We start from the raw sequence: 245,126 nt of genomic DNA on the forward strand, positions 1-245,126 counted from the left end.
AAAAGGCATCTCACACGACAGAAACCGTCCTATGCCAAAAACCCAGAGGCCTCCTTCATCCAGGGCTCAACAACTAGCCCACAATTAGTCTAGATCAGTGGTTCTCAAGCAGGGTTAATTTTGTCTACCCCCAACTGGCCAGGAACATTTGGCAATGTCTGGAGACAGGTCGTCACCATGTGGCCAGGGCCAGGTGGAAAGGAGGCACTTCTAGAGTCTAACGGGTAGAGACCAGGGAGGCTGCTAAATAACCTGTGATGCACAAGGCAACCTGTACAATGAATTACCCAACCCTAAATAGCGGTAGTGCTGAGGCCGAGAAACCCTAGTCTAGAAACCTCGTTTTCCTGGTTTCTTCTAGATGGGGGCCCAGTCTCAATAGTTTCCTATTTCCTTGGCAGTGTGCAGTGATGGGCTGCCTGTGGCCCCATTGAGGGCCACCACACCCAGGGCTGCGGAGGCCACCTGAGGACTACTGCCAGCTGGTGAGACCTCACAGCACCATTTCATTCTGGAACAGAAGGTGTCTGGTACACTTAGGTTGGTTGATCTAAGACAGAACTGTTACTCTGTTAAAAATCAATAAAATGCTCACATGCCTATAGACCATCCCCAAGGGTAACTGTTTTGTTCCAGCCTTTCAGGCGTGGGCAGGTGGGACCAATCCAATGGGAACATCATCTGCTTTTGCTCTCAACAAAGTCCCTGTAGTGGCTTCAGTGTCATGCCCCTTACATCTCTATTCCTTTAGGAGAAAGACGCTGAAGACAGAAAAACAGGAACGCGAAAAGGTGGCCAGAAATCATCCCACTTAAGAGTTTATTTCATGTGATTCTCAGCATGCAGTGTACTTTCTTGGGAAAAAAAATTTTTTTTTGTCCCAGTTCACATTATAAATTAATTTACAAATATAGAACTGTGTTAGAAATAATATTTATAAAAGTCCCTACGATTTTTCACATAGAAAAATATCCGCAGAAACGGTTTTTTTGTACACACAATCTGGGGGGTAGGTAGTCTCTTTGGTTGTCTTCGTCCATAATATTTAAAAAGTAACGGTGATGTTATTTATACCTCAATAAAACTTTAAAAAATAGTTTTCTGTATTGTGTATTTCAAAATAAAAATTTAAAAGTAACGCTGTGAGTCTCAAAAAAGAATACACAGGGAAAAGTTAAGAATTTTTTTTTACAATATACTTACTTGCGTTCCATTTTCTAAAAAAAAGTAAATCCCCAAACCAGCAACTCTCCTATCAAAGATCCAACAACAGGGAACAAAGGCAACTCAGGACATTATCAGCTGTTCCAATGAAATCAACAATTATCTACATTTTAATTAGCACTTTTTGGGTGAGTTCAAAAGGTGGCTAAGGATCTGCCAAGGACCAGACACTCAGCTGGGCACTGGGAGGGTGACCAGAAAAACTATTCAAATGCAGGTACCTCTTGAGAAGTAAAAGGGAGTGCTAAAAAATAAATTATATTAAAAAATTTTAACAGATGGCTTAAGAAACTATAAAAAAAATTCCATTTCAAAACTATTTTTTAATAACATTCTAATATTGTCTTTAAAAAAATGAAAGATCTAGGACACATGCTAAAAGGGACAGGACACCAAGTTAACTAGGACAATGGTCACCCTAGGCATATGGCAGCAGAAGGCAGAGGGAGGTGTCTGTCCTTGTTGCTCAGGAGAACATCTGAAATGGTCACTTATGTCAATCTTTGGTCAAATGAGATGTAGCTCATGCCCACCCCCTGCACACTGTGTCTGCCTACGGATAACGGCACCTTTTGTTTCTCAGGACCAGAACAAATCTACCAGCACCAGCTCTGGAGCCAGACTGCCTGGACCTGATCCTGGCTCCTCGGGACTTGTGTGTGACATCTTGGGAGATGCACTGGCCTCATATAGAGAGCACAGGGACAGTAACAATACTGATCTCCCAAGGCTGCCGTGCGATCACACGTCGAGTGTCTGTCTGAAACGGCACTCCGCACACAGCTTGCCTGGGCAGTTCTATTGCTATTAGTATCCACCGAGTCCCAGAAGCGGAGCCTCAGCAGAGGTGACTTGTGAGCTGGATGTAGCTCGGAGGATTTGTGGTGTTTCCTGGTACAGTATTTTAAGAACTTTAAGTGGTGGCAAAGAAGGCAAATGGAGGTTTTCTTAAAAAAAAAATCCAGACACCTGACTTTTCCAGAAAAATCAAGATGCTGCCAGGCAGGAAAGAACTAGCTGCCCACAGCGGCCTTCAGCTGGTCAGTCGAGACCGCTCCCCACTGCTGCAGTTACCAACTGCGACCTTTTTTCCTACCCAAGACACTTCATTCTTTTGTTTCTTAGCTGCCCGGTGGGCACATCTGAGCTTGTAACCCTGATATACAGCGATCAGCAAAACAGACGCGGTCCAGGCCCTCGCAGGGCTCGCAGGTACTGGCCCAGAACAGAGGTGGCTTTCTCTCCAGGGAGGCCCTTCTCCAGAAGAAACCTGTGAAAGCTTGCTGGGCTGTAGAAAGAGTCATCTACGACTCCCGTGCGCCTCCAGATGTGGCCAGTGGGCCCACGGGATCACCCGGGGCTCCAGGGAGAGGCAGAGCCTCCCTTCCTGCCCCAAGACCTACTGCCTGGGAAATCTGCATTTAACAAGATCTCAGGTGCGCATATTCAAGTCTGAGAAGCTGAGGCTGGCGCGTCCTATACCTCGGAGCCCTCGCGGGGGTAGATGAGGCTGTTGACCATGCTGAAGTTGTAGAAAGGGCTGCTGAAGGGGCTGCTTTGCCCCCCGCTGGAGCCGGCAGGGAAAGGGCTGCAGTAGGAAGGCCTCTGGCTGCTGCTGCTGGCGCCGGAGCTCAGCGGCAAGGTGTCCGGCGCGGCTTCCGAGACCGAGCTGGGGGGGAAGGCGCTGCTGGAGGGCAGCTGGGCCCCCTGGATCCCCAGGTGGCGGCCGCCAGGGAGGGCCCGCTGGGTGCCCCCACTGCCGCTGACACTCAAGGTGCTGAGGCTGCTGAAGAAGGTGTTGAGGCAGGGGGTGGAGGTGAGCAGGGAGCCTCCCGGGGACGAGGCGGTACTCTTGGTGCCCTCGGGAGGCTCTGGGGACTGGGACGGCCTTAGCAAAGCCGTCGGGCTGTCCCCTTCCGGCTTCGCGGCCACTCCCGACCCCAATCCTGAGGAGAGCCCGTCTTCCGATTTTGTGGTCCCTGGGGCCGCCGCGGAGGAGCTGCTGGCTTCGGAGCGGCGCTTCCGCTTCCGACGGAAGTTCCCGTTGTCAAACATTTTCTCACAGTTTGGATCGAGGGTCCAGTAATTCCCCTTCCCTACGGGGTGGAGAAAGAAACCCAGGTCAGAGAAGGACCCAGTCCATGCCCTCGAATTATTCAGCCTCAGTCCCGGAGGGAGGACGGACTCTCATGAAACCCTGACAAACATGCTCAGTCCCCTCTACTGGTTACATTTATCCTTCCGGGGGAGGTTTTATTCTTCACCTCCAAGGAGAAATCTTGAACCCAGATGTTCTGGCCACTTCCACTCTCTCCTGGCAGTGCCTGCTACTTAAATCGTGAGACCTAATTTTAGGCCCAAGACATTTTTAATGCCCCAACACCTCCCCCTCCAGACTCATGGCGTGCGCCCTTGCGAAATCCTGGTGCTACTTAAATGTGAGCCTACGTTTCTTGATTTATAAAAGCAGGCATGAGATTAATACCCATTTTACAGATTGGCCGTGAGGGTTCTGGTACCTGTTATTATTATTTGCTCCAAGGGTACAATATTTGTCCCTTAAAACAAAATCACTCCACTGGAAAAAGGCAACCTCAAATAACACAATCATTTGTCTTGCCAAACAAAAATCACAAAAGTTATTACTGGGTAGTCAGTTGTTTTAACACCACCTTGGACAACGTGTGTTCAGGGGACAAGGGAGCTCCTGGAATCTATATCCCTCCCTCCCTCCCCTTCAACAGGAGGTGCCCCAGGTCTCTTCCCAGCTTTTCCTCCACCGGCAAATCTCAGACCAGAGCCCCATTTAGTGCATGTGGTGCTAGTCTTCTGCTTAGAAAATCCCCCTCACTATCTAGCATAATCGAGGGAAAAAAGATCCACCCTCTTGGAGGATTTTCTCTCTCAACAGCTTTTATCACTTCTGGTAAACAGAATCTTTGGCATTTGAAAAGTACTGGTAAGCACTTGTCTTGTAGAGTGCTTTACACGGGCAACTTCGGTTGCTCCTCTCAGCTCTGTGGAAACAGGCCACATTGGTTGTTAGTAACCTGCTGTGTTCCCAGTTAGCAATGGTAGAGCTCGGCTTTAAGCAGGCTGCTTCTAGACTCCGCATTCTTACCTAAACACTGTGTTAGGTTGCCTGCATGAACTAGCACTCATTCCTCCAAACCCAGGATCCTCAGTAACACATTTTTTGCAAATAGTTGCAAAAAAATTTTTCTTTATTCATACAACTTCCATCTGAATACCAGCACCTGTACCTATCAGGATATTTAGTGCTTTGACAAGATACTAGCTAAAGACGCTAACTTTTTAGACAGCCCAGAAGAATATACATGACCATTAACATGATAATCTCAGGTGCTTTACGGCCCAAATGGGGAAGGTATCTAGAAGATACCTTCTAGAACTGTATGCCCTGTCCAATACAGTAACCACTTGTCACACATGGCTGTCGGGCACCTGAAAAGTGGCTCGCTAGTCCAAAGTGCCCTGCAGAATCAAGCACACACAGGACTCTGAAGACTTAATATCAAACAAAAAGCATAAAGTGTCTCACTAATAGCTTTTATATTCGCTGTTGAAACAATATTTTGGGTTACTTAAAAAATAATTCCACCGGCTTCTTTTTACCTTTTTAACGTGGCTGCTAGAAAATTTGCAATCACACACGGTTTGTACCATATTTCTCTTGGAATGCACCGCTCTCTAGTGCTTTCAAGGTGCGAATGCTCCAGAGCATTTACACAAAATCTTGCATCTCTTTTTCCTATCACGCCTCTGTCCCCACCTCCTCTGTCCCCAGCTCCTTCTGAAAACCTCAAGTAGAATCCTGTTCTCTCGGTTTTTTTTGAGCTTTTCTTCGGCCTCCACTGCTCCGGTAGAGGAAAACCACTCAACAGCGCTCCACTGTAACCCAGCCCTCCTCACCCGGGGCGGGGGGCTCGGATCAGAAATGCAGCACACTTGGGGTTTTCATTTTTACATTTCTAAATAGTGAAGGCACCAAACCACACTCTGTAGGACCCAGCTTTAGTTCTCGGATTCCTCTATTCCCTGTCCCCGGATGCCTGTGCCACGACTTCAGTCGTCTCTCTCAAGGCGGGCGCCTACTCCACGAAGGACACAGAGAGGACCCTGGTGCAGGAAGAGGGTCTGTTAGGACCCCGGTGCAGAAGGAGGTGTCTCCAGGGGCAGCTGGGACGGCGGCTGTTGCTCGGTCTCTCACTACCCATTCCGTGAAAATGTGCCGGGGCTCTCAGCTCTCCTGAATCCCTTTATAGTCGTCCCTTATCCGAGAGCCCACGCGTGTTCCTATTCCTAATCTACCTCCCTGTAGCTTGGTCCCTCCCTTCCACTGGCACCCAGGGGTGGCTTCCCGTTTGAGGATACTGGCTTTTTTCGTTTTTCTCTAACCGGCCAGCCTCTGCGCATGTGTGTGGTGGGTGTGAGTGGGTGCAAGGGGCGAGCCCCACGAGTGGGTGCACCGGGCCCCCGCGCTCGTGGGTCCTCTGATAGTTCTCTTTGTCCTCCGGTCTACCCCCACCCCAGCCAGACGAGGTTCGAGGTTCGGGGTTCGGGCGGTTGTTCCGTCCGCTCTGGCTCCCAGTCCCAGTTAGGAAGAGAAGACTCCGCATGGAGCTCCATCCAAGTCGGCCCCTGCCCGGGCGCCGCCTCCCCGCCCTCCCGGCCGGGGAAGCACCTGTCCGGCGCCCTCACCTGGGTCGTCCTCGTCGCGGGGCACCTTCTTGAAGCAGTCGTTGAGCGACAGGTTGTGGCGGATGGAGTTCTGCCAGCCGGCCTTGCTGCGCTGGTAGAAGGGGAAGCTGTCGGCCACGAACTGGTAGATGTGGCTGAGCGTGAGCTTGCGCTCGGGCGCGCTCTGGATGGCCATGGCGATGAGCGCCGAGTACGAGTAGGGCGGCCGCACCATCTTCATCAGGTCCTCGCGGCTGGCCATGGACAGCCAGCCCAGCTCGCCGGGCGCGGCGGGCCCCGCGGGCGAGGCGGGCGCGGCGGGCGCGGGCTGCGCGAAGGCCCGCTGCGCGCAGCCGAAGGTGCCGGCGGCGGGGGGCGGCTGCAGGAAGGGCCCGGCCGCGCCCCCGGGGGGCGGCGGCGGCGGCGGCGGCGGCGGGGCGCCCAGGTACGCGGCGGCGGCGGCGGCGGCTGCGGGCGGGCCGCCCACGCCCGGCCCGTTGAGCCACAGGTAGGGGTTGGCGGCGGCGGCGGGCGGCGCGGCGTAGTCGGCCAGCCCGTAGGGCGCCCTGGAGGCCGGCGGGGCGCCCGGGGCGGCGGCGGCGGCGGCGGCCGGGGGCAGGCCGGGCTGCGAGTACACGCCGAAGTTGTCGCCGCAGTACAGGGCCATGTCGGCGGCCGTCGGCGGGTGCGGCGCGGCGGCGGCGGCGAGGGGCGAGCGGGGCTGGTGTCGCCGCTCGGGCGAGAGCATCCCTTTGGGGGAACCTCCCTGCGGCCCCGCCTCGGCCCTCGCTGGGCGACCGGTGCCGGGGCGGGGGTCGGCGGAGGCGCGCGGAGCGCCCGCGAGCCGGCTTCTTATAACCGTCTGCGGCGCGGCTCCTCCCGGGCCGGCCCGGGGCTGGGCGGCGGCCCGCGGGCCCGGGCTCTCCACGCCCCCGCCACGCCCCACCTGCCCGCGCATCCCGGCGGAGCGCGCCCGAGCCCTCGCGCCGCGCGCGCCCCGCCCACCCCGCCCCTGGAGCCCCTCCTCGGCGGGCCCGGGAGCCCGGGAGCCCGGGAGCCCGGGGGAGGCTGGCGCAGGCCCGCGCCTCCAGGTTGAGGGCGAAAAGCACCCCACTGCCAGCCGATGTGTTCTTAGCACAGGGGTGGGATAAAAGGGCGAATGTGGAAACCAGGAGAAGGTAACCCAAACAGTACAGCAGTTTTCTAAAAAGTGCCCAAGATGAGTTTGGGTGGCCACTCAGACCACCTGCTTAGCCCCCTTTGGTTTTCTACCTCGAGCTTCTGCACCCTTTGTGATTGAGTTCCAGGATTCACGGCCGGTCTCAACCGATCGGCTTCCAGTCGAAAAGAACAGACGCGATTTACAACTCTTTGGGGGCTTACGGTAGATTTTAGTAACGGGCATCCTTGGAGTGTCCCCATCTCCTAGGGGATTCTGTGATGGGAGGGACTGAAATTGGTTTTTAATTCTTCTAACCATGTCTCTAAACACATAACTATATGTCGTTCACATTCGGGAAGTATTTGTTCATTTTAAGTCCGGTTTGTGCAGTCCTTTGTGCGATTTGTTTTCTTCAAAAACAGAAGGGTGTATGTTTTCAGAGACACATTTAAATAAGTGGGTTCGGAATTAGCATTTTAAAGCCAACTGTAATTTAAACTGTGCAAGAAGCGCTCATTTACAAAAACGGTCTTAACGAATTATGGTACAGGACTTGCTTTCTACTTCTGTAAGTTTTGAAATGTGGTTCCTGCCCGGGAAAAAAAACAAAAACAAAAAACAAACAAACAAGCAAAACAAGTAAGATACTGTGGCAACCCCACATGTCACACAGTCATTAGTTATTGGCTCCGAACAACAATAAGAAAACTGTTTCTTTTACAATTAAAATCATTCCTAAATACGTTCTTACTAGGTAGTGACAAGTCTGAGATTCGCATTTAAGGGAGAGGGGTGGGGGGAAGTTTTTTGTTTGCCCATTGCAGACTGACAGTTCAGAATATTTAATAGTTTGGAAATCCACCCCCCTCTACTCCACTCTTATTTTCATGATATAAAGTTAGTTATGTACTTTACAGAACGTTATCATCATCTGTTATCTCATTTCTTAAAAAATGATATCCAGAGATACTTAACTAGTAAATTTAATACCTAAAATGCAAACCACAGTTCCAAGTAACTACTTTCTTCATCTTTTCTGGACTCAGAAAAGAGTTATTCTGACCTCTAAATTCAGCACACTGTTTCTTTTAATCTCTTGGCAAATGCTATAGAATGGAATAGTGTTTGTTTAATTGTATTTTGATTTAAGGATCTCAATTTGATCTAAATTTTTCTTAGAGAAGAACAACGTGTGTGTGTTTTCTCCTTTCCCAATAGTACAAAACAAAGTTGTTTTATTTCTTTTGGGATGTTAATAAAGATGACAACTATAACCCAGGAAATTTTAAAGCAATTTTTAATGAGTTATAAGGCTCAATTTAATATTTGTTCTTAAGTTTAAAGATCTAAAAAAAAGGGAGAGAGAGAGAGAGAGAGACAGAAAGTCCAAAAGAAACTCTAGAAACTGAGATGACAGTAAATTAGAAAACATTTGTAACCATCTCCCCTTTAGTCATTGATGTCCTTAAGGCTATCATACCCTCCCTTATTTTTTAACAAATTGCTTATGTGTACAGACTTTGCAGTTTTGCAGGGCTGTTGTTGTTGTTCTTGTTGTTGTTTTAGTCTAATTCTTAACCCAATAGCTCCAAATTATTTCTGAGTAAGAGGCCATGATTGCAAATTATCATCTCTTGCTTTGATGAGAGGTTCTGCCTACCAGAGATTTTGTTCCTTAATTATGCATGATCTTCTGCGGACTTTAGTTTTACCTAAAAATGACAGAGCCACCTAGTGGTTCTTTGCCTGTGTTACAGCGTACATCTAGGCAGGGATCTGTAAGGTGTGATACCCCCTCTAGGGATTTGGAAGTTTTACTTTTCTATCCGTTTTCAATCACATCTTAGTTAGATAAGGTTAAAACTATTATTGGTCGTGGCCTGGGGTTTTTTAATGTCAAAGTTAAAATAATTTTTAATCCCTATTTTTTAAAATTAAAATGTAAAAGCATGTGGGTGCACTCAAAAACAGGATAAAAAATGTACTTAAAATGCAAGCACCCAATAATAACATTTTGTCAGATCGCTTTTTCACAAAAAAGATGTAATCAAGGCAACTGATTAGTGCTTCCATGCCAATGTAAAATGGTGAGGCTGTTACATGTTTTCACCACTGGAAAATAAAACATTTGGGGAAAATACGATAAAAAGTAAATAAACTCTGGTGCCAGTGGAGATGAAAAATGAACCAGAGGAGGTGAGAAAAGAACTCCAGAAAACTTAGATTGTAATTGGAGAGTACAGTTTGGGGAATCATGGAGGGAAGATAACCACCAAAATATAGAAGGCTAATTAGTGCATTTGTTGTTTCCATGAGGAGAGGATAGATTAAGATGTTGCTGACCAACTAGAGCTGGACCCGCCGCCTCATTTTTTATTTACTGTCATGTTTTTCCAACTTCCGACCCCTTAATCGGTTCCAGTTTTAGAGCTGGGAGTATCGTTAGTTGGGGGGCACACCGAGGAGCCTGTCCTGTCCTCTCCAGTCCATACCTCAAAGGCTGGGACCTACAGATGGAAACAGACTCAGAGGGACCACGCATTTGCTCCTTTAGCGAATATTTAGGGCTCTACTTACTGACTGTAAGCATTAGTGGAAAACTGAGGCAGCTCTTTCCCCTCCAGGAGGACAAGCCTTCCACCAACTTGAGATATGTCTTCTGTGCCAAGAATATTTTTCTCTTATAAGCCCTTTAAGTTGACATTGGCCAGATTGCCCCTGCCAGTCACCCCGCTCAGCCACCTGGGAGTCACGGAAGACTGGAGTGAGCTGCAAATATGGAGTGGGGCAAAAATCCAACCCGGGGAGGTTCAGAAGCAAGGGCGTGACCCAGGGACCACCCAGCCACCTGCCGGCTGACCCCCAAAGTTCGAGCCCCTCTTCCTCAAACATTAGGCATGACGAGTATAACAAAAAGGATGAATCCTAAGGACTCTAGAAACCTGAAACATCTGAAGATACTACAGAAGTTCCGTGTACTTAATGCAGAAAAAGAAGAGAAAAACTACGGGCCGAAACAGTGGTGCTCCCACAATTCCTTTGAGCAAAGTTGTTCATAATTGGCTCCCCTGCTTGGTCCCTACACCTCTTCCCCACCGCCTCACTCTCCCCTCCGCAGTTCTCTGGAATGCTTCCTGGCCTCTGGCTCTCCCTGATTAGCCCCGTTCTTGGGCTTCCTCGGCTCACTTCTCAGACTCCTGCTTCTGCTCCAGACCAGGCACCCAGGGTGCCTCCAGCGGTCCTAGGACAGCTTGCCTGGCAGAATGCAGTGCACTGCATTCTGAATGCACTGAATGCCTGCACTGAATGCATCTCCCAGGATCCTCCCAAAGTGTCCTGAGGCCATCTCAGCTGAAGGCTGCACTTTCCTCCACTCTTCCGTCCTCGTCCTTGGGGCAAAAAGGCCCTCAAGCCCCGCCCTCCCACTGGGTGGTGCCAGCATCTGCCTGGGTGGCTCATCCAGCCCCCTGGCCCCTCATTCCCAGTAACCAACTCCTCCTCTCCATTTCAGTCACCCACTATACTGGGTGTTCTGGATGGAGGATGGGGACTGGGTCTCTTCTCGCTCCCTTTTTTTTTTAGCACTAACAATTAAGGAATGTGTGCCAAATACCTAACACGGGGCTAAGCACTTTACGTGTGTTATCACATTTAATTCTTCCAGCAGTCCTGTGATATAAGAACTAATATAAGTATGTTAGTCCATACTTCACGAATGAAGCAACGGAGAGAAAGGTTAAGTGATTTAACTGTGGTGTCCCAGCTTCTAAGAGGGGAGCCAGGATTCAAACAGTGCGGCTGAGGAGCCCATGGTAATAGCACTCAGCTTTAACTGTCTCCTGCATTATTTCCTTAGTGCCTAGGCCAGTGCCTGACATTAGTAGGTGCTCAATTATTGTTTGTCGCTTGAATAAATTACAAAGTTAAAAAGAGGGGAGCCCCGGTGGCTCAGTCAGTTAAGCATCCGCATGTTGATTTTGGCTCAGGTCATGATCTCACAGTTCTTCAGATGGAGCCCTGGGTCAGGCTTTGTGCCGACAGCGCTGAGCCTGCTTGGGATCCTCTCTCTCTACCCCTTCCCTGGGTGCTCTCTCTCTCTCTCAAAGTAAATAGATAAACTTAAAAAAAAGTTAAGAAGCATTAAATGGTATAGCCTCTATGACATTAAACGGTGCGACCTCTTTCCCTCTCTTTACGTAGTCTCTCTCACCAAAGACAACCACTTGCCCTCAGTTTCTTATACTCTCCTCCAGAAAATGTTTTGAAATACTTACCAGCACAGCTCTATATGTATTTAAATATGTACAAAAATGGAATCCGTGTTGTTCACATGGCTCTGCGCCTTATACTTGCATTAACACGTTCTGGAGAACTTTCTAAAACAGCCCGTATGTCCAAAAATCTACCTCATTTTGTTCACCTGGTGTTCCCTTTTTCATAGGATGTTCAGTGGGGACCCACCAGTATGGCTGTATGGATGGTTTCTAGCCAGTGTCTGTTCTGATTTGTTGGTGCCCCTCCATACCTGGTGGGCAGTAATTTGAGTTTAACTTTTTTTTTTTTTTTTTGATGAATCTCTGGATTATTTCCTTTTTAATTTTTTTTTTTTTTTTACGATTTTCATTTTATTTTTTTTTAAAGGAAGCTCTACACCAATGTGGGGCTTGAACTCAACCCCGAGAGCAAGAGTTATATGCTGTACTGACTGAGCCAGCCAGGCACCCCAGAATTATTTCCTTTTTATTTATTTTTACTTTTTTTTAATGTTTATTTATCTTGAGAGAGAGAAAGCATGAGGCGGGGGGAGGGGGGCAGAGAGAGGGAAAGAGAAAGAATCCCAAGCAGGTTCCATGCCCAGCGCGGAGCCCAACTCGGGGCTTGATCCCATGAACTTTGAAGTCATGACCTGAGCCAAGATTAAGAGTCAGACACTTAATGATTGAGCCACCCAGGCGCCCCAGGATTATTTACTTTTTTAAAAAAAAATATGGCTGAATTTATTTGTGATAGTAAATCCCTAGCTGGGATTCGTTGGGTCAAAGAACCTGTACCTTTATTATTTTTTATTTTTTTATTTTTTTTATTTTTGTTTAGAACACGTACCTTTAAATGTTTGATTCCAACAGATTGTTCTGCCAGAAGGTCCTGCAGTTCATACCACCGGCAGGTTCCCCATGGATGCCTATTTCCTTTCACCTTTACTAACCCTGGATTTGTGCAGGTCTTTTTATTTTTGCCAATCTTAAAAGCACAGAGAGGCATATCTTGAAAATGTTTTGGTCTGTTTTTCCTTATGAATGAATTTACCTGGTCATAGGTCATTTTAAATTTTTTTTTTATGAACTGCCTGTTCTGATTTTTTGCCCATGTTTCTATTTGTGTGTCTTTAACAACAACAACAACAACAACAACAAAAGGTGTGTCTGAGCTTCTTGCAATTAAAGACATTAACTTTTTTACTCCTGGGTGTTGCAAATCATGGTTTCTCTGTTAAAACTGTCTCTTCTTTTGGAATCTGTGATAACACACTGTCCTGGTTTTCTTTCTTTCTCTCCTGCATCTACCGAAAGGATGTCTGTTTCTCATCTTTCATTCTTTGCATATTGTTTTTTGTTCCCTCAGGTTCCTAACCTTGGTCTTCTTCTTTTCCTCTACATATTCTTCATGGGTTGCCACACCTACTCCCGTGGCTTTAATCATTGGAGTGGGCCTGGTTTGTTGTAGTTATTATTGCCTGTTTAGCAACGCTATAAAGAAACACTCTCTCATTACTGCCAGTTTTTGAGGTTTGCATGGGATGGGCTGGGGACTCAAACTTGGTCCTTGCCCATGTTACTTGCCCCTACACAAGTGATTTGTTTGAGGTGAGTGAGTGATTTGAGGTAGGTCATTTAAGATCTTTCTCAGGACTGGGACGCCTGGGTGGCTCAGTCAGTTAGGCGTCCGACTTCAGCTCGGGTTATGATCTCGCGGTCTGAGTTCGAGCCCCGCATCGGGCTCTGTGCTGACAACTCAGAGCCTGGAGCCTGTTTCAGATTCTGTGTCTCCCTCTCTCTCTGACCGTCCCCCCGTTCATGCTCTGTCTCTCTCTGTCTCAAAAATAAATAAACGTTAAAAAAAAAAAAAAAAGATCTTTCTCGGGACTTCTGCTTGGATTGTCAGGAAGAAGTTCGTTTCTTCACACGGATTGGTTCCTGTACAGAGGTTGTAATGCTAAAATGGCTACCTTTGGTACCATGAGGGAGGGAGCCTGCCTGAGAATGCAGGTGACACCAAGTAAAACTGAGTGACAGAAATGAAGACACATTCTGGATGCAAGATTTGAATCCCTTGATCCAACATCCTTCTTCGTCCCCTTGGTTTCATTAGCCAACAAATTTCGTTTTTGATTCAATAAGTTAGGATGCTGTTATAGGCTGAATTGTGTTCCCCCAACATTAACATGTCAATGTTCTAACCCCTGGTACCTCAAAATGTGACTATTTTTAAATGTTGATTTATTTATTAAGTTTATTTATTTATTTTGAGGGAGAGGGGTGGGGAGGAGAAGCAGAGACAGAGAGAAAGGGAGAGAATCCCAAGCAGGCTCTGCAGTGTCAGTGTGGAGCCTGACATGGGGCTTGAACTCACAAACCGTGAGATGGTGACTTGGGCTGAAATCAAGAGTCGGATGCTTAGTTGCCTGAGTCACCCAGGCACCCCATATTTACTTATTTTTGAGAGAGAGAGAGACAGAGAATCCCAAGGAGCCTCAGCACTGTCAGCGTGGAGTCTGACGTGGGGCTGAAACTCATGAACCGTGTGAGACCATGACCTGAACTGCAATCAAGAGTTGGACATTTAACCGACTAAGTTACCCAGGTGCCCCAGAATGTGACTGTTTGGAGACAGGGTCTTTAAAGAGGTAATTAAGGTAAAAATAGGTAATTAAGGCAGGCCTTAATTTGATATGATTGGTGTCTGTATAGAAGAGGGGGAATTTAGGGCACAGACATGTACACATAGAGGGAAGACCATGTGAAGACACCAGAAGAAAACGGCCATCTGCAAGCCATGAGGAGGGGCCCTCAGAGGAAACCAACCCTGCCAATACCTTCATTTTAGACTTCTAACCTCCAGAACTATGAGGAAATAAGTTTCTGGAATTTAAGCCGCTCAGTCTGTAATACTTTGTTTTGGCAGCCCTAGCAAACTAATACAGGTGAGTGTTTATCCCTTTGAAATGTAAGTGCTGGGGCGCCTGGGTGGTTCAGTCGGTCGAGCATCTGACTCTTGATTTCAGCTCAGGTCATGAGCTCACAGTTCGTGAGTTCGAGCCCTGCATCGGGCTCCACGCTGGCAGTGCAGAACCTGCTTGGGATTCTCTCTCTCCCTCTCTCTTGGCCCCTCCCACATGTGCGCTCGCTCTCTCTCAAAATAAGTAAACAAGAAAGAAAGAAAGAAAGAAAGAAAGAAAGAAAGAAAGAAAAGGAAAGAAAGAAAGAAAGAAAGAAAGAAAGAAAGAAAGAAAGAAAGAAAGAAAGAAAGAAAGAAAGAAAGAAAGAAAGAAAGAAGGAAAGAAAGAAAGAAAAAGAAAGAAAGCAAAAGAAAAAGAAAAAGAAAGGAAGGAAGAGCGAGCGAAGGAGAGAAGGAAAGAAAGGAAGAAAGGTGCTGGTGACTTCCGGTCCTAATTTCTCACGCGAGCTCCTGGCCCAGTGATCAACTCCTACTGGACCTTCCTCTTCATTGTTTTGTTAAGTTGCTTCAAATCCAGCGAGTCTAAGCAAGTAATCTTGATCCTCGTAAAACCTACTTCTCCTTCTGTATTCCACACCCCTGTGAAACCCTCTCCCCAACTGAGCCAGTTATCTAAGCCAGAAGCCAGAAGCTCTTCTACTTCGTTGACCAAGTCATGCCATGGTCACTCTTCACTCTCTCTGTCCTACTGGCAACACCGAGCATTAAACCACCATTACCCCCTCCCCTGGATTATTGCCATCGGCCCCTCTTGTCACCTCCCAATCCTCCCTCCACACCACCTTCTTAATGATTTTTTTTAAATGGCAAATCCGATCACAACACTCCTCTGCTCTCAAGTCTTTAGTGGCTCCTGCTGCTCTTAGGATAAAGTCCAAACTCCATAGGGTGGCATACGTGATCCCAGAAGAAGGAGCTCATGTCCTTAGCCAGTCTGTCTCCCTTGTCTCCCCTCCGTGCTCGCTCTGATCTCTCTTCTAAAGCTCAGTGTTTCCCCAAATCCAGTCATTCTGGTATCCTCTTCGTGATTCTCTGTATCATATATGCTTTCTTCCTTAACATTTTTCTCTTAAACTGACGCAGTTTTTAAAATTAAATTCCATTAGGGGAGTTAGGTGGGGAGATGGGTAAAATAGGCAATGGGGACTAAGGAGCGCACTTGTTGTGAAGAACCCTGGGTCATGTATGGAAGTGTGGAATCACTATATTGCCCACCTGAAACTAACAACACTGGATGTTAACTGTGCTGGAGTTAAAAATAAATAAGTAAATAAATAAAGTAATTAAATTAAATTCCATTATTTGGAAAGGCAACCATATGGCACTACTGTAAATATTATACTGTAAATTTAATATTATACACACACACGGATAGAATCTCTGCCATATGTAGAAGGTAAACGGTTTAAATGGATCATTGATATTGCTGATAAAACTGGTTCCTTAAAAAATGTTGATAAATTTCAAGAAAGTTTTAAAATAAAAACGTAAATAATGTAGGGGCACCTGGCTGCCTCAGTAGGAAGAACATGCAACTCGATCTTGAGGTTGTGAGTTTGAGCCTCATGTTTGGTGTAGAGATTACTAAAAAGCAAATTAAAAAAAAAAAAAAATATATATATATATAATGTAATACAAGTAAGGGTAAACTTAATTTTATTAACAAAGACCCAAATCTGAAAATAAATTCCTCAATAAGAACAGCACTGCTTATAATGTTTAGTAACAAAGGGATGTTCAGTTTAATAATGCTTATTTTATTTTTAAATGTTTATTTAATTTAGAGAGAGAGAACATGTAAGTGGGTGAGGGGCAGAGAGAGAGAGGGAGGCAGAGAATCCCAAGCAGGCTCTGGCCTCTGAGTTGTCCTTGCAGAACATGATGTGGAGCTCAAACCAATGATCCATGAGATCATGACCTGAGCTAAAGTCAGAATCTTAACCTATTAAGCCACCAGGTGCCCCAATGGTACTTATTTAAAATTAAGGTTAAGACAAACTTCCACATTAGTAGTAAAAAAAAATTCTGGTTTTTGAACCTTTTTTAACCAACATAAAGACTTGCAGTTTACAGGGGCACCTGGGTGGCTCAGTCGGTTAAGTGTCCGACTTCAGCTCAGGTCATGATCTCGTGGTTCGGGATTCGAGCCCCACATCGGGCTCCATACTGACAGCTTGGAGCCTGGAGCCTGCTTTGGATTCTGTGTCTCCTTCTCTCTGCCCCTCCCCTGCTTGCACTCTGTCTCTCTCTTTCAAAAATAAATAAACATTTTTTAAAAATTAAAAAAAAAATTCAAGAATTGCAGCTTACATGTGTTTACATGGGAATGGAAAAGGATATTAATTTGCCCCATTTGATAGGTTTGGCTAACTTTTATTTTAAAATGTTGGATTCATGGGGCGCCTGGGTGGCTTGGTCGGTTAAGCGTCCAACTTCGGCTCAGGTCATGATCTCACGGTCCGTGAGTTCGAGCCCCGCGTCAGGCTCTGTGCTGACAGCTCAGAGCCTGGAGCCTGCTTCAGATTCTGTGTCTCCCTCTCTCTCTGCCCCTCCCCTGTTCATGCTCTGTCTCTCTCTGTCTCAAAAATAAATAAACGTTAAAAAAAATTTGTTTTTAAATGTTTGATTCAGGAAACCATCTGAGGTACTTACTCCTTGGGATCTATTGTAAATTTGTGAAGACATAATCCATGATGATATCCAAAAAGGAACAGAGAGAGGATTTCTTGTGCCCTGACAGCTGCCACTGGACAATGTTTATGAAATATTTTTATCAACCTTGTCCAAGTGTTTTCCATCCCCTGCAGAACATTTTCAGCAAGTATTTCAGGTTGAGTTTAAAATTAGGTTCATTTATAAATTCAAGAAGGATCATTTATGAACTCCAGAAATATATATTGAGCATGACAGATCCTGGCCGTGGCTCCAGGCAGACATGATAAGCCATGAATCTCTGCACTCACATACCTTTCAGACAGGAGAAAGTTCTGACTCTGTATGACCCAGAGGACCAAGGGACCCAGGAGACTCAGGCTACCGGTTTACAATCCCCAAGGTCACTTTATCTTGCCTGGGAATACTGAAATAAGCATGTCTTTTAAGGATAAATTAGGCTTTCAGATGAGCAAAACTTATCTATAAGATATGCTAATTTATAAACCCTCACCCAACCATGCATATGATGTCTATGAAGATAGAAGTTTCCTCCTAGGAGAACTCAATTCTTCTCCTATCTTGAAAAGACAGGTGTGGAGCTTCAGTATGAAGCAGTGGTCCTTACCCAACACTTTCCAAAGTTGAAATGGGTAAGAATTCTGTGACCTATGTTTAATGTAATTAGTAAATTTAACTGCTATCTTCTTATCTTCTATCTTCCTGTCTTCCTGTCTATCTTCTGTGACCTAGACTTCTCCACTGACAGAACAATGGATAGTCTTGGCCATCCAGCCTGAATGAAAGGAGTCCATTCTCCTACTGAAACAGCATGGCCCTAGCACCCTCCGTGGTTTGCCCAATGCATTGGTCCTAAACCTGTCATGGTTTGCCATGAATGAATCAAGAAGTTTAAAAACCAGTTCTCTTCTTTAGTTGTATGAATTGACAGGTCAAGATGTAACCAGGATCTTAAGTCAACCTGTGTCTGGCAAACAGAGAAAGATTAGTGGGTTTTATAGTATCAGTGGCTTTATCATTTTGCTAGACTCCATTTTATGTAAAATTTTTGTATAAGCATCATATATTTTACTACCTCACTGTACCTCTTCTTACCAACCTCCAATTGAACTAAGATTCATTCCTCTAAAATCCCAGTTCCCAGGAGCACCTGGGTGGACTCAGTCAGTTAAGAATCCGAATTTTGATTTTGGCTCAGGTCATGACCTCATGGTTTGTGAGTTCAAGCCCCACATCGGGCTCTGTGCTTACAGTGCAGAGTCTGCTTGGGATTCTGCATCTCCCTCTCTCTCTGCCCCTGCCCCACTTGTGCTCTCTCTCTCAAAAACAAATAAACAGTTCCCAGATTTTCTATCCTAGGACCTTTGCTTTGTCTCTACCTTTTGAGAATAGTAGTTACTTTCAAGTAATAGGCACTCTATAGATGGTTTTTTGATGGCGATGATGATGAAGGAGAAGGAGAAGAACCACCTATGGCTTGAACCTTGAACCTATGGCTGCTCCCTTAGTCTAGATCTTCTTGAGTTGACCCCACCCAGTCAAGGCTGAGATTGGAGAAGCTGGACTGACCTAATTTTCCAACCAGTGCTTCTGAGTCCTGTGTCAGAGTCACCCAGAGAGCTTGTTAAAATGCACATTCCTTGACTCTGCCCACATGGAGTCTGAACCCTTAGAGTGGAATGCCTGCAGGCTGTATACTTTTTAATCTCCTCCTCACCCCCACAATGATCCTGACATTTGAGTTTGGGAGCATAATTACCTATTCAAAACTTTAAAAATGAGGAAAAGTGCTGCTTTGTAGAAACACATAAGTGATAAAGAAGTGATTCACAAGTTGGAGAGATCAGTGAGAGGTATCTGAATCAATCAAAGTCTTCCTCAAATAATAGGACTCCTGCTCTTGTCTCATTTGGAGGTGACATGGAGAAGCCATGGCTACCATGTATGTGCCTGTAGCGTCCGTCAGAAGCAGAGAGGCAGTGGGAGACGGTTGAGAGCCATGCTAAGGAGCAAAGAGTATACAAGTGGTGGGAAAGTCAAGGAGCACTTCATATGAATGCATTAATATGTATTTGGGGGGAAAAAGATGGTTTGGGGGGAAAGGAAACCTTAGATGGAGATTTGGGAGGTGAACATGGAGTGAACTTGAATTGAGGGAGCGCATGTCATTGTGGGGCACTAGTTAGATTGGTCCTTCTAAAGCAGAGCCTCCTAGGAACCTGTGATGGAAGGTCTCAGAAGTATTTCTGGCAATCAAGCAGAATGTTCCAGTTCTCTGGTTTCTGAAGACAGAGAGACCTGGGCTCCGGACTCAGCTTTGGTGCATATTTAACTCAGGGAATAGTACCACCAGCTAAAAGCCACTTGAATCTACTTGATTTTCTCATGTATGAGGTATAGATGGCTATAACCTAAATTGTTCGAAGGGTTACATGTGATAACGTGTGTAAAGCACTAAGCATTCAGTAAATAATAGTGTTTATTTTCTGAATGCCTATTTTTTATTTTCTGAACAGATAAACCTGGGAATGGAGTAGACTGCCTTTGATCATGGATGAGTCACAGATGAGAACACAAGGTAAAGATTAATGGACACTTTCCTGCTTAGAAAAAATAAAATACATGATTTGCCTGAGAGCATTGTTTGGACCGATCTTAGGTGAGAAAGCATTTGGCAAATGAAACACTAGACATTTCAACGTTTATTTATTTTTGGGACAGAGAGAGACAGAGCATGAACGGGGAAGGGGCAGAGAGAGAGGGAGACACAGAATCAGAAACAGGCTCCAGGCTCTGAGCCATCAGCCCAGAGCCCGACACAGGGCTCGAACTCACGGACCGCGAGATCGTGACCTGGCTGAAGTCGGACGCTTAACCGACTGCGCCACCCAGGCGCCCCATAGACATTTCAATATATAACATATGAAGCTTCTTAATTTGGTGAAAAATTCATGAAATGCCAATGACATGCCAGGTGCTGGACCAGGCACAAGAGAAAAGGAGAAAAGAGAGAGTTTCTGCCCTCAAGATACCCCAGCTAAGGAAAAACCAAAAAGGGAAGTAACTAGGCTGCAAGTAGCTTCTGTGGGATTTGTGATAATAGTGTCCTTTAAGATATTAGTAATTTTCTTATCCATTGCTAAGAGCTGTATCTATTTTGGGGAGATTGAGCCCTTTGTCTCTAATAGGAGTTACAGTATTTTATCCTGATATGCCCTTTTGTCTTTGTTTCAGTGTTTTGTTTTTTATCTCATGGGTATCGTTTTTATATCATCAAATATTAGTATCTTCCTTAAGAGCTTCTAGATTTTTGTGTCAAAGCTGCCAGGCCTTCCTCATTCTGAGATTGTAAAATAATTGTCGCGTGTTTTCTTCATTTACAATTCTGTTTTTTTATATTCAAAACTTCTTTTAACTTTTTAAAAAATGTTTTTTATTTATTTTTGAGGGAAAGAGAGAGAGTGGGAGAGGCAGAGAGAAAGGGAGGCAGAGGATCTGAAGCAGGCTGCCAGCGCAGAGCCCAATGCGGGTCTCGAACTCATGAACGGTTTGATCATGACCTGAGCCAAAGTCAGGCTCTTAACCGACTGAGCCACCCAGGCACCCCACTCAAAGCTTTTTATATTCAAAAATCCGCTGTAATTTATTTGGATGAGAGATGAGGATTCAACTTTCTTTTTTCTAGAAAGCCACCTGGGGTCCCAACATCATTTATTGAATAGTCCCCTTAATTTATTGGGTTTGTAGATAATATAAACCAATTTGATGTTGAGTTCTGAGATGAAAGAGTCCTTGGTATTCATTAATATTGACCCTGAGTCATCAACAAAAGATTAAATCATGTTGTATAGTCTCTAAGAGGCAAGGGGAGTGAATGATTCATATGGAATAATTTTAAGCACTCGTGTTAACACTTTTTGTTATGTTGCTTAGAGGCCATAATTTCAAAAGTTTGCATCTTATCTCCCCCTAGCCAAGATAAATTTCTTGGTAACTAAAACTAAAATAAATATGAAAATGTCAGAGAAAGCCTGTTTGTAGTGACAGGTCAGTGGCTGGTCAAATGTTGTTCACGTCCAGGATCAGCTGGCTAGTTATTTGCACCCCTGCATTTATCCTAGATCAGAAACCCTGAGAATGTAAAGCATTGTTTTATTTGGAATTCAATGATTAGTTCTGAAACTCTGGGTCAGAAGAAGCCTCATGCTAATTAACAAGCCCATCAGCAGCATGAGAGACTGTTTCCTCACACCCTTATTCAAGATTCAATATAACCAAAGTTTACTAATCTCATAGACAAAAAATATCTCCTTTCTCGTTTCCACATTCACTTCTTTAATTATGAGTGATTTTGGCCATCTTTTCGTATGTGCGTTCTTCTTCTGTGAACAATGTTCTTGGCAAATTTTGTTGGACTGTTTGACTTTTTGTTATGCATCTAATAGAATCTTTGCATTAACCCTGTCAGGGAGAAAACACAGCCTCTCCAAGCCTGTTTTCTGGCCAGGAGATTGAAAGCAGTAATGTTAATGTTAAGGATAACCGTCGGGACGCCTGAGTGGTCCACTTGGTTGAGCGTCCGACTTTGGCTCAGGTCATGATATCGCGGTCTGTGAGTTCAAGCCCCGCTTTGGGCTCTGTGCTGACAGCTCAGAGCCTGGAGCCTGCTTTGGATTCTGTGTCTCCCTCTCTCTCTCTGCCCCTCCCCCGTTCGTGCTCTGTCTCTCTTTCTCTGTCAAAAATAATTAAACATTAAAAAAAATAATAAAAAATTTTTAAAAAAGGATAACTGTCAACTTCTACTGAGGACCTACTTCGGGTACTTCGCTCAGCATTAACTCATTTGAGAGCCCCTCGTCCATAAGTCACCTTTGCACCAATTAGACAAAGGCATCCCTACCTTTGTGCGGGCATAGCCTGCCCGACTGTTCAGAGCAATGCTGTCTCATCTTATTTTCATAAATAATCCTATGAAGAAGGTATTATTATCCTTATTTTAGGTCATTTCCCCCAAGCCGCTCGGCAAATCAGCGGTGAATTTGGAGTGCATGATTGGTCATTGTGCTGTATAGTGCCTGCTTCACATGGTTACAGTCAGTATTACTCAAGACAGTCTCATAAAGTACTCAACACAAGTGGTAAATAGTTACTAAAATATATGTAGTATTAGCCTGTGGTCTGTCGTGTGTTTGCAAATATTGCTTTCCAATTTTGTCATTTGGCATTTAGTTTGGCTTGTGTTTGCTAACCAACAAAATTTTTCTATAATCAGATTTATCTTTTCGATTGTGACTGTGGTCATGACTTCTGTTTTGGTTGGCATTATAAAGACAAAATAATTGCGTAAGATAACCACTTCTGTGTTCATGAGGGGACGGGCTAACTTAAAGAGAGCCCTAAATTCAAGACCACATTTGCCTGCTCGGCCAAGGAACAGCCTTGATGTGGGATGTGCGCTTTGCAGCACATGCCTCCCGGTGACCCCGCTGCTTTTTCTCTGTTGGAACAGAACACGGGAGGAGAGGGGGAGAGGAACTGGAAAACAAGCAATTTCCCTTAAAGGAAGGGACATTCGTTTCCATGTGAATCCCATTGGAACTTAATCAGGTGGACGCACTTGACTTCGAAAAAAGCTGGAAAATGTAGTCTCGAGCTGGGGGGGTGCTGTGCCCTGCGGAAACAAGGGGTATGGTGGGCAGGGGCAGAGCTTGTGTACTAAAAGAGAGGAGAGGGTACCAGGGTACGAGGAGCACCCCTCCCCAAACCCTGCGGCCTCATATGTGAAAGTCCTCCCTTCCTGAACTGACTTCTGTGTAACTTTTGCTCAGCAAAGAACTTCAGGTCTTGTAGATGCAGTTCTTTTCTTTTCTCCCCCACCCCCCCCCCCCAAGCTCTTTTTGTTGGGGATAATTACAAGAAGTAACTCAGAGTTAAGAGAAGAAATAATACTCCTTGCCTCCTGAGGGTCTTGGCAGATTCTCCTTCCTGGGTCTGGACCACTTTCCAGTCTTGCAGCCAGTTAATTGCTACCTGTTCTTCAGATGCCAGCTTCACCCTCAGAGAAAGGGCCCTAGCTCCTTCCCTCACCAAACAGACAAGGGCTTCTTCATAATCATCTCCTAGTATTTTTCGTTCATAGCGCTTTTGCAGTTGGTAACTGGGGTGGGTTAGCATGACTGTTTGCCTGACATCACGCTGGTGGCACTGGACTGTGGATTTCCAGGGGGCGGGGGCTCACCTCCAGGGACAGAGCCTAGCACTGGGCACAGAGTAGGTGTTCAATAAATGTTTGCCGGACGAATGAATGGGTGTTGAGAGTCAGGCAGCTGAGCTCTGAAAGAAAGGAAGGAGGCGGAGACAATAGCAGCTGATACCTTAGCACCTCCTGGGTGGCCTGTCAGAGGCGAGGGGCTGAACCCGGGGAAGGGGCGGGCAGCACCTGACAGGCCTGATGGACCCAGGTCCAGAAGCTGTCTATCGGCAGGGCTGACAAGGGGAAAGCCCTTGCAGGGCAGAGGGGTACGGGTGGGAAATGCCTGCTCAACTCTGGTGCCAGCATTGAGGCCTCTGATCCTTTAGAAGAGGCACCCACACCTACTAACTGGTGAATTGATGAAATGTTATGTGTTGGGATTTTCCTGCCTCTTCTGAGAAATAAAATTACTCGCTCCAGAACTTCATTCATTTTTCTGGAACGAAGCTAAATCCTCTGCCAGACACTTATTTGGACAACTTGCGTTTCAGTCTACAAGTGACATTGACATTTAAGGCAAATCTGTGTCAGGAGTGGTGGTGAAACCAAAGTAATTAGGATTTCATCCTCTCCTATCGTTGGTGCACTTTTGGATGTTACTATTGACGTTTGACCGTGTCCTAATCAATGAGGTAGATAGCATATTGACCATCAAATTAAACCGCAGAGATACTGTTTCATTTTGGGCAGGCGTGGGCTACATCATCTATATTGCATTCATCTACCTATCTCTCTTTTTTTGTAACCTCAGTTCCTCAAAGTTTCTGCCTCTTTTGTGGGAATGGTAAGTCAACTAGAAGCAAAGATAAGAGAAACAAAACACTTTGGAAAGCATACAGAAAAGGCAGTTGACATGAAGTCACTTATAGGGTGGAACCTCAGGGCGGTTGCAGAAATGCACCTTGGGTCAACTTTTCTTTCTTTTCTTTAAATTTTTAATGTTTATTTTTGAGAGAGAGAGAGAGAGAGAGTGAGAGTAGAGGAAGGGAGGAGAGAGAGGGAGACACAGAATCCAAAGCAGGCTCCAGGCTCTGAGTTGTCAGCCCAGAGCCCGATGCGGGGCTTGAACTCATGAACTGTGAGATCATGACCTGAGCTGAAGTCAGACGCTTAGCTGACTGAGCCACCCAGCTGCCCCATCAACTTTTCTTTTTTAAATTCCTCATTTGATTTCATGTCCCAGTGCACATGGAAATGACAGCTGCCAAGAGAGGTACAATGTTGGAAAAGATTCGGGGAGAATCAAAGGGCCTGGGGTTGTACTCTGGGAGTCTCTTGGGCTTCTCTTTTGTGGTCTTACTGTCATCTGTCATTATCACCCAGGAGGGTGAGTAGCCATAGTAACCACTGGTGAAAATGCCACCCAGCGTCTTCACCTCTGGGACTGTATGTACCTATTCTTTTTTTTCTTTTTTAATTTTTTTTTAATGTTTATTTATTTTTGAGAGAGACAGAGACAGAATGCGAGTGGGTTAGGTGCAGAGAGAGAGGGAGACACACAATCTGAAGCAGGCTCCAGGCTCCGAGCTGTCAGCACAGAGCCCGACGCGGGGCTTGAACTCACGAGCTGTGAGATCATGACCTGAGCCGAAGTCGGTCGCTCAACCGACTGAGCCACCCAGGCGCCCCTGTATCTACCTATTCTTGACCAGTGAAGAATCTTTGCATTTGTTCCATTTGGAATAGGAAAGCACTCCACAATAGACCATCTTCCTTCTTGCTGCTTAGGTTTTCTCCCGTCCGATGATTTCAGCTTCAGGGAGGTGAAAGAACAGAAGAGCCAGAGCGGGTGGGTCAGGAGCTCCTCCAACCCTCAGTCCGTTCCATCGCGTAATCCAGGCACCGTTGGCTCTTGCAAAAATTATTACAAGAGTAAAATGTGATTCTAACTTTCCCTTATGAACACCTGTGCTAGATTTTACTGCCTGGATAATCAGTCCATTTTTACTGTTGACATTATTTCCGGAGAGTCCTTGGAGGAAAACCATTTGAAAATAAGGCTGGTAACCTCAGCCTGATGCATCTGATGACGCTTTTGTTCTCTCCGTTGAGTCGCGTCTGACAGAGCATTCGAATTGCAGCTGCTTGAAAATAGGCAGTGTGCCTGCTTCCGAGCCTGTGAAAACGCGTCTCGGTGTCACTGTGTTTTCTAGTCTTGTGTGGCAAGAGAGGTAGATCTGAAAAAGAGAAGTAATTCCAAGTTTAGAGAAAGTGGTGGGGCAAAGCAGAAGGACGACGGCTAGAAGCACCGGCCTCAGATGGTTTATTTACACACCAAAGCCGTCTTTCCAGTGGCAGCGTTCCGCATTTCCAGAAGAAACTCAGATCAGAGGCTTGGCTGGATCGCGCCTCCAGACTTGAAGGAACAGGAGCTGACGCTATGCTCTTCACACTGCGCAGAGGAACCTGGCCGGGGCCCAAGGCCTTTGTCAGGTGCGCTTTCTCTATTGTTCCCCAAATGGCGAGGGATTAAGATGAGGGGGTTGGAGTGGCAATTTTTTTCTGACTCTTCTAAGCCAGAAGAGACACTTTTCTTAGAGAGCTGTGGGAAGGAATGCAGACTGCTGAGTGCTTTGGGGAGCTTATTTCCAAACACCTGGGGTGTGTGTGTAATCCGCACTTGAAAACAGCTGACTTCTGCTTCCTCCAAGCCACCTCCCGCCCCTCCCTTCCCTTCACCACTGCTCTTCCTCCAGCCTCCAAAGCCCCGCTCTTTGAGTCTTAGGACTAGAAGGAGCCCCACCGCTCACAGCTACAAGTGGGGTGCGACCTCCTTTATTTAGGCGAACCGGCTAGCTTTGCCGCCCTCCATCCCAACCACTGAGGTTGCAAGTAAGGGAGAGAGTTGGATTTTCAAAATGATCTGTGCCTGGCTCTTAGCCTCTCATGCAAATGTGCGCCGCAGGCTTTTGGGAGGTTAGGACACCTCTGGTGTTGGTATGGTTGATTATTCATCAGCACCTTTGAGCCCTCAGAGAAAGGCCCTATAGAAATACAGAGAACAGAAGGTGGCTCCTCGAACTGCACCTGGCCCCGCTTTATTGGTCAACTTACTCCCTCAGGAGTCCTGAGAGCCAGAATAGAAATTACCATATTGCACAAGATTCTTTTTTTTTTTTAAGATTTTAATTTTAAGTAATCTCTACACCCACTGTGGGGCTCGAACCCACGACCCACAGACCAAGAGTTGCATGTTTCACTGACTGAGCCAGCTGGGTGCTCCTACACAAGCATCATTTTAAATTTATTATTTTCTTTTATTTTTAATATATATTTTTAAAGTTTATATGTTTATCCTGAGAGAGAGAGAGAGAGAGGTAGAACAAGTGGGGGAGGGGCAGAGAGTGGGGGACAGAGGATCCATAGTGGGCTCTGTGCTGACAGCAGACAGCCTGATGCAGGGCTTGAACTCACGAACCATGCATGAGATCGTGACCTGAGCCAAAGTCGGATGCTTAACTGACTGAGCCACCCAGGCGCCCCTAAATTTTTAAATTTAGGGAATTTTCCCCTCTCAATTTGGGTTTGGTAGGCTAGGTACTCAAATAAATCTCCTGTACAGCTGACTTGTCTGTAAGCCCTAAGAAATAATAGCTGCCAACAGTGCTGCTCAGAGATTTAAAGCTGCCCGAAAAGGTTTTTTTAAACTTCTCAGAAACAAAACTGGTTCTGTGAGTAGCATGTAAAGGATTAGAATCAGTCCTGCTTCCGAGAGAAGTAAATCAAGCAGGACACGGGACTGGTCAGCTGCACTCTGTCCACAGTGTGCAAAAAAACAATTAAAAATTGTTTAATGCTCCTCGTCCAGCTCTGGAGTCCCAGCCCGTGTGGCACCGGTGATCACCTGCGGGGACCCCTTCTCTCCGTGATCAGCACGTTCACGGAGGGCAAGGGCTGTAGGGCTGCTGTGTCCCCTGCTCCAACGTGGAGTCTAACACACTGACCACTTGCTGAGTAAATGCTTGCTGGTGCATCTTGTTATTAATCGGTGAGAGGGTCTGACGACGCCGTACCTCCGCAAGCGTGTTCATTTAGCTTCTTAAAAATCTGCTGCTGTGAAAGGTAAGCTGTGTTTACTTCGAATCTCAAGCTTACCCCTGAAGGAGTCTGTAACTGATGACGGCACTGAAGGCTGTAACTTGCTTTTGTTCTGCTGTTTCCACCTACGAAATAGGCAGGATGGCTGATCTGCTGATGGCCTCTTCTGTGGTGGGTTGTGGGCTTTCTGTAGGAAATGGGCGTGTTCAGATGGTGCGGGAAAATTGCATATTCTCGACCATTCCTACACTCTTGCATCTATAAATCCAGCGTCTCTTTGCCATAAAGATTTTATATAAAATGGGGAGTATCAAAACCATTTTTCTGTTCATATCAGTCCAGGTTTGCATTTTATTTATCTATTTATTTTTTTATTATTATCTTTTAGTAATCTTTACACCCAACGTGGGGCTTGAACTTACGACACCAAAATCAAGAGTCACATGCTCTTCTGACTGAGCCAGCCAGACGCCCCTCTCGGTTGGCATTTTAAAACAGATTTCTAAATACATACTTTCAATAAAAATAAAAGCTCTACTCAGTTAAGTCACTACTTTGTATTATATTCCAGTGCATAAATAAGATTAATCCTAGACAGTAAGTCTTAAAATGCTTAGGAAGAAACAACTGAAGTGTAAATAATGCAGGACTTTGCCACGGTTTGTGTTTCGAGCCCCGAAATTCTAGCAACGGGATGCAGTAGGGTTACAGGATTCAAATCTAATTATTAATTGAGTTGGAAAAATAACTACTTGGAAAGAGAAAATGTCATTGCTGGAAAAAAAATAACCTGCTATCCAGCGGTTCTCTCTTACCAAGCAGATATATTAAGAGTACAGCTGCCCCTTGAACGACATGGGTTTGAACTACACACATCCACTTACATGCAGATTTTCCCAGTAAATACAGTACAGTGCTGTAAAATGTATTTTCTCTTTCTTATGATTTCCTTAATAACATTTTCTTCTCTGTAGCTTACTTTATTATAAGAATACAGCATATAATACAGATAGCATACAAAATATGTGTTAATTGTTCGTGTTATTGGTAATGGTTAACAGTAGGCTATTAGTACTTTACAAGAGGCTATTAGTTGTTAAGCTTTGGGGGAGTCCAAAGTTACTCATGGATGGGAATGCAAACTGGTGCAGCCACTCTGGAGAACAGTATGGAGGTTCCTCAAAAAGTTAAAAATAGAACTACCCTATGACCCAGCAATTGCACTACTAGGTATTTATCCAAGGGATACAGGAGTGCTGATTCGAAGGGGCACATGCACCTTGCTGTTCATAGCAGCACTATCGACAATAGCTGAAGTATGGAAAGAGCCCAAATGTCCATCAACAGATGAATGACTAAAGAAGATGTGCCATATATATATATATATATATATATATATATATATATATATATATATAACAATAAATGACCCGCCAGGGCACACTATCATAGAATTTTAGCGTTAGGAATGGAGAGAATATTCTGAAAGATGATAGAGTAAAAATTAGAAGTCACACACACAGGATTCCATAAGACTGCAGTAATAACTGGTCAATAGGGGAAGATACATGGAAGTGTCTTCAAAATTCAGAGGGATATGATGTGGATGGAGAGAGAATGTATTATGCTGAGAGAAATAAGTCAATTAGAGAGAGACAAATACCATATGATTTCACTCATATGCAGAATTGAAGAAACAAAACAGATGAACATATGGGCAGTTGGGGGGACGGGGGAGAGAAGAGAGGGAAACAAGCCACAAGAGACTCTTAACCATAGAGAACAAACTGAGGGTTGATGGAGGGAGGTGGGGAATGGGCTGGATGGTTGGTGGGTACTAAGGAGGGCACTTGTGATGAGCACTGGGGGTTGTATGTAAGTGATGAATCACTGAATCCTGCTCCTGAAACCAATATTGCACTGTGTGTGAACCAAAATTTAAACTAAAAAAGGAAAAAAATAAATTGGTACATTTGTACTGGAAAATGTTATGACTATACCTAGCAATATCTTCATAGCTCTCGTCCTGGAATCCCACTTATGTTCCTAGAGAATAATTTAGCAGAAGCAAAAATAAATGAGGAAGTAAGTAAACACATAAAGAGCCATGTTTTTGAAAAAAAAACTTCAAAGGGATAACAAAAAAAGGAGAAACAACACAAGAACCCATTAGCTGATGAATGGATAAATAGAAGTGGTATAGCAATGCAAGGGACCTTGTCTGCCAGTAAAAAGGAATGAAATACTGTTACTTGCTACAACATGGATGACGTTGCAGGAATGATGCTCAGAGACTACATGTTGTAGGACTCCATTTATATGGGGGGAATGGGGAGTGACTGCTAATGGATACAGAGTTTCTTTGGGGGCAACAAAAATGCTTTCCACTGGATTCTCAGGGCTAATCACTGTTCCAGTTTGATGGTTTTATCATCATACTCATTTGATATACTCATTTGACCATTATCACTTGGTGGCTTTGCATGCTAACGTCTCTTCAAGAATCATCAGACTAAATGGAAATGTCCTTTGGAATGGGTACGCTTTATTAGTAGCTAACACATCAGTTAGTTAATCCTTTACTAGAGTTTAGCTGCCTGGGGGCATGTGAGAATCTGTCAGACCCAAGCTTGCCAGTCAGGGATGCTTGTACCTACCCACCTGTCCTTCAAAGACCAATGATGAGTGGTGGGAACGAGTCTTCTCAGGTGGCTGAGACATGAGGTGATGGGGAAAGCGCTCAGCTCTCCCTGCAGTGGAGACAACAAAGAGGAGAATCTTTCTTTTATGTATCTGCACCTGCAAAGACATTTAAAGAATCATTTGATTCATATATCTACCCATCATTCTGCTGGCCACCCCCTGGATGCAGGTACTGTGCCAGATGCAGGAGTAGAGAGACTAGAATAAGCTATCGCCTGCTCCCGGGAGCTCTTGATCTCTTGAGCAAAGTATGGGGATGCTTGAGACATAGTTCCTGGTATTTTTGTTCCTCATATTTTTGCCAAACTTGGCCTGTTCCTGTAAGAATAGATCACCCTTCCTCACCTCTACCCCTTTGGTGTCATTAATTGAAAATTAAGTCAGCTTCTTGTTTCATAGTAAAATATGTGTCATGGAAGGATTACCTGGCTGTGACGCTGTGCCCCTCCGACTGTCTGGGGTGACCCATCCCTGTAGGCTGGCTAAGTCTGCATCAGTCAAAAAATATCCATCAAGCTGCTTCTATGGAATAAGACTGACGAGGTCCCTTCACTCCGGCTGGGGGAGGAGGGAGGTGAAGTGAGGGTTACTTTGGATAGAATGAGCAAGGGCAGACAGACCTCTCTCAAGGATGAGCATGAGACAGCCAGGCTATGAGCTGGAGAACAAGTATTTTCCACCACACCGCACTGGAGGCAGGCATTATCAGTCCAGCCTCACAAGGGAGGAGTCCCGCCCCCAGAAGATGAGGAGCTCATCTTGGGTCCTGCAGCCTTCAGCTGGCAAAATAGACATTCACCTTCTCTTTCTCCCCCTCCACGCTAGCCATTCTCTCTCCACCACCCCTGTGTCAGCTGGAAGTGAAACAGCAGAGGACCATGAAGTCAGATTGGGGAGGGAGAGAGAGCCAAAATGAATGTTAAAGAACAAGAGGGAAGTGGCCCAGTGGAACAGGATGGGGTCATAAGCAGGGTTCCTCGCTTCTCTGCTATTCTCTGGTCATTTTCCTTAAACACTGCATGTCTCCAAAGAATGGAGTCTTGTTCTTGCCCCAAGAGAAAGCTTGAACAAAACACTGGACTGAGTTTTGAACATCAGAGAAGTGTGTGGGAATCTCCCCTGCCCAAGCTTGCCGGCCAAGAATGCTTGTATCTCCTTACCCGTCCTTCAAAGGCCAACGACAGGTGGTGGAAACTGGTCTGTTCAGGTGGCCGAGGAGAGGGCAGGGGGGCGGGGGGACACCCACCTCTCTCTGCACAGGAGGTAACAGATAGGATGGGTTCCCATGTTGTGCCTGCAAACATTAACGCACATTCATAAAAAACGGGGCTTTCACAAAGCATGAGGCCCTCAGTCTGTCATCAGCCAGGCTGGGAAACTGGGGTCCCACCTGAGCCATCCTTCTTCTTCAGGACACTTCACCAACCAGGCCTCTGAGAACCATAAATAAAGATCACTGCGAATGGCTTTTCTGTCTGACCCTTTAACCTGAAATAAAAATAAAGCTTGGAGAATGTAATCCTGACTCAAGTCTCCTTCGTGGGCTCCTCCTTCCCTTACCTGTTGACAGGTGCCTGCCAGACCTCACAGTTACCTTTGATTTAGCCGTAATGGCATCTCCACACTTAGCCGAGGTCTGCCCTGTAATCCTTCCCAAAGCTTAAGTCAATTTATATGGTAACCTGAGAGCCATTTCTTGCTTCCAGATGATGTCACTGTCTGTTAACACCTACTGGAATGATCACCATACTCATGCTCAGGGCAATGGAACAGATTACTCTCGAAGCCAGAGCTGGGCTAAAACAAATGTTCAACAAGTTTTCAAAATAGAAAAGGAAGCTTTATTCCCATATGCCTTTTTGTAAACTCCTCCGATATCACAGTACTTATTTTCAGAGAGCCAAGAATGGTTTTTCCGAATCAAAAATCTGCACCTGAGAAGTTGACGTGTGTTTACGGAGAAAAAGGTGGCAAATCTGAGACTGGAGCAGAAGAGCATAGACGTCCTTAAGGATCAAAACCTCCAGATCAATTTTAAACCATATATTTTGCTCCGTTTGAACCCTGAAATGAGTTTGCATCAATAAAAGTTAGCCCCAGCATTTGTTTGCTTGAGCACAGTTCTGGGTACAAAGGGGTCTTAAGTTTCTTTGTTCCCGACTTCTTTGGGGTCATGGAGTGAACAAGGTAACCGTGTCTTTGCGTTAACCAGCATCTGCTAACCACAGCAAAATTAGGACCGTTTTGTTACGGGACAGATGGACTATGTGGGTTAAGCGGTGGACAGAGAGCTGTGTTTGTGTGTGTTCACATTTCGCTTTGTTTTAAATGTATGGAAATGATGGGGCGCCTGGGTGGCGCAGTCGGTTAAGCGTCTGGCTTCAGCCAGGTCACGATCTCATGGTCCGTGAGTTTGAGCCCTGCGTCAGGCTCTGGGCTGATGGCTCGGAGCCTGGAGCCTGTTTCCGATTCTGTGTCTCCCTCTCTCTCTGCCCCTCCCCCGTTCATGCTCTGTCTCTCTCTGTCCCAAAAATAAATAAAAACGTTACAAAAAAAATTAAAAAAAATAAATAAATGTATGGAAATGATTAAAATAAAGCGTCTTTGGCTTTAAATTTTATGAATAGGGGTGCCTGGGTGACTCAGTTGGTTAAGTATCCAACTCCCTTGGCTCAGGCGATGATCTCCTAGTTTGTGAGTTCAAGCCCTGAGTTGGGCTCCACGTGACAGTTGACTAGACTCCATTTTACACAAAATTCTTGTATAAGCATCAGCTATATTTTACTAACTTACTGTACCTCTTCTTACCAACCTCCAATTGAACTCAGATCCATTCTTCTAAAATCCCAGTTCCCAGGGGTGCTCGGGTGGCTCAATCAGCTAAGCATCTGACTTGATTTGGGCTCAGGTCATGATCTCATGGTTTGTGAGTTCGAACACCACATCGGGCTCTGTGCTGACAGTGCAGAGTCTGCTTGGAATTCTCTCTCTCTCTTCCTCTCTCTCTGCCTCTTCCCCGCTTTCTCTGCCTCAAATAAACAGACTTTAAAAAAAAAAAAGTAAATTTTATGAATACGTCGGATGCCTGGGTGGCTCACTGGTTCAGCGTCTCACTCAATTTTGGCTCAGGTCATGATCCCAGGGATGTAGGATCAAGCCCTGCATTGGGTTCCACACCAAGCTTGGAGACTGCTGGAGATTCTCTCTCTCCCTCCCCTTCTACCCCTCTCCCGTGCTTGCACGCTCTCTCTCTAAAACAAATAAAAGTTAAAAACCTTAAATGCTGTGAATATATCAATGTTCTCTTTCCCTACTGTATGATTTTCCTATCGCTGCTGTAGTAAGTTACTACAAACTTAGTGACTTAAAGCAATATAAATGTATAGTGCCAGGGATCAGAAATCTGAAGTTTTCAGAGGAGGATCTGTTTCCTTGCCTTCCCCAGCTTCTAGCGGTCACCTGTTTTCCTAGGCTTGTAGTCCCTTCCCTCTGTGTTCAAACATGTCACTCCAACCTCTGCTTCTGTCCTCGCTGCTTTTTCTGACTCTGACCCTCCAGCCTCCCTCTTAAAAGCACCTTTGTGATTCCATTGCACCCGCCCTGATAATCCAGGATAATCTCCCATCACGAGATCCTTAATTTCATCACACTTGCAAAGCCCCTTTTGCCATATAAAGTAGCATAGTCCCAAATCCCAGGGATTAGAACACCAGGCATCTTGAAAAGGCATTCTCCAGCCTACCATACCCACTTTCACAAGTGTTTCCAAACGTGGGAGCTGGAAGTCCTTGCTGTGATGCAGATGAAGAGCCATTCGCACACCCAGAGTGTGCCCCTCACCGCAGCTCACTCCACGAGAGAGCTTTCGTGTCTGTCCCTGGGCCCAAAGCCTTCTCCGCAAGGGATCATGGCTTCTCTGCCTCTTGCTGCGAGGTGGCTGAAAGGGCATTGAACTTGGTGCGACTTTAAACAAGACTGTTTAACATCTCTGAGGGCAGTTTCATTGGGTGTAAAAGGGAAAGGGGAAATAACACACACTTCTCATGGCCCCTCGAGGGGTGAATGAGGTCAGTGCTGGAAGCGCTTCATAAACCGTAAAGACTTTGTAGGCATGTCCCCCAGCAGGACTCATTTTAAGGTATAAATTATGTAGCCAAGAGATCGTTAGAGGAAGAAGAGACTTGAGATCCAGTGTTCCCAACCCTTGTGACAGATGTGACATCTGGGGCTCGTATGGCTTCACATGCCTGTCACGAAGCTCGTTACTGGGTAGGCCACGATTAGTTCCATGTTCTTTCCACTGTCAACCCAATGGAACGGTAACGTGTTCCACTCAGTACACAGTGGGCCATTCACTGGGCTTTTCTACTCAGGTTTGTCCAGAGTCTCCCATCCACTGTCACCACTAATTCTCGAGTCTATACCCCTCTTCTCTATGTCTCACACCTGATGTTTGTTCAGTCCTCTCTTTTCCAGCATCTACTTCGACTGTTGCTGTTTTTTGTTTGTTTGTTTGTTTACTTACATTTGAAAGAGGCAGAGAGACCAGGAGCAGGGGAGGGAGGGAGGGAGACAGAAAGAGAGAGAGTCCCAAACAGGCTCTGTACTCAACACAGAGCCCAATGTGGGGCTCCATCCCATGAACCATGGGATCATGACCTGAACAGAAATCAAGAGTCAAATCCTCAACTGACTGAGCCACCCAGGTGCCCTTTACTGTTTTAAACACTTACTGATTTCTTGTTTTTCACCATCTTCTAGTTTCTTCAATATAAGCTGAGATCATTGACTCAGACAGGTTATTTGATGGAATACGGGATGCTCAATTAAATTTTCATTTCAAATAAATTTTTAGCGTAAGCATATCTCAAATATTTCATGGGACATGTCTATAGTAAATAACATTTCATTCTTTATCTGAAATTCAAATTCAGCTGGGTATCCTCTTTTTTAGTAACAAACTATAGACATGATCCCTGAAAGTATAGTCTTTATTCTGTAATTTTTTTTGAGACCTGTCTCCATTTCTAATAGAATTATTTTTAAAAAATTTTCAAACGTTTATTTTGAGAGAGAGACAGAGCTTGAGCAGGTGAGGGGCAGAGAGAGAGGGAGACACGGAATCTGAAGACACAGAATCTCCAAGCTCTGAGCTTAGGGTACAGAGCCTGATGCAGGACTCGAACCCACAAACCATGATATTATAGCCTGAGCTGAAGTTGGATGCTTAACCAACTGAGCCACCCATGCGCCCCTCTACTAGAATTATTTAATGTTATAAATTTCTCCCTAAACTTTATCTGCATTACACAAATTTTGATGTTACCTTTCCATTTTCATTCAGTTATAAGATCCTTTTTAATTTCCCTTTATATTTCTTTTTGGGTTATTTAAAAGTATGTTACTTGGTTTTCAAATACTTGGAGACTTTCCAGAGATACTTGATTTTATTTCTAATTTAATTCTATTGTGGTCAGAGAACATGCTTTGTATGATTTTAATCCTTTTAAATTTATTGAAACTTGTTTATGGCCCAGAACATAGTCCACCATGGCAAATGTTCCACGAACACTCGAATTTGAAAAGAATGTATATTTTGCCATTGATGGATAGAGAGTTCTAAAATGCCAATTCAGTCAAGCGATGGATCATTGACCAAGTCTTCTTACTGATTTTTCACTCTACTTGTTCTAAAATATTGATAGAGGCACATTGAAATCTCCAACTTCAGCTGTAGATTCATCTATTTCTCCTTACAGTTCCCTTGGTTTTTGTTTTTGTTTTGAAGCTCTGATATTCGATGCATAAACATTTAGCATTGTCCTGCCTTCTTGATGAATTGACCATTTCATCATTATAAAATGAGTCTCTTCCCTGGATTCTGAAATCTTCATTGTCTGATGTTAATACAACCATACCAACTTTTTCTTTTTTAGTGTTAGCATGGTATATGTTTTTCCATACTTTCATTTTATTGTATATTTATATTTAAAATGCATTTCTTATAGGTAACATCTAGCTGCTTTTTATTCAATCTGATAGTTTCTGGCTTTTAATTGTGATGTTTAGGTGGTTTTCTTGTATTTACATGTCAGACATTTAAAGTAGCTCTTTTGCAGGGCGCCTGGGTGACTCAGTCACCTAAGCATCGGACTTCAGCTCAGGTCATGATCTCATGGTTCTTGAGTCCAACCCTCGCATCGGGCTCTGTGCTGACAGCTTAGAGCCTGGAGCCTGCTTACGATTCTGTGTCTCCCTCTCACTCTGCTCCTCCCCCGCTTGCACTCTGTCTCTGTCTCTCTCAAAAATAAATAAACATAAATAAATAAATAAATAAATAAATAAATAAATAAATAAATAAATAAAGTAGCACTTTTGCTTGAAAGAAGGAATACCAGTATACACAGATTGAGCAGAAGCGCTGACCTTACGTGCTATAAAAAAATAAAATGTTTCAAGAGCTACATTTCATTCATGATGGATTTATTCACTTGCATTTGTGTTTAAATGTAAACCAATACAAAAATCATCAGGTTTTTAAATTTAGGTTCCTGGGCCCCACTCCCAAAGAATATGATCTGGGTCTGGGTCTGGTCCTGGAGCTTGTACCATAGGACACAAACCGCGCCGCTCTGCCATCACCATGGTAACACCGCCAGCGCAGGAAGTTCTCAGATCACAGCTGGAGGAACACTGTGTGCAAAGCAGCCAGGTCCACTGGATGTACCATCATCTGTTTTTCTTTTTCTTTTCTTTTCTTTTTTTTTTTTTAAGGTTATCAAAAGTAGTAAACAAATATTTTGGGGTTTGCCTTCCCATTCCCAGCTGTGAGACAGCATGAGCCGATTACCATTTAAGTCAAGCCAATTTCCAGTGACATAAGTTGAGTCCTTTAGGGAGGCAGATTTCTTCTTCAGGGCTAGATCGCCATCTTTTAGTAGAACCTGTGTTACCAAGAAATGAAAGAGAAGAAAGCAGCTACTCAAATGAAATCTGAGTTTAATGAAGACGAAAGGTTTTGGTGATTATTTAATTGCAACAATAAGAGCATATATATCGTGGAAAAGTGTCCTGCATTTGCCAGTCATCTATTTTGAAACTTTCTGTTGTTGTTGTTGTCGTGATTGTTGTTGTTGGTGGTGGTGGTGTTAGAGAAAAATCACACTCTGGAGTGTTCCTTCTCACCTCTCCCCTATCATGGCTCTTGCCCATTTTTCGGGACCAGCCCAAGCAAGTCCTTTTCTACAATTCTGCCTCTCAGACTCACTATAAAGCTAGAGTTGATTACGCAGATTTGTCACTTGGTCAATTGATTTTCAGCCGCCTTCTGGGCCCATGACGTCACAACAAACCAACTTTGGAAGCCAGATGTCAAATGAGGAGAAGAAATTATAACCTGGGCCCATAAAGGAAAAAAAGTATTGGTTCCCTGGGTGCTGGGATGGGTGGGAAATCCCACCTGCCAGATCAGGTGCTGAGAAGGAGTAACAGGTATGAGGAGAGAGTACCACTGAATGCAGAGCACTAAAGATTAAAAGAAATGTTTTTCCTTGTGCTAGTACCCATGTATGTAAATAAATTCAGTAAGTGTTTATTTAATATTCTAGCAGCAAAAAAAAAAAAAAAAAAAAAAAAATCATTTAGCATCTCCCATACCAGGAAATCTCTACCAGAGTCTCAGACTCTTCAGCGCAGGAGTCAGGCACATGAGCAGACCATGCAACAAAAATCTGGGGGAAACCAGAAGAGGCTTCTGAGGAAGGTGGCATAGGAGCTGGGCGGCCACCAAAGGAAGAATGGGCATTTCTGACGGGGATTTTTGTGGGGGTGGATGGAAGTGGCAGATGAGGTTGCAAAGGTTGGATTGGGACTCAACCAAGAAGGGCCTTAGATGTCAGAAGTTTAAAATTCATAAGAAGCCAGGATCTTTCAGGTTGACCGTGGGACCTCAGCTCATCCAGGGCCCACAGGGAACCATGCAGAGACACAGACACAATATCTTGCATCGTGTAGCACTTAGATTTGCATTTGATTTTTGTTGTCATTGTTTTAATGCGTGTTGAGGTTTCTAGACCGTTTGACCAACGATGGGCAGTGATCCGTGCACAAACTGAGTGGTGCGAGAAGACAGATCACTGAGAGAGGGGCTCTGTTTATCCACAAATACCTTGACAACTTGCAGTGATGGAAAAGGAGACACAGACAAAATGTCATGTGGAATAGGGCAACAGTCAGATTGGCAATGCTTCCCTTACCTGTCTCAACTTTGTTCTTTCCCTGGCGTTATTTCTGCAGCCTGGGATCGCTCATATTTCATGCGAATGACACCAATGCAGAGATCTTCTCAAAGTATTACTTTCAGCACGTGTTTATGTGCCATCGAATATAATCTAGGCAGTTTCAACTCTATGCAGGAACGAACACTGGAAGAGAAGTAGGGATATTGGAATTTCCAAACTGGATCCCTAAAATATGTGCCTCTCTGTGGCATCTCCCCAGCTGCCATCTAAAACCATGCCTGGCCCCTTTTTCATCCTCCTATAATTTCTTATGTCTCACAAATAATATAGCTGCTCAATAATCAATAGTAAAGGACTTCTTGTGGTGGTGGTTTGGATGTATACCTGATATTAGGATAGTTCTCATAAAAATATAAAATAACAAAGACTATGGAAGAGAATATAGGCAGAATAGAGGCTTGCCTGTTTTAAATATCGGTTCAGATGATCAGTGAATTGTTTCTTCCATTATTATTGTTTTCTTTTTTCTTAAGTAAGCTCTACACCCAATGTGAGGTTTGAATTCACGACCCCAAGATCAAGAGTCATGCATTCTACTAACTCAATCAGCCGGGTGCCCCTGAACTGTTTTCTTTTAAGATAAAGTTTATAGGGGTGCCTGGGTGACTCAGTCGGTTGAGCGTCCAACTCTTGATTTCAGCTCAGGTCATGCTCATGGTATTGTGGGATCAAGCCCTGCATTGGACTCCATGCTGAGTGTGGAGCCTGCTTCAGATTCTGTCTCTCTCCCTCTCCCCCTCTCCCCCTCTCGTGCTCTCGCACGCGCTCTAAAATATAAATAAATAAATAAATAAATAAATAAATAAATAAATAAAGTTTATAAAATGAAATATTACAGGGGCACCTGGGTGGTTCAGTTGGTTAAGTGTCCAACTTCAGCTCAGGTCATGATCTTGCAGTTCGTGACTTCCAGCCCTTTGTCAGGCTCTGTGCTGACAGCTCGGAGCCTGGAGCCTGCTTCGGATTCTGTGTCTCCCTCCCTCTCTGTCCCTCCCCCGATCTTGCTCTGTCTCTTTCTCTCAAAAATAAATAAACATTAAAAAAAGAAAAATTTAAATGAAGTGTTATAAACTAACACATACACAGTATAGAAAACTTAGGAAATACTCAAATGTTGAAAGAAAAGAAATAGTACATAGTTCCACCAATCTAATACATCTGTCGTTCACATTTTGCTGATTTCCTTTCGGGCTTTTTCTTTACGCACAGTTCTGATCTATTTCTTAAATAAGAAAATGAGCTTCTGTCAAAGTGTCAGGGGAGCACATGGAATCTCTGAGAATTACTTTTTAAGTGGGAGAAAGTTTGAAACACTCTTAAGCCTGATGTCACCCAACTTCTGGATCTGTCAATAGAAACTCTTTGCTATCCGGAAGCTTTAAGGTGAAAATGAATTCGGTCCTGCATTTCCTTAGCCAGCACTGAGCCCCTCTTCTGTGGTCTGCACGGTGCTAGGCACAAGGTCACTTAAAAACCACCGAGTTCTCCAGGTGGCTGGGTGAGCAAAACAGGACGATGCGCTGAGTCAGAACTTGTAAAAGCCCTGAAATTCCGAAGTGTCCATTAGTGACAGACGCTAGCTGACAGAGGATTTGCGTGAGGACAAGGACAGTGACCAAGTCTGGAAGATAAATGGAAGCCATGGAGAGAAAATGACTTTTTTTTTAATGTTTATTTATTTTTGAGAGAGCATGAGCGAGGGAGGGGCAGAGAGAGGGAGACACAAGAGCCAAAGTGGGCTCTGTGCTGACACCACAGAGCCTGATGTGGGGCTGGAACTCACAGACTGCAAGATCACAATCTGAGCCGAAGTCAGATGCTCGACTGACTGAGCCACCCAGGTGCGCCGAATTTCTTTCTGATTAAAAAACAAAAAAACAAAAAACCAGTATGTGGTTAATGTGCAAAGACGTAACAGGATTACATGCTGTAAGGACATGATCAAATTGCCCCTTCAGGTAAACTTCCTTTAGCTTCTGGATAAAGTAAGTGGCAGAAGGATGCCTTGGGGGAGCAAATTGCCTTCAGAGAGGAACCCTGCTGTTCTCCCGAAGAGGGGACAGTGTGGAGACCGCCCTATGATAAGTCATCAACTGTACTCCTCCCTACAGCCAACCTGGACACGAGTAGTACCTCTGGCATCTAGTAATAGCCGCTGAATTTCCAGAGAGGTCTGGGAACCTTTGCGAGCCCACAGCCCAGAAAAGGTTGAAACCAGGATTCAAGCAGTCCTTTCTATTCTTGGAGAAAAAAAAAAGAAGAAAGAAATGCCTGCCCTCTTTGAGCAGCGGACTTGCACTGTTGGCAGGGCAGGAGAACGTGTCAATCACACTATCAGGTTCCCAAAAAACTCACATCTACAAATTAAAGAGCAATATCTCCATGTCTTAGCTTCATCTACAGTGAGTAGCTAATCAGTGTCACCTTCAAATCACAATGGCAAGTATTCGGAGTTCTAGAAAGCCCGTGACTCTGAAGGATACTAGCGATACCTCTGCTCATTTCCAGGATGGCTGATTTATAAAAACTTTGGGCTTAGCCAAATTAAGAAAGGTAGGGAAAAGATTCCTGGAATAGTGGCTCTGGTTTCACAGTGGCTTATCTCTGCTCTGGCTAATCACTTTGAAATTAACGGGCCTCAGGGCCTTGCATTTAGGGGCTAGCACAAAGATGCACGAAGAGAATTCCAAATTTTACTGCATTGCTAATGAATGGTATGAAGCCATAAGAGGGAAACAAAAGAAAAGATAAGAAGAGAGATTTAAGAGGAGAAAAATCACTGGAGATCTTCGTCATTACCCTTTCCACTCAGCCTCCCAAATCAGATAAAAGCCCTCTTTTGCATAACTGTTCTTATCTGTAGGATCTTGGATTTGTGATAATATTCAAGGAGTAAGGGACAAAGGAGTGGGCTGTAACTGAAGGGTTAAGATGCCATGACTTTCAATTAAAATTATTATGATGATTCTTTTCAATAGTACAGAGACCTAGCATTTAGTTTCTGGTGACAAAACTGAAACTCACATTTCAAAAAAATCAGAGAAGCCTCCCAAAAAACCCATAGCATGCCCCAGAGCACACAGATTTCACATTTCAGAAAGCATGGACTTCATTTTGAGCCTCTGAAAGTTTTGGGGGAAGAGCAGCTGACAATTCCGGGGCAGGTTCATTCAGGAACACAGAGGGTAGATTTTCAGGAGAGAGGAAGTGAGACGGGATGTCTGGGGAAAAGCAAACACTTCACACTTCAAGGTGGACTGAAATTTCTCCCTTGCCCTGCCCCTCTTCTCCCATGACCCTTAAGATCCTTGATGCACCTTAGCTGAAGTACAGATCAAAGGGAGAGGGGTGACTCTTGACACAAACTGAAACCACCCCGTTGTTTAATCATCTCTTGATGCAAAACGCCAGGTCTTGCTTTGCTTCCTCATCAGTGGAGGCAGGTGGTTTAGTATCGCGGCATTTCTTTTCCGGGAGAGGTTTATATTACCTAACAGAGCAAGAGTGGGCCGATAATAGAAAATCTTGGACTCAGTTATACGTTTTGGAACGATTGAATTAATGACTCATTTTGGAGCCCACAAAATACTTTTTAAGCATATGAAACGTAGGCATTACATTCTCAATTTAGAATCTGATGCTGGAGGACGTGGTAGACATTTTTCCAAAGAAGACATGTAGATGGCCAACAGACACATGAAAAAAGTGCTCAACGCCACTCATCATCAGGGAAATGCAGATTAAAACCACACTGAGATACCACCTCACACCTGTTAAAGTGGCTAAAATCAAAAACACGATAAGATAAGTAACAAGTGTTGGCGAGGATGTGGAGAAAAAGGAACCCTTGTGTGTTGGTGGAAACGCGAACGGGTACAAGCCACTGTGGAAAACGGTATGGAGGTCCCTCCAAAAATTCAAAAGAGAACTGCCGTGTGACCCAGTCATTCCACTACTGCGTATTTCCCCAAAGACAATGAAAACACTACTTCTGAAAGCTGTACGCACCCCTATGTTTATTGGAGCATTATTTAGATAGCCAAGTAAGACCAAGTGTCCATCCACAGGTGAATGGATAAAAAAGACGTGGTACACATGTACGATGGAATAGTATGCGGTCATAAAAAGAATGACCTGTTGCCATTTGCAACAACATGGATGAGTCTAAAGGGTATAATGCTAAGTGAAATACATCGGTCAGAGAAAGACAAGTACCATGATTTCACTCATATGTCGAATTTAAGAAACAAAACAAATGAACAAGCAAAGAAAAAAGAGAAGCAAAAAACCCGACTCTTAAATACAGAGAAGAAACTAAGGGTTTCCAGAGGGGAGGTGGGTGGGGAATGGGTGAAATAAAGTGGTTGGAGAATACACTTACCTTGATGAGCACTGAGAAATGCATAGAATTGTTGACTCGTATTGTACATCTGAAACTAACATAATACTGTATGTTAATGATACTGGAATAAAAAATATTTACAGAGGCAAAAAAAAAAAAAGTAGAATCTGATGCCAACTGCATGTTTAGGCTTAAAAAAAAAAAGGCCTACAATTAAATTGTCAAATTCCTGGGGCACCTGAGCGGCTCAGTTGGTTAAGCATCTGACGCTTGGTTTCAGCTCAGGTCATGGTCTTGCTGTTTCGTGAGTTCGAGCCTCGAGTTGGGTGCAAAGCCTCCTTGGGATTCTCTCTCCCTCTCTCGCTGCCTCTCCCCTACTCACTCTCTCTCTCTTTCTCTCTCTCTCTAAATAAATAAATAAACTTAAAAAAATTTCTTTATTTTTTTATTTTTTTTTTCAACATTTATTTATTTTTGGGACAGAGAGAGACAGAGCATGAACTGGGGAAGGGGCAGAGAGAGAGGGAGACACAGAATCGGAAACAGGCTCCAGGCTCCGAGCCATCAGCCCAGAGCCTGACGCGGGGCTCGAACTCACGGACGCGAGATCATGACCTGGCTGAAGTTGGACGCTTAACCGACCGCGCCACCCAGGCGCCCCTAAAAAAATTTCTTTAAATAAATAGTCAAATTCCTTACTTACTCTAACATCAAACTAAAATATTCTCTGCTAAGTTCTGCTTGAGTATCCCCTTCCCTTTGTCAGCTTCAAGTTTTAGGAGCATGAAGAGTTTCAGTGAAGGCATTTCTGCTCAAGGATACAGTGAACATTTCTTATTGCAAGAGCGGGGGATACTTTATAAGCGTGAGTCCAAGTCCAAATGGAGGCCATAGCCAGAGAGGCAAAGAAAGAGCAGACTTTTAAGCCAAACCATCATGGACTACTTTCTGGCTCTGTGATGTTGGGCTTCGGTGTCCTCCTCTGTAAAATTGACGTTCTGATATATTACAGGATCGTTGTGAGGATTGGTGATGATGTACATGGAGGAGGAAGCACACGGTCACTCTCTAAGTGATCCTGGGTAAAGATTATAATAACATCCTATTCTCAGAGCTATATCATATCATACCGTATTATGGCTCACCAATTAGCTCATCGTACTTTTTCAAAAATTTTTTTAAAGTTTATTTATTTATTTTGAAAGAGTGAGCAGGGGAGAGGCAGAGAGAGGGAGAGAGAGAATCCTAAGCAGGCTCTGCGCTATCAGCACAGAGCCTGATGTGGGCCTGGAACTCATGAACTGTTGAACTCATGAACCATGGAGATAATGACCTGAGCTGAAGTTGGAGATTTAACAGACTGAGCCACCCAAGTGCCCCATTACTTTTTTTTTTTTTAATGTGTTTATATTTTTGAGAGAGAGAGAGGGAGGGAAGGGCAGGGGATCCAAAGTGGGGCTCAAACTCACGAGCCATGAGAACATGGCCTGAGCTAAAGTTGGACCCTTAATCTACTGAGCCACTCAGGTGCCTCTATGGCTCCCCAGTTAGTACCCTAATTTTAAAATGCAGTCCGGTAAATTTGTGGATCTTAAGAGTTGTGCTTTCACAACGCAGAGTACTAACCACTATACGATCACGGCTAGAGTTGTGCTTTCACATCCAGTGTTGACCCATCAATTAGATATTATGCTGGAAGTGAAGTATGCATGAAGTACTTTTAAATCCAGAGTCCCCTGCAAATAGTAACCAGAAGAAATAACTGTGTTGTCAACGATTTGTATTTCTCTTAGAAGAACAGGTGAACTACTTTTGTAGCAAGGGTGTAACCTATCCCAACAGCCCCCTCCAATGGATCTGGTTTTTACGGGGAAACCATAGCAATATTGAACATATACTTCAGGAAATCTACAAATCAGTTCAAAGGCAAGTCCAGATTGAAAATTAAAGGCCCGCACATTAGCTGCAGCATCATTTTAGCCAAATGATATAGCTAAAACTTAGTTTAATTTATGTTTTGTGAGATTGAAGGGTTTGTTACAGTAACTTTTGTTTGAAATGTAGAATATTAGAAAGGGAAAACTACTCTGATGGTAAAAAATGATGATGGTAAAAAAAAAAAATGGTGATGGTGCCAGTTCATGAAATAATATACTACGTTATGTGTGTGTGTAGAGGGGGGGAACAGAGAGAGAGTTATAAAATGCAAGTCGGAGGAAAAACATTTGCTTCACAAAGGATTCTCCATTTGTAAATTCAAAAAACAACAACTTCTCACTAGAGTCAATGGATGGGCCTCTGGGCTCTGGGAATTCCTTACAGGTGAATGTATGATTTTTTTACATGTAAATATCCATGTTTCTGGAGAAAGTGTTCACAGCTTTCATCTGATTTAAAATAATAATAATAATAATAATAATAATAATAATAATAAAGAAATGTGGAGGGTAGGCAGTAACAGTTGCTTTAAATATTGAAAATTTTATTTATTTTTAAAATTTTTTAAGTAATCTCTATACCCAACACGGGGCTCAAACTCACAACCCCGAGCTGGCTTTGGTGGCATAGTCGTGAGCATAGCTGCCTTCCAAACTCACAACCCCGAGGTCAAGGGTCACAGGCTCCACCAACTGAAGCAGTCAGGTGCCTCTAAATATTAAAATTTTAAAAACATTTCAAGTGAGTTTTGTTACCTATTTATGGGAAGTGTTAAAACTGACTATAAACAGCCCTTGTATTGTGGTTCATCAATGAACACCTTAATTTTAAATGCAAGTCAAGGGAATTTGGGGACCATAAGAGTTGTGATTTCATATCAAATCTGACTCACCCACTGGACATAATGCTGTCAGTAAAAATGAGAAAAATAAGAAAAATAAGGTAATAATGGTTTCTATTGCAGCTGATGATCTGTAAGATGGCACATGTAGAACAGACACTTTTCTCGTGGGGCGCTTGGGTGGCTCAGTCAGTTGGGCGTCCAACTTCGGCTCAGGTCATGATCTCGCGGTTTGTGAGTTCGAGCCCCGCATCAGGGCCCCGTGCAGACAGCTCAGAACGTGGAGGCTGCTTCGGATTCTGTGTCTCCCTCTCTCTCTGCCCCTTCCCCGCGTGTGCTCTCTCTCTGTCTCTCAAAAATGAATAAATGTAAAAAAAATAAAAATAAAAAAAAAAAAGACACTTTTCTCAGGCAGTAAGTAGTACAGCACAGTGGTCAAGACCTAACCGGCTGAGGTTACATCCTGCCTCTGTTACCATTGTGTGATCTTGGATAGTGACTTGACCTTGCGAGGATAATGGTTGCTGGTTGTCCTGTGAGAGTACCGTGAGGATTAAATGGACAAGCAGGCGGATTCTTAGAACAGTTTCTGGCTCGGAATGAATGCTCACAGGTGTCTGCTGTGATCCTGTAAAGCGTCAGACAGGAAAAATGTTGCGCAGGATATTTCCCAGAGAAACAACAGGGCATTTTCCTATTGATATCTCCTGTGAGGCTCAGCGTCCACTGGGCATTACCCATTGTTTTCGACTGGACACATAAAATTCATTAAGTGGTATGTCCCTACTGGAATGGGTACCACCATCGGCGGTGTTGCTGATGTGCCTCACCACTGGGCTATGCTGGCTTCTGACCAACCAGCGGGGAGCGTTGCCCTGAACCAGCACAGAGCTGGTCATTGACACGGGCTAGCAGAACCCCGTAACTGCATTCAATTCAATAGTGGTGTTGGAGGACGCAAAACGGAGTGAGGTCAACTGCGTTTGACACTGAGTGTGGCACTTCATTACCTTTGTGATTTAGGGCAAGTTCCTTAACTCTCTGAGCCTCAGTGTCTTCATCTGTAGGATGAGCTTGCTAACGGGAGCTCCCCCTTTAGTACTGTCATCAATACCCACTGCACTCTCAGCCAGTTCTTTGAACATTGTTTTAAAAATGTTTATTTATTTTTGAGAGAGAGATCGAGCACAAGCGGAGGAAGGGCAGAGAGACAGGGAGACAGAGGATCTGAAGCCCAGAGCCCAATGTGGGGCTCGAACTCGTGAACCGGAGATCATGAGCCCTGAGATCAACCCTGAAACGAAGTCAGAGGCTACACTAACTGAGCCACCCAGGCGCCCCTTATCCACGTCTTTGTTAGATCAAGAGGCCTATGTGCCTGCCACCGGCCATGAGCCTCCAAGTTCCTCCACACTCAAGGTGACAGGAAAGGAGGATGAGGAGCAAATCCCTTGGTCCAGAAAACTGTCCCTAAATCGCTCAGATCCCACAAAATGTACCAAACGGACATCAAACAGTGATGTCTTAGGTCCGCCTGGCATCTTCGATACACAGGCACGTAGAAATCTGTGCATAAGGTCTTTGTGTGTTACAGGAACCTGCAGGAAAGTAAACAGCAGTGGCGGTGAGTGGGTCAGAGCACTGTGAGAAAAAGGATCACCAGCAGCACTTAGGGGAGGGCCTCACTTCGAGGTCGGGTTTGCCTAAGGCAGGGTTTGAAGGAAGTTTTAAAGGAGTTGCCTCCTAATTGCAAGATGACTCCCCACCCTGTTCTGCAGCCAGACAGGCTCTGCTCTGCCTTTTTGGCCAATCGGTGTCCTCTGAGTTAACAGTAGGGGGCCTGGCCTTTGTGACTCTTCCCAGCCCAACAATCCTATCTCTAAGGCTGTTAGTGGCAGTATCTGTGTAAATGCCCTCCCTAGATGGAGCCCTTCATTTGGCCACATGGGTGGGCCTTGTCATTTTAATAAGATCAAGGCCCTCGGAACTGGAGGTGGCTGTCCCAGGGCAGTCAGCGTAGAAACAGCATTCCATTTCAGCTGTTCACATTTCCTGGTCCTAAGAACTAGAAGGACATACACTTCTGCAGAAATAGATGTTCTGGGCACCCACTGATGGATTGACTTATGTTCAAGTTACTTTTCCAGAAATATGTAGGGAAATAAACTTGATATTTCAGACTTCACAAGTGGTCAGATGAAGCCGAGGACATCTTTGCAGCAAGAAGACGGCTAAAATATTTTTCAAATATTTATAATATTTGCACATAAGTGTACATAATGGTGTTACAGCTGTCTCTCCTTCCGGCCTCAAGGAGGGATTGGCTTTAAAGAATGTGAAGAACTGACTATATTCAAAAGCTGTGGAAGGTGTCGGAGGGAACTTAAGAAGTCTGAATTCGGACGTTCACTTGGATGTCTCACGCCATGTCAAACTGACCATGGCCGATGCGTACTTGGGGGATAAACGAGAAAGAAAGTCAGGGAGGCAGTATGCTAAATCAGGTTATCAGTTACCTCTGTGGGGAGGGATATTTGTGATCAGGAAGAGCCTTGGAGGACTGGGTGATTCACCCGGTTCTATTTCTTGATCTGAGTAGATGTTCACATGCATCCAATATGTTGGAATAATTCATTAAACTGTGTATGTATATCTTAAGCATTTTTCTTTAAATGACCTTTTTATAATGGCCAAAAAAGAAAGATTTCACCCACACAAGCCTTGGCCTCCTCCATTCTCTACCATTTTAGTAATTGGTCGCGCCACCATTGAGGTTCCAAGACCTGAGCATCATTCTTGACTCTCTTTGCTTGCTTTTGCCTCCACCCATCCCATTAGCAGCCCGGAAAGTTCTCTCCTCACTCCAGGCCTCAGCACCTCCACTGCTCCCACACTGTCCAACCTCCGCCATATGGGTGGCGGATGTCTCCGCCACGGATAGCTGGGATCTTCTCGTCCACACGCCCTCCCCATACAAAGACAGTGAACCTATAAAAGAACCTTCCATTTGAAGTGATTATAGATTCATAGAAAGTTGTAAAAATAGTAGAGAGAGGTCTCATGTGCCTCTGTTTGTCCCCAGTGTTAACATCTTCTGTGACTCCATTGTATAATCAGTACCAGGAAGTTGATATGGATATAATCCACAGAGCTTATTTGGATTTCACTGGTTTTATTTGCACTTATCTGTGTGTGGAGTATGCACATGTGGGTGGGTGGGTGTCAGTCTATGTAACTTTATCACGAGTTTAGACTCATGGAACCACACCACAATCAAGATACAGAACCGACCCGTCACCAAAGACATCTTCCCCATGATACCCCCTTCGGTCCTGCCCAGGCTTCTCCCCTTCACCTTGTCCCTAAGCCATGGCAACCACTAATCTCTTCTCCATCTCTAGAATTTTGTAATTTTGAGGATGTCATATAAATAGAACCATGCAGTATGTCACCTTTGAGATTGGCTTTTGTCACTCGGCATAATGCCGTTGAGATGCATTCATGTTGCTCTGTGTATCAGTAGTTTGTTCCTTTTCACTGCTGAGTAGTATTCTATGACACAGGTGTAGAGTGTTTTTGTTTTGAGAGAGTGAGAGCGAGAGAGAGAATCCCAAGCGGGCTTCATGCTCAGGGCAGAGCCCAACACGGGCCTTGACGCCACTACCCTGGGAGCATGACCTGAGCCAAAATCAGGAGCCAGAGGCCCAACCGACTGAGCCACCCAGGAGCCCCTAAGGTAGAGTAATTTTCAAAAACAAAGCCTTCACTTCCTTGTTCATATGGGGCTTTTCCATTGCACTGAGGCCAAGCTATGCTCCCTGCCTGGCCTGCCTGCTGCCTTGTCTCTGCTACCCTGCCCCTCCCCGTCACACATGCTGGCCTTCTGTCCCTCCTAAAACCCATCCAGCCTGTTTCTTTGTGCTCTTTCCCCGGGGTGACCTCCCCAACCTCCCTTGTCTTCCTGGTCCCTGCTAAGTGTCACCTTCTCACAGAGGCCATCCTGGCACTTAGCCTATGTAAATGCTGCCACCCACCCATTTTCTTGCTTCTTTCTCTTCCTCGGCACTAATTACAGCTGGCGACATTTTGTTTGTTTGTTTACTCGTTTAATATTTGTCACCCTCCCCCTACCAGAATGGCCAGCGTGTAAAAAATACCAGGGAATGGATTGAATAAAGGAGGTAATTGGTCTCTGAAAGAGCATGCTGATGATTAGCAATACACTTGGCCTGAATCCAATGAGAGTCCTCACAGAAGATACAACAGGGCACGCAGAGAAGACGGCCACGTGGACACTAGGTGGGCAGAGATGACAGTTATGCTGCCACCGGACAAGGAACACCAGGGAACACGAGAAGGTGGAGGGGAAAGGAAGGATTCTCCCCCAGCGCCCTCCAGACCACACTCCCTTTGGGCTTCTGGCCTCTAGAACTGTGAGTGGACATGTCGGTCGTTTTAAGCCAACAAGTTCATGGCATTTGTTCTGACGGCCTTAGGAAACTAATACAAGGGACCCACTGAAGGGAGTTTTAACCACTCAGTTTTAACCACTAGACACAGAAAGCTAGTTATGGCTGAAGAAATATACATTTGACAGAGAGCTCTGAGAGAGTGAGTGCCCAGCTTAGGGGAGGGACAGAGTGTGACGGTACACGTCATGCATTCACCCCGTTAACCAGCGAAGCAGGCAGCCTCATTCTACAAAGCTCATTGGAGGAAAGTAAAATTTGCTGTGGAAATCAGGTGACTCATTACTGATAATGGACTCTGTGTTTGCAAGGCAGTAGCCTAAGGTGGTGGTGATCAGGGCTTGAAAGAAGCCAGGCATGGTTCAGCTCAAGGGAGGTGGAATGGGAGACTCAGAAGAAGGATAGCAGGACAGAGACCAGGCAGAGGCAGACCCAGACCAGCTCCCGGACTGCTCCCTGGCCGCCTGGTTAAGGTTATCGCCGGGTCTGCTGTGAGAAGAGAACGGATGTCTTTGCGTGGATCGACACATTACTTACTGAGCACCTACTTAGTGCCAGGCTCAGGCTCAGCATGGAATACTGGGGAGACCAATGCAGTTCTCACCAGCACAGGGCTGAAGGTTTCGGCTGCAAATAACAGAAAACTCAACATACGTTGACTTGAGCAACGAAAGAAACTTACTCATTCCAGGAACTAAAAAGTCCAGGGATCTGAGGCGTCCAGCCACCACTCAGCCAGGACTCTACTTTATTTCTCCATGATTCTCCTGGGCCTTCTGTCTTCTGTGTATCACTTCCAGCCTCAGGTTGATTTCTCTTTCGTTCAGAAGAGCACAGTCTTGCACGATTGCAAGTTGGCTACCAGCACTATTCTGCAGCCACCTGCTTTACATTCAGGGAGGGAGAGTGTGGCTGTCCTGTGGACACTGGACCATCTTAAACCCGAGTGCCCATCCCTGACTCAGTTGTAAGGCAAAGGAAATAAGATACCCTAATTGGCTCAGACCAGTGCTTCTCAAAGTGTGGTCTTTGGGCCAACAGCATGAGAATCTGCCAAAAATGCAAATTCTTGGGATCAGAACCTGAATTAAGAACGGTGGGGGTGTGGTCCGGCAGTGTGCACTCAACAAGCCCTCTAAGTTTTCCTGATGCGTGCTGAAGTTCAAGAACTATGCTTGGGAGTATCAGATCCCACCTGTGGAGCTGGTGTGTGTGTGTGTGGGGGGGAGTTATTCTACCCAAACTGCATAACTGTTATGCAATGCCAGAAGGATGGGATGGGTACTGGGGAGGCAACCATCATGGCCACTACCTTGAGTGGTTATGACGACTGTCATGGTAGCCAGCTTTTACTGAATTTTTATTATACACCAGGCCACTGTGCTGAACACGTGTGCACAATCTCATCGAACCTTCACCACACCCTGTGAGGTAGGTACAGTTATTACCCGTGACAGTTGAGGAAACTGAGACCCAGTGTAGTTGACTAAAGTTATTTAGGGCTTCATAGCTAAGTATCAGGCTGGAGTTCGAAGCTCTGTGCTAATAAATAGCCAGCTGCCACGATGTGTGATAAACATCATGACAGAGGAAGTTCAGGTGTGTTAGGAGCACTGTGGAGGCACCTAACATGCTCTAGTGGGAATCATGGAGGGCTTCCTGAAGGAAGTGACAAGCTGGGGAGGAGTTTGCTAGCTGGGTAAAGAGGAGGAGGAAGAGTGTGCGAAGCCTGGAACCCAGAGATGGCTTGTCCTGCCTGAGGGACTGGCTCCACAGTATGATGTTGGAGGTAGGAGGCAGGGAGGGGTGACAGAAAGTAGGGAAGAGGCTATACCCAGAAAGGCCTTGTGGACCAAGTTGAAGAGGTTCGGCTTTATCCTACAGGCAGTCCGGAACACAAGGAGTTCTAACCCTAGGGGGTGAACGCTTCGGACTTGGCCTTTATAAAGATGCTCCTGTTTGCAGAGTAGAGAATTGAGTGAAGGCAGAAAAGCTAATTAGAAACCCGTTGCAGGCAGGGGTCCATCTCAATAAAAATGATGGTGTCTGGAAGAAGGGTACAGAGAAAAAACAGATGCGTTTGAGGACTTGTGGCTGTTGATTCTCTGGCTTGGGCTGATGTGTGTCCTTCTTCACAAAGATGAGAGAGAAAGTTTTGGGGGAGTGAAGCTCAGTTTTTGATCTGATAGATTTAACAAGAATTGCAATGAATTGTATATGTAGTTTTATTATTATTATTATTATTATTATTATTACTATTCAGTATAATTAACATGCATTGCTATATTAGTTTCAGGTGCACAATAATAATAATTCAACAATTTTATACATTTCTCAGTGCTCATCGAAGTAGGTATACACTTCATCCCCTTTATCTATTTCACCCATCTCCCCACCCGCCTCCCCTCTGTTCTCCGTATTTAAGAGTCTGATTTTGTTGTGTCTTTTTCCTTTCTTCATTTGTTTTGTTTCTTAAATTCCGCATATGAGTGAAATCATGTGGTATTTGTCTTTCTCTGACTGACTTGCTTCCCTTAGCGTTATACCCTCTAGATCCATCCATGATGGCAAGATTTCCTTCTTCTTATGACTGCATACTATTCCATTGTACATATGTACCACGTCTTCTTTATCCATTCATCTATGGAAGGACACTTGGTCTTACCCTGGCTGCCCCTGCTATGGTACATCATGCTGCAGTAAACATAGGGGTGCATATAGCTTTTAGAATTAGTGTTTTCATTTCCTTTGGGTTAATAACCCGGTGGTGGAATTACATGGCAGTTCTCTTTTTGATTTTTGGAGGGACCTCCACACTCTTTTCCACACTGGCTGCACCAGTTTGCATTTCCACCAACAGAGCACGAGGGTTCCTTTTTCTCCACATCCTCACCAGCATTTGTTTTTCACTGTGTTTTTGATTTTAGCCATTCTGACAGGTGCAAAGTAGTATCTCATTGTGGTTTTAATCTGCAGTCCCCTGATGGTTAGTGATGGGGAGCCTTTTTTCCTGTGTCTGTTGGCCATCTGCACGTCTTCTTCGGAAAAATGTCTCTTCAGGTCCTTGCCCATTTTTAATCAGATTATGTATCTTTATATATTTGGATATTCATCCTTTATCATATATATCATATCATCCTTGTTGAAAGAAATTGGAAATGACACAAATGGAAAGACGTTCTATGCTATGGATTGGAAAAACTGATATTGTTAAAATGTAACAAAGTAAGCTACAGATTTACTGAAATCTCCACCAAAATATCAAGGGCATTTTTCACAGAACTAGAGGAGATAATCTTAACATGTGTATGGAACCATGGAAGGCCCTGAATAGCCAAAGCAATCTGGAAAAAGAACAAAGCTGGAAGTATCACAATCCCAGATTTCAAGATAAACTACAAAGCTGTAGGAATCAAAACGGAATGGTACAGGCACAAAAATAAACACATAGATCGATGGAATAGAATGAATAACCCAGAAATAAACACAGATCCTATGGTCCATTAATCTATGACAAAGGAGGCAAGAATATACAATGGGGAAAAAGCCTCTTCAACAAATGATGTTGGGAAAAGTGGGCAGCTACATGCAAAAGAATGAAACCGGGCCACTTTGTTACACCACACACGAAAATAAACTCAAAATGGATTAAAGACCTAGATGTGAGGCATGAAAGTATAAAATTCCTAGAAGAAAACAGGCAGGAATTTTTTTGACATCGGCCATAGAAACATTTTTCTACTTATGTCTCCTCTGGTAAGGGAAATGAGAGCAAAATATATAGTTCTTTAAAAAATGTAGAGCTGAGAGTTTTGGGGTCGGGGAGGGTGGCTATCATTTGTTGAGCTTTTACTGGGCGCCAGGTACTTTATATACTTATTATTTCTAACCCAGTCAACTAATCCACTAGACAGGCATTCTTCTCTGCATTTTCTGTAAGAGGATGCAGAACTAAATAGCCTTCCCCAGGAATCACACTCACAAATAGTAGGGCAGCTGGGTTGAACCTAAATCTGTGTTCCCTGTAGGGAGTCCTGCTGCTTCCCCAACCGCAACGATCACTAGGGCCTGCTATGGATCAAGTGTGTCCGTGAATTACTTCTAATCATTTCTATGGTTATGCTTCCGTGATTAGTTATGACTACAAAACCCATCCCAGCAAGTGGAAAAGGTAGGGCGTGCCCTTCGTTCACTAACCCATTCCCAAATGCCAGGCATATATCAGGTGCCCAACAAATATTTGTAGAAAGGAAAGAATGAAGGCAGGGAGGGAGAGAGGAAGGGAGGCCATGGGGGAGGCTCCAGGCATTGTTACACTTAGGTGGTTAATTGCTTTTGACCAATGAAACAGTTATGTTCAAGGTTTTGGTAGAAAGAGCGGGGAGAAACAAAATTCTGTGTATACCACACGTTACAAATGAATACGAATAGAACATCCCTGAGAATTGAAGACAGGTTCTTTTTCTTCACCAAGTTTTAATACTTTTTTTTTTTTTGACAAATTCTCGTATATGGCTGTGAGCTGTTTAATGTTTGCTGATTAAGGGAATCAGTAAATGGCATGTGTGTACACAATCTTCCTCGAAGTCTTATTTCATGTCCTAAGGTTGTTATTCTTGGTGTTATGTCCGGTATTGCTGGGATATAACAGAGGAGCCACTTAAATCAGGTTTCATTTATTTTTCATAATTTGCTACACCAGGTAATGGGGTTGTGGTCACTTGATTGCTTGCAAAAATTCTTCACGTAAAGATATAATCAGTCATAACGGGATTCCCAAAATACTTGCTTATGGGCAAAATATTGCCAAGGGGTCCCTAAACTTCAGGGCACAAAAGAATTCCCTGACAACAAGTTTACCAGGCTGATCCCCCGGCCTGACCCCAGGCCCCCATCAAATTCTGATCTGGGAGGGATGTAGTGAGGTCTTAAGACTGTGTTCTCAGCAATCACTTCGGGAGGTCCAAGGACCACACTTTAAGATCCACCAACTTATCTAGAAAGTGTTTGTGACCAAAAAAGTCTTTCTCAGCCTCCCACTGCCAGATTGCGTTATATGAGGTGTGAAGGGGCTGACCTCAAACTGACTGACCAATCTGTCAGCGCGACTCCTAGGAGAGATGCTCCTCTCCGCACTTCATTCCAATGTGATGGCATGAAGGGAGATCCCCTCACAGATTACGCTGCCAGTGCCAGGTCAGGCCGGGAGGGACAGGGGTGTGACTTACTGGTCCCCTTGCCCTTTCAACATCTAAATGGCCCGACCCACCACTGACCCCAGACTCGAGGCCCAAAAGGCATGTGAAAGAACTTAGCAAAGTTGACAAAGGTCCACGGAGAAAAAATAAGCACTTCTAATATGTTGCTGTAACTTCTAGGCAAAGCAAGATCTATAAGGGGCAGTATTCTTCTTCTAACTCTTTTGGGTGTAGAATCTTCACCATTCCCTTCTTCATCTTCATGATCATCGTCATCGACAATCACAATAGTCAATAGTTACTGAGCCCCTATAGAACGCGTCTTAGATTTATTATGGGCCAGAGACCCTGGTTAGAAATGTCCATTCCATTCCCAGGCCTCTGGGCAAAAGAATTTTATTCAGCCATCTCTGAGGGTCACAAATCATTCTTTAGTATCTTCACGGAAATGGTATCTCCTTCTCATGAACATGGACATCCTTCCATATCAGTTCATCTGAAGATCTTATTTTCTTTAAAGGCATACAAGCATCTCATAGTGCGGATGGACCCATGTTTATTTAATCACCTCCTGCTGATACAGATTTAGCTTGTTACAGGTATTTGTTATTTCAAGCAATGCCATAATGAACGTGTCCTGCCTATCTCTGCACACGTGAGTGGTCGCTGATGTAAGAGGCAACATCTGGAAGTGTAGTTGCCAAAAAGGTCAGAAGGTACAGCCATTTACATTTTTGGTAGGCACCTCCGATTGCCTTCAAAAGAATTATGGCAGCTTATACTCCTAACAATAGTGTATGAGGAAGTACCTGTTTTCCTCACACCAGGACTGGAAATTATATTTAAGACTTTTTTTGATGTTCCGATAAACGGAAAATTGCATATGTTTGTTTGCGTTCCTTTTAATTTGTAATGATGTGTTTATTGGTCATTTGTGGGTTTTTAAAATGTCTATTTTGAGAGAGAGCAAGCAGAGGAGAGGCAGAGAGAGAGGGAGAGAGACAATTCCAAGTAGGCTCAGAGCCCGACATGAGGTTCGATCCCATAAACCGTGCGATCATGACCTGAGTCAAAATCAAGAGTCAAATGCTCAACCGACTGAGCACCCAGATGCCCCAGTCATCTGTGTATTTTAATTCTGAGACATGCCTAAGCTTTTACTAAACATGTGAAAAATTTAAAAATTATTAAACAGGTTACTTTTTTGATATGTCATTTTGAAAATAGTAAGCTTCATTGATTGAGAAAATTTATGCTATGAGGACACTCACTGAGCATCTCATTCCTCACCTATATCACATATTTTGAGATTTGTTGTAATAGGATAGAGAGAGAAGCTAATCATATGAATTTCTTAAAAATGTTTTTAAGCATTACTAAAATAACAATAAAATAAAACAAATTAAGAATTGTAGTTTGAGATCTCTCTGCCAGTCACCATACTAGAAGTGGCCTCATGTTCAATCTTCTTAGCAGTTCTTTGACATCAATAAGATCCTCCTCCTCACTTCAATAGAGAACTCTTCCCCTTTCTATGGGAGAGACGAGAGAAACACAAAAATAGCCAAAGCATAACACAAAATAACACAAAAGCAGCCAAAGATAAGGGCAGTGGCCCTTTCCAAGGACCCCGCCATGGCGTGGCCTGACAAAGATTCGGCTTCTGATTGGAAGAGGCAGTCTGGGAAACAGCTCTGATGCCGAAACGTTGGGATTTCCAGAGAGATGTCAATGACTTCCATCCAAAGACCATCAGGAATCTGCCCGGACTTGAACAAGTTGGGTTTATGTCCAGTTGCAAAGAGGGAGAAGACATGCGATGAGAAGCGTTTAGAAGAATGGGGAATCAAAAAGTGTTTATTTCTGAAGTATTTAGAATGATTTGATCGTTATATAGTTGTGTCTGAGGGATGGGACGAGCCTGGGGTCCTCCTCCTATAGTGCCATCTTTCCCATATGCTTTCAAAAATTATTTATTATAGGTTTTGGGTTTGTATTAGGTGATTTGAGGGTGGGTTCAAGGAAGCGAGGCTTTGCTCTGGATTGGACACTTTCAGGAAACAGAGGACTCGGTAAAGGGGCTCGAGAATTCTTGTCAATCAGGCAGGAGGAATAATACGTTTAGGGCCGTGTTTGGTCATTCCTGTGTTTTGGACGATGTTCGTGGTTTGTGTGTCTTCAGACATAAATAGCTGCTTGCCTTACTTTTGTCGCGATCCATCGTGATCACAGCAGTCTTGTCCGACGTGAGTATTCTCTGAACTCGTTGATGTTCAGCTGGAGAACGCCACGTCCTCAGGGCGGGTACCAGCCTCCAGATCAGGGGCCCCGTTTCACGTTCTTCAAGGAATTCAAGACATTGTTTGAAATAGAGACTATCCCCCAAATTCCGGTATATAACTTGCCTCTTTAGAACCCCATCCCATTTCTCTCCAGGTGTGCAGAGGCCATAGGGCTCAGGGATTGAAAACATGAACTCTGGCCACAGGAAGCTGGGGCCACAATCCTGTCTCTGTCACTTAATAGCTGTGTGAGACCCTTAAGCACGTCACTTATCCCTTCTGTGCTTCATTTTCCTCATTTACAAAATGGGGAGAGTAAGGATTCATACTGAAGGACTGGGGTGAAGCAGTCGGGACATAACTCAGCAATTGTGCTCTGTTGTTACCATTGTCACCAAATGTCCAGTCAATTCTCAAGTGCCTGGCTGCTTGTAGGTGCCTCCAGCTGCTGTCATTTCTCTTGTGCCCTCCTCTTCCCTGTCTGTGCTGCACACTTCTCCCACACTGGTCTTCTTTAAAAAAAAAAAAAAAAAAAAAAAATTTAATGTTTGTTTATTTTTGAGAGAGAGAGAGAGAGAGAGACAGAGCATGAGTGGGGGAGGGGCAGAGGGAGAGGGAGACACAGAATCCGAAGCAGGCTCCGGGCTCTGAGCTGTCAGCACAGAGCCCAACGTGGGGCTCGAACTCACTAACTGTGAGATCGTGACCTGAGCCAAAGTTGGATACTTAACTGACGGAGCCACCCAGACGCCCCACACGATGGTCTTTAAGAAGTCTCTTTCATCATGTTCTGTTGAGGGACATGCTCCGCCCTCATTCTTGTTTAGTGAGCACATGCGACGGGCCAGGCATCGGGCTGAGCTGGGAATTTACAGCATTTTAGTCCATTCTCCTGCAGGGTAGGTATTTTGAATCCCCATTTTACCACTTGAGAAGAATACCGAGAAGATAGTATAAGGAACTTCTCCGAGGGCACGTGGTTTTTAAGTGGCAGAGCTGGGTTCAAATGCAAAATCTTCTGACTCTCAAAAAGAACACTATTGCAGGGTCTAGCACTTGTAAGTCTAGTCCGGCAGGCTCGGGAGAGGCAAAGGGCAGTTCAGATCTTTTGGGGAAGCAAAAAAAAGGGCGCACCTAAATAAAGACATGGAAATAGCATCAGTTATGTGACAAATACCTGCTGGAGTGTTATAAATGCTCAGAGAGAGGGGTGTGGGTGAGCGTGAGCGGGCAGGAAGTGGTTGCTACAAGAGGTCAAAGGTTACCTGAACCTTCAGAGATGGGCCAGATTTGGACAAAACGAGGCTCTTCATTTAAGACTTGATTTCACCACATCTCTTCTGCCATTTGTGTAGTCCCCTGTCAATACCAGATGGCCCTCCCTTCTGCACCCCTTACCTGTGCTTGCTCACCCTCCCTTTGGGCCCTTCCCCCTCCTCCCTCTCACCAGTTTGTAAAATTCAGATGGCAGAAACCTTGTGCTTTCCATCTCCTATTATCACCATGACAATGCCCCCTTCCTCCTTCTCCCCCCCGCCCCCCCTCCCCCACCCCGGGGACTGGACACGCACAGCATCTGACCCAGTGTCTTGCTCACCCAAGGCAGCCAGTAGTTGCTGTTGAACAAATGAAGCAGCAGACTCCAAGTTCTTATACCAGTTTAACAATTTCACCGGCATTTTTGGTATCGATTCACATGAACTGTGAATCACATCTACCATTCTGCATGCACCCCAGGCTGGGCCCTGACTGGCTCTCTGCACTTGTACAAGTCTCTGAAAGACCCTGGTCCTGGCCTCCCGCCTCTAGAAAAAGCTAAGGGTGGGGCGCCTGGCTGACTCAATCAGTTAATCTCACAGTTCTCGGGTTCGAGCCCCGCCTCGGGCTCTGTGCTGATAGCCCAGAGCCTGGAGCCTGCTTCAGATTCTGTGTCTCCCTCTCTGTCTGCCCCTCCCTGACTTGTTCTCTCTCTCTCTCTCTCAAAAATAAATAAAACATCAAAAAAAATAAAGGCATAAAGCTAGGAGTGGCCTGGCCATAGTCTCCTTGTAGTTGAGTATAAGAACCATAAGAATCTCTGGGGCGCCTGGGTGGCTCAGTCAGCTGGGCGTCCTACTCTTGGTTTTGGCTCAGGTCATGATCTCACGTTTTGTGAGCTCAAACCCCGCATCGTGCAGTGTGGAAACTGCCCGGGATTCTCTTCCTCTCTCTGTCTCTCTGTCCTTCCCATGCATGCTATCTCTCTCTCAAAGTGAATAAATAAAGTTAGAAAACATTAAAAAGAATCATAAGACTCTCGTGAGGCTTGTTAAAAGGTAGATTCTGGGGTTGGCTCCTACTCCCAAAGATTCCGACACGGAAGGTGGCAGCAAAAATCTAGGTGTTAACATATATCCAGGACTCTGAAGCAGCCGGTCAGTGGGCTGCCCTTGGAGAAAGCCTGCTCTAGGTGACCCGGCTAGTTGCTATGAATCTAGAATGGAAAAGGTTGACAAACCCTGTGTTGGGGGCCGGTGAAGGCATCTGTGCGGGGACAGACCTCTCTGAAGCACTAACCCGTCTTAATTTTCAGAGTTGTCCACTTGAAAGCTAATGACCCAGTTGTGTGCGTCCCCAGGGGAAATCTAGAAGAACGAAACTGACGCGGTCTAGTGTCCGGCCCCCTCCGGCCCCCTCCCAAAGATGTGGGGCCTCTTGCCCCCTGAGCTGTGCGGCAGGGGCTGATTCTGATTAACTCCACAGGATCTGTTTTTGTTTGTTTGTTTGTTCTTCACCTGAAGGGGTGTCCGTTTCTGCTGAGGGCCCTCCCAGCTGAGGCACCCTGTTTGGGAAAGGCGGGAGTTTGCTAAGCCCTTTGGAGGCTCCTGGCTCCTGGAGAGGGATCGGTATCCCCATTGCTCTGGGAGGAGGCCTTTGTAGTGTCGACTTGCTGTTTGTGTTTCAGGCTCTAAGGGAAGGTTTGCTCCTAATTAAAGGCATAAATGCTTTAATCCCTGGCCTGAGGGCTTCCCATAGCGCATTAGCCGTATTAGGAAGGAAATGGATTGTAATCCCTTTAATATAAGCCTGGAGGAACTCGAAGGCTTCTGGTTTGGGAAAAGAATTTCCTCCTGTGATTTAACAATATTAACATGCTGAATTTGCATAGACAGAAACTTGGGGCCCAGCTTTCCCTCCAGAAAGAGCCAAACTGATTCTCTCTCAAATGAATGACTGCTACGATAATTAGGCTCCTACAGCATACCAGCTCAGATGCCAAGGCATTGTACCTATTTTTCTCCTTTAGTTTTGTCATCCAACCGTGTCCATATGTATTTTCTCAAAAAGGAAATGAAGATAGAGAGGTGAATGTTCTCACCGAAGGAAGGAGGGGAGGATCTCGCTGAGAGCCTTCCGTGTGCCCTGTGCTTTGTGGATTCTGCTTATTGATTGCTGCCCACACAATATATTTGTGTGTGCTTTTAAGCGTTTACTTCACCCTAACCACGTTTTTGGAAACACACTCATGTTGGTTTCTAGCGTGCCACGTAGTTTGTCTTACTCTATACAATTTGAACCCAACGCCCGTATTTAGGCTTTAAAAAAACAAACAGGATTTGTTTTCTGGTTTATTTTTCATCCCTTACCAATGTTGAAAAGATCCCCCTTCATGCTGCTGGAGGAGACAGCAAGAACCATGAGAAACTTACCTGTGCTGCTTCAGAAAAACAACAGGGATTGCACCGTGGGAACTTGAACATCGGTACATGGCGATCCAGCAGTGCGTCCGTGTGAGCTTACGACACGTCGTAGCTATGTTGTAGCCTAGATGGAGGAAGAAATGGGGGCACTGAGGCTCTCGGCGTGAACCTGCCCACGGTGGCTAGCCATGGGGTGGCCCATCTGAGGCCTCGGCCCTGCTCCTGTAGGTTAATGCATTGACGTTGCTGCATGAACTCTGAAGCCCAGAGATTCTGCAGAAACCTGACCGCAGTGGAAGTGGCAAATGCCAGAAACTAAAAAAAAAAAAAAAAAAGAAAAAAGAAAAAGACTGAGTACATGGACCCCTTCACCTTCTCACTCCTGTGGCCTTATTTCCCTTCCTGCTGCCCTTTTAGAGAGGCAGAAGAAAGCTCTTTAGGGCAGGCTCGCACCGCAGGGCTGTGTGGGAGGGAGCTATGCTCCCCAAACGTGGCAAATCCTCTCTGTTAGCTTCAAATACCGCCTGTGTCACCAGCAGTTCCAGAGTGTGTATCACAGGTCCAGAGCTTTCTTCTGGGGGCTATAGATTCTCTTACCCACTTGGAAGCCACACAGGCCGCACAAATGCAATATTTGTCTTACTCCCCAAGCTGGCTCCTCTGCTGGAATTTCCTACCTTACCAAAGGGGGACCAACCCCCAGCGGCTCATCCCCAAAATCTGGGAACCATCTTTGATATTTCTGTCTTGCTCCTGCTGATTCCTGATAATGAATTCCATAGAGTTTGGGGTGACTGGGCGATTCAGTTGGTTACGTGTCCAACTCTTAAAATCAGATCGTGATCTCAAGGTTATGAGATCGAGCCCCACACTGGGCTCTGCACTGAGTTTGAAGCCTGCATGGGATTCTCCCTCTCCCTCTCTCCCTGCCCCTTCCCCGCTTGCGTTCTCTCTCTCAAAATAAATAAATAAACATTGAAAAAATTCTATAGAGTTTACTTCCAAAATGCCTCTTGAATCTGCCCATTCTTCTCCCTATCACTGTCATCTCCTCTGACCTGTCCCAGCCGCCACCATCAGCTAGTGGCCTGCAAACTCCTTGCCTGGATCCTATCTCAGGATCCTTGCCTGGATCCCCTCCCCCCAGGCCATTGTCCATCAGTGATCTTTTTGATATGTTGTTTCATCCTTCTGCTTTAATTCCCCAGTACGTCCCATTATTTTCAGGATAAAACCCACCAATCCCCGTGTACCCCACTGGACAAACCACCCCCACCCCAGCCTCATCTGGAGTCAGTCGCACCTGTCTGTCCTCACTCTGCCCTAGTAGAGCAGCCTCTGTCTTCCACACAAGACAGGGCTCCCTCGAGTCCTACAGCAGTCACACAGGCCAGAGCATTCGCCTTCCTCCCTAGGACTGAGTTATAATGTCACTACTTGGCACAGGTCTCCCCTCTAAGACTGGATCAGGTCCCCGCACCCAACTTCTCTTCGACGGCATTGTCACCGTTGTATTTAAAGACTCACTTATATAATATATTTCTCTATCGCTAAGCTGTAACTTCATGAAGGCAGAGACCACTTCTGTTTTATGTCACCACTCTGATCACAGGCCCTGTACAACGTCTGGTCCAGAGCAGAGACTCAGAAAACATGGGTAAACACTGGCATGAAGAGCCACCAAGTACCGTTACAGACTTATTATCCATTTGGCTTTCTTTTTTTTTTTTTTTTAATTTTTTTTTTAATGTTTATTTATTTTTGAGACAGAGAGAGACAGAGCATGAACGGGGGAGGGTCAGAGAGAGAGGGAGACACAGAATCCAAAGCAGGCTCCAGGCTCCGAGCTGTCAGCACAGAGCCCGACACGGGGCTTGAACTCACAGACTGTGAGATCATGACCTGAGCCACCCAGGTGCCCCATCCATTTGGCTTTCTACATTCATTTCAGGTGGAAATCACTTACCTGTTTTACAGATGATCAAACTGGTTTCTGCTGAACTTACCTGGTTTACCCAAAGGCGTGAAGATACCAAGTATCAGGGTTTGAAGTCAGGACTCCACTTGGTTTTATTTTCCTGGAACTATATCCTTGAGGCACAAAAGCCTCTTGTTGTGGCCCGGCTGTCCCTTCCGCTTGTATCTCTGCCGCGATTGCATTCTTTACCGAGTTCTTTACCATTTCCTTCAGTGTTATTACATTCACAAGCACTTCTTAAATTCTTACATCTAAGGGACAGTGCACTGAGGGATAAAAAGGTGACTAACACCAAGTTCTTTACCTGAAGGACACCACAGTTTGCTAGGAGAAATAACTACTTTCTCTCTCCAACCTTGGATTTGTTGGAACTGTTTTAGCTGTAAGTTGTGCAAACTCCACTAAAACTGGCTTCAGCAGGAAAAGGAATATATCGGCTCGTACAAACTGCAAAGTCTGAATGTAGTTTAAGCTTCAGGCATGGTTGTATCCAGGGGCTTGGTGTCCTCATGATACAGTCACTTTCTGTCTCCATCTCTTGGGTCTTCTTTTCCCTGCTCATTTTCTTCTTTGGCCAGGCTCCCTTCGACTGGTGGCAAAGATGCCCTCGGACAGCTCCAGGCGCCAACAGTTCTTAGTGCCTGCTATCTCGGAAAGAGAGAGATGCTTTGCCAGGAGCTGGCATGATGCTCATCAGCCCACCTTGGGTCACCAGCCTCTCCTTGAATCAATCGTGGTGGCCTAAGGGACGGAATATTGCTCACTGTTGAATCTGCATAGTTCGGAACGGTGCCCAACACAAAATAGTGCTCAATACATATTGGTTGGATAAATGAAAAGCGTCTAGTAAAGAGAATAAGGAGAGCTTCATGGGAGAGGTGGCCCTTAAAAAGAGTGACTAATTTTTATTGTGGTAAATATATATAACCTAAAATTTACCATTTTAAATGTACAATTTGGTGGTTTAAGTATGTTTGCAACACTGTGCCACCATTGCCACTAGCCATTTCCAGAAAGTTTTTATCTTCTTAAAACTCTGTACTCGTTCCTCCCAACCCCTGACAACCACCACTCTCCTGCCTGTCTCTCTGATTTTTAAAAGTCTTTTTTTAACGTTCACTTATTTTCGAGACAGAGAGAGACAGAGCACGAGTGGGGGAGGAACAGAGAGAGAGGAAGACACGGAATCGGAAGCAGGCTCCAGGCTCTGAGCCATCCGCACAGAGCCTGACTTGGGGCTCAAATTCATAGACTGCGAGATAATGACCTGAGCTGAAGTTAGACGCTCAACTGACTGAGCCACCCAGGTGCCCCTCTGTCTGATTTTGACATCTCTAGGCACCTCTTATAAGTGGAATCCTACGATATTTGTCCTTTGTGGTCTCGCTTATTTCACTTAGCGTAATGTTCTCAAGGTTCATCCGTGTTGCAGCACGTGCCCTATCTTCTTTTTAAAACTGAATAATAGGGGCACCTGGGTGGCTCAGTCGGTTAAGTGTTTGACTTGGGCTCAGGTCATGATCTCGTGGTTCACGAGTTTGAGCCCCATGTCGGGTTCTGTGCTGACAGCTCAGAGCCTGGAGCCTGCTTCCGATTCTGTCTCCCTCTCTCTCCGACCCTCCTCCATTCGTGCTCTGTCTCTCTCTGTCTCAAAAATAAATAAACGTTAAAAAAAAAAAAAAAAAAACCCTGAATAATATTTGAACAAAGGGAAAAAGAGACAAACCAAAAAAACCAGACTCCTAACTATAGAGAACAAACTGGTGGTTACCAGAGGGGAGGTGGACGGGAGATGTGTGAAACAGCTGATGGGGTTTAAGGAGGGCACTTGTGAGGAGCACTGAGTGAGGTATACAACTGTTGACTCACTGTATTGTACATCTGCAACAAGTATAACACTGCATGTTAACTACACTGGAATTAACAATCTTTAACTTTTTACAAAACAGAATAGTATTCCATTATGTGTATATATCACGTTTCGTTTATTTATTCACCTGTTGATGGATATTGGGGTTGTTTGCATCTTTTGGCTATTGTGAATACTGCTGCCATGAACATGGTCGGGCAAGTATGTGTTCGAGCTCCTGCTTTCAATTCTTTGGGGCACACACTCAAAGGAAGAATTGAAGGATCATATGGTAATTCTGTTTAGGTGTGATTTTTGGAGGAACCGCCATCTTCTCTTCCACAGTGGCTGTGCCACCTTCCGATTCCCACCAGGGGCACACAAGGGCTCCAGTTTCTCCGTATCTTTGTCGACATTTATTATGTTTCATTTTTGGATTATAGCCATCCTAAAGGGCGTGAAAGAGGGTGAAATTTTGACAGAGGATGGACAAGCCAGCCTTTCAGCCAACAGAGGCCTGCCTGGAGGGGCTATGGTATGCAGTGGATTGAGTCACGCAATGTCTGATGTCAAAATCCATGTGGGGTTCTGTTTACCTTCCTTTCCTGGAAAGACCGACTGTAGAGTACCGTAAAGGCCCTGCCTCCCATGTACCTTCCAGTGCTGCTGCTAGAGCTCATGCTGGCTCAGGTGTGCTGGAACATCAGTGACTTGCTCTGAGAGGCTGAGTCAGGGGCAGACGCCTGGGAGGTGAGCTGGTCACCCATCACAATGACCAGGGGCTGTGATCAAAGCAGCCTGCATCACACAGGTCAGGGTTCATCTCAAAGACAGGTGTGGTGGTGGGGCACAGAGACAGGACTCTTCACGAGGCAGGGGCACCTGGAGTTGGAAGAGCAGGAACATTGTCATCTGCTTGGTAGAAGGAGGGGTAGGTGCTGTTTGCACTGAAGCTGGCCCCCAGCCCCAGGAGGGGAGCTCTTTATGCACAAAAAGGAGGGGGCGTAGGGACTTTTTGAGGTCTGGCAACCACCCCACTGGGTCACAGCCCACTGAATGGAATAGGCTTGGGGCTGTGTTCCATGGGAATGAAATGGAGTACCAGTCAAGAGCCTAGGGGTCCATGCACACAAGACAGGGTGAGCTCAGATTGCTCCCCAGTGCCCAGCTGTGAGGCTCCCCGCTAAAACTTCAGGGCTGGGGGGGTCGAGGGGCAGGATTGGACCTACCTGTGGCTATCATTCAACTGGGAATGCAGAACCTTCTTCACCCTGGATGCTCCCGATCCCTGCTGGAAAACATGATTTGTGCTTCTGAATCAGGGCACCTGTAAGTCCTAGGCCCGTGGCTTGCTTCCTCAGTGCAGCGTTATGTGGGTAGCTTGAAATGGGCCATGGTGGGAGCATTTGCACGACAGAAATGCAGAAATCGGTAAACGCTTATTTATCTGCCTCCAAAGGTGGTTGTTAAATATTTACCAGCACACGACTTGCCCTGCTTGAGAGGTGAATCCGATGTTCTCATCGGCTCAGGTTCGGTCTGGGGCCTGCTCATGCCCCTTTGTCCCAGGACCCCTGTCCACCTGCCCATTGATCCCTGCTGCCATCAACCCCTGGGTGACTGAGTCATGTGCAGGGTGGGGCTGAGAGGATTGGGGCAGTTGTGCTCGGTTGGCACAGCTTTGGGGACAATGGCTGTTACCCTGGCATGTGACAGAAGCAGGGCTAACCAACTTGTCTGTGTCTAGGTCATCTGCCATGGCAGGTGTGGTGTACTCCAGACAGGTGAGTGTTGTGGCTTTCTGTCTGTCCCTTGTGGCCACTTCGAGGTTGGGCAGCTTTAACAAACAGGCCCAGACGCTTTGCGGATCCCTATGATGATCATTCTGAAATGGTGGGAGGTTTTTTTTCTTGTTTTTTAACCAGTAGGGGAAAGCTAAGGATTTGCAATGTTCTGAGGGTTCATTTACGTTTTCAGCATGCATGTATTAGGTATTGTGGGTGTGTTGGTCCCTGTGCTGGGTTTTGAGGCTGCAGAGATGTCCAAGATTAGGTCCTAACCTTGTGTGCTTCATTAAATCCATTACAATTCGCCACGATAAGTGCTGCAACGAGGGACGTAAAATGTTGTATGAAAGCGGAGGAGAAAAAGTTTAATTTGGGGGAGGTGAGGAATGAAGGGGTGGGATAGATGTTTGGGGGCGAAATTTCATCTGGGTTTTGGAGAATGTGTAGGAGTTTGCCAGTCCGTGAGGAGTACCACTGGTGTTTCCGGCGGGAGATAAGAGCATGTGCACCTGTGAAGAGTAGTGGACTGTAGCGAGGCTGGTGTACAGAGGGCATGGAGGGGAGCCAAGTGGGATGAGGTGGTAAAGGTCAGTAGAAGCCAGATCGTGAAGGGCTCTGAATGCCAAGCCCAAAAGTTGGGCTTGGTCCTGTAGACCGTGAGAAGCCACAACTGCCTTTAGGTGGAAGAATGGCAAGACGGGATCTCTTGTTTTGTAATCTCCCTTGCCCTTCAGGCCCCTGTGGACTTAGATATATACCAGAGCTCTTACATGATTGACTATCAACCCTACGGGAAGCACAAATACTCCAGGGTCACACTACAAGAGGTAAGAAGTCGCTCGGTCTTGTCTTTTCTTCAATGGCCAACTGAAATCATCTTTACTGCATTTGTATTATGAGCGTGGATATTGGGGGCACTTACTTAGAACAATATCTGATACCAGGAGATCTAAAGAAGTCTTTTATGTGTACGTTTTGTGGGTATGTATGCTTTAAAATGTACATCAACTCTAGGGGCGCCTGGGTTGCTCAGTTGGTTAAGCGGCCGACTTTAGCTCAGGTCGTGATCTCGCGGTCCGTGAGTTCGAGCCCCGCATCGGGCTCTGTGCTGACAGCTCAGAGCCTGGAACCTGTTTCAGATTCTGTGCTTCCCTCTCTCTGACCCTCCCCCGTTCATGCTCTGTCTCTCTCTGTCTCAAAAATAAATAAACGTTAAAAAAAATTTAAAAAAAAATAAAATGTACATCAACTCTAAGTCATGCATGCAAAAGAGTGTGCATAATATACGTTTACAGTTTAGATAACATTGACAAAACAAACACCAATGTACCCATTATCAGCCAGCTTAAAACATAGCACGTTAGAAATACCAGAGAACCCTAGTTAGCCCCTCCCTGCTCCCACCTCCTCCCACCTCCAGACGTAGCCACTATTCTGAATTTTGGGTTAATCATTCCCATGTGTGTGTGTGTGTGTGTGTTTATTTTAAGTTTATTTATTTATTTCTGAAAGAGAGCCAGAGGGAGAAAGGGAATCCCAAGCAGGCTCCTCACTGTCAGTGCAGAACCTGACGTGGGGCTCGAACTCCCGAACCGTGAGATCATGACCTGAGCCAAATCAAGAGTCGGATGCTCCACCACCTGAGCCACCCAGGCTCCCCCTCCCTTGTGTGTTTCTTTAAAAAAAAATAGCTTTACGCTATATGCATGTGTCCCTTTAAACAAATTGTTTAGGTTTGCCTTTTGAGCTTTATTATATATTGGATCATACTATTCATCCTCTTCTGTGACTTTTATGTTTTGCTGAACATTGTATTTTATATAACATATTATTGATTTCTGCTGTGTGGTACTACACTGCATGAATGTGCCACCGTGCCTGTCCCGTTGGCCATCTGGGTTTTTACTTTTTTGTTACCCCTCCCCACTGCCCAGTGCTGCAGTGCGGATTGCACAGCCTAATGTATCCACCGCCCCGGGAGTGGAATTGCTGGTCACAGGTAACATCGCTATTTGCCAAAGTTGTTACATCGATGCAGCAGAGACAGTCAGTTCTGTAACTCTCCAACCTTGCCATAAACTTGGTATTGATAGACCTTCAGAGTTTTGCTGATTTGGTTGGTTTGAAACAATATTTTCTTGTGATCCCATGTTTCCGGATATTTATTATCCCGTGAGGTGTCTGTCCTGCCTTTTGCCCATTTTTTTTTTTTAAGTGGCATGTTTGTCTTTTTCTTATTAATTTGTAGGAGTTCTTTACATATTCTAGACATGTTTCATTTGTTAGTTAAAGTGGCAAAAGTTCACAGGCCGTGGTTCATCTTTTCACTTCCTCTCAGTGAATCGCAATTCTTACCCAATTCTTACTGGCAAAATATAGCATCTTTCCCTGTATCATCTGCTCTGTTGAAGTCTTAAGAAATCCTTTCCTATTTCGAGGTTTCGCCCCTAAAAATAAGGTCTAGACAAACAAAGGGGACAATTTCTGGGATATAGTATTTGGTGGAAGCAAAGTGCAGAGTGGGATTATAATGTGCATTTGTGTACAAACCAAGGGTGTGTGGAACTTCATTATATGTTTATATGTACATAAACTATATCTAAAAAGATACATGGGGCACCCGAGTGGCTCAGTCGGTTAGTCGTCTGACTCTTGATTTCGGCTCAAGTCATGATCTCTCAGTTTGTGAGTTCAAGCCCTGAGTTAGTCTCTGTGTTGACAGAGGGGAGCCTCCTTGGGATTCTGTCTCCCTCTCTCTCTGCTCTTCCCCTGTTCACTCTCTCTGTCTCTCAAAAATCAATAAAATAAACATTAAAAAAAGAAGAAGAAGAAGGGCACCTGAGTGACTCAGTCGGTTGAGCATCTGACTTCTGCTCGGGTTCTGATCTGGAGGTTCATGAGTTCAAGCCCCACATTGGGCTTGCTGTTGTCAGCACAGAGCCTGCTTTGGATCCTCTGTCCCCTTCTCTCTCCCTCTGCCCCTCCCCTGCTTGCACTCTCTCTCAAAAATAAATAAAACATTACAAAAAAATTTTTAATAAAAAAATTTAAAAAACCCTTTGTATTATTTCAGTATTGCCCTCAGTCATATACATTACCATTCAAAAACTAATTAAAATTTTTTTTAAGAGAGAGAGAGCATGAGTGGGGGAGAGGGGCAGAGGGAAAGAGAGAGAATCCTAAGCGGGCGTCACACGGAGCATGGGGCTGGATCCCACCACCCTGGGATCACAACCCAAGCTCAAATCAAGAGTAGGACACTCAAAGGACTGAACCGCCCAGGCGCCCCCAATGTTTTTTAAATAAAGAGAAGTGTGCTCCCTGGAGGATGAGGCCAAGGAAGCTTCGCTTCTCACTGAGCTCAGCTCTCAGTTCATGTGTGATTTATTTCCACAGCAAGTGAAGCTGGATGCCCAGCTCCGGGACAAAGAGTTGTACAGGCCGATCCCCAGCTCCAAGCCCAAGCTAGAGGATGGGTACCCCGCCTTCAAAACTCCTCCCATGACCGCCAGAGACCTGGGACTCCCAGGCTTCTTCCCACCACAAGACCAAGACCGGGCGACCACGGCAGAGGGCGAAGGCAGGTGCCCCAGTGAGATTTCATTTTGAAATACAGGAGAGAGGATGTCTGAAACTTACTTTATTGATTTATTTTTTCGTGATGCTTATTTATTTTTGAGAGACAGAGAGACAGAGGCAGAGACACAGAGCTTGAGTGGGGAAGGGGCAGAAAGAGAGGAAGTCACAGAATCCAAAGCAGGCTCTAGGCTCTAAGCTGTCAGCACAGAGCCTGATGTGGGGCTCGAACTCACAGATGTAGGGCTCAAACTCATGAACCAGGGGGATCATGACCTGAGCTGAAGTCGGATACTTAACTGACTGAGCCACCCAGGTGCCTCTGAAATTTACTTTAAAATGCTGTAGCAAAGCAGTGTTACTGGAACAAGGGAATAAATAAAACAAGATCATTGACAAAATAACTGTAGCTGGTGATGGGTGCATGGAAGTCCATCATCCTGCCTTCTTTTCCACTTTAGTGCATGTTTAAATTTTCCGTCATAAACAGTAAAACAGGATGAGGCACCTGGATGGCTCAGTTGGTTGAGCACCCCACTTCAGCTCAGGTCATGAGCTCACGTTGTGGGTTTTAGCCCCATGTCAGGTTTTGCGTTGACAGCATGGAGCCTGCTTCAGATTCTCTGTCTCCTTCTGTCCCTCCCCACACACTCTCCCTTTCTCTCTCTCTAAAATAAATAACAAAAAATTAAACAGGAAGGAAAGGAGGAAGGGAGGGAGGAAAAGGAAGAAAGGAAAGGAGGAAAAAAAGGAAGACATACCTTTAGACTATGGGTAGCCATCTTTAAGTGTATTCGTTCATAATATCCTTGTCATCCTTGCTATTCTGAGTAAAAAAAAAAAAAAAAAGAGAGGAAGGAAGGCTGGAAGGAAAGGGGGATGGAAGGGGGAAGGGAGGGAGGGAAAGGAGGGGGAGGGAGGAAGGAAGAAAGGAAGGGAGGGAAGGAGGAGAGCGTGAAAGAGAAAGTCTGTTAGTTGGATAGTATAATCTGATCCCCGGTGAGGTTGAATAATTTCACAAATGACCCTTATCTCTTCATGGGTTGCAAAATGCTTTCTCGCTAGCGTGTCCCTTCTCCTTGACCTATTACACTCTTTCGTGAATCTGTTTTATCCAAAATGGCTTCTAGGATGTCTGTAAAAGAAAGTTTATGAGTGAAATCTCACCACTTTTCAATGCTTGTGAACGTTTTTTCAAGTGTTGGGCCATACGGTCCGCTGACAGTTTTAACACATAGTTACTTCCACAAAGTGATTTGGTTGTAAAAATGTAACAATAGCCACCCTTTACCTATCACCTGTTGTTAGCCAGGCTGTGTGCATACATCACAAACATTCTTCTGTCCTCACAAATGGATGAAGAAACAGAGGTTCAGGGAAGTTAAGTATCGGCCCAAAGCCACACATGGCAAAGCTAGAATCTGAATCCCAGAAGCATCTGATTCTAACCCCAGTGGTCCAGTCAGTTTTAGAATGTTGCATGCCATTTTGTTCTAAATAAATGATAGGAAGCCCTTTAATATGATAGCTCTCTTGCTCCCTAATGTCCAAGTTTCCAAACCTGCCATTTGGTGTGAACAATTGCCCCACCAAGAAGATGGGCAGATGCAGGGCTCCCTCTGGATTCTGAATCTCGAGGTGTTCAGGAGGTCACAGCCCTCGTCATGGACTCCCAAGGGCTGGGACTGGCCACGCTGAAGATCTGAAATGGATCACAGAGTCATGCCCGGACAGGTCCACGGGAGCCAGAGCAGGAAGGCTGGCCGGGACCTGGGCCCCTCGGAGCAGGACAGCACAGGGAGTCGCTGGCTCCAGCGACGATGATGAATAGAGACCCCAACACACAGCGCGTGAGGCACTGGCCACACAGTCCCACACGCAGGCCCCAAGGTGACCCTGAGCTGTGTCTGGGCAAGAGCCACTGCAGGCACGGCAGCCCCACCCTGGAAATCTCTCTGACTTGGTCTTGCCTCAGACCCCACCGCAGCCAGAGCGCCCCCTGCAGGCCCTCCTCATATCATGCTTCCCCATTCTTTCTCATGGGCAGGACCTGGCCTCTGGGGCCCCTCACCTGCGCCGCCACCCTTCCTACCAGGCTCCCTGCCTTCCCCAAGTTCACAGGCAACAGGCCGACGTCGGCGCCTGCGCACTTGCTGTTTCTTTCTGTCTCCCCCCCCCCCCCCCCGAATTATTGTCTCCTCTGAAAAGCCTGTCTGGCCAATCCCCCGCCTGTAACACTGCAATTCCCGAGTGTTCCCAAGGCCTGCCATCCCTGCATCTCTCCGAGGGGTGCTGTGCGGATTACCTGGCTGAACCCCTAGGGCCTGGCCGAGACCGCTCAGTAACTGTTAGATCTTTTTAATTTTCGTTTTTATTGTCTTTAGAATTATGACGGTTTTACTTATCTTTGTTGTTCCTGGAAGCCGGCCTATAGCAAGTGCTCAGTAAATAGTGAAGGAATGAAGGGGGCGAGAGGGAGGAAGAGCTTTCTGAGGGGAAGCGCAGCAACGAGGTGGCCCCGGGCCTGACCTCCAGGCATTTTCTGTAGCAGCTCTCTTGGCTCTTGCCTCTGGCAGTTTCAGGCTCCAGGCGGGGCTGTGTGTCCGCCTTCAACCAGGGAAGCTCTCGGTACCTGGTGATGTCAGGTGAAGTTACCTGAGTGACATTCCTGCGGACGGCCCACGGCTTTGCCCAGTGAACTCTACTCTTTACCAAGTGGAGTCTTCTTTGGGGAGACAGCAGGACGGTGGGAACTCCAAACTGGGTTTGGGCCACCCCCTTGCACGTTCCTAGTCCCAATTCTGGCCTAGTGCAATAACTGTGTTTAATCAATAGATTCAGGAGAAGCCTGCTTTGGTCAATAGACATTTTAATATTCTCAGAAGAAGACTCTCAGCTCCTCGTCCAGTTTATTATGGGGCAGAACATGGCTCCCTGCCAGCAGCCACCCCAAATGTCCTCATCCGTTTTGCATTTTTAGAGCCCCCCAGAGCACCTGAACATAAGGGAGAGAGCAGGGAATCTGGAGCAGGTGCTGTGGGTGGACCCATAGTGCCACCGGGTGGGCCAGCCCATGTCAGGCACAGCGCAGACCTTCTCTAAAATCCCACCAACAGCTGTCAACCGCATTTTACAGCGGAGGACACCGGGGGCTCAGGTGATCTGGCCAAATGTCACAGGATAGGAACATCTTCCTTCCATGAAATCTGACTTCCATGAAAACCTTCAGTTTTAGCGTCTGTAAAAAGAGGGTAATTATGTTCGTTTCGCAAGATGCAGATAAGAATGTGCATGAGCGGGCCTTAAAAAGTTTTTTAAATTTAACAAAGGGCTCCTTTCCAATTATTGACCTAAAAGGCGACAAGCTGACACCTGTCTTGCTGCCCTTGCTGGTAGATTCGCCCCTGCCCTGCGCTGCGCCCCACCCCCCAGCTGGAAGTCAACTTGAAGGGATGTTTTTGTCATTCCTGGGCCTGGGGAGGGGCCCTGATTATGACGCTGCAGAAACAGGATTGGGAGGCTCCAAGATAATGCGAAGGGCCCTTACATGTGTATATGCTTCAGAGTTTACAAAACACAGCCGCAGATGGTATCTCCCTTCAATCTCATTTCATCTCTGTGACACACGAGCTCTTGCTCCCATTTCACAGAGGGGACAAGTAGCTCAGGCTGAGTGGGGATGCACACCCCGGGCTTGTACGGCAGTGTGCCTTTTCTGGATCAAGCAGCCATTCACTGTGGAGCAGTAGCTCTGAAAGAGTGCCTCGCATCGGAGCACCTTGGTGAAATGCTGATTCCTCAGCTCACCGGGTCTGGATGGTCAGTAGGTCTGGGGCCAACTCCAGAAATCAGTACTTGTATCCAGTTCGCCTGGAAGCTGGGTCGCTGGTACTCTGTGGATCACAGTTTGAGCTGCAGCAAAGGATGCAGAGTTCTGGAAATCTCGGGGCAGACACCAGTAAATCCCTGCTGGAGATAAACACCACTGGGAGTGGGTGTGGGAGGGGTTGGGGGAGCAGGAGGTAGATCAGAGGAGGCACGTACTGAAACATCTCAAGAACGTTTGGGCCATGGGTGCCTGGGCCGCTCAGCCGGTTAAGCATCCGACTTCGGCTCGGGTCATGATCTCATGCTTCCTGAGTTTGAGCCCCGCATCGGGATCTGTGATGACAGTGCGGAGCCTGCTTGGGATTCTCTCTCTCCCCCCATCTCTCGCTCTCTGCCCCTCCCCCACTAGCTCACATACTCACTCTCTCTAAATAAGTAAATCAACTTAAAAAACAAAAACTAAAACAAAAACAAAAACAAGAGTGTTTGGGCCAAGCACTATGCCAGAATGCGTTCATTAATTTCCAAACATTAAAATATATATAGATATATCCTCCACTTACGTGAAGTGCCTAAAGTAGTCAAACCTAGAGAGATGGAGAGTAGAGTGGTGGTTGCCCACGGCGGGGAGAAGAGGGGATGGGGAGCCACAGCAATGTGAATGTACTTCACGCTACTGAACTGCACATTTTAAAATGGGTGAGTCAATTTTATGTTGTGTGTATATTTTATCACAATAGATGTATACACACACATATGAAAGGGAGCTTCTCTGAGCATGACATAAAGCCTGGAAACCATAAATTAAAAAAATCAGGGGCGCCTGGGAGGCTCCGTCGGTTAAGCATCTGACTTCGGCTCAGGTCATGATCTCACAGTTCCTGGGTTCAAGCCCCGCATTGGGCTCTGTGCTGACAGCACGGAGCCTGGAGCCTGTTCCGGATTCTGTGTCTCCCTCTCTCTCTGCCCCTCCCCTGCTTGCACTCTGTCTCTCTCAAAAATAATAAACATTAAAAAAAATTTTTTTTAAATAATAAAAATTTAAAAATCAACACATTGCCTACACGATAATCAAAATTTCTGTGTGGAAAAATTACCATAAACAAAATCAAAAGGCAAAGAACAAACTGGGCCAATACGGACAATACAAAGGATGAAAGCATCTGAGTCCCTTATACGCCAAGAAGAAAAAGACCAACAATGCAGGAGAAAAACTACTTTTTAATGCCGTCATTTGCCCTGTTAGCAAATATCTGTTTAACACGTAAGCACCTGACACAATTCTAAGTGCTGGGGATATCACAAAAAAATAAATAAACAAATAAATATATAAAAACAATATTAAGACAAGGAGATTCAATACCCGTTGGGGAAAATGACAAAGTAAATGGGAAAAGTATATAATACGCTGGAAAGCAATGAGTGATATGGAGAAAAGTGCAGCAGGTGTGAAGGAGGAGACAGTTGTGCCGAGGGGCGTAGGTTAAGTGATTCATCAGAGCAGGTCTCGCTGTGAAGGTGATATTTGAGCAAAGCCCCGAAGGGAAGAGAGATCTTCTCACGGTGACGAGTGGGGCCAAATGACCAGGAAAGACCCTGAAGGGTCAGGCCTGGGAGGCCAGAGGGCAGCACAATGAGGTCAGGGAAGTCACAGGGTCCCACATTATTGTCTACACATGGGTGAGTGGTTGCAAAGATTCCTGGTCCTCTTTCACACAACATGGGAGCCCCCTGGCAAGTAATGAGCAAAGAGATGACCTAAACCGATTTCTAGCTTTAAAGAGAGACTTTGGCCACTGGGTTACCAAAAGACTGAGAGGGACAAAGGCAGAGGCAGAGAAGTGGATTAGGATAATCCAGGCAGGCGGCGCTGGCCAATGGGGCCCAGAGCTTCAGCTGTGGAGATGGTAACTGGTTGGCTTTGGGGTGTATTTGAAGGGACAGCCAATGGAATTTCTTAACAGATCGGCTGGGGAGGCACGTGACAGAAAGAGACGCGTCAAGATGACGCCATGTTTTGGGCTTGTGCAAACTGGAAAGGTGAGCTGCTTTTTTTTTGAACTGGGAGAGGATGACATCTGAAGTGGGTTTGGGGGGAAGATTGGTTTGGAACTGGCGACATTAAATTAGAAATGCCTCTAGGACATCCAAGTGCAGATTTCGGTTGGCCACACAGGGGAGAGGTCAGGGCCAGCTGGGGATAGAAACTTGGCAGTGAACAGTCTTTGGAGGGTACTGAAAACCGGGACACCCGATGCCATTGGCACAGTGTGGAAGTGGTTCAAGGACTGAGGTCTGGGGCAGGTCAGGGTTGAGAAGTCAGGGAGATGAGGCGGAGCCGTGAGGTGGGAGAAAAACCAGGGGAGTGTGGTGTCCTGGAAATCAGGAGAAGGGAGGTGTCAGGGAGGAGGGAGCCCTCATGGGATCAGTGGGGTCAGAGGCTGCTTCTGGGCCAGGAAGCAAGAGCTCTGAGAATTACCGCTGGATGCGGCAAGGCTGTTGATGACCTGGCAAGGAGCCCGGGTTGGGGTGAGGGTGGAGGAAGATGGTAGGCAAGAGAGAATGAGACAGAAGAAACGGAAGCACCGAGTATAGAGAACTGTTGAGAAGCTTCGCAGTAAAAGGCGGTGGGGGGAGGGGAGCCGAACAATGGGCAAGGACGCGGAAAGTTCACAGAAACAGAAATACGTGTGGCTTTTAAACATATGGAGAGACGCGGAACTTCATAATCAAATAAACGACAGAGATGTCATTTTATACCTCTTAGACTAGGAGAAATTAACAAGTCAATACTGTATTACCGGAAGAGCAGAGAAGCCAACTGTCATCCCTTGTTTTAGGACTTTAAATTAGTACAGCCTTTCTGGTTGGTAAAAATGCACTTACAGGGGCGCCTGGGTGGATTTCGGCTCCGGTCACGATCTCGTAGTTGTGAGAGGGAGCCCTGCATTGGGCTGCGAGCCAGGCATGGAGCCTGCTTAAGATTCTCTCTCTCCCCTCCCCAGCTCGTGAGCACACACTCTTTATTTCTCTCTCTCTCTCTCAAAAAAAAAAAAAGTACTTACACTGCAGCTCAGTAATTCTACTCATAGGAATGTCCCAATGCATAAAGTCACACAGATATTCAATGACCATGTACAGGTATACACACAGCATTATTATGTATGATATTTATAATAAAACCCTGGAAGAAATCTAGATGTCTATGAACTGGCCTCATGGTATAGCCATAAAGGGAACACAAGCAGCTGTGTGTACCAGATGGACTAGGAAACATTCTGGATGATCATTCTGGACTAGGAACCAAGGAAAGCAAATGTATATTGTCTCTCATTTGTGATGAAAAGAGGATACCTACATACATGCCTGTGCAGGTCTCAGAGATTTCTGGGAGCACACACAAGACACTGAAATCAAGGGTGACCCTGGAAGGGTGGTCTAGGGTTCAAGGTAGAGACATATTTTACTCCACATCCTTTTTAACTGTTTGAAGTTTTACCCATGAACATGTACTGTGTTAAGAATTCACTTTATTATTATTATTATTATTATTATTATTATTATTATATTTGAGAGAGAGAGAGCGAGCAGGGGAGAGGTGCAGACAGAAGAGAGAGAGAGAAAGAATCTTAAGCAGCCTTCATACTCAGTTGCAGAGGCCCATGTGGGGCTCAATCCCACGACCCTGGGATCATGACCTGAGCTGAAATCAAGAGTCGGACACTCAACCGACTAAGCCACTCAGGCAGCCCAATAATTCACTTTAAAATAAAACTTCTGGGGTGCCTGGGGGCCTAGTCAGTTGAGCATCAGACTTGAGCAACTGGTGATCTAGCAGTTTGTGGATCTGAGCCCCACATCGGGCTTTGCACTGACAGTGCAGAGCCTGCTTTGGATTCTGTGTCTCCCCCTCTCTCTCTCTCTTACATAAATCAACATTAAAAAAATTTTTTTAGGGCTGCCTGGGTGGCTCAGTCGGTTAAGCATTCAACTTCGGCTCAGGTCATGATCTCACAGTTCGTGGGTTCAAGCCCTAGGTCAGGCTTTGTACTCAGCTCACAGCCTGGAGCCTGCTTCGGATTCTGTGTGTCCCTCTCTCTCCTCCCCCACTCGTGCTCTGTCTCTCTGTCTCTCAAAAAATAAATAAATGTTAAAAGAAGTTTTTTTTTAAATAAAAAAAATCTTTTTAAATAAAACTTCTGCCGTAGAGTTATATCATGCGGAGTTGGGGGGACTTTCAGGTGATCTAACCCAGTGGTTCTCACACCCCGCCCATGGTCGGGCTGCATCAGAATCACGTGGGGGCTGCAAAGGACACAGAGCTGATGGGCAGATCACATCTCGTGGGGATATGTGGGGATAACGTGGGGATAACAGCTCCTCAGGCCATTCCGAAACACAGGCAGAAGAATGCAGTGGGCACCGTGCTCACTGCAGTGTACAATTCTCTGGAAAAACTGACGGCCTTACAAGCGTCAAACATCGTTCTGGCGGCTGTTTTCCCCACAGTGAAGAGTCAGGCAAGAAGATCCCAGTGAGCTTCCCTGTCAGTAAGAAGAGACCGGTGATAAAGCAATATAATAACTTGCACTAACTAATGCCCTTAACAGCCCTATGAGGACAGGCCCTATTACTATCCCCATTTTATAGATGAGGAAACAGAGGCACAGTAAAGTCACAAGTGAGAGTGAGTGGTCGAGCTATGATGTGAAGCCCGACAGTCTAGCTCTTAAGATTAGAAACAGGAGAAAAAGAAAAAACACAAGGATTCGGACCGACAGCGCAGAAGCGCACCTCTGGTCGGGTCAGAGCAGCACTCCCTGCAACCTGAAAGTCCGGAGAAACCCTGGGAGTGAGAGACTCGAGGCAACCGCAAGGCCATTTGATGGAGAAGACAGCTGGGGGCACTCATGGGACAGGAAGAAGGTCGATGAGACTGGCTGTGCCGATTGAGAAGGACAGACCGACTGAATATCTGACCACCTTAAAGCAGTACTTCTTTCCTGGTGTGACTTTTCTTTTTTTAACGTTTGTTTATTCTTGAGAGAGAGAGAGAGTGCGTGCAAGTGGGGGAGAGGCAGAGAGAGAGAAGGGACAGAGTATCAGAAGCGGGCTCTGTGCTGACAGCAAAGAGCCCGATGTGGGGCTAGAACTCGAGAACTGTGAGATCATGACCTGAGCGGAAGTCGGTTGCCCAACCAACGGAGCCACCCAGGGGGCCCTGGCCGGACTGCTTTTTTATCTTGTTGGTGCAGCCTGGAGCTCCAGCCTGCTCTCTCCGCAGTCCGGCTTGGCTAGGCTACAGGAGGAAGGTTGAAATGTATCTGAAACCTCACACATGCTCTATTGCAAATATTAATGTGCGTGTGGATCCCTTGGGGCTCCCGTTGAGATGTGGATTCTGACCCGGCAGGTCTGGGGGAAAACCTGACATTCTGCATGTCTGCCCATGTTCCCAGTCCAGCAGCCACACTATGAGTGGCAAGGCCTGTGCTTCTCTGCCTTGACTGCCCCTGGAAAACATCCGGGAGCTTTAAAAATTCCCAGTACGTGGGCCCCACACCCAGAGGTTATGAGTTATAGGGCTGGAATGTAGCCTGGCTATTGGCATTTTCTTTCTTTCTTTCTTTCTTTCTTTCTTTCTTTCTTTCTTTCTTTCTTTCTTTCTTTCTCTCTCTCTTTCTCTCTTTCTTTCTTTTTAAACTTTTAAGCTTTATTTATTTATTTTGAAAAAGAGAAAGCATGGGCAGGGGAGGGGCAGAGAGAGGGGAGAGAGAGAAAGAATCCCAAGCAGGCTCCACACTGCCAGCACAGAGCCCAACTCGGGGCTCAAACCCACAAACTGTGAGATCATGACCTGAGCGGAAATCAAGAGTCAGAACTTAACCTACTGAGCCACCCCGGCACCCTTTGGCATTTTCTAAAGGGCCCAGAATTAAAAAAAAAAAAAAATTATTTATGCTTTATGTTTATTTATTGTTGACAGAGAGAGACAGAGCACAGCGGGGGAGGGGCAGAGAAAGAAGGGCTTCAGGCTCTGAGCTGTCAGCACAGAGCCCGACCTGCAGCTCAAACTCTCGAGCTGTGAGAGCATGACCTGAGTGAAGTCGGATGTTTAACCGACTGAGCCACCCAGGTGCCCCTAAAAGAAAAAAATTTTTAAGTTTATTTATTTAGGAGCAGAGAGAGAAAAAGCATGAGTAGGGGAGGGGCAGAGAGAGAGGAGAGACTGAATGCCAAGCAGGCTCCAGAGCCCAACGCAGGGCTCAAACTCATGAACAGTGAGATCATGACCTGAGCCAAAGTCGGATGCTTAACTGACTGAGCCACCCAGGTGCCAGTATTTTAAAATGCTCTCAATATAGATAAGAGGTGCTTTAGAATCACCTGGGGAGCTTTTAAATATGTAGGTTTGGGATGCCTGGGTGGCTCAGTCAGTTAAGCCACTCTCGATTTCAGCTCTGGTCATTATCTCATAGTTGGTGGGATAAAGCCCCAACATCTGTGCTCACAGCCCACAGTCCGCTTGGGATTCTCTCCTTCTCTCTGCCTGTCAGGGCCCGCGCTCTCTCTCTCTCTCAAAATAAATAAATAAATGTAGGGGGAAAAAAATGTAGGTTCTAGGGCAACCATCCCTAAAGCTTTTGATTTTTAAATCTTAAAAAAGGACCCCAAAGAAAGTGTATTTTAGTAAGCACCCCTGGAGATTCTGCTGCAGGTAAATGGTACTTACACTTGGAATCTTCCCCCAATGCCCATGTCTGAGGGCTGTGATTACAGAGAAAAGGTTGGAGGGCCCCATTATCAGAATTGGCAAGTGCCCCATTGAACCCCAGACTCCTACAGCAGTAGGGCAACAGGGAGTACATCACATTTAAAGAAATAATCTCTTTACCTGCCTTTCCCACTAAGGTTGATGTACCTGTGGGATTATTTCTGTAGAACAGATCCAAAAATAGACCTGCTGCGGGAAGAGGAATTAGCTTTCCAATACAGACAGATACTGACTAGAGAATTCATTGAAATGCATCCCAGGTAAATCTTTTTGCCATCGAATACAGGAAAAACGAGATTCCAGTTGTGGCTTTCATTTGTATTTCCCTGATGAGTAGCGACGTTGAGTCTTTGCGTTCATGCATGCATTTAAAAATACAACTCACTTGTGATTTCCTTGATTACACCCACGGATGGGGTAAATCCTTAGACTTAGTAACCCTCACTTTCCTCCTCCATAAGACGCGGGCGATAACGTCTCCCAAGGTGGTTGTGAGGCTTAGGGTGCGATTTCATGAAGGTGCAGGACCGGGTGCGCAGCAGGTGGCCCCGAACCGTGTGCCACGGAAAGCCACCAGGGGCCCGTCCTCCCGCCGCGCAGCGCGCCGGGGTCCCGGGCGGAGCCGCACAGCTGGAGGGCGGCGGCGGACAGCAATTACCGACCTGCGAGGACCCGCGGCTCCTGCCACCTCCTCCGGCTCCCGCGCAGCCTCTCCCCCGCCGCACGCCCCCTTCCCCAACGAGCACCGCCGGCCGCGGCCCCTCCCCCCACCCCACGAAGGGACCGCAAACCCCGGGCCTTCGCGCGGGAACGCAGAGCCCCAGGCTTCCCCCGGTGTCTTGTCGCCCCCACGTGGCCAGTGTGAGCTCCTCTGCCTCCCGGGGCCGGGTTCTTCCCCGACCTTTCCTGGCGCCGCTCCCGGCTGCGAGCGAGCCAGACGTCCGGCCCCGGCCCGGGGAGTCCGGGGCGCATCCTCACGTCTTTGATCTCCAAACCCTCTGGCCACACCGCGCCCCGGCTCCCCGCGGAGGCAATCGAGGGAAGACTCGCCGGCTGCCCCGTTGACCGGCAGCTTGGGGTCAAAGTCCGGGAAGAAAGAAGGAATTAGCAAACACGAGCCCCTCGCCCTTGCCCTACAGGCAGCGCCAAACCGCCCAGGATAACAACAAAGGGCGCTCCTTGGTTGCTTTAATAATAAGCATCCTTTCACATCAGCATAACACGTTATCCTCACGTGATCAAAAGCCAGCCTCTAGTCCTCGTCACACGCGTATTCAGTATCTACACTTTTGCAGACTCGTTTTAGTGCCACATATTTTACTGTGCAGTGGTTTTTCTTTCCTTCTTCACCTCCTGTTTTCTTCCTTTCTGCTCTTTGGGTACCCAACAGGAATAGCCAGCGGTTCTTTCTCTGTCTTTCTTTCCCTCTGGTCTTACAATTATAGAGTTGCATATATGCACATATTTGTATGGCTCTAACCCACACTTCGGTCATTTTATCCTTGCAATAAGTCTTGCCCAGTTATGCCCATTTTGGAGTTCAGGAAACTGAGGTGATGATTACACTTATCCATTTACATACTGTTTATACTTACCAGTTTCTATGCTAAACATTGTATCTCTTCCTGCTGAATGTTCACAATGCTTGCACTTGAGGAAACAGCACAAGGAAAATCGAAAACAAGTAAATAGTAATGTGGCCCAAGGTGATGCCAGAGCCCGCTGAGGTCTTGTCACCTGTCACTCCCCTAAACGCCCTCTGGATTGAAGCGAGTTCAGCCGAGTAGAATTGTTATGGTAAGGGGGCGGTGGTCTGTCTGGTGAGGGCATTATTACAAGCGTCCTGCTGTGTTCCTGTAGTTATCTGAATCTTTGTGTTCCTTGCTCACGTGCAGAACAGCAGTGAAAATATCTGAGTTGCAGAGGCCTTAGTAGAATTAAATGTGACCACGTTAAATCTTTCTAAACGATAGAGCAGGGTACAAAATGAGATCAATGAACACACGGTAAATGCTATTTATTGGTTTCCTTTCTCTAGTTAATTTAATAGTATTAATTCCGAAAGCAGTGTATCCTGTTGGAAGAAGTCAAACAATACAATGGAGACTGAAGTTAATAATCTTCCCCTTGCTCCCCCTCCCCCAACTTCACTCTCCTGAGGTAGCCAGTGTGGCCTTGGGTAGGGTGTGGATACTCCTCCTTTTTAAGTTTGTTTATTTTTAAAGATTAAAAAAAAATTTTTTTTAACGTTTATTGATTTTTGAGACAGAGAGAGACAGAGCATGAACGGGGAAGGGTCAGAGAGAGAGGGAGACACAGAATCGGAAACAGGCTCCAGGCTCTGAGCTGTCAGCACAGAGCCCGACGCGGCGCTCGAGCTCACGGACCGCGAGATCGTGACCTGAGCCGAAGTCGGACGCCCAACCGACTGAGCCACCCAGGCGCCCCAAGTTTATTTATTTTGAGAGAGAGAGAGAAAACGTGAGCAGGGGCGGACAGAGAGAAGGCGAGAGAGAGGATCCCAAGCTGACAGTGCAGAACCCACCTCGGGGCTCCAACTCAACGAACTCATGACCAGAGCTGAAATCAAGTCGGAGGCTTAACCAGCTGAGCTCCCCAGGCGCCCCTGGGTGTGGATACTTTTAAACTTTCTTTATGCCTACGGAAACATTTCATTTAAACAGATATAGAGGCTGCTGCTTTTGGTTGCAGTTGTCCCGGTCACACTCCTCTGCGACTTGCAGGTTTGTCGTTTATTTGCCGAATAGACATTTTATAACTCCACTTATGCTGCCGACTCATTTGTATAATGTCCACAGGCTGAATGTATTCTCACTCAGCCGCCCCCCCTGAGGATTTCTTCAACTGGAGAGAGAACATCCTTTAACCTTCATTACTTCTCAGTATCAAACCCCCCTCCCTGCCTCTAGGCAGGTTTGTGACCTTTCTGGATAGTGAGAATTTTCCCAGGATCCCCCCGGAGGCACCTGAGCTCTGGGCCTGCAAACTCTCCGTTGTTCTTTAACCTTTTCCTACCCACATTCTTCCTGCCAGCAAGACAGGAGTCGATCCTGAAGTCGCTGTCATCCTGACGATGTTCTCTGGGTGCTCTCTAAAAGCTCATGGCATTTCAGATGAAGGCAGATAGGAAGCCGGGCACTGAGGCACCCCCTTTGGAGAAATCCTTCAGAAGGCAGCAGTACAGAGCAGTGGCAGGGGTCCTCCCCTGGGCTATTGGGGGCCAGCACCGCTGTAATGGCCGGACAAGGGATGTCTTTCAGCTCCCACTGACCTGGCTCAGCGCCTCTAACTCTTGCTGGATGAACGCATCCTGCCTGGTTCTGTCTCCAGCCCCTTCTCCCTCCAGTCAACCCTCTTCCTCACTCGCCACGACGATCTTAAAATTTCAGCAGGTTCTTTTTCAGCCCAGCAACTTTCAACGGTTTCGCATTTTCTCCGGAATAAGCCCCAAATTTTTAGCATTGACTCCTGGGAAACTCATCATTTTTCCTTTAAAGAGCACATCTGTCCCCAAACCACGCCCTTGTTCTTCTGGATTCTATCCAAGTTCCTGCACCCGAAATCTGGGAGCCATCTACTCCTTCGTCTGTATTCATTTAATTCCAGTGTCCTGGCCTTCCTCAAATTCATCTATTTTCTCCACTACCATGATTGAGAGCTCTCTTATTCCTCCCCTTCCCCACAAGTCTTCCCCTGGGCTGTTTCTGCTGCCTTCTCCAGTCTTGTCTTAGTGCAATCCGGGGCGCAGAGCAACCAGAGGAAGCCACTCTGCTGCTCCAAAGAGGGGGTGCTCATGGAGGGATTAGGGATGCCAGGACTGTTGCAAGCAGTCGGCACATACTGTCCCCTGTTTATTAAGTCATCGTGCACTTGAATTTAAAGGCGGCTCGTGGCAAAAGCATTATGAGACATGCTGTGGTTGAACTTTATCATCGCTGGTATGTTCTTGTCGGTCATGAATGGACATGCATGCTATGTTGTTCTTTTAATGTGTTGTCTCTTTGGGGGGGGGGGTGATACCCTTAACAGGTGCAAGCATGTGTTTTATCCCCACCCTCAACAATTTGCTTCCTGTGGGGTTAAAAGGTGAAAACAAGCCCCCTAGTGGCAGCTACTGTAGTTGCATGGGTAGAATCTGGAGGAGGGCGTCTCCTTAAGCAGTGCCTCGCAAATCTAGCTGTGGAAGGAGCAAATGTCCCCAGAGGTGGACTAGAAAACATCCAGCGTTTCTGCTTACTCCTTGACTTCTCCAGGAGTAAGACCGAGTCACTCTATGGCCCATGGTTGGATTGGAAACTTGTTCTGTCTCCACTTTGTTGTAGAAATAGAATCGCTTTTGGTGCAAAAGCATCCAGGGAGAAGGGATCAGTGAGCAACAACAGGGAAAAGGCAGACCACCCCAAACATCATCAGTGTCTGCTTTTTAGTGGACCACTGGGAGGCAGAGGGCAGAGTAGGTGGCTCGTTGATGAAGTTCTCACGTCTTCCCCACCTCTGGACCAGCACTCACTGGAGTACTGTTGCCTTCGGGGAGGGCAGAGCCTGAAAGATGTGCGTGAGCTTCCTCCTGGCTCCGTGTCAGTAGGCATGCGTGGCTCTCCCACCGGAATCCGTCCCGTGCAGGCTTGGCTGGAGGTGGTGGGTGCACTCTAGTGACAGCTGAGGAAGGAGCTAACTGGGACAGCATCGGACAGAGCCACAAGGTGCCAAGTGTCCCAGCCCATTTCTCCTCTCATTTAAAGCATAGGGCCCCCCTTCTTTCCGGAAACTTCCAGGAATTGAGACTTCTGTCTTTAGCATTAGGATTGTTCTGCCATCTTGTCTCCATTTTTACCAAGTATTTATTGCAGTGACTGGTACGTTTCTTTCCCTCCTCATTTGGCCACTTCCTGAGGGCTGCAGCTATGCCTGTCATCCCCTTACATCCTCCAAATTCAGCGCCGCAACTGTGTGATCAAGTGCCACGCTTTGTGCCAGATGTTGCTGGGGTGGCGGGGAGGTGCGCCCCTACCCGTGGGGACCTTAGCTACTAAAGAAGGCGGATTTGCACCCGAGGACTGGCTCATCTGCGGCCTGACAACGACAAAGTGCTGGAGGGAGAGGTGAGTGTGGAGGGAGGGGCCCGGAAAAGCACCAGAAAACACCAGAAGCAACAACTTGAAGGGAGAGGTAGGGTGTGGAGTCAGGACAAAGGGCTCTGGGTGAGGACGAGGGAGACTCTGTTCTGGCTACGCTGAGGACTTGCCAGGAGCCGCTGGCCCAGCCCCTAAACCCCCCATGCCTGCTTTCCTGCTGGTGGCCAACGAAGGCACACGCAGAACGAAAATGGAAGAAGGCCTGATTCTATCATAAAAGAAGTGTGCAAATCCTCAGACAGCTTGGTACAAGGGAGTAGACAAAACCCTGACTAGAAACCGTAATACCTGTGTTTGGTTCCCGGGCACCTAGGTCTAGCGCCTGTCTGGGACCTGAGCGTCACCAGGAGAGGGCACCGATGACAGCCGCCACGGCCAGCTCTCAGGGCTGTGAGGGAGAGAGGGTCCGCAGCTGGGACTGAGCGGCGTGCTGGGAGGATCTCAACAGGATCCCTCGCTGGGGTGAAGAGGCAAGAGGTAAGGGGACAACTAGGCCGGCCAAGAGACGAAGAAGCAAGAGGGCGGCGGGCTGGCCAGGGGCCAAGCGGAACCCAGGAAGGACGGTGATGCTCGAGCCGCCGCGTGAAGCGCAGAGGGTTGAGGAGACACACAGATGCCCGTGACGCGCTTTTCCAGCTTACAGATGGCTCCGAACTTTGTGGGGCAGACATCATTTGCGTGAAGAACGGAAGTAATCCTGCATTTTGGCCCCTGAAAGTTGTGCCTGGCTGGCCGGCGCCTCATCCGCCCAGCATACCATGCGCCTCCCCCCGGAACGTGCCGGACGGACATTCTGTGTCACCAGCATAGCCGGCGTCTCCCGGGCCCTGGTCTCTGCGACGGCTCCCTTCAGGGCGGGGTCCTCTTTCTGTACCCAGTCCCTGGCACAGGGTAGGCCCCGAGCAGACGTCTCCTAGTTATGAGTCCAGTGATTTCTGAAAAAGACTAGGTTTTGTCAAGTCTTTGGGAAAGAAGAGAGAAAACACCGTTTGAAAAAGGTTAGAGAAAGTTTTTTTTTTTTTTAACATTTATTTATTTTTGAGACAGAGAGAGACAGAGCATGAACGGGGGAGGGGCAGAGAGAGAGGGAGACACAGAATGGGAAGCAGGCTCCAGGCTCTGAGCCATCAGCCCAGAGCCCAACGCGGGGCTCGAACTCACGGACCGCGAGATCGTGACCTGAGCCGACGTCGGCCACTTAACCGACTGAGCCACCCAGTCACCCCTAGAGAAAGTTTTCTTGAGAGTAGGGTTATGACCCTTCCTAGACCTATGATCCTGTTTTATAAATTTGCAAAACTACCATTGGGAGCCAATTCCCCCGAAGAAGGGCCAACTGTAAATAAGTCTTTAAGGTTTTATTAAATCATTTAGACTTGAAAGAAGTCACAATACTTAACACACTTAAGTGCGTTCTGTACACCACCAACCCAAATGGATTGAGCTCAGAATTTTTATAAATAAAAAATAAACATATTTACAGTGAAAAATAAAAACATGTTAGCTAGTTAGATGATGAAACTGTTACCTATAATCAGTTTGGGGAAAGTACCAGCCTACAGGATTACACATAAAACATTTAAGATTTCATTAGGTTTAAAAAGTCCATCATTGAAGAAGTTAGTTGTAACATATGATTCATGTCTCACTACAGCTTTTTCCTTCCCCAAACCAGAACTTGTGGCCAATTTACACAAAAAGCTTCATTTTCCCTTTATTGGAGGTAAAAGTACAAAAAGCTCTTAAACTCTCCCTAGAACCATCTAAGGAATAAAGCTATTCAATACTACAAATGTCACTATAAAACTAGCTATGGACATAAACCATTATTATACAATTTGTGCCACTTGTCCTCCAAAATAGTGCAGATTCTTCATCCACCCACCAGGTCAAAAACGGAGTCAGCTTTTTTGGAAATTAGTTTCAAAATCACCACTGTGTCTCTAGAAAGCATATTTCTAGAACAATATAATTACCACATGTAGGAACTGTCATTCTTCTGAACTATAAAAATATTTCCCTTTAATTCTCTCTTTATATTTTAGGGATTGCTTCTACCCGCCCCCCCCCCCCCCCTGCCCCCAGACAAAGATGAGGGCTATAAAGCTTGGCCAGCCAGTTTCAAGAGACCCACGAAGAACAAGGACCACACATGATTTAGTGAGAGCCCTCTTCTGGAGTATAGCAGTACAGAGTTGGCTCAAATTAGGTTATGCCCCCAAATCCAGTTTAAATATGACTTAGAAAGAGCAGTCCAAAATAAGACTGAGCGAAGAACAAATTTTTCAAGTTCACAATTTCGGAAAGCCACATTCCTAAGAGGCCATTCTGTGTCACCTGTTAGGGGTGTGAACATAAGTTAAGGCTAAGTGCTTGGCAAAGGGCTCCAGGAGCTGCTGCAGTGTCTTGAATGTTTTGTTCCTGATGAACTCATGGAACGAGACCTCTGTCTGAGTACAGTTTTTCCTAGAAATTCCAAGTCTTCAAATACAGCATTTTCAATAATGTTGGTAGCTTCAGGCCGTTCCATGGGGGATGGAGAGAGCATGTCTTGAACCATCACATACTGAAATATAAAAATTGTCTTGTCACGAAGGGCCAGGTTTAGACCGTGAAATAGTCTGCTAAATCAGGAATCAGAAAATGTTTTCTGTAAATATATTAAGTCTGTGGGCTAGTTTCTGACGCAACTTCTCAACTTTGCCAGGAAAGTACAAAAGCAGCCACAGATCTTAAGTAAATAAATGGGCATGGCTGTGGCCCAATAAAACTTTATTATAAAATTAGACAGAAAGCTGCATTTGGCCTGTGGGACATAGGTTGCTAATCCCTGGTCCAAATAAACACGGACCATTTCATGGTAATTGAATTGATTGTTTTCTAACATATAATAAAGGGTCTTAAATCATATCCTTGAAACACAGACATAACCTGTCTTTAAAAATAATTCCATCTTGGGGCGTCTGGGTGGCTCAGTTGGTTAAGTGACTGACTTCAGTTCAGGTCATGATCTCGTGGTTCATGAGTTCAAGCCCCGCATCGGGCTCTGTGCTGACAGCTCGGAGCCTGGAGCCTGCTTCGGATCCTGTGTCTCCCTTGTTCACTGCCCCTCCCCTGCTCATGCTCTTTCTCTCTCTCTCTCTCTTTCTCTCTCTCTCTCTCAAATAAACATTAAAAAAAAAAAATTCCATCTAGGGGTGCCTGGGTGGCTTAGTCAGTTAAGCGACCAACTGCTGATTCCAGCTCAGGTCATGATGTTGGGTTTTGTGAGACTGAGCCCCACGCTGAGCTCCATGCTTACAGCTCTGTGCTGATAGCACAGAGCCTGCTTGGGATTCTCTCTCCCTCTCCCTTGCTCATGCTCACTCCCTTTCTCAAGATAAACATTACAAAAATAATTCCATCTTATAACTGCATATGAATGTACAATTATCTCAATAAAAATTTCAATTAAAAACAATCACACCAGAGGGGCGCCTGGGTGGCTCAGTCCGTTGACCATCCGACTTCGGCTCGGGTCATGACCTCGTGGTTCGTGAGTTCGAGCCCCGCGTCGGGCTCTGTGCTGACAGCTCGGAGCCTGGAGCCTGCTTTGGATTTTGTGTCTCCCTCTCTCTCTCTGCCCCAACCCACTCACATTCTGTCTCTGTCTCTCTCAAAAATAAATAAAACATTAAAAAAAAAATTTAAAAAAATCACACCAGAGATCAGTACCTAACCCCTTTTCTTGATTTTTTTGAGCTCCTTTAATGTGATATATATATATATATATATATATATATATATATATATATATATATTTTTTTTTTTATAACACTTGTTAGTGTGGGTCCTTTTCTTTTCCTTTTTTTCCTAAAGTTTATTTATTTTGAGAGAGAGAGAAAGTGAGCGAGCAGGGGAGGCAGAGAGGGAGGGAAAGAGAGAGAATCCCAAGCAGGCTCTGCACTGTCAGTACAGAGCCCGATGCAGGGCTGGAACTCATGAACCGGGAGATCATGACCCGAGCTGAAACCAAGAGTTAGATGCTTAACCGATGGAGTCACCCAGGTGTTCCAATGTAACATGTATTTTTCCAGGTGCCCCAATGTAATATTCTTATAAGCCACCTTGGAAATTGAATCATCAACTTTGAAAAATATATAACAAAGTAATTTTTAGTAAAATATATTTCATTTTAGCTTAGTGTATCTCTATATTATAAAGATCATTTTTTTAAAGTTTACTTATTTTGAGAGAGAGAGAGAGAGCGGGAGAGAGCACACGAGCAGGAAGGGGCAGAGAGAGAGGGAGTAACAATGCCAAGCAGGCTCCACGTTGCCAGCAGAGAGTATGACCTGGGGCTTGATCCCACAAATTATGAGATCACTACTTAAGCCGAAATCAAGAGGTGGTCAGTTGCTTAACTGACGGAGCCACCCAGACACCCCTATAAAGGTCATTTTTAAAAATTTATTTACTGGGGCACCTGGGTGGCTCCGTCAGTTAAGCGTCCGACTCGGCTCAGGTCATGATCTCACGGTTTGTGAGTTTGAGCCCCACGTCGGGCTCTGTGCTGACAGCTCGGAGCCTGGAGTCTGCTTCCGATTCTGTGTCTCCCTTTCTCTCTGTTCCTCCCCCGCTCACACTCTTTCTCTCTCAAAAAATAGAGATTAAAAAAAAAATTTTTTTTAATTTACCTATTATTTATGAGAGAGAGAGAGCACAAGTGAGTGAAGGGCAGAGAGAGAGGGAGAGAGAGTGTGGAGCCCAGAGTGGGGCTCAAGTTCACCCGAGAGGGGCTTGAACTCACGTCGAGATCATGCCCTGAGCCCAAGTGGAACACTCAACTAAGCCACCCAGGCACCCCTATAAAGATAATTTTTGAATGCAGTTCTTCACTGACAGATAAATTTGGACTTTTTTCTAATTTGATAATTAACACACAGTCTGATTTACTTCAGTTTAATTATTTAAGAAAATTCAAGATTTATAAAATGATGTGTGTGTGGACCAAATATATTATGAAATAAAAATAACAAAAGTAGCAAAAACAAACTTCAAAGGTTCATTACATACAATTTCTTCCATCAAGACCAGCTTAATTTTTCCTTCCCACTCTGCTGAACCATTTTACAGTGTTGCTCTGAGTGCTTTCACTCCAACACACATAATCAATGGAAATTAGTAACCCCCCCCCGCCCCCCCGCTGCCCTGCTTTTTAAAGAAATCAGCCAGTTTTTAAGGTCCCTCCCAAATTCACTGAAATAAAGAGATTAATGGCACGGTCCCAGGAGCAGCTCTATGCCCGTGAGTGCGCTAGGAGTTCAGCCTTACTCAAGCCAAAGGACACACAGGATGCACACATAGGACATCACCCAGCAGGGAACACAGAACACGGGGCTGAGGGCCCCACCAAGGACCCCAGACCCAAGTTCAGTCTGTGATTTTAACAAGTTGTGTACGCTTGGGATCAGGTCCCTTTCTTCTCTAGACCTCTGGCTTCCTCATCTGTAAAATGGGAAACTGATGAATTAATGGCTCAAGACCCTTTAAGTTCTGAATTTGATTCACAAGAAAATAAAAGATTAGAATTATACAAACCTCACGAGGATATTTCTGAGTAAACAGTGGTGGAAATTTGAGATTTCTTACATCAGTTAAGATCTATAAAGAAAGAAAAGTGTTACTGGTTTTTAAATCGGTTTTGACATATGGATTTATTTGTTTAAACGTATTTTTTGATACTCTCACAGAGTGACTAAGAAGAAAATTGAGTATTAAACAGACGGAAAATTTATCAATAGCTTTTCCTGACCTGACAATCTACACAGAAGTGCTTCCAGAGCACAGATCTTACATGCCATCAAATCATCAAAATCTAGAAAATAATTCAGATACAATTATGCTTGAATTGTACATATTATACTGACACCTCGATTTTAACTGAAAACACATTAATCTGTGTAAAAAAAACCCTCAATCATTCATGAATAAATTATTTGTGACCTTACGTGGGTAACTTTTTCTATTTGTATCTAGCCTCTTTGTATTTGATATGAAAGAGTACATTCTTTCTTCCTCTCTCTCTCTCTTTTTTTAGTTATCTCTATCCCCAACGTGGAGCTCAACCTCATGACTTTTGAGATCAAGAGTTTCACGCTCTGCTGACTGAGCCAGCCAGGTATCCCTGTTTTTCTTTTTCTTTTTTTTTTTTTTTTTGAGTGAAAACAAAACAAAACAAAACAAACAAACAAAGTTAATTGTGCTGAATCCTGAGTATAAAACGAAGCTTTTCAAAGTTCATTGGGAAATTTTCATACATGTTATCACTCTCTTTATGTTCCAGGGAAAGACATAATAGAGAACAAAACTTTTAAAATAAGATTCTCAGATTTAAGAGAAGATAGTGAATCCACGTAAAAAGAATGGAATGTTCTAAAAAGGAACAATCTTGGACATTAAAAATTGGATTGTCAAAATAAAAACTTAGGAAATTGGAATAACGAGTTAAGGAACTCTTACAAAAGAACCATACAAACAAATGGGAAATAGGAGGGAAAAAATTAGCCAATTATAGGATTAAGTCAGGAGTTACAGAAAAACAGAAAAGTGGAGAAGAATTTCTAAAGAACTAGCACAAGAAATTTACTAGAACTGAAGGGGTCACATCTTCTAACTGCAAGGACCTACCGGTGTTAAGTACATTAAGTGAGGGGAAAAGAGATCAATGAAAGGACTGAATTTCGTAAGAGCTTCCAGAAAGGAAAACAAAATGGTTCCAAAGATTCCACATAAAAGAATCAGGTATCACAGAGGCACCAGCTCTGCAGCACTGGAAACTGTAAGGCGGAGTCAATGCCCTCAAGGTTCTGAGGAAAATTATTTCCAATGCAGGATTAGAAGCTGGCCGATTCATCAATTACATTTAAAGACGGGAAAAGTATTTTTTAGAAACGTGGAGACTCTAAAACTTCTCTCTCATACATTCTTTTTGAGGAATTGGCTGCAGAGTAGTGCAAGGAAGAGGGGAAACGTGGAGTCTGGGAGACAGGGACCCAGGCAGGGAAGGGCAAGTGTGCCCTGGGTGACACCTTATAGAAAGTCCAGGGGGTATTCAGTTCAGATGGGAGGACAAAAGCTTTGAGAAGAAAGACTCCAAGAAAAGGCAAACAAAACAAAACAAAACCCCCAAAACCAGACAGATAAGCTATGCTGAGCACTGAGAAAATACTGTGTGATAGACATGTGACAGATTTTGAACACGTTAAAAATGACAATAAAGGTTCACAGAAAACGAAGCAATTGAGAAAAGGCCATTCTGGGGGGAAAATGTATCAGAAAGAAAACAAAGAGTATGTTATTTGGTGTAGCCCATAGAACAATTTTTCACGGTCAAGATAAATTCTGGCTTCATTTAACTCAAATTTTTTTTTACATAACTACATTTTAAAAATATTTTTTATCGAAATAAAATGCAGTTTTAACCGCTTAAAAGTGCCTTCAGTGGTTTTTATTCTGTCCACAATGTTGTACAACTATCACCACTATCTAATTGGAGAACGTTTTCATCACCCCAAAAAGCAGCCCGTTAAACAGCCCCTCTCCATCCCCATCTACCCCCAGGTCCTGACAACTACGGATATGCTTTGTCTCTATAGATTTACATATTCTAGATATTTCACATCAGTGGAATCCTACAACAGGTGGCCTTTTGTGTCTGGCTTTGCACTCAGTGTAACACTTTCGAGGGTCATCGGTGTTGTAGCATTTGTCAGTGTTTCATTTCCTTTCGTGGCTGAATAACATTCCATAGCACAGGCACACCACATCATTTTGTTTTTCATCAGCTGACTCACATTTGGGTTGTCTCTACTTTTTGGCTACTATGAAGATGCTACTGTGAACACTTGCATACAAGTCTGTATGTGGACCTATGTTTTCATTGCTTTTGGGGAAATACCCAGGTGTGGGACTGTTGAGTCACGTGTAACTCTATGCTTAATTTTCTGAGTAACTGACAAACTGCTTTCCCCAGTGGCTGTACCATTTTTCATTCCTACCAGCCAAGGTATGGGACTTCCCATTTCTCTATATCCTTTCTAACATTTGTTATTTTGTTTTGTTTTGTTTTGTTTATTACAGTTGTCATAGATGGTGTGAAGTAGTATCTCATTGTGATTTTGATTTGTATTTTTTTGTTGCATTTGATTTGTATTAATTTGTATTATTTGTATCCCTTCTTTGGCGAAATGTCTATTCAAGTCCTTTGCTCATTTTTTAATTGAGTTGTCTTTTTGTTCTTGAATTGTAATAGTTCTTTGTATATTCTGAACACTAGACCTTATCAGATCTATGGTTCACAAACATTTTCGCCCATTCTGTAGGGGATTTTCACTTTCTTGACAGAGTTCTTTGATATACTTGTAACAACATAAATTTTGATGCCGTATGATTCTGATTCTTTACATATGTTGGACCTGTTTCATATCTTTCTAGAAGTTTTTAGAGTGTTCTGAAATTTAGTCATCCCGGTTTTTTAATTTTCTTCTTTTTTTCCCATTTATTATACAGAGTACTTGGTAGGTCCTTTTGGTTAGAAAATATGAGCCCTTTGATACTATGTGAGAACTGTATCCTCTTCTACCATGGACAGGAGTCAATAAATAAGATCTAAAACTGATACAGAAATGGTGATAAGAACAAACTTTAGAAATATGGAGGTAAGTACTGGGGATAGCAGTTAGAAAAGTTGAGGGTGACCACTTATGAACAATGGGGGAAAATGTGACAATGGCCTCCTTTTAAAAGACTTTCAGTAGTTGGGGCACCTGGTGGCTCAGCTCGTTAAGCATCTGACTCTTGATTTCAGGTCAGGTCATGATCCCAGGGTCGTGGGATGGAGCCCCTCGTAGGGCTTCGCGCTGAGCGTGGAGACTGCTTGGGATTTTCTCTCCCTCTTTCTCTCTCTCTCTCTCTCTCTCTCCCTCTCTCACTGCCCCTCCCCCACTCGTGCTTGCCTGCTCTCAATCTAAAGCTTAAAAAAATTTTAAAGAGTTTCAGTAGTCTTCCTTAAAAGCCATGGTCATGGCTTATTTTCAGAGAAAAAAAACATTAATTATGCTTAATTTGCCAGTTTTTAACTGTATGAGTGTGTGGCCACTTGCCCTCAGAAAAACTCTTTTCTGACCAAAGACCACCGTCACTCCCTCTCCGCCCCCATTACTCGTGGTCCTAGCTTTGCACTTATTACAAATTGACTGAGTGTAGGATATTGTTAATGATGAATTTAAGCAACAAGGAATAATCAAATAATTTTTGAAAACTGAGCTTTAAATGGAAGTAAACAGTCTACAAATCATCCCTGTAAAGCTCATGTGACCTTTTCACTTACAGTCAACTAGTCTGATGGTATCCAGAATAAGTTACTCTCCTTTTAAAATCCTTTCTTTTGTAAACTTGAGTATTTTCTTTTTGCATCTTTTCTGAGTAGGGGGAACTTACCCTGACTCTCTCCATCTGAGTGCTGAATGGGTACAGCAGTTCAAACAGAATGAGGCCTAAAGAAAAGATGTCCACTTTATGAGAGTAGTTGCTTCCATGAATCTGCAATCCCATATAAAGAAGAAATATGAGAAAAAAATTAACAGAGGTCGTACAAAATTAATATAGCCTTAGTGAATCCCAAAGTTGACCTAGTCACTTCTTGGTTTAAACGTAATCGTATGGGTAAAAACGTCAGCAAAGAGTTAATAATCACTCCCAGCCTCTTTTCTTCAACTCACCACAGCAAGAGTAATTAAACTACTCAGCATTACAGAAGGAAAGCCCAGGTACTGCTCTGAGATATGCATCAGTAAAATAGGCCCCGAAGAAACCTGGAGCCTTGCAGTGCTAAAAAAGTTTGTGGGAGCCAGTAAAAGCTGCTCAACTACCCTCGAGGTGAAGATTTTCAAAGCCAACACTATCTAAAGCAGATCTCTCATTTCTAATCATCTTAGACCTCACCCATTTTTATGAGAAAATCTTCATTACTCCAAACCACTAATCAACTGTGGTTAGCCCTCATTATGGTACTTAATTGTGGACTGCTTTGCATTCTTAGTTGTACTTTACATGCGTATATTTCTTATTGTTCACAACTAGATTATAAAGTCCTGGAGGGAAGGAAACTGCCGCTTTTGTGTTCTCACCATCAGGCACTGGGCTAAGTATAGAGAAGGCCCTCAATAAAAACTTATTTGTTAAAATGAACAGACGAATTACAGCCCAACTGCTCTATAAAACAAAGCCTCATTCAAATTAAAAGTGGCCTCCCCGGACTTAGAAGAACCCTTTTAAGTGTGAAAATTACTCTAGGCAGAGAACTTCACATTTGGCAAACATTAGAGAAGGGCGTTACTCTGAAAGCACTCCATGGTGGCATTTCTTTTTTCTATTTTTATTTTTTAACGTTTTTTACTTATTTTTGAGACAGAGAGAGACAGACCGTGAACAGGGGAGGGTCAGAGAGAGAGGGAGACACAGAATCGGAAGCAGGCTCCAGGCTCCGAGCCATCAGCCCAGAGCCTGACGCGGGGCTCGAACTCACGGACCACGAGATCGTGACCTGGCTGAAGTCGGACGCTTAACCGACTGAGCCACCCAGGTGCCCCCATGGTGGCATTTCTTAATGGGGGACTCGAAGCCCTCTCCCACCTCCTAAGTGGCAGCTGACACCAGCCTCCCAGGCTCCTTCTACCAGCCAGCCTGCCTCTGTGTGTAAAGAGTATCAGCTCGGGAGAGTGTCAATGCCAACATTGGTGACATTACCTTTCCCTCTTCCCTTCCCTCTTATCTTTGGGGGTTGGAAAGTATTCCAAACTCCCCAAACTCTTCAAAAACAGAGCTTATAGGGCTACAGTGAAAAGGACACCCTCACACACTATTTGGAAAATAACATACCTTCATGAAAAGCAACTTGGCAGTAAACACTGACTTCCATTTAATAGTCCTATTTTATTTCATCCACCCAAAGGTAGGTGGGATGGGGAGATTTGTACGCAGGGATAGTTATTTAAGTAATACCCCTAATAGCAAAACTTGTAAGTAAGTAACTAAAATGCCCAAAACGAACATTGAATAAATTGCTTCACAGAGAGAATACTATATACCCAAAGCTATTTTCTAAAAACATTTAATAATGTGGGAAATGCTTAATTTTAATATTTTATCCAAAATCTTATGGACTAGAATCTCAAGTTTCTTTTCCAAAATAAAGTATGTATAAATACGTGTTGTAAAGGGTGTATACATATACAGAAAAAAGAAATAAGAACCACTGTTAATGTTTTAGAGATTTTTTAGTAAGTGATTTAAAATTTTTCTTTATACATTCCTAGATTTCCTACATACAGAATAGATCGATATATAAGGAGGGGGAAAAGTACGATTACGTACATTTAAAAAACAATGTAGCTTCATGATCTCTACAAAAAGTGATCATACAAAGTGATCTCTACAAAATATCTAAAAATTAAGGAATTAAGTGTAAAATCTCAAGAGGGGTAGAATATAATATAAATATAGAATATAATATAAATATACCCTTTGAGAGTTTATCACTGTGCAATATTAGAACTTGGACCGTATTTCTTGGTAATTACAACCAAGAAAAAAGTAGCTGGTCTCTGCTCACTTATTTTCTCCTAGAAGGGTAAAAAAAATTGAGAGCTTTGATAAAATATATTTTAAAACAATTTAACACAGCTTCTGAAACTTGGTTAAGACAATTCATACAAAGTATTCTGAGAGACTTTTAAAGGGACATTTTTTGTTTTTAAATTTTTTTGGTAACATTTATTTTCTGAGACAGAGCATGATCAGGGGAGGGGCAGAGAGAGGGAGACACAGAATCCGAAGCAGGTTCCAGGCTCTGAGCTGTCAGCACAGAGCCCGACGCGGGGCTAAAACCCACAAACTGTGAGATCATGACCTGAGCCGAAGTCAGACAGTTAACTGGTTTTTTTTGTTTTTTGTTTATATATATATATATATATATATATATAAAGGGACATTTTAGGAGCACCTGGGTGGTTCTGTGGGTTAAGCGTCTGACTCTTGTTTGGCTCAGGTGATGATCTTGCAGTTTGTGAGTTTGAGCCCCACACGGGGCTCTGTACTGACAGTGTGGAGCCTGGCTTGGGATTCTCTTTCCTGCTCCCTCTCTCTGCCCCTCCCCTGCTCTCTCTCTCTCTCACTCTCTCTCACAATAAGTAAATGAACATGTTAAAAAAAAAATAAAGGGACATTTTATAAAGTGACAGTGTCTATATTGAAGAGTGTATAATATAGAATAACAACAAGGTAATTGTTAAGAGAATTAAGACTATTTTTAACTACCATATTTTCACTGCAGTGTCAATGGCAAAATTTCTCCGGCTATCCTTGATTTCTAGTATCTTCAACAACAACAAATATGATATCATTTATGATTGATCTCTTCCTTTCTTAGATGGCAGCCCTTTCCTCCAACAAACACACACCCACACGTGCGCACGTGAGCACACGCATCAGCCGCAAGCCACAATCCAGTCACAGCACAGCAGTGTGGGGTTAGCTGAGTCCATCTAGTGTCTATGTTTCCACTGCAATTCACACTCACTCATCCTATCACGGTTGTAGGTGTTCGGGATAAAGTAAAACAAGAGAAAAATTAGGTCTCTCTTCTGATAGCTCGTATTTTAGAGGGGAGGAAAAAATTTCAGAGAGTTAGAAATGCTGTGAGAAGCATAAATAGTACAATGGGATAGATCCTGACAAGGAGTGGAGGGAGAGTCATCTCTTTCAAAGGGTGTCTGGGGGCAGGGGTGGAATGGGATATTGTACAACAGTTAAATATTCTTCCTTCTCAAAGGCAATTCCTATGACTGGTCTCTGATATAACCTTCCAAAGATCATCTAATCCACAGATTCTCAAAGTCTGGCCTACAGACCCCTGAGGATCCCAACATCCTTTCAGGAGGCCTGCAAGGTCAGGACTATTTCCATACTCCTACTAAGGCATGATTTGTCTCCTCTCTATGTTGACATCTGCACTGTGGGAAGCTTAGCGTGAATCGAGGCAGCCACACCGAGCTGTACCAGTGGTAATGATATTCTTCGGTGCCACATACAGTTAAACAACAACAAAAAAGGCAGTTTCCCTTAGAATGTCTTTGCTGAAGCAGTAAAAATCCTTAATTGTATTACATCTCGACCCTTAGGTACCTATCTTTATAATGGTCTGCATGACAAAATGGGAAATATTCATAAAGCATTTCTGCTCCACACCCAGGCCTAGTGGTTGTCTCAAGAGAAAGCGACTGTGCAGTTGTTGGAGTTATAATATAAACTGGTTGCTTTTCACCTGCCTCCTTAGCACAGCAGGCAGCGTGTCAGCCTCATAAACTGGTTGCTTTTCCCATTTTGTCACCATTTTGACTTGAAGCAACAACTGGTAGACAAACTATGGTTATTCCAACTTGGTTACCTGACAGGCATTTTCTTTCTTTTTTTTTTAATTAAAAAAAAGAAAATGTTTATTTTTGAGAGAGAGAGAGAGAGACACAGTGAGAGTGGGGGAGGAGCAGAGAGAGAAGGAGACACAGAATCCAAAGCAGGCTCCAGGCTCTGAGCTCTCAGCAACAGAGCCTGACACGGGGCTCGAACTCACAAATGGTGAGATCGTGACGTGAGCTGAAGTCTGATGCTTAACCGGCTGGGCCACCCAGACGCCCGAGACATTTTCTTACAGGTGAACAAAGTGAGATTGGCACTTCAAGGAAAACTGACAGTATTTGTGGCTAATGAAAAAAACTGAGCTTTGACATGAAATCAGAGTTTGGGCAAATTCATATTCACCATGGGGGCTTCCTAATATCTAAAGCCTTTTCTAGTGAGACTGGTAGAGATATTAATCCAAGTGATTTTTTAAAATACTAGATAATGACTTGTGACAACTTTTGGAAAAGTTGCATAACTTAGGGAACCGACAGTTTTCAAGTTACCAACACACAATGTGACAAAATCATGCAACAGCAAAAGATCCTTTCAAAGTACAAAAAGGACCAAGGATGTTACAGTAACAGAATACAAATGTTTAGTGACACGGTTTTAGACTCCACAGGGCAAATGACTTTTAAGAAACTATTACTTACTAAGTTTTGATGCACTACCAAAGACAGACCCTCACAATTACCTGAAAATGCTATTAAATACTCCTCCCTTTCCAACTATGTATCCGTGAGGTCAGATTTTCATTTCCTTCAGCCAAAATAACACAGTGCAACAGATTAAATGCAAAAGCAGATTGAGAATCTAGCTGTTTTATGTCCGATAAGATTCGCAAAAAATGTACACAAATGCCACTCTTCTTGCTAACTTGTTTTTGTTTTGGAAAATACTTATTTCTCATAGAAATGTCTTTGAGATGCGATGGGTTCAATATTGCTATTTTTAGCTAGTAAGATTTTTATGAATTTCTCAATATTAACCTCTAACTTGGCAAATATTGATAGGTAAGATCCCATAAGAAAAACTCTTGGGTTCTCAATCACGTTTACAAGTATAAACAGGTATCGAGACCACAAAGTCCTAGATTGGCTGTCGCAGAAGCATCTGTAAGCCTGTGAGTATGGTTAGCCTGGTGGTGGTTGTGCATGCTTCTCTGATGCTCTCCGGATGCCCTGCTCCCACTACTCTTCTAGGCCCTGTCCGTTCTCAGTGCGTGTCCTTGGGAGACTAAGCATACCACAAGGCAACACATCCTAGCCCATCTACCACTAGTTCCTGCCCTGGTACATTCTAGAAGTTGCTTGTGAATTACTGGAATGAGCAGCCCAGTACAGTACTCTGGCTCTGGCTGGCTCTGAGACCAGTTTCTACATAGTTTACACAAGACGAACTGGAGTTATGTTTGGGAGAGGGGCATTCCAAGTCTTTTTCTAAATTTCCGTTTACTGTCAGGTTTTGGTGCAGGGGTGAGTGTGTTTTATGCGCTGTATTTTTCTTAATTCATCCCCAACTCAGGTTGTAGAAATGGCACCCTGGCTGTGCTGTCTGTGAATACTACTACCAGTTTCCATGATTTTCAGATTTTATTGTGTTGGGTATTTTAAGGAGAATGTGGATGGAGATTCCTGGGGCTCATCTAGTTTGTGGCCATTCTAACTGAAAATCCATTTTCAATTCGGAAAGAAAACAAAAAACTTGCCTGCTCTGGGCTCATATACAGTTTGGTCCCTACTTGTCCTGTGTGTCTGGCACACGCTGGCATTGGGGTCAGAACCATCTGCTCTTCCTCATCCTGGTCCATTGCAGTCACTAGTCCAAAGTCTCCGACCTTGACCACATCATCCATTGTAAAGAATATGTTGGAAGGCTGGAAAAAATAAGACAGACAAAGGCATGGTGGGTGTATATGGAGAAGAAGAGAAGTGAAGAGAATTATTTAAATGACTGTAGAAGATATATACAAGAAACTAGATAGTCTCAAACATGTTTCTCTTTAAAATGGACTAATATAAAAATAAAAGCAATCATCCAATGTTGAGTAAGGAAAAGGGAGGGGTGACAAAGGGAGCTAGTATTGATTGAACATCTATTTAAACTCTTAGAGATTCACATTCTCCAGGACCCAGTCCTCAATCTCAGTATTCTGGACTCTCCTTGGCAGGCGTTTTATGTTTATGACTTAAGCCATGATAGTTAACAGTAACAATAACAGCAAAGGCATACATAACACTGGTAATGCACCAGTTCTAAAGCAGTTCACCACTACTGGGGCGCCTGGGTGGCTCAGTCAGTTAAGCGTCCGACTTCAGCTCAGGTCATGATCTCACAGTTTGTGAGTTTGAGCCCCGCACTGGGCTCTCTGCTCTCAGCGCAGTGCTCTCTGCTGTCCAGAGCCTGCTTTGGGTCCTCTGTCCCCCCTCTCTCTGCCCACCCACCCGGCTCATGCTTTCTCTCTCTCAAAAATAAACAAAAATTACAAAAAAATAAAGCAGTCTACCACTATTAACTCATGTAATACTTACAACCGTATTAGTCCTTTTAGACCCCCATTTTACAGATATGAAAACTGAGGCCCAGAACAATTAAGCAAATTGCCCAAGGTTACCCATCTAGCAAGTGGTAGATCAGGGATTCAAACCCAGGAAATTCAAGTTCAAGTTTCCCTAAGAAAAAGACTTCTGGTTCACTGCCACATGGCCAGCATTCAGGACAATCATTGCCCTATGGTAGCTCATCACTTCTATTTGATGAATGAATAAAACAGACTGACCTTTGGGTTTGTGTCTGAGAGGGGGAAGTAGGCTACCAAGGAGAATAAGAGCTCTTCACTACTACCTTGTGCTGCCTCTTCTAATACCCTAAGCTCCCATATACTCCCAGACCACTGTCCTGAGTTCTAAACCCTCACATACAACTATTTGTGGGATATATCCAACCAGATTTCTTGTGGGTTCCTCCAACTGCCCACGTGAAATACCTCATCGTTCCTTCAGCACCTATGCTAACCCTGGCTAACATAAACACTGTCGTAGCCCTTGAAATAAAGAGAAAGGAAGTCATTTAGCTCATGACATTGAATGTCACTGGGCCTCCAATACTGCTAAATAACATTTTACTCCTAAACTGCAAAATACGATTCTACAGTTTCGACTCTGAAGCAGTAAGTTATTGCACAAAACCCAAAGTCTACAGTAATGGCATCCTGCTCTCCCCCAAATGACTCCATGTGAGAGACAACAATAGACTGTGCTGCCTTAGGTTTCATCTTTCTCCCTCCCTGCTTCTTTTCTGGGGCCAGTTGTTATTTACTAAACACTGTAACGGACTTTTTTTTTTTTTTTTTTTTTTGGTCTTCCAGCATCTCCCCCTGTGCTTCCACCAGAAATATCCTGACTTGCCTTGGGGAACTCCCTTCTTCCCAAGTGTGCAGCAACCCCCGTGGTTCGTGTGGAAGTTGTCCTGAGGCTACTACCCCAGAGGTTATATAAGCCAGTCAGCATGGTTCCATCCCCTGGCTAGGAGACTGGGTTAGGGGTGGATATGTGTCCTTGACTTATCAATTAGAAAGAAACCCAGGATTTCTGATGAATATTGGGGGAAAGAGATACTTTTGTTCCCATGCCCTATCCAACGACCCTCAAAGACTTACAACATGAAGCCCTGAGAACTGCTGATACCTATCCTGAGACCGTGAAGGGAGACCATGCCTGAAAATGGAAACACGAAATGGCGATGGGGTAGGGCCAGGTTCTGGCTATACATCTCTTGATCCTAGGTCAAGCTTTACCTGAATCTTGGATAGCTCAGTTATATGGCCAATACATTTCCTTTTTGGTTAAATCGGTACAAATGCTTTTTTCCCATAAACAAAAGAATATTAAAAATAAAATGGTATGCGCATACAGAATGTGCCAGACATTGTACTAAGGAACTAACAAGTGAACAAAACAGACATGGAAACCAAAGGATAAATAATACAAGTGTGATGAGAATTTAAAGGAGAAATACCAGGTTCTATGAGGACACAGTATACCTGAGGAACTGCGAAAAGCCCAGTGTGAAGCCCCAGCTAGAGAGAAGAGACTAGAAGCCTGGAGAACTGGCGGATGGGGAGCGCCAATGACAAAAACTGGGCAAGGAACAGAAGCTGGGGAGTGGAAGGGCCGCAAGGTTTAACATGGCTCAGAGCCTTGGGTCAGAACGAACAGAATGCAGACCTTTTTACACTGGGAATAAAAATTGTGGGAGTAATTTTTCTGGCACACTGCAAGTCTTTAAAAACAATAGGTCTTTACAAAGGAAGAGACTTTTTGATTTCTAGAAAAACTAAGGGGAAATTGGAATTTTTTTGGTGGACAGACAAATGCAGAAAAAACCTTTAGACAACACTGTGGCATTAAACAAATATTCACTAATATCTCATTAACATTATAAAATCGGCAGAAGGATACATCATCAGTGAAAACATAATTACATTGCCTTTCAACTTGGAATCTTGTGTGTATAGTAAGTGCTAAGTACAAGAAGAATGTGTTTCTAACCAGATGATAAACGTTTACCGTATTCAAATAGCCAGCACCCTTTGGTTAAGGGGATCTGGCTTCCTGGAAGTTGTCTTCTCCCTTTCAACCAAAAGAAATCATCTCTGAACTTTTCTTACAGTGCAAAATAACTCCTGCTCATCAGTTTGGGCCCACCCTAAAAATCACTGAAGCACAGTGATTATATATACGTCAATAAGGATTACTTTGGAAAAGAGGAACTATTCCTAATTCTTATCCCTGTTATTCCAAACTCTTAAAACATATTCAAGGATTAAAAAAACTACTGGTGATTTGAGAAGAAAATAACTTGTCCAAGTAGCTACTTTGGTGCCTGAAACAAAAGTGTGTGGTCACGTGCAACAAAACTGAAAATGCCTGCAATCAATAATTTTAGCTACTTCGTCATCAGGAGAGTATTTATATATTCCCTACACATGTGCTGATGATCGCTATGAGCGTATGGAATACGGCCGAAATTAGCCAGGTAAAAGTTCCATATACTTATTTCAGAGACACACATTGAAGAAATATTGAGTATTTTAGCAAGAATCTTATATAATTTAGCATATCATATTGCCACAATATTCAATACCGTATATACCAAAAATAGAATCAAAGTTTTTAGAGCTAGAAACAATCATGTGGCTATTTCCTTTCTTTCCCCATCCAGCTTCTCACACCCTTCCCCAAATGGCTAATGCGGAACCTATGTCTGCCCTTCCTTCGTGGGTCCTTTCACCAGGCTACTCTGGGGCCCTCTGGAACTTATGTCAGGGTTACCCAAAGCCATAGGAAAAACAGGGTATATCTGCTCAGGGTGGATTGGTCCTTTTCATCAGGAGGACCGGGAATACTTCTTACTGTAAAATGAACATAAGCACATTATAGAGGACAGGGTATGCTCTGCCAGAAGTTTTCAAAACACAAGACTTCTTTTTGCAGAGGTTCCTTCAGGCTATTTCCCCTGACCTCTGCTCCCTTCTCTGATGCCTTTACTCTCCTTTGCCCGAGGGCACTTCAGTTAGAGACCGACAAATATCGAAAGAACTGCTCTCAATCACAGAATGTCAGACTGAAACCCCTGGGCGGTGTTCCCCGAATACAGACCTTGAGGTCCCTGTGCATGAGCCCTTTACTGTGCAGAAACTCTACGGCCTCTGCGATCTGCAGGAAGATGTGCAGACACATGCTCCTCTCTCTCTCCTCTATGGTGCACCGACTGTTCATCCAGTCTTTGAGGTTTTCCTTTCTGCACAGCTGCATCTGAATGTAAAGATATACCTTCGGTGAACTGGGCTGGAGCTTTTCTGCAGTGTTTTTAGTGAGATCTAAACTCAAAGTGGTCGGTCTTGGAGGAGAAATAGAGAAGGTAGGTTCAGAAGAAGATTTGCTACTGGAATGCTTGAAAGGAGTCAGTTTATTAGCACAATGGTTGCCAATATGCAGGCGGTCAGTTTTGTGCTCTTCTTTCCTGGATGCATTATCGCAGCCAGAATCTTCAAACACTATAGAAGAGGATGTTCGCTCCCTTGACCTTCCATAAAGAGAAGCTTCAGAAGGACAAAGTTCAAAGGAGTGCCCCTCCTCATTGCCGTCCATGGTACCGTCTTCCATATCACACTCTGTAAGGCAACTGTCCTGGAGGTTGTAGGCTGCATCCACTGATTCACTGGTATCTCCGTGGTTTGTTCCTGATAATTCCAGTGGAGAGAACTGGCTCTCAGATGAACTTGTCTGGCCACAGGAAATCCCTACTGAAAAAGACCTCCTTTGTGAAGAAGGAGCTATGATCTCAATATGTTCCTTTGTAGAGAAAGGGTCCATTCTGCATATTTTAACGGATGGTCCATCCACTGGACTAGGAGAGCTGAGTGGCCAGTCTGTGCTACAAGTGGGAGAGATACAAAGGAAAGAGAGGGAGTATGTGCTGATTAAATTATGTGAACTATACTCTTTATTCTAAAAGCTTCGTCTGTAAGAAAGCCAGTTACCAAATGACAAACAACACACAGATTAAATAAAAACATGCTATATGTGACAAAGAACAGTCATATTCCATCCATTTCTTCTAAGAAATTTAAATTGGAAAGCTTCGTTTTATACTCGAAGCCATTATCTGTTGTGCCAGAGCAGCCAAGGCCTTTATGCAAAACACAAGGCACTGAGGGCCCACCAAAGACAGGATTCCTCGGCGGCCGTGATTCTGAATCCCTCGTCCACACTGGGCCAGCAGCTCCCAGGGCCTTGAGCTGAGGATCACCTCACTGGGTCCTTCCATGGTTTGGCTACTGACTGCGTCTATAACAAGTGCCACCTGAACAAATGGCTTCATGTGGATCTGGGGCTGTGTTTGGCACACGTAGGCTGGGATTTAATCCCAGCTATTTGGTAAACAGTCTGTCTGCGGCCTGCCTCTTCTTCGTTCTCATTTAATCCTTTTTACAAGAGCCTTCTTTCCCAAGATATAGGAATTATCTGCAGTAAGTTTAAGTATTTTTAGCTGCAAATACGTATAACCTACTTCGAAAAAGAGTTGTGACTTGTTAACTACTGAGAAACTAAACACCTAAAATTTTAAAAAACTGGAGACAAAAGCAGACAATCTCTCTTGATGAGAAAAGCCAGCGTAAATCCCTCAGTGATTTACAATTTGTAGAGCCCTATCTACAAAGAATTTCAAAAATTCAGGTTCTAAAAAATAAACTTTTCAATTAACAAGTGGCTAGAGAATGTTCTAAAACATGACAGAGAACAGCAGTTTTTCCTAAAACAAACAAACAAGACACATCTCTAGTTACAGAAATGATATTTTATTCACAGAAGGAAAAACTAGCCTAAAAGGAAGTACTAGTTTTTAAGTCTATGTCTAACCAAGTTACCTTTCATCTTTCAGCCAGATTTCATCCATTTTTTCTTGCCACTTCTCTGGCGGTGCCTCCAACCAAGCATTGAAATATCTCACAATTCCTGGATGGTCAAGCTTGGCTAAGGCTTTAACTTCTCGCATTACCTTTTCCCGAGCCAATTCCCTGAAATACAGAAAAAAGACAACACTGAAGGTTGCTCTTATCTGAAAAAGTAATCGTATCGAATAGTAAAAAATAAGAAAATAAAAATCTCTCTCGAATGTAAAATTAGAAACAGAGGAGTTAGGGGCTCCTGTGTAGCTCGTCAGTTAAAACTCTGAGTTTTTATTTCGGCTCAGGTCACAATCCCAGGGTCATGGGATTGAGCTCCATGCTCAGCATGGAGGCTGCTTAAGATTCTCTCTCTCTCTGTGTCTCTCTCTCTGCCCCTCTACCCCATTCATGCACTCTTTCTCTTAAAAAAAGAAGAAAAAGAAAAAGAAAAGGAAAGAAAGAAAGAAATGAGTTAGCCTAGTGGCACAATTCTAAAAATCCACGTGGTAGGTTTTATATTTTAAAAAATACACGTATTTTATGGGCACCTGGGTGGCTCAGTCGGTTAAGTGTCGGACTTCATCTCAGGTCATGATCTCACAGTTCGTGAGTTCGAGCCCCACATCGGGCTCTGCGCTGACAGCTCAGAGCTTGGAGGCTGGACCCAGCTTCAGATTCTGTGTCTCCCTCTCTTTCTGCCCCTATCCCTGCTCATGCCCTGTCTTTGTCTCTCAAAAATAAATAAACATTAAAAACAATTTAAAAAATACATGTTTTTAGGTTTTTTTTCTTCTAAAAATAAATGCTACAGACATATCTATTGTCTCTTGGATGACTAAAAATGAATGACTACAGACCGTTAAAGATTAATGTTTAATGTTTGTTAAATCAATAAAAAGAGGAATAGGTGTTAAGTATTCAGAAAAGGGAGCTCAGAATGGCAGCTGAGGAGGATGGAGAACAAACACACTGGTACATACATAATTGGCACAGCACATATTATGATGCAAAAAACCTGTATTAGCATGTTTGTTTGAGGCAAGTCTCACATACTGAATGTCACAGGCAATGAAGTGTATTAGAAAAGCGTCTGCTGGGTCGCCTGGATGGCTCAGTTGGTTAAGTGTCTGACTCTTGGCTCAGGTCATGATCTCAAGGTTTGGGAGTTCAAGCTCCACATCAGGCTCTGTGCTGACAGCGCACGGGATTCTCCTGCTTGGGATTCTCCCTCTCCCTCTCTCTCTCCCCCTCCCCAGCTCACGCTGTCTCTGTCTCTCTCAAAATAAATAAATAAAAGTGTAAAAAAATTTTTTAAAAAGAAAAGCATCTGGATTCGATTTTCTGCTGTGACGGCTTTTCTGATGGATCTAATCTCACATATCTAGGGATCCCACTATCACCTGAAACAACATAATGAATGCAAGTGACGTCCTCCTCCCTCCCCAGGAGATGGATGGCCACTCCCACTCTGCCCTCTGTGCTTGGCTGTTGTTGTCCTACTCTCCCAATCTGAGAATCCTGCTATATTTTTGAATTCTTCAACTTCTAGGTCCCCACCTTCAGTTACCAAGTCCTATCAGCTCTTCCTTTTCAATTCATTACACTCACTCGTTTCTCACCCGTCCCCACTACTGCGCACAAATGTTCCACATCTTAGGACTAAACTTACAAAAAAAAAACCCCAAAACACCCAAACCTAAAACCTAACAAACATTTATCTCTGACCCTTTCCTCATGTCAGCCACTTATACGTACCACCTCCAGAGCCACCTCCACTTTGATCGCGTCACCTCTCTACTCAAAGACCCAACTGTCTACGAAACCAAGTCTAACCCCCTTGCTTGGCATGTAAGGTCCTGAAACCCACATCTTACATCTCCTCCACACTCCCCCATCCTTACCCTTTACTCCACCCACACCAGAATGCTCACTGTTCTCTGTGCCACCTCCAAGTGCTTTCCCTAGAGCCCTTCTCGGGCCATCTGTGTAGTGAGACATCCCTCCCTCACACATCCGTCTACTGAGAGACAGGCTACTCTTGAACACCCAGCCCAGATGTCACCACCTCCATAAAGCTGGCCTTCCTTGATTTCAGCTACATCTGCACTTTTGTCATGGGAAGCTATTTACTAATCTAGGCCACCAGGTAACAGTCTTCCTTATATTGTAATTATCTGTATATACACAAAATTATTTTGTATGTACACAAAAGCTTCGAAGAGTTATTGGTTCTTGGGGACAGAAGTTTTGCTTAATTTCATATCCTACGTGGTAACTTACACATATGAATATGCAAACTACTCAAAAATTATATATCAAAGAGAAGAATTAGTCACATAGTACACAAATCCATCCCAGTCCTGTGTCCCTATCTGTTGGACAGAATGTTTAACTACCAGTTACAAGGACACTGAGCAATCAGTGCACATTTAATCAAGAACCAATAGGAGCATGCTAAAATAGATGGAAAAGAAGGCATTACTCAAAGGCAATCATCTTAAGCATGACACTGTTCTGAGTCAGAAATCCTACTTCCAGGAATCTATCCTAAGGAAGCAGATGTGGTAAAACATTTATATTAAGGATGAACAAGGGGCGCCTGGGTGGCTCAGTCGGTTAAGCGTCCGGCTTCGGCTCAGGTCATGATCTCGCAGTTCGTGAGTTCAAGCCCTATGTCGGGCTCTGTGCTGACAGCTCAGAGCCTGGAGCCTGCTTCGGATTCTGTGTCTCCCTCTCTCTCTGTCCCTCCCCCACTCACACTCTGTCTCTTTCTCTCTTTCTCTCAAAAATAAATAAACATTAAAAAAATAAACATTTAAAAAGACAAATAAATAAATAAAGATGAACACTGCAAAGCTGTTTTTAACTACAACAAATTTGAAACACAAATGTTTAAAAAAAAAACAAAAAAAGGAACAGTTAAAATATTTCACGTGTATCAGTTGAACTATCATCCAGCCATAAGATACTTGTAGTGTATTTTAGCATTTTAATAAAATACTCTTAATAACATGTAAAACACCAAGAAGTAAATGAAGGAAGCAACAGATAAAACTGTACTGTACTGGTAACTATGCTACTAAGAAAGTAAATTTATGATCAGACAAAAAAATCAAAAGGAAACACCCTAAAATGGTAATAATATTTAAAATATTATTAATATAATTATAATTATATTTAATTATAATTTATTTTTATTTATTTATAATTTATTTATTTATTATATTTATAATTAATATAATATAAATATTAATAATATTTAAAATATTAATAATATTAAAATATTAAAATGGTAATAATATTTCTGGGGAGAAAAGACACAGATGAGTTTTAATAACTTTCTCTGTTTCCCACAATAAATAGATTATTTCTAAATGGTGCTATGTAGTAAAGTCTACAGTCATCATAATTCACTGTGGGAAAGCCCTGAGTGGTTAAGAATCGAAAACAAGGGCAGCTTTTCTAAGTAGAGACAAAGCAATCTCAATAGATCACCCCAGGGCGTCTGGGTGGCTCAGCTGATTGAATGTCCAACTCTTGGTTTAGGTTCAGGTCATTATCTCACAGTTTGGGGGATCGAGACCCACACTGGTCTCTGTGCTGAAGGTGTGAAGCCTGCTTGGGATCCTTTCTCTTTCTCTCCCTCTCTCTTGCTCATGCTCTCTCTCTCTCTCAAAATAAATGAATAAACATTAAAAAAATAAATAGATCACCCCTTTTATTAATCTTTTTTAAATTTTTTTATTTTAATGTTTTATTTATTTTTTTTGAGACAGAGAGAGACAGAGCATGAGCAGGGGAGGGGCAGAGAGAGAGGGAGACACAGAATCGGAAGCAGGCTCCAGGCTCTGAGCTGTCAGCACAGAGCCCGATGAGGGGCTCGAACTCACGAACTGTGAGATCATGACCTGAGCTGAAGTTGGATGCTCAACTGACTGAGCCAGCCACCCAGGCGCCCCTAGATCACCCCTTTTAGACAGCTGGTTACCTGGTAGCCCTCAGAAGCTAAGATTCAGAAGGTCAGAAACTATGTTTCCTATAGGATCTATGGAGTATAGGAAGAAGGATGTATTGCCTGTGGGATGAGTAATATGGTCCTAGCTCCAGGTTCATTATCAGTGCCCCTCCCTTACCTGTTGGGGAGACGGATTCTCTTGATAGCATAATTGCAGTCATCAACTTTATTTCTGGCTTCAAAGACAACTCCAAACCCACCGCGTCCCAGGCACTGAACTGGCTCAAAATCTGTTAGATATCTTTAAAAAAAAAAAAAGAAATTTTAATAAGGTAATAGTTCGATCTTATTTTATGATGTATAAAAAACGTCTAAACTCTGTAAGTCTTATAGAACTTATTTTAATAGAAAGTGTAGGGTTTGTTTTTTTTTTAATTATTTATTAAAATAAATAATAACTAAATAAATAAATAAATGCTAACCCCAACGTGGGGCTTGAACTCATGACCCTAAGATCAAGAGTCACGTGCTCCACCAACTGACTCAGCCAGGTGCCCTCAGAGTGTAGTTTAAATTCTACTACTAGCATTCTTTGTTCTTCTGTTTATATAAATGAAGCAAACCCATTCTAATTTTTTCCAAGAAAATGTATAAAAAATAAAAAAGCTCCTGTTTAGTTGGGAATCACCTGTTAATCACTTGTTTTTATAGCAACCACACTACTGATCTAACCTGTCTGATACTTTTCATCACCTACCAAAATATTCCATCCTTAATTCTCTAAACTTCTGCCTCCTGTGGCATTCTGCACTCGATGAGAAAAACACAGTTTAATCCTATGTCAGTGCATTTTTATGGCAAAAATGTAATCAATCCTATTATATTTAAGTGGTTTTTTTGTTTTTTGGGGGTTTTTTTGCCAGAAATCTTTCTAGGAACCAAAGATGTCTGCAATTGGCTGGGATGCCTCCTGAGTCAGTGTGCTCATCACCGGCTAACTCAGCATCTGTGACTTAAAAGGCCGGGCTGCACACTGTAGTCTGGTCTCCCTTCCGCGCCCGACCTCACCGCTCTGTGCTGTGTTCCAGCCAGCCTGCACGAGGTCTCACAACTTCGGCACTTCTGCTTCTGCTATTTGCTCTGCTGAGATGGCCTACTTCTTTGTACTTAATGAAACTCTTGTTTTTCCTTCATTCTGCTCATCTCGCCATTGCCGTAGGGCCTTCCTACACCCCTGTCTTAATGTTCTCATAGCACTGTTCACACAGTACTCTGAACTACTTAAACGTAATCCCGGTATTTTGCAGTTATTCGTACTCAGCTCACTCTCCCCACTGCCGCTGAACTGTGGCGGCCTTGAATGCAGAAAAGCATTCTTGTTTCTCTTTGTATTTCCAGAGGCTGAGCTTGCCTGGCAAACAGAAGATCTAACAAATATCTATCGAACAATATACGAAAAAATAAATGAATGCGTGCATGCCTGCTATGAAGTTGTTCTCCAGGCAGATGGGGAGTAGTTGAATTAGATTAGATTATCTTTAGTGTCTCCCATAAGGCTAAGTTTATTACTTTATGATTTGCACACTCCTATTAATTTAGCAGCTGGCTCAGCTGGCTAGAGCACGGAGTTAAGGAGGAGAGGCAATTGATCCAAATCCTCCATGGGCCAATTACCTTCACAGAGAATGAAGAACAGTACTCGGTATCCCTAAAAATAGCTAGTCAAGGCACTTTGGTACAAATCCATCTCCCCAGCTACAAAGCCCATGAAATCCATACCCTACTTCTGAAGGGCCAATTGAATTTTGCCCTATATTAAAGAAAACATCCATATGAAAATAAATATATCATCTGAAATGAGAGACATCTTATTTAAGATTATAGACTCTATAAAGGTAAATATCATCATGCCTAAGGTCCCAACTGATAAATCACAAAGTTGGGTCTTGAACTCATGACTGGACCCAGAGCTCAGGTTCTTTATAATGCCTACAATATAGTAGGCATTCAATAAACATTAGGTATTATTATAGAGCTTATGTATTTGAAAAACAATCAGCTGTACTCTCCATATTGAATAAAATTAAAGGAAAATAAAGTCTAATTCAATTTCAGAGTACATTATTCTAATTCTCTTCACAACAGCCTTACAGATATATATGCTTATTCACTAATCCCCATTCCTCCCTGTGTTTACGTAATTCTTCCTTACTCACAATCTAAGGTTCAATGAAAATGTGACCATATGACATTTGGCCAATGAAAATGGTCGTTTAGGACAACCTCTTCTCCACTTACAGAATCATCACAACCAGACTGAGTCATTTATAGTTCACGGCTTTTTTCTTGTATGTTTCCGTTTTGCCCCGTATTATCTTCTCTCATAGATTTTAAGCCCCTTCAGGATGGGACTAGTCCTTTTGTTTTTCCCAAAGCCTGGAATACTTTCCTGTGCTCGGTTGTTTAGAGTAAATGTTGAATGAACAATGAATGGCTTCAGTAGTGGACTCTACCCGATGAAGAGCTGTTGGGTCCCTAGTTCGCTCCCTCTCTCTACCTGCTGGTGTTGCTGTCCACTGACATATTGGTTAGCCTCTTTATTAGAAGGGTACTAAAGCCTTTGCCATTTCTTAGTCACCTAGTAAATTCTCCTTTGGGCAACTTGTAGCTAAAACAAATTGATTACAGTCAATTCTCCATTTGTCATAATACAGTATGAATGCACCGTAGATCAATTAGGTCCACAGATAAAGTATCACATGTTCTAGCTGTAATTTTCAATCTTTCTGTCATCAAATCATTACCCTAGGTATTGAACAGTGAGGTTCTGTATCTCTTCCTTGTTTCCATATTACCAAGTGTTAAGTATGATATCAAAACAAAGGGAAAACACAGAAATAAACCATGTAATTGAAAAATGAACCACAGTACCATTCCCTGTACCACAAATCATAAAAAACTATATACCTAATAGATGCTAACAGATTCTCTCTTTTATTTTACTTTCAAATTATTTGAATTGCCTACTTTTTAGGTGACTCACCTCCCTCTTCTATTTTTAAAAATGACCTACTGGTGTATTCCCCCCATTTTTCTATTTCTTATTCTAAACAGAATAAGGATGAAATAAATAATTGAGGATTAAGTAACATATAGAGATTTATACCATACTCTAATAACACAATAACAATTTGGTACTATTAATGACGAGCCCAGTACGTGGTAGATCCTCAATAGCTAAATTAAGTTCTGGTAAGAACTTAATTTGGCGGCTGAAATTCTGAACTTCTATAACACTCTATTTTTATCTTTCTTAGGGTACATACCACTTTGAATAAGTTTAAGTTACTTGAGGGTTAAATCTATGTTTTACTTACCTGGACATTTGTGCATTAAAAAAAAAAGTTAGGGGCACCTGGGTGGCTCAGTGGGTTAAGTGTCTGACTTCGGCTCAGGTCATGATCTCACCGTTTGTGAGTCTGAGCCCCGCATCAGGCTCTGTGCTGTCAATGCAGAGCCTGCTTCAGATCGTCTGTTCCCCTCTCTCTCTGCCCCTCCCTCGCTTGTTCTCATTTTCTCTCTCTCTCAAAATAAATACACTAAAAAAAAGTTAAACAGGATCTTAGTTTAGAGGTCATTTCTCCTTTGATTCCAACAGTTGCCACCAGAAGCTGCACCACACACACATATACTTTATGGTAAGACTTACCGCGATATATATCCAGAATTTTTTATGTCATTCCAGCTACTGTCCTTGGCGTCTCCACTTACAGAATCATATTTACTTTCAGTCTGACACTGAGTTTCCGATTCCTTCCTTTGCTGGTAAGGTGGGGAGAAAAATCACTGTCAAAACTGAACTCAAGTTAGCTGACTATCTTAAACTATAAAGTAACGTTAAAAAAGTAAACAATATGGACAAAAATAAGCGTATTGTGAGAACACAAAATACAGCATTTCCTTGGTCAGTGGGAAGTGAAATGGTAGGGGTGCAAGACAGATTGCAATGGGTTGAGGAGCGAAGGGGTCGTAGGTCAGTGGACAGGAAGGGATGGGCAATAATGATTTCATGGTAAACCTAAGTAAATGTAGTACCCTCTTCCCCACCCCCACACATTATTTACCCCACACTTTGAGATACATTAGAATTCTAAAAAAGGTCTTACTCTGTGAGGATGAGGATGGAAAAGCCTACGCACGATAAAAGTTGTTGCTATAATACAAAATAGAATAGTTCCGACTATTTCTTTCCACCAGTGTAAGAGGAGAACGGGATCCTTTTTGCGAATGTTCTTGTTGTAATTTGGGTTATCGAGAAATCGGACTGTGATCTGTGTGCTCCGTTTGCTCCTCTCCCTCTTGTAGTATGGTAGGTAATAACCATTATCTTCAAAAACAAATGTTAAAAAGTTTTTTTTTTAAAAGATAAACCAATATAGAGCCACCTTTAATTGTTAAAAAATTCTCTATTTTCCTGTCACTTCTATTACCAATTCCTTTCATTAAGAAGTTTCATCTCTTCTTTAACACATTTCAATAGCCTCATTACCCTACTTTTTCTTTTTTCTTATACAAACCTATTTGCCTTTATTCCATAAGCATCACAGATCTTCTTTGTACTGAATAATAAGACTAGAAAGAAAGCTTAAGGGCCACCCCATTCATTACCTCATTAAATAATTCAATTCTTTAAATTCGGGAGAGTTAGACAGTACTCAGTCTTCCTCCAAGGATTTTAAACTTTACTTCCATTTAGACATCAATGAAATACCATCAGTCATTCTTCGCAAACTGAAAAGAAAACATCTCCAACGCGCTCATTGGTTCATTTCACGCTGTCAGAATGAGGTTGTCCTGGGAAGCAACCTGTCTTTTTGGCTTCTATTTTGTACCACGTGGACAGACTACACAATTCTCTCTTACCTTGTGTTCTGATCAGCATCAGATAAAGACTGATGTTTCTAGGTCAGAGCCTTCTGTTTTTGTCAATTTAAATTCTACAATAACTTCCCAGTTCCAGCATCTAGGGTGACTGATGAGGAATCTATGCTTTGGCCTAATGCAGATTTGAGAGTTTTTCTTAACATGTAACTGTTGGGAATACTTTCATATCTAAATACATCCTAACTTTAAATACCCAGGAATGTATTTCATGTCAAATTTTACCTCCTCTTACTTTTGCGCTAATTTCCCCTGTCGAAGGACAAAATTAACATCCCCTCATTTTATAGCATTTCACACAGTATTATGGGAAACATCTGTTTTCTTCATTATCCAGGCTGATATTATGTAGTTTATATTAAATAGGCTTTTAACTAAATGAGAGCTAATCACCAGAATGAATGCTTATTGAATACTATTTGCAGGACACCATGCTAGCTAAGACTGTATGTGTATTATCTATCTCATTTAGGCCTCATAACAGCCCAGTAGATAAATACTAGGATTACTATCCTCGCTTTACAGATGAAGGAACGAAGATGCAGATAAGCTGGGTGTGCCCAACCTGGTGTCAGGGGCAAAACTGGGATTTGAACCCTAACAATCTAACTACGGAACCCGTACCCTTGGCCACCATTCACACTATGCCTCCCAAGATATTTTATTTTCTACCTTCCAATGACTACCTTTCATTTGAATTGCAACCATTCATTTCAAAGGAATAAATAAATGCAAAGAAACACCTCAGCGTTTTCAATGCAAGCTTCCTCACACTCACCATATGGGTATTGCAAGATTGAAAGCGCACCGTTGCTGTACTCTTCATGAGAAAACTTATCGTTGCTAAGACATTTGTCGAATTCATCAGACCCTACCAAGACAGGAGTTCTGGACGGGGAATCTAAAAGAAAATGGTAAAATCTTACATGTTAAGGCTTCAGGGAAATTGCGTGAACCTCATTCATTCCAAACACAGATATTCAGCCACAAATATGTTAAGTCACAAAATGTTCAAATATGTTAAGTCACACAAATGGCTCAAAGGTCTTTCCCCCCGAAAAGCACAGCCTTGTAGAGAAGCTGAGTCATTTAAACAAGTAATTAAAATAGGAACGTGATGTATGTGATAAAAAAACTACACAAGCTACAGAAAGATAACTGAAGGAAGTAGGTGGTCTAATATCTGCATTCAACTCATTTAAGTGTCTCATAGAATATGCTGTAATAACCAGATAATGTCTCATAAGTATTCTTCACTTGATCTTAGCCAAAAGGCCGAGAAGCAATTTTTCATAAATATTCTTAGCGTAAATATGTTAAAAGCTAAGTGATACTCAGTCACAGTCAGTGAACGGTTAAGAATATTTCTCTGTTGTCTGGAGAAATATCTTGGTAACAACTGATTTCTCTAGAAGCAGCTGTTATTTCAATGAAATCATGTAAAAGATAATTAAAATTCACTGACATCTCAAATGCCTTCCTAGTTTGTCAGAAAATAAAGAGTACCTATGAGTTGTAATCTCTGTGCTATTCAATACCAGGACAAAGACAGTCATGATTAGGCCTCTGAACACCTCACTAATATTACAAAAGTTCCTAATTCACTTACGAATTAAGGGCTTCCATTTGATTGTTGGCAAAGGAACAATTGCATATTCATTATTGACAGATTCCAAGGCCTTGGGACTTGTAGGAAACTTTTCTGAAATTCTGACTGATGACTGCAGATACAGCTGACCTCTGTACATTCCTGAGTCAATGAAAACAGTATCAATTATGTTTAGAATAAAGCACCAAGGATTTTTTTCAAAAAGGGTCATTTTGATCTAATAAAATTAGATTAATTCCAGGTATTTCTTTATGTGCCACAAAATGCTTTTCAAAGAAGAATCAAGCCCGAAGCACTCAAATGTGACCCAAACAAAAATAGGGGCGGAAAGTTATATATAAGTTACAATGTTTCTCACTGAATAATAATTTTCAGCAATTACTGGAAAACTCTTCTAGTAGGGAAGTTCAAAGCAATTAATCCAGATGCAAATACAAACGTAGAAAGTTTTAGACTCTGAGGATATATGAGTAATTCACAACATACTGTATGATGGCAACATTTCTTTCTTTTTTTAAAGTTTTTTTCTCTCTTTTTTTTAACGTTTATTTTTGAGAGAGCGAGCACATATGCATGCACACGTGCACTCGAATGGGGGAGAGGCAGAGAAAGAGAGGGACAGAGGATCCAAAGCAGGGTCTGTGCTGACAGCAGAGAGCCCAAGCCGGGGCTTGAACCCACGAACCATGAGATCATGACCTGAGTCAAAGTCAGACACTTAACCAACTGACCACCCAGGAGCCCCAGCAACATTTCTAAGCCTTTTTTTTTTTTTTTTTTTTTTTTTTTAATGTTTATTTATTTTTGAGAGAGAGAGACAGAGTGCAAGCAGGGGAGGGGAAGAGAGACAGGGAGACACAGAATCTGAAGTAGGCTCCAGGCTCTGAGCTGTCAGCACAGAACTCAACATGGGGCTCAAACTCACAGACCGGACTGCGAGATCATGACCTCAGCCTAAGTCAGACACTTAACTGACTGAGCTGCCCAGGTGCCCCTCTAAGCCTTTCTGATATAGGTCTCAGAGGAAAAGAATATGCCATGGTAATTGAAAGTTTCAGAATTGGATAAATGGATGGGGCACCTGTGGCTCGGTCAGTTCAACGTCCGACTTCGATTCAGGTCATGATTTCATGGTTCGTGAATTTGAGTCCCACATTGGGCTCTGTGCTGATAGTGCGGAGCCTGCTTGGATCATCTGTCTCCCTCTCTCTCTGCCCCTTCCCCACTCATGCTCACTCGCTCTCTCTCTCCCCTAAGAATAAATAAACATTAAAAAATTAAAAAAAAAAAAGAAGTGGATAAATGGAAAAAAACAGGAATGTAAATCAAAGTATAAATCTTAAGGGCAACCTAAGCCAGAGACTGTATTTAGGAATTACAACTACTATAGGCACCGCTGAAGTAGAAAGGAATGATGTAGGAATAAAACCTAAACGTCAGTATGTCCTGTCACTAGATAAGAGACATCTACTCACCCAAGTAAACGCTGTTTTCTGTGGCTCCTCGAGCAGCTTCTACAATGTCTTCTTCATCTTCTAAAACCTCATCATTAGATGCATAACTTGTATCATCAAAAAGACTGATGGGAATGACTTTTCCGTCCTTAACCAACCAGGCAGATGCAATGGGAGTACAAAACTAAACAAAAATGGACAAGAAATTTTATAGAATTTCAAGCAGTATTTACATAATTCAACTCCTAAAATGACATTTAAAAATCACAATTGTAAAAATTTTTCCAGCTTATGAGGTATAATCGACCAATAAAAAATGTATATATTTACAGTATACAATGCCATATTTTGATACAGTATATACACTGTGAGACGATTAGCACAATCAAGCTAATTAACGTATCCATCGCCTCACATCATTATTTTCGCGTCAACATTTGAAATCTACCCTCATTTCACAACATATACATATATCAAATCATCACACTGTGTAGCTCAAATGTACATAGTTTTTATTCATCAATTATACCTCAACAAAGAAAAAAAATTTTTTTAATCTACCCTCAGCAAATTTCAAGTATATAGTACCATTAACTATAGTCACCACACTGTACATTACATCCACAGAACTTATTCATCCTGCATAACCGAAACTCTGTACTCTTTGACCAACATCTCTCAATTTCTCCTGCTCCCCAGCCCCTGGCAACTACCATTCTACTCTCTGCTCTGTGTGTTCAGCTTTTAAAATTCCACATGCAGGAGATCATGCACTGTTTACCTTTCTGGGCCTGGCTTATTTCACTTAGCATAATGTCCTCCAGGTTCATCCATGATTTCACAAGTGACAGGATCTCCCCGCCTTAAGGCTGAATAATAGCTCACTGTGTATATACACACACCCCATTTTCCTTACCCATGCCTTACTATGGACGCTTAGACTGCGTCTCTATCTTGGTTATTGTGAATAATGGTGCGCTGAACATGGCAGTGCAGATATCTCTTCGAGATATTGATTTCACTTCCTTTGAATATATTCAGAAATAGGATTGTTGGATCATATGGTAGTTTTCTTTTTAATTTTTCAAAGCCCCTCCGTGCTGTCTTCCATACGGCTGTGCCCATTTACGCTCTCAGCAGCAGCGCACGAGACTGCGAACACCCTCACCAGCACTTGTTTTCTGTAGCCTTTTTCAGAGTAGCCATCCTAACGGGTGTAGAGCCGCACATTTCTTAGGGCAGAGAGAACAGGCTGAGAATCTAAAATGAGAGATATTTCCCTCTACCCGATAAGTTTGGTCAAACTGGGAAAGGAAAACAACGTATTTATAAATTCTCGGTGGGTTTAGGTACCTGGTATTCCCATTCCAGATGTCCTCCCTTCTTATTAAACGCCATAACCTTCCAGTCTGCAACCGACACCTTTATCACTGTGTCCATCATGGCAGCTTCCTGTTCTTCCACATCTGAAATAATTTTAGACCCTTCTTTGTTCCCACTGGGCTTTAAGGTGCTTTCAATAAATCCGGCTCTAGTTTCCATGTCTGGAATATACCGAAGTTCAAAGTGGCCAACACTGAAATTCCACCTTAAATTTACAAAGGTTTGTTTTAGAAATTTACACTTAAGGAAAGGGATCAAATCATAAAGAACTGTTCCAGATTCAAGAGGCAAACACTAAAATTTTGTGAGGAGACAAAGAATAACTCAACACAATTTTCTGGGAGTGCTTTGCTGATTTATGCCACAAGAGGGCATCACCTTGTCCTGATCTGTTAGAAACCTGGGATCTGAGTTGTAAACTGACAATGGCTATGGGACAGATTTTCTCTCAAAAATTAACAAATGTTCACATTTCCAAATCAGAGCGATTTTCTCAACACACACCAAAGTTACCTTAAAATGAGGCCAGCAGCAGTGTGCTTTGTCAATTAAATTAAAGCCTGGGCACATTTCATTCAAGTGCAGAGAAATTAATTCGTCCCAATAAATCAATGTACACAGCAAGATAAATGCATCGGTTTTGTATTTGTATGAAAACATAGCCCCAAAAGGCAATGTAATTCAGTGTACCAAGACTGAAGGTCATACCACCTCAGCTCCAATCTCAAATCTCTCCCGAGATCTGTCAAGTCATTGAACCTTTCCTGAATTTCAGTGTCCTCATCCATAAAGTGGCAGTAACAATGTTTCTTCTACAGTTAATACACAGATCACTTAACTTTTGACAGTATAATGACTTGTCACTGAGATAGAAAATGACCTAATAATCCTGACATCTATTAAAAAATAAACTTAAGGAACATGGATCTTAGACCCCAGACTCTTCTTATTTTGGTAACTCAAAATTCTGTTGAGATGGACATCTGTTCCTGTTGGTGGCTGGACACCCAGCAAGCACTCAAACACTTAAGGAAACGAAATCCCAGGGGCGCCTGGGTGGCTGTCAGCACAGTCCGCTTTGGATCCTCTGTCTCCCTCTCCCTACCCCTCCCCTGCCTGCTCTCTCTCTCCCTCAAAAATAAATAAACATTAAAAACATTTTTTAAAAAAAGGAAACAAAATCCCATCAGGAAAAAGAAGGTCAGATTGCCAGCAGATGCAAAGCCCTACTCACAGTCCAGTGAACATAGAAATACATTCTTAACTGATTTTAAGAAAACAGGAAAGGAAGCTGAATTATATTGCATCACATTAGATAATATCTGAAAATCTGGTTCACTTTCAAAAGATAAAGATGAGATCTCAAATTATTTTTACTACAGAGGCAAGTTAAAATTTAAATATTAGGTAGGTTAAAAAAAAAAATCAAGCATGTGATTTAGGACCAACATAAGTAATCCAACCATCTTGGTTTTTAATCCCATATTTAAATGTAAAAATTACATAAGGAACTCATTATTTGAAAAGGGAAACAAAAAGGCATTTGACCAAATGAATTATACTTCAACGCTTTAAGAAAATAGACAAAAATGTTATTTTAAAATTGGGTTGTCAAACACACTATGAAACTACTGACTAGAGAGAACTACAGGGTCAAAGAGGCCCAAGTTGAAATAAAGTGCATTAACTTTGTCTTAAGAGCTTTTCACTGATCTGTATGATCAGTGAGGTTGCTACATTCATTGTATGGGCCTTCCTCTGGTTATCATCTCCAGAAGCATATGGTGGGAGTCTCAATTCAGGATTTGTTAAAAACCTCGAGACCATTTATATTTATTTATTTATTTTTAAATGTTTATTTTTGAGAGAGGGGGCACGTGTTTTGCGCACAGGGGAGGGCCAGAGAGAGAGGGGGACAGAGGATTGGAAGCAGGTTCTGCGCTGACAGCAGAGAGCCCGATGTGGGGCTCGAACCCACAAACCGTGAGATCGTGCCTGAGCCGGAGTCAGATGCTTAACCGACCAAGCCACCCAGGTGGCCCCCATGAGGCCATTTTTAATTTAGGGCCTACATTTCTCTTAAAAGAGCTGTGTGTTTTTCGGGCAAGAAAATAGTTCAGGAAATTTCCATAAAGAAAAAAATCTGATAAATTTGGGTTTTGCTGAACTAATGATCAACAGCCACATCATCTGAATACATACTTCTCATTGCCACTGCGAGGTCCAACAGCTCTAACAGTTTTCTGGGAGCGCTGTAGAAGCAGGATGTCTTCTTGTTCCATTTCATCATTATCCCACTGGCGACAACCCAAAGCTGAGCAGATATACCTCACCTGAAAAGACAGATAGAAATTTTGTAAAGAATGCATAAGTTACAGGAGATCGGAGATATTAAAAGAATCTATATAATTTATAAAAAAATTGTGGGGATCTGTAATACCCAAGTATTAAGAAACATCGGTTAGGCTACCAATTCTAAAAATGAGTTACTTAGAACTACAAAAGAAACAATAAATATTTCTGGAATTATTAAGGGAAAATCCTTATTTTAAGGATTTAGATAATTTTAGTTTTATTTGGGGGATTTTCAAGGATGATACACGAGAAGACATAAACGGTTGTGATCTCCTAGCAATAATTTCATTAACAAAAGTCCAGGTGTATTAAAAAAAATTGGCCTCAGAGTTCCCATATGATGGAAGAATTTGGTTTTTAAAGACGTAAATCTCTTTTAGTAGCCATACTATTTAAAAGTACCTCCTTCAAACCTTCATTAGAAAAACAAAGAAGGACTGTTAGTATGATCTGAGCTAAAATCTTCACAGAAAGAAGCACATGTGCTAGAATACCCGAATTTTGCAGCAGCACATCAAATAGAGAACCAGACGATAGGGGTCAATTCCACTGTCATAGAGATGAGAATACTGAAGGAGATAGAGGGTCACAAGGCCTCCTCAGTACAAAGCAGATGTGGGTAGTGGAGAAGGCAGAAAAGCATCTGCAAGAGCAAGAGGGGGCTATGGGCCTAACACTTAAGTAAGGAATCGTTAACGTGTGAGAAAGTCAAGGGGCAAAAGGTCATTTTTCTCTTCTTCCTTGTTCTAGTCTTAAGTCTATATACAAAATATGCACATATCAAGGTTAAGAGTTAAAAGATTTTTACCTTTCTTTAAAAAATCAATTTTTTTAATGTTTATTTATTTTTGAAGGAAAGAGAGACAGAGCATAAGCCCATAAGGGGCAGAGAGAGAGGGAGACACAGAATCCGGAACAGGCTCCAGGCTCTGAGCAGTCAGCACAGAGCCCGACGCGGGGCTCGAACTCACTAACTGTGAGATCATGACCTGAGCCGGAAGTCAGACACTTAACTGACTGAGCCTCCCAGGCATCCCAAGACTTTTACCTTTCTAAAAAGGATGTATTTAATTAGTTACTCCTAATAAGAGATTTATATTTTAAGACCAATCTTAGAAGCAGATGATGGTTATATCCTGAAACCTAACATTAGAGAGAGTCTGGGTCTTAATGGTATGACTTTTTCTGCACACAGACCTAAGTCAAATTGAACCTTGGAAATTTCTCAACTTTTAAAGTTTCAAGTTTTCTCATCTGTAAAATAAACACAACTTTCCTCTTGGATTACAGGATCAAACTAGATAAATAAGTAGTAATTATTCTTATTGGGATTATTATTAATATTTGGAGGGTTCTTCATCTGTCCAAATGGAAACAAGAATGTGTGACCTCTAGGAACATCATGAAGATTTCAATATAATGTATGAAAAACACAACCGACACACACTAGACCTTATTGATTCGTTCTCTTCCTCCTGCTTTTCCTGGCTCTGCTGTTTATTCTGTTGTCTCGGATACATTTAGTTTTCTTAATAATATTTTGCCCTTTCTACTTTGTAATTCATTTATTCAAACAAATAATATCCTCAGGGAAAAATAATAAACCTCAGCCAGTAATAGTATAGCTGCTTAAGTTATTTCCTCTCGCCCTATTTATTCTGATTCCTCTCCAAATAATCCAACATTTTCACTCACCTTTCCACTATATGCACTGAGTCCGTATGTAGTGAGAGACTTTCCTCCAACCAAAACAACATCGTCTCCAAATTTATAAGAAGATTCAAGAAGTGATTCAACTGTAAAAGGAACAGTTTCCATGCTCTCACGGTCCCGGTCCCACTGAAAGAGGTCTCCATCCAGGGAAGGAATGATCATCTTATTCCCAAATACCTAAAACAGAAGGCAAAATTTAAAAAAATATTTTTTATTTTAATGTTTATTTATTTTTGAGAGAGAGAGTGCAAGCGAGGGAGGGACAAAGAGAGGGAGACACAGAATCCGAAGCAGGCTCCAGGCTCTGAGCTGTCAGCACGGAGCCCAATATGGGACTCGAATGCACGAACTGCGAGATCATGACCTGAGCTGATGTCGGCCACTTAACCGACTGAGCCACCCAGGCGCCCCCAAAACAGAAGGTAAATTTTAAAAGGGATCATAACTTTACAAGTAGTGACAAAGAGCTGGAGTCTTGAGCCTGATGTTCTCTAGCCTCCTTCTGAGCAGCATGTGGAGAGGCACAATTTATCAACCAAGAGCAACGTAAAAAGAGCTGCCAATCTCTCCTGGGGTCTACGCGTAATACTCTAGCACGGTTTTCTCAAACTTTGTTTGTGATGGATGTCCCATAATGATACATGAGCTACCAAAAGAGTTTTGTGATCAAGTGAATTCAAGGAGAGGTTACAGCAATTCATATGCTAATATACAATACGTTTTTCTAGCAAACAGATAGTATATGCAGTATTTTCCAGACCTGTTTTATCCAGGGCAATTACTATCATAGGCTCAGATCCACGGAACACAGGTCAATTCAAGCAGTATCCCATCTTTTATTTATGTTCTCAAATCTGCTATGAGCCGGAACCCTGGTAACAAAGCTTACTGATTTTATGCTCTTAGTTGTCCTTCCTTCTTTTAACAGTGTGTATTGAGAGCCTACTATGAGCTGGGCATGAGTATGTTGCTTGGGGAGAGACCGCTGAGCAAAACAAATTAAAAAAAAAAAAATCGCTGCCCTGTGGAGTTCAAACTCTGGTGTCAGGAGACAAACGACATAATGAATAATCACAGTATATGAGGTGATAAATAACACAGGAAAAAATAGAACAAGATAAAGGGAGACTAGAAATGTGTGTGGGAGGGGAGGGGGACTGTCAACAGGGAGCACAGGGTAGACCCTACTGAGAAAGTAACATGTGAGCAAAATCTAAACTTGGGCCAGTTAACCATGCTGACATCTGGGGAATAGCCTTTGCAAAGGCCATAAGGTGGAAGCACGCCCTCCACTTTGGAGGAAGCACAAGGAAGATGGATAGGCTATAGCGGGAAGGACCGAGGCATGGAGAGCAGGCCGAAGCCAAGAGATGTGATGGCTCCAATTAGGTTGATAGCACCAGAGGTACTGCAGGGTGTCAGATCTGGAAGGCCAAGCCCAGAGGAGCTCATGGGGGATTCCCTGTATAGTATAAGCAAAAGAAAAGAGTTCAGGGTAACTCTAAAGGTTTTGGCTATGAACACCTTGTTTCTGGAGAATGAGTATTAGTGCATGGCTTTGTGACACTGACCTTTTGGTATTTAAAATATATACGATTTGACTTAACTTCAGCTAAGGACAACACTGTTTTCCTGATCATCCAGGCCCAAAACTTTAGAAAAAGAGAATATAAAAGAAGTATGGGTTTAATCAACAACAAAAAAAATTGCAAATAAAATGTTGACCTTAACTTTTTTCTAACAAAATTTCTCTTTGTATTTCTTTGTTCCTCAATCCTATCATTAAAGAGATACTTATTTGAAAATGCCCATACTGTCACTAAAAGTGCTCACACATCCTCCCTCCCTCTAGCTCGGCCCCACACCCTGGGATTCTAAAGGGCTGGTAGAAAACCACTATTCTAATCTACTTCTCTCTTTCATTTCCTAGTTCAAATCCTTGTACCTCCTGCCTGAACTATTATAACAGCCTCTTTACAGTTCTTAACTGGCAATTTCCTCAATCTAAACTCTACCTATCTTCTAGATTAATCTTTGAGTCAGAGTTAAGCTTGTTATGACATTATTCAAAAATCTTCAACAGTTCTGTATTATCTTATAAAGACCCCAAATCCTAAATCTGATATTCAAAGTTCTCTAAACATGACCTCAAACAACCTTTTCTTCCTCCTTGTCTTCTACTATTCCCTACATGGGCAGAAATTGGGCATCAACACTTAAGCATAATTGTTACTGTTACTGTTTCAGTTATGTCATTGTCAATGTCATTTCTTCTTCCTGGAACACCTTCCTGTACCAAAAATGCCCACTGAAATCCTATCTGGCCTTCAAGTTAGCTTCATTTATGTTTTTGCTTTGAAAACCAAGAAAATTTTAGCAATGTAAGATTGCTGACAAAAAGCTGCCCATTCCTTAGTACTGTACCTTGCTTTCTGCTGTATCAGCTGAGACAGCACTACATTCTCAAGAACTGTTTATTGTACCTCTAAGAAATACTTAACCCATATGCTAATGCTTCTACGTTTATGTTTACAACGTGTATACAGTGGCTGTGAAAGCAATACACCCAAACCTAGTGCCTGGGTTGTGTTATCCAATTCTACTTCCCACCAAAGGAATCAAGGCTCCTCAGAGAAATGTCTGATTCCAAGGGCTGGGGCAGGGTAGGCACAAGATGAGACTTTAGAATCTTATTATTCTAGAGAGTAAGGATATGTTCAAACCAGATAGAAGTATACCATTCACCAAATCTGGTCACTGAGCAATTTAAGGACCAAAATAATTGAGTACTGAATTATAATGTACTGAAGAAGAAAACAAAAAGAACTCGTGAGTCCATACTGATAACAAATAGATAAATAATACATGGGGGAGAAGGGAGGGCTGTTACTGCAATAAAATGCTAAGTGTCTACTGGCAAATATGACGGGAGGGGTGAAGTTAGAAAAATTAGCATTTTGCAACCATCACAGTAAAGACTGCATCAAGCAAAATTCAGCAATGGTGTTAAGTCTAAGAAGGTGGAAATTTTGATGAGGAGTAGGATATTTGCATGGTCTTAAAGTGTCTCCTCACAGACTGCTTATTAGTTACAAGAAACTTATTTTTAGTACAAAAGCAAAAAAACTCCAATAATTATAGAGTGGAGAATTTAGATAATACCTTGACCAGATGATCAAAATTAACATCATCAATAAGTGACAGATGTGATTCCCTAGGAGAGGACACATCACCTACTCAGTATTCTAAGCCAAGAATGTACAATCTAAATAACCAGGAAGCACTGGATAAGCACAAAATGAAGAAATGTCTATTTTTTTAAATAAAAGGGCAGAGAGACTGTATTCTTCAAAAATATCAATGTCAGAAAAGACAAAGTCTGTAGAAAAATCTAGATTAAGAGAGTCTAATGGGACAAATAAATGAACTACCTGACCCTAGACCAGAGGCTACACTAGAGGTAAAGGACACTATAAAAGACATCACAGGTATCTTTCGGAGATATTGTGGGTTTGATTCTACACCACCTCAATAAAACAAGTCAAATGAACTTTTGCTCTTTCAGTGCCAATAAAAGCTATGTTCACATTGTACTGTAGTTTACTAGGTATGCAATAGCATTATGTCTAAAAAATAACATAATACCTTAATTAAAAAATACTTTATTGCTAAAAAATGCTAACCATCATATAAGCTTTCAGCTAGTCACAGTCACTGATCACAGAACACCATAACAAATACATGACAACGTTTGAAATATTGCAAGAATTACCAGTGGTGACACAGAGACACGAAGTGAGCAAATGCTGTTGGAAAAATGGTGCCGACAGACTTGCTCAATGCGGGGTTGCCGCAAACCTGCGATTTGTAAAAACAGTATCTGTAAAACACAGTAAATGAGGTATGCCTGTACTAGGTCAACTGATAAAATTGAAAAATACAGACATTAGATTAAAGTATCGACATAACTTTACAAAGTTGATAACTATGCTGTGATTATGTAAGAGAATATCTCTATCAGGAATACAAGTGAAGCATTTAGAACAAAAGGCCATGATGGATAGCTGATTTATCTCTACACGTTTTAGGGGGGGAAAAGTGTGTAGGAGGGGTAGGGGGAGGAAAAAAGAGAGAAAGAGAGACAACTGAAATGATAAAGCAAACAAGATTTGGGGTAAGTAAATCTGGGTATATAAAGGTTGGCCCTTTCTTTTTATTGTTATCATTTTTATTCGTGCAACTTTTTGTAGTTGGAAATTATTTCTAAAGAAGAGGTCAAAAATAAAAGAAAGGTAATAAAATCTTGCAGGAGCTCTGTAATTAAACTCAGAAGGCGATACCATTAGCAAAGGTTCATCTTGATTCTGGGTATTTAAAGATCTCCAACTCTTACTCTTTATTGACAAACATTTGATTTTAAATAAATTCTTGAATGGCACCAGTATGTATACCACCTCTTATGACCTCAGAGTTTTCACATTACTATTTTATCCATTTTTTTTTTAAGTGTGTTTATTTTGAGAGAGAGCAAAGACACGGGTGTGCGTGTGACTAGGGGAGGGGCAGAGAAAGAGGGAGAGAGAATCCCAAGCAGGCTCCTCACTCACTGCCAGCACAGACCCTGACATGGGGCTCGAACCCAAAACCGTGAGATCATGACCTGACCCAAAATCAAGAGTCAGACGCTTAACCGACCAAGCCACCCAGGCACCCCTATTCTTTGCTTTCTTATTTTACTTTTTAAAAATTAAAACTTTCCTTTTTATCTTTTGTAGAATGTCCAACTTGAAGTTGTCATTAAGAGCAGATTTAGGTCATTAGTATACATACCCTATAAAAACAATATGTAGGCAATATGATCTCCCATTCTCCCATTTTGAATTACCTATCAGTTAGAAAATCAAGTATTTACTGTTGTCTCCCTTTCGTATTATGTTAGGTATTCTCTATCCTATTTACTAGAATAGTAAATTCAGATTATGATAAAGTTAAAAAATGGGTAGTTCGGTCGTCTGGTCAAGTCAACAGCAGCACTAGTTAAGGACAAACAGGGAAAGCAGGTGTGCATCACTACAAGAAAGAGGAAGAGGGGCTAGAAGGTCTGTAGTAAACAGATAACACTTATTTTGACTTGTTTCCTCTTCCATTAACAACCTCTTTTCTCCTAAAACACTAGCAGATCCTTAAGAAACACAATGGCTCCTCAGTGCAAAAAATCAAAAACTAAAAAACCGCTAACAAAAAACTGCCCAACTAATACAGATTAAAATTCGTTTCTGTTTTAAAGATGATCTATATACATGCCTCCAAATGTAAAAGAAAACAAACATCCTGCTATTAAAAATATGGTTTAGGGGCGCCGGGTGGCTCAGTGGGTTGTGTCTGACTTCAGCTCAGGTCATGATCTCACAGCTTATGAGTTCGAACCCTGCATCCAGCTCTGTGCTGACAGCTCAGAGCCTGGAGCCTGCTTCGGATTCTGTGTCTCCCTCTCTCTCTCTGCCCCTCCCCTGATCGTGTGCACTCTCGCTCTCTCAAAAATAAATAAACATAAAAAAATCTTTAAAAAATATGGTTTAGTGCTCGCTTTGGCAGCACATATACTAAAAAAATTATACACATATATACATATATATATGGTTTAAACAACCAAGAAGATTTGAGGTGATTGACCATATTGAGAAGAACTGCCTTATTTTAAAAGTTAGACGTTCAACAGCGTTAACTCAGTGAGAAAAGTGCAAAACCCAAAACAACAACAAAAAGCATTCTATGATTCAGGACATCATGTCGTATTTCTAGATCGTGATTTTAAAAGCTCACTTTGAAAGAGCTGCTCTTCACTAATTGGCTGCTGATGAGTCATACCCATGGCCGCTAACCTTTGCACTGATCTTTGTAGAGTCTTTCAGGCTGCATATGTGAAAGCAGATGGTGCTTTTCCTTGAGAGCCACAAGAAATGATGTATGCATGCGGTTCAGGTAGTGAGATGACATCACCCCTCACAAGAGCATTACCTCACCCTCCCAGCATAGGAATGAGTCACTCGATAGTCAGCTGCAAATCTCTTGGTAGAAAAAAATGTAGGTTACGGTGATGCATTTTTACATCCCACTGATTCGTCTCTGCAAGCTGCTATTTGTTCTGATTCGCTGCTCTGCTTCTCACACTAATTGCGTGACTTGCTTCCTCCATCAGTCACTTTTTAAAAATATAAATTCTTGTTGTTTTATGGTTTCCAACCCCCCCATTTGTTTTTTCCTGTGCATAATTTTAAAATGAAAGGTTGTCACACTGGTGGGCAAACTCAGTACCAAAGAGCCAATCAAGATCTTTATCCATGCAATCGCAAAGCAGTAGGGTGAAATAATTCAATTTCTGTTTCTGAACAAAACCAAAATGGCATAATGAATACCAGTGGCACATGTAATCAGGGAGTGCTATTTGAAATCAGAATGTGAAAATAAGAATTCCATTTCCAAGTGACAGGAGGAACTTCAACTGAGAAAAATGTAGGAAGTGCTACTACTCCAACGAATATAACCGGAAATAAAAACAAAAATTCTTCTAATTATATAAAATATATTTTTTAATTTGGTTCTTCCTTCTTTTTCTAGGTACCACGCACCCACCACCGCCACGGACACATATATTTTCTGGGGTACATTCAACTTTAACTTATTCTGAACATTTTGAAACATGTAAAATAGAAAGAGACTAATAACCCCCCATGTATCTATCACCCAGTTTCAACAATTACCAAATTTTGCCAATTGTTTCATCTGTTCCCCACCCACCCACTACATATACTTGTTTACTAGAATGATTTAAAGTAAATCCCAGACATCATGCCATTTCACCTACAAACATTTTAGTATTTATTGCTGAGAAGTAACTACCCTGCCGATATCACATTTAACAGAATTGAGAGTAATCCCTTAAAATCATCTAATATTTAAATCTCCTTGACTGTCTCAAAGATGTACTATACAATTGGTTTGCTCCAACAAGAAACTCAAACTCCACATATTACATTTGATTCTTTTTTTTTCCCCACAAGAACCCTTTAACTCCCTTTTTCATGCACTGATTTGCTTGAGACACCAGACTATTATTCATCCTATAGAATGTCCCACAGCCTGGAGTTTGCATGTCATTTAATTTGTTCTTTTGTCCCATTTTCTGAAAAGTGTGTGATTAGACCTGGTGCTTTGATCTGATGCAGGTTGGATTTTTTTGATAAGAGTACTTCATAGGTGGTGCTGCATACTTCCTATTATATTGAAGGCCAGCCAACTATAGCTTATAAACCAAATCTGACCCACTGCCTGTTTTTATCAGTAAAGCCTGATGGGAACACAGTCACACCTATTCATTTATGTACTGCTTTCTTACTACAACTACATAGACCATCTGGTCCACAAAGCCCAAGATATTTACTCTCTAGCCCTTTACAAAAAAATTTGCCAACCCCTGTGTTAAGTCATATTTGTTACTATTATTCATCAGTAGATTTGGAGGAGTCAGCCTGACCCCTCCATTTTAAAGTGTTCAACCAACTTTTCACCATTTTAGTATCAACTGATGACCTATTATTTCAATAAAGGGAATAAAACAATGATTTCTAATTTTATATTCTTTCTGAATTTATTAGCAAGAACTTTCCCTCGTGTAGTTTTGGAAATGGGATTTACATGCACTATTACTTTCTCAAGTAGAGAACATTAAACACTTTCAAATCCAAAAAGTTGCATCCAGTGTGTTCCCTAACTCAGAAAGAGGGAAAAAGAACATGCTGGCCCTGAGAGCTACAAAAGCCAAGTCCCAAGTACAAGTTTAAGAAGCAATAAAGTGAAAAGGGAGGAGAGGGTAAGCAAAAGGGGTGATAAGAAGCATGTGGTAAGACTCAGGCTTATCAACAGTAGAGATAAGGAAGAATGAACACAGCCTGTAAGGGAAAAGGAAAAGGAAAAAACGATTCTAGAATATTCACTAAAAGGGCACACATCTCTGTCCCACCTCAAGAACTCCAAGCATCTCCAGAATAATGCAAGAGCTGATGCTTCTAATGATGACCTCAAGGACTAAAAAGATAAAATTCACGAAGACTGGGAAGATGTAAAATACATGAAAAACACTCCTTTGGAAGCGTTAACTTGTTGACTTTTTTTTGTTATATGGAAACCCCTTTTTCCCTGAACAATTCCTTTGCTGGCCATGCTAGCTGTTTTGCTAACCTAGGTAGGGAGACAACAGTAGGCATCCAACATATGAAATGGAGCTGGGCCCTCGGGGTGATGAATGCACCTCCTCCAGCCTCATTCCTGGGTCCCTGCCTTCGCCTACTGCTTGCTACGTGACCTTGGACAAAAATTAACACTGCACCGTTTTACAAAACTTCTCACGTTAACTGACTGCACTTGATCTGCAAATTCAGTCTCCCCAGCTGTTTTAAAGGTGTGCCTTTTGGTTCCCAGACCACTGATGTTTCTACTGCTTTGGGGATCTACAGGCCTCCTGCTTTTCCCCACTCCTGTCCCTGTTCCCCCCAGTTCCTCTACAGTCAAAACAGAAAGGGATTTGGACACTCTCTAGAATTCAATTAAGACCAAAGGAGGATGTCGTGGTCAACGAGGAACAGGTACAGAGAGGAAGAGCAGGAGCGCGTTGACACGTGGTGAGTTCCCAGAGACTGAGAGGGCTCTCCAGGTAGAGATGTTAAGGAGGCATTTGCCTGAGTCGGTCTTCAGCTCAGAGGAGAGGTCTGAGCTGAAGAGAAAACTTAGAACTGCTGCTGTCATGGGAACAGAGGCACAACCCCCTTGAAAGAGAGTAGGGTGAGAAGATGACCCACACCCAAACTTCTAGAATTCTAACATTTAAAAATCCCGGCAGAGTGATGAGTCAGGGGAGACTGAGAGAAAAAGGTGCCTCAAGTCTACTGGCTTTAGTAGGATTTTAGGGACTCTCCTGTTTTCTTCCAGGTTCTGTTAGTTGGTGTGAATACTTTACGAATGTTTATATATATAAATACTTCCCCAGTTTGAGATGACTGGATTGAAATACAAATGCCTCACTGAGACAACCTTTTGATTCATCAGAGTCTCACTGAAAGTCTCAAAGCAAAAAAGAATGTCAAGAAATGCTTTCCGTTTTGACTATAGAGGAATCTCTCCCACTTAAAATCCGTCAAGGGCTTCTGATGGCTCAGGATAAAATCCAAAATGTTCAACACAGCTTACTAGACCCAGTATGACCTGGCCCTGGCCCTGCTCAGCAGACTCATATCTGCGACGGCCCCCAACCCTTGTCTTTGCTGCCTTTCCTCTCCTTCTCTCAGCTCCTTGAGCACACTGTGATAATTCCCACCGCAAGGCCACCACATGGGCTACTGCCTCTCCCAGAGCAGTCTCTCCCCACCCCTCTGCCCATCTCTTGCCTGGACAGCTCCTTGTCCTCTTAGATCTCAGCTGTAAACTGAGATCCCTTCCGGGGAGACTTCTCTGGCCTCCTATCCAGGTAGGTCGGGCACCTTTGCGAAGGCTCTCTAGGTTCCACTCTTCCATGTGGCAGTTACCACAACTCAATTACATTACTTATGCTGTGATTATTTCATATCTGTCTCCCCAGCTGGCTCCACAAAGTGCCACATGAGTTCCACGAGGGCGAGGGTCTCATCTATCCTGGGCACCGCTGTACCCCAGTGCACACCCTGTCAGGCTCCCATGGCACTAACGATAAGTTCTGTTTTGGATGTGTTAAGTTCAGGTACCTTTGACTTTTCCACTAGGGATGTCTAAGAGGCAGTTAAGCGCTCACAATCTGCTGAGCAGCATGCAAAGTCTGCTACGTACATGATGTCTTTCAGCAATTATTCTGGATAAAGCACATTAAGAATTATGATTATTAGTACACAAAACACAAATACATTGGTAAATACTGAAATATTTCAAAAAGCATGAAGCATCGGAAAGAGGGCAAGGAGAAGTCCAAAAATCTAGGGTTGAGTCTCAGCTTTACTACATCAGACACATCTCTGACCCATTGTGAGCCCTAATTTTCTAATCTGAAAAACAGAGGCTAGTAAGAGTATTTATTTTACAAGGCTATGTAAGGCTGACATATGAATGGGTTTGGCATCACTTTGCAAACTACGAAGTACTAATCAAACAAGACTTGTTATATAAACGTAATGCTATTTTGAACCTCTAATGTAATTCATGTGTGTATGCGTATATACGTATACTTATTAAAAGTGTTTAAAACAAAAAATATAAACTCTTAATCTGAATACTTGTAAATTCATCCTGAACCTTCTTTTATTCTCTATAAACTTCAGAAATAACTAAGGTTCATGAACACCAGATTTCAAAAGTTTCCAAAAAGCCTTTAGAATTTAAATAGCTGCTCCAAAAGTAAATTCACGGAGAAAGTAGAGAGCTTAATTATGCCATGTCAATTATTTCTTTCCCAATCCTGGATTTACAACCCCCATTTAAAAACAAAGCCTTGGGGGGCGCCTGGGTGGCTCAGTCAGTTGAGCGTCAGACTTTTGACTTCAGCTCAGTTCCTGATCCCGGGGTCTTGGGATAGAGCCTCGCGTCAGGCTCCATGCTAAGCATGGAGCCTGCTTAAGATTCTTTCTCTCTCTGGGCGTCTGGGTGGCTCAGTCAGGTAAGCATCCAACTCTTGATTTCAGCTCAGGTCATGATCTCACAGTTCACAGGTCCAAGCTCCATGTTGGGCTCTGCGTTGAAGGCACAGAGTCTGCTTGGGATTCTCCCTCTCCCCCTCTCTGCTTCTCTGTGTTCTTTCTCTCTCTCTCTCTCTCTCTCTCTCTCTCAAAAGTAAATAAATATTAAAAAAATAAGATTCTCTCTACCTCTACCCCTCTTCCCTGCTCTCTCAAATAAAAAAACAAAACCAAAAAACCAAAACCTCAAAACTAAATAAAGATGAATTCAATATAAGAATTAAATATATCAAACTGTTACCAGTCTTAAATTTACCAGAAATCTCTATCAACCCTAAAATTCTCTTTTATCACATAGACATTCTGAAGGACTGTAAAGTACTTTATTGATCACAAAGATGAACAATATTAAAGTTAACAGGCATATTTTTGTATATTTTAATTCTTCAAAAATGATATATTATATATGGAACATAAAATGGTAACTTTTAATAAACCAAAATGAGCAACCTACCAAATGACTAGGTACCAGAATTAAGTATTTGTGACTTTAAGAGAAAAAAAATGTTGAAGCATTGTGCTAAGGAAACACTTTTTTTTTTCCCCCTGAAAATACTGAAATTGCTGTGATGGGGAAAATGAAGGAATCTTTTTTGCTGAAGGTGTTCCTGGGCATCGTACCTCACAGACTAAGGAAGGGGGCATGGTTAACAACTAATTAGATGATCTAACACGAGGGATTATGAGAACTTTCAGCAGATCTGGGTATTAGAGAAGGCATCCCACGTGACATGCTTAAGAGGAAATGTTTTGTTTTTTGCTTTAAAAAAAAAAAAAGGAAATGGAGAAAAAAACAAATCCCGAAGCAATGTGTTATTAGTTATCATCAACAATTGTGAATTAATGCCCAAGAGCATTGAGATACTACATAGAAATTATTTAATTCATTCATTCTTTCTTTCCTCAACCTATAGTGAACCTATAGAACAAAATACCTCAAGGAAAACTATCAGACTCACTTTGTAAGTGTACTTTTTGCATTCATGATGAAAAACACAGATTTCAGTAACTATCTCTGCCTTCATTTAGATCATTATACATTCATGAAGTAGATAACGTGCATGCAAAGTCAATTTCCTAAAAAATAGGGTCAAATCAATTTCTCACTCGGCAACATGCATGCTAGAGTAAACTAGTTTACTTCACAGCAGTGCTTTCAGCCGTGCGAAGGGATTAATAAAACAAAATTGAATCAAAGCATGGTTTTATTTCTATAATTAAAAGAAAAGCAATTAACCTAAGCAATTATTTACATATTGGCTTGCTACATGACTGAACAGTGACTTTTCCAAATAAACCGCAGTCTTCAATGACACAGTCAGGCTCAAAATATGCTAGTTTGTGTACAAATGAAAAACTGCAAAATGACCAGACATCTTTCAGTGTAAATTAGAGAACCTTTAAAAGAGATCACCGATCCTCTTTTAATAAAGCACCACTCAAAGGGTCTACTGATGGATTCTTTGTGAGCAAATCAAGTTAACCATTAAAAGTATGCCTTTTCTAAAGGATCCCCCTACCTAAGAAGGCCTTTCTCAATGAATGCATTCTGATGAGGGGTGGGGAGGAGGCTGGAAAGCTCCAGTATCATAGCTGTCTGTTTCTGCACCTGTCTGAAACAGAAAGGCGGCGTCCCTTGGGGAGAAACATGCCAAAAATAAGATAAAACCCCAAACTCTAAGTATAGACTTATAATAGGGTTGTTTGTTCTTTGTAAGAGGGGGAAGAAAAAAGGCATTTTAACAGAAAACTGAAACAAAAAAACAAATATGGTATCTCTAAATAAAGAAAAGGTAAAGGTATTATCTCAGGAGAAACTAGTTACATGTATACAATTATGCATCCTAAATAAAGATAAGGAAGGTCTTTGTAATTAGGAATATGTTCCAAGACATAGACAAATAGATAGTTCAAGGATATTATATCTACTTAGATTTGGTGAAGTGTGATCCAAGTGTCACCCAGATACCCCAAAGCAAAACTATGCTAATACACTACAAAACAAAATTTAAGACAACCAATGAGGAACCACAGCGAAATCTCTTTAGTGCTTTTTCAAGGTTTAATCTGCATATAAATAACCAGAGGAAAGCAAATCAGACTTCACTTCAGGTGGTCCTTTGAAAAATTAAAAACAAAATTCTCAGCTATTATCATAAGCATTAGGCTTAGAACCTAGGGCACAACTGTTAAAGCTGATGGAATGAACTTAGGTTTACCATTTATTCTCTCTCTGTCTCTCTCTCTGTCTCTCTCTCTCTCTCTCTCTCTCACACACACACACACACACACACACACACACACACACACCAGTTTTAGCTTGGTTTATTATCAGTATTCTTTTGAGAAAGTTTGTAAATTACCTAGTCAAGAGGAAATAATGGTAAATCAGATCAGGCATCTCAACCACCCTGCAGCATACAGGTGATCCTAAATATTATATAATATTGTTTTTAATGGAGCTGTCAATCTCTCCTATCTTGTATGTTAATTTTTTCATTGACATAATAAAAACACCACTAAAAGAACGTAATATACTATTTTATATGCCCTTTACATTAGAAAAGTTTAAGGACAATATCATCAGAGCAGGCCAGGAGGCAATGAGATATGCACCTAATGGCAATTTCTAATGAATTTGTGCTTTATTTTTTAAAGCCTTAAATGTGGTTTAAAAAAAAAAAAAAAAAGGGAAGTTGAAAACTTCCTCTCGATAATTTGGGAGTTTCATGTATCTGATGCTACCTGATTCCTGAAGTTACAACAATCTTTAGGATTTAGTGTAGTCCCATAATTTTACAGAGAAGGAAATTAAAACTCTGCTGAACTGAAGAATTTAGCCAGGCCACATAGTCAGTGAACAGAAGAATCCAAAGGAGAACTCAGGTCCCTGAGTCCCAGCCCCTCCTCCACAATCCCACACAGCATGAGAAGTTCCTGTGTGGCTTTCTTTTATTATTCCAGCAAAGGTGCATGTGATTCATCACTGACTGCTCTATCATTAATAACTTTAAAATTATTTAAACAGTCAGGGCACCTGGCTCACTCGGTCAGTAGAGTGTGCAACTTTTGATCTTGGGGTCACGAGTTTGAGCTTCACGTTGGGAGTAGAGATTACTTAACACATAAAAGTTAACAGAAATTATTATACAGTCTATCAAGTTCTCTTCATTAGATTCATAAGTAGCTTTACCGATTGCTGTACAGGGAATACACCTTCCCCGGCCTTCTGGGTTTCATCTGTTTCTTCTTCATACCACTCTTTTTTTTTTTTTTTTTACATTTACGTATTTTTGAGAGACAGAGAGTGAACAGGGGAGGGGCATAGAGAGAGGGAGACACAGAATCCAAAGCAGGCTCCAGGCTCTGAGCTTCGAGCCCAGGCGGGGCTCGAACCCGTGGACCGTGAGATCATGACCCGAGCTGAAGTCAGATGCTCAACCAACTGAGCCACCCAGGCGCCCCTCCTTCATACCACTCTTGATGAAAGCTTAGAGAGACTGCCATTCTAATACAGGAGTCCCCACATGGGGTCATGGATCTATCTATTGTCCCCTGGGTGGCTTTGGCTCTATCTCCAGGCCAGTTCCTTCCACCTGCTGTATCTACCCCTCCTCCCTACACTACCCTTCCCTACTAAACGCTGAGCTTCAGAAAGAGAAAATTAACTATTTCTCACAAAAAGTTAGGGACCTTCGTAAAATATTTTATCAGATGCATTTAAAAAGGTATAGTAACTCTATGTGTCATATTTAGGGCATTTCAAATAGCAGTTTTTGAGCCTCTTTTTGCGGCATTTTGTCCAACTTGTGAACACAACTTGTAGCTGTTGAGCCATGCACACCCCACTGAGTACCAGAGGACTCAAGCTCACGCTACATTCCTGTTTGCCTTCCAAATATTCTTATACTATTTCTATCATACACTAGCTCAGCAATTCTCAAACTGTGGCCTGTGGATGCTCTTACAAGTGCAGAGAGTCAAAAAGTTCTGCGGCGAAGGTGTTACTTGCTTTCTCACTGGGGTGATATCCGCACTGATGGTATAAAAGCAATGGTGACTAACACTGGCAGCGCCTTAGCACGCCATCGAGCACCCAACTACTGGTCACTGTATTTCTCAACAGCACACACTTGTGGCAAAAAGGGAGAGAGAGAGAGAGAGAGAGAAAAGTGTCACTCAGGAATGTTCCGGTGAAGCGATAAAAAGTTGATTTCATTCATTTGGGACCTGAGTACACGTTTTCACTCTTCTGGCGTGACTGCCGAGGACACACTAGCACTTTAGCCACACGCTGAATGAAACACGTCTTGAGGAAAAAGCGCTTGTGTGACGGACTTTGGGGGCTGTTTGTTCACAGGGCGCCATTTCTACTCGAAAAACTGAGGGGATGTGATGGTTATGAGAGCTGGGTACCTGTCAGACATTTTCTCAAAAATACACAAAGTGAACCTCTCACTGCAAAGAGAACAACTGACCATATTTGTGGGAAAAAAAAAAAACAACCAAAAACCAGTTTTCAAATGAAAATTCGAATTTTGGAAAACCTGTATCTACCAATGTAAGCTCAATAGTTTCCCAGTACTTAACTATTTTTCTGATGAGATCAGTGGTGACAGTAACACATTTAAAAAAATTTTTTTTAAATTTACATCCAAGGATAATAACGAATTTGATCTTTAAATATTCTATAAAGAAATGTGTCAACATCTGGAAGATCTGTATAACTCACTGAATCAATATTTGCCAGATGATGTTAGAACATCATGCATGAGTAAAAGGCAAGACAGACAAATGGATGTTAATGTAAAAGAGTACAAAATGTTCATTGATATGGTTTCAGATTCTACAGTGCAACTAACCTTTAAAAAACTTCCACGTGTTTTGGAAGAGTATCAAAAAGGAATGACCCAATCATCTGAAGAGGCTTCTAAAATACATCTCCCTTTTCTAGCCACGTATATGTATGTGCCTGGATTTTCTTCTTCATATAGTTCAGCCAAAACAACAATGCAACACAATGAGCGCGGAAGCAGATATGAAAATCCAGTTATCTTCTGCCAAACCGGAAAGTAAAGAGACTTATAAAAATACAAAACAAAGCCATGCTTCTTACTAAAATATTTTTAAACTGGAAAATAGTCTTCATAAAAATATGTTATTTATGCTCTCATCCAATGGGTTCATTTTTTAAAATGATTTAATAACAACTCTTTTTAAAACTTCTTTGAGCAGCCTGAGTTTGTAAAGGGGAAGTGCACACAGGATGGAGAAATGGCTCCAAAGCCCGAAGAATGGAGTATGGTCAGGCAAGGCTCGGTTTAATCCCAGCTTTATCGTCTAATCGGTCTGCAATTTCAAGCAAATAACTTCTCTGAGCTTCAGCTTCCTCTTCTACAAAATGACCCTAACACATCGGCCACAGGAGGATCTTTGTGAGGATCACACTGTGTGTAAAGTACCTAACGTGTATATTACAATGCCGGTAACAGTGTTGTTGTCATTAGCGTTATCTACATAGAGAACACGTAGTCTCAAGAAATGGTCTCAAGAACTTGGGGCAGCCGTAAAGTCTAGAAAACCTATTATGTTATCCCAGATGGGCAGTATCTTTTGATTTTCTGTCCTCACAAAATAGAAAACGAAAATCTAGGTCTGAAAAGAGGCCTCAGGCTTCTTCCCCTGCATGGAAGGTGGCCAGTGAGCTTTTCATTTACTGTTTCAGGGTGACACAGTGAAACTTTGGGAATATGCTTGAGATTCAACATTTCAAAGTATTTTATCCAAAGGGTCTAGGGTTTGGGGTACGTGGGGAGGAAAGCACTTAAAACAAGAGAGCCCTGATAAACCACAGGAAATGAGAAAGTTGAACTGTACCTAAGAAAACAGCTAACGTAACTTAAACCCACTCAATAGCGCTCAGGGCATCATAACTATTTGCATTCTACTTTGTCATACCATGCAATTTATCTTTCGTTCGTGAGTATATTTTAGTTTGCAAACACACACATGCTTTCTACCACCACAACACACTGTAATATTACCTCAGATGTAAACAGCTTACAATCTTCTGATTTTGCTGATCATCTTTTTATGTCTAGTTTAAAAATAAAGCAAAACATGCATACCCAAGCATAATCCCAGCAGAACACAAATCAATGAATGTTTCGCTTGAGTAGTAATTCACTTGAATATTATACCTGATTCACATTATTGTACTTTATAATAAAATTGCTATTTATATTAATAATTCACAATACAACAGAAGTTCAGTATTCTCAGATTTTTTTTCAGCACACTGTACCGTCTGATAAATGGTAAGCACTATGAAAACCCAGTGAGGGCTCGGCACACACAAATGTGGAGGCGGGGCCATTTCCCAAAGCACCTGCCTGGGTGCTCCAGGAAGGAATCCAGGCTGGGTTTATTAGAGTGTAGCTGGGTCACTGGTAGCAGTTTTTTCATCAGAAAATTCCATCAACACTAATCAGGTCATTCTTAAGCCCCTCATGTTAGGTTTTGTCCTTTCCAAATTTGATACCAACTGGAAAGCTTTTTGAAAGGGAACAGTTGGTGACGAAAGAGAGAAAAGAACACCCACAGGGAGTGTCCCAGAGGAGCAGCCTGGTAAGATAGGAAGCTTGAGAGTATTCTGGAAAACAGAGGTGACTGCTTCCGTGTTGGCAGTCACAACTCAAGAGAGGGGCTTATTTTAAATGACTTAAACAAGAGAATAAAGCTCTAGAAAAGGACAGAGACTTAATCTATCAGAGTCAAGACGAAAGGTGAGAAAAAGAAATTTCCCTCATTTAACCTGCACCGCACCCAACCTCATCAAAGTAAGCAGTGTCCTCACTTACTGATGAGGACACTGAAGCTCTGCGGAGCTGTGTCGCCTGCTCAAGTCTTGGAGTCATGTGCCATAAGAGTTTCAGAAGCACGGTTTCTTTTTTTGTTTTTGCAAGTAATCAAATTTGTCTAAAATTACATTCAAAGAAAATGTCGTGCTTACCATTAGCGTATACACTTGAGGGAAAATGTAGGGAATAATTCATGGGATTTTGCCGCATGTATTTCTAACTATTAAGATGCAGTTAAGATACTTTTATTTGTTATTATTCCTAGGCACCTTGTGACAATAATAAGGCGGAAGAAACGGTGATCATGTTATAGCTCAGATAAAGAGCTATAGTGATACAGCAGACAGTATTCTCAGTTACTCATTTATATGATTAACTCCTTTAATGTTCAAAACAATCCTAAGAAGCAGAAGACATTACCCACTCATTTTACAGGAGGGGAACTGAGGAACAGCAAAGTTAGGTAATTGCCCCAAGGGGACACAGCTCGCAAAAGGCAGGTAGACCTCACACCCAGGCCATTAGGCCCTGAGCCCCAGCTCTCTAAGCAAATACAGACTACAAGTGTCAGCAATCATTATTAACTGTTTCCAATCAATATGTAATAGAAAATCCTTACCTCTGGTTTGCTGAGGCTGGATGAAACCAAGGAGCCGGATCCCACGTCCAAATCCCACTGTTTTTTACCACGATTCTCAGGATCCAAGGCAGCAATTCGCCCATCTAAAGTGCTGATAATCACTAATGATCTATAAATGTAAAAAAATAATAAGACCAAGTTTAAAAGATGTGTACGATATTGGGCACTGACTGCATACACTGGAAAGAACACCAGGCCATCTCAAGGCCTGGGGGAGGAGGGTCCACCTCCTCACAAACACAGTCTTGCTACTACTATCTGTCTAAAGCCCACCAGGCTCCCTGCAGTAGGTCCTCTATCTGTTTCTATCCCTTGTGAAGAGCGCCAGACTCCCAGGTCACCCCTCGTCCCCACACTGTAATCCCCACATGGAACTCAACATTCCCGGTTCTGCTGTCTTTTTCCCTTCCCTGAGCCCTGAAAGCCTTAACCCCGAAACACAGTTCTCCCTGAATGTTCGCTTGCCTTCTTGCTGGAGTAGAAAGCCAGCTCTTCCTGAGGACATTGTTTCCGGAGCAAAGAGAATTCTTTTTTCCAAAACCCTTGACCCTTGGGCCCTGTGACAGGGTAGGCGCACTCCTTGAGCCTCATTGCCATTTCCACACTATTTCTCTCCTCTCGAAAACTCCTCAGGATCAGACTGCCCCACCCATTACCCCTCCTAGTAATTGTCCACTGACCCTTAGGCCACTAGCCTCACTCTTTGAGGATTTCAGCTCCTGGTTTAACTGTCACTGTTAACACGTTCTTTGGGTTTTCATTATCTGTTTACCTTGCCTCAACCACTGCCAAGGTGAGACCTTAGCCCTTGGCATTACCAATCACGGCATCTCCCCTGCCCCACTGAAATTCCAAGCATTCCATCCTCTGCCACCAACCCCTCTTTCCCGCTTATTTCCTCTACTTCCCCGATTCCCACAAATCTCTGACCCCACCAGGGATCCTGTCACTTTGACCTTGAGCTTCACTACCATTATGCCCTCACCTCTTACTTTCCCAGTGTAAATTCCATAGTCCTTCATTGTAAGCACTTCGTAGCTTCCTAGCTCCCCCCACCTCTACTCCCTGTCCCCTCTCACTTGTCACACTTGACTGGCAGAACTTGGACCCTGGTTAAATCCAACGTTTTGCATTTTCTCACTCGCTTCCGTGCAGTTGAATGTGGCCAAAGAAAAACATAACCATGCTGACTGGGCTCGCTTTAATCACGACCACCAACGTGGAAGGGGCTATTAATGATGCTCTGCCATCACAGCACACTACTCTGGTCTGTATGCTCACCCACTGTCCTAGGTTGACAATGTCATTTCTCCTTTCTCCTCAACTTCTAACACTAGCTCTTCTAGGCTCAGGCATCTCGGGGACAGATATAATCAAAAGAAATCCCACCATCACATCTCTCAGTTTATCAGCAAGGGACCCAAGAATTCTACCTACCCTGCTATCACTGCAGGTGAACTGTTCATTCATGGTTCCACCCACTACCGACGTTTCTGTTTAGAAAACAGATCTCTATTTGCCAGTCCTCACATCTCCTGTCTTGCTCTTACATCAGTCATTCCCCCTCTACCAGAGCATCCTTGTCAGCATTCAAACCTGGTATTATTTCCCCCAACTTAAAAATGAAACCAGTTAAACAAAATGAACCCTTTCACCTCTCTAGCTTCCATCCACTCCTTGCCTGCCTCTGGAACAAAACTCCTTGAAAGAGTTCTTCTATATTCTCTCTCCAAATCCTCTCCCCTTTTTCTGTCTTAAATTATTCCTAATCAACATTTTGCCTCTGCCGCTCCACTTCAAAGATTCTTGTTGGGGTCATTTAAAAACCTTCATACTGAAAAACCCCATGGTCAGGTCTCCGTTCACTTGACCCTCTAGCAGCACCCGACCAGTGCCTTCTCCTTGCCCTTCGTGAAACGCACTCTTCATGCGGCTTCTAAGATCTGATTTTTTTTCTTAGTTGTACGCTACTCTTCCTCGGTTTCGCGTTCTGGTTCTTTCTCATCTCTCCTAGCTCTTAAAGTGTTCTCTACCCCCATGTACTTCATCTGATGGTCTCATCCAGCCTCATAGCTTAAAATAGCATCTATATGCCAGCAATTCCCAAGTTTGTATCTGTCCCTGAACTCTGGACTTACATGTCTAACTGCCTGCCAGATTCAGGTGGTCTTACAGGCTTCTCAAAGTTCGCACATCCAAAATCGGTACCCCCGGAATGACTACCCCGATTCCTCAAACTCATCCTGATTTTCCCTCAGGGCCTTTGCAGCTACTGTTCCTTCTGTCTGGAACATACACTCCCAGATCCAGAACTGGTCTTCAATAAATATTTGTCGAATGAAAGACTGTGTTGTATACTTGTTTTAGGAATTTGTTAGGTATGTTTGTCTGCTTCAAAGGCCATGCAAATTCCACCTACAGATAGTTATGTTCCACTTTAGGACTATAAATACAAACTTCTTCTTTTCTATTTCACTTGAAGTACAAAGCATACAAAATCAAAGTGAAGCTAGCAGTTGACCATGACAAAAGAGTTCAATAAACTCATTGGAAACCTTTCAAAGCACTCAATTGTTTATCAAATGAATAAATGTATCAAGTGGATAAATAAAATTGTTAATTTATTTCCCAAACTATACACTAATTCTCATTTTGAATTTTCCAGATGGTAACTCATAATCTAATTTATGAAAATAAAGATTTTTGCTGCATTATGAACGCTAGTGACTTTAGATAACTAACCGAAAGAAAGAAAACAACTTAACTCCCCTCCCCACACATTACCCTGCTTTTGAAAGAGATCTGTTGGGAACTGGGGGAGAGATGGATACTACGAGGAAGAATATTATTTTATAATAAAGGGTATAAAAAATCCATACCTTAGATGTGCCAATTTACAAATAAAAGCAAGAGAATCTATCATTAAGCCAGCATTCCAAGGTTCACAGCCAAGTTACCTCGTTCCTAGTGCCATTGTAGAAATGTCTAATTCTGTTCAGTAATCATTAAACACAAATAAATAGCGGAATGAAAGCCACTCTAATTTAAACAAAACTTAGTATAAGCAAACAGTGTTAACCCATGAAAAATTAAGGAGACCACTGGAACACTTCAGACACTATTTTTAAAGTTCAGAACCAACATTGTTTATCACCCCTGACATTCTACTTTAACAACAACAGCAACAAAAACCTTTATTTTTTGAGTATGTAGGTATTTGGGCTAGAGGTATATAGAGAAGAATGGTAAAATTCTAGGTCTCATCTTCAAAACAAAGAAAAACCCAACAATAAAATATGCATATGTGTATCTTAGGTGGATATAAAAATACACTTTAAGAAGTCACTTGGAGTTTAACATCTAACTGTCCTTTCACTGAAAACCTATCATATGAGGTGCATTTTAACTGAGTCAAAGATTCTGTTTTAAAAAATTTTTTTAATTTTTTTGTTTATTTATTTTTGAGAGAGACAGAGAGAGATGGAGATGGAGCAGGGGAGGGGGAGAGAGAGAGGGAGACACAGAATCCGAAACAGGTTCCAGGCTCTGAGCTGTCAGCACAGAGCCGGACGTGGGGCTCGAACTTGGGAATGGCGAGATCATGGCCTGAACTAAGTCAGACGCTTAACTGACTGAGCCATCCAGGCGCCCTGATTCTGTTTTTTTTTAAAACAAGATATTTTCAGATTATATACTGTATCTAGAGAAGAAGTGTAAATTTGGGCAATAATTAGAAGAACTACAAACCTGTTGGCAGGAACAAATAAGTATATCACTTTCTTAACTGCCTTTTGATATTTAATGTAATCTGTTTCTTCTATGTGAATGCAGTACCCTTAATTATTTTAACCTGCTTGATAGAAATAACAGTAAATCCCCTACCCACTCTGTTAAGTGTCAACACACACACACACACACACACACACACACACACACACACACAAAGTCCTTCATCCGCTCGTCTGCAACCCACTAGCCATAACATTAACTATGGGCTCCTTCCCAAGCATGTCTCTGGAAGCAAGTATCCCTTCTGCTGTGGCTGAAATTGAGTAGCGCTACGGGGCAAAAAAGAGATGCTATCCTTTGGACTATTGTATCTAATCACATTCTAAGAGAGAGATGCTCATCCATATACTATCGATTGAGAAAACATCCAGTAGACAGATAATGCTGAACGCACAATAATCAGAGAACAGCAGTAAGCATTTAGAACAAACATCAATCAGAGCTGCAAAATGAATATCCTCCCCAAATAGGGAGAATATAAAGCCATTTTATCTCCTCACAATTCAGTCGTGCTACTTTCAGGTTTCTATGAACAAGAATGATAACCCCTTAACTTATTCAAGAATTGAAGGGAACTGCAGACGCAGCATTTCCTGTGGAAAGAACTGGAGCTTTTTCTTCTTCTTCTTTTTAGGAACGGGACCTTTGTGCACATCCCCATGGCTCTGCTCTTCTGCTCTCAGCTTCATTCCACTTGCTTTTTCACAGGTAAGATACAGCTATTTCACCAGTTCAGAATAACTCAGACTTGCGTGATCATAAAAATAATCTGGGGGTGCTTGTTAAAAGCCATTAAACATTCATGGGTCCCATCCCCAGAGGGCTTGGGAGCTATAGCTTGACAAGCACCCCAGGTTGAGTCTTGCTATAAGGCCAGTTTGGCAAACACTGACTTCTCTCAAAGGGCTATTTCCTTAGCATAAAAAACTAATCTATGACATGGATGAAGAAGGTCTATTGATCAACTCTGTCAATTAATTCTCTTGAAACTTCTATCCCTCAGTTACACCTTGCTTTAGTTTACAAAGGCATTTGTTTGGAGGATTCAACAGCGAGCACTGTTCCCTTATGCATCACCCAATCCTTAGAAGCCACTCTTTTTTTTTTTTTTTAATCTTTATTTCTTTTTGAGAGAGAGAGACAGAGTGTGAGCAGGGGAGGAGCAGAGAAAGAGGGAGACACAGAATCTGAAGCAGGCTCCAGGCCCTGAGCTGTCAGCACAGAGCCCGACTCAGGGCTCAAACTCACGAACCGTGATATCATGACTTGAGCCAAAGTCGGATGCTCAACCGACTAAGCCACCCAGGCGTTCCACTTGGAAGGTACTCTTAAGAGAGGTTTTCAACAATCTCCTCCTAATGCCAGACCCATTCTCCTCATCAAGTCTGTCCTGCAGCAGCAGCTGAAGGCCGGGTCTTGATTCTGGACCTTCTCTTTCCCTGGCTTCCACAAGGCCACTTCCCTTCACCCCATCATTCCTGGTGCTCTCAATCTCCAACAAGCAGGCCATGGAGTTCTAGCTTTAGCCAATGCCCATGGCTTTGACTTCACGTGGAACATGACGGCTCCCAAACCTATATGGTATTTACCATCCACCGTCTCTCTACCTGCTCTAGTTCCATTTCCAGCAGGGCGCACCCGTTATCGCCACAAAGCGTTCAGATGAATCTTCTCTCCCACATCCTTCTCCATTTGCCTTGTCACTTAACACTTACATGAGACATCATGTCTACCTTCTCCCTCACGTTCTACATTTAGACAACAGTCAGGTACTATTGATTCTATTTCTGAAGCTTTTAAATTGTCTTCTTCTTCTTCATTACCGATGCCCTTGTCCCAGAACCGATTCTCACTTGTCATCAGAACACCTTCAAAAGCCTTTCTGACATATTTTCCTGCCTCAGGTCTCTCTCCCCTGTGCAGTTCCAACAGTTTTGTTTCTATAATAGAGATCTGATAAAGTCCTGAAGCTCCCTGTGCTCACCAAATAAAGGCCACACTGCTTGGTATAGCACATACAGCCTTTCATAATCAGGCATAACCCCCCATCCCACTGCCACATGCATGCACGCACACACACGCACGCGTACGCAGGTTTCTAAACTTTTCAACAAAGTTCCCTTTTATTCTTTATCTTGCATCTTAAATGATTTCATTTGCACAATAAACATCATTTCTAAGAAACTCCCCCATTTGTAGAGGAAATACTTAAGTACCAACCAAAATACTGAACATTTCTTGGGGCGCCTGGGTGGCTCAGTCGGTTAAGCGTCCAACTTCAGCTCAGGTCACAATCTCACGGTCCGTGAGTTCGAGCCCCGCGTCGGGCTCTGGGCTGATGGCTCAGAGCCTGGAGCCTGCTTCCCATTCTGTGTCTCCCTCTCTCTCTGCCCCTCCCCCGTTCATGCTCTGTCTCTCTCTGTCTCAAAAATAAATAAACGTTAAAAAAAAAATTACAAAATACTGAACATTTGTTAAAAGTCATAGCTAAGATTACTATCTTAAGTTTGATACAATTCTAGTTCAAAGCCAAGAAACCTGACTGTTTAATTAGGCTTCTCCTCACTGGATATCCACTTTCCATTTAGTTATTTAAAAATACTGATAATTTCATGGATCTCCACTTTTGCCTTGGAGATCCAGGAGCCCTGGCTTGGGAATCACTGCTCTGGGCTTTGCAGCCTAGAGCGGCCTTGACACTTCACATTCAAGGACTCACACACTCGATATCCCCATTGGCTTTATTCTCCAACTACTCTTATATCGCTCACTATCCATTCTAGTGTAGTTAATTCTTCAACACAATGATCCCCCTGTCACAGCTGGGGCTTAAAGGCAAGCTGAACTGCCCATGCATCCACCCGTGGGCCCTAACAGTGCCTGGCCCCTACATGAAATGCAATGTTTGTTGAATGAAACATCTTCGCAGGGCAGCCACTATTATACATACAAAAGAAACACAAAACAGAAGCTGAGAAAGATGTGACTTGCGTAAGGTCATGCACCAAACAAGAGGTTTTGGACAGAAGCATGAATTTAGGTTTTTAAACTCTATCGTTCTGTTAACGATAAGTTTTCATAAATAGCAACTACTATATTACTATAATGTGCAGCTTTTACTCATTCCAGAAATTTCATCAAGATGCCGTCTATCCTGTTATTGCTCTGATTTGCCCTCAACTAAGCAGAAATGACCTTACGCCATAATGAATATCCAATTTTGAAAAACCGTTTGCTCTGACTTCAGACACCCAGAATACCTGCCTATTTACAATTAAGTTTATCAGAGTCTGGTAAGTAGATGCTAAATTCTTTCATACAATAATTTTAAAGGAGGCTTACTACCTGTAGACATTTCCCATGCGAAAGAGAAGCAGGTGACAGGAGAACATTATATTGAGTGAATAGTTTCTACATTAACAACTGCATTTTTAAATTACACATTTCCTTTCTTTGAGGGAAGGGAGAGGGGAAAAAAACTCTACAAAATTAAAGATGCAATTTGGCTCTCTCTTTCTGCCCCTTCCCCACTCACGCTCTGTCTGTCTGTCTCTCTCTCAAAAATAAATAAACATTAAAAACAATTTTTTAAAAAAAACAAAAAAACAAAGGGGCACCTGGGTGGCTCAGTCAGTTAAGCGTCCGACTTTGGCTTAGGTCATGATCTCAGTTTGTGAGTTCGAGCCCTGCATCGGGCTCTGTGCTAACAGCTCAGAGCCTGGAGCCTGCTCAGGATTCTGTGTTTCCTGCTCTCTTTCTGCCCCTTCCCCACTCACACTCTCTCTCTTTCTCTCTCTCTCTCTCAAAAATAAATAAACATTAAAAATAAATAAGTAAATAAATAAAAATGCAATTTGGTTAAATCTGCTTTAATGTAGCCAGGAATCTTCACCTAAACATATGCTCTTATTCAAGAAAGCATAGGTTCTTGTCCAAACACAAACTAGTACTAATTAGACTGTACTTCTTAGTCCTCACCTACTAAGTAAATCTTCAAATCAAATCTCCTTTATTTAAACATACCAGAGGACTAGCCCTGCCCCAAATGAAAACAAACGATGTCAAAAATCACCTGCTATACTTCATAGCTTTGCCACATCAGCTAAGCCTTAAAGAATACCATTTAAGTTTTCAATGTTATAGACAACATGAGTACCGGATATCCTTTCTCTATGAGATTAGAACATTTTTGGACACACTCTTTCTGCTTTGTTCTAGGAGCCATTTTTAATCAAAATGGCCATTTACAAATGGAAAAGGGTGAAATATAAAAAAATAAAATTAATTCCCCCCCCTTACATTTAGTTCTGTAACCTACAAGTTCTCCTCTTTGTATTTTATAATATTTTGTAGTAAAAATGTCCAGCAGCAGCTCCTCTCTTACAAAAAGGGGGAAAAAAAACAGATGAAGTTCCCAGGCAGTATTTAGGAAAAGAAGAAGCATGCTGGAGTCACAGCTCACAGCAGCTGATGAAAACCCAGGCCCTTTCTGCAAAATGCCTCAGTGTGTAAAGGCTTCTGAGTTCAAATAAAGAAGAGTATCCTCAGGGCGCCTGGGTGGCTCAGTGGGTTGAGCATCTGACTTCGGGACTTCGGCTCAGGTCATGATCTTGCAGTTTGTGAGTTTGAACCCCCCATTGGGCTCACTGCTGTCAGCCTGTCAGTTTAGAGCTTGCTTTGGATCCTCTGTCCCCCTCTCTCCCTGCCCCTCCCCTGCTTAGGCTCTATCAAAAAATAAATAAAACATTAAAAACGTTTTGGCTACTTTTTAAAGAAAAAAAAAGTTTATTTATTCATCTACATGCTCTTGAGATGTAGAGTAAGCAGTTTGGATAAAACCAATGAAAACTCCACCAAGAGAAAAAAAATGAACCTGTGGGTCTCATATTGCTTCTTGGGCATCAAAAGACAACAAGCAAAAATAACAACCTTAATTCCCCACCTCCCTCTTTTTAAAACAGTTTGCAAGTACCATACTTCTTCTTCACAGCTGTTTGTAATAAACGCTTGGTTAATTCAACTCTGTTCCTCCTCCTTTAAATAAACAGGATATTGGTCTATTATTATGCAACGCCGATATTGTCTGGTTTTTCACTTTTTTAAAGAGCACTTAGGAAGAAGTTTTATAAACCTGGCATATGTCTCTTTTGTTGGCTCTATCAATTTACTTATCCAAGGCTTCTCCAACTTTCCACACTATCTCAAGCTACCAGGAAGACCCCTAACCACGGGCCTGTCTCTTCCTAGAAGATTCTGTTTGCCCAAGATCACTTACTCTCTGCCAGGCAAAACTCCTCTATTTTCACTCTCCTTGTGTCTGAGAAAGAAGTGGTCCTCCTGTTTGCCAAGCAGATCCTCTCCAACGACTTCCATCTCCTGCTCTATTCCTTTCTCCTCCAACCTGTCTCTACAGGTTCCCTCCTCTGAATGGATAACCACTCCTAGAACTTGCCTGAGGTCAAGCTGAGCAGTGCAGGAAGGAGGGAGTGGGGCTGAACACCATAGATGAATCCTTACCATCTTGCAATCTGAGCACTCTGTTGCTTGACTTAAATTCTTTACGCGTGCTTACCACCAAATCCCTCATTCTTCTCAGTCCTCACCCTACACCTCCAACCCAACGCATGGGATTTGTCTCCTCTGCTGGCTCATCTTCTCTAAAATATAAGGCATTTTTTTTTCAATGTTTATTTATTTGAGAGAGAGAGAGAGCAAGCAGGGGGAGGGGCAGAGAGAAAGAGGGAGACACAGATTCCGAAGCAGGCTCCAGACTCTGAGCTGTCAACATAGGGCCCGACGTGGGGCTTGAACTCACAAACTGTGAGATCATGACCTGAGCCGAGGTTGGACCCATAACCAACTGAGCCACTCAGGTGCCCCAGATGTAAGGCATGTCTTGAGGTCTATCATGAGCCTCCTCTTTCTTACAGCTTCAACTCTGTACTCTGATTTCTCTCCAACTACAGGCCATCATTTTTAGCTGCTTCCCAAATTACTCCTTCTGGGTGGCCTGCCTGTACCTCCAAGTCACCATGCCCCAACACCATGCCCCTTACCTTTTCTTCCCTGCTCTCCTCAATTTCCCCACTTCCCCACGTGTACCCCCATCTTCTGACCACCCCGTCTCAACTCAGTCTGTGGACAGGGGTGCCCAGGGAGGAGGAAATCAATTCATTTGCCAGGAACCAAGATTCTGTCTCAAATCTCTCAAATCTCTCCCCTCTATTCTATATCCACTTAACAACAAACTTAAACAGACCTGGCATTCAAGATACTCTACACACTTCTCCAACTGTAATGTGCATGGGAACCATATGCCGATCATGTCAAAACCCAGATCCTCCTTCAGTGGATCCGGATGGTGCCTGATTCGTATTTCTAGCATGCTCCCAGGGCATGACGACGTTACTAGTGTTAGACTCTACATACACAATCTGGTCCCAACCTATTGTTCTAGCCTCATCTTCCACAACTCTCCACCCAGCACACATCATATGTGCATGTCTGTATCTCCCTCATACACACAGGACACACACACACACACACACACAGATATACAGACAAAAATGTTCCCTAAACATCCTTTCCAGCTTCTGTGCCTCTTCCTGTTTCCTCAAGTCCAGTGTTTGTTCACCATGATCCTACTCACATTTCACAAACCAATTCACTCTGCCATGGCCTTTTCTGAGCTTTTTACCTACTTCACCCCCAAAACTCCACCCACTGAACATCACAAAAACCGTGGGACACTCGGGGCACTCCTTCTGTTCTGTAATGTCATTACGGGTCTCCTCATCTAATCCTCACTGCTAGACGAAACGCACCTCCTGGAAGACAAGGACTATCTGCCTCTGACCTCTGTTAACCCCAGGGCATCCTGGGGGCTGTCAGTGCCAGTAAGCACCTGCTGCAGTGGACCTGTACCTAAGAAAAATGAAACATCTACTTTACTTCATGTAACTTACTTTGACCAGATGCCTCAGAAGTTTAAGGAAAACAAAAACACTCTTCCAGGAAAGTTAATTAGCAAAATCTATGAAAATTTTGTCAAATGTTTGCTATTTAAAAGGAAAAAAATCTACATACAAATGTTCCAATAATGCCCAGAAAATTGTGGTACTATCCCAGGCGTATAGATTGAGGTTCTGATATTTAACTGAAAATGAAATCTAACTTGTTAGGATCTAGTAATTGCTATATTACAAGCTCACAATACTTTCTAATACAGTTCCTCGCCCTCTCTGGTTTAATTTACCTAATGCTCCTTCTATCACTCGGTTTGTTAGAGGGGACATCACTTTTTCCCCCACTTGTGCTGACATTAGCTGCCTGCAAAATACGTTACTATTAAAATGTCTTACATTTGTGTCCAGTCTTTGAAAAGTGTTTAAAAAGATGTAGCCTAATGTAACATTTTTAAGGAGGCTAAGCAAATCAACCAAGACAACCGTACTTAAATGTTTACATCTCTTAAACCCTCTAAATATCAAAGAACTGCCAAAATTCAAGACCTACCCACAGCTCTTAAACTTTGGTGCGTGCAAGAGTTGCCTGGAGTGCTTGTTAAACCTGCAGATTCCAGGTTCTTAGCCCAAGAAAGTCTAATTTGGTACAACTGGGGTGGGGCCTAAAAATCTGTACAGTTAAGCAGCATCCCAGGTGATCTGATGCAGATGTTCTGCAGATCTCAATTAGAGCAACCTTAACCTCACCCCCTGGTCCAAGGGCCAGCCACTACAGGGGTGTGTTTAAAGGGAATTACAGAAACCTCTTTGTCAAGTCCTTTCCCCGAACAGCTATCACCCCAGCAGGGATACTGGGGTGATCCACAGAAGACAAAAAAGGGGAGGGAGTCCCTGCAACAGGAATCAAGTTCGAAAACAATGAAAGAGGGAGCAGTGCTGTTTCTTTCCCACCTTTGCGCCCCATTCCCTGAGCATCCCCCAGACACCTTCGAGGATGCTGCATTTGCCCGCAAGCGAGGACGGGGGAGAGGCCAGTCGCTGGCCGGGGGGATGGGAACGTGGCTCTGCGCTCACCCCTCCCCCCCGGGTCACCGCACGTCTCCGTGTGCTAGAGGCCACTGCCGAGGGGGGAACCACGGACCCCACAGCCTCCGCGAAGCGCATGCGTAAACAAGTGGACTCCCGGGTCGCCGGCCAGGGCGCTCAGCCCGCGCCGCTCACCTGCCTCGCGGCTGTAGCTCGGCCTCGTCGTCGGGCTCCGGCTCCCGCGGCTCCTGCTCGACCGCGGCCGCCGGCACTGCTTCGGCGTCCTCCACGGTCACCTCGGCCGCAGCCACGGCCCCCGCAGCCGGCACCCGCGCTGCTGAAGTGGGAGCGGCCGCGGCGCCCAGGCCGAACGCCGCCTCCACCTTCGGCGCGGGGAGGTCGGGGGCGCGCCCTGCGGCCACCGTGCCAGCCGCGAGCCCCAGCAGCAGCAGCAGCAGCGCCCGCACGAGCGGCCCCGGGCGGGTGGCGCGCTCCATCAGCGTCCCACCCCGCGCGGGGACATGGAGGTGCAGCCGCCGGCGCCTGCTTCTCCCGGTGCTAAAAGCCCCTGACCAGGACCAGGACGCGCTAGGGACCCCGCCGCCTCCCCGACCTTCTGGGCTGCCGAGTGGAGCTGGCCCGGCCACGTCTCAGCCCGGCCTCCGCCACCGCCACCCGAGTGACAACCTCCCTCAGTCATCGCCCATTGAACAAACTTTCGGCGCGTCTCTTCTCTGATTGGCTGCGGCCACCGCCACTCTGGAGACCTAGGTTTGTCCTGTTGGAGAAGGTGGGCTTTTCCCGGATGTCAACATCACGCCTACCAATCAAATCGTATTGCCGTCTTCCGGCGCCCGGCCCCCTCCCGGACGCGGTTACCAATGAGAAACGGCCCTTCCCGCAATCTTCTTACCTGATTGGTAGGCCCCTCGGTACCCGGAATACATTTCCCCGGAGCAGATTGGCCATCTCTGTGGTTGGCCTTGCCCCTCAAAATGAGGCGCTAGAGCAGACTTGAAGATCATTGGTAGAAGTGGATGCTCCTCAAAGGTCTGAGATAACTTCTTCTTGATTGGTTGGAAGCGGCACTTAATACGTGGCGGATTCTGACTGTGGAGAGGATGGTCCCAAGTGAAAGGAAGAGTGGGAAGCGAGTCCCTGGTGGCCGGGAGGCGGCCGACCTTAAAGGAGCTGCCACTGTGGCTCTCCTAAAGCCTGGTCTGTTTGGAAAAGCAAAAGCGAAGTAGGGAAAATGAGTGGATGTACAAGACGTGTGGTCCCCAGAAGTGGAAGGGGCAGGACGGGCTCAGCAGAGTATCCTGCTTGTGGTCGTGATGGTGCTGAGAATTACTGCCTGCTAGAGATGCCGGCCTATAGAGGATCCAGTCTCCCTGACACGCCCCCTTCCTTGTTATAAAGGAGAAGTAGTCCAGGCCCTATGCGGCGACTAATTTGTCTAAAGTCACACACCTACTACTTGCGAAACGATGACTTTAATCCAAGCCTTCTGACCCTGGTCTGGCATGCTTTGTACCTCGTTTATAGGGCTCTGACGAAGAAAGATAAGACTGCAAAAGGTCAAACTGGAGAAAATTTGAATGTTCATCTCAGGCGATGGACCTTTTCATACGGCAGTTAAAGAGACCCTGAAAATTTTTGAGCAGATTGAAACGGTAAGATGCGTCCATCAGCAGTGTATTCAAAAGAATAACATCAAAGATGAGGAAGGTAGCTGGGAGGCTGTAGCTGGGAGGCTATTGCCTCATCAAAACTCTGAAGTTTTTTTGAAAAATATTGGCATACAGACATTCTCTAATTTCTTCTAAAGCAAAACAAACAAAAAGCCCCACTTCCTCTTCCACCTCCTGCTACACTTCCTTGCTCTTCAATACAGCAGAACTCTCCAGCGTTCTAAACATCTTGTCTTCAATTCTTCTCTTCCTCCCAAACACACTACAGTCAGGCTTTCAAGCTCAAGGCCACCAAAACTGCTCTCACTGAAGCCATCATTGCTAACTTAAAAGGACAACTCTGTCTTCATCTCATCATCTGTATTTAGCCCAGTAACTCGGTGTTCCCTGTGTAAAACACTTTTCACTGGTTTTCCTGCCCCACAGGCCAGGTTATGACCCTCATTAGGCCTCATTTTATCTGAATCACCTCATTAAAGGCCGTATCTCCAAATACAGTTACGTTCAGAGGTACTGGGGGCAAGGGCATCATAGGAATTTGGAAATGGGGGAAGGTACACACTTCAGCCCCTAACACTCGGATGCTCAAAAGACTTGTTCCTTCACTTCTTTCAAGGCTCTGTTACCTTCCCAGTGAAGCCTCTCTGGACCACCCTTTTAAATATTGAAACCCCTCCCACAGGTCACTTCCTAAACTCCTCCCCTGATTTATTTCTCTCCTTAGACCTTAAATACTGTCATCTTTTTTTAAGTTCATTTATTTTTGAGACAGACAGAGACAGCATGGGTGGTTGAAGGGCAGAGAGAGAGAGGGAGAGAGAGAATCCCAAGCAGGCTTCATGCCATCAGCACAGAGCCCGATGTGGGGCTCGAACTCATGAAACTGAGAGATCATGACCTGAGTGGGAGCAAAGAGTTGGACACTTAACTGACTGAGCCACCCAGGCACCCCAGGACTATCATTGATATATCTGTTTTGCTTATCATCTGTCTCCTTCCACTTCTCTGTAAGTTCTAATGAGGATTTGCTCTTTGATATATTCCTAAATAGAGCCTAAAACAATGCAAGTTGTTTAGTAAATGTTTAAAAAATATTTATTGAATGAATGAATGAATTCATTCAATAGAAGGGAAAGAGACAAATGGACAGGAAGAGATTGTAGTTGCTGTAGATAGAAGGGAGTCATTAAGGAAATCCCAGAGTATCAGGGGAAGCAAAGGTATGCCTTCCATGGTGAAAGGTGAAGAAATGCCCCTAAAGAATAACTTACTTTGAAAAAGAAAATAGATGAGAGAGTTCAAACTAGCTGACCATGGTTTACTCAACAAAACAGGAAATAAAATCTCTTGCCAAAGTGAGGAAGGTGTGAAAAAATTAACTTGAGATGAAAAATGATCGTTGACTACTTGTAATGGCCCATTTGAAATTAGCTAGTGTATATAAGTTAATGAACCTTATCTTCATGGTTTTTTAACTTTTTCAAAAAATGATCATGGCATGAACAGTAATCCAAGCTAATGAGTTAGGAGTCTGCTTGCCACCCGCAATTGATGTGGAAGTTTTGTTCCTTCACTTCTTCATTACTATTCAGGGAGTACCATGGCAGTAAGGGTGTGAGCAAAATAGGCATGGTCCCTGCCCTTCTGAAGCTTAACATTTATCTGGTTAGGGGGACAGCCACTATTTTAATAATCACACATATATTTATATGATGAAAACAAGATACGTGCCAAGATGAAAAGGCACAGACAGAAGAGCACAGTGGTGGAAAATGCCAGGAAGGAGGGTCAAGCTTTATACTCAGAAAAAAAAAAAAAAACCCCATGGAAATATTTCCATTTTGGAAAAAGAAGAGTCATGATCATGAGTCATGGTCAGCTGACTAGGAAAATCACTTGAAGGAGGGAAGAGAATAGCTGCCAGTTGGGGGAGAGCGTGGAGAGTCATGGTAGCTGCCTGGGAACCTTGGCCTATACGTGTGAGTTCCTCAGGGAAGTGTAAGAATATTTGGGACCAGGAAGGATAGCTGACCAATAAGTCTGAGCCACAAAAGGAAGCTGGCGTGCTTAAGTATCGTAGCCTGGGGTTGCCCAGTTTAGAATTGACATTCTAAAACTGAGCATGGTCCAGAAGGTGAGCAAGGCAGGCCAGCGATTTAGAATCCGAGGCTCAGTCTGTTAGCAGAGAAGCCTGTATCTGGTGCTGCCTGAATTTGCCCTCTGTCCAGAGCTTTCCTAAAAGCCCCACTGAGGGACTTCTGCTTACCTTTCCCAGGCCAGGACCATGTCAAATCGTCATCTGGAGCCACAAAGGAATCCTACTGGCACTCTGAACAAAACTGGGGTTCTGCTAGTGAGGATGAAGGAGAGAATTGGTAACCCACTTCATCCAAGTATAATATGTGTACTTCTGGAAAGTGCCTGCTTGGGTAAGTTTCAACAGGTGTATACGCCAGTCAAGATAACCGAACATTCCCACCTTGCCTGAGAACTTCCTCGTGTCTCCTCACAGGGTCCTTCTTCCACCCCAGGCTGCAGGTAATCAATGATCTGTCTTCTGTCACCGTAGACTTTCTACAATTTTTAATGTAATTGTACAGTATATACTCTTTTTGTGTCTGGCTTCTTTCACTCAACATGATGTTTTAAAAGTCAGGCATGTTCTTGCATGTAGCAACATTGTATTCATTTTTATTGCTGAGTAGTATTCCATTGCATATTGTTGTAGCATTGGGAGATTTCCAATTTGGGGCTACTGAAAATAAAACTGCTATGAACATGCATGTAGAAGTCTCTGTGTACATAGGTGTAGTTTTTATTTCTCTTTAGTAAATGCCTAGAAATGGAATATTGGCTCATGTCGTTGATGTATGTGAAGTTGATAAGAATCTGCCAAACAGTATTCGTGCTCTGGCTAGATCAATCAATCCCCGAGTGAAGGATGTGAGAGTATAAATTTTTGTTTTAAGCCATTGCATTTTGGGATGGTTTCTTACACAGCATTATTATGGCAATAGTCAACTGATATAGCACTGTATAGTTCACTGTGTGGCAAACTCTGTTGGGTGCCTACCCGTATAAATTCTTCTCTTTGCAAATGCTTTGACTAGCAATTTCACTAGGGAAGATGTGTCAATGTCCAGGGCTGCCTGGGTGGCTCAGTTGGTTAAGCGACTGACTCTTGGTTTCTGCTCACGATTCGTGAGATCTAACCCAGCATCGGGCTCTGTGCTGACAATGCGGAGTCTGCTTGGGATTCTCTCCCCCCCTTTCTCTCTGCTCCTCTCCCGCTCTCACTCTCTCTCAAAATAAATAAATAAACTTAAAAGCAAAGAAGATATGTAAATGTCCAATAAGCCAAACTTATTCCACCGTGGTTTCACTTTATACTCCTACCGGTGGCATACGAGACTCCCAAGTTGTTCCATATCCTTAACAACACTTGATGTTGTCAGTCTTTTAATTTTTGCTTTTCTTGTGAGTATGCTGTGATATTTCATTGTGTTTTTGGTTTGCATTTCCCTGATGGCTAATGATTTTGAGCGTCTTTTGATTTTGTGCTTGTGAAACATTTATACTCATATGGAACTCATGCCCTTCACCTGGGGGTTTGATCTAGCCAGAACACATGTTTCTTCTGGCCATGGCAGAAGCACAAGAAAGATGAGTGGACATTACAGGGCCTCTTAAAACTGGAGTCAGGGGGCGCTTTGGTGGCTCAGTTCGTTGAGTGTCCATTGCTTGATTTTGGCTCCGGTCATGATCTCAGGGTTTGTGGGTTTGAGATCCACCTCAAGCTCTGTGCTGTGTCAGAATTCTCTTTCTCTCTCTCTCTCTCTCTCTCTCTCTCTCTCTGCCCCAACCCCACTCATGCTTTCTCTCTCTCAAAATAAATAAGTGAACTTAAAAAAAAAAAAACTGGAGTCAGAACTGCAGTACTGTTGGGCACATGGGTGGCTTAGTTGGTTGAGTACACAACTCTTGATTTCAGCTCAGGTTATAATCCCAGGGTCATGGGATCGAGTCCTACATTATTAGGCTCCACACTGAGCATGGAGCCTGCGTGGGATTCTCTCTCTCTCTCCCTCTGCCCTTCTCCCCTGCTTGCATTCTCTCCGCCCCCCCCCCCCCCCCGCACCTCTCTTTCAAAAACAAAAAATAGGACTGCAGTGTTGTCACTTCCACTCGCATTCCATTGGCTAAGGCAAGCATATGGCCAGGCCCAGTATCAATGAGGCAGGAAAATATGCCTCTTGTGAGAGAAACTGCAAAGTCACTGACAAAGGGCATGGGTACAAGATTTCAGAGAGCAAAAACCCAATCTACCACAAGTGCTGTGCATGAGAGTCATCAATTAGATCTGTGCCTGAATCTAGCATGAACAATTGCTTCAAAGCAAGACACATAATGTAGTTATCACTCCGTATCTATTAGGAAAAATTCTAATTGGAAAAAAAGTATCAAGTGCTGGTGATGGTGTAGAGGAACTGGAACCCTCATGGTGGCTGGTCTGAAGGCAAAAATGGTGAACTATTTTGGAAACACTTTGGCCACTTTTTATACAATTAGACATACACTCACCAAAAGACTTAACAGTCCATTCCTAGGTTTTTACCCAAAAGAAATGAAAACATTTGTTCACACAAAGACTTCTATGTGAATGTTTAGCGGGGTTCCTCATTAATTTCCCAAACTGGATACACTGAAAATGTCTATCAACTAGTGAATGGATAAACAAGTTGCAGTTCCGCCTTGTGATGAAATGCTACTTAGCAGTAAAGAAGAACACCACACATGTATATTTCAGACCTCTGCTTTTATATGTCTGCTAACATCCCTGGAGCCAAAGTATGCCACACTGCCAAGTGCAAAGTCAAAGGGCAGAGAAGCAGCATAGCCATATACCAAGAGGCCACCACTAGAGTGGAGATGTGTATTACTACCGCAAGGCAGAGAAGATTTGTGACCATGCTTTATTCTACCACACCCACCATGAGTTCCCTTCTCTGAGTGACTGAGTCTAAAGAAATGCGTTGAGGCTTCAGCGGGATAGTAACTGATAATTATCAGCTCCTGAATTTACACAGTTCAGTCCAGTCCTGGACAGATATAAACGATCGTTTCTGGTCCCCTTGGAGATCTTTCCAAAAGTGGGATCTGCAGGCATGTGCACATAAACGCAGAAACAAATCCCTACGTATATACCCACACATGCAAATGTATATGGGCTGTGTGTGTGTATATGTGTCCAGTGTCCAGTTATACATGCCTTTCCTCTAAAAAAAAGGTGAGTCTCAGATTTTCAGAGGCTAAACTCTTAAGGAGAAAAAGGAGGGGCGCCTGAATGGCTTAGTCGGTAAAGCGTCGAACTCTTGACTTTGGCTTCAGGTCATGATCTCATGGTTCGTGGGATCCAGTCCCACGTTGGGCTCCATGCTGACAGTGCAGAGCCTGTTTGGAATTCTCTCTGAGCTGAATTCAAGAGACAGACACTTAACCACCTGAGCCACCCAGGCACCCCGCATTTGTGTTTCTTGAATTGGCACCAAGTAATCCTATTTTAATTGTTATAAGCAACAGAGAAAAAGTAAGTTTCATATATATATATATATATATATATGTATATATATATATATATATGAAGTTTCATATATATATATATGAAGTTTCATATATATATAATTCATTCCTGTCAAATAAAACCCAAAAAAACATAGTGTCCTCTAAGAGCAAGTGTTCTACATGGTTCAAATAAAGAAAAATGATGGGAGAATCAAATCCTCATACCACATATAATTTTATGAGTGGGCCAGACTGAAAACTGTATCTTAGCTATCAGTATTTGGTCAAATGCTTCTAGCTCTGATCTAAGAGCTGGTTTTAGACCACATCTCTCACTGAGAATGATAGTAAATTAGATTAAAAAAAAAAAAACAACACCTTTGAAGGTATCAGAAAGCAACCAAGGCATCTAGGACTCAAAGGGCTAAGAATAGGAAAGGAAGAAAATATGAGATCAGAGTGACATTCTCCATCATTCCCCCCTGAGACATTTGCTGAAATTATAAGCAAAAAGTGCAGGACCTAGACCCAAGCAGAGAGGCGCATCTTAGGGAGCTTTTAGGAGTCTCAAGGCAGAACACAACGTGGAGTTCAGGGCTAACAAGAGAGCCAGGATTGGAAGGACTCAGATTTCAGAGAAAAGAGAATTATTGAAAAGTGAGTTAATATTCCACCCCCTTTTCCCACCAAGGCATTTGCTGGTTCCTTAGCCATGCACCATGCAGGTAAGGTATCAAAAGCCTGAGCAGAAAGAAGGAGATAATAGGCTGACAAGTGAAATGGTCTCATCAGGCTTAGGGAGTCAAAAAACAGAAGCCAAGGCCCAGCAAGAAGTAGGAACTCTGAAAAACACCGCCGGCAGAGACTCTGGACAGTCTGCAGATGGAAATAAAGTGGAAATAACTTGCCTTAAAAAAGTAGCGTCAAAATGCTATATACCCTTATTGGATTAGGGTGACCTGCCCCTATTCTTTCTGCCAGGAGAAAGTTAAATGATCTCTGGAGAAGGAAAACTTATAGAGCTCCTACAGTTATTCGTACACAGTGGTTAGCATTTGAACAAAAAATCTATCAGCTATGAAAATAATTATGATTAATATCCTACATGCTGTTGTTTCCTCCGTGTCATTTCATGGTTCGATAAATAGTTCGCTTCTTTTTTCATGCTGAATAATATTCCATTGTCTGGATGGACCACAGTTTATTCATCCGTTCACCTACCAAAGGACATCTTGGTTGCATGTAGGTTTTGGCAATCACTAACAAAGCTGCTGTTAACATCCATGTGCAAGTTCTTGTGTGGGCATAAGTTTTCAACTCCACTGGGTAAAAGGTAAGAGTTTATTTAGTTTTGTAAGAAACCAACAAACTGTCGTCCAAAGTGGCTGTACCGTTTTATATTCCCACCAGCAACGATTTAGAGTTTCTGTTGTTCTGCTTCCTCACCCTTGCCAGAATTTGGTATTGTCATTGTTTTGGATTTTAGCTGTTCTAATAGGTATATAATGGTATCTCATTTTAATTTGCGTTTCCCTAATGACACATATTTTGAGCACGTTTTTATATGCTTACTTTGCAACATCTATATATCTTCTTTTTTTTTTTTAATGTTTATTTATTTTTGAGAAAGAGCAAAAACGTGGGAGGTGCAGAGAGAAGGGGGACAGAGGATCCGAAAGCAGGATCCACACTGACAGCAGAGAGCCGATGCGAGGCTCCAACCCATGAACTGTGAGATCATGACCTGAGCCAAAGTTGGATACTCAGCCACCCGAGCCACCCAGGCGCCCCTGTATATCTTCTTTAGTGAGGTGTTTGTTCAGGTCTTTTGCCTATTTTTTTATTGGATTATTCTTTTTCTCTTTGTCGAGTTTAAGAGTTCTCTGTATATTTTGGATAACAGTCATTTCTTAGGTATATCTTTTGCAAGTGTTTTCTCCCAGTCTATGGTAATGACAAGTTTAAGGCACGAAAGATTACTAAAAAAGAAAGGGGGGCATTTCATAATGATAAATGGGCCAATCGCTCTCCCTCTCCCAATGTGACAGCCCCAGCAAAAAAAGAGTAAGAAGGGGAAGACTGTCTCCTTAACAGACTTTGTGGCCGAAGATGGGGAACTGGTGGAGGAAGCACCTATGTCCCCAGACCAGTCGGCTGGGCTGAGGAGACAGATAACCTGGAAAGAGATATTTCAACCACTCGACACAGTCATGATGACCATATGTATAGGATTCCTCCAATTGACCATTCTATCTGCCCACTGCTCCAAAGGCTGCTCAGGAACCCAATATCAAGCAGGCCCATCTTCCCAAATTGCCACCTGCACTGTTTTTCTAGGGAACTTGCCCTGTGCTGTGACAGAAGACTCCATTAAGGAATTCTTTGGAGGATTCGATATCACTGCTGCTGTACCTTTACCATGTGAACCCAGCAACCCAGAGAGGTTCAGAGATTTGGGTTATGCTAAGTTTGAGAACCTGAGTTTGAATTCCTTGCTCAGTGCCCTGAGCCTCAAATGAAGAGTCTCTATGTAACAGGAGAATCTGAGGGGATGTTGCTGCTCAAACGCAGGCTAAAAACAGGAATGGCCATTTTTGGGGTGGAGACAGAAATCAGGATTCTGACAAAACAGATACACACTGGAGGGCCCATCTTGCAACAGACAGCTTTGATGAGAATCTGCCTAGAAGAGGTGATGATAGCTTTGGAGACAAATGTCAGGACTGTTATGATGCAGGCCAGTATTGTGATGGGCATTGGGATGTGCTACCGTCATGGCCCGCACCAGGATATGGATTGATAAGGGGCTGGCATCACTGTATCACTATGACGACGGAAGCACCGGAGACTATGACGGAAGCTATGATTCCAGGATAGGCAGGACAGAAGAGCATTTGGTAGTTGGCACCATAGGGATGATATCCACTGAGGAAGAAGGGACTGCTATGAAAACAGATATGACAGAGGAGATGATGGGTCATGGGGCTCCAGAGATTATTGCTCTCAGGATGGTTATAAGCATGATGCCTTTAGGCACACAGGTCCCCCCAACAATCTGAGTCAACGGCCGTGGGGTACTTCCAAGGAGGCTAATTCCTCTGCCAGCAGCGCACAGTCCATTTGAACAGCCTATGGGATGGCAAAGCCTGTCGACATAGGTGCTAGAGAAGTGGAAGAGTGGCTACAGAAGGGGCAGGGGAGAGAAGGAACAGAGGAATGTCAGCTGGATGAAGCAAAACTAGAATGTCAGCCTTGGGAGAGATTCCAAGATGGCAAGGTGAAGAAACTCAAGAAGGGGAACGGTTGAAGACAGGAAGTGAGTCATCATGGACTGGGAACTTAGCCCCATTTGGCAGACATGTGCAAAGAACAGAGCATGAGAAGTCTCTAGAAAACAATCAAGAGGAAGACTGTCACTCTCCAACTTCGAAACCTCCCAAACCTGAACAGCCTCTGGAAGCAGAATGTTCGAGTGCAGTGAAGTTCTAGCCCTCCTGCTCCATCTCAGAGCTCAGACGCCGCAGCAATCCCCTACCGGGGGTGGGGGGGTTCCTGCTCAACCATCTGAGAAAAGACCACCATGGAAAGATGAGCTTGAAGTACGTGGGGTGAATGTCCTGAAAGGTCAAAGTGGGAACTCCAGCTGTGGTTCAGGAGATGAGGGAAGAAAGACCACTGGAAGGAGTCACATAGGAAAGACTGCAAAATGGATCAAGTTCCCTGATCTGCACCTGAGCCAAAGAAACTTGAAGAAAATGTGGCCTCCAAGTTCAGTTCTGCTGTCTCTGTTGTCTCTGTTGCTGCTGTCTCTGTTGATGGTGGAGATGAGAATGAGGGAGAAGATTACATGGAATAGACCTCTACATTCTGTGCTTCCTCCTACCCTTTCTCCACCCTGGGACATTCAGGAACAGATCAAGCCTCTACCTAGAAAAGATAAAATAAAACTCACCATTTCCTGGGGAGAAAAGAAGGGGGATCAACTTACCAGGATGATTTAATATTCTGGGACTGGGGAATTTTCTGGGAGTTGGGACTTCCTGTTTTAACATAGAAAGTCCTGGGGTGCCTGGGTGACTTTGTTGGTTAAGCATCTGACTCTTGATCTTGGCTCAGATCATGATCTCACGATTCATGAGATCGAGCCCCGCATTGGGCTCTGTGCTGACAGTGTGGACCCTGCTTGGGATTCTCTCTTTCACCCTCTCTCTCTGCCCCTCCCCTACTTGCCTCCTCCCTCCCTCCCTCTCTCTCTCTCTCTCTCTCTCTCTCTCTCTCTCTCTCTCTCAAAACAAACAAACATTTAAAAAAATAATAATAAAATAAGGGGCACCTGGGTGGCTCAGTCAGTTAAGCGTTGACTTCGGCTCACGTCATGATCTCATGGTTCGTGGGTTTGAGCCCCACATCGGGCTCCATGCTGATGGCTCAGAGCCTGGAGCCTGCTTCAGATTCTGTGTCTCCCTCTCTCTCTGCCCCTCTCCTGCTCATGTTCTGTCTGTCTGTCTCTCTCTCTCTTAAAAATAAATAAACATTACAATTTTTAAAAAAATAATAAAATAAAATAAAATAAAATAAAATAAAATAAAATAAAATAAAATAAAATAGAAAGTCCTGTGCAAACTGGGATATGTTGGTCACCTTTTATGGTGGCAAAAGACCAGGGAGCCTGGGTTCCAAGCTAAGCAAAGGCTTCCTTGCAGTCTCTGGTTTCCTCTGTCTTCCATCCTTACATCAATACAGCCTCAACTCCGCTCACCCTGCCTGGTAACCCAGCTTACAGCTCTGGTGCCTGCCTGCGCCTCCCTTCAATGGCCACACGGCCGATACATCTACCGTCCTTGGCAGCTGGACTCCATCTGTCTCTCAAGGGTTTTGTATTCAAAAGAGGGAGAAGGTACAACCTTTTCCTGCTTAAAAAAAAAAAAAAAAAAAAAAAAAAGGAAAGAAATATATGTATATATTTCTACGCCTCTATTTCTGTATCTCTATAACACTGGAAGAAGAAAACTGGTCACAGTTTTTGTTTCTGGGAAAACAAACAGGGTGGCCAAGGCACAAGGGTAAGAGATTAGGAGGGAGGCTTTTCCCTTTTTTAGTAGCTTTATTGAGATATAATTCACATTCACCTATTCACCTAGTTTAAGTGGACAATTCAGTATTTTCTAATTTTTGACAGATCTGTGCAACCAGGAAGGAGACTTTTAAAAAATATATTTATTTTGAGAGAGAGAGAGGGAAAGGGAGAGAGAATGAGTGGGGGAGGGGCAGAGGGAGAGAGAGAAAGAGAGAGAGAGAATCTTAAGCAGACTCCACACCTAGGGCGGAGCCTGACACGGGGCTTTGATGCTTCCGGGATACGTGCAATGAAAAGTCACATGGGGCGCAAGCCACACCCCAAACAGCAAGACCCCTCAGTGTTTTCATTGGTTGGGTAACTTTTGTTGCCAACCATCAGAGAACGGAGGGGAGCTCCTCCTATGACTGGGATCCAGTCTTACCCCTCTTGCATCTCCAGGGACCTGCTTCTTTGCAGAGCACTGATTTCAGCACAGCACTAGGTCAGAATTTTCAGGTGCTTGTCACCAAGCATGGCTTCCTGAGATAGCACCGTGTACAAGGGGGTGATCATACATTCGGTCTCACAACTCCCTCCAACACGCACAAGTTAGAATATCTTCAAAAAGGTGTTTATGTTTATCTTAAGTGTCCTTTCTAAATTCACTCTGATTTGCAACAGTGAATCTATGTTACCTGTGTATTTTTTAAGTTAAAAATAAGTTAAAATTTAAGGCCTCCTACAGGAAGCCTTCCTGACTCCTCCCTCATTTCCTCATGATAGTTTTAGTTCCTTTAGTTTCCATAAAATCCACCTCTAGCTCACCTCTAGCACAGAGCTTATTCTAAGGCATTTTAATCACCTGTTTAATTACCTAGGTCCCCTTTAGACTGTGATTTCCTTAGGGCAGGTGCTGTGCCTTTCATAACTGGGTCTCTAGGGTCTTGCATGGAGCCTGGTGCACTGAGCCCTTCATCTTTCCACCTCCCCTAAAGTGTCCTGCTTTTCACACCCAGCTCTGTCAACAACTAACCTTACCACACCGATTCTCGAAGAACCCAAAGAAGACTTCTTCTCTTCAATCGGCTGGCATATTTTACTAAGCCCTGAGTACCCAACTGTATGCAATAATATGAGAAAGTGAGGATTCCAGAGGGACTTGAACACACCCATCTTAGGAATGCTAGAAATTAAGGCAAGTCCCAGGCATGTTATTTAGGTGGGAACTATATTCATTCATATGTTCATACCTCTGGAATGAAAGTTAAAGGAAGGGAAGAGGGTGGTGAGTTAGGGGCTGGAACTAGATCTTGAGACAAGATAAACATTGGAGGGAGGAAGGGCAGGGAAGGCACAAATCTCTGCTTTGGAAAACAAATTGTTGGAGGGACAGAGCATCATACAAACACTGAACTTACACAAATTCCATTAGGTATACTTGGAAGAAAGGAAGGGAGGAAAAGGGAAAGAAGAAAAGGGGGAAAGGGTGGAAAAAAAGATACAAGAGGAATAAATATTTAAATGATACAAGCTTTCATAATTTTTTTAACATACCAGAGCTCCCATACAACATTTCACACAGTTGTTTCTAAAGAGCTTGAGAAAGAAGACGTGACATCTATTTTCCAGTAGTGTGTAAGGATTCAGCTTTGACCACTTGGATTATTAGAAAAGGTTTTTTTTTTAAGTTTATTTATTTTGAGAGAGACAGAGCGCGAGTGGGGGAGGGGCAGAGAGGGAGAGAGAGAATCCCAAGCAGGTTCCATTTGTGCAGTCAGCACACAGAGCCCGATGTGGGGCTCTAATCCATGAAACCGTGAGATCACGGGTTGAGCCGAAATCAAGAGTCGGTCACTTAACCGACTGAGCCACCCAGGCAGCCTGGGGATTATTAGGGGAGCTTTAAAAAACAAAACAAAACAAGACAAAACAAGACAAAACAAAACACAAATGCCTGCATCCCACCCGCAAAAATCTGATGTAATTAATTGGTCAGAGGTGCAGCCTGGGCTTCAGACTGGTTAAGAACTCCCTAATTTTCTTTTCCAATTTTAAAAATTGTGGTAAAATGCACAGAACATAAAATTTAACATCTTTACCATTTTTAAGGCTATAGTTCAGTGGGGTTTAAATATACTCATAGTGTTAGGCAACCATCACCACCATCCATCTCCAAAACTCTTTTCATCTGTAAAACTAAAACTCTATACCCATGGAACAATAACTCGCACCCCTCACCTCAGCCCCAGGAAATCATCATTCTACTTTCTGTCTATATGATTTTGGCTATTTAAGTACCTCATAGATGTGGAATCATACAGTACTTGTCTTTTGTGTCTGGCTTAGATCAACTAGCATGATATCGTCAAGGTTCATCCATGTTGTTAGCATGTGTCAGAATTCCCTTCCTTTTTAAAAAATTTTTTTTTAAAAGTGTTTATTTATTTTTGAGACAGTGAGCAGGGGAGGGGCAGAGAGAGAGGGAGACGCAGAATCCGAAGCAGGCTCCAGGCTCCGAGCTGTCAGCACAGAGTCCAACACGGCGCTCGAACTCACGTGCCACGAGATCATGACCTGAGCTGAAGTCGGACGCTTAACTGAGCCACCCAGGCACCCTGGAATCCCCTTCCTCTTTAAGGCTGAATAATACTCCATTGTATGTATATAACACATTTTGCTCATCCATTTCACATTGTAACTATTGTGAATAATGCTTCTCTGAACATGGGTGCACAGGTATCTCTTTGAGACCCTGCTTTCAGTTTTTTTGTGTATATACCCAGAAGTGGAATTGCTGGATCATATGGTCATTCTATTTCAAGTGTTGGAGGAACCTCCACACTGTTTTCCATAACGGCTGCACCAATTTACATTTCCACTAACAGTGCATAAGCGTTCTAATTTCTCCCCATGCTTGTCAACACTTGTTATTTTCTGGGCTTTTGGTAGTGGTTATACTAATGGTTGTGGGGTGGTGTCCTCTTGTAGTTTTGGTTTGCATTTCCCTAACGATAGTGATTTTAAGCGTCTTAAGATGTGCTTAATGGGCATTCATATACCGTTTTATGAAAAATATCTATTCAAGTCCTTTCCTTGTTTTTGAGTCAGGTCGTTCAATTTTTTGGCTGTTAAATCTTAGAAGGCCTCTGTATATTCTGGATATTAATCCAGATCCCTTATCAGATACGTGGTTTACACATATTTTCTCCCATTCTGTGGGTTGCCTTTTTATTCTGTTGAATAAATCATCAAATGGGGGCACCTGGGTGGCTCAGTCAGTTGAGCATCTGACTTCGGCTTAGGTCATGATCTCACAGTTCATGAGTTCAAGCTCCATGTCGGGCTCTGTGCTGACAGCTCCGAGCCTGGAGCCTGCTTCGGATTCTGTGTCTCCCTTTCTCTCTGCCTCTCCTCCCCTGCTTGTGCTCTGTCTCTCTGTCAAAAACAAATAAACATTAAAAAAAATTTAGGGTGCCTGGGTGGCTCAGTCAGTTAAGCATCCTACTTTGGCTCAGGTCATGATCTCACAGTTCCTGGGTGCAAGCCCCGCGTCGGGCTTTGTGCTGACAGCTCAGAGCCTGGAGCCTGCTTTGGATTCTGTGTCTCCCTCTCTCCCTGCCCTTCCCCCGCTCTCTCTCTCTCTCTCTCTTTCTCTCAAAAATAAATAAACATTAAAAAAAATTTTTTTTAACTGGAAAAGGTGGGGGGAGGGTGTGAATCAAGCATTTCAGTACAAACTATACCACTGAGTAATCAAACATGATGAGGGAGGCTTCTCTTTATAGAAGTATTCTACTAATGAAGAAGTAAGGATAGAATTAGAATTCTGCCGTTTTGTACCTCTGATGAATTAATGGGTGTAGACCCTAGAGCCAGGCAGTGGCATCACAATAGATAGACAACCATATGTAATATACCACCGGATAAAACCATATGGTACTACTTATGAAGTCATCTTGCTACCAAAGAAATGTTAAAAACCAATCAAGCCTATAAATTAAATCAAGCCTATAAATATTGCATCAAGCCTATAAATATAAACTACCGGTTCATGGGAAAGACAAGGGACAGAGGAATATTTCAACTAACTCCACGGGGATGCAATAAGCAAAATCTGAACTATGAGAAACAACAAACAAATTACAAGGGGTAAAAAGAGATGGGGATGATCCTGTAGATTAAAAGAGATTAAGAAGGGCGCCTGGGTGGCTCAGTCAGTTGAGTGTCCAACTCTTGATTTCGGCTCAGGTTGTGATCTCACCTTTTGTGAGTTTGAGCCCTGCGTTGAAACTCCCCATGAGGCTCCGTGCTCATCATGTGGGGTCTGCTTGGGATTCTCTCTTTCCTTCTCTTTTCTTTCTGCTCCTTCCCTGCTGGCGCATGCACACATGCGCGCGCGCGCTCTCTCTCTCTCTCAAAATAAATAAACTTAAAAAAATAAAATAAAAGAGATTTAAGAGATATCAATCAGTTGCAGTGTGTGCACCTGTGGAGAAAAGAGTTAACACAGCGGGCCTGAGCCTGCTACCCTAAAAACGCCTGCTTGCAAGGATGGCCCTTGGCTGGCATCTGGGAACTTAGATTGGGGTGGGTTCTCACCATTCCCTAATAAGGATGTCTCACTTTGTATAAACTATAAAAACAATGCAATTTGTGCTGAATACCTGCTTTCCTACTGGGAGTCTGGAATTTTGGTACATGCCAAGCAATGGGTGCCCATATATGATCAGCCCTGAGTAAAATCCACAGTCACTGAGTCTCTAGTGAGTTTCTCTGGCAGACATTTCACATGTGTTGTCCTAATTCGATGCTGGAGGAATTAAGTGCATCGTGTGTGGCTCCTTTGGGAAAGGACTTTTGGAAGCTTCCTTCTAATTTCCTCTGGAATTCATTCTGTACGCCTTTTCCCTTAGCTGATGTTGCTTGTGTCCTTTCTTTGTAATAAATTATAGCTATGAGTATGACCATATGCTGAGTCCTGTGAGTCCTCCCAATGAATCACCGAACCTAGGAGTGGTCTTGGGGACTCTAGACATAGTACCTTATTTGGAGGCTGATAAAACATACAAAAACAAACAAATAAACAAACTAACAAACAAACAGTGGGGGAGGGGTGCAGAGGATGGGAAATGAGAAATGAGGAAAATCTGAACTCAATATAATGACACTGAAGAATTAATTTTTAGATGATGTAATAGTATCATAGTTCTGTTTAAGAGATACGTATGTTAAAATATTTGTGGGTCAAACGATATGAAGTCTGAGATTTGCTTCAAAATAATCTGGAGGGAAGGGTTGGAAGTAGGTAAGCGTATAGATGGAAAAAGATTGGCCATGAGTTTAAGGGTCTTGAAGCTGGAAGTATGTCTATGGCATTTCATTGTGCTATTTTGTCTACCTTTGTATATGTTTGAAATTTTATGCAATAAGAAGTTTAAAAGATATATATCTTGGGGATCTTTTAATTTCAGCTCAAAGACAGCTTCCTTGTTTGTTTGTTTTTTTCACTGCTGCAGAATATCCCATTATATAGGGTGGTCTCAGTTCTATGTGATTTGCCTTGCCACTGTCTTTAGGACCTGACCCTCAGGTCACACGCAAGAAGGATGTTGGATATTGGATAGCTCACGGAATTAAAGGAAAGGCTGAATGAACAACCAAGTCTCTGAAAGTACAGGAACTGTGGCAGTTTTGGGGGGACTTGAGAAAGGAGATCCCCATGGACAGGCTCTTAGAGATAAGTCATCAGGAGAGAGCACCTCAGTCATTTTTTTCCGCGGAGTCACACTGTCAAAGTTCACCTTCCTTGGAGAGAGGGATCTTTGACCGAGCTTGGATTATGGGTCCCTTCTCAGCTGGAGAAGGGCAGGGCCCCTTGGTCAGCAAGCCCCTCAAGACAGCATTCAGTGGGTGGGAGAGGGGTGCGTTCCTACAGGGAAATCAGAGTTCCTCTATCAGCGGATGGGGGGATGGATGCTGGCTGAACAAAACAACAAACGTCTGATACTGAGGAGAGGAAGAACTCTGGGTGGGGCCTTCGCATGGCCAACTAGGGAGCTGGAGTTACCAGAAGATTGGGTAGGCGGTAACAGGTCAATCTCTTGGGCTATAACCCATACCCTTGATTTTCTTTTCATTGGCGTAGCCTGAGAAACAAGGGCTGCACTAGAGAGGCAGGGGACCAATGACGTTTAAACAGGTTTTAAACACCCTGGACATTAAAAAATATAGTTCAGGGGCGCCTGGGTGGCTCACTGGGTTGAGCGTCGGATTCCGGCTCAGGTCATAATCTTGCAGTTTGAGAGTTTGAACCCTGCCTCAGGCTCCACGCTGACTGTGCGGAGCCTGCTTGGGCTCCTGCTCTCTTCCTCTCTCTGCCCCTCCCCCACTTGCAGTCTTTCTCTCTCTCTCTCTCTCTCTCTCAAAATAAATAAATGTAAAAAATATATAGTTCAAATGAACCAAAGAGAAGAAACAACACAAAAGATTCCTGAGCAGGAGGACTCGCTGTATCTCAAGGCAAGAGTTCTGCTATGTGCTGTTGACAGAGAAGTTTCCATTTGTCGGTCCAGTCAGCCAGCCTTGTGTTTAGTTCCTTCCCAATTCACCTGTACCACCATCTCCCACAGATCCTACTGCTTGAGAGTCTCGTATTGCCCACTGAGGGTTGTCTCACTGGGGACGCTGAATTGTGAAAGCAGAGAATACTAACACTCCTGATCACAAAACCAGAGCATATAAATAAACCCAGGAGAGTGGATTTAGGGAAAGTTAAAGAAGTTATTAAACAGTGGAGTGATTTATCCAGGAAGCTGTGGAATTCCCTTCCTGAGATGTCTGTAAATACACAATAAAATACATTTGTAGCTAAATACCAATTTAAAGAAAAATTAAAAAGCCTTTCTGGGTGCTTCCGGTCCTAAGATTTTATTCTCTCAAGAGCCAAAATGTAAAAATAGAAAATATAATGTGTCTTGGGGTGCCTGGGTGGCTCAGTCGGTTAAGCGTCCGACTTCGGCTCAGGTCAGGTCATGATCTCGCAGTTCGTGGGTTCGAGCCCCGCGTCGGGCTCTGTGCCGACAGCTCGGAGCCTGGAGCCTGCTTCAGATTCTGTGTCTCCTCCTCTCTCTGTTCCTCCCCTGCTCACGCTCTGTTTCTCTCTCTCTCTCAAAAATAAAGATTAAAAACAAAAATTAGGAAAAAAAGAAAATACGGTGTGTCTTTCTATTATCATTTTGGTGCCTCTTTGGGCACATTGCATAATTGCTGGCTTCCACGTTCTGAAGCTTGGTTGCTGAGATTTGGAGAACGAGCGGCTGTTATCTCTGCTCACCAGTTTTCAGAAAGATCTATATAACCTTTGGCACAGTGGTTACGAGAGGCCCAGGAGGTAGCGTTATTAAATTCTAATCTTGCTTCACTCACAGTGGCACTGAGTCTCTCTGGCAAGTTCCTGACTTCTTTCTTAGTAAGCTCCACTACTTTCTCCTCTTCCTCCTTGCCTTTTTGCTTCCTATCACTTGTACATTTATTTTGATCAATCCAAGGCACTAATGGTATTAGGGACATTATTTAATTCTTGGTTATCTTTTGAATGTGCACCGCAGGGAAAATAAACACTTACCCTCCCTGCCTCTATTCTATTGGTTATAGAATAATTCCCATTAATTTTCTCTCAAATGAATGCAGTCGGGGGGGCACCTGGGGGCTCAGTCGGTTGAGCGTCCTACTTTGGCTCAGGTCATGATCTCGTGGTTCATGGGTTCGAGCCCCGCGTCAGGCTTTGCGCTGACAGCACAGAGCCTGCTTGGGATTCTCCGTCTCCCTCTCTCTCTGCCCCTCCCCCCTCAAAAATAAATAAACACACAAAAAAATTGAAGCGAGTGCAGTTGGCTGGTGAAAAGAGTTTGAATCAGTGCTGATCCAGGACTAGAAAAATAATTCAGCGTTCACACTCTTGATCATGAGTCAGTCAGTGCCATTTTCCTGGGTGGAATAGAAATAGCACCGGTAGCTGGAAAATGAAGAAGGCAAGAGGTAATCCTGACAGGCTGGTGACTGGGTGGTGCTGTCCGGTCTCCTGCTGCCCCCACCGGCGTAGGGGCCCTCTGGCTGACTGCCATCCCACAGCACCTGTGCCCGAGCAGGCACATGATAGGATCTCGGTAAATATCAGCTAAATGACAAGTGAATAAGTAAATGGTTGAACAAGCAGTGTTTGCCTGAACTTGTTCTCTGGCTGGGACCGTAGGGCTCTCTGCCCTCCTCTGAGTGCCTCTGGACGACTTGGAGGGAAGGGAGCTGCTGGGTAAAGGCCAGTGCCAGCCCATGCCTCACCCTTCCTCCACCAGCCGCGTTCCGCTGTCCGCCTGCTAAGTCTGCCCCTCTGCTCTGTCCTTGGGACACAGGCTTCCTCTCCCGCGGCTGCACTTGGAGGTGAGAAGATGTTTCCATACTTTCCACTTGCCGGCACTCCACAGCTCCCTTATTTCTCTTTGAAAGCAGCTTCCCAGCAGGGCCTGAATTCGAGAAGCAGGTAGTGTGTGCTGATGATAAGCTCTTCCTGTTGGCTTGGTAATTGTGTTTCCAGTGGGGTGACAATCACCTGACCTCGGAGCCCAGCCCCCCAGTTTCACTCAGAGAGGCCAAGAGTGGCTCTGATCTGTATCTGCTTTTCTGAAACCCCAAAGGCAGAAGTGGCTGTGGCCTGGCTGCTAGTGGGTGGGGCCTGGAGAAGGCGTGCCTTTATTTACCAGTTTGTTCTGGGAGAATGGGCAGGACCTGGAAAAGCCAGACTGTGAGGTGGAGGAGTGGCCCTTCGGCCACCTCACTGATGACCCTCTCCCTCATTGCTAAATTAGGGGGCAAAAGTGCTGTTTAAATTCATTTTTTTTAACATTTCTTCAGTTTTGAGAGAGAGCGTGAACAGGGGGAAGGGCAGAGAGAGAGGGAGACACAGAATCCAAAGCAGAAATCGGGCTCTGGGCTGTCAGCACAGAGCCTGACACAGGGCTTGAACTCACAAACCGTGAGATCATGACCTGAGCCGAAGCTGGATCCTTAACCAACTGAGCCACCCAGACGCCCCAAAAGTGTTGTTTAATAGAAGAATCTTGATCTTGGTTCTGAAAAGAAGGTAGACAGAGAGGCATTTAAAAACATTTTTTAAATGTTTATTTTTTGAGAGAGAGACAGACAGACAGACAGACAGACAGAAGGTGAGCAGGGGAGGAGCAGAGAGAGAGGGAGACATAGAATCCAAAGCAGGCTCCGGGCTCCAAGCTGTCAGCACAGAGCCTGACGTGGGGTTCGAACTCTCAAACCGTGAGATCATGACCTGAGCTGAAGTCGGAGGCTTAACGGACTGAGCCACCCAGGAGCTCCAAGCCAGTTTTTATATATAGCTCTGGTCTCCCACATTCCTCAGAATTGTTTTTTTTTTAACTTTAAAGGCCAAGTACACCATGAACTTGAATGTGCAATAGGTAGCCATAAACTGCTGAGCTCAGCAGGGAGGAGAAGAGACAACCCCCAACTAAGGGTTCTTGGAGGATGGCAGAGAGAGAATGTTCTCTCTGAAAGGAAACTCTTGAACTGTAGTACTGTAACAGGTCATCAATGTATCTACTTAACTCCCAGCCAGCCTAACCACATGGTACCACCATTCTGCACAGGCATTTGAGTCTATTTCTCAGCTTATGGAAATACCAGAGACTCGTTTTGTTTTGTTTTGTTTTGTTTTGTTTTGCTTTGCTTTGCTTTGCTTTGCTGTGTGGCTAAAGGAGGAAACTCTAATTGGTCCTCTGCATAACCAAAGACTATAAATAACCAAAATCATGCAGAAAGGAAACTTTCAGAAAAGCCCTTTCAATATAAACCCTGGCTGTTATGACTGGTTCTTAGTTCGGATTCAGTTTCTCAGAGGTGTAAGGGCCTCAAAGAACTTAGTAGCTCCTCACTTTTCTTATTTAAATCCAGAAGGCCCTTTGTGCACACGCTAGGAAGAGACCTGTGGACATAGGCCTTTATTGTCATAACAACACAACAAAGCCTCTTCAGTGAATGAAAGATGGGCTGGGACTTGATGGGTTCAGGAAGGGGGAGTTTGGCTGAAGAAGCCCATTACTGTACAGAAAGTGTGAAGGACATGCCTAGAGAGGAGGGGGCCAGACTGCAAAGAAAAGAGCCTTCCACATCAGACTAAGGGATTTGTTCTGCAAACAAAAGAAGCCGAAAGGTGGGGAGTAATAGGAAAAGCATGTTTAAAAAAAATTTTTTTTAACGTTTTATTTATTTTTGAGACAGAGAGAGACAGAGCATGAACAGGGGAGGGTCAGCGAGAGGGAGACACAGAATCTGAAACAGGCTCCAGGCTCTGAGCTGTCAGCACAGAGCCCGATGCAGGGCTCGAACTCACGGACCGCGAGATCATGACCTGAACCGAAGTCAGCCGCTTAACCGACTGAGCCACCCAGGCGCCCCAGGAAAAGCATGTTTAAATTTTTGTGGGGTCGGAAGTGCCTGGGTGGCTCAGTCAGTTAAGGGATGGACTTTGGCTCAGGTCATGATCTTGAAGTTCGTGAGTTCCAGCCCCATGACGGGCTCTGTGCTGACAGCTCAGAGCCTGGAGCCTGCTTTGGATTCTGTGTCTCCCTCTCTCTCTGCCCTGCTTGTGCTAATGCTTATTTATTTTTGAGAGAGAGAGAGAGAGAGAGAGAGAGAGAGAGAGAGAGAGAGAGAGGAAGAGAGAGAGAGAGCATGCATGTGAGTAGGGAAGGGGCAGAGGGAGAGGGAGACACAGATTCTGAAGCAGGCTCCAGGCTCTGAGATGTCAGCACGGAGCAGACGTGGGGCTGGAACCCACGAGCCACCATGACCTGAGCCGAAGTTGGACGCTTAACCGACTGAGCCAACCAGGCTCCCCAAGCACATTTGTTTTAAAGTCTGAGAAGTCACAAGAAACTGACTTGACTCTGCTTAACCCGGGAGGAGATTGTATTGCTGAGACCCTGATTCCATTTTTCTAGCCAATCTCATGACAATGAATTTGTAAGTAGCTTCTTCGTACCAGAATACTATCAATCAATTTAGTACCAGGCAAACCCCACTAGCAAGTGACCTCAAAGTAAAGCCCCACTGATGGTAATGTTACAACGCTCAACACTCAGTGCTTCTAACACAGTCTTGCACAAAAATTCCTGGGATGCTCACAGGTATAGTCCCCGTGCTCCCTAGGCTTGGCCAGTCTGCAGTTCTGGTTAAGTTTCTTTCCTCTATAGTTTGAAGAACGAAGGGGCCGCCTTGCTCAGACCCACACCCTGCTCACGTGGTCCTGTTTTGTGGGCTGCCGCTGCTCCCCACTGCTCACTCACTGCCTGCCAGCATTCATGGAGGCCTTCTACACGTCTCTCCATCAGGTTTGTCTCCTCTCTGGCCAGCAAGGAAACTCATTTCAGAGGGGTTGCTCCTCAAAGAGCTGCGGGGCCTCTGTGCCATGGTTTTCCCTTTGATGTTAGACTTCTCCTTTTCTCAAAGCCCAAAACCCACTAGCTCACTGGATGTGTGTCATGGGGAAAACTGGACCCGGTGGGTAAGTCACCTCCTGGATTAGCCAGGGTTCTCCAGAGAAACAGAACCAATAGGAAGTGAGCATATGCGTGTGTGTGTGTGTGTGTGTGTGTGTCTCTGTGTGTGTAGAGACAGAGAGTAAGAAAGAGACTTATTTTAAGGAACTGGCTCATATGATGGCAGGGACTGGCCAGTCTGAAAATTTTAAGGCAGGCTGGCAGGCTGGAGACTCAGGGAAGAGTTGATGTTCTGGTCGCAAGACAGTTTAGAGGCAGAATTCCTTCTTCCTTGGGAGACCTCGGCCTTTTCTGTTAAGGCCTTCAACTGATTGGATGAGGCCCACCCATGTTATGAAGGATAATCTACTTTACTCAAAGTCTATTGCTTTAGATATTAATCTCATCTAAAATATACCTCACCATGACATCTTGGCTGGTGTTTGACAAAAAACTGAGTACAATGGTGTAGCCAAGTTGACACATGAAATTAACCATTACACCCAGGTGTGCTGTGGAGTTAGGCTCACTCTGCCAGGCTCCGGGGTCACTTGCAATGCCTTTCCTCTCAAGCTGCTTGTCCCTCTGTGCAGTCTGGGTCCCTGGAGCTGGGCCTGACTAAACACTTAACTCACGCACAGTCACATTAGTGTGTAATGTGGACAGAGCCCTTAAACGTATCAAACCAGCTTTAGTTTACATGGCATTCTATAGTTTTGTCTTTAAAGTCCCCTTGCCAAAGAGTTTCTCCATCCTTCAGATACTAAAAGCTTTAAGTACAATTATTAAAAAAATTTTTTTAATGTTTATTTATTTTTGAGACAGAGACAGAGCATGAACGGGGGAGGGTCAGAGAGAGAAGGAGACACAGAATCCGAAGCAGGCTCCAGGCTCTGAGCTGTCAGCACAGAGCCCGACGCGGGGCTCGAACTCACTGACCACGAGATCATGACCTGAGCCGAAGTCAGACGCTTAACCGACTGAGCCACCCAGGCGCCCCTTAAGTACAATTATTTAAACACCGAACAGAATGACAGCATGGAAATGGAGAGTTGCTGGCTACCAGACAACAGAGGGAAGGCGACCATGCCATTCAATACCTTGATGGTCAAAGGACTAGATTTGGAACCAGGGAAGAGATTTGCGGATGTTGATGTGTGGTGGGGAAAGATGGGTTGCACACAGTCAGGACCTTGTGTCATGCTCTACGGGTCCAGATGAAGGCAGAGAATATTTGCAGCCATAGTGATTTGGTTACGCCTACCTAGACCCAGCCTCAGATTCATTAAGACTTACTTGTCTTTGTTTTTGCGATTTTATGGTTTCATCTACTAAATAGCTTCTAAATTTCACTCTTCTCCTCTCTTCCCATTCTGAAATCTTACCCTTGCCTTTTTTTTTTTTTTTTCATCTTTCCTTTTTAGAGATGTCAATACTGGGACTCTTTTGGAAGCTAGGCTTCTGTGCCCAGATGGTACCTGGTGACTAGCCATGCAAATAGACTTTGAAACTTTGTGTTCATTTTACACAATAAACTAGCTCAAGGGTCATAGCATTGAGAAACGTTAACTTTTCTAATACTAACAGTGTATAAGAGGGGTCTAGGTGGGTGGGGCCACTTAAGTCTTGTCAAAAATGAAAAACTGTATCTAATCCAAGATGGCCTCATTATGGACTGTGGAAGCCATGGCAATGCGAATGCCAGAAGGTGGAAGGAGAATGCATATACACTTTGGGAAATTAACAACGCTGCTTTTCATGCCTGTAGCTAATTTTTCAGTCTTTGTAGGTGGGATATATCCAGCTCTGAATGAAAAAGCATATGTACCTAAAACTAGAAAATATTTTTGGCATATAGCCTAGATAAGACCCTCTATTCATATACATATCCTATAACATATAACACTGCATATCCTTGAATGCCATTATGTTTAAATTTTTTTGTTATAATATAGGTCCATCTTGGAACTAAACCAAGGATTTATCTGCTATAGAATACAGTGGACCACACTAGGCCCCAAGATGTGGAGCCTGAGAGTATCATCATAATGAACATTGCTCTAATCCAAAAGTATAATTGTGTGTACAATGCATATTCTTAGGAATATGACTGGTCTGAAAGCATTCGTATCCATGATGAAACAGGATGTCATCTATATCCAATTCATTTCTGTGACCACTTAATGAACATGTGTAACATGGTGGCTATTGTGTCAAGTATCTAAGAAGGAGACTTTAAGAAAAGGGTGTAGAGGAACCTGGGTGGCTCAGTCAGTTAAGCATCTGACTCATGATTTCCACTCAGGTCATGATCTCACAGTTCGAGAGATCGAGCCCAGCACGGTTCGAGAGATCGAGGGATTCTCTCTTTGCCCCTTCACTGCTTGCATTCTCTCTAAATAAATAAATAAATAAATAAATAAATAAATAAATAAATAAATAAAATTAAAGAAAAGGGTGTAGTCCAACCTGCAACTCCTTTGTCTTGGAATATAATCCTCATGGTAATTTGGAAACGTTAGTATTTAGCACCATCCTGATTTTCATGGTCTCTCCAACTAAAGAGCAAGTCCTTGAAATAGTATCATAGGTCTGTGATCGCTTGAGACCCTTAGCAGGGCAAGAGAATGGGAATTAGCATGTAATCTCAGTGAGGCCAGTGCAAATGCTCAGCACTGGCCAAAGCACAAAGCACAAAACGAATGTTTCTCTTTTGGGGGGTTGGTAGTTTTCTAACTTTACTGTATATTTGATTTTTAAAATCCTAATGCTCAGACTATACTCTAGATCAACACAATCTGAATCTCTGGGAGTGGGAAGGAGGCATCAGTAATTTAAAAATCTCCCCCAGCGATTCCAATGTATGGCCAAGTTTGAGAACCAGTGTCTGGCCAGTACTGCTCAAACTTTAATATTCATACAAATCACCTGGGGATTTTGTTAAAGTGCAGCTTCTAATTAAGTACGAATAAGGATTGAGGTTCTGCATTTCTAAAAGCTCCCAGGTGGTGCGGATGCTATTGGTCCATAACTCACTGGATTAACGAGGTACCAGAAACTCTGAGGAGGATACCAAGACTTCCACTGGGGGTAGAGTCAAGATGAAGTGCGACCAGGTATAGTGGATGCTGTGGATTGTGTCCCTCCATGTCTGTTCCAGCCTCTTCTAATGTGCCTTCCTGCACTATAGAGGCAAGAAACTAAAAAACTTCATTTCCCATTACATCTAGGGCTCTGAATCTGATTCCCATCCCACGAGTTGTAAACACTCAGGTGATATTTGAATTCAGGACTGAGGATGGTGGCAGAATACGAGGTCCCCATTTTTCTGTGTGGACTGTAGCGAAAGTTCTAGAGCTGGATGGATTGGGGCGGCACCTCCCAGTGCAGCAGAGCTCCAGGTAGACTATGTCCTCAGTATGGGCTTGGGGATTGTTCCTGAATGCTCAGCCTTCTAGATTCTGTGTCTTCAAGCCTTCCCACGATGCCATAAGTTTAACGACACGGAACTCTCTTATATGTGGGAAAAAAAAAAAAACAAAAAACCCATGTTTTGTTTTATTTAGGTTTGTTTTTTACTAGCCAAAGCCAAAGTCCTTTGAACTGGCATCCAACCTCCAAGAACTACTAGAATTATTAAATGCTTATTTGGAGGACTTTGAAAGAATGCCTTTCTGGAAGGGTGGGGGGACTCAGAGCTGACACTGAAGGAGGAGTTGAGGGGTTAAGAGAGGGAGACTCCCTTATTTTCCCAGGATCCCAACTGAATGGGAGTTTCCCGAGTCTGGGGTGAGGTTGTACCTGGGGGCCAAGCTGCCTTCTCTTTTGTAGCATGTCGCATCCCAACCTTAGGGACCAAGGAATCACTGTAAGGTGTCTGACAACCCACAAAGGCCTTTTATTTATTTATTTGGGGGGGGGAGGGGCAGAAAGAGAGGGAGAGGGAGAGAGTCCTAAGCAGGCTCTGCACAGTCAGTTCGCGGGGCCCAATGCAGGGCTCCAACTCACGAACCGTGAGATCATGACCGGAGCTGAAATCAAGAGTCAGATGCTTAACCCACTGGGCCACCCAGGTGCCCTTACAGTAGATTTTTAATTATGAGTTTTGTTCAACAAATACTAGAAAAACAGCTGCTCGCTAGTAGAGGTCTACAAGATGTTTTCTCACATAAGTTAAAAAAAAAAAAAAAAGAGCGCTCATACTCAGAGATTGGGTATCCCTGCCCGGTCCTTCTTGAAGTAGAGATTGGATGTTCCCGCTGTGATACAGGTATAATAAGAAGAGTTTGTTCATAGCTGGGCAAGCAGAGGACAAAGCCCAGAGGGTCTGAACAAAGGGAAACCTCACAGCCCCTCTGCCCTCACTTCGCGTGGGGATTCTGGGTCTGCTGTTCAGTTTGGGGGCTCTGGGTTTTGTTTTTATTAAGAAGCCTCCATTCTCTCTCTGATTCAAGGTCACAGGGGAAAGAAGTCCCACTTGGAAGCAGTCTGTGGTAGCAGCGTGAAAAAAGCCAGAAAATTCCGGACTGTAGTACAATTATTCACTCATTCAACAGTCTTGACTCTCAATTGTGTGCCAGGAAAAATACTCGACTCTGAGGGTGTTTGCTACCAACCCCGTCCTCAGGAAGCTCACAGCTGAGTGAGGGAGACGTGCAAATATGTGGGTGACCAAATGCAGTGGTAAAAGTGGCAGGATGGGGTGTTTTCAGTCAGGACCATGCTGAAAGTGATGGTGGCCTATCAATACAGAGAGTCAGTCATCTGTCCTTCATTTTATACAGACTGCACCTCAGACTTTACCAAAGAGTCAGCAAGGGGAAGCTCATCTTTGTAGACATCTGTCTGTCCCCTCGGAGCCTACCCCCCTAAGTCTGGAGGACAGAACAACACTGGCTGACCATGCCTTGTGATTGGCTCAGACGAGGTTTGGGCCCCACCCCCACCCCCATGCTCACCTGCCCTCCCCCACTGCTGCCCTTCTCAGGTGGCCCCGTTCTCAGGCACGGTTACTAGCACAGCTCTGAGTCATTACCACGGGACGTCTGTCTCTGCTCCCACCCTGGTCCTGCCAGATCAAACACACTGGCCACGGAGGCAATTAGCCGCGGAACCCTGAGCCCTGTTTGCCTTGACCACTTGTCACACTCGCCGCCCCGTATCCATGATTGATTTACGGGCCGTGTCCCAGGCCACAAGCTGGACTCCACGCTGGCGCCTGGGTTCCTCTGCCCCACTGTCCCTCTTTGTTTCCAGCATCGCCCACCCAGGTGACAGCCTTTCCGGCCCAGGCGGTCTGCCTTTGCGCAATCCTCCTCGCTTGTTTTAAGCCCTCATTTCGTGGCTGATTTAACCACGCTGGACCAAATGCTCTTCACAACAGAATGCAGAGCTGTGTGTCTCCTGTGCTCCTTGGCCCCGGAGGGGAGGGAGGTGGGGCATTGCCGAAGACTGACCGCGTGTAGTTGAGTGTTTTCATTAGCACCCCCTGACCCGCCTCGGTCTGCCCCGAGTTTCATTCCCGAATCACGGTCCATCTGCCTAGGCCCAGTCCAAAGGTGAAACGGGGTTTCCAGAAACCTATAGGCAGCATGACCACTTGGGGAACCTGCTACATTTCGCTCGCTCTCTTACAGCTCTTGCCTTTGCTCCCCAGATTCTCAGCGCTGCCCTGCGGCTGGGGGGTGCCCCGTAGGCTCCGCTGCTCTCTGGAACCTGACCCCTCCAATGGCACATTGGGGCTGAGTATCTGCCGTGATGGGGAAGGCTGGTCCTGTGTGCCCACCCCCGTTCATTTCAAGGGCTATGGCGGTTGCATCCTGAGATTCTACAAGAAACTTCCATTGGTTTTCTGCTCGGCTCCTGCGTCACACGGGGCAGAAGGGGAAAACTGGTGGGATCGGGCAGCGAGCGTGCATGTCAGGGCTGAGAACGCTACAAGTGTTCATTGCTTTCGTGTTTCTCTCGTTTTTCCGCCACAGCTCCTCACTGTCTCGTCTCTCTCATCAGGGTGAAGTAGTGTGGACATGTTCCACATGCTTGGCATCTACCTCTGGGGGCACCATCCTGGGGCCGCACCGCAGACTCTTGGTGAGGTCGCAGGCTGGGCGACTCAGCTGCGTCTTAGCTACAAAGTAGGGAGTGGGAAACCAGGGTGAGATTCTGGTGGAGGAGATGTCCTTGGTGGTGGTCCTCTTTCCTTGGACCATGCTCTGTGCCTCACATGGCAGTGTGTGTGTGTGTGTGGGGTGGGGGGTTTCTTCCCTGTCCAACACGGTGAGTTTAATCCAAACTGAATGGTTTCTCCACTTCTGCTCCAGCTCCCTCACCGTCCAGTCTTCCCACAGCAGCCAGGGAGATCTTTTTACAATGCAAACTGGGTCATGTCCTCCCCCCGCGTTAAGACTCTCCCATGGTTTCACTTTATCAACGACAAAATCCAAACTCCTTCCCAAGACCCATGAGTCCATGCCTGCACTGGCCCCTGCCTGCCCTGACAAACTCACCTCTTTTCCCACTTCCCTTTTCACTCTGCTCCAGCCGCACTGAGAGGATTTTGCTTTCACCAACACTTGTGTCGGGGTCTCGGCACGTTGTCTGTAATGCTTTCCCCCAGAACTTTCGATAGCTGCCTCCTTGGCTTCATTTGGGGCTCAGCTCAAATGCCACGTCCTCAGAGTGACCTTCTTCTGGCCCGACTGCATTCTCCTGGGCTTTGCTGTCTCCGATTTTCTTGTGGACGCTGCCCCAGGATTCAAAGTGTAGCTTAGGTCTACTGACGAGCTAGATGTGGTGCCGTGGTTGGCAGGCCACCTTGTAGGACTTTACACAGGGGGATTTAATAGAAAAACACCTTGCAGTAAGCATGCACACACAACCTAAAAGCAAATGTGCTGTATAGCATGATCATTTAACGTGGCTCTGGTCCCCAGCCCTTCACTGGTATCTGTCATATGAGCCTGGATAAATATTTGCTATATTGTTAAATCAAGTTTAATTGAGTACATTATTGGACAACATTCAAAACCCCAGGGCCAGAAAATCTGGGGAAGTTGGGCTGTTCCAGAAATTCTTCACAGCAGGAAATAGAGAAAGACTTCATAATCTAAATATAGCTGGTTACCATGCCTCCAGTGACTAAATTGACCCTTCAAGAGAGAGGATGGTCTGCCACCTGGTGGTCCCTTTTAGCATCGCTCCCCCGTGAACCACCATGAATTCCTGCGTTAGCTCAATGTATCATAGAAGGTTAAGAGCAGAGAGAGTCCCTATGTTATGGCTATACTTCTAACCACTAAAATAGAAAAACCTGACAAAGAATTAAAAAAATTTTAATTTCGGTATAGTTGACACACAATGTTACATGAGTTTCAGGTGCACAACATACTGACTCAATTTCTCTATACATTATGCTATGCTCACCCTGAGTGTAGCTATTGTACAACTTTATGACAATATCATTGACTATATTCCCTATGCTGTGCGTTTTAGCCTCGTGACTGATTCATTCCATAATTAGAAGCCTGTGTCACCCACTCCCCTTCACCCATTTGCCCATCTCTTTACCCCCCAAAATATCTTTAAATGATTTGTGAATTCTTTTATATGAGGTATCTCATAACAGGGTAAGGAAAGAAGGGACACAAAAGTCTATGGAATATATATGTTAACTAGAAATTCCACATAGATTGCTTCTCTTCACCACAACCTCGTGGTATAGTCTTATATCTGTTTTACAGATCATGAAATGGATACTCAGGGACTTTAAGACATTTCTCTGAGATTAAACAAGAAAATAAAGGGCACAGCACAATTCTTTATGGCTCCATAGATGAATTCAGGCTTTAACGTTGCATCTTCCCACACATTTAACAGATCACCTGCTAAAAAATTAACTTCATTGCTGTGTAGTTTACATATAATCTAATTGTATGTTTTAACATTTTATGTTGAAACATTTACACATATAATATAGGAACGGGAAGTTGCAAACATTTTACATCTACAACTACAGGAAAATTCCAAAACTGGAAAATTGATATTGGTACAGTGTTTGTGTGTGCTATTTTAGCATATGTGTAAATTCATGTAACCACTACTGCACTCAAGAGACCGACTGTTCCAGCACCACAAAGACCCCCATTATAGTCACACTGTTTTGTGCTAGTCTCAGCCTGTCGACAGCGATGCTATTGGCTAGAAATGCCCGTATCGCCCATACTGTGAGCCCCCACAGACATTTCCCCTTTTGGAGCTGATGATGTGGCTGGACTGGCCCTTGTGGTTTTTATTATGATCATTGGACACACCTCATCAACAATCACTAGGGAACTTTGAAAAAACAAGGTTTGTTACTCCCAAGTCCTGGAGGGTACCCTGCTTGTCCGGGGCCACACAGTGAGGTTGTGGGTAGAGAGAAACAGCATGGACTTGGGGCTCTGCCTCTATTGGGGTCAAGGGTGGCGTGCCTGGGGTCTCAGGTTCACCCTTTGGGGGAATGAAGACGCGGAAGGGGAAAGCAGGGTCACGCAGATGGTCAGTTATCTGGGTCAACCAGGGCTTTCTAAAAGGGGAACTTCACGGGTGGGGCAGTTTGGCTCTTTATCTAGTGGTGTAGTTGGCAATGTGTTTATTGGAGATGGACGTCTCTGAAGTGGAAAAGCTTAATGGCAGGCACTTACATTATAGTAAAAAAAAAGGTGTTAGGCATCGACACCACACATCCTCACACCTCTCTTGCCCACCATTCCTAAAGCCCGTCACCATTAACCTGTTCCGTAATGTCCTTTGACAATGTTATTTAGTTGGAACCAGGCAGTAAGTACCTTTTGAGATTGCCTTTTCTTCACTCAGTATAAAGCTCTGAGGTCCATCCATGTTGTTGTGTGTGTCAATAGTTTGTTCTTTTGTATTGATGAGTCTAGTGCCATGGAATGGATGTACCACACTTTGTTTCACCACCCACCCACTGAAGGACACTTTAGTTGCTTCCAGTTTTTCTTATTAGACATAAAACTTTTGTTGGGTGCCTGGGTGGCTCAGTAGGTTAAGCGTCTGACTTTGACTCAGGTCATGATCTCATGGTTCATGAGTTCGAGCCCTGCATTGGGATCTCTGCTGTCAGCATACAGCCTGCTTTGGATCCTCTGTCTCCCTTTCTCTCTGCTCCTACCCTGCTCATTCTCTCTCCCCTCCCGCCCCCTACCCCCCACACATACAAATAAACATTAAAAAAAAGAGAATGCTTTTGTGAACGTTCATGCCTAGGTTTTTGTGTGTGGACACGTTTCCATTTTTCTGGACTAAAAGTCTAGGAGTGCAATTACCAGGTTATATTATAGTTGCATGTTTAGGGTTTTTTTAAGGTTTTTTTTAATGTTTATTTATTTTGAGAGAGAGAGAGACAGTGTGTGTGTGTGTGTGTGTGTGTGTGCACACACGAGTGAGGAAGGGACAGAGAGAGGGAGCTAGAGAATCCCGAGCAGGCTCTGCGCTGTCAGTGTGGAAACTGATGCAGGGCTCAATCTCAAGAACCATGAGATCGTGACCCAAGCCAAAATCAAGAGTTGGACACTTAGCTGACTGAGCCACCCAGGCTCCCCACATGGTTAGCTTTTTAACTAAAGTAGTTTGCCAAACTCCTTTCCGGAGTGATGTACTATTTTATCTTTCTATTAGCAGCGTAACAGAGATCCACTTTCTCCACATCCTTGTCAACGTTGGGTATTGTCACCCATTTTTATTTTGGCTGTTTTAATAGATGTAAAGTGATAACCCTAGGGAGGGTCTTAATTTGCGTCTCCCTAATGGCTAGTGATGTTGAAAATCTTTTTGTGTGTTCATTTGTCTTCAGTATATCTTCTTCAGTTAAATGACTTTTCATGTTTTCTGCTCATTTTCTAATTGGATTGTTTGTTTTTTTCTTCTCTCTCTTTCTATAATTTTTAAAAATATTTATTATTTTTGAGAGAGAGAGAGAGAGTGCAAACAGGGGAGGGGCAGAGAGAGAGAGAGAGAGGAATGAGACACACAATCCAAAGCAGGTTCCAGGCTCCGAGCTGTCAGCACAGAGCCCAACGCAGGGCTTGAACTCACAAACTGTGAGATCATGACCTGAGCTGAAGTCGGACACTTAACCAAAATGAGCCACCCAGGTGCCCCCCCCCTTTTTTATTGTTAAGTTTTGAGCATTTTTTTTTATCCTAGATATGTGTCCTTTTTCAGACTGGTGGCTTGCAAATATTTTCTCCTAGTCTGTAGCTTGTCTTTTCATCCTTTTCATCATTAACAGCATCCTTCACAGAGCAAAAGTTTTTAATTTTGATGGAAATCAACGTTTCGATTTTTCTTTTATGGATCATACTTTGGTATCATGTTTAAGAACTCTTCACCAAGCCCTAGGTCCTGAAAATGTTCTCCTATGCAATTGTGGTATTGTGATATAATAGGAAATATATTTTGGTCTTTATCCATTGGCACACAACTCCTAAAACCCTTGTGATTTCCCAAGTGATAAGAGCTATAAGAGCAGCCTTTGTCATAGTATTTAACTTTTGTTCCCAGCTCCTGAAATAGCTTGAGATTATAAAGGTGAAAGCAATGTCTTGTGTTATTCATTACAATCCCCTTTCATCAACACCTGAGGTCAGGTTAATGAGGTGACTTTTAGAAAGCCCTTAAAGATGGGGTTGGGGGGAGCAGGGATGGGGAGAAGCTGGTTGCTGGGGGGAACCAATCTAGTGATTAGAGAGTTGTAACTTTCAGCCTCACTCCCACCTTAGGGGAGGGGAGAGGAGCTGGAGACTGTTTAATCACCGATGGCCAGTGATTTAATGAATCATGCCTATGTAATGAAGCCTCCATAAAAATCCCATAAAATAAGGGGTTTGGAGAGCATCCAGGTTGGTGAACAAATGCAGATCCTGGGAGGGCGGTGCCCTGGAGATGGCATGAAAGTTCGGAGCCCTTTCCTGCATACCTTGCCCTATGCATCTCTCCTATCCGTCTGTTCCTAAATTGTATCCCTTTATAAGAAACTGATAAGGGCGCCTGGGTGGCTCAGTCGGTTAAGTGTCCGACTTTGGCTCAGGTCATGATCTCGCGGTCAGTGAGTTCGAGCCCTGCGTCGGGCTCTGTGCTGACAGCTCAGAGCCTGGAGCCTGTTTCAGATTCTGTGTCTCTGGCTCTCTCTGACCCTCTCCCGTTCATGCTCTGTCTCTCTCTGTCTCAAAAATAAATAAATGTTAAAAAAAAATTTATAAAAAAATAAAAAAACTGATAACCTAGTTTGTAAATTGTTTTCATGAGTTCTGTGAGCTATTCTAGCATATTATTGAACCCAAAGAGGGGGTTGTGGGAACCTCCAATTTATAGCCAATTAGTAAGAAGCTTAGGTGATAACCTGGGACTTGTGATTGGCACTGAAGTGGGGGCTGTCTTTTTTTTTAAGTAATTTTTTTTTAGTTAAATTTGTTTGTTTATTATTTATTTATTGAGGGGGGAGGGCATGAGGGGGGAGGGGCAGAAAGAGAGGGAGAGAAAGACTCTCAAGCAGGCTCTGAGGTACTGTCAGCACAAGAGCCTGACATGGGGCTCGATCCCGCAAACTGTGAGATCATGACCTGAGCCGAAATCAAGAGTCAAATGCTTAACCAGCTGAGCCACCCAGTGCCCCTGAAGTGGGGGCTGTCTCTTGGGACCGAGCCCTTCACCTGGAGGGTCTGCGCTTACCCAGATAGATTGGGTCAGAACTGAATTGAATTATGGGATGCCCAGTTGGTATCTGCATAGAGTCAAAGAACTGGTTGGGATAGGAAAACACCCACATATCTGGCATCAAAAGTAAGTATTGAGAGTGGCAGTAGAACAGAGAGGAAAAAGGAGTTTTTGTTTTTATCTTTATTTTTGAGAGAGAGAGAGAGAACACAAGTTGGAGAGGGACAGAGAGAGAGGGAGACACAGAATCCAAAGCAGGCTCCAGGCTCTGAGCTGTCAGCACAGAGCCCGATGTGAGGCTTGAACTCACGAACCACGAGAACATGACCTGAGCCGAAGTCGGACGCTTAACCAACTGAGCCCCCCAGGTGCCCCACTCACCTCCCACTCTTAACCACCTGGCATCACGCTCTTGGCCACATACTGGCCCCTCAGACCTGATGGCGGGTGTGAATGCTCTGATTTTGACCTGGGACACGAGACTGCATGGGGTGGGTGGCAGGGGAGGGGGCGAAAGGAGTTTTCCTTTTAGTGATCTTTTAAACAATTGTAGTTGTATAATTTACACTTAAATCTATGAACCATTGTGAATTAATTTTTTGTATGGTGTGTGAGGGTTAGATTGAGGGTCTTTTTTTTTTTTTGTCTTTTTGTTGTTGTGGTTGTTTGTTTGTTTTGCTTAGGTTATTTGTGGTAGGCTGAATAGTGGCCCCTCCAAGATGTCCAAATCCTAGTATCTGGGACTTGTGAATGTTACCTTATATGGCAACAGGGATTTTGTAGATGTGATTAAGTTAAGGTTCTTGAGAGGGGGTGATTATCATGGATTATCCACGTGGGCCAGGTGTATCCACAAGGCTTCTACAAAAGGGAAGCAGGAGATTAGAGTGAGCAGTAGGAGATGTGACTATGGACCAAGATGTTGGAGGGGCACCTGGGTGGCTCAGTTGGTTAAGTGTCCGATTTCAGCTTGGGTCATGATCTCACGGTTCATGAGTTTGAGTCCTGCATTGGGCTGTCTGCTGTCAGCACAGATCCTAGACCCCATCTTGGATCCTCTGTCCCCCTCTCTCGCTGCCCCTACCCTGCTTACACTCTCTGTCTCTCTCTCTCAAAAATAAATAAACATTAAAAAAAAAAGATGATGGAAAGATGTAGGAAGCAGCCATAAGCCAAGAAATGCAGGCAGTCTTCACCAGTGAGTACAAAGACAGGACTAAAAATTGGTTCTTCTAACTCAATTCCTTTTTCTTTCCATTACATCATATAGTTCTGTATGATGTTATATGTTAATCATATGTTATATATGTTAAATCATATTTTAATAAACTGTAAGCAATTATAGAATTTCTGGGTTGTACAAAATTTTAACATGTTAATTTTGTTAACATCCATCCATTCATCCATTCACTCATCCAATAACCATACACTGAGTGTCTACCTTGTGCCAGCATAAAGCCCTGAGGATATGGACATAAGAAGGGCAGGCTCCAGGCTCTGAATCAAGAAGCTTGCCCTCTTAGTGGGCAAAAATAGGCCTAGGCATATACTGTGTTTCAGTGTGAAAAGTAGTGATGTGGTAAGTTTATCCAGGAGGCAAGGCCTGAGCTGGGTCTTAGAGGATGAATAGGAGTTAGTCAGATGACAGTGCAGGCTGGGGGGATGACAGGGCTGTGGAGAGGACACTCTAGGTGGAAACACCAGTCTTGTAGAGGTATTGTGGCATGACAGAACGTGGTGCCCTGGGGAAACTTTGTTGGCTGGCTATGATGGGCGCTTGGTCACTGAGGATGCAGTGAGGAAGGACAGTGCTGAAGGAAAAGGCAAAGGTCAGCTCATGGAAAGCTCCTGCACACCTTGTCAGGAAGTTTGCAACTTAACGTGAGCACAACGAGGGGCCATTGTAAGATTTAAGCAGGGATAACGTGATCAGATTTGTTTTTTTGAAATTGCTCTGATGGTCGTGGAAGGGAGTTGAAACTGGGGAAAAGGACAGAAGTTATGAAGCTGCTGTGGTGATCTAGAATTGACAAGAGCCTGAACTGGGCGGGGGGGGGGGGGTGTGTGTGTGGCTGTGGAACATAAAGACAAGGTCTGGGCTGACAGTTACAAGGGAGGCAGGACACATAGGTAGAAAGTCATTATTCGGATATAGCGAAAGAGGGGACTGTTCCTAAAACCCTGGCTTGGAATTTGTTCATTCATTCATTACAATGGTTCTGGTTTGTTAGTTGCCTAAATGTATCATCTGCAGGGAAATAGAGACATTTCCAATGATCTGGTGTTGGTTATGATAGTACTTAACTAGAATAGCATTGTAAATCAACTTTCCCTTGCTTTGTGTCAAATATCTAGAATGAAAATTGCCCACAAAAGTATTTTTATTCCAGCAATTTTTTTTCCTTTACCACATTGCTCACTCACAGACCATGTCCCTGACAGTAGCAGAGGGTAGTTGTGTAAACAGTAGCTGCCGACTCATTTTAATATTGTAATTGTATTGATTGTTTAATGTATTTATAACTCCACCTGTTTCCAGGAGGAGCTCAGAACAGTCTACTTTGAACCACAAATACAGTAAGGGTGAACGCGATAGCAAAAGATTGACAGTCTTGGTCCTCCAATGCACAAGTGTCCCTGTGCTGTTTTCAGCTTCCTAGCATCCATTTCTTCCTCCCACCCAGTAACAGTACCCAATTTTTATTCTACCCCTTCTTTCCATAGTCCTTGGGCCAAGGTGACTCTAGCTTCTAAGGAATTTGAGGTTCAAACTAAATAAAATCCACCCCACCTCCCACCTCTACCCCCATTGGTTCTGAGTGGGCATATTCCCTAAATTGGTCTAATTAAAGTCAAGCTGAGGGCTTTTGCTCAAAGGGTAGGAATGTCTGGAGACACCACTGGTCACAACTGCAGAGTGTGGGGGTGCTACTGACCTCTAGTGAACAAAGACCAGGGATGCTGCTGTTCCTTAAAACAAATAATTGTGTGGTTCAAAATGTCCACAGTGTGCTGAGTCTGAGAAATCCTGTGCCAGTTCCCCGTAGCTTTAGAGAGATAGCATCCATGGGAGCCCTAACATTAGCATTGTAGGGAAAATTTTGTGCTTCGGTGGAAAACTCTGCATTGTCTAGATGGCAGAGGACACTCCTCTGGGTTATCTGATTCTATGAAAGCTATTTCAAAGGTCTGTAAGCTATAGATAACCAACAGCAACACAAAATTGTTCTTGATGGTAGTCTGCTCGTCTATATTCATTCTTCTCTAGGGTCATGGAAAATCTGTCTAGCAGAGGTTCAATTGACATCCCAGTCCCGCTGTGGAATAAGTTTGTTTTGCCCCCACTGGCGTGTTCATTTCAATATCCCAACTCCATATAAATATATGATTTTTTTTTTACTTTAAACTGGTTGTAACACCTTCCTAGTTTCCCTCATTCACGAGCGACCTGAAACAGTAAACAATGTATTCATTTTTAACCTGTGCAAGAGTCATGCTTTGCCTATTTTTGTAGACTTCTCTTTTAATAGCATCATCTGCCTTTGAGGTGCCAAGGGAATGGGGTCACTTCCATGGGAAGATGCTCTGGTCTCCGGAGTGGAAGCGGGAACCTGGACTTCCATGTGAGCTTCAGGACAACAGGTGTTTGTCTGTGTGGCCCATTGCTGTAGTCCTGATGCCTAGCATGGAGTAAATGCTCCATAAATATTTGCGGAATGAATATATGAGACAACTGAGTGGACACTTTCTGCTTGGGCTGAGTAGGTTGAGAAGAAAAACGGTAAGGGAAGACATGTTCTCTATGGAAACAAAGAAGGGGAGATTTCTTGAAGGAGAGGGAAACATTGATAATTTGTGTTAAATTTTGTAGGGTGTTAGCAAATTGGGGGCCCCTTCCGTCGCTGGTGGCTGTCTTATTTGGTCCATATTGCATGATCCAGCCTAGGTAGTTGAGCATAATTTGAAAGAATAGGTGGTGACTTCTCTCCTTAGTGGATAGTGTGGCTTTGGGATAAATGTATTTCTTTCAAGGACTTCTGGCGTAAAAGTTAAAGGCATTCATAAAATAGATAAGGTGAAGCACTGCCTATATTTTGGTCCTGCTGAATATATAAGGGGACTGGGGCGCCTGGGTGGCTCAGTCGGTTGAGCGTCCGACTTCGGCTCGGGTCACGATCTCGCGGTCCGCGAGTTCGAGCCCTGCGTCAGGCTCTGGGCTGATGGCTCAGAGCCTGGAGCCTGCTTCCGATTCTGTGTTTCCCTCTCTCTCTGCCCCTTCCCCGTTCATGCTGTGTCTCTCTCCATCTCAAAAATAAATAAACGTTTAAAAAAAATTTGAATATATAAGGGGACAATACAAGGTAAACTTAAACATGCTTGACTAATAGGAAATGTGCAAAAAGTAGGAAAAACTTCTTTAAATCCACCAGCTGTGTTCCATTACTGAAAAGTAGAAAGTTTGAGCTTCTGAAAAGTCTGATCATAGCTTTTGTTGTCTAATAGCAGGAACTTTTGCTGTTAACCAGGAGGAGTACACAGAGATTTCTTGGGACCTGAGCTCTAAGGGAATTTGTTACAGTTAGTTCTGGAACATGCAAAAATTAATCTAGACACAGACCTTATAATCTTCACAAAAGTCAACTCAAAATGGACCACAGACCTAAATATAAAATACAAAACTATGAAACTAGGAGATAACATAGGAGAAAATCCAGAGGACTGTGGGTTTGGCAATGATTCTTTAAATGCAACACCAAGAGCATGAGCCATGGAAGAAAGAATTGATAAACTGGATTTCATTAAAATTAAAATGTTCTGCTCTGTGAAAGACACTTTCAAGAGAATTAGGAGACAAGCCACAGTCTGGGAAAAAATATTTGCAAAAGACATATCAGAGAAAGGACTGCTGTATAAACATACACAGAACTTTTAAAACCCAACAATAAGAACACAAACAATCTGATTTAAAAATGGGCCAAATGCCTTAACACACACCTCACCAAAGAAGATACACAGATGACAAATAAGCATATGAAAAGATATTCCACATCACATGTCAACCAGGAAATGCGAATTAAAATAACCATGAGATACCATTACGCACCAATTAGACTGGTCTAAATCCAGAATATTGACAACGCCAAATGCTGGTGAGGGTGAGGGGTAGCAGAAATAATCATTCATTGTTGATGGGAATGCAAAATGGTACAGCCCACTTTGTTTGTTTATTTAGTTATTTTGAATTTAAATTTTACTTGGTTAACGTGCTATGTTAACCTAGTTAACATGCAAAATGGTACAGCCACTTTGGAAGGCATTTGGGCAGTTTGTTACGAAACTAAACCTCCTCTTACCGTATGATCAAGCAATTGTGCTCCTTGCTATACCCGAAGGAGCTGAAAACTTATGTCCACACCTAGATCTGCACACTGTTTATGGCAGCTTTACTCACAATTGTCGAAACCTGGAAGCAACTAAGATGTCCTGCAGTAGGTGAATGGATACATGAACTGTGGTACGTTCAGACAATGGAATATTATTCGGTTTTAAAAAGAAGTGAGCTATCAAACCACGAAAAGATGTGGAGGAAACTTAAATGCGTACTTTTAAGTGAAAGAAGCCAATCTGAAAAGGCTACATAGTATATGATTCCAAGGATGTGACATTCTGAAAAAGGCAAAACTATGGAGACAGTAAAAGATCAGTGGTTTCCAGGGATTAAAGGGGAGGGAGAGATGAACAGACAGAGCACAGAGGATTTTTAGGGCAGTGAAACTACTCTGTATGATACTTCAGTGGTGGATACATGTTATTATACATTTGTCCAAATCCATAGAATGTCCAACGCCAAGGGTGACCCATAATGCACGCTGTGGACTCTGGGTGATAGGTCAATGTAGGTTCATCAACTGTAATAAATATATTGCTCTGGTGGGGGATGTCGATAGCGGTGGAAAGCTATGCATAGGTGGGGGCAGACAGTATATATGGAATCTCTGTACCTTCTGCTCAATTTTGCTATGAATGTAAAACTGCTTTCAAAAGTAGAGTCTAGGGGTGCCTGGGTGGCTCAGTCAGTTAAGCGTCTGACTGCTGGTTTCGGCTCAGGTCATGATCTCATGGTTCGAGAGTTCAAGCCCTGAATTGGCTCCTGCGCTGACAGTGAAGAGGCTGCTCAGGATTCTCTCTCTCTCTCTCTCTCTCTGCCTCTCCTGCGCGTTTTCTCTCTCAAAATAAATAAAAAGTAAAGTCTATTAAAATATTATAATCAAAACATCTGAGCCATAAACCCAATAAATATTTAGATTATAATTTAGAAAAAAATTGAAGCCTCGGAGAGCCTGGAGTTAACCAACTTAAGAAAAACATGCTGATGGGTGTGCTTGGGTGGCTCAGTTGGTTAAGCATCTGACGCTTGGTTTTGGCTCAAGTCATGATCTCATGGTTTGTGTGTGCGAGCCCTGGATTCTTTCTCTACATGTGCTATCTCAAAATAAATAAACTTAAAAAAAAAAAAGTGCTCATTTCCTACAGCTTCTTTTCCCACTAATAGAACTTTATGTCAGGCCACTTAAATGGTACTCAGGATGTATCCTGCTTTTCCAATGGGGTGGGGGTGGGGCACAAGCAGCTGACCTCAGGTCTGTTCCTCTCCTGCTTGCACCCTACCCAGGTGTGGTACTACCAGGCCCAGGGGCCTCTACCTGAAGTCCCTTTCCTTTAAGCTGTGGCTGGGCCTTGAGTCAGGGAAATCGGCAAGGAAACAGTTGCTGTAAAAGAAATCAGGAATGCCTGCAGTGTGCTTCTTACATAGCCAACAGCTCCTGAGAGACAGGGAAAACAGTTGAGAGGCAGTTATTTGGGTCTGTTGTTTTATCATTGTTTCTTAGTAAAACTCGTTCTTAAACTCTTAAAACTGCTTGTAAGCTAATCAAAGTGGGAAATTATTCTGTGCCATGCCTGAGGTGGAGTGGGGGTGAGGGTGGAGAGTTGGTGGATGAGGGGAAGGAGGAGCCAAGGGCTGATGCCCTATATTCATTCATTCCATAAATTCAGGCATCCAGTAGTGAACAAGAAACACAAGTTTTCTGTTTCTAGTCTTGAAGTGGGAAATACAGGCAATAAACAAAGAAACAGGTTATTTAACAAGATGATGTTAGAGCAGAATAAGATGATGGGCATGAGGTGGGGACTGGGAGGCTGAGGATTGGGACAGGGGTACTTTATTAAGCGTGTGGGGAAGACCACTGAGCAGGCAGAGACCAGAATGAGGTGAGGGTGCCAACTGTGTGAGGGTCCCTGGCTAAAGGTGCGGTCAGTCTTAGAAAGGGCCCTTCTGCCTTCTCTGGATAACTCATTTATATACCAAGGTGGCAGAACAGGTTATTTTCTTTCTTTCTGGCCTCCTTCTTGAAATGAGACACAAATCCATTCCTTCTTTGGGGCTGGGTACCTGGTAAATCTGACTGATGCTGCTCAAGGCTTCACAGAGAAATTCTTGGCATATATCAAGACAAATGAGGTCATATGTATATATGCCAGCCTAAGCTAAGGAATGGATAAGTGCTGTGGAGTTCAAAGGGGAGAAGGGCAATTCACAGGGCAATAAGAAAGATGTTTGGTAATTAGATGTTTGCCTTGCTACACAGATGTTAGATAAAATTTATCATTGGTAATAACTCTCATTCTAGAAAAGACACCCAATTTAGATACTTCTAGGCAGTTAAGGGAGGGGCAAAGTTTCTCTTGAGTTCCTCAGGGTCTGGACTGCTTTCAGTTCAAAACAGTCCACATGACAAAGTGGCACATTTTGGGGACACCTGTTCTGAATCCCTTCATAAGTCATCAGCAAGGATTGCCAGGTTTCTGCCCGGCATCCATCCTGGAGGAAGTAAGCCATCCAAAACTGTCTGGTGCAGAACAACGTCTCAGGTTGGGAGTTCTAAACTTGTAGTCCAGGGCCTTCACCTCTAATGATAAGATTTCAGTGTGTAACAGGACTCCAACCGTCTTAAGGGTTAACTTGCTTCAAGCTTATGCACTGTTTGCTTGCTGACCTAAGTCCCTTGGTCTACAGCAGAACCAGCCTAATTTCCTTGAGATTTGCAGGCCTTGAGGAATGAAGGCCCACGCTTTCCCAGAAGATAAGGCCTTACTACAGTCACAAACAGCCGCCGCTGGCTCCAGCAAGTCTGTTTAAGGTCACATCCACATACGACTAGCTGCCTGGCACCTGCTTCTCTGCACTTAGCTCTCCTCCCTTTTCCAATGCCTTCCCCTTAAAAACCCTCAGGCTTCGCCTGATCGGGGAAGATGGTCTTTGAGAAGTTAGTCTACCATCTTCCCAGGTTGCCGGTTTCCTGAATAAAAAAATAACCTTCTTTTCCCACCGTTACTTGTCTCTCGAATATTGATTTTCCAGCAGGGAGCAGCTGAACCTGGGTTCAGAACCTGTTCTCTGTCCAATAACAAGCCCGCGCAAACCGCTTGTGCATTTCCCCGGGGAGTGTCTAGAGCAGTCACCTCTCAAAAGGGGGCGACGTCTCTAGAACAGCGATTGGCCTAAGGACTCCACGGCCACGCTCCTACTACTGGGAAAACCGACAAGGTCAGCTTCACCACCCCTTTCTCGGTTGTGAGGGCAGAAAGAAAAACCCCCGGAACCCTCCCAGGCGCGGCGTAAACGCATCTCTGCTAGGTGTTACGCCTAGGCTCGGACTTTGGCTACTCGGGCCACACGGGCCGTCGCACCGAAGGTCGTCGCGGGCTGTTTGCTCGCCAGTCGCGCAGCATTGTGGGGCTGGTAGTCCCCGTTGGTGCGTGGGTGCGGGCTGCCGAAGCCACAGAACTACACCTCCCAGCAAGGACTCCGGCAGCAGGAGGCGCACGTTCTGTGCGTGAGCGACCACACTTCCGGACGAGCCGGGGGCGGGACCGTGGCGGAGGCTGGAGCTTGGCGTCGGGATGCAGCGCCCCGGGCCCTTCAGCACCCTCTACGGGCGGGTCTTGGCCCCGCTGCCCGGGCGGGCCGGGGGCGCGGCCTCTGGCGGAGGCGGGAACAGCTGGGGTGTCCTGGGTTCCCACGTGCAGCCTCCCGGGCGCACGCAGTCCGGGACCCGCGCCGGCGTCGGCGGTACAGGTACCTACGACGGGGACGCCAACGGCGCCTGCCCGGCCCCCTCCACGATGTCCAAGGCCGAGGAGGCCAAGAAGCTGGCGGGCCGCGCGGCGGTGGAGAACCACGTGAGGGTGAGCAGCTCCGGGCGTGGGGCTCCTGTGCTCTGCCTGATGGGCTCCTGTTGCGCGCTCTGGGCCGGGGGGTGCGTGAGAGGAGAGAGGGTGCACACTTTATACGGGTTTAGATCCCTCCCCCCGCCCCCCGCGCTTTTCCTTGCTCCTTAAAGATCTTTTAGATGTGGAATCAGTTGGGGGCGAGTTTCCTAAAAGTTGATGTTTCTAAAAAGACTCCTTGTCCGGCGGGGTAACACTTTGCAAAGTGGAGTCTGGTGGTGTCTGATGTGTTTGGAGTGGGGCTGGCAGGGACTTGCCGTGCGGCTTCCTTATCAACAAATGGCAAATGGTGAGTCCTGAGGCTGCCAAGAGCTCTTCATCGCTCTTTATTGTGCTGGGAAGTCTGTGGAGAGCTGTTTTGAAAATTGCGTTGAAATTTCACTCCAAGGAGGTTCTTAGCGTGGCGCGCGTCCGGTCCTGAGTGTACTCGCTAGCGAAAGAGAGACAGGAAGACCAAGGCTTTAAACCTCCTGCTTTTCACAGGGGTGGGTGGGCGCTTGCATTTTGGAGGAAGCTGTTCTTTAAGGTTGGGGCGCAGAGATGTCTAGGTGTTACCGGTGAGGTCGTGGCCCCACTTGTTAAGTGGCGGGTGTGGTGCTGTTTAGTGAAGTCTCTTAACCGGAGTGGATTTGCTTTTATCAGTCAGGTTAATTATCTTAATTGTGGTACGTCCTCGGAGCCAAGTGGAGTATCTCTGCCCTTTGGTGGAGTTTCCTGGGCTCTGTTGGGCTTTTTGTCTCTCTTTTTATTTCTTAGAAAGTGGTATCAGATTCTCTCTCTCCTTTAATGGTAGTTCTTTACGTTTACATTTGTTAATGCTTCAGCATATAGAGTTACTTTCCATTGATATATGATGTTTGATCCTCAAACAGCTCGACTAAGTGGGAGGGACCAGTGTGGTAACTTGTTTCTACGGAAACATGTTTTGTAGAGGAATGCCCAAGGATCCTCCGGGACCCAAACTGAGTGACTCCTATTCCAGTGCCCTTCCACCAGCTCCCCAGCTGCCCTGTTCTGGTGTATTTTGTTCCAAGTCTGGTTAGCAGTGGAGTTTTCCATGGGAATTCTCAGAGACAATGCAAAATGTGCAGTCTGGCTCTGCTTTTGGGATTCAGTGCCTCAGCTGAAAAATTGGGACAGTAAGCTGAAATTTCAAAATGCCTGTATAAAGTGAGTAATTAATAGATGAGTAAATGAAATCTGTACATACCTTTTCCTATTATTTACATTAATACTTGCTGACATTAAGTATTCTTGGCTTAGGTTTTATAATGTATTTGCTTACATAAAAATCTGTAAGCCCCCACCTGAGGCTAGAGCTACAAAACACTGGATTCCAGCCGCATTATTCTGTGAAATTACCGGGTGATCATGGGGAGAGCTTCGTTGGCACTTTGGGGGCGCCTCACACCAATCTCAGTTGCATCTGCTTTGCCTACAGAGCTTCTTCCTGAGATGCTACCATTACCTGAATTTTGTATTTTCTGCTTTCAAACGTTGATTTGTTCATTTCATTCGTTTGCCAGATATTTGAGTGTCTGATATGTGTCAGGCAGTTAGTGTGGTGGCCAGAAATGTTGCTTCAGGGAGAAGGAAAATCATTTCCTGTATACTCCTGCAAACAGGAGAGTTCAAATCTACACATTTACTGAACATAGTCATGTGCCTGATGGTCAAGGCTTAGCTACTAGCTGCCCTCTGGGGAGTTGGGGGAGAGGGGTATCCTTTGTCCCAATCTAAGCCATATTTTCTTCTAGTGCCTTGTGTCTTGAAATTGTTCACTTGTGTCAGTTTATCAAGGTGGTCATGTGCCAAGTCCTGTTGGTCCCACCTTTGGAATGTTGTTAGAGCTGACCCTTCCCTTTGACCTATCATCTTTACCAGTTTAAGCTCTCCCCATGGCCGGAAGATAGCAGTTGTCCTTATCTTGTCCCCTCTGCCAATCTACCAAGTGATCCATTATCATCTTCTGAAGCGCTCATCTGCTCTTGTCACAGTGGCCCTCAGGTGGCCTCATTTTAATGTCCCTGTTAACATCTAAAGTATCTATTGCGAGCCCGGTACTGGGCCAGCTGGAGAGAATGCACAGACGAGAGGCTGTGGTTCTTTTCCTGAAGCCCACGGTCTTGTTTCCTTCTATAATCCTTTGTCCTCCATGTACCAGAACGTTGGAAAAGTCAGACTACTGGCATATAGTATGTTTTAACATCACTACACTTTACCTGGAATACTCGCTCTTGTCCTCTGACCTTGCCTGTTAAAGTCGTATATGTCCTTCAGGGTTTGGTTCAAAGACCATTTCCCCCTTTCGGTTTTTCCTTAGCCTCCTAAGTAGCAGGGAGATCTTTTCGATTTTGTAGTGCTTTATACCTCTTAGATGCTTTATGGTGTCTTATGTTCTAGTCATCTGTATGTTTATCTCTCCTTTCCTCCTAAAGAGTAAGCTCTTAGTGGATAGTTAACCTTATCTTTGCTCAATGTTGGTTGCAGCAGGGCCTGCCTGGTAAATGTTGGTAGAGTTGGTGGAGTGTGGACACAAATATGGAGGTTGTGGGGTTATTGGTGGCCCTTTGCTTAGTTAGAATCTCTGGAGTGTAGGGTTTCCAGTTGCCCAGCCCATTGGTGTTCCACTGTGGTGACCACTTCCACATCTGGATGGATGGAGAACCTGGAGAGTTCTCAGCTGAACCCTTTGGGTAGCCACCCTGACCTCAGATGTGCCTGTTCCTGGCAGTATAGCCACCCAGGATGGGTTACCATGCAGGGCCGTGTTCTCCTGAAGGTCTGTAGCTCCCTTTGTTCTCTTTGGAGCCTGGCTTTGTTTCTTTGACCGGCTTAGCTTGAAGTTGGTGAGCAGTAGCTCCAGTTGGTCAGCAGAAGTGTTTCATATGACATGTGGTTTGGTATTGCCCATCAGAAGGGGCCCGTTCCTCCTGAAGAGCTTGCTTGGCAGCCGCCTGCTGTTGGGCCACCTCACAGGCAGCCTTTGGCTATCTCTGTTTTGCTTTGGCTAGGACACTGATTCCTGGGCCAGTCATTTGATTCCATGGTAGGAGAACCACGTGGTTGAAGAGCTTGCGCCTGGCAGGCCTCTGTAATTCCTGGCCTCCTCCACAAAGGGAAGAGCCTTGCGTAGAGCTTGTCTGACTCACCAGAGTTCATCTGTGTGCCACCTGCCTGCTGGGAGCCTGTGAGCGACATCAGTGTATGGTAATGAGGATGACTGTATAGCTAGAGCTGTCAGCTCCGGGTCAGGTGTGAGAGTCAGGTCAAGCCTACGTAGGCATCAGTAAATTAAGTAATTTTCTCATTCTTGAAGATATCCAGCTATTTTTTTTTAAGTTTATTTATTTTGAGAGGGAGAGATGTAGAGAGAATCCCAAGCAGGCTCTGTGCTGTCAGATCATGACTTGGGTGGACATCAAGAGTCGGACGCTTGCCTGGCGCCCCCAGATATCCAGCTATTTTGACTGTTTTTGTGTTGTGACCTACCATTCACTTGTCTTGAAGACCTTACTGTTGACGGTTGCGCAGGTAGCTAAATGACTACTGGATGATGCATTGCCTTCATGAGGGCATCACTGAAGGTGGAATACTGACCCAGAACAAGCTCTCTTCTGAGGGCCCCATGGTGGATTTGGTGATTTGGGAACTATGAGCTAGTCAAAGTGATTTCCATCAGGTAGCAAGCACAGAGGATAATGGGTAAAGCCATCAGTAGGTAGAGGCCCAGCTGGAAGTGCTTTAGTGGCTGGGATATTAACATTTCATTTCCTTTTTGCAGCTCTCTCCGCTTGTTGGTCATGCTTTCTAATCCTTTACAGTTTGAGCTGTGGTCTTGCTTTGAGAAGGACTGTATCAGATACGGGCCCAGGGGCTAGCATTGGGTATTTGTCCTGTGGGGAGTGAGGGGTGTTGGCTCTAGCTCTCAGTTTGTCCTGAGTTGCCCCAGGATTTTTTGTCTCCTATGAAGTATTAAAAAACAAAATTCAACAGTAAAATTTAAAGATCTATTGGCTTTATTCAGTGGTTCATGAATCGGGCAGCATCCAACCTAGCACGTAGAAAGGAACTCCAAAGCGCTTTGCAAAATGAAAGACTTTTCTAGTCAGAAGGGACAGGACCTAGGAAGTTATACTAGGCATAAAAGCAGGTTGGTTATTACAAGGTCACTTTGCTATAGGGGATGGCAGAGTTCTCTCAGGCAGATTACCTAGCTAGTGCTGATCAGACAGTTCCTGACTGACTGGCTTAAGATTCCCTTTCTGGAAGAGCCAAAACTGTAATTAAGTCAAGTCTTGGTTTGGTGACCTGGGGCTTAGCATAAGTGACTCCATTTGGGGCCTTTTTTTTTTTTTTTTTTTTTTTAAACACTTGCTCCTTCCTATCAGGCAAAAGATTTAGCTTACTTAAAATGAATGTGCAATTTAAGCTGGCTTTACAAAAATGTTCTGCAGGTGAGCACTGAAAGATTCCTGGCCAATCCCCAGGGGCAGTCAGAAAGGAAAAGCTGGACAAAAAACACAGAGCCTAGGTATACCCTAAGAGTGAAAAGCAGAGTTTTCTACCTTCAGTGACTTTTCAGGGACTAGTCACAGGCATCTTCAGGTTGATGGCATCACAGGGAAACTTCAGGGGGGCACCAAGCCCACCATCTAGAGCCTCCCTGAAGTGAGCAGAAGGGGTAGAGTCCAAAGTAACCTTTAGGGTGATGCAGCCTGGCCAGGTCTGAGGAACCAGAGAGGGTCCCTCAGGATCAGTCAAGAGGGTCCTTGGCTTCACACAGGATCAAAATCAAACTCAAGCTGGTAGGAAGTGAGAGCAGAGTTTATTGAATAGTGCGAGGGATAGATTATAGCAGACCTGAGTGTCTGGGAGACCCAGGAAGGAAAGGAGAGAGACTCCCATTTTTGCTTGGGGGCCGGGGTTTTTATTGAGGACAGTGGCCCTGGGGTATGTGCCTCTCAGGCATCCTGGAACTGGTCAAAACAAGGATGAGTGCAGGGTACCTCTGTGGCTCAATTGGTTGAGCATCAGACTCTTGATTTAGGCTCCCAGGGTTGTGGGATCGAGCCCCGTGTTGGGCTCTGCTGAGCGAAGAGCCTGCTTGGCTCCTTGGGATCCTCTCTCTGCCCCTGCCCTACTCTCTAGCTCTTTCAAAAACCTAAAAATAAATAAAAATTAAATAAAAAAAGGATGAGTGCCCAGGTATTCCCCATAAGTCACTTATACCTATGCCCTGGAGCTAGGAGTCTCCAAAAACCCTTCATGATGACCCTGCCCCATCAGTACTTAGATGTTATCTATTGTGCTAGAAGACTAAAGATACCCTGAACTCCCTTACCTTTACAAGGAGGACATACTTTTATCATACCATAAGGCATGTTTAGGGTGGGGGGGGGTGCAAGTCCTAGGGATGAGGTTGAAGTGGTGGTGGTGAGGGTCCAGAGCCGATGGCCAAGAATTCTTGCGATGTCTTTGGTGCCAAGGTGCCTTTGTTAAAGCATGGGGACAGGACCGGTGGGCCAAAGAGCTGCTCTGGGGTTCGAACTGATTATATACCTGGGAGTTTGGGGGAGGGTGTGTGTGTAAAGGCAGTGGGAAGTTCTCAGACTTTCATATGCTGATGAAGACTCAAGATACTGGAGGCCTTGCTTTTGTTGAGCTAAAATTATTTTTCCCTGTAGCAAAGTATTAACGTTAAGACCATGGGGAGTTCCCGGAGGAATGTTTTACTCTGCCTATCTCAAGTATTTGTCAATGGGCTGCAGGTTATAAAGAAATTTAATTTTATCTACATTTTCTTGCCATTGTTCCCCACATCACTATGGAGGGGGAGGGTGATGTTAGGGTTTTGGGAAGCTGAGTCTGTAGGTTTCGGGAGATTGCCTTTTTTCTTGTAAATCATTAAAACAGTTGCAAACTGATGGAGACCCACGTCCTGCACGACTGTGATCTCGGTCAGTTTGTTTTTCCCTTTGCTTTGGTCTTGGGCGGCCAGAAGTGCCTGAGGAGTGTCACATATCCCACCTGGAGAGAGGGGTCTGGGGTGTTAGCTTGTGCTTTGCCCTCAGCTTGTCTTTGGCTCCCTCATCACTAGCAAGAATAGAAGCAGGAAAAAGCGAAAAAGCAGGGTTTTTCCCCCCCATGGGGTCTCTTCAGTTTCCCTGTCTGAAGGGGATGGCAGACGTTTTGAAATAGGAAACCACATCAGCATCCGTCCACTTGATGCCAGAAGGTCCCTATTTTGCACAAGGCTGCCTTAATACGGGAAGAGGGTGAAGCTTAGTTAGGATTATGAGAAAGAGTCTTCACCAGCAGTAGGGACAATGGGTAAGAGTGCTGTGAGTACAAAGGACAAGAAACAGGCCTCAGGAGCCTGCTATCCTAAGAAAGGGGGAGAATCCCTGTGAGCAGACGAGGGGCAGAGTAGGGGCCCAGCTGGGGTCAGTTAGACCACAAACAGCAAAACAGGGTCAGGGTACTACAATCAGGAACTAATGTGGAGCTCACTCAGTTCCTAAGCAACTTCCTGCCAGACTAAGGCAAAACAGCTAGAAACCAGAGCAAAAGCTACCATTCATTAAGCACTTACCGAGAATATTTATTAAATGTTAATATAAGTCAAATCTCACAACAATCCCTTGTGACCTCAACCCTAATTATCTCCACTTTAGGGAAGAATTCAACACCATAAGGCAAAATTTAAGGAAATGAGCAAAAGACATTACTAAATATCCTTTCTTTGGAATGGCCTTCCACTAGGCCATTTACAACTCTGTGGAGAGACCTTTAACTTGTAGAACGCTCTTAATGCACGTAATTTTTGTTCATAGAAATGCAAATTTTATGAGAGTCAACTGATTATTATCCTAAGACTCTTGTAAATTCCTTTCAACATTTCTTGACTGTATATGAATTTCAGTTCTAGGGTTTTTCCTGTGGACAGGTTGTAACATCTTTTCCCATTCACTCATTAATTTAATGAGCTAAATGAAATCTATGACCTATTCATTTTATATTGACATAAGTCTCGTGATTTTCTTTTTTTTTTTTTAATAATCTTTTCACAATATCAGTTACCTCCTACATAACCTTACTTTGAATAAGAAACTTCAGGAAGTTCAGTATGCTGAAATATTTTATGTCAAATTTCTTAGAGTTCCAGCAACTGATTAACAACTCATTGTGCAAGGGGAAGCCCAGAGTGAAAATTTTTTGGCTGTAAATGATGAAGTTTTGGGGTGATGGTGGGATGGTCCGTAGCCGATGGCCAAGAAAGAATTCTTGAAGAGGTCTTTGGAGCAAAAAGATGATTTTATTAAGGCACGGGGACAGGACCCTGTGGACAGGAAGAGCTGCACTGGGGTCATGACAGGTTACTCACTATGTATGTGTATATATATGTGTGTGTGTGTGTGTGTGTGTGTGTGTGTGTATACATATATGTGTGTGTGCGTATGTGTATGTATATATATACATAGGGATATAGAAGTCTCTAAGGAATTTTGGAAGCAAGGTTTCCAGGACCTTGAGGGGCTAGCTGTTAGCTAGGGAAATGCCATTTTTTACTATTTCGTAAAACCTCAGTCATGAGACCTTTCAGATGTATATCGGTAGGCAATAAGTTCAGAGTATGATTGCCAGCGTATATCTTGGGGTGCTTGAGATTAAGGAAGTAGACTTACAGGTTCCTGAAGGTTGGGACAATGTTCAGCCAAGGTTCTCTTTTGTTCCTAGCAAAGTGCCATCATGGAGACAGTTGAGCTCCTAGAGGGGGGTTACTCTGCCAGTTTCAAGGACTTGTCAATGGACTGTAGGCAGTAAGGGAGTTTAATTTTTCATTTGCCTTAGTTTCCCACATCACCGTGGCAAGCACTTAAACCCCTTTCCTTTGTTCTTGGGTAGCCAGGAGTGTCCAGGGAATATCACACATATTTCCACCCTGGGGGGCGGGGGGTGGTGGTGGCGCCAGCCTGTATTTTGCCCTCAGCTTACCCCATGTTCCCTCATCAATGAGCAAGACAACAGGCCCCGAATTAAGTCACTTGTGTTAAGCCTGTATCACCAAAAGAAGATTTAATTACATTTTCAACCCTCCCAGAAATGGAATGTTCTGTTAGTCCATCAGGAATTGTCTGATGGGCACTAGTTAGGTAATCTGCCTGAGTGTCCCCTACTGTCCCCTAAGGAAAAGTAACCTGGCAATAACCAGTCTGCTGTTTTGCCTGCTGTGACTTCCTTGTTCACACTTCCTTCTGGCTGTAAAAGTCTTTCATTTCGTGTAGCTCCTCGGAGCTCCTTTCTGTCTGCCAGATTGAATGCGGCCTGACTTGCTCAAATAAATTCTTAAAATTTTTAATGTGCCTCAGTTTACCTTTTTAACAGGAGGAAATGGTGATGTTAGTGTTAGATGAGAGTAGAAGGAGCTGTTGATAAACTGCCATGGGCACTAGGCTAAAGTACTCTCAGTTGGTTCTGTTCAGTGCTTATGTTGCTATCAAATGGGCACAGCACCTTGATCTAGGAAATGGGCTAAAGAGGGCGTCACATATGGTATTAATGAGTTTTTGTTTTTCCTCTCCTTTTTTTGGCAGAATAACCAAGTGCTGGGAATTGGAAGTGGCTCTACAATCGTTCATGCTGTACAGCGAATAGGTATGCTCTTGGGCTGTCTGGATGTTTTGTGGGGGCCACGGGGATGAGGATGTGGAAGAGGGGGATGGAGGGGGGCACAGCATTGGCACCTGCCCAGCTCTGCTCTTCTGAGAGGTATTCTTGGGCCTCTTCAGCCAACTTTGGGGGATGCCCTGGCTTTGTTTACTTTGCTCATGTGGAGGGTAGGAGCTGATTTAGGAGGAGATCTCAACAGAATTTTAATCCTCATCAGTGGTCCTGTGTGTGGCCCCTGGGGCCCTGAAGCAAGGCTTCTAAAGCCTTTGGGTCCCTCAGTTAATTTCAGGTGGACAAACTGAGCTCAGAGCAGGCTCGCCTGTCCGTGACCCTGGAGTGGATATGAGGCACCCAGAGTTGGTGGCTCCTTCCTGCAGGTACTGGCTTACTGATTAGGGTGTCTCTGAGCTTAGGAAAGGCTCTGGAATTATCAGCCCCTGTGGCTGCTCAACAGGTTTTACTGCCCTGCTTTTGTTTGTTAAAACAAAGCCGAGGAGAGACTTGCCTGAATGCTGATTGCTTCTTCTAGGTGCCAAGGCGGGGGCAGTGCTCAGGAGACAAAGTCCGGGAACACTTTGTCTTTAAGAGAGTGGCTGTGGTGCTGGTGTGATGGCTTCTGGAATCCTTATTGCCTTAACACGGGCTTTTGTGTTACATACCTTTCTACCTTACCATTGAGTGTGTGGAGGATTGCAGGGCAAAGGAATTACTGTGCATTTCATAATAGTGGCTTCTGAACCTCCTATGATGCAGACACAATGAGTCAAAAGATTGGAGCTTTTAATAAGGTAGTTTTTTCTTAAGATCCCCACCCCCCCTCACTGAAATGCACAAATCCAAAAAGAATAAGTAAACCCTGTTTAACCGCCCTCTGGTGGCCTATAAATGATTATATGTTTCGTGCATGTAAAGTTCTCTTTTTTCTGTGAGAGGCAATATAAGGAAGTAGTTAAGACTGGAGCTAGCTGGACTGCATGGGATATCAGCTCTGCCACCTGTTAGTGATAAAACTACCCAGTGACTTTACCTATCTGTGCCTCCGTTTCTTCATCTGTAAAGTGGGAATAATTATTGCAGCTTACCTTTGGGTTGTTAGGATGAAAAGATTTCACATGTACAAAAAGTCTTTGAATATTGCCAGGTACGTAGTAGTAGCAAACACCTGACATGGCTCTATTCGTAGTTAGTATTTACTCCTGTCCCTGTCTTGTGTGTGCGATGTGTGTTCACAAACTTTCTCACCAAGGCTGGGAACACAGAATGAAAGGCGGCTGTCAGTGGGGGAATAGACCTTTCCTTTTCTGTTGGATCTGAGCAGATGTGCACCTGACAAGAAAAATAAAGTGAGGAGAGTGAAAAACCACCAACATGACTTTTGTCTCCACAGCTGAAAGAGTGAAACAAGAGAATCTGAACCTTGTCTGCATTCCCACCTCCTTTCAGGTATGTCCTGCTTTCCATTCTGCATCTTGGCACTTGGCTGCTGAATTTCTGGGTCCCGAGGACATGGAGGTGTGGCTTTGGGTGGTGTACCAGGGTTGCTGTATAGGTGGGGGAGCCAGGAGCAGGAGAGGAGTTTATTTTCTGAGGATTGCTCCTTAGAAGTGTGGCCTTAGACGCATTCACGTACTCACTCTGAATATTTGAGTGTATCCTGTGGCAGCACGGTGTAGTATATGCAGAGTTTTAAAACTCTTAGCTGGTTGGGTATTTGCTCTAGTATCTGGAAACGACATGCTTTTCTTGCTATTTAAAAATTTTTTTCAACTTTGTGTAATAATTCTCCACGGAATGGATGAATGGAAGTGGGTGTTTGCTGGTTTTTTAATCTCCTTGCTCCCCAGTTCACAGGCAGCTTTCTCTCCTAATCCTCCAGTACAGTTACATTTTGGTGCAGCATTACTCAGTGTTTCCAGAGTTGTGATTGTCCAAACTACAGCTGAACTGTGCCCTGTGCTGTGATTATTCCTCCTTAACCTCCTTGCTACTTTGTTTTCCTGCAAGTGAAGTAAATGTTGCCTTTGCTTTTTTCATTTGCTTGGTTATCTATGTACACTTTACTAACTCGGGCCCAAGCTCTTACCCAGATGGGAAAATCTCACTTCTTTCTGGGTATTCCGCTCCATCCGTCTCGTCTTGGCCGAGTCTCTGGGTCTTCGGGGTTGGTGACGTGTTACATAGCTTTGCAGTCAGGAACCTTCCTTCTCTTCTCCCCTTTTGGATCGCCCTGTTTCTTGGTCCTGTTTCTCCTCATTTCTCCCTCTGCTCCACCTCTTTTGTTTCCTTCGGTTTTGGTGAAGTACATCCTTTAGGAAGCTGTCTAAGTGTGTGGGATGCCAAGTTGTTGACAACTTTGGATGTCTGAAAATGTCTTTAAAAATTTTTGTTGTTTTAATTTTTATTTTACTTTTTTAGAGAGAGAGACAGAGAATATTAAGCAGGCTCCACACACAGCACGGAGCCAGATGCGGGGCTTAATCCTATGACCCTGGGACAGTGATCTGAGCTGAAATCGAGAGAGGGATGGGATGCTCAACCCGGGGGCCCTGAAAATGTCTTTATTCTAGCCTTTCTTGAAGTTGGTTATTTGACTTAGAGAATTATATACTAGATCTTTTCTGAGGAAGTTTGAAGGCATTTCTCTATTGTGTCATTTTCCATTTGTTGAGAAAGGAGTTTGATGCCATTCTGATTCTTGATCCTTTGTATGAAACCGGTTTTTTACACTCTCTGAACCCTTATACCCTGATATTATCTTTTCCTTGTGCCCAGTGTTCTGACATTTCACCATACTGTGTCTTAGTGTGGGGTTCGTTTTCATCTATTCTTCTGGGCACTTGCTGGGACATTTCATTCTGCAAACTCATACTCTTTAATTTGGGGGAGTTTTTTTTCTATCATTCCTTTAATTTTCTTGCCTCTGTTTTCTGTGTTTTTTCTTTCTAGGATATTTGTCTTATTCTTGGTGCTCGTGGCCTGTTTTGTCCTATTTTTTTAGTTTTGTCTTTTCTAACCCTTCTTTAAAAAAAAAAAAAGTTTATTTTTGAGAGGGGTGGGGAAGAGGGGGAGAGAGAGAGGGAGACACAGAATTTGAAGCAGGCTCCGGGTTCTGAGCTGTCAGCATGGATCCCGATGCTGGGCTTGAACCCACGAGCTATGAGATCATGACCTGAGCCAAAGTCGGACGTTTGACTGACTGTGCCACCCAGGCTCAGCCTGATGACTTTGTTTTAACCTGATTACATCTGTGAAGACCCTATGTCCGAATAAGGTCACAATCTGAAGTGCTGGGGGTTAGGACTCCAACCTGGTTTTGTTTTTTTTTTTTCCCAGGGGAACGCAGTTTGTCCCATAACTCATGTTATGAGTGTGGGAAGCTCGTGTTGTTTGTGACTCTGATTTCCCTGTGTATGCAGGGCCACACTCACCACTCACAGGGGACCCATGTGGAGTTCAGTCAAAGATGGGGAGAAGGGAGAGTTGTAGGACTTGCAGATGGGAGCAGGTCCTACCCCTATGGTTCTTGAGGTCAGTGTACAGAGTTCTCCATGTTGTGGACAGGGGTACGGACTGTTTATTTTATTTATTTATTTATTTATTTATTTTTTAATTTTTTTTTTCAACGTTTTTTTATTTACTTTTGGGACAGAGAGAGACAGAGCATGAACGGGGGAGGGGCAGAGAGAGAGGGAGACACAGAGTCGGAAACAGGCTCCAGGCTCCCAGCCATCAGCCCAGAGCCCGACGCGGGGCTCGAACTCACGGACCGCGAGATTGTGACCTGGCTGAAGTCGGACGCTTAACCGACTGCGCCACCCAGGCGCCCCATCGGACTGTTTAAAGCTAGGGCAGATCCTGGCCAACAGGCACATGAAAAGATGCTCAACGTCGCTCCTCATCAGGGAAATACAAATCAAAACCACACTCAGATGTCACCTCACGCCAGTCAGAATGGCCAAAATGAACAAATCAGGAGATTATAGATGCTGGAGAGGATGTGGAGAAATGGGAACCCTCTTGCACTGTTGGTGGGAATGCAGATTGGTGCAGCCACTCTGGAAAACAGTGTGGAGGTTCTCAAAAAATTAAAAATAGACCTACCCTATGACCCAGCGATAGCACTGCTAGGAATTTACCCAAGGGCTACAGGAGTACTGATGCATAGGGGCACTTGTACCCCAATGTTTATAGCAGCACTCTCAACAATAGCCAAATTGTGGAAAGAGCTGAAATGTCCATCAACTGATGAATGGATAAAGAAATTGTGGTTTATATACACAATGGAGTACTACGTCGCAATGAGAAAGAATGAAATATGGCCCTTTGTAGCAACGTGGATGGAACTGGAGAGTGTGATGCTAAGTGAAATAAGTCATACAGAGAAAGACAGATACCATATGTTTTCACTCTTACGTGGATCCTGAGAAACTTAACAGAAACCCATGGGGGAGGGGAAGGGGAAAAAAAAAAAAGAGGTTAGAGTGGAAGAGAGCCAAAGCATAAGAGACTCTTAAAAACTGAGAACAAACTGAGGGTTGATGGGGGGTGGGAGGGAGGAGAGGGTGGGTGATGGCTATTGAGGAGGGTACCTTTTGGGATGAGCACTGGGTATTGTATGGAAACCAATTTGACAATAAATTTCATATATTGAAAAAGATAAATAAAAATAAAGCTAGGGCAGATCCTGTCCTTGTATTATTGCTTATTGTCTGGGAAGATGAGGGTCCCAGGGCTTGCAGAAGTTGAGGCGGGGCCTCCCAGCCATACAATTACTCATGGGGCTCCTTTCATGTGCTGGACTATTTGTTTATTTATTATTTATTTATTTTTTATGAATATAATTTATTGTCAAATTGGCTTACCTACAACACCCAGTGCATATCCCAACAGATGTCCTCCTCAATGCCCATCACCCATTTTCCCCTCTCCCCTACCCCACCATCCACCCTCAGTTTGTTCTCTGTATTTAAGAGTCTCTTGTGGTTTGCCTCCCTCCCTCTCTGTTTGTAACTATTTTTTCCCTGTCCCCTCCCTCATGCCCTTATGTTAAGTTTCTCAAGATCCACATATGAGGGAAAACAGTGATATCTGTCCTTCTCTGACTGACTTATTTCACTCAGCATAATACCCTCCAGTTCCATCCACGTTGCTGCAAATGACATGATTTCATTCTTTCTCATTGCCAAGTAGTATTCCATTGTATATATAAACCACATCTTCTTTATCCATTCATCAGTTGATGGACATTTAGGCTCTTTCCATAATTTACTATTGAGAGCGCTGCTATACACACTGGGGTACCCATGCCCCTAGGCATCATCACGTGCTGGACTTTGAATGGGAACTGGGATGGGTGGCTGCTGGTGGTGGTGGGGAGACAGAATTCAGTTGGACATGGTGATCACTGAGGATATGCGTAGTATCATAGGGATGTGAGGCTCCTATGCATGGGAGGTGTTAATCATCATCTCCAGTGCCCAGTGTGGTGCCTGGGTTTTAGGCACTCTGTACGTGTTTGTTGGATGAATTAATGCTACATTTACGTGGGTCATTATTTGTAATTAAATGGTAGAGAAGTAGAGATAATGTGCCTTTTAGAGGAAGGAGAGCCTACTCCTTGCCCAGGGAATTGGGGAGGGCTTCCTGGGAAGGATGACATTTGAGTTGGTCACGTGGGGCAGGAGTTTGGGAGAAGGTAGAGGAGGAATGCCAAGACCTCAAAGAACTCCTTTTAAAATTGTTATCGTTAATAGCATGTTATTATATAAGATGACTTCAATTCCATTTATAAATGGGCCTGTCCTCTCTGCTTCTTGTTCTTTTACCATTCTCTCTGTTTTCCTTTCCTTCTGACTCCCTTCTTAGTCCCTAGGTAAGAGGAAGGCAGGAGACTATTTCTGGTCTTCACTCTGTCCCTAACTTACACTGTGACCTCTCTGGGCATCCATTTCTTCCTTAAAACAGGGGTTTGCGCTAGGTAATTCCTAGAATGAACTCAGAATGATTGCTTATTTACCCAACTATTGGCTCAAATGATGCTAACTGCTGTAGGGTGGCAAGAGTATGTAAAATGTGCTCTCTCATACTCTGATTATAATCTAGATGGACAAAGAAGACATCCTCATGGAACATTTTCACTGTCCAGTGGTGCAAGCAGTCTTTGAGCTTAGGAAATGGTAATTAAAATGATATATTTGTATAGGACTTTTTCCTTAGGAATCCTTGTAGACCAGTTTCCTGACATCCAGTTTTTTTATGTTATATATCTGAATGCAGTTTAGTATTTCTAAAGTCCATAAGATTAATAGGAAATCATAGTACATCACACAGTTTTATTTGCATGGTAGACTATCACATTGAACTCTGTGCAGTTTGTATCATTTTTCTAGCACCATCTATTCAATATCTGTTGCTATGGAACCAATTACTCCCAAATTTAGCAACTTAACAGCAAACATTTATTATCTCATAGTTGCCAAGGGTCAGGAATCCGCAGTGGTTTAGCTAGGCGGTTCTGGCTTCGGTCTCTCATGAGGTTACAGTTAAGCTGTTGGCCAGGGCTGCGGTCATCTCAAGACTCAGCTGTGGTTCCAGGCTCAGTCATGTGGGTGTTGCAGGCCTTCATTCTTCACAGGCTGTTTGGGAGAGGCTCTGTTAGTGTCTCCAGGACATGGCAACCTTTTCCCCTGCTGTGTGTGATAAGAGAGGGGGCGGAGGGAGGAGGGAGAGATCTTGCTAGAGCATGCCACCCTTACCTACTCACCGGCATTCTTTATAAACCAATCTCAGAAGTATCTGCATCGCTTCTGCTGTGTGCCATTGGTCCCGCAGACCAACCCTGGGACTCTGTGGGCAGGGATTATCCAAAGGCATGAAGACCAAGAGGTGGGATGGTCATCTCAGAGGCTACCTTCCAGATTTTCCCCTTGTTCTTATAGCTTTAGGGTCTGGAATTAGGATGGTTTCTCAGCGCTACTTTTGGAGAAATCTAGGAACTGAGGAATAATTCTGCGATACCATGTTTATTGTATTCTCCCTTCATTATGTATTTATTTTGAGAGACAGAGCAAGAGAGATCAGGGGAGGGGCAGAGAAGGGGAGAGGGAGAGGGAGAGGGAGAGGGAGAATGAATCCCAAGAATTGATGCTGGGCTCAAATTCACAAACCACGAGATTGACCAGGGCTGAAATTAAGAGTCAGACATTTAACCGACTGAGCCACCCAGGCTCCCCAGAATCATGGAGTTATTTTTGTTTTGAATTTGCTACTTTCAGTCAGTGTTTTATTTTAGCTTTTTATATGGAAATTTTCATACCTCAAAAAGGATAAAGAACCACATAATGAACTTTCATGTGCCCATCACCCAGTTTTAGTAATCACCAATTCATGGCCAATTTTTTTTATCTGTACCCCATTCTCCTCTACCTTGGCTATTTTTTTAAGTTTATTTTTGAGAGAGAGAGAGTTGCATGTGTGCGTGCAGGCAGAACAGGGGCAGAGAGAAAGGGAAAGAAACAATCCTAAGCAGGCTCCATGCTGTCAGCATAGAACCCAGTGTAGGGCTCGATCCCATGAACCATGGGTTCAGGGTTTAAATTTCCCCTTATTTATCTTATTGTTTAAAAATATTTTTTTGTAGTTTGTTTGATTAGGATCCCAACAAGGCCCATATATTGCAAATTCCAGGATCTTTTTGGTTTGACTCTTAGGATTTTGGATTTGAAGATTGACATTGGTCATTTCATCCATCCCAAGAAAACTTGTCAAGGGTCATGTGGCTGGTTCATTTAAGATTAGAGTTGAGACCTTCTGATTCTTAATCTCAGGTGCTTTTCATTTTAAACAAAATATTTTCAAGACATGCCTTTGGGAGAAAGTTTTTTTTATCCTTTGGTCCCTCTGCTTATGGTAAGCAATGACATGAATACAGATCCTTATCACTTGGATTTGGGTGGTCATACTTGAAGATTCAAGGTGTATTTATTCCAGCTATAAATCCCACTCAGGGCCATGTGGTAGCAGTAATCACTGCTCTCTTGTTTTTGGTCAGCCTCTTTGAAAGGTTATTATGAGGCACGTCTATAAAGTAAATCCCAGGTCTTTCCCAGTGTGGTGTTGTCCATTTGCTGAGCTCTTCACTTAGCCATTCTGGTCATCCTGCCTTTAATACACTCTGCGGAGTGGATATATTCTTTGGCTTATTTTTTAGTTTTAAACATTTTTTTAAGTTTATTTATTTTGAGAGAGAGCAGACACATGTACATGCAAGTGGGTGCGGAGCAGAGAGAGAGAATCCCAAGCGGGCTCTGAGCTGTGAGTGCAGAGACTGACATGGGGCTTGATTGCAGTAACTGTGTGAGATCATGACCTGAGCTGAAATCAAGAGTCAAGTGCTTAACTGACTGAGATGCCCAGACACCCCTTTTGCTTATTTTTATTCAACATTATAGCCTGGAAATCACTCTATCCATTCAGTTCCTTTTTTCGGAAGTTTTTTTTTGTTTGTTTTTGTTTGTTTTTTTTTTTAATACTGTATTACCATAAGCTTTAGGAGTCCATGGCATTGTCTTTTTTTAAACTTCTTTATGTTTTAGAGTGTGAGTGGGGTAGGGGGTGGAGGGGTGGAGAGAGAGAGAGAGGGTGGGAGGGAAGGAGAGAGAGGGAGAATCTTAGCAGTGTCCACACTCAGCGTGGAGCCACATGCGGGGCTTGATCCCATGACACTGGGATCATGACCTGAGCCGAAATCAAGAGTTGGATGCTCGACCAACCCAGCCACCGGGTGCCCCCATGGCATTGTCTTAAATAGCAGATCACGGAGGAGGAACTCTTAGCCTGGCACTGGCGATCTTCACTGTATGCTTTTTGCCTTCTTCTGGCTCCCGGGACGAATTAACTTAGTTTTGCCATTCATAAAGCTGTGTTTCCTACTCTTAGTGGGCACAGTTGGGTTTGGGAGAGAGCCTTGGTTGGGACTCCGTGTCTGACACTTAAATCCAAAAGAATCCTGAGAATCTTTGCCACGTGCTCAGAGTAAATGATTGTGGGTGCTTTTTCTTGTCCTCCGTAGGCCCGTCAGCTCATCTTGCAGTATGGCTTAACTCTCAGTGACCTGGACCGACACCCAGAGGTAAGAGAGTTGGGCTGCTTTGTCTTTCGGTCTCCTTTTTTAAGGCTGTCCCTTGTTCATGGACTCAATATCTTGTTGAGTCTTGGAGAAAGGTCAGTGAGTCATGCTAGATTTTCTCCTGGGAATTTGAATGTTAAATCTGGCTGAGGTCACTAGAGGAGAGGTTGTTAGTTTCCAGTACATTCCCTGTGGTTAACCCTGAGGGCTCAGTATGAGTGTGGTGAGGGGGTACTGGACAAACCCTGGGTGGATCCAGGGCTTCCTGTGGTCCTAGTACAGAAGTGTAAGAGCCCATGGAGCTTACCACTAAGTGGAGATAAGAAGTAACCTTCTGAGGCAGCCACGGACATTTGAAAACAGATTACAGTTAGGTGTTATGTTACAGCAAAGGTGGTTAAACACAGAGGAGACTGAGTTGATGAGAGTGAGCAGCATACTCACAGTTAGCATTTACTGAGCCCTGCCTGTGCGCCAGGTATGGTGCTAAGCGCTATGCCGATATTAAACTACTTAACCTCCAGTAGTCTTGAGGGTGCATACCATCATTATCCCATTTTACGGATGTGAAAAAGACACAGAGGACAAGCCATTTGCCAGAGCCACACCTTTTGTAACTGGTAGAGAGCTTGAATGTGAATTCGGATGCTTCTGGCTCTGGAGCAGTGCTCCTTAGAAGGGTTTTGTGGGGAGAGGTAAAGTTTGAGCAGAGCTTGAAGGCGAGGTGGCCAGGGCAGGAGACGGCGTTCCAGAGAGGAGTAGATGGGAGCCACGGGAGCAACTCCAGGCCGGCCCGTGGCATACGTGGACGGTGCCCAGGCTGGCTGGGGTGGCAGGGACTGAGTGAGTAGAATACGTTGGCGCACAGTGGAAGCGGTTGGATCGGGAGAGTGGGGAGGGGTTATGGCAGCTCGCAAACCAAACTGCAGAGTGGGACGCAATGGTCTACTAACCTGTGTCGTCCTGGTACCTGTGGGCCTCCGAGGGCTTAGTAGGAACCACGGGAAGGGCTTGTTGGGGGATTTCTGTGGGCAGAGCGGGGCACCGTGTGAATTCGCGTTCCACACTGTGAGGAGAGCGGTGCGGGCCGAAGGCGGGCCTGCGGCTCCTGCAAAGAAGGCTGCAGCCTTCCAGGCCCCAGAGAGTCGCCCTGGCGTGGCCTGGCCCTCGGATCCGCGCGGGGCAGGGAGAAGCCGTGCAGTCTGTCTCTTCAGACCAAGGGCAGGATCTGTGAACGGGTGGAAGCACGGTGCCGCTGAAGCTCTGTACGCTCTCCGCCTGTGCCAGGCCAAGCAACTTGAACTGATTTGTACCCTGAGGGTTTTTTGTACTGGTCTTTTAAATAACGATGCTTAACACTCCCACCTTGTTCATGCGGAGGTCAGTAGTGGAGAGAAGTGCATAGCTTCCTTGATTTTACATTTCAAAAGATAAATGAACCCATTTTGCCCCTGACTGCTCTTGGGGTTGGTGGTGGAATTTCCTAATGGTGGCAGTGGACAAGCCCTGACAGTTGCTTTGGGGGGGGTCACAGTGGGGGTGCCTCAGGTAGTGTCCAGTTGCGGATCATGTCCAATGTGTGTCAGCTTTATAACTATACGTTGGGTTTTCTGTGTCTGTTTGAAACTGTCTTTCTTTTTGCCACACTAGTATGGAGACTTCTGAGTCAGCATTTCTCAGCCTTTTTTCTGCTGCCCCCTCCAGTGAAGTTTTAAGTTTCTTTGAAGATGTTTTATTTATTTTTGAGAGAGAGACAGAGTGCGAGCCAGGGGAGGGGCAGAGAGAGGGAAACACAATCCGAAGCAGGCTCCAGGCTATGAGCTGTCAGCACAGAGCCCAACATGGGGGCTCGAACCCATGAACCCCAGGATCATGACCTGAGCCAAAGTTGGATGCTTAACCGACTGAGCCCCCCAGCCACCCCCCCCCCCCATGAAATTTTAATGCCACAGATGTACTGTGTATCTTTTTTTCTACTTGGGGGTGATGTCACCCATGTTGGGGTTGTGTGCTCTCAAATAATTCTAACTCATCCACAGAGAAGCCCATCAATAAGAAAAGGCAGTGAAATGTCATGGGTAAAAGCGGGACCCAGTGTGGTTTCCAGGCCTCCTGTTTGTTTCCTGGTGACCCTAGTGGACTAGCTTAACCTCTCAGAGCCTCAGTTTCTTGACTGGTTAAATGGGAACAACTAAAAGTAGCTAATAGGGCTGCTAAAGATCGGATGAGCTATTCCATGTCCAAGCTTTGCACAGAGCCTCACCTCCCAAGGCTTTTAGTAGTTTCTTTGTCTTTCCTTCCTTCCCCCAATGCAGATCGACCTCGCAATTGATGGTGCTGATGAGGTAGATGCTGATCTCAATCTCATCAAGGGCGGTGGGTAAGTGTTGTGGGCACTTTCTTGCTGAAGAGTACCTCCCAGTTCATCCTTAGCAAAGCAAAGCAAATTGGAGGACAGAATAAACAAATTGCCACCGTAATGTATGCCAGCTTGTCTTCGTACTAGGAAGTTGATGGCCTTTGGCTGTAGAGCCGGCTTGGCATTTCTAGTCGTGAGTAGCAGTCTGGTGACTAGGAACCTGGGCCTCTTTGGTGAGGTTATTCATCTTAATGGATTCTCTGTATCTACATTCTTCTGCTGATTCAGATTTTAAAAACTGTACAAATTAAGCCAAATATATTGTTGGGGCTAGATTATTAGATCTGTGGGCAGGGGAGTGTGTGATCTTTGTTTTAAAGCTTCTCTTAAGCTCTGTGAGTGCTTGGTTATATATTTATTCATTCATTTGGAAAGCATTTCTTGGGTGTTTTTTTGTTTTGTATTGTTTGTTTTTTAAGATTATTTTGAGAGAGTGCGTGAACGAGCACTAGTGGGGGAGGGTCAGAGAGGGGGACAGAGGATCTGAAGTGGGCTCTGTGGTGACAGCAGAGAGCCCAACATGGGTCTTGAACCCACCAACCTTGAGATCATGACCTTAGCCAAAGTCAGACGCTCAACTGACTGAGCCACCCAGGCACCCCTGGGTGTTTCTTCAGTGTTGATTTGGAGGGAAGGAAATGGTGAGTTGAAGAAGGTGAAGGCCTGTTCTGCCAGTTCTTATAATCAAGCAGACTGTGGGGTGACACAGAATATGTTTAATATTTCACCGTGCTCGCTCTGCTTCTTCACTCCCAAATGGCAGATAGTGGACAAGACAGGTTGTTCAAAGCTTGTCCTTCTCAAGTTATAGACCCTTCCATTCATGCCATGCTCAGATTCAGATGACTTTTCCTTGAGCACAGATGCATCTTAGATGGGATTGTGCCTGGCCTGAGTAGGAACCATTTCTCCCAGACACAGACAGGCTTGTGTTTTCATAGTGCATTTCTTAGCTCGGGCTGCCTTAACAAAATGCCATAGACTGGGTGGCTTCAACAACAGACATCTTTCGACAGTTCTGGAGACTCTGGCATGTTGTTGGCTGCCTTGTCATAGTGCCCTCACAGGGTGGAGAGAGAAAAGTGAGCTCTCTGGTGTCTCTTACAAGGACACTAATCCTGTCAGACCCAGGGCCCCACCTTTATGACCACATTTAGCCATAATTACTTCCTTAGAGGCCCCACCTTCCAAGTACACATCGGGATTTAGGGCTTCAATGTATGAAATTTGAGGGGGACACAGTTCAGTTCGTTGCACAGCATGATGGAGTTGGGGATCTTCCTTTAAGAATCGAAAATTAAGTTTCTCATTAAGTGGATTTGGGTTTGTTGTATCTGACATTAGTTTTCAAATTGAGTTTGTGTCCTACCTTGTGTTCATTTGCCTCTTCCCATCCCCAGAGGCTGCCTGACCCAGGAGAAAATTGTGGCTGGCTATGCCAGTCGCTTCATCGTGATTGCCGACTTCAGGTACATTGTTCAGTGTTCTGAGCTGTCCACTGAGGAGGTAGATCAGACCCCAGGCCTCATCCCCATTTTATGGAGGAGCGAATAGAGAACTGGAAGGACTGTGTGACTTTCTGAGACTTGATGGCTAGGACTTAGGGCCGTGTCTTGGATTTTGTTTTGTTTTCATGTTGAAGGTAGATACTGCTGTGTTACGTGTGCGTTGGAAGGAGGAGGAAACAGCTTAACTGCTTGTCACTCTTGTGACAGGAGCACGTCCTCATGTACTACTCATTTGATCCTTGCAGGGAGCCTCAGAGGAAGGACAGGCCCTGCCCACGGGCAGTGACTCAGCACGCCCTGCTTCCTCTGGGCTCACACGTGACTTGTGTTGTGCATCGCCTTTGACCAGGCTCTCAGATTCTCCTTCAGGGAATCTGATAGAAGGCGCTTATGCTGAGCATGTTAATTAACAAGAAAATTGTATGTACTTATAAGATATTATAGCTGTAGAAAGAATATAAGTAATAAATACCGGTGTAATAATCACAAGCCAGTCATAACCACTTTTAACATTTTTGTCATATTTACTTCAAATACCTCATTTCTTAAATAGTAAAATATAGCTAGTATATTTGAAGCCCTGTGTTCTTGTCTCTGCTGACCTCTCTTGTCCTCTCATTGTGTCTGAATTTGGTTTTTATCTGTGTCATTGAGCTTATTTATATTTACTGTACTTTTTGACTTTCTTTTCAGAAAAGATTCAAAGAACCTTGGGGATCAGTGGCACAAGGGAATCCCCATTGAGGTCATCCCAATGGCCTATGTCCCAGTGAGCCGAGCTGTGACCCAGAAGTTTGGGGGCGTGATTGAACTTCGGATGGCCGTCAACAAGGCAGTAAGTGGCCAGGGAGGTTTCTCAAGGGTATTCCAGGCTCTCAGTGTGGGGTCCTTTTTGCTTCTGTTAGGACCTCTGTGCCTAGCCTGGGTAGTCAGCTTTTATTTATCTATTTTTAATCAGGTTATTGGTTTATTTTTAGAGTACTGGCTTTACCAGTTTCTATATTCAAACTCGTGTAGAGAAGACTACATTTAATGCGGTGCATATCCCCTGTACAAGTCGGGGAGTGATTCTTTCTGTCTGTCCTTTGAGGTCTGACGATCCTCAGGTGATCTGACCTTTGTACCTGCGGCTTGGACCATCGTGATTAACAGTGGCTAAAGATGGGCTTTGGGAAGCCCTCCACACCGGGCAGCAAGTATTTTAGGTTTCATAGTGTCATTTTCTTTTTCTCCTCTTACTTTATTCTGTTATTAAATGTGACAAGAAGTTGAGTTTCTTGGGGGATATGAACTCCTCTCTAGGAATATGCTTCAGAAACTTAGTCCAAAATGTTTCTCTTCAGCTTTTAGAGTGGGCTACATAGAACTTTTTTTTTTCTCTTACACTTAAATAACCGAACAAGCAAAAGTGATAGCCCAAAAAATGAACTGTAATTATTGACATAACTGTATAACAAGTTTGAAAGATACAGAAAACAAATTCTCTGTGACTCTTCTGTGATGAATTTTTATATTGGTGTGTTTTTTTTTTCCTGGTGTTTTTGTGATGTTTTAAAAATCAGTCCCCCCCCCCCAAAAAAAAACCAGTATCTAATTCTAGTGGTTGTACAGAGCTCTGAGCGTGGTTCCCTTTGTAGCTGAAGTGCCTGGAGGAGACTGTTGGAGGTCCTCTGTCGTGGCTGCCGTCACTCCAGACAAGAGCCCCAGCCTCCTGCCTTCGTGGGGGCTCTTCACGGAACTCCCACCCCTCTTCCTCCTGTCGACAGGGAGGCTTAGTTTCCTTGCCTGTGACTGTAGGGTTCTGTCAACATTTGTGGTCCCAAATGCCTTCTAGTGCCCAAAGCTGTGGAGGAATTTTAGATTAAGTAACTAGAACGACTCCCTGTTCTGAATAATAGTAATTCATGGTAGCCGCACTTTCTGTTTTCATGGAGGTAAGTTTTATTTAATTATGAGGGAAAAGGAATTTATGGAATTAAGTAATTATAGTAAACATAAAGAGGAAGAGAAGGACAAAGACGGGTTAATACATCAAATCGGGTACTCACAACATGCAGCCTTCTGGCTGGGGAAGCGCAGTGAACAGCCCGGTTGGAGTCCCGATTGAGGGTCCTGGGCAGAGCGTCCTCCTCTCGGGTGAGGCTTCCAACTAACTATTGCCACCAGGGCAGTAGAAATACCATCCATGTGTGATCTACACATTAAGTTTGTCTAAGTGCAGTCCTGAGCAAGCTGGGTTTTTTTTCTCTTGTCATATCTCACAATCTTAGGAGCCTGGGCATTTGTTTGTTCCTCTTCCCTCCCAGATCCACCAGGGGACCAGCCAGGTCTGGCTTCAGGAGGCATGGGAGGCTTATAAATCCCTCTTGGCATCAGGAACAGAAGGGCCAATTCTGATCCAGAGGCCAGATACAGAACACAAGCCAGCTAAGCCCCCCCACGATTACGTATGTGCGGCTCTGGACAGAAATGCATGACGAGTCACACAAACAAGTTCTATGCAGAACATCCCCTGGGTTTTTTTGACCCCAGAACCCATTTCTGCTTCCTGTTTTGGTGGGAGCGCCTGCTTGGGGAAGCCATGGGTACGATAGCACTGCCTTATTTTGCATTACCCGGCGCTTAATGTGAAGCGGTGAGAATGTTGCATCCTGTTGATAGTCTGTTGCTGTAGTTTTTCATTCTAACAATAGTTGAGAATTATTGAACCCTTACTGTGAGCCCTCATTGCGGTAAATGCTTACCCATATGGTTTATACATAAGCTGCCTTATAAAGTATGTATCATTATCCCCTTTTTGTAGTTGAGGAATCTGAGGCTCACAGAAGTTGATGGCTCTTCTGAGCCTCCTCTATGCCTCTGCAGCTCTGATTCCAGAGCTCCTGCTCATTACTTCTTCATGGCACTGCCTTCTAGAAAGCATGAGATGGGGGTACTGGTTGGAGCGGGTTCATTAAGATACTTGTATTTGGGCATCACCTTCACTTACCTGCCCACCTATATCTATATCCTTGGTAAATATGGAAAATTACCTTCTAGGGTCCCGTCGTGACGGATAATGGAAATTTTATCCTGGATTGGAAGTTTGATCGGGTGCATAAATGGAGTGAAGTGAACACAGCTATCAAAATGATCCCAGGTAACATGAGTGGTGTTTATCGAGCATAGACACCCAAGCACTTCGTGACTGTCCCCCACCTCTGGCTATAGGAGGCATGAATGGTGTGGGGTTTTGTAAGACTTGGTTGAAAAGAATTTCCTTTGTACCATGCTTGGAGTTTCTGACTTCACACCTTTGCTGCCCCCAGGAACAGTTCTTGCTTACCTAGCAGCTTTGTTGGTTGTGCATTTCACAACCCATTCCAACTGGGATAGGCCTGGAGCTGATGGAGTGTCAGAGGGGGGTTGAAATAACCACACCCCCTCTGGATAGAGCCTTCCCTTCCAGAAGCTTAACTGTAGCCTCTCTGATTTGTTGTGGGCTCTCTTCTTAAGCAGTGGGGAAAAATGACACCATTCACCCATACTCATTAATTACATACCACAGGCCAGGTGCTGTGCTGCATGTTACAGGGAATGCTCCCACTTCTAGATATGACTCTTTCTCAAGGAAAGTTCATGTATACCTGGTTTGGAAAGCGGTGTGTGGCTGTGTAGAAGCCATGCCTATGGATAAGATAGAATGTGCTACATTTGCTGGAGAAATACCAGGAGTCTAGAGTGCACATGGGTTGATTCCTTTGGAGAATGTGGGAAAGTCCCATGGGAGAGAGGTGGCTTTTGACCTCTGCCTTAGCGTAATCTAGACACTGCACGAAGTGTTTACAAACCCTCCAGTTGGCTGAGATAGTTAGAGAGGAGGACAGGGATCAGGGAAGGTTCAACGACTTGCCTAAGGGCTGCAGTGCCAAGAGGGGAGCCCTGAGTTGTTTTCCTCTAGACCCTGAAGCTTTAGTCCTTACTTCCTCAAGTGCCAGGTTGAGGAGGGGCATCTGTGACATGAACACTGGGGTGGGAGAGCCTCTACTGCTTGTAGCAGGGATCTGGGGCCCCGGGTAAGTAAGGCTGGGTGGGCAGTGTAGAAGGTAGTCATGTCCCCAGGCCAGAGGAGTATTGAAGGCCCCGGCGAGGGGATCAGATGGAGGAAGCAGATGTGAGAAATACCAATCATACGGTATTGAGAGACTAAGATTCTCACTGGGAATATTTCATGGCATAGCATATTTTTGGGCCAGAACTGGCTAATGGGGCAGGTAAGGTCAGTTTAGCAGATTGTAGGAGCAGGCTGCCTGGATCAGGTTCCTAACCCAGCCTCACTCTGGCAGTGTGACCTTTGTGCAGTTAGTTAACGTCTCTGTGACTCATTTCTTCCTCTGTAAAAGAAGCTAATATTAGTGCCTACTTCATAGGATTGTTGGATTAAATGAGTTAAAATGGTGCCTAGCACATAAGGGAGGGAGTGTTTGTTGAATGAATAAATCCCCAGGAAGAAAGGATAGTATTGTCACCATTAATTAAACATCCTAGATTTTAAGTTGTCCATGCTATTTGGGAATGAAAATGGTGTGAATAAAAGCCATGTAATAAGGAGCTAAGTATTCTTACTGGAGTCTGTGGTTTTAGACTGACTATCTTTAAGCAGATTTATTAAGCACAAAAGATGAATTGAATTATGCTTATTCTCACTTAGTGTTCTCATTTAATGGAAGAAGTAATGAGCCAAGAGAGCAAGAGGAAAAGACGATGTAGAGGTCACTAGTCACTGTTAGTAAAATGGGAGCGTTTGCCCCTGATGATAATGCAGATAGACCCAGGGGGCGGTGTAGGAAGCCGCTCACTAGTGTGAGCTTTGTGCCCCTGCAGGTGGATTTCTTGCAGTGCCCACTAGGTAGCTCTGTTGCTCCTGCTCAGACCTTTCTTGGCTTACTGAGACCTGGAGCTGTCGTTTGTGAGGAAGTTTCTCCGATATTTGCCCTCTGCCTCATTAAGTAGAAGCTACAGCCTGGAGAAGTTCAGAATCTTAGTAGAAACTTAAACCAAAGAAAATGAGGAAAGAGAGGCTAGATGTTAAATTATTCAGTACGATGCCACCAGAAGCATCGATGTGGCTTGTTGCCTCCTCCCATTCTCTCCCCTTTTCCTCATCTGGTCTGTTACTGCTGGACTAAAAGCCAGGGAAGGGAAGAGGGCAGGTTTCCCTGTCTGCCCCTACCGCCCTGCCCTTGCCCGTGTGTGTGTGTGTGTGTGTGTGTGAGTGAGGACACTCAGAGGACAGTTGGACTGGTGCTTGGCTGCTCATTCGCTCTGTTGGCTGTTCCATTGGGTTCCACCCAGAGCACAGAGCTCTATAGAAGGGCCAAAGCTCACGGGTTCTTGCACCTTTGCTCACAGTGAGCCACCTCTGCCCTCTCTGCCACTGGGGCATGGTCAGTAACCTGAGCAAAGGTGCTCTGAGATCAGACCAACTCCTGTCCTTCCTCTCTACTCTTTCTTCGAAGCCTTTTCTGAACCTGGTTTGACTTTCTCTTGGCTCAGGAGGAAGCTGTCACCTTGTATTGCAGAATTGTTGGGTCTTACGTGGCCACTTTGCTTCCTTTGGGAGGCTTCAATCGTGTTGGTGCAGGGCCGTGCCAGCGACCTCTAGGTTTCGGCAGCTTTTCCTTCTGCTTGATGGCTTTTCATCACCGATAGATGATTTTGTTTCTTTATGTATCGGGGGACTTCTTGCGAAGTTTTAATTTTAAAATTCGTTTTATTTTACATTGTTCAACGTTACAAGAGTAAACAGTGAAAAGTCCCTTCCTTCTTTCCCTCCATGTTTTCCTGTCAGATGGTGCCAAATTGCCCTCCATGGATTGCACCAATTTACCCTTCTAACAATTTTCCCTACACACTCGTTCATCAAACTTTATTTTCCTGATAGTTGAACAGTTTTATTCATTGTGGCATGTATGTATATATGTAAATATTTTTGGTAAATGTTGCATACATTTAATTCGCATCACGGAATAGTATTCCATCGTATTTCTGTGTGTGAAAAAAAGTGTTTGTCTGGAGATTCTATTCTTGATGAGCATTCGTGTGTTTCTGGTTTTAGGCTATTAGAAAAAGTGCTGCTGTGAACATTCTTATACGTGTCTTTTGATGACCATGTGTGTGCCTAACAATTGCATATATACCTAGGAGTAGAATTGCTAGATTGTTAGGTATGAATACGTTCAGCTTTAGAAGATGCACTAACAGGTGTTTTCCAAAATGATTTTGCCAATTTCCTCCCACTGTCAGTGAGTGGAAGTGTCTTTGCATTCTAGTCAAATTTCATTATGTTCATTCTAGTGAATATTTGCATTGTCTTTTCACTAATTAGTTTGAACATCATTTTTTATGTCCACTGGCCATTTTATATAGCTTCTTTTGTAACGTACCTCGTTAAGTCTTCTGCCTGTTTTTCTGCTAGGTTGTCTGTCTTATTGATTGGGAGAACTGTCTACGTATTTTGATGCGGGTCTTTTGTTGGATATATGCATTGCAAATGTCTTCTTGAACTCTGGGGGAGACTTCTAAGGCCGATAGTGTGATCGCAAATAACTGGGAGTGTAAATAGCCAAAGCAGTGTTGAGAAAGGACAAGGCTGAAGATATTCCAGATTTTAAGCGATATACTACAAAGCTGTAGTAATCAAAACGGTATGATCCTGCCACAAAAATAGACACATCAATCAATGGAACAGAATAGAAAGTCTAGAAATACACCCACGCGTCTATGGTCAATTAACCTACGACAAAGGAGGCAAGAATATACAATGGGAGAAACCGTGTCTTCAGTAAATGGTGTTGGGAAAACTGTGCGGCTACATGCAAAAGAATGAAACTGGATCACTTTCTTATACCGTACACAAAAATAAACTCAAAGTGGGTTAAGGACGCCTGAAGCCATGAAACTCCTAAAAGAAAACATAGGCAGTAGTCTCTTGGACATTGGCTTTAGCAACATTTTTTTCTGGATCTTTCTCCCCAGGCAAGGGAAAGAGAAGCAAAAATAAACTATTGGGACTACATCAAAATGAAAAGCTTTTGCACAGTGAAAGAAACGATCAGCAAAATGAAAAGGCAGCTTACTTGATGGGAGAACATACTTGCAAATGATGTATCCAGTAAGGAGTTAATATCCAAAATATATAAAGAACTCTTACAACTCAACACAAAAAACTAGCACTCTGATTAAAACGGGGCAGAAGATCTGAATAGACATTTTCCCAAAGAAGACACACAGATGGCTAACAATCACTATGAAAAGATGCTCAGCATCACTCATCATCACGGAAATGCAGATCAAAACCACAAAGAGGTATCGCTTTACTCCTGTCAGAATGGCTAGAATCAAAAAGATAAGAAATAACAGATGTTAAAAAAACACAAATGTTGGCAAGGATGTGGAGAAAAGGGAACCCTCATGCAAGATAATATGCACCCATGTTTATTGCAGCATTATTTACAGTAGCCAAGATAGGGAGCAACCTAAGTGTCCATTGAGAGATGAATGCATAAAGATTTGGTGTATATGTGCAATAGAATGTTACTCAGCCATAAAAAAGAAAGCGATCTTGCCATTTGCAACAATGTGGATGAGCCTAGAGGTATTCTACGAAGTGAAATAGTCATAGAAAGACAAATACCATATTTCACTTACATGGAGGATCTATAAAACAAATGAACAAACAGAAAACAAACAAACAGAAACAGACCAATGGTTGCCAGAGACGAGGCATAGGGGAATAGGCAAAATAGCTGAAGGGGATTAAGGGGTCTAAACAGTTATAACATAAAGAAGGCACAGGGATGAAAAATACAGGGTAGAAAATATAGTGAATGATATTATAATAACTTTATATGGTGACAGATGGAAACTACACTTAACCGTGGTGAGCATTGTGTAATGTACAGAATTGTTGAGTCACTATATTGTGTACCTGAAACTAACTTAGCATTGTATGTCAACTATACTGCAATTAAAAAAAATAACAAGTGGGAGTGGAGGTTACTTAGTCAATGGAGGGGCTCTCTGAAGAGAAGACTTGTCATCTGATGCCTGAAGGACAAAAGAAGCACCATTCCTTTGAAGTGCTCAAAGACGACTAGTTCAGCAAACAGAATAGCATGAGCAGAGGCCCTGAGGTAGGTAAAAAGTTGGCACATTTGGGTAGACAAAGATGGCAGGGGAGAAAGGGATTGTAAGAAGAAATAAAAATGATCAGAATCTCTTTTCGTTGTCCTGGGAAGGAAAGACTTCAGACCTGTCATTTGTCCAGTGCTGCTAATGGTGGTTGCCCTTACCGACCCTACTATCCTTGACCCCTTCATGCCTTGGGGAGCTGAAACTTAATGCTTATTTTCATCCTTCATCCTGCAGGCGTGGTGGACACAGGCCTTTTCATTAACATGGCTGAGAGAGTCTACTTCGGGATGCAGGACGGCTCCGTGAACATGAGGGAGAAGCCTTTCTGTTGACCGTGCAGGAGCGAACTGTGTTCACCTTGAGCCCCCGGCCCACAGCTGAGGTGGACATGCCTCTCCAGGAGCCTTTGCCTTAATGTCTCTGTGCCAGATAGACAGCTGGCAGGGTGGGGGTTGGGGGGTTAAATCCAGTCTTCTGAAGTATTGTTATTTAATGTCTTTTTAAAAAGAGAAATATAAACCTATATATTTTTACTATTAAAAACACTGTTTTTTTTAATAAAGTAGAACTTGATTTCATGTTTTATATGAAACATTTACCAAAAAAAAAAAAAAAAGGGAACTGTCTTTTAAACTTTTAACTTGAGCCTGCTGGTTAAGCATCTGAATATTGGGTTTGCTGAGAAACGTAAATCAAAACTTTCCTTTAAACTGGTGAAATGAAGGGCCCAGCCAGCAGTGATTCCCTGATGCCTTACTGGAAACATTAGAGTTTACTTTTCTACCACGCTGTCTTGTCTTTAGTTTTTGTTGTGATCACGTACAATACTTAGGTACATATTTTAAGGTGAGGTTTACAGAAGCCTGGCGAGTGGAGCAGTGTGGTGTAGAGTGACTCAGAGTGTAAACCGTCAGGGAGAAAATGTGGTTCTTTTGCTAAGACCTGGGGGTTCCTTCAGACCCCTGTTGTGGGAAGCAATTGGCCAGAAATACTTGCCAGTCCTGCCAAAGCACTGCTGTGAAATGTGAAATACTTTTAAGTACTTGTCTTTTTGTTATTGTTTCTCTTCCTTTATTATTACTTGCATGGGGCGTCAGAAGCTGTCATCTCCTCGGACTGTTTGAGGGTTGAAATAAAACAGTGTGGTGCCACTTTGACTCTTTGTCTTTACTGTTTGCAGTCATTTTGAAGTAAAATCGGGATCAGTTTGGCTCCCCAGCGTACATTGGGTTTTTGATAAGGGGTGGAATTTACTCGAGAAATCTTGAGCCAAAAAGACCAGATTGATAGTTCCTGTATTTCTGAGAGAGCTCGATGTCAATTTTATTCCACAGACCTTTGTCAAACGCTATTTTCTTTGTTAATAGAAGATAACTCAGCTGAACAGAAGTCGCAGATTATCCCAAGCGTTCTGTTAGTCAGACCATTAGTCATAGAAGCTGACAAGCATTAAGCAGGTTACCTGTATTCCCTCTTTATTCTCCTCACCAATATTCAGACTGTGTGTGCCCAGGGAGCAGTGAACTGCCAGAAAGCCTCACAGACAGGGAGAGGGAAGGCCACGATCCCCTCAGTGGTAATTCTGGATGGGACTGAGGAATGCAGCTTGCTAGGTGTTTATGCCCACGGCCTTTGGCTCCCCGGGGCCGACCTCGCTGGAGACTCGGAGTAGGCCTCTCCCTCAGCCTGCCCTCCATCCTGAAGCTTGGATTGTAACTACCAAGCTTGCTGGCTGGCCTCTCAGTTCCTGCTAAACCAGGTAGCACAATGAAAGTTAACAGAACCAGCATTAAAGAGGCTCTTTTCCTTGCCGACTTCCTTCTCTTTTTCTTTGCTCTTAAGGTGCTGTTTATTTATTTTTTAGATTTATTTATTTTTTTAAGAGAGCGCAAGTTGGGGAGGGGGGCAGAGGGAGAGAGAGAGTCCCAAGCAGCCTCCACACTCAGCATGGAGCCCCGTGCGGGGCCTAATCCTACGACCCTGGGACCATGGCCTGAGCTGAAATCAAGAGTCAGGGGCTCAACCTACTGAGCCACCCAGGTGCCCCAGGATGCTCTTTAAAAATGGTTGCCTCATACTTGCTAAGGAAACCTATCGTTAGGAGTGCTTTAGTTTTCTTCAAGCCTGCTCTGGACTAGACGAATTTTGTACAAAATGGGCATCAGATCTTAGCTGAGAAAACTTGATAGAACCAGTTTTTGAAATCCTTTAAAGCTCTTGTGGCATGGGTTAAATTCAGGGATAAAGATAAACAAAGTTAAACTGGGTGTCTGAAACCCACCTGCATGTTCCACATCCCGTGGACATTTTCAGTGGGTTTCAGGGCCGTTCGCACCTGTGGCCAGACTGCAGCTCCAGCGAGTTACTGTGAGGTTCTCCTTCTCTTGAAAGAAACAAAACATCTGCCGTGCTTTAGGCACACATACAGCACTTTGTTCTAGAGGTGAATTTTGATTGAAGGTTCTTCAATAAAATTGTAATAAGATGTGATCTTGCAGGTGATACATGGGGTGGAAAAAATTTTCAGGCACATGATGAATCCAAGGGACACAGGGCAAGCTGCAGGTTTGGCATTTGGGGAAGGTTATAACCGAGTTAAGCTGCCACACTTTGGGGAGGCATATTGGGGGGGGGATCACTTGCATTTGAATAAAACCTATTCAATTTTGGTTTCAGCTAGAGCTCATAAAGTTTTGATTCACTTACCAACCTTTTTCTGAAGTTCCCATCATGTGCCAGTTTCTAGTAAGACCCCTCTCACACCCTAGATGCTTCCGCCGTGGTGGATGAGCCTGGCAGGTTGACCGAGGAATGCCGAGATGGCACTGTGATATGAGGGAATTATCAGCATAGTGGGGAAGAGGTGGGCGAGTAGGTGGGAAAAACGGTTATGAGGTGACTGGCGACAGCCCCCTACCTGTCATCACTCCCCTTGTGCCAGGTGCTATTCTGGGCCTTTGCCCTGTTACCTTAGGACAACTTCATAATATTTATTCTCTTAATTTGCAGAGTGAGAAACTGAAGTTTTGTTTAACTTGTTCAGGTCATACACTGGAAGGCAGGCCAGACCTAACTGGCTCCAGGCCTTACTCCTAGTTCAAGGTGGTTGTAGGACTCTGAATAGTTTGTATTCCTTAATTCTTGTGTCCATCATTTGCAACTTGAGCCACAAGTAATTTGTTAAAGGACCGAAGTTAATGAAGTGGTTTATTTGTGTGTGTGTGTGTGTGTGTAGGTTCATGAGTCATCCTATTATATTAATTTCTGTTTCTGGATGATCTTTAATGGCAGAAAGGAATAGAACACTGCACCAACGTAGGGTGGGCCATGGAAAAGTGCACTTTGGAGAAGTCCTCCTCATCTGTCACCATTGACTTTTCTCCTCCCCCATGCTTGTTCCCTCTTTTCCTTTCCAGGTCTGGGGAATAGGTAGGTAGGCACAGTGGCAACCAGCAGCATGGCTCGCCTGGGAAAGGGTGTTTATGGCCAAGATTGTTAGTTCCCTTTAGCCAGACTCTTCAGAAACGCATGGTTGGACAGAGTTGGTTTTATTGACCCATTGAATTAGGGAAGTCAACATGCCAGGCAGGGCTGTGGGGTGTCTCAGTCAGAGGGTGTTAGGGCCTAGAGGATTTGGGCCTGGGTCTGGTGCTTTGTAGGAGGGCTCAGGGAAGCAGGGCTCTGCTCCGGATCGGATTGGATTGGATTGGATTGGATTGGATTGGATTGGATTGGATTGAAATGGATTGGAAGCAGGAAAATTCTGTGTTCGGTATTTTCATTTTTACCAAGAAGGTGAGAAGGATGAGGCTAAAAATCTGGGACTGATAAGGAAGCAGCAGTCGTTCAGCCAGAATATGGGGCCGTCTGGTCCTTTTTGTGATTTGGACAACGTTCAGTTTTGGTCTATGGTGAGATGTAGTTATGGAGTCGTGTGATTTTTGTCTTCGTCCGTCACAGTCACAGAGTAGTCGTGTCTGATGGAGTGAAATTGTTGATGTTCCCCAGGAGAACACCACAGCCTTGCTGTGGGTGCCAGGCCAGCCTGTAGCAGCACCAAGGCCTGACAAGAGAGCTGGTGGTACAGGGCTACGTTTCTCTTTCTCAGGATATGCGGACCCCAGGATCCAGGAGGCCTGTGCATTCTCTGATCACCTCTTCTTCTCTCTTCGATTAACAAGTATTGAACACTTGCTGTGTACTGGACCCTGGGATGAAGGAGTCAGGCCACAGGTACCCGTGATGTGGCTCCAGCTTTCAAAGACGTCATTGATGCCATGACAACCGTGCCTCCTAACTCTCTCAAAGGCCTAAGTCTGCTCACTGCCTGTCACACCTGGCAGCTGAGGCAGCCAGATTTAGGATTGCATCAGTCTCCACTCCCCACTAACCCGGTAATCAGATGATGTTTTTGTCATAGGTTCAGTGCCTCTGCTTTTTTGGTAACCGGGTTGTCTGGTAGGGCAGCAGCACACTCCAACAGAGCCTAGCATTCAAATGTGCCCGTGTTGACTCTGCAAATAAACATCTGTAGTGGTGCTTTGAGAAGGGTGAAGGGTGTATTCATGTGGGCGGTGGGATGGGGCTGGAATCCAGAGAGGGAGGGAAAGGCCTTCCCGGGGAAGGCAATTCCAGTGTTCCGTGGTCAATACATTATGCAGAATGATGCACGAGATAAATTCAGCATTGAAATTGATTCCTTTATGTCAGATCACTGAGAAGTATCTCTGCTCAGCAGCAAGGTGGGAGAGGAAACAGCTCCGTCTCCAGGAACTAGAGCCCTGGCTGCCATCTCTGTAGTCCTTGGCCTCGTGTCGGTAAGACTCCAGAATGGCTCCCTGGTGACAGAAGTACATTTGAGAGCATTCCCAGGTTCGCGGGTGCCCTGGTCTGAGTTTCAAATAGAGCTGTGCTCATCTACATTTTATTTCAGAAGCCGTTCTCAGCGGCGGGTTGGACCAGTCTCCGGTCCCGCATGAGTTCGGAAGGTTCCAGAGCTCTGATCTGATTTTAGCCACGCTAAAAAGGTGCAAAGAAACAGGCGAGATGCACTTTGATAACATCTTTTATTTAATCCAACATATTTAAAATACTACCATTTCAAGGGCACCTGGGTGGCACAGTTGGTTGAGCATCTGACTTTTGATTTTGGCTCCGGTCGTGATCTCACGATTCGTGAGTTCGAATTCTGTGTTGGGCTCTGCGCTGAGTGTGGGGCCTGCTTAAGATTCTGTCTCCCTCCCTCCCTCTGCCCTCTTGTGGGAGCTCTTTCTCTCTCCCTCAAAATAAATAATAAACTTAAAAAGAAATTACTATTTTGACATGTAATCAATACTTGACATTTTGTACTCAGTCTTCAAAACATAGTATGTATTTTACTTCATATCTCAGTTTGGACTCGTCACTTTTCAAGTGTTCAGTAGCCACACTGGTGAATGGCTAAAGTATTGGTGAGCACAGTTTTAGAATTTAAGACAACTCCAGTGTTGTCCTTGTTCCACCTTTTTATTTTGTTGTTGGTGGTGGTGTTGTTCTGGCTTTTTATTTTGTTGTTTGCTGGTTTGTTTAGGGGGAGACAGACCAAGTGTGTGCTAGAAAGCAGGGGAGGGGCAGAGAGGGAGAGAGAGAATTCCAAGCAGGCTCCATGCTGTCAGCCCAGAGCCTGATGTGGGGCTCGATCCCACAAACCATGAGATCATGACCTGAGCTGAAATCAAGAGTCGGACACTTAAGTGACTGAGCCACGCAGGCGCCCCTGTTCTGTCTTTGTAAAGGCTCCTTTGATATCTTAGAGCAAGCCTGAGGATCTCCTGTGGCCTTGGACATTTCTTAGAGCCCACAGAGTTGAGACAAATGGAGGGCTCCCCAGGGGGTCCACTCAGTAGCCCCAGTTTAGACTGAGGCCATCTGTACTTCATCTGTGCTTCTTGACCTTATAAGTAGCCTTAACTGCAGGGAACAGAATACCATTCTTTCGGCTTCTGAATTAAGTGATTAGTTTAGTTGCGTTATAGTGCTTTTTCTCAGAGAGGTATGTGTGATTAAGATAGTCACCTGGTTTGGAATATCAGTCTTCCACGCAGTAGCTTTTGGAGAGGTTGTTTCACCTCTAAGCCTTGATTTCTTCACAGTATAATAATGTTACCTTTTAGAATTGTTCTGAGGATTAAGAGTGCTAATTCATGCCAAGTGTTTAGACCAGTTAGAGGCATATAAAACACTTAATAAATGTCACATTGCTATTAGGCTGCTTTGGACTTACAGTTTCCAGGTTTCTTGCTGAAAATAATTTGGTGGGGTGCGGTGCACAGTGGATGCAGAAACCATGAGCTAAGTCATAGATAACATGGAGGTTCACTGGTCTCTACTTTGATATGTATGCTATTTTCCATAACATTTTTCTTAAAATGGCATGTCAATTTCTGTCCTGGAATTTGCAGAAAGAAAAAATTGTTTGGATAATTTGACATGCCCCAGTGGAATGCCATATAGGTTTACTTGAGATAAGTGTATGTGTGTGTTCTGCTTGGGGAAGTCAGGGAAAGGCTGGTACAGTAGGTGGTCATTTAGCTGAATCTTAAAAAAAAAAAAATGTTGAAAAATTTTTCCAGCTTTCATGAGATAGAAGTCCTGTTTATAAGTACCCACTTAAAGTGCACAAATAAGTGGGTTTTAGTATATTCACCGAGCTATGCAACCCCCAGTCAGTTCTACAACATTTTCATCAACTCAAAGAGGTACCCTGTGTCCGTTAACAGGCATTCGCTGTGTCCCCCCAGAACCTCCCGCCCCAGCCCTAGGCAACCGTGAATTCACTCCTGTCTCGATGGTTTCCCACTCTTCTGGACATTTCATATAAACGGAATCTTATAATATATGGTCTTGTATCTTGTTGCTTTTATTTAGCATAACGTTTTCAGGGTTTGTCCATGTTGTAGCATAGATCAGTCCTTCTTTGTTCTTTTTTATTGCTGAATGGTATTCCGTTGTATGCCTGGACCACACTTTATTTATCCACTTGTCAGTTGATGGACATTAGGGTTGTTTCCATTTTCTATGGCTAATGCTGCTGTGAACCATCAGGTACAAGTTTCTGTATGGGTGTCTGTTTTCATTGTCTCCTTTTTGTTGTTGTTTTGGTCCTCTTTACTGTCTTGATTTAAATAAATATTTTTTCGCAAACCTTTTTAATTCCTCTGGCGCTTTTTTTTTTTTTTTTCGTTTTTTTTCTTTTTACTGTATATATTTTGGTGACTTTCTCAGCGGTTGCTCTAGTTGCTGACTCTTAAAGGAAGAGCAGAAGCCCACCAGGCAGGAAGCAGTGGCTGAGAGAAGAGTGAAAGAGATAGAAAGAAGCGTTCCACGGAGTGGGAACAGAATGTGCAAAGACAAGGGCTAGTGAGGACCTGGTGGGTACAGATGACTTGGAGGAACTGTGTGTGGCTGACCAGTAATGGCTGCAGAGGGAGAAGAGATGGGAGGCAGGGGACACATACTGAAGGGCCCTGTTCACCCAAGCTAAGGACTTTGGCCTTCATTCTCACAGTGGCGGTAATTGGCAGCGGAGTGGCACGATCAGCGTTCTTGCTGGCTGCCAGGAGGAGGGTGGGATGGATGAGGAAGAGCCTGGGCCAGGGATATCGGTTAAGAGTCTGTTGAAGCAGTTCTAAGGTTCCTGCTTTACTTGAAGACTTTCTTTAAGGATGATGGAATGTTTTCTTTCCTATGTCAGGGCACAGCAAGTCTGGGCTGGGAGAGAAGCTTCCACTGCCACTGCCAGGAACCATTCTTTCATGTGGGTAGTTTTTTAAGTGTTTGTTTATTGATTGATTGATTGATTGATTGATTGATTGAGAGAGAAGGAGAGAGAGGGAGAGAGAGGGGGAATCCCAAGCAGGCTCCATGCTACCAGTGCAGAGCCCAATGTGGAGCTTGATCTCACGAACGATGAGATCATGACCTGAGCTGAAATCAAGAGTTGGTGCTTAAGGGACTGAGCCACCCAGGCACCCCTCTCCTGTGGGTATTTTGTCTGAGGCATTATGCAGTGTCACTAGTTACCCCAAGGGCAGGGACTCTGAAACTTCCTAAATCCAGTTAACTTGAAAGTGTTTCCATTAAAGCGACCCATCATATTAAGAGTCCTACAAATACCATAAGATATAAAATGAAAGTAATGAATGTAATTCTTGGGAAGGAGCCACAATTATCAATATCTGTAGAGAGAAATCAGTATATAAATACAGATACAAAAGGCAGGTACTGAGTTTGACAGATTATTTTTGGTTTGTTTCTTTTCCCCTACCCTCTGAACCCCCTCTTTCTATTTGGGGAATTCTTCACTGTAGGAACTTGCTGTGGACATAGTTTCCCTGCTCTCTACTGAAGTGGAAATGTCCATTCTTCTTGCTCTCTGGCAACCAAGGCACAGAGCTAGGCTTTGCCAATTGGCTGTTCCTGCCCAGGATTTGAATGTAAAGACGGTGTCTCAGTTATCTATTGCTACATAACAAATCACTCAAAACGTAGCGGCTTAAAACAACCACCACTCTTCATTTGCACACAGTCCTATAAGTTGCTCAGACGTTGGTGGGATAACTCACCTCCATTGCATGTGGCTTCAGCTGGGGCAAGCTGGCTGAGACTGAAACGTCTTGGGAGTGCCTGGTTCTCTCACTCTGTACGTGCCACCTTGGGCTTCCTCCCAGCATGGCGGCTGGAGTCTTGGAAGGGGCATTCTTGTGGAAGCTGCAAGGCTTCCTCAGAAATTGTACAACGTCACTCTCACTTTTATTACTTAAAGCAAGTCAGAATGCCAGCCCAGGTTCAAAGAGGTGGAGAAATAGACTCCACTTCTTGAAGAGAGAAGGAATTGACGCAGAGTCTGCAAGTTGTCACGGGGAATGACAAAGATACAAGAAGAGTTTAGTGTTCATTCTGCTGGTGGCATCTAGAATTCGGTGGCGGGCAGCAGCAATGCCAAGAACAACACTCAGGACAGCAGCATCAATAGTGGCATTTATTCAGACCTTTTCAGGGATAAGTTCTTGGTCATATTTCCAGCTTACCAGGTTCCCTTGGTTCCATTTTTGAACCTAATTTTCTAGCCTTCCTATCCATTTTGGAGCTGCATAATGTGCTTTGAATAAACCCCATTTCTGCTTAATTTAGTCAGAGCTAACTCCTGTTGTTTGCGTCTTAGAACATTGACTGATGCCCCAGTCGATAAGAGAATGACTAAGAACTGTATATAGTAAAATAGATAATTTACAAAACAGGAAACGCACACGACTAATAAACACCTGGAAAATGTTCTACCTCACTAACAATGAAAACACAGCACATCTAAGTTAAAGCAATAACAACAACGTGTCTTTTTTTTTCCTACCAAATTATCAAATAAATTAATGTTGCGATTAGAGTTGCAGAGAGCATAGTGAAATAAACTCTCTTAGACCTCTGGCTGGGTTGTAAACTGGTGTAACCTTCTTCCTGGGGATTTTTGGGGCAATGTTTACCAAGAATCTTTAAATGGATCATTCCTTTTTAATCCTTTCCAAGAATCCAGTTGAAGCAAACATTTAGAAATGTAGCTATAAACGTATGCATGAAGATTTTCATACCAATGTTACATTTTAGCAGACATTGGAAACCCGAATGATGCACGTCAATGAAGGTGTGATGTAGTGTGATATTACGCAACCATTGAGAAAGACTTGTCAAGAACTAAAGATGCAGGAAAACTTTTATAGAATAATATTGAGTGATAAAGTAAAAATTATTGATGTGACATATCTCAGCTAGGATCGAATCAGAAAAGTAAACCACTCTAGGTATTTCAAACAAAGGGAATGTATTGTAGAAAATGCTTCACAGGTGATGGAAAGGCAGAGAAGCCAATCATTACGTAGAAGCAACCCAGAAATAAGCCACTTTAATCCCAGGACTGGAGAAGGTGCCAGAAGTTGGGCAGTTGATGGAATCTAGAACCATAGAGGAGATGCAACCACCGGTGGAAAATTCCTCCTCAAAGCGGAGGAAGGGACAAATACCTTATCCCTTCTTCTCACTTTCCAAGCTTTTACCAGTGGTCTCCTATTAGCCAATCTAGCCAAGGGCAGGAAATGGATGAGAGAGTAGACGGGCAATGACTGCCCCACAGCGTGATCTCAGCTAGATTCGAATTGTGCATATTACATGATGTTGAAAGTAGTTATTTTTGCTGATGGGATTAGGTATGATTTATTTTCATATGTTCTGTATATTCTAGAGAACGCAGACAATGTTATTAAGATAAAATATGGCAAGTGTGTGTGGGGGAGATGCCAAATTTTTACGAAGATGATAAGTATGTGAGTACGGATGTGGCCCAAACAGTCTCATTAAGCTGCAGACTTTTGTCAGGGGCCTTCCAAGGGCTGGGTGTTCTTCCGTGGTGGGTGCCAGCAGGGGGCGCTCCAGCCCCGCACACCAAAGCCTCCCTGGGCTGAGCCTGATACACTGGAATTTGCCCAGCCATTGCAGAGCAGAACCCTAAGGGAGACATTGCCCTGTTGGCTGGCCAGGGCCCCCAGCGGTTTGCCTCTGCCAGTCTCTCTCAGAGCTGCCCCTTCTTCTCATTATAGGCTACTGGGAGGACTCATGGGAAAACCAGCCACCATCAGAACTCGTGGGTCCTTCCTTGGCCCTTTGGAGTGTTTGGCATGGTGCCCGTTGGACCTTAGGCCTTACTGGTACTGGTTATGCTTACACGGAGGTACCCGCGGTCACTGGGAAGAGCTCTGGGCCCTAAGTGTCATATACGAATAAACGCTCTATAAAACCATCTTGGCTTTTTCCTAAACAAGTACCTCAAATTGATGGGTGCAAGGCTCCACATCTTACAGTTTCTGCAAGGCATGTCACTTAAAGTGACTGACTCTGAGAGATCAGTTTGGGCCACTTAACCAACAAAGTCAGGAGCAGTGAGAGCTGCATTATTCAGGACATCTCTTTGCGTTAAGCTGTGTATCGTCACCGTTTGGTACTTTTGCTCTCTTAATCTCTCTCTGATCTCCTGGGTCCACAAAGCTCTCCCACTGTTGAAGGTGCAGGCTGAGCTGGGCCAGAATTCCTGCCTGCCTGAAGTTCCTCCAGGATGTTTTCAGGCGGATCATTTTTCCTGGGCATCTACATACAGGTCCTCAAGGGTCACAGGAGATAATTCAAGAGAATGGGGAAGCCTTCCCAGGGGAGAATGAGTCAGACTTTGAGTAGCGGACATTGCAAAAATGTAATGGGGCTCTGATACTGAAGGCACCTGTAGCCTCATGAGGAGCCGCCCTGAGCTGCCACTAGGGCCCCCACAGTGAGTGCTTTCAACCTGCAGCTCGTACAGAAACTGGGGTAAGAGCTGGGTGCTGGAGTGCCCCCCCCCCCCAGGCTGTGTACCCATCACAGTTTGCTGTGTGTGTGTGTGTGTGTGTGTGTGTGTGTGTGTGTGCACGCTCACGCACATATGGTGTATTGAAAAATCCAAGAGAGGTCCGGTGAGGTGGGAGAATAATTTCCTGTAATTCTGGAGAGTTTGTCCTTTCCTTCCCTTACTCTCTAACTGTGAACATATGTTTTTATTTATGTGGCTTTTCCCCCTAAGGAAGTACAGGATGCTTTACAGCTTTATGCTTTTCTGTTTTGGGAAATGAGATAAATGAGATAAAGCCTCTTAAAGGAAAAGATTGCTTTGGGTGAAATGTCAATAGAGTGTATTAAGAAAAATACAGTTACTAAGGGTAAAGAGGGTGATGGATGCCATTTCAGAAATTTGTGAAAAATAAGCACGTTTTCATCAAAGTAAACTATTATCAGGCATGAAAAATTGAGTTTCTGAATAAGCAATAACTCAGGCTGATACTGTTTGCAAGTGTCAATCTTGGAAATTCTCGAGGTACTTTGCAGAGCTGAGAATTGTGTTCTCTGGGTTAATGCCTCAGATCAGCTCCTTTCTTTTAAGTATAATTGTCTTGGGTTTTATTTAATGCCTTCTTATTTTTTTTTAAATAAAAAAAAATTTTAACGTTGATTCGTTTTTGAGAGACAAAGAGAGACAGAGCATGAGTGGGGAAGGGGCAGAGAAAGAGGGAGACACAGAATCCGAAGCAGGCTCCAGGCTCTGAGCTGTCAGCACAGTGCCTGATGCTGGGCTCAAACTCACAAACTGTGAGATCATGACCTGAGCCAAAGTCAGACACTCAACCGACTGAGCCACCCAGGCTCCCCCCTTCTTATTTTTTATTGAGATATAATTCACATGCAATACAAATCACCACAATGCATCCTTATTTCTAAAACATCACTATTTTACCAGATTGTGGGCATAGGGAGTTTTATACTTACGTTTAAAAGTTTTGGGGAGAAAAGAGGAATCCTTTTTCTAAGTAACCTTATAGATTTTAATTGTACATGTGTGGTAAGTACTGAGGAATCATAAATTTGTTTCAAGGGGCAAAATATATTTTTGTGTGTTTTCTTTTCTGTAGGAACTCTATTAGATCATGTCTCAGTGTATATCAGAGTATAAATAATGATAGAGAGTAAATGATCCAAAACATCCGAATAAAAGACTGGATTCTAGAACTTACTTTTCTGAATCACTTTCTGTAATTAAATTAATCAACACTTTTATAATCTGAATTTTATAGTAAGGATAATTTTATTTTATTTTTAAAAATTTTTTTACATTTATTTATTTTTGAGAGACAGAGCACGGGTGGGGGAGGGGCAGAGAGAGGGGGACACAGAATCCGAAACAGGCTCCAGGCTCCGAGCTGTCGGCACAGAGCCTGACGCGGGGCTCGAACTCATGGACCGTGAGATCATGACCTGAGCCAAAGTCGGACGATTAACCGACCAAGCCACCCAGGCGCCCCAGTAAGGATAATTTTAAATGAATCCCCCAAATTTTGGTTCTAGATTTAGTTCAAAAATTCTTTTGCTCTACAAGGAGAGTTTACACAGCTTGTACCTCCAGGTCTAGCTTGTACCTCCAGGTCTAGCTTGTTATGTCTCTTCTAACATACCAGCTTTTGGTTTCAATCCACTTTTATTAAAAAAATCTACTTTAGAGCTAAAATGCTTATTAAGAATTTCTTAATCTGGAGGATAATGGAGCGGTAGAGAGGTTTGAAGGTTTTACCAAGGGCATGTATTACTGTTCCAAAAATAAAATGGAAACATTTGCAGCAATCAAGTGGGTAAAATATTTTGGTCCACTTTAGTGTTTTCATTAATGTAGTCTTGCCCTTTTAAGTACTTTCAAGAATGGAACCGGACAAATGGATGCGAGCAATTCGAGAGAAATGGCTTGATTAACTGAATCTTGCATCTGTCCCCAAACGTGCCCTTGTGACTTTAATTTAGACAGTTGGTCCTCAATCCAGAATGGCGAAACATATTTTGATGGTTCACATGTCACTTGTCAATAAAAGACAACTTAAGATTCTGAGAAGTATTTGCTGTAACTGGTGCAATTTTACCTTTGAGATCAGTTCACACTGTTGGGAGGCCATTAGCTCTTATGTTCATCTGGCTAAGTAAAGCATTTTACCCTGGGTGCTGGGGAAGGGTCTCCTCGGCTGTGGAATGATCTGACCAGGGGCTGGCACAGAGCTGGTACTCGGGAAGGATTGGTAGTATCTGAATCTGCAAATAAGACAGTGGTTTCTTTCTGACTTTCACTGTGCAGTGTTGGAAAGTTGTCCCCCACCTTCTCCTGTTCCTGAATACTACTTTCTGGAAAAATTATATTCTAACAAACATTTCAAAGGAAGAAAAGTCACAATCTTGCACTTTAACACAGTAGTCTTAGCGTTTTTGTTGGTGTTTTTCTCCCCAATCTTTGTTCATAAGCACGTTAAAAAAAATTTTTTTTAATGTTTTTATTTATTTTTGAAGGAGAGAGAGAGAGACAGAGCATGAGCAGGCAGAGAACAGAGAGAGAGGGAGGCACAGAATTCGAAGCAGGCTCCAGGCTCTAAGCTGTCAGCACAGAGCCTGATGTGGGGCTCGAACCCACGAACCGCGAAATCATGACCTGAGCCGAAGTCGGACACTTAACCGACTGAGCCACCCAGGCGCCCCACATATTTTTTTTACATAGAGCTACTTGTAAGTGTGTAGAATTGCATACTTCACTTTACAAATGCCCCATTGAGTTTTCCATGTTGCCTCATAGACTTTAGAACCTTCCTCTCAAATGAGTGTAAGTCATCGAGTTGGCTTTCCTTTATTTCCTTGGCCATTTCTCTGATTGGTGGGTGGGTAGGATTTTTCTAATGTTTGATTTTTAGACTTAAAATTATTGAGTGCAAGGGAGTGGAATTTCTGTGGCTTTTGATACGTGTTACTAAATTCCTTTTCAAAAGGCTATACCTATTTCCAGTGCTGAGTGTCTCACAAGGGTTCTTTTTTCAACCATATGAGGATTGTTTTACAGGCTATTTCCACACCTTTATATCTCTCCCCTCCACTCAGCAGAAAAATGTGGTTCAAGGCGAGATAGGACATACATGCATGCATGTATGTTTACTGTGAATGACTAAACTTCATCTACTAAATTCTACATTATCATCTCACTGAGAAATACAGACAACCCACTTAGCTCCTGGCCTCATTCTGGCATTAGTTTCCTGTATGATGGCCCGATTCTGTTAAGTTTTTGTCACAAAGCCTGCATAGTAAAGTGGAAACTTTGACTTTCTGTTTCTGACTGTGATTGCAGGTGTCTCTCCAGAAAGAGGGAGTTGAGGGAACTTGTTCCCCACCGTTCTAGTTACAGAGGACTAAGTAAATACTCAGCATGGAGTCAGTAAGGAGAGAGGGTCTGTACGCCCGCCACACGTAGCAAAAACAGTTTCATCTCAATGCTGATGAGGGCAAAAAGGCACACGGTGTTGCTTTTCATGAAGTCACTTCTGCGTGTAGCCCTGGGAGCTGTTGTTTAGAAGGTTGCATACAATAAGCTTCCCAAGAGTCTCCTTGAACTTTGGCCATTTCTCAACATACCATAGCGCCGAAGCAAGCTTTTTTTATCCTCACTTTTATTTTAGATGGGAGAAGTGACTCTGTCAGCATCACATAGGAGCAGAACCAAAACCGGGTATAAGCCTGCCTTCAGATCCAGTGTCATTTTACTGGGTTTTATCTCCATTTTCAGCCGCTTGACTATTTCAAAACATGCCATTAAAGGGTAGAAATCTCTCAGTTAGCATCCACTGCCCTGATAAAGGGAATACTACATCAGTCGCCTTGGCGATTTTGTCCAGTGTTGACACTCAAACAGGATACTTAGGGATTTCTGGATTTCACTTATGCTTTCTTCTGACTATATTGTCTGTATAACCTGGGTAACCTCCTGATCTTGCTGTCGGACTCTGTTGGTGTAGTCCCAGCACCCACTGGGTGAGCACGTGTTGTAGGTGGTAAGCTCCTACGGGTCTGTGGAGGTCTGCCACAAGGTGCGCATGTCAGGGGAGTCCTAGTTTAATCTACACCATGGGCCCCGTCTCTGGCAGGGTGTTCTCTTCATTTCTCTTTGGCCATTCACCTCTTCAGATGCCGTTTCATTTGGGGAAACTTGACCAATGTTCTCCAATGAATCTTGCCCGGCCTCTTTTCATATTAAAGTGGTTATTTTTACATTGTAGATAGAAAATCAGGTTCAAAGAAAGGACCTTAAAATTTGTTCCTATTTCCGTGTGAAAATCATAGCGTTGTAGATCTGGAAGGGGCCTTGTTGTTTTTTTTTTTTCCAATTTATTTATTTATTTATTTATTTTTAATTTTTTTTTTTCAACGTTTATTTATTTTTGGGACAGAGAGAGACAGAGCATGAATGGGGGAGGGGCAGAGAGAGAGGGAGACACAGAATCGGAAACAGGCTCCAGGCTCTGAGCCATCAGCCCAGAGCCTGACGTGGG

General features: G+C 44.0%; 4 protein-coding genes, 1 long non-coding RNA gene and 2 pseudogenes across 13 annotated transcripts; 3 read left to right on the forward strand and 4 right to left on the reverse strand.

The window, feature by feature from the left end:
* Positions 1-792: 792 nt before the first annotated feature.
* Positions 793-6,607, reverse strand: FOXI3 (forkhead box I3). Its single transcript, XM_053200882.1, has 2 exons — positions 5,947-6,607; positions 793-3,320 (listed from the first exon to the last, which is right to left on the reverse strand). The coding sequence occupies exons 1-2, from the start codon at positions 6,590-6,592 to the stop codon at positions 2,701-2,703; spliced, it is 1,266 nt and encodes a 421-aa protein (XP_053056857.1). The 5' UTR covers positions 6,593-6,607; the 3' UTR covers positions 793-2,700.
* A 355-nt stretch (positions 6,608-6,962) lies between these two features.
* Positions 6,963-70,278, forward strand: TEX37 (testis expressed 37). Of its 4 annotated transcripts, XM_053200884.1 has the most exons (6): positions 6,963-7,103; positions 19,513-19,574; positions 25,542-25,682; positions 66,615-66,651; positions 67,389-67,481; positions 70,051-70,278. In XM_053200884.1, the coding sequence occupies exons 3-6, from the start codon at positions 25,630-25,632 to the stop codon at positions 70,261-70,263; spliced, it is 396 nt and encodes a 131-aa protein (XP_053056859.1). In that variant the 5' UTR covers positions 6,963-7,103; positions 19,513-19,574; positions 25,542-25,629; the 3' UTR covers positions 70,264-70,278. The 4 variants fall into 4 exon arrangements, with proteins under 4 accessions (XP_053056859.1, XP_053056861.1, XP_053056860.1 ...); XM_053200886.1 differs by lacking the exon at positions 25,542-25,682 and having other exon boundaries at positions 6,966-7,103; XM_053200885.1 differs by lacking the exons at positions 6,963-7,103; positions 19,513-19,574; positions 25,542-25,682 and adding an exon at positions 65,674-65,798.
* Positions 34,865-34,982, reverse strand: LOC113597087 (uncharacterized; annotated as a pseudogene).
* A 2,805-nt stretch (positions 70,279-73,083) lies between the features above and the next one.
* On the reverse strand, positions 73,084-81,561 carry LOC128311252 (uncharacterized). Its single transcript, XR_008289453.1, has 3 exons — positions 81,219-81,561; positions 74,038-74,196; positions 73,084-73,468 (listed from the first exon to the last, which is right to left on the reverse strand). It is a non-coding gene; the product is annotated as an uncharacterized LOC128311252 (long non-coding RNA).
* A 5,771-nt stretch (positions 81,562-87,332) lies between these two features.
* Positions 87,333-155,062, reverse strand: EIF2AK3 (eukaryotic translation initiation factor 2 alpha kinase 3). Of its 2 annotated transcripts, XM_015075790.3 has the most exons (17): positions 154,582-155,062; positions 142,586-142,715; positions 124,335-124,529; positions 122,487-122,617; positions 120,255-120,489; positions 118,923-119,085; positions 117,448-117,588; positions 116,617-116,739; positions 115,064-115,284; positions 114,607-114,719; positions 111,076-111,198; positions 106,922-107,071; positions 105,150-105,927; positions 101,198-101,365; positions 95,470-95,571; positions 91,570-91,632; positions 87,333-88,555 (listed from the first exon to the last, which is right to left on the reverse strand). In XM_015075790.3, exons 1-17 carry the CDS (start codon positions 154,881-154,883, stop codon positions 88,355-88,357), a joined length of 3,339 nt encoding a protein of 1,112 aa, XP_014931276.2. In that variant the 5' UTR covers positions 154,884-155,062; the 3' UTR covers positions 87,333-88,354. The 2 variants fall into 2 exon arrangements, with proteins under 2 accessions (XP_014931276.2, XP_053056863.1); XM_053200888.1 differs by lacking the exon at positions 91,570-91,632.
* Positions 155,063-155,239: 177 nt separating this feature from the next.
* RPIA (ribose 5-phosphate isomerase A) lies at positions 155,240-230,327 on the forward strand. Of its 5 annotated transcripts, none has more exons than XM_053200890.1 (11): positions 155,240-156,059; positions 158,353-158,506; positions 158,590-158,615; positions 207,866-207,926; positions 209,329-209,384; positions 217,012-217,071; positions 219,384-219,448; positions 220,888-220,956; positions 221,689-221,830; positions 224,035-224,134; positions 228,013-229,390. In XM_053200890.1, exons 1-11 carry the CDS (start codon positions 155,985-155,987, stop codon positions 228,138-228,140), a joined length of 936 nt encoding a protein of 311 aa, XP_053056865.1. In that variant the 5' UTR covers positions 155,240-155,984; the 3' UTR covers positions 228,141-229,390. The 5 variants fall into 5 exon arrangements, with proteins under 5 accessions (XP_053056865.1, XP_053056867.1, XP_053056866.1 ...); XM_053200892.1 differs by lacking the exon at positions 155,240-156,059 and adding an exon at positions 157,945-158,056; XM_053200889.1 differs by lacking the exons at positions 155,240-156,059; positions 158,353-158,506; positions 158,590-158,615 and adding an exon at positions 198,455-199,226.
* LOC106978157 (eukaryotic translation initiation factor 4B-like) lies at positions 161,754-165,907 on the forward strand (annotated as a pseudogene).
* Positions 230,328-245,126: the final 14,799 nt, after the last annotated feature.

The sequence above is a fragment of the Acinonyx jubatus genome, chromosome A3 (assembly GCF_027475565.1).
Source record: "Acinonyx jubatus isolate Ajub_Pintada_27869175 chromosome A3, VMU_Ajub_asm_v1.0, whole genome shotgun sequence".
Lineage (NCBI taxonomy): Eukaryota > Metazoa > Chordata > Mammalia > Carnivora > Felidae > Acinonyx > Acinonyx jubatus.

What these genes read in the sequence shown, in the direction of transcription:
- FOXI3 (XM_053200882.1), bottom strand. Translation starts at nt 6,592, where the DNA reads ATGGCCCTGTACTGCGGCGACAACTTCGGCGTGTACTCGCAGCCCGGC. An exon ending in CCGCGACGAGGACGACCCAG is followed by an intron (nt 3,321 to 5,946) that starts GTGAGGGCGCCG and finishes TCCACCCCGTAG; the next exon opens with GGAAGGGGAATTACTGGACC.
- TEX37 (XM_053200883.1), top strand. Translation starts at nt 66,120, where the DNA reads ATGCAGAACCTTCTTCACCCTGGATGCTCCCGATCCCTGCTGGAAAAC. An exon ending in GTGTGGTGTACTCCAGACAG is followed by an intron (nt 66,652 to 67,388) that starts GTGAGTGTTGTG and finishes CTTGCCCTTCAG; the next exon opens with GCCCCTGTGGACTTAGATAT. An exon ending in CCAGGGTCACACTACAAGAG is followed by an intron (nt 67,482 to 70,050) that starts GTAAGAAGTCGC and finishes TTATTTCCACAG; the next exon opens with CAAGTGAAGCTGGATGCCCA.
- EIF2AK3 (XM_015075790.3), bottom strand. Translation starts at nt 154,883, where the DNA reads ATGGAGCGCGCCACCCGCCCGGGGCCGCTCGTGCGGGCGCTGCTGCTG. An exon ending in CTCAGATGGAGAGAGTCAGG is followed by an intron (nt 91,633 to 95,469) that starts GTAAGTTCCCCC and finishes CTTTCTTTATAG; the next exon opens with ATCTTAACTGATGTAAGAAA. An exon ending in CTCAGAAATATCCTCGTGAG is followed by an intron (nt 88,556 to 91,569) that starts GTTTGTATAATT and finishes TTTATATTTCAG; the next exon opens with TATGTGATGGTTCAAGACAT.
- RPIA (XM_053200889.1), top strand. Translation starts at nt 198,942, where the DNA reads ATGCAGCGCCCCGGGCCCTTCAGCACCCTCTACGGGCGGGTCTTGGCC. An exon ending in GCATTCCCACCTCCTTTCAG is followed by an intron (nt 209,385 to 217,011) that starts GTATGTCCTGCT and finishes TGTCCTCCGTAG; the next exon opens with GCCCGTCAGCTCATCTTGCA. An exon ending in ATCGTGATTGCCGACTTCAG is followed by an intron (nt 220,957 to 221,688) that starts GTACATTGTTCA and finishes CTTTCTTTTCAG; the next exon opens with AAAAGATTCAAAGAACCTTG.